This window comes from Paramormyrops kingsleyae, chromosome 14 (assembly GCF_048594095.1).
Source record: "Paramormyrops kingsleyae isolate MSU_618 chromosome 14, PKINGS_0.4, whole genome shotgun sequence".
Lineage (NCBI taxonomy): Eukaryota > Metazoa > Chordata > Actinopteri > Osteoglossiformes > Mormyridae > Paramormyrops > Paramormyrops kingsleyae.
In genome coordinates, this window is record NC_132810.1 from 11,915,500 (window position 1) to 12,135,208 (window position 219,709).

Genomic DNA, 219,709 nt, shown 5'->3' on the forward strand with positions numbered 1-219,709 from the left:
GTTCCAGTTATAACTGGCTGTGGAGATGGACGAAAAATTCGCTTTGCGTACCCCTTCTCTTTAATCAAAATCCCTGTTTAATGCAAGATTTTTTATTAAATATGCGTACAATGTCACCCCAGAACTATTGAAATATTTTTTTAACGCAAATGTTGTTTTCCACCTAAACAACTTAACCAACAGATTCTGCAGCTCCTTAACTTGTTTGCCTAAATTATATAAATTTCAGAAGCCAGAAAGTAATCTAGATTAGGCCATCCTCTGAGAGATCCACTAGCGTTAGTACGGCATAGACTAGGACCAGTTGCCGTTTAACTTCTCAGTAGCGTTAGCGGTCATCACATTCGCGCCGTCCAATAGCGAACAAGCCTGAGCCAGACATCATTTCAGCTTTGGAGAATTATACCGACATACTACATGCTCGTATGTAACATCCTGCTCGGCGATCAACGTGTACATATTTATTCTCCCAGTGTTTTAGATCTTTTAGAGGCAACTGATTTTGCAGAGTAGGGCATTTTTCAATGGAGGCTTCCTTGGAAGAAAACGCTCATGTTATGATGATGGACTCTCCAACAGCTGAGCAACCTGCACGGGAAGCGTCACAGAGGTACGGATTACACATTTAATTCCCCCTTTTTAATGACAGCGATCTGATCACACTCGATGTTTTAGCGTGGTCAAGCATGCATGCACCGTCGCCTTATGCGTTAAGTCATGCTCCCCCCCCCCCTCTTAATTTCATTTATCGAATCGTATAACATTCTCCCCGGATAGTGGACACAGATACCAACCCAGTTCGAATAGTTACCTATTAGAATATTATTACTTCATAATCAATTTGACTATTTTGTCACGGCGCTGTAATAACGTTATTATCATTATTTTTTGCTAGTCCCCTCCCTTGATCAGTGACAGATATAGAACAGACCGCAAGCAGTAGCGAACGGACATGTAGATAATAATCGTTTCATAAAATGTGGTTCGCGACCCTTGATATTGTTTATTTTGGTCAGTTGCATTTAAATCCATTTTTGTGCCTAGGATGATAACGTTTATAATGCACTATAATAGCAGCAACAAATTACAAGTTCTGTAATAATAAAAACAGTTTTTAAATATATAAATCCAAGATGGACGTGTTAAATTTAAAGTAACTAAACTGTAATTACTATCTCCTTAATGACAACAGATAATAGTCATTTACACAAGGACAACGGGAGATTCACTGTCATGCTCCATACATAATACAGTGAGACGACACGTCAAGTATTTTTTTTTTTACCTTTTTCACCTTTAAATAAAATCCTTATGGGTCATCTGGGGATACATATAAGCTTGAGTGTCTCATGGAAAAGAAGAAATCACACAAAGAGTAATATACAATAGAACAGTGTTTTAAGTGCCCTGCTCTGCATCCGTTCATATTGTGCCTGCAGGGTGCCATTTCGGTAGGGATGCACGACCTCCTGAGCGACAAAAAAACGAAGTCACTCTTTGCAGGTCTTATATCACACGAAACAATTACCGGGCCACGTTTCCCCAGTAAATAAATTCTGTCGGAGTCAGCAAAATGGTACAATTCCGTTCAGCAGCAGAAAGCAGCGAAAGAAAAAAAATGCATCTAAAGAATCCAGAGGTGGAAACGGAACTGACAGGTGCCCCCGGCGTTTCGCTTGCTGCTCAGGGAAACTGAGATGCAGCAGTCCATATGATAACATGTTTTTGCTGAATGTACTTTGGACACATTACAGAGATATTTGGGCAGTTATGCAATGAGATTTCATGCTCTTTTTATGCATCTATCTATCTACAGTATCTATCTATCTATATATCTATCTATCTATCTATCTATCTATCTATCTATCTGTCAAATAATAATAATAATAACAATAATAATAATAATAAATATGAAAATGGTTGTATCAGTGGTAAAACATCCCGAAGAAAAATATTAGCCTCATCTAACCCCTTAATTTCTTAACCAGATTAGCTCTGTTGCACGTATTAGTTCTGGCAATCAAATTACACTTGACAGATCTTTCATTTAGCTCTGGGAGAATCATATTGTGAATAGACTAGATTCAGGGTTGAGGCAAAATGAAATTTCACTACAGTTAATGAATTACAAACAGAAAATATACCCAGAGCAGTAATCTCTATGTTATTTGTAAATACGCCATGCTAAACACCATCCACTGTGGTTCTTACGGGATATGGTTCTTACGGCCAGTTATGGATATGACACCCTATTCTCAGACTGCTCAAGTTCACTGCTCAGAAGGCAAAGGTAAAGAGCACATTTTCAACACCGAGTGCCCCAGCCAGATTTGCACCTTCTAATTGGTCACCCTGACTGGCTGAGAGGTGTGTGGTTTAGTTGCTATTTCTCAGCAGTACACTGCACAGGGAGCCTGCCCCCACCACACGCTGACAGGAAACTGCCAAGCAGAGGCAGCACCCCCCCCCCCCTTTGCATGGGGTCTCAGGTAGCCGTCTTGGGCCTGTCATTTCATGTCTGCTCTTTATCTCGAATTTCGAATTTGTAGAACGGCTCTAGGAAAGCCACCTCCTGTTTCCCTCTCACACACACACACACACACACACACACACACACACACACAGGTTGGTAATTATATCTTTGTGGGGACTCTCCATTCATTTCTATGGGGAAAACTCTAATCCTAACGTGACGACCTTAACCCCTACCCAGCCCCATCCTTGACCATAAATAACCAAACAAAATACGAGCCATTTTTTGTGTTTTTGATTGCAGTCACAGATCTTTGTGGGGGCCTGAAAAATGGTCCCCACAATGTTATATAAACCTAATCCAGACACACACACACCAACTGCAAACAAAATGAAAGATTAAAGTACACCGTATGCGTGAGAAAGCACAGCTGTGGCTGGGAGTCAGCCCTGTGTGGGGTTGCAGGCAAAAGCACTGGACGTCGATGGCCAATTGTTTTTTAAATTCAGTGCATGTGATAAGACCCACACAGTACAGTGCCTTTTGGCTGCATTGTTAGTTGTGGTCTCTTCCTCTGTGTTACTGTGGATGGTGACACTCCTCAGCTCCTCCCCAGTGGGTGAGCCCCAGCCTTTCAGCATAGCTTCCTGGGATTGGCCGTATTACAAATGGCTGCCTCAGTTGTGAGTGTGTCACCAGCCCCGTCTGGGACTAATCTACTGCTATTACTGAACCATTGTAGAGTATGACACCCCAGCCTACTTGGTCCTGAATCAGGGTGCAGTCCCAAACAAAGGCTCTTTCTATATTTGTTTTTTTAATGAATGTACTTTGGGCATGTAGCTAAATCTCACATGGGAGACATCTAGAAATGCCTAAAACTGCTATACAAAATGGCCTTCGTGGTTACGAAGCAAGCCTGCCCCTGAGTGCTCAGCCACTCTCTCCAGGTCGGCCACCAGTGGAGGAGAACACCCTGAATGTCTATCAAGCAATACTCCATCTCACTTATGATGCTTTTCCACTGTAACCAAGAACCGAGCCGTACCTGAACCGTGCCATGCACTGACGGAAATTTCACTGCAATTCATGAATTACAAACAGGGAAAATATCCCAAGCAATATTCTCTGCGTTCCATTGTAAATTATTCAAGCTGTACCCAAACCGTACCCTGGCTGACATGGGTCTGCAAAACTGTGACTAAACCAAGCTGGTGGCATCAACCACCATCTGATTGGATGTAAGGCACAAAGATACCAGTGACCTGCGTCAATATGTAGGGATAATCTGAAGGACAAAAGGGCATATTCTATGCATTATTCATTATTAGTAGATTTGCAAATTGCGTTTTATTGATGCATTCTGGATAACTCAGAACCTGAAAATGTCCAACCTCCTGCTTAAAAAATTCCTGTCTGAACGGCTGAATGGAATGGATTCGTAATGCAATCTATCTATCTGTAAAATATAATACTAATAATACTACTACTGATAATAATAATTCTCACAGACTTGAGTACATAGTAAATCAGGAAGTACACCGTGTGACCAGTAAATAAGTGTCTCTTCAGTTTTACGTCGCTCTCCAAACCCAGCGACGCCTTTACCGAGCCGACCCGTCTGCAGTAGAAAACCGGCGAAAGCTGTAACCGAGCTGTAACAATGCGCTTTAATTAGTCTCTCTTCCTAGTTCTGATCAGGTATGGCCTGGTTGGATGGATGCAGGGCTGGATTAAGAGTATTGAGTATCCCTGGGCAACAGCACACATCGCATGACGGCACATCAGAAAGAAACAGAGCTCATTGGCTCATGAAATTCAGAAATGCATCTAACAGGGAAAACATTACATGGATGGACGCAAGATCCCTTCCTTCTTAAAAGTTTGACGAGCCCTTTGATTGGCCAGGACATTTTTCATTGGACAGTGAGATCTGAGAGGCTTTCCTGCTATATTCTGGGGGGTTGTGGGGGTGCCTGAGCATGCAGATACAGTACATAGTGCGGGAACCCGCCCCCCCCCCCCCCAAACTGCCAGCTGTGTGCCCCTGTGGCACTGATGGCAGTGTGTGCCATGGTGGTACAGAGCGCCTCCTAGGGGCAGTGAGTAGTTACACAGCCCCTAGTGCGCTTTCAGACAGGACTCATTACAAATGTACACACATGTGATACAGGCTGCTAAATAAAAGCAGAGTGTTTTTGGTGACCTCAGGAATTCAAATGGAGCGACTGCGTGAAATGTGCAATTATGAATCTGACAAACAAGGGAATTCTGCTAACAATAGCATGACACAACTGTTGTAACAGATCACGATTAATAAAAAGAGTTTAATGTCTGGAGCAGTCTTTAATGATAATTATAAAAGGATTTGACTTTAAATAATTTGACCTTATGTTTCGATTTCTGTTTATATGAATCTTTTATTAAGCTTTTAGAAAAGGTGATACCGCAATAATTCCCAATGGCCACTTTATCATTCCGGAAGTATTTATTTCAGCTCAGAATCCACTGTCGCACGACGTCTCCCCTTCGTCACGTTGAGGAGGCACGCCGAAACCTCACAAACCGCTAATTACGAGACCTGCACTCAGCATCACTGTTAATCATCACAGTCAGTTAATGGCACCACTTGTGGCACGTCCACAAAAATGACCTGTGTTTACTAGCATGGTGAAAAATTGCTTGTTTCAACATACAAAACATAGTGGATGGAGAATGAACTATGCGGCCACAAACGGACACATGCAGAGAGGATCCTACAGCTAGGACAGTAGAAACCCCTAAAGCTGGCATATGCTGCACCTAAGCACTTGTTCCAGTTCACCTAAAAGTTCATGGATCAAAACAACAGGTGGTGGACCTTCGTCAGACTTCATTTACCCTGAACAAACACCCACTGCTTACCGTCCTCCTCACCAGAGCAATTTTGCTGATTGAGGTCTTTCTTCCTTTACAAAGTAAACAACATGAATGATACGAGCTATTCAGCCTGCCCCACTTATGGATTTTTTTAAGGAAAATTTTGTCCTTCTTCACTATTTTTAATGATAAGCCCTGATGGTACTGATTATGTTCGGGAGCTTCTGTGGCTCAGATCCTATGTCTTTGTCCCTGGTCACTCCGACATTCATTATTTCATGTCCATTATTGACTTTTATTGCCGATCATCACACCCAGGGTTACTGCGTCTGTACTACATCGTTCACATCTTCTAGGCCTGTCATCTTTATTCTAACAGACATAAATGGACTAAAATGCTCTGGGGCCTCTAATCTGTGTCCTTGTCCAAAATCCCACTATCCTCCTGACTGGGTAGTTTCCCTTAATCATCACTAATGCAGTAAAATGTTTTGTATCCAAAACATTTGCGTGACACATTTGCGAGATCTAGATTTGGACCAGAGTAATATGGTCCAATGTCCATAAACCTCTGAGGTACTGAGCGATCTGCTGTTGTGGTAATTAGAATGAAAGAGAAATTAATGTAGAAGAAAATGTAAAGTATTTTCTTGTCTTAAAGCTTTAAGACACACACGTATGTATTCATATCTTTGCAGGGACTCTCCATTCATTTCTTTGGGAAGAACCCTAATCCCAGTCACGACACCCTTAACCTCTACCCAGCCCTAACCTTAACCATAAGTAACCAACCCAAATACAAGACTTTTGGTATTTTTTACTTTTTTGATAGTTCTATTAAGTGATTTAAAACAAATTTAAATAAAACAATGATATACAGTTGTACCTCAGAACTCGAAATTAATCCGTTCAGAACACCGGACCGAATCCTAAAAAGTTCAAGTTCTGATCGAATTTCCCCCATAAGAAATAATGGAAAACCAATTAATTGGTTCCCGGTGTTCTGTCATAAAATACTACCTATCGAGACGTGCTATCGAGCCTTTCTGCGCATGTGCAGTTCCACCGTCTTGGGATTAGGGTTAGGTTTTAGGGGTTAGGGTTAGGGTTAAGGTAAGGGTGTTAGGGGTTTTGGGAGGTTAGGGTTAGGGCTATCGATTAGCACTACGGTAGCATTTTTCGACAAGGCAGCATATATCGACAGAACACCGGCATTGTATTTTCCATCTGTGTTTTGCCTGCCTTACCTGTAATTAAACCCCGTATTCCCCGATACCCTGACGTCTGCGCCTTTGTCTCCGTTCTGTCCCCACTGGGCACAACAATATTATAATTAAATGTATTATTGGTTTATTATTAATATTAAAATAATAAGAAATCTTTATTTTTAAATGTATTTTATTATATAATAATAATTACTGTTGCTGTCTATCATTGTCTAAATGTATTTGTGCTGTCTAAATATATGTATTCAGCTAGTGTAAACATGCACGATGCTATGACAGCGAATATGAGGCTGAGACTGAAGCGTTACCCTTTGTTTCCGCTGAGAGAAGTGCTGCGTGACTCATTTGTGCAAGTTATCTTAGGTCGGTGTTCACGGTTTGACTTCTGAGATTCAGATCGAGTTCTAGGTTTTGTTTTTTTTTTTCTTCAAATTGGTTGGTTCGACTTTTAAGAAATTTGAGTTCTGATGAGTTCGAGAACTGAGGTACCACTGTACACGTGCTCATACAATATATATCTTGCCTTTCAAATACAGGTAATATTATTTGATTAATTGCCATTTAATCTTAAAACTGGTAGTTGCTTCAAAAAATATCAATATAGACAGTGCAAATATGGACTTTTTTTTTAAAAAAAAGTAGGTTATTTGGTTGATCTAGCATAATGTAAAGTACATTTTTTCATAACTGCTGAATTATGATGGGAAACAAAATGCAATTCAGTGAATGAAGATTAATGGCCAAGAAAACACTGATCGATCAGATCTCATGTAGAGCAGAGTGTTTGTTTTTCACAGGCTGTGCAGCAGCGTCAAGAGTTCTGTTTTATTAACTGAGGCTGCATTGGAGTTTTAGGGGATTAACAAAAAATAATAACAAAGAATGCGTTTAATTGGATTTAGAAAACAAAGCTGCTTCTTTCTGCATTTCCAATCTTATCAGTATTCATTTGAAAATCTTCAAAAACAAACCTTTTCAACTATTTTCTCTTGAAAAGCGGTTGGTAATGGTAAGACCGGAAGGGAGGTTTGTTTAGTTGCTTGAATGCTTTAAGGTTCCAAGCTGAAAGACCCTTGTAATGACGGCCAAATTCAGATTCTCAGCCAGTGTGAAGAATCAAGCTTTTGATTAACAGGCAGAATACACAGCATGAAGCCTTGAGTAGGATGTAATGTTTTCCTTAAGGGACTCTGGATTCGCTTTGCATTGCATACAGTGGGATGAACCATTTCTGTGTGTTTTTTTTTTTATATGTCTGGTATATCCAGTAACTCAGATGCGAATACAAAACCAGCCTCAGTGAATCAATTAACGCAGGTGAACAGAAGAGGAAACAGGTCCAGCTGCTTTGGGACGGGGCACCTGGGCATCGAAAGGCAGCTTTTATCTTCAGGCTGCCAAACACGCCTGTTAATGGAGGACAAAACCAAGGAGGTGGCTGTGCGGCTTGTAGGTGGGCTCGGCTCTGCTGGGCTGCCAAGGCTCCTCTCAGGCCTCCCCCATGACGTCTGTTCTCCCAAAGAAGCAAATTGCCATGGATAATATTTAATTATGGGGATAAGGGGGGGGGGGCTGCAAGGCCAGTGGAGATGCAGGGTTTTGTGGGAGGTAGATTGAGGGAGCCTTGAGGAGAGCGAGCAGCCTCAGTGTCCAGCTGGAGCTGAGATTCCGTCAGAACCGAGCGTGACTGACAGCTCCGGCCGCATCAGGCCGCCACCCCATCCCACCTGGGGCCTCATGTGACGCCCACGGCCCAGAAAGAGCCCGGCCCAGCAGCTGGAAAGGAGCCAAGTTCTGTGAGCCCTCAGTGTACGATGTGAGGAGAGTTAAGCGCCGGACCGTTCCCATGAGCCTCGGCGCCGGCTCACGTTCCCATCGCCCGTCTGCTGTTGTTATGCTGCCCAGAAATGTAAGCGGCTGGTAGTAAAAGACATGAGGGATTAGTCATCGGCAAAGTTTGGGCGCCAGCCATGGAGCGGGGAACGCTGGGCTGCAGAGAATCGGTGTGAATGTAGCCGCGTCTGAGAGGCACTGCTAAACCTTTTTTGTTTTTTTTCTCGGAGCGGCCAGCGTGCCGTGTCTGACTCTGCTCCCTGCGTGTCGAATTCGCGGCCTCCCTTCCAAGTTCCCCAACAGCACACAGGTGTGTGGCTGAATTGTGGGTAAACTGGTGACACTGCGGGTTGCTTGTGTTTGGGTGGCATGGTGCCTCAGTATGTGTGGAGCGGGGGGGGGTATGTATATATTACATTGTAGGGACCAAATGTCCCCACAATGACATAAAAACCTGTTATTCTGACATTGTGGGGACTATTTATTAAGTCCTACTCAATTTTATAACAATCTATGAATGCAACTGAAAAACTAAAAGCTTCTGTTTTGTTTGGCTTTGTTTTTAAACTTAGGGCTGGGTTAGGGTTATGGTTGTCATGGGTGGGAATAGAGTTTTCCCATAGAAATGAATAGATTCCCCACAAACATGTGAATGCAAACATGTGTTTCTGTGTGCGTATGTGTGTGTGTGCCACTTTGCATGTTCTCCCCAGCATCCCTGTGGCCTTCCTCTAGGTGCTCCAGCTTCCTGTGATTCGATTACCCAAAATCGCCCCTTGGATTGGCATCCTGCACTGGGCGTCCCGTACCCTGTGCCGCTCTGGGTGGGCTGCAGGTTCACTGTGATCCGGTGCTGGGTCAGTAGAAGATGGATGGAGGAGTGCCTCTGTGTGTTTAACCTAAGCACTTACTCGAACTCATATCAGGACGTGAACCACGTGGTACCCACACTGCACACATGCCCTCGCAGCTCCCATCCGGACGCTTCAGCAGTGGCCCTCGCACACTGCCACAGTCAAATCAAATCTCAGAAATCGATATCTCTTCCCCTCCAGTGCTAAAGAGCATTTCTATGGGTGTGAGGAGCCCTGTTGATGGGTAACACTGTGCTCCTGGTCTCGCGTTGCAGTGTGAAGAATCCTGCCTCCGCCTCCATCATCTGGCCGTCTGGGTTCAGCCTGTCGGATTGGGATTTACAGGAGCACTGCAGCGCCGCTGTCTCAAACAAAGGCCCCTAATGGAGTTTTTAGCTTCCCAGCCTGCCGAGCAAAAACACATGAAATACAGGAGAGATACTCGAGAGATACGGCTACATCTTTTGGGTAAACAGTATTCATTTCTCCTGCTGTCTTCTGTTGGTTTAATGAAGGCTTTCGCTTGACTGTAGATGAGTACCATAGATTCTCTTTGCAGTATTTTTTCATGGAAAAAGAATAAAACAAGCAGTACTTTGCAGTTTATCGACAATCTGCTGTTCCTCTGTTTCTCATGTGACTGTGTCATCAGCAGAGGAGGACATTTCTGGTGCAGAAAGTACAAATCCAGACCAGGATTTTGTTTAAACCAACCAGTGTCACAGTCACACAGTACTCAACTGGTTGGTTGAAATAAAATCTTAGTCTGGATTGTTACTCACTGGTCCTGAAATGTCCAGCTCTGGTCGTCGTTGGAATGGTACATAATCAATAAGAACAACAGGCCCAGTGTGACTCTAATCAGTCACAGAGAGATGGATGCTCCCAAATAAGGTGTGACAAGCATTTCAAGGCACTCGGGTTAGTTTATGGAGCTCATACTTGATTGAAGCTGCTTAGAATGGGAGTATGTAGAATTCTGGCTAACGGAGACAGATGTCTTCATTTTGTTTTGGTTTTTTGTTGTTAATAGCAGTGGGTGTTTGTGCCAGCAGACATGATTTAGCTGAAAACTCGGAGAGAAGTGCTCGTGGTGCAGTTCAGGGAGCAGAGAAACAGCTGTCAGGCCGTCTGTCTGCCTCCGCGTGCCACGGCGGCGTTACGAGGCTGCTCTCTCTCACCCGCTGGAACTGCCGGTAACCACGCCCAGCGGCCCCTCAAAACACCCCCCGGAGAAGGCTGAAATAAAGGGGGGGGGGGGGGGCAAATTTGACAGGCCGTGGGGAACTGGATGTGAGTCCATGGTTCAACCACGTAAATCCCTACACCCCATGCTAAAGGCGGCAGTCCCCATCTTTCTGGTAACTGGGAGAAATACAGGAAGTGACTGTCTCAGCCTGGCCTGGGGGGGGGGGGGGGGTTTGACTGGACCCTCAAACTGAACCCCACCTTTCTACCCATGTGCTCTGGTGCCTGTCAGGTTCCATCCACAATACCAAAAAGCCAGGAATGAACTCCAACCGTACGTATCTTTAAAGCACGCTCTGCTGCAGCGATGCATTTCCTGTTTGGTTAGAGCCCGCTGAGAATGTGACACTTGTGTACGGTGTCCCTGAGTGAGGAGAGAGACGCTGCCAAGTGAGGTCACCATCTCTGCTGCCACAGAGAACCTTCACCATGCCCCAGGGCTGTAGAGGGAGGCATAGCGAACACGGCACTCGGTCACCATCTTGAACCTGCCTGTCACGGCGGAGCCACATTTTGGGCGGCAGTGAATGTGAGTGGGCATGAGGGAGCTGACGGGCATCTTCTTTTTAGGCCAGTATCTCGTTTTTGGCCTCCAAGGTATCAAATGATATTCACAGGGAAGTCTGGAAGGCAGCAATCCCTCTGGGATGCAGATGGACGTCCAGCCCTGGGATGTCTGTTGCCTGAGATGATCACTTGTGTTACGGTCCAGTGGCACCAGAACTTTAGATCTCATTTGGTACCTTGTACATTTGCGTTTTACAGTTTTGAAGAATTATATCTCTGTTAAAAGGCACCCACTTTCAAATGCACGGCGGCAAATAACTGGGGCTATGATTAATTAGCTCTTCTTTCAGGAATGCAAATAATGCATCGGTGCTGGTCTTCAAAGGCATTCTCTTCCATTGTTTACCTGCCCTGTCGCCTAGGAGATGGGGAGGCCATTGTGAGCCCACTCAGCCCCATCTAAAAGCAATCCTGTAGCCTCCAGGGTTGGAAACAACTGAATAAATTCTTTTATTGACCTGCCAGCTACTATCGCTACGACAGCAGGCAGATATGATTGATGGACCATTATGGAAATTCTAATTAATTGTCACAGATGTTTTAAACAGCTGCTGTATACATTTTAGGCAACATATACTATGTAATTACAACCACATTTTATTCTCATATAGGTTTCAGGATTTTCTGAGTGGCTGGACAGAATTGCACCGTTTTATACTGAAGTAAAAAAAGATTATAAGATTCAGCCATTAGGTAATGCTGGTGTCCTAAATGCGAGGAACTACTGCCAAAACTTGACAAAATGCTGATACAGTGATAAAGAAAACATTTCAATTACACTAATTTTCCATATTTTGACTCTGCCATATTTTTTCATGCAAGAAAAGGCAGCCTTTTATAACATTATAACCAATACCCAGAAACTGCCCCCTGAAAGCATATTACAATGTTTACACACTGCAAGTCACCTGGAACTGGAAGGTAGAAGTGGAGCCTGAGGACATATATGAGGCAATCCTGCTGAGATACCCCCACCCATATATACCTCCCCTTTTACAATAGCGATTACATTTTCTGCTGTAGAACATCCAGTCATGAGCAGTGAATGAAATGACTTTTGTCCACAGCTTAGCCAGTGCTGTTACCTGAAGCTGCTTACAGTTTTATCCCTCTGTTCAGCTGGTCGTTCTTTGTTACAAGTCCCTTGGAACTACAGCAGTGCCCCTCGTAGGTCCTAAACAAACAGCGTTTAATTAAAAGTCCATTGCTTTGGCCTCCGTAACTCCTGGCATGCATTCATGCTAGAATTTAAGCTGCAATTTGGAATTCTTAGCTCCAATCATATGCTTAGATTTGTTTTCAATGTGTCTTCTTGACCTAATGCTAATTACGAATTCTGTCTGATTTAGCAGATAACTAAATTTCATGGCATCCATGATGTCTGTGTGACACAGTAACCTTGAGCTCTCGCAGTTTGGGAATTTAAATGCGATCCCCATTCTTTGTGCAGAGTTTCGATGTTCTTCTTGTGCCACTTTGCTGTGGGTACCCCAGCTTCTTTCTGCAGACCATACAGGTAGACTGGCTTCCCATCCAGACTGTCCCCTGTCTCATACCCCATGTTTCTGGGACAGGCTCCATGTTCACTGTGACTCTGTACTGTGCAAACGGTCATGGAAGACAGATGACCCCTTCTGACAATAATAACATTCTCTAGCTGTTTATTATTAGCAGTACTGCTTAATTACTGAATATATCCCATTAAAAGTAATGAAGGTTTATTTATATGTGATGGGTTATTAACAATAAACCAAGGCAGTTAGACAACATATTCAGTATTAGCTTTTCATCTGAAGTGTTACCTAAATGTCAAACCTGGAACCAGATTTTTCTTAAATGCCACTTAAATATGCTTCTCCTGTTCCATTGCTGTCATCTGACCTGTATTGCGCACTTGTAATTTGTTTCAGTAAGCAGGTTTCGTAATCAACGGGCGAAATGTTATCCTAGCATGAGCAAATGTGCTTCCGGATTTTTATTTTTTTATTTTTTTTTGAAGTAATTTATGGCTTTTTTAACTTGTTACATTCCAATGTGCATCCTGAGAAACATGAGCTTTCGGGATGAGAGGCAAAGATGCACCATCTGTAAATCCCCGCAATGGGTATGGAGTTAATCCCACGAACCACAGACTGGGCTATTGCTTTAGCCCTAAGACCCACGTTATTCCTTGGTCAGAAGGTCCCGACCCAAACTTACAGTAAAAGTTATTGACTGGGGCGGGGGGGGGGGAGTTCAGGTCCAGAAAGTCCAAGTCCAGACCAATGTTTTGTTTCAACTGATCAGTTGAGTATAAAGAGTATGCAACTGGTTGGTTGAACTTTCCACCTCTGTTGATAACCCACTGAAAACTGACCCAGCGGTTGAGAAACACTGATGGATGGAACACCTTGTGTAGGATGCCAATGACCGGACTGGGGAAACAAACTGAAACGCCGGCGAAATACAGAGGACTAATGACAACAACCAGAAACAGCTGATCACATGGGGATTCCACACGGGGTTAACGAGGGGGCGTGGTACATGGAAGGAGTCGACGATTGGGGCAGGACACATTGTTTTGATACATTTATTTTCTTACTGTACAAATTACTGTTTTGATAAATGTGTTTAGTACAGTATATGCTCTTCTTGTTTTATCCGGTTCATTTTGTGTTTAAAAAACATATTTAGGTGTAATTTTTTGGGGCCGGGAACCAATTCATTGGTTTTCCATTATTTCTTATGGGGAAAATTCGATCACAACTCGATCCGGAGTTCTGAGGTACCGCTCTACATGTTAAAATGTTCGGTATGTGTCTGTTTTTGTGTGCAGTTACAGTGAAATACCAGAGGTGTCACTGTGCCCTCCGGACAGCCCAGCTATGGAACCCAGAGTGACACTCTTACAGACAGAGGGGCTCCGTTCCAGTAGCTGCAGCCTGGTGAGGATGTCCTCCTCGTCCCAGCTGTACCACCAGGTGTCCCCGGACTGCTCCCACCTCTCTCCCCATCCAAAGCGGTGCCGCTGTTGCGGGCACCGGCAGAAAGACCCAGGCAGCCCCTGTCCCAGCCTGCATTCCATGACAGGCAGCCCCCACCCTGACTGCTCCTCAGACACCACCAGGACTGCCCGTGGCTGCAGCCCCTCCCACGTGCCCTCCTGCCACGACACCGTGCACTGCCATTGGCTGCAGGGATCACATGAAGGCGGCGCTCACCACCCGCTGCAACACCATGTAGTAACAGTCAGGTGCAAAATGTATCCTGCGCATGACCTACATCTATTGTACACAATTAACACTGGAAAGTAAGCAAAGATTAACGTAACAAACTAATCGTGTTCATGCCTGTTGTTTCATTTTAGCCACGAAGGGATATGCAGGATTCCAAGAAGGTCAGTGTTTCACACAACAAACATGTCAATCATCTTCTTCATGAGGCACTATCACATATGTTCTGTGTTTAGACTCAAAAAGAGTCATATGAGCTTTAGCTGAACTGAACCCATTTAAAATTCTGAGCTGCATAGTTCATCCTCCGAAGAACACATGCCCAGTCGTTATTCCGGAAAGCTCTCCGGTTGCCAGCGAGCAGGCTGAAATGAATTTAAGTCGCAGAAAACGCTGCTTTTTCCAAAACACGTGTCTGCTTGGGGAAGAAAGGGGGGAAAAAGACCTGACACTCATCTCGCAGCCGCAATGTGGAAGCCATTAAGCTGTCAGTTCTGTAATTGCATCTCTCTAATAAAATCATGCACGCCCCCCCCCCCCATTGCTTGGCAGCTACTCCCAGCTTATAGTGGAGTTCCCCGTGGCGGTCCTCATCAGCTGCACCATCGCTCTTCTGGGATGCTCCTTAGCCGGGATCCTGATTGGTCCACTGCCAGACTTCTCTGACCCCTTATTGGTGGGTTGCCGTGCTTTCCTTTCTCCTGCTGCTAACCCAGCCAATGGGAGCACTCGTTTACAAGCAGCCCTTTCTCAACTCTCTCTTGCCAATTCATCAGTGTAAGTGGAACAGTCCACCCTCCCCCCACATCCCCATGTGAATAAAGTTCAAATCTAAAATAATTTTAGGTCCCTTTTTCCGCCTAGACATCAAGTTGGGAATTGGATGATGCAAGCGGGTCATTGTGCTCCTGCAAGAGTCCTGCCAGTGGCTCAGCGGCCGTCTCTGAATTATGATTGGGCTTTTCACCTGGTCCCCCACCTCAGAAGCTCCATTTGCACAAATAACTGTCATCCACTGCATAAAAATGATTTAACTCCAGGACACTTTGATAATATTCAGGATTTTATCAGAACCATTTACTTACGAATGGAGACGCTGTCTAAATGTTGGATATTTACAGTAGAAAGAACCTGGGGTGTGCTGTGTTTAAGGGATCAAGCCCAATGTTAACATTTCCCTCTTTATGCAAACATAATAATAAAACACTTCCTATTTGGTCGTGTTCTCCCCTTGACAACTGTCAGTCCCGTGACAACACTGACTGGTTACCATAACAATTGGGTACTCATTCCACAGGGGTTAGAACCACGCGGGACGGACATCGGGAACCGGCTTGCCGCCTGGGCCAAGCTGCAGGAGAACACGGGCCCGGGGAAGCCACTATCTCTCTTACCACAGAATCTCGCCGGAAAGTCGGCTGGCGGGTATGAACGGCCCCTGGGGCCCGGAAGTAGGGCGCCTCGCAGACCTCATGACATCATGGATCTGTTAATTATGTCTCACTCTGCTTTCTCAGTCAATGAGTCCAATCATTCATCTGTTGCTGAAGCAGACCGTGTTCAACACAGATTTCAAATAATAATTCAGGGCTGGTCTCTTGGTCAATTTCATTATACAATAGTAATGTGGGAGAGTAGTCATGGAAGAACTGGTAGATTTGGCTTTAAAATAAACATGACTGAAAATTGACTGTATGTCTGGGAGCCACCATAACTATTTAAGGTTCAGACTAGTAACGTTACATTGATGAACAATCCAATTGTTTTCAACAGCTCTTTGGTATGAGCGAAGGGAACCCAGTTGTCTCGGAGAACCATTTTTTTTAATCATTGTGCCCAAATTTCATGTGAACAGTGAGAACCAGCCAGTAACAACTGGTAGGTTCCTACAAGGCAGAATGAGCAGGATTTCTGCCAATAAAAAGTTCTAATATTAAGTTTTGCATGTATTGCATTCAAGTCAAGGTGACTTTGCTCACATCACACATTTCTTACAGATGAAAAATTGTAAGTAGTAAATTCACTGACAAAGCAGAGGGATATGTGGAAGAATACATGTAGAATATTTACAAGGCAGATTGCTGACATTAGGGGCCTGTATCACCAAGTTGGAACTCTTGCTTAGCCAGATAACTGGTTGGATTTAAGGCAGTCTGGGCTAAATGTACATGAACGAAGATAAAGTGCATTTAAACTGGGGTACCTTAAATCCTACAAGTCATCCAGCTAAGCAAGAAACTCTGCTTTGTGATAAAGGCTCTAGGTCTGGCAATATGAGTAATGTAGTGGTGAAATTAAATTATATTGGTGGGAAGTCTGAATCTGATCCAAGTCTTACTCTATTATTATTCTAGCGATTATTTTGCAGATAAACCTAGTAATCAGTTACTCGCACCCCTAAAAAAACAAAGAAAACAGAACAATGAGCCATTCTTTTGAATGGCTCGTGGAAAGGAAGCGAGCCATAAGATCTGAGTCACTATTCCGATCTCTTGCTCAGACCACCATGGGATGTCGCTTTTCTATACTTCTGTTCCAGAAGCACACCTGCAATTTGAGCTTTGCTCCAGCACAGTGTTTCTCAATCCGGTCCTCGGAGACCCACAGTCAGTCCACGTTTTCGCTCCTTCCCAGCATCCTAACAAAAATGTGGACTGTCTGGCAGGGAGCTGGGAAGGAGCAAAAACATGGACTGACTGTGGGTCCCTGAGGACTGCATTGGGAAACACTGCTCTAAAATAAACTAAGCAACCTAACTACAACAGACAGAAAGTTGTGTTTGAAGGTAGTGCAGCTGGAGGCTGTGTGTCGTATCTGCAGTGTGACACTGTAGTCCTGTTTCCATGTTCCCCGCTCCATGAAGCTTTGGTCACGGTAGTGGGCAGGACACCAGCCGGGGCGTGGGGCGGCACCAGCGACGGTCTCGCAGAATGCTGGACTGGGCATTCGCTCAGGAATCCTTCTTCTGCGACTCCCCAGGTGGGAATCCCTGCTTCTTGGGCTCATTGGTGGGACATTCCCATAATGGATTTAGCTTTCCATTTGCCTATTAGGCCTACACTGTTTTTCAGTCTTGTGACTGGATAAATCATGCATTCCTCTTTGAACAAGTTCTGAAGTCTCAGTAAAACCTGCTGACAACCATACGTTGTGTTTTTTTCTGCCCCCCGATGCGGAAAACGTCACTCTCTCCCCCACGTGTCTGGCTCGTCGCAGGAGAGCGTTACGCCCAGCTGGTTTTTCGCTCCGGAAACTCAGCCAGCCTCTGGAGCCTGAAGGCCATCCGCTCCATGTGCGAGATGGAGCAGGCTAGGGTGAGTGACTCACTGCTCCATCTGCTGCCCATCACCCAGTCCCAGAGGCATTGCTCCCGCTCATTCACCTCTCTATGAGCCACACCACACTTAAATGGAGATCCCCGGATATCTCCTCCTCACCGGTATTACGTTCCGTGGGGGAATCCTCACTCCTGGATCGCATCGACACTCTCCACAGTGAACAATTTCCTCAGATTCCTTGCGGCACCTCTATTTATTTTTTGTTTTAAGAAACTGTAATGATTTATTTATGGAGCTGGAAGACAGTCGCTACTGGCAGGGAGATATTTGTCAGACATTCCGAGGTGTAACAATACATTTTGTACCTTCTAGACCTTTCACATGTTTTATCTGCTTTGTCGCTGGCAAGGAAATATAGGGATATTTCCGGCACCGTCTGGCAGACTCTAAATTAAAAAGGAATCTGCATAATGAGATGGAGATGGCAATGTCAGAAGCCCCCCTTAGCAGATAAAACCATATGCAGACGGCCTTGTTAATATCAATGTCGAATATCTTCATATGTTCCCGCACCATAGACAGGAAGGTTTTCTGTTCAACTCATTCTTCCCGGAGGGGTGCTTTTATTCCGCTTTTCCTGCTATCCAGAATCCTGACATAGCCCAGACTCCCTGCATGTCTCCGGCAGCTGAGGAAATGCAATGAGAGCGCAAAAGAAAACGCTGGGGATGCAAACGTTCTCCACATTTGTTCCCCTCAAAAGCTGTTTTGTGTATGTTGAGTATGTTTTATTTTGAGTATGTTAATCTAAGTGAGTATTATTTGTGTCTTTTGTATCTAGCTTGGCCGTGGTTCCACTGGAATACTTGATTGGTTGTTGGTCCTGTTGAGGTACTTCAGTGTTTTAGGAATTAACTAGACTTGTAGTCAAGACCGCCTAAACCAAGACCCAAGACACTACCAAGACCAGAGGGTATCGAGACCAAGACAAGACCAAGACTAAGACCAAGACAGACCGAGTCAAGACCAAGACAAAGTCGAGACAAGACCGAGACCGAAAAAAAAGACTCCCTTAACTTTTGTGTGCTGTTGAGGACTGACATGACGGGTACTGACTGGTCCCAAAGTCATCTGACGAAACAGCTAACACCTCCAACAACTGTCTAAAGAATGAGAAATATGTAACTGGTTTCAATTATACTTAATTTGTAGAAGAAATTGTAACATCAAATTGAAGATACACAATTATAAAATTTGAAATTGCATCATGTCCCATTGTAGCAGTACTAGCCAAATGACACTGTATGATATCAACTTCCCTGAAATGGATTAGGCCTGTTAAGTCAACACAACGTGATATGCAGATGTTATTTAAACGTTAATGGTCACATTTATTTAGTCAACACCATTTTAAGTAAAATACTGTAATCAAACAATATAAAGACAAGTGCACACGTCACATGAATCAAATGCAAACTACAAATACTATATACCAATACAAACTGCACATCAAATTGTGCATTAATAAAAATAAGGACAAGTGCTTAAAAGATTCTGACATCTTGATGTCTGCAGTGGCATGTGATTACAACACACTGCCAATGATATCAAGCCTGTTGTTCAGTCGGGCAAGAACAATAGAACACAGACATTATGGACAAATAACAGATTGATAAACTAATACATTTAGATGAAATACTTAAAAACAGAGCATCACTGTTAATAGGCGTATTTTCAGAGAGGAGGGAGAGAGAGAAAATAGTTCACATTTTAAAATAGTGGTTGATTGCACTTCAGGAAAACTAAAGATTGCAACAACTTATAGCCTGCGATGCTGGATCTAACGTTTAACTAGCGCTACACTTATTTTGCGCATATAACACGTATTTTGATTGGATGAGTGCCAATGTCTGAATCGCAACAAAATGCATGTATATCATTGATTGGTTGCATTTGAAGGGCACGAAAGACGAAATAATAATAATGTTGCATTATCGAACGTTACATTGTGTGTCATGGATACTTTTCGCTCCAAATCTCCCGACCACTATGTCGATCGGAGACAGCAAGGCCAAGAGATTCGAGACTAAGACCAAAGACCGTCGAGACTGTGACAAGACCAAGACCACGTACAAGTGGTCTCAAGACCGGTCTCAAGACATCCAACTCTAGGATTAACAAATGGGTTTGAGTAAGTGGAAGGGAAGACGCTTTGATCTTTAAGTAAAAACAGCATTGTTACATGGAATTAGTTGCTGCGGAGATGGTGTTATCAACTTACCTGGCTTTAGGGATTACACTAGGTTGGAAATGTAGGTGGTCTTCCAAGGAAGCATCTTCCTTTCCACTTACTCAAATCCATTTGGTAATCCCTAAAACACTGAAGAACCTCAACAGGACCAACAACCAATCAGGTATTCCAGTGGAACCACAGCCAAGCTTGATACAAAAGACACAAAAAAATATTCACTTAGACTAACACACTCAAGATAAAACATACTCAACATACACAAAACAGCTTTTGAGGCTCCATAAACAACAAGGCAATGCAAAGAGGAAAGGCAAGAGAAAGTAGATGTCTGGATTGCTGAAGAACCTCTTTTGTAGAATTGATCTAAAGCCTGCCTTTTTTCTACGTTGATCTCCTACGTACACTTACAGCTAATTAATCACATGTATGAATTCAATTGCATTTTTAAATTTGTACATCACCACCCATAAGAAAATTTAATCAAGAGTACACAGGCAAATTTTATTACTAATAAATGCCTGTTCCATCAATCTGACCAGGGTAACTGGTTGGAAGTTGGAATGTATTGCTACAGTATATTGTCTTTTATAAAGTATATGTTGTGATTTTGGTTCATAACAGATTATTTTTAGGACAGTAGTTCTAACAGTGGGTATACTGTTGCTTCATAACTCAAAGGTTGGGGGACTGAATGCCAGTCCTGTTCTCTGTGGCGACAGTAGGCTTTCATGTTTGTGCAGGTCTCTGTATCTGTAATAGTGTATGGTTGTGTGTCCCACAAACTGCCTGACATCCCATATACTGTGTCCACAAGCTTCTACCCTGTGCTTCCTAAGATTAACTACAAGCTCACTGCTAATCTGTACCGAATGAGTGGTTATCAAAGATAGATGGATGGATGCTCTGCTTGCCAAACGATGATTCATTCTTGCTCTGCATTTCAGATCCGGTCCCATGCTCATTTCCAAGATCTCTGTGAACAAGACAGACCGGACACAGGCGGAGCCTCAACTAATCGTATGTGTTGCCCAAGCTGGTCTTTGGGCAATTACCTGGCCGTGCTGAACAACGCTACCTCCTGCCTCAGCCTGACTGCTCTCCAGGTATCCAAAAGCCTGACTCTACTTCGACAGTGTGCCCCCTACTACCACGACAGGAGCCTGGCACCATCCTGCACCGAGAGGAGCAAGATGGGTCACTGTGCATCAGTGCCATCTCAGTGCAAGCACTCCAGCGCAGTCTACCAGATCTTGCATTACCTGGTTGACAAGGACTTCCTTGGACCTCAGACCACAGGTTATCAAGTCCCCTCACTGAAATACAGCCTTCTGTTTCTGCCTGTAGAGAAAGGAGATCCAATGCTGAAGATATACTTGGACAATTTGGAGGGCCGTGATCTTACATACAGCAACACCACAATCACAGGCATGGATCTGGGCATCAAAGAACAGCTTTTCAAATACTATTTGGCTCGCGACTCAGTCTATCCCGTGCTGGCTGTAGTGATGCTTTTATTGACGATGGCTCTCTATCTGCGGTCATTCTTCCTCTCGGCGATGTCCTTGGCGGCGATCATGGTGTCGCTCTTTACTTCCTATTTTTTCTATAAAGTCGCTTTCCGGCTCACGTTCTTCCCTTTTCTTAACATTGCTGCGGTTCTGGTCTTGCTGGGGAGTTATTCCAATCAGGCATTTACGTTCATAGACCTCTGGCGTCTCCAGCTATCCCAGAAGCCTCCTGCGTCGCTAGAAAAAAGGGTCACACGGGTTCTTCAAGAGGGGGGATACTTGATATTGGCATCGGGGCTGACGGCCAGTGCCACATTCTACTCAGGATACATGAGCAGCATCACTACCATCAGGTGTTTTGCAGTCTATCTTGGCACTGCCTCTCTAATCAGCACTCTTTTCTCTCTGGTATGGTTGCCCTGTTCCCTTATCCTGCGTGAGCGTTACTCTGCAACAGTTGCGCTGCCCGGGAAGCCCTGCTGTTCTTTGGGCCCCAGAGGATTCTGGGACACAAGCTCGAGGAAGCGATGCTTATTCACAATGGTTCGGAAACTAAGGGGACTGAAACGGGGACTGTCTGACACCTCGGATTTGCTCTTCTTAAAAATCCTGCCGTGTGGCGTGGTTAAATTTCGATATATCTGGGTTTGTTGGTTTGCTGTATTAGCAGCGGGTGGAACTTACATAACATTTGTGGACCCAGGAATGAAACTCCCTTTTTCAGACAGTAAGGTGGCTCAGCTCTTTCGTTCCAGCCATCCTTTTGAAAGGTACGATTTGGAATACCGTCACCAATTCATGTTTGAGCGGCTAAAGAGTGGGGAGGACAAACCTATGACAATCACTCTCGTTTGGGGCATCCATCCAGTAGACAATGGAGATCACCTGAACCCCAGAAGCAATGGTACCTTAACAACGGACCCAGGCTTTAACATGAGCAGCCCAGAAGCTCAAGTGTGGCTGCGAGGCCTGTGTGGAAGAATCGGAAACCAGAGTTTCTATTTGCCTTCCTCATCCCCTGAGGGGGAATTCAAATGGGACAATATCTGTTTTGTTGAACAGCTACTACACTGGGTGTCTATTAGACGCTGTTCTGAGAATGAGGATGCTTTTAACTTCTGCTGCAACAATATCCCATTCCCTTACCTCCCCACTGTTTTTGAGCAGTGTCTGGCCATGATGGCTGCTGAGAGACACGCAGAAGGGTACTTGCCTGACACAGCGGGACCTCGTTTTGACCCAGATGGCCGTCCAGTAGCTTTAGTTATAGAGTTTAAGACGACCCAACTCTACAGTTTCAATTTCAGTCAAACTGCACATTTTTACAAGGAGATTGAGACATGGTTCACTAAAGAAATATCTAGTGCGCCAACTGGACTTCGGAATGGTTGGTTTGTAAGCCAACTGTCTCTCTACGATCTCCAGCAATGTTTAAGCTCGGAAACACTGGTAGTGACAAGCTTCTCAGTAGCCCTTACCTTCGCCATGCTTCTCTTGACCACCTGGAATATTCCGCTGAGTATTTATGGAACCGCCACCGTTGGAGGAAGTGTTTTTGTCACGGCTGGCCTCCTGGTCCTACTAGAGTGGCAACTAAGTGGCTTGGAGGCCCTTCTTATATCAGCTGCTGCTGGGCTTTCTGTTGATTTTGCTGCTAACTATTGCATTTCCTATAGCTTGGCACCACACTCGGATCGGCTTGGAAGGGTAGCGCACTCCTTAAAGAGAATGGGCTGTCCGGTTGCCACAGGAGCCGGTGCCTACTTCTGCATGGGTGTCATAATGCTGCCTGCAACGGCACTGCTGTTTCGCAAGCTGGGCATCTTCCTACTCTTAGTGAAGTGTGTGGCTTGTGGATTTGCCACTTTCTTCTTCCAGTCACTCTGTTGCTTTTTCGGACCACAAAAGAACTGTGGGCAAATATTTTTGCCATGTACAGGAACGAATATGCAGTACAAGGAAAAGGGTACTGAAAACATGCTGTCTCCTGGCTCTGCCTTAGAGCCGGCCTCCTCAAATGCAGCAGCTAATGGGTCTTTTGGCTGTGGGGGGCATTCCAGAATGCAAAGGGAATTCGAAAAAGGAAGTGACGGTGGACATCTCTGTCCGGGGCAGCATCGACAGCGACAGAGACACAGAAGCGAAGGGAGGAAGCCAGAACAGTATGAGCTTCAGCCTCTGGCCTGTCAGATGAGCGACAGCTTTGAGAACAGCACATGCACCAGCAAACTGTCCAACAGACCCTCTGTCCTCTCGGATGACATTCAGTTCCGTAGCCTGAGCCCAAGGGGAGATATAGAAGCGCTGAGCATTGAGGGAGACAGCGAGGACTTATCTTGTCAGCACTTTGAAGTCTGTAACCCACCTCCTGCCCTACAGACCTCCTCTCCATACAAGGAGAACACCCTCCGACCAGTGGTAGCATCACCAACTAATTTGACCCAGGAACGACTCTTATGCAGGCAGTGCCGGAGTCAGTCTGGCAGCCGTAAACACTGGAATGTCTCAACATCCTCCTCCTCAAGCATGGAGGATATCGTCAGCAGTCAGCCTCCAGACCACCAACAATCAATACCCACAGAGAGGACCACCCGAAGTCCTTTCAAGGACCACCCCCATCGACGGCTCCTCTCATCCCAGAGTTCTTTTGATGGACTGGAGGACTCCAACGAGACTTGCCTGAGTGATATTGAACCAGGGCCCTCAGTCCCACAGACTTTAGAAGAAACTGTAAGAGAGCTGAAACCAGGTCACTTAAATGGCAAGAGGGACACTTTGCGTCTGTCGCTGAAGGAGACTGTTTACGAGACTTCTTCCTTGGGGAGAGGTAGAACAAGCCAGGGAGACTTACCAGTCATCTTACCCAATAGCAAACCAGATTTACCAGATGTATGGATAAAAAGGGAAGGGAGAAGTGGGGAAGGTAGTTGCTGAAGTCTTGCCACGATGTGTTAATGCACACTAATTGCCAGTCAAATCACTCAAAATAATTCATTGTAATAGATCCTGATCCAAAATGAGGACCCATTAGTCAATCTAAAATTTTAGCCTACTACTTTTATGGGAAGGATTAACTTTTGTTGGTCATTCAATTGAAATTTTCCAGCACGACACTTGTTCAGCGTCAAGTGATCTATTTCGTGTGAAAGTGTATCGGTTCAAGCTTGGTGACAATCTGCCAGACTATTGTATGAATGACTTCTTGATGTCAAATACATTGTTGTCTCCAGTGTATTATTGCCTAAAACATCTCAAGACCAGGGAAGAACAGGAAAGCCAAACATTGGATGTGAAGAGGACTTGCTTTTCCTTTTTTTTTTATAAAGGTTGAACATGACAGCCGTTAATTATCAAAGTACTGGAAGGCAGTAGCCTGCATTTTTGATGGAAGACGTGGTTCAGTATCCACAATAAACATACCAAGAATTAGAGGAAGATCAAGAAACTTAAGTGCATTATTTATTACCAGGGGGCAAATCTTGATCCTAAATGGCAAGTTTATATAATGTCTTCACTTAAGTTCTTTGTACATAACAAAACTGCTATCAAGTGCTTGAAGCCTTTTAGAGATCCAAGGTACCAAGCCCCCATGTCTGAACTAGTTTGACTGCAGTGTTTTCAAGTCTGTAAATCAAAATGGTAAATCCACCAGTGACAAAATTTGTATGAGGATCAGATCAGAATCAGACAGAAGACTTGCCACCTGCTGAAACTAGTGCAATATAAAATCATGGCTACATTGGAAGGGTTCAATAAAAATGCACCTGTGTAAGCAGCTGTTTATCACGTGCAGGAAACACAGCAGTAATGTCGCACAACTACGGCCATAGAAAATTTGACAGGCATTTATACCGTAGTGAATTTGTTGTATAGCTACGTTCATTTTGTTAATGTACTATAATTATATGTAAATATGTGTGTATGTGTATGTGTGTGCAAATGTCAATTTGTATGCATGTGCCAAACCATTTTAGGTCACAACATTTTAAATACTTCAAGAATGAAAACAAATTGAATTTTCTCAAGCATTTAAGTACTGCAGCTGGCACGGTTTGGACATGTTCTGTAGCTTGTAAGCCTTCTAGAAGGTCCAACTTCATTTGGATAACAACTGGGTAGAAAAAGTCTGATTATTCTGTCCTGCGTCGTTGTACAGTACCATGTACTAGTCTATTCTGTATGATATACAGATTCATTTACTCGAGGAGATAGATGCAGTTTTATAACACAAAACATCCTCTGAAAGGTCAGTGTAACTAATGATTAACTACTGCCTGCATATGGATGTTTCAAAACCTAATGAATATCCAGCAAGTTCCAGCATCAGTCCCTCGCCGCCGTGCACGAACAGATGCCACAAAAGCCTTGTCTTAACCCTATTTTCAATGGGGTTTCCATGCACTGTATATTTAGTCTCTGACATGCTAAATAACACTTCCGAGTTCTGCTTATATCAGAGAAGCACATGAAAACGAGGAGACCAATGGATCTGCATGGATTCACTTAACATCCAACCGCTTCGTTTTTGCACTTGCATAATGGTGCAGCAATCCATGGACCCCGATGACAATACTATTTTTACTCCACCGAGAGAATCACCAAACATATTATTATCCCATCGCTCTACATTTCGGAGCACGATGCAGGCTGCTCATCCAGCTGCAGTGAGCTGCTCCGAATTTCCATGAAAACGGACGCCCATTTGGTTCAGGCTCATGGCACACTTACCGCTGTGTTAACGCCCTTTTAGCAGCACTGCAGGCTTCCTGACACTAATGACTGGTTGTTTCTGTTCAGTTGAAGCTACAACAGACCACGCTCGGCTTCAGGGTCAGAGAGAGAATCATTGCCCCAGAAATCCAGAACAATTACACTCAGTAGCCACTTTATTAGGTACACCTATTTAGTACCAAGTAGGAGTCACTTTATTAGGTACACCTATTTAGTAATAAATAGGAGCCACTTTATTAGGTACACCTATTTAGTACGAATAGGAGCCACTTTATTAGGTACACCTATTTAGTACCGAATAGGAGCCACTTTATTAGGTACACCTATTTAGTACCGAATAGGAGCCACTTTATTAGGTACACCTATTTAGTACCGAATAGGGGCCACTTTTTCTTCCTAAACCACTTCAGTGGTGGCTGTACTCAGTGAAGCCACACTGAACACCACTGTACTCTCTTTGTTTTGCATGTTACCTTTAATGAGCTCCCTCATTCACATGGTGTTTAAGCCTGCATTGCTTGTAGACACTGTAGTGTGTGAAAATCCCAGGAGGATGCTGGAATCACCACACCCGACACCAATAATTACACTACATTCAGAAACACTTAGGGCACTCATTTCAGCCACTGTAACCTCCTGACCCAGTCAGCATGCTGCACGTATTCAGCTGAAGCAACATGATTGGCTGTTTGGAGGAGCAGTCTGTTAGCATCAGCAAGCAGGTGTACCTAATCAACTAGCCACTGGGTGTATTAAACAGAGGCCTTTAATTGTAATTAGAACTTGAATTCACTGATACCTTTGGAGTGTTTCCACTGTTATGAGTTAACACTTATTTTTAGCACCTATATAAAAAGAGAAAAAGACACATACTAGGTGCCTAAGCATTTTATGTATGATGTTTTTTAAGAGGGAGTTTTTCAACTGAGTTTGTTTTTGATATGGTAATGCTTTGACTGAACTGTCAAAATAAATTGCATTTGTTTTCCTGCAGCTTGATTTAAGGGTAATTTTTTTGTTAAATATTGGAATTTTGCTTATTAGTCACCAATAGCAATTTAACAACTTGTTGCCTAAAATAAAATACTAATCAGAATCCAACTTATTTATTCAAAACAGAAAGGCAGGGAAAATATACAGTCTAAAAAGAAAGAAAAGGGATTAGACTGCAGTGTCTTCCATATTCAAGCCCATATTGCTATTAATATATTTCTGGGTAATTCCAGAGATTTGGTTCTTAAACATAAAACCTCTACAGAGCCATTCTCACACCACGGCACATGCCAGGGGCAGTGTGGGTCCTGCTCAGTCCTGCTCCCAGTCTTCTCTGGCCCAGTCTGGCAGGCGTGTGGAGAATTCGAAATCGGGACCTTTATATCGTAGCGCGTGGAGATACATTATCAGATCCTCCTCAGTGGGATCTGCCCGCACAATCTTACACTCACTACACAAAGGATCTTTCACAGTCGACACAGACCCAACAGGGCTAGAGTCCCGGTCGGGTTCTGCAGGTCCAAGGGTGGCAGGCTCTTTGGCTGGAGCTGCTGTTTCATTTCCAGCAATGCATGCTGTGAGGAGTGTGCCCGTGGGCACTGCCGTTGTACTGCTGTCACCGTTCGACTCGCATGCAGGCAGGCCTATGTTTACTGACCCATCTTCAGCTTTCTTCTGATCATGGGAATCAAAATCAGGGGAGTTTGAGTCAGAACATCCCTTGCTTGTCTCTTTCACATTGCAGTTATTTAAAGCATCACTTTTCCCACAAGGGTCATTGTCAGGTGGCAAAGTAGCAGAAGATCCGTCCCTTATACCGCAGTCAGGGTCAAGCAATTGCTCAACACTCTTACCAGTGGGCAGCACTTCGTCCGGAAGGTCCAGGAGATGCAGGCTCTCCTTGGAGCGATGCTCGTCCACCAGGGCTCGGAGCAGCTCCTCATCAGTCTTGCCCACCAGCCCCCCCTTAGCCCGGTGGGGTCCCCAGGCATCAGAGCCGTAGATGGGGTCATTCACGATGGGGTAACCCAAGAACTGCAGGTGGACGCGGATCTGGTGTGTGCGGCCCGTGAGAGGCTGGCAGCGCACCACGCTGGACCGGCCGTTCCAGCTGAGTCTCTGGAACACTGTCCGACACGGCTTCCCCTTGGGGTCAACCCGGCACACGCCCACCTTGAAGGAGACCACCAGGATGGGCTCCTCACACACCAGCTCGCCCTCTGGGAACTCGCCAGTCACACGGCACACATACTCCTTCTCCATCTGTAGGATGTATAAAGGTGCAGATTTTAAACACCTCAGTTACAGGTGAACAATGCTACGAGTGAAGATCTTCACAGGACTGCGAGCTCCGGCAAATGGCGTCTCTTAAATAAATCTGATTTTCTTAAAGGCCCAAGGTTACTGCCACAGTTAAACCAACACTGCTGAACTATTGACTGCTGTGCAACTGAAAGCATCCTCACAAACTGCTTTGCAATCTGGTCAAGTAGCTCAGACAACACCTAAATATAATGCACCAGCAAAGAAAAATTATTCGATTTGCAAATCAGGTCAAATGCCACTGCCAGAGAGTCCTAGGAAGGTCACAGGACCTGCAGAACCAATAACGTTCAGGTCTACATAACAGTACACCACCTACTACCTGAGATCCATAGTGAAGGTGTGTAGAGTTTAGAAGGGTCTCGCCATGGTCAAGCAGCCTGTTTCAGGGAGTTACAGTTCCCGGCCAAGAGCAAAAATATACAGTTAAGAACATAAGAAATTTACAAATGACAGGAGGCCATTCAGCCCATGAAGCTCGTTTGGGGATAACTCAACTAATAGCTCAGAGCTGTTAACATGAGATCTAGCTCTGATTTATAGGAACCCAGGGTTTTAGTTTGTGCTAGACTAAAAGGAATACTATTCCATACTCTACGCGCCATGTGAAGAAGTGCTTTCTCAAATTCATTTTATAGTGTTCTCCCGCTAATTTCCACTTACGGCCACGAGTTTTAGTACTTAAACTAATACTGATGTAGCCATTTGGCTGAACAGCATCCAGACCTGTTAGAATCTTTATATACTTGGATCATGTCCCCCCTTAGTCTCCTTTGCTTGAGGCTAAACAGATTCAGCTCAGCTAACCTCTCCTCATAAGATATTCCTCTAAGACCAGGAATCAAGATCCCGTTGTAGCCTCTGTGTTGTTAGATCAGTATCTGCTACACCACCCACCTTGGAGTCATCTGCAAATTTAACCAGTTTACTGTATGTATTGGTGTCAATATCATCAATGTAAATTAGGAACAATAGTGGTCCTAAAATTGAACCCTGCGGTACCCCACTATGAACACAGGCTCACTGTGACATTGTGCCTCATAACTATTCGCTGCTTCCTGTCAGTTAACCAGTTTCCAATCCAAGCTGCTAAAGTTCCTAGAATCCCTGCAGCTTTGAGCTTAAGCAAGAGCCGTTTCTGGGGGACAACATCAAAGGCCTTCTGGAAATCTAAGTAGATCATAGGCCTTTTTGTGATCCATTTCTCTTGTAGCTTCCTCAAAGAACTCAAGTAAATTAGTTAAACAGGATCTACCTCTCCTAAATCCATGTTGGCTATCCCTCAGAATGTTATTTGAATCCAGGTAATCTACCATTTTCAATTGGATTATAGCTTCCATTACTTTTCCAGTTATGCAAGGTAAACTGATTGGCCTATAGTTTGCAGGATTACTTCTATCCCCTTTTCTGAATATGGGCGTTATATTAGCATGCGTCCAATCAGAAGGTACCACACCAGCAGATAAGGATTTCTGGAATAGTACATATTAGATAAACTATGGTATCTAAATTACCCACAGTGTGTGATTATGTTACTGAGTGTGTGTCCTGCTTTGTGTTTCATGGGACATGCTCATTGCAACCCTTTACTGGATAAGCAGAAGTTGGGTTCTTAATATTTGATAGCTTATTTTTGCTCTTATCAGTCACAGCCCAGGTGAATATGACAGTATGTCTGGCTCTGTTTTGTGGTGACTGCTGATTATCACTTGCGCGGAATTGTCCTATAGTAGCTATCCTGGTGATCAGCGTGAGGCCAGCCTTACCTGTCTGTCACGCACGAGCTGGTCTAACTTCTTTGACACCTCCAGAGTGCGTGCAAAGAGCAGCACCCCTGAGGTGAGGCGGTCGAGTCTGTGGACTGTGTGGAGGCCACACACTCCAAACTCCTTGCCCAGGATGAAGATGACTGTGTTGTGACGAAAGCGACCACAGGGATGGACTGGCAGTGAGGACGGCTTGTCCACAACCAGCACCTCGCCATTGTCCTCCAGGATTTTCAAAGGCTGGCAGCTCACAGGAGGTTCGTGCCGGTGGACTGTGTTCCTCAGGAAGTCATTGTTCTAGAGGAGAGAAGACCCCACATTTGATCACAGGAAACACACACCTCTAGGTAATCAAACAAACTGTAAACACACTTCATGGAAAGCATACACTTTGATATTCAGGCCTCATATTTCATTAATACCTGAAAGACTAAGTGGGAGTGTAGGATCTAATATCATACCTTTAAAGTGATATTAAGGTCGTCCACGGGTGTCTCGTTAAGACGAATGCGTCCTTGAAGGGCAGCCTGCTTGTAGTAATCCAGTGACTCCGCCCGGAACTCGCTGCTGAAAACCTCCATGAGGGTTTTCCCGATCCAGCGGCCCTTGCAGTAAGTTTTAAAATCGAAGTAATACGGGTGCACTTTGCGGAGGCCACCTTCGAAGTAGTAAGTGGTCTCCCGAAAATGCTCTTCGCTGAAGCTAACGCCGGGGTTTAATTTCTGAGGTGGAGGTACGTATCTTTCCCCCGGACGAAGGTTTTTACCTCCCCCTCCTCTTCTCCTCTTTCCACGGCAGTTTTTCCCCGGCTCATCAGTCTCATCGCTTTTACGTTTCTCACCGCTCTCCTTTACACTCAGACTGCTTCCAGTATGTTCTGATTCAGCGTTACTTTCAGTTAACGCCTTTGGTATTTCATTAGAGTCCATCTCCCTTAATCGAAACCCTGAGTGTCTGCCTGTATATAGCTGTCCGATATGCCGACCGGATCCCAGAATATTACAGCAAGTCGTTAAACCACGTTTGGGATTTATCTTCCACCGGCCAAGTGATTCAATTGCCTTAATGCATCTGACTTGGCTGTTGTCAGCACCGATGGCTTCCGTAATCAGTTTACTTCTGTTATTCCTCACTCCATCGTACAATAAACGGCCGGCAGCTTTCTTAGCATAATTTACAGAGAACACACTGGCTGCTTCCACCAGTGAAAACCACATGAAGTTTTTCCACGCCAGTTAACACAGGGTCCTTTCTCGTTTAATGTCGCGGCATAGTTGCGTCATCAGCCTCTTCTTCTGTAGAAATATCAAGGTACTAAAGTGTTTTGTGGCTCGTTGCTGCCACCTGCAGCATTGACAATGAATAGTAAATACTAGTATGAACAATCGTTCTAACTGGTAAATACTGTATGTACATTTTTTCATGTAGTTAGAAACACAGTTATAACAGCTGTAAATAAGCACGAATATACGTAAATCTGCCCCGCCCCCTAGCACAATCCAATCGATTTTAAATCCTACCCTGAAAATTTCTACGGCTCCAATGTTCTGTGTAACCATGCTTCTAAACATCCTTCAGTCAGAAGGAAACTTTCAAGACTGTACTTTGAGCATCTGGAGGACTTCTTGTCCTAAGTGTCTTTCCACTTGAACCCCCAACCATGAAGGGGAGATCTTCAAAAGTTTATTTTCCCTTTGTACAATTCTCATATGCTTCCCAGCAGAATCGAAATCGATTCTCACAGCCATGTTTTGGTCATTTGTGACACCCTTATTCACACAGGAAGTATACATAACTACCAGATCTCAAGCATCACATTATACATCCCATGTGGTACCCATGACTGCTAATTACCCATAATGCCATTTTCTTACCCCAGTTATGGTTTAAGTATATTTGGAGTAGCTGCCCTCAACCTTACCAGCATCTATGAGGTAAGATTCACTCTGCAGCAATGAAAACATCCATCTTCCAACTACTTATGTAGCACGTGATCATGAGGAGTTTGGAGTCTCCAAATCTTCTAGTCACACAAATTTTCACTCCACACACAGGATTCAAATCCCAAACCTTGGAAATACGAGCCCAGATACTAGCCATGCACTAATATCCATCTTCTATCTGCTGACCGCTTGGTCATGAGATGGGGATCAAGAGCCAATCCCAGGAAGCACAGGGCACAAAATTCCCAGCAGGCCCTACAGGAGTTGGACATTGAAACTAAAACACTGTGCAATATAGTGTTTGAGGTTTCACACTTATATGTGTGCAGCCTGGTGGCCAATTTTCACTGATTGCACATTCCATCAGTAAGAGCAGAGTGTGAAGGTTGAATTAGCAGAGCAATAGCACACCTGTACATAAAATATTGCACACCACACAACATAATTGGAGACAGATTACAGTTAAAAAGAGGACAGCAAGTCTTTGTAGTGTATTTAGAGCCATGGTATCCAGGGTAATGTCGGCATACCAACACAAAGGACGGACCACATCCAACAGGAGTAATTTTGGACGCAAGAGGAAACTGTCTGAAAGGGATGTATGGGCATTAACCTGGATTATACACAAGTAACATAAACTAACAGCTGCCCAACTCAGTGTAGAATTAAATGTACACCTCAACTCTCCTGGTTACACCAAAACTGTTAGTTGGGAGCTCAATAAGGTCCATATTCATGGTCGAGCTGCTGGACATAAACTTTTGTCACTTGTGCTAATGCCAAACGTCAGTTTCACTCGTGCCAGCAGCGCAAATCTTGGGCTGTGGTCATTGTAAAACATGTGTTGTTCTCTGATGAGTCCACCTTCACTGTCTTTCCCATGTCCGGGAGAGTTACGGTGGGGAGAAGCTCCAAAGAGGCCAACCACCCTGACTGTTGTGTACCCAGTGTGCAGCACTGAGGTAGATCAGTGATGGTTTGGGCTGCAATATAATGGCATTCTCTAGGCCCAATACTTGTTCTAGATGGGCATGTCACTGCAGGGTTGTCAACTTTGGTCAACGGGCTTGCGTGAGATTTCCAATGCGAGACTAGTCTGCACATTCATTTACATGTAACAGTTTTATTACCTTGTAAATAGTCTGTAGGGTTTATAAACTACCCCAAGAGATATAGCTAATTTTGGATTTATAATGAAATAATGTAGATTTGCTATAAGATGTCTTGCACAAGCGTGACTGTCATGGCAGATGCGTGAGAGTTGGCAACCCTGTCACTGCCAAGGACTACCGAACCATTCTGGAAGACTGTGTTCACTCAATGGTTCAAACATTGTATCCTGAAGGTGGTGCCATATATAAGGATGGTATTGCACCAATACACACAGCAAGACTGGTAACTGGTTTGAAGAACATGAAAGTAAAGTTGAACATCTCCCATGGCCTGCACAGTCACCAGATCTGAATAGATCTGAGCCACTTTGGGGAGTTTTGGAGGAGCAAGTCAGGAAACGATTCCCTCCACTAGTATCGCATCATGCAGTGACCTGGCCACTTTTTTATTATTAAATTAAAATAAACACCTATTCTAAAACTAGGTGTTTCAGTTTCACTGTCCCGTCCTGTTTGTCTTCAGTATATTTCTCTGCCTTGACTAGGGACTAGTGAACTTAGTGGTTTCCGGTATTTGCAAAGTATCATGGGTAACAGTAATTAATAAAATTAAGTCACAGTTACATAAAATGTGACTATGGCACCAGTTCTAGTTAACCAAACAAAATAGAGGTTTTGGGCATTTGAAGAAATGAAGCACAAAAAATAAGATTAGCAAATATTTAATTTTATTATTCACATTATTAATAACATCACAGTTTAATTTACAAATCATTTCAGGGTATGCAGCATCAATGTTCTGGCAAATTTAGTTCTTTTCTGTGAGTTACCAGTACTTTTTGATTATAGACATTGGTCTGTTATGTTCAGCATGTTAAGATAATTTTGTTTTTGAGTATCAAACATTTTTAACTTGCAATGATAGTCCTACTTCAATGTCAAGTTCTCTGGATAAGATCTAGTGATATTCAGATTTATTTTTTAGAAAAACTGGGGCATTCAAGCTTCTCAAAATATTCTGTAGATAATTCCATTTCAACATTAAATGGAAGTTTCATACTATTTACACCATACTGGACATCATACAATGGGTAAAAAAATCCATGACAGTGGATATTGTCAATTTACGATTTTACTGTGATACTGTGAACTGTTCGCTGGATTATATACAAAATACATTTCTACATGAGGTCCAAAAGCTATGCCTTCATTCTCTCTCTGCAAAAATACAAACATTTTTCATTCTGTGTATAATGTAAAATGTGTCATACCAAAACCTCAATGATGCCAAAGGGCTGATTAATTGCAGCCTGTTAAAATACGGATGATAAAGCTTTGTAGGCAGGCAGGCGCTCTCACATGTGTTGCTAGGCAGCAGGTCAAGACAGTGGTGAAGCACACCCCCCCCCCCCCTTGGATTATGTGGGACTCAAGAACTGCAGCAAGGGCGCCACCTCCTGCAGGGGCAATGACACTGCAGTCAGAGCTCACCTCTGGGTGGGGGGTGCCGGGGTGGAGGAAACAAACATAGCATTGATCAGCAATGAAACTTCCAGACTAGAAGCTGGAAACATTAAATCAAACATATTTGCTTAAAAGTGATTTCAAATGATTAGAAACTAAATTGAAGACAATGCAAGGTTTTATGGACCTGTGTCCCTAGAGACGTCCCTTCCAGGGATGACCCTGTCTTATGTTTGCTGGGAGAAGACTGGGGAAACTCTGCAATCTTTTCCACGTTTAAAGCATCTGAGATGGAAATAAGCCTTAAATGTGAAAATCCTTGTGCACAATCATAAATGAATGACCACAGGGAGCATTATTCTTCAGTGCATTAAGTTAATTTCCAAGGTGAAAATCCGGTGTCTCTGGGGGATTACCTGGGCCACTGGTGGTTCTTGTCAGTGAGGGGAACGTAGATCACACCCATGAGAGCTTTCCTGGAGAACGTACCATTGCTCTGGCGGTCATACTGCTCTAGAACCTGACTCCCTCCCTCCGGGCCGACAGGCAGCACCAGCCTGCCGCCAGGCTTCAGCTGGTCCAAGAGCTGCGGGAGGGACACAGCCAGGGGTGAAGAAACGCTCCATCCTGACTGTGGGGACCGTGAGCAGCCTGCGGCTTGGTGAATGGGGCTGGAAACACTCAACTTTAAGATGGCCGCATGCAGTCTGCTTACATAAGGACGTTTATTTTCATTTCATCTGTCAAAGTCACACAAATGTATCCACTACAGACAAGGAAGCCAGATTTTGGTTGGTAGTTTATTTTAGTTCTCATCAATTTGTTACTTAATCAATCTACTCATATCTCCTGGGGGGTCAGATTTGACCCTGCTCTTTCTGAAAGGATGTCTAATCGTAAAGCCATGCGACATATTTTGCTGTGGACTTGTAATAATCCCCAGGTTTACACCCAGCCCATCTCATACGGCTCTGGGGACAGCAGGTGCGGCAGCTCCGACGTGGATGGCATCATATGGGCCGTCATCTGGGAACCCGAGCCTCCCATCACCCACTGAGAAGAGACAGACGTAGAGGAACATACAGTTTACACACAGTCCTCACTCGACGCTAACAGAGCACTACCTGAACTGCTGTGGAAACAAACTTGCGTAAATGCAATGTTCCCCATAATGCTTATCAAGCACAGAGTGACGGTGAACCTGCAGCCACTCCCTGGAAATTATGGGGTACGAGTAGAGGTGGAAAGGTCAGGTCCAGAAAGTACAAATCCAGACCAAGAAAAACAGCAATACAATAGAAATAATATTCAAAAAAATTTGGAAACCCCAACAGCGTGCCGATCAAGCAGGGCGTTGCTGCCCGCTGGTGTCCTTTCCCTCCCCTCCCTCTGCGGAGACGTTTGTTGCCAGCAGGGCTGTGGGTGGAACTGAGTGAATGCTGCCCTCTGCAGAGTCTATTATGCCACACAGTGAGGCCCGTGGCCCATACAGCAAAAAGAATTGGGTGGCTGACAGTACATATACAGGAAGAGTTGGTCTGTACTAGTTTTTACCCTTCCAGAGCTGACGTGTGTGTGTGTGTGTGTGTGTGTGAAGGAGATTCAGGAAGGGATTAACTGGAAATCTCAAATTGGTAGAAATGTGGGGGAAATGCATTTCTTATGAAGAGCGAACACAAAAAATGCTGGAAAGAAAAAATCCAAATTGAGGTGTGAGAGTGTTCACTGACCGAGAAACGACAGAAAAACAAAAATCTGGCACATCAGCTAGATGCCTCGGCTAAGTGACTCACTGATCAGTTTGACACGTCCTGAATCGAGCAGCTCAGGGTCATCGGCACGGAGGTTCTGCAGAGAAGCCTGCACCAGTTCCGGTATGTGGTCAATACCCACCACCTTTCCCGTGGGTCCGACCTGCGAGCGTAGGTAAGGGTTCAGGAAGGAGTCAAAGGTGACAATTAAAGCAAAAGCACTTTGTATTATCCAAATGCAATTCTGAATGTGCTCCATTTTCTTTATACAGCATAAATTATGTTTTTATTTTATATTTAACATAAGTTTGATGTAGCTGTAGTAAAAGTTATTCAAGTACTCACTCATCCTATTACATACAGCAGTGTTTCCCAGTCCGGTCTTCGGGGAGCCAGTTTGTCCAGGTTTTTGTTCTCTCCAAGCTTCCTGCAACAGTCCACATTTTTGCTCCCTCCCAGAGGAGCAAAAAACGTAGACTGTCTGTGGGTCCGCAAGATCCGGACTGGGAAACACTGATATAGGGTCTGTGAACATTTTAACCGACCTACCATCCTGGCAAAGCAGGCAGTGAGATAGCCGCTCCCTGATCCCACATCCAAGGCCGAGGACCCCTCAGTTAGCTTGTCACTCAGTACTTCCATGGCGTGGGCATGCTAAACACAAACAGGCAGGCAAACCTTTGACATCTACCCAGTCTTTTAGAACCAATGGCAATTTAGCAGGCATATTAATTCCAATGTAAGTTTATTAGCAGGTATATCCTCCTGAGACCCGACCTATTCATTTATGTCCATTGTAGAGGACGTTGTATTTTTGCATTTATTTTTTCACTGATGTTGGGAAACGTATTTATTCTTGTTGTGCACTAAAGAAATTAAAATAAGAATAAATTAGAAAAAATCTAAATTGTAAGATGTCTTATTTCCTCCAAAGACAAATAACCTACAATTGAAGGACACTTTTTTCCCTGGGTCTCAGGAGGATAGGACTGATCATCTGGCTACCTTAACGGCCATACTGTTCTCTGCCTGTGTTACCAGAACTAAAAAGCTCTGGCCATGAAACCCAATCATAAAGACAAAGTCACTTAGCTGTATTTATAGTAATAATGATACGCTAAGCTAAGCTAAGCTAAGCATTTATGAGAACAGCCAGACTTCAGAACTGAGCTGCCTGCAAAACCCTAGGAAACATTCCCTATCAATACATCTGCAAAACTGCGTGTGAATATCTACAGTATACATTTTTAAAGTTTCCAGTATAGATATGGACACGGTGCACAGCTCCCTAACCTAATCCAGTAAAAAATATTGTATATATTAGTTTATTTTTAAGCAAATTTTATTAAATCAAACTTTGTATCAGTCTCACCATATGAGGGGCACTGATAGTAGCCTGGTAGCCTGCAATAAACAAATAATAAACCTGCATTACTAATAAAAACCTAAGCAGGGTATCACTGGGCTATGTGTCTACCTTAAAATCGAAAAGCAGGTCATGGGGGGATTTACCTATGGACTGTGGGGAATCCTCGTAGGAGTGCTCTTTGGTGTAGAACCCTCGGTCAGTGGCCAACATGGCCTCAAAAACTCGGTCTGATTTGATAACCCCGTTATCTTTAAATAAACAACATTTGAAAATGTTAACTAGACATGTCACTGGGAAAAAGATGGAAAAACTTCGTTATTTTTATTGGCCTTTTGACAGTAATGAACCTCAAACTCATTATTTAACAGAATTAATTTGTGTATAATTAGATAGGTTAAGATAGACAGGTGGCACAGTGATTAGCACTGATGCCTCACACCCCTGTGACCAGTGTTGGAGTCCCTACCATGGCTCCGTGTGTGTGCAGTTTGCATGTTCTCCCCGTGCCGTCATGGGGTTTCCTCTGGGAACTCCGGTTTCTCCCCATAAGTCCAAAACAATGCTGAGGTTAACTGGAGTTACCAAACTGCCTGTAGGTGTGCATGTGTGAGTGTGCCCTGTGACGGGTTGGCACCCCATCCTGGGTTGTTTTCTGCCTTGCTCCCATACCCTCTGGGATAGGACCACACACAACCATGAATAGCACATGCTGTTACAGAAAATGAAGATAGATAGATAGATAGATAGATAGATAGATAGATCATTTTAAAGCACATCAGGTTTATGACTGACCTCTCAGGCGGCTGACCAGTTCTGGATGTGTTCTTCCACTGGACATCCACGCCATGGTCCTCGATAGCAGCACACCCATGGGGAACGCCACCGCAGCCAATCCGGACAGAGCTCTCATCTCATCTCCTGAACCCTAGATACCCTGTCAACAAAGTGCAGTCATTTTAACATTAACCAATTTCAAAGACCGTTTTGAGTTGCAAGAGGAAGCCCCTTTATTTATAACACAGTTCAAGTGTGTAATCGGATTAATAAGAACGAAAAGGACAATGCAATGTCAGAGAAATGCTGACGATGTGATATTCGACACATCAATCGTACATATTTGGGTTATTATGCTGGGTTATCATGACGCACTAGATGTCGAAGCATTAACATGTTTGCATTATATCCTTTATATTGTTATGCAGACCTCCATGTCATGCGCCGAGAATGCTATCAGCAGTTTAAAATAAAAATGCCATTCCTACGTAGAAGAAAAAGCAAGAGTAGGAGGGAATATTTTAAGATTAAGCACAGAAATAAAAGATAACGCAATATTCACTGAAACACTATGATTAAGAACTGCAATTTTTGCTTCAAACAATAGTTTAAATGATCGTGAGTACTCGTAAGAGATAAAAAAAAATGACAACTTAAATGTTTACAGTGCAAGCGCCACATTAACTGCAGTCACCACAACTTACCTACAGGTAATCTTCGTCACACGCAATTTACAATATTTAACCTCGCTTTACGGCAGTGCACTCACGTGACACGCGTTGAACTAAAGACAGATTATTGTCCAATAACATTTCGAACGAGTTGGCATTTACTCCAATAGGATCGCGAGTATCTTTGAATGACAATTTGGTCATCGAATCACGTTTTGCCAGGATATGCCAGCGCTTACCTATAGGTTCGAGAAATTATCTGTCATCCTCTTCGTCCAGCTTCAGTGTAAATAAACGAAAAATAACAGTTAAATCGTGTGTCACATATTGTTTTATCAAAGTACATAGAATTTTTGGGGCCCGGTTTAGCGTAAGGTAAGACAAGTTCAGATATTTCTCAATATGCAATATATTGTGCCTTTAAGTATATCTCTTTACCTAGAAATAGTGTTCAGGTCTGTATTGCCATTGCGAGGTAACGATGATTGGAGTCGCTCCATACATTTTCAAACCAGGATATGTATTAAGATGTTGCTAAAAGATTACTACAACTTATATTACAAACTTAAGATACTGGTCTCCGTACGGTTTCCTCTAACATGCGACACTAACCCATTTGCTTTGTAGTAGAACATCACATACTAGTTCGCCTTATGAAAAATGACTTGCTATTACGTCGGCTACGTCCTCCAGTTAAGTAATTTAGACAATAGACCTGATTTAGGCAAGACAAATCTAACTCTGTATGCTAAAGCACTGTAAACCCCTTTACTTAAGCCGTTATAATAAAAATAACAGGATGTGTATTAATGCTTGTGTAGTGGTTCAGGTAAGCCAAGTATTTTAAGTAATTTTTTCACATTGCCATGTTTGCAGTGAAAGTCACGTGAATTCCAGATGTAAGTTTTCTATCATATAAAATGTATATTAAATAATAATACCCCTGTAGTTTCATGGATTCCAAATTTCTAATATTATCCCTCTTCTCCTTCTGACTGTCCTGAAGGTATGGTCGATGATTTGGAGAGCCGTGAAGCTCGTTCTAGCAATGAGCTATGGTCAGAAATCTGCCCAGGGCTGGCCAGCCAGCAGCCCCAAGGGCAAGAGGCTGAAGAATTCACGGATTCCTTTCAGCCACCATTAGAAGACACAGGGCTGGGAAGTGGGCAGTACAATGTCCCTCTAAATCCCCCCCTCAACCCCTGGGCGCCGATGGCCGACTCAGACGTGTACATTGCCAGTTTAGGTACCATTCAGTCTGGATGCTTCACACTCTGCTTTACTTTTGACATGTCACCTCAGACGTCAGATTTATATATCCATTCCCAAGTTCCTTTTCTCCCTCCCAGAAAACCGGTTAAGGAGAATCAAGGGCCAGTCTCAGGAAGTGACATCACGGGAGATGCTTCGCACCCTATCACAGGCGAAAAAGGAATGCTGGGATAGATTTCTTCATGATTCACCAGCATCTGATCCCTTTCAGGATGGGAGTGATTTTGATCAGAGGTAAAGTCACACAGTGTCATGCCATATATTTTTACAGAGGGGATATAGTTTCTCATAGTACCAATGGTGTCTAGTGGTTAAAACCTGTTTACGGTATTACTTGTCCTATAATTATGATGTTCAGCTGTGACTTTGAGGGCTTGTATATTCTCCTGAGCTACTGACCAGTACGGGTAACTATGCATTAATTACATTACTTTTCAGAAATGTTGCAGTTCACTATACTTTGAATTAAAATAAATAGTTTGTAATAAATTTTTACTCTGGTTGTTCAGGATCTCAAGATTTAAATATCAAAGAATTGGATCAAGATTTTTAATACAAAAAAAGATTCACATAGAATTAGTACAATATAATACATTTCACGATTGTATTGAAAAACTAAAGTCACTAAACACTGAGTACAGCAGTAATTTGCATTGTTACAGTATCTGTTGCATATCAGGAATATTTGTCTTAATGCATATAGGTTAGAGGTAGGTATTGGCCTAACAAAGAGCTGGGGGTGCACATTTGTTTGGGGCTGTATCAGGAGTGAGAGGAGGTTAACGTGGCATGGGTGCAGTGCCCCTCATTGTCCTCTGCCCCCCCCCCCCCCCCCCAGTGCTCTGGAACACCTTAAGCGCTGGCTGCAGCCGGAGAAGGTGGCTGTCAGCGCCGAGGAGCTGGAGTACCTCCTTGTGCCCAAGAGGGGGCAGCAGACGATGTCAGAGGGGTCGCAGCCCGGTGCGGACCCTGCAGCACAGGACGGGGAGGAGGAGAGTCAGACACCAGAGAAATAGAGCTTATGGACCCAACATACGACCACCAAAAAGCATCAGCTTAGCAGAGCTCCCAGTGATGTCACAGCCCTCTTCGGGAGCTTTCTGTTTGGTTTTGCAGGTCATGAAAGTTACAGTTTAACATTTTGTACATTCATTTTCTAGTTGCTATAAATCGAATATATCAGTTAGAGGACTGATAATCTCCATATATCCAAGCCGCTTTAATGTAACCTAACCCCAACAACACAATACAAATTTAGCTAAAGGACTTTGTTTCAAGGTGTTCTTTCAGAAATCTTGTAGCCATGGCAACACTTTCCTGTAACTCTGATTGGATGTTACGCCTATTGAGCTTAATTTACTATATCTTTAGTTACAATGTAGGGGTAGCAAGTGACCTACTAAAAATACTGGGGGAAATCCCAGCTTTACAACTGTGGTCTTGTTTTTCAGTTTCTAACCGATCAGATCTGGTGTGAGTGATGGACAGTCTATAAAACAAGCAAAATCGATTCATTTATAGCAATAAAATGATTTTCGACAGTATTTGTACTTGAAGACAGTGCTATTTATAATTATGAAGTGGAATGAGTTCCATGCTAATTCAGCGTGGAATGTCATACATGTAAGAAAATCCCACTTGAGAAAATTTGGGTAACACTGTGGTTTCTTCCTAGATTTTGTTTAAATGCGTGTTTATCAACCCAGTCCTCGGGACCCTGAGAAAGTCCATGTTTTTGCTCCCTACCAGCTCAAAGATGTGGACTGACTGGCAGGGAGCTGGGAGGCAGTAAAAATGGTGGGCATTCTGGGGGTCGCCAAGAACTGGGATAAGAAACACTGGTTTAAACTCATCGTTCTGAGAGACATGGTGGTCGAGTGAGTAGCATTATTGCCTCGTTTACCTGTGGGCGGGGGCTTGCGTTCCGCCCCGTTCTGTGTCTGGAGCTTACATCGTCTCTGAGTCGTGTGGATTTCCTCAGGGTATTCCGTTTTTTCCTCTGTGGTCCAAAACGAAGTGGGTAGATGAAATGTCTGAATTGCTCATTGTCTGTGTGTATATCCCGTGATCGACTGGCATGCCATTCAAGCCTCTGTGCTGTCCCAGCTGCAACCCTGTATTAGATAACCAGTTAGAAGAATGCTTTGCCAGTAATAGTATTGAATGAGCTTTAGATTTTGTTTTCAATAAACTCCATTCCATTGTTATGCATACGTTATGGTATCAGGTGCCACAGTGGCTCTGAATGTCACTGTTGTCTCGCACCTTCAGGGTTGGGGGTTTGAATCCCGCCTGTGCCATGTGAGTGGATGCTCTGAGTACTCTGGTTATTCGCTCAGTCCACACACATGCATTTAGGCTAATTGGTAACATAGCGTCCCCTGTGGTGTGTAAGTGTATCTGCGTTGTAGTGGGCGGGCATCCCGTCTGGGGTGTACCCCTCCCCTGTGCTGCCTGAGATGGGCCCGCAGGCTCTCCTGTGACTGTCCAAGATAAGAATTGGAAGAGAGATATATGGATTATGACACAGCTGTTTTAAAGTAACACTGTAAATACAGCCGTGAGGGTTGCGTTGAGTTGATGTTAAGTTTTGAAAAGATATAAAGACATTTTGGCTTGTTATATTTCCACTGTATCTTATTATACACTATTTTTGTATCAGATATGACCAAGGGGGTGTGATTCTGTTTATAAATGTCTGACATATATGGACTAATTTTCCTTAAACATGTCAAAACTAATTTCAACCTTTTTTTTAAAAAGCATGTCTATTTTTAATAGTTATACAAGCTTCAATAACCATTTTTAATTTCAAATTGAATCTTGTCTAGCCCTCATACATATGAAATCTAGCTAGCTTCTTGGTCACATATTTTGTCTGTTCTCTGTTAAAAGCTGGTTGTTTATCTCTAAAACACTGAATGCATTTTTTTTCAGCAACTGCTATTAGGATGAAATACCACCAGATGGCACTACAATTATCACCTAAATTGATTTGACTCCGCACTGTAAAATCCTTAAGTAATTCAATGGATTATAGATTTTTGGCTAGGAGTTTTACTGTTATTCATTTACTGGTGTATTCTATTTATAAAGTTCTACTCATGATAATACCAGAATAAAGACACATAGATAAGTGGACTGTCTAAATTACTCATTTGTTCGTGTGTGCGTCCTGCATGTAATGGACTGGCATTATATTCGCCGTATTGCGGTGCTTTGTGCCCTGTGCTTCCTCATATAAGCTTCTTGGCACAGTTCTGTATCGGATAAATAGTTAGGAGATGCTTTGCCGGTAATGGTGTCAGATTAGTCGGGTTTGGCGTTTCAAATCCCATTTCTGCTCTGTGTGCAAAGTTTCCCCGTTTCCCCGTGTTGTGTGTGATTTCTCTGGGTGCTGCGGTTTCCCTTCACCCCAAATGCGTGCAATTGCGTTAAACACCATCCCGAAATTACACATAGTGTGTGCGTACTTTGTCATAGACTCATCCAGTGGGTTCCCATGCCCTGCGACCCTGTTCAAGATAAGCAGCATTAAATTTAACTAGTTACGTTTTGTCTTTGCCCCAAGACATAAACAGTGATTTTAAACCTATGTCACATATATGTTTATTCTTGGGGACTCAATGGCAGGATGGATGAGTATGTAATCAACCGGGCTGGCGACACAGGCGACCGCATAGGGCGCCACCTTATGAGGGGGAGCCGACTTGCCAGCCAGTTTCTCTTTGACTCGGTCGGGGGCAGCAGTGGTAATGCTCGCCTAGGGCGCAACATGGGCTAGGACCGGTGTTCTGGTAATCAATAACGGTAAATAATTGACGTGCGCAATTATTGTTAAAGGAGTGCAAGCTTTGGTCACATAATAGAGATCCCTTACTGAATTTGCTAGACATGCCACAGAAATAAACTCCTCATGGTAACACTTGTAAGGTAGTCTAATTATTCATATAGGAAATAATAAAAAGAAAACGAATATACATGTGGAAGAAGAATATGTCGTTGCTGTTTATACGTTACAGTTAAATTAACCAAGTAATATTTTAATGTACGCGTTTATTAAAATAATTTTTAAAAAATAAGCCGCTAACTGCCTAGATCAGCAAGGAAAGCAGTTGCTGGTTTGGTCACACACGATAATCTTCGAGATATCTGAAATAAGATTTTTGAATTCATTGATTTATTTGTAGTTAATAGATTAATATTGCGTTTTGTCAGACGCTTTTTCCTCGAAGCATGCATTGATGTTTTCGCCTGTCTGGAGTTTAGTCACGTTCCCTTACCGCGCAATGACCCGGCATGTATACCTGTTTGAGTGTATGATTATATACAGTATAAAAATTCAGCAATCCGTAATTATAACTTGAATTTATACATAAAATGGATTTAATTAAAAAGTATAAAGTATTATATTAATTGATCATTCATTAGCCTGACCAAGTGAAACGTGATTTTCAATATGATAACGGCAGTTTTCAGTTTGCTGCCAGGTAAACTTCAATTCAGAGGCAAAACGAGAAGCCTTATAGCACTTCCAGTGCCTCCAAGCCTCTCACACTTCCTCCTCCCTTTTAACACCAAAAGGCTCTAGTCGGTTTTGGTTATTTTTTCTCAATGTCCCACTAAATAATATGGTTACAAGCCTTGGTGAAAACAAAACGTCTTTATCTGTTTTGAGTCCTTTTAAAAGACATCCGCTGTAATGGACCCATTTATCCAGCCTGTTGATATGAGAAGGGTTTGATTTTTTTTTCTTCAATTCCAACTCCGATCAGATCCAGGAGTCCAGAAGACGGCTCCTCCGGAACGGGGCATCGATGCAGGTCAATTTCTCCCTGCAAGAGCTCAAGGCGAATTGATTGCTCCTTTTCCATGATTTTACGCGAAGGTATTTACTTGCTGGACGCTTGATTTCACAGCTCAGTACATGAATGGACTTCGGGATTTATCCAGAATGCAAGAACTTTAAGGGCGATTTCTTTTCATAGATCCACATTTCCCGTTTTTCCCAAAATGATGCTTTTCGAAGTCAGATTTTGAGCGCTTGAAGTCAGCCGCCGATATCGTTAAGGTAGATTATGTCTTTCAACTTTATGATTTCGTAATGCATACATGGGTTTTTTTTTTTTTGTCAAAATGTAAAATGTTTTTGTTATAGACTTCTTTAAATCTTGACAAATAAATATATGTTTCAAGGAAAGTGTTTATGGGTTTTGAAAGGGCTTACATTTAGGATGGTACGTGCAGTCATTTTGTCAGCATCCATCTGATGCCAAAGTGTTTTTATATACTTGAAAATATAGTAGCCTATTTGAAAAGTATGAAGAAATGTACGCTTTCTATGTCTTCGGATCCTCAAGTTTGTAAACTGACAAAACAACTAAATTATCAAACAATTCCTCATCAGCTTAGTGATTTCATTATAGTTTTTAATATTAAAAACTATAGTGTGTTTGCTTGAAATGACCAGTAAATAAGAACAAAGACAAAATCCTGTACGTGAACTGCGTTAATAACGTTAAATAATTGCAACTGAGTATCGGAAATGCATTGATTCGGTTCACGATGCGCACGTTCTCTATATGTCCTTAGGGCGAAACATAAGGAACAAGTGAAAATAAAGATTATAGCAGCGATTTATTCATGTTGTGATGAAAGATGAAGTGTGTAATTCATGTGACACTTATCGCGCTAGATTCAATACTCTGTGATAATAAGATTTTTCAAAATGGGATTCAGATAATCACTTAGGATCTAGGGTTTATTGAAATACAGGGTAAAACTGAGAGGTTGTTTGCATACAGAGGTACAGGTTATATGCAGATTTTGATGGCCTTTTGTGACTGAAAAGGTGCCCTGCCATGTAATTTCTTTAGTTCACCATACTAAGATACATAGGCTAAATATTAAGGCCATACTGATCTTCAGGATTAAGGCATTGTGACATTTGACTGTCCCCAATGTCTCATGTCACATCCATTATTTGCAAGAAGACTTAATCATTTTTTGTCTCGATGGAGAGGACACTGAAGGCTCTCCCAAACCAACTGATTCCTCTCTTAACAATAAACAGAGTCAATCCCAAGACCCCAGATCTCGCTTTGCAGGAGGGACTGTCGTGTGCTTCTCCTGGATTAGCTGTAATCATTGTCTACGGCTCGAAGAATCCCAAAAACCGTCTGCTGCAATCTGCATTCCATTCTATTGATTTATGTACAGCTGGAGGTCTTTGACAACCTGGGTACAGGTTGGGTAGGTAGATGAGCGCTGAAGCAGCAAATCAGTTCTGCTCAGTAACTTTTGTGGCTAAAGAAATAATTGTATGTTTAATACACCAGGAACATTTTTCAATGCCGTCTTTATAAAACATTTAGGGTCTGCCGCCCTGAACACTCCAAGGAATCTCTGGATTAATGTATGTTATGCATGATTCGGTGCCATTTGTGTATATTTCAGTGCATTAAACAGTTATCTTGAGAGATCGCTAGACATGTGGGAATTAATTCTCATTCAAAATATTCACAATGTTCTCTCATTCAGAAATAGTGAATAATTCAGTTTCTCATAGGTTGGCACGATGCATAGTGCTGCTGCCAGCTCAGTGGTGGGGGGTGGGGGGAGAAAGTATCACACACCTCTTCTGATCCAAACGTCATCGAGTGACGCAACAGGCCTGGGGGACAGTGCTGTCCCCCCCTCTCCCAATCCACCTTTAGCTGCCCATCTGACAAAGACGTCACCGTATATTGATGGGAATGATAAGACCCAGGCCTCGGATTTTAGGATAAGTTTCTCACGTATTCCAGTTCTTACTTGACCTTTAAAAGCATGGCTTTCATTAATGCGGTCTAGGTATATCTGGGCTGTTCTTTTAGTGCTGCAAGGGCTGGCCATTTTGAGGATAATGGGGATAAAATACATACATGTTGACCCTCTGATCAATTTCGTCAGCAAAATCCGTGATGCTTAAATGTACGTTTTCAGCCGCCACAATCATCCCTTGATTACTACTTTTCTCTAAGACATGACCCCTGCCTTTCACGTTCCCCAGCCACAGTCCACCCCCAACCAAGCCCCCTACTGTTGCCCCCTAGAAGGAGAACAGTTCATCTGCAGCTTCCCAACTGCATGCATTTCACATTGGGCTGATTGCTGCTTCTGCGACCATCCCTCTTACAAAGCGAGCCACAATAGACAATAATAAGGTGTTCACCGTATCAACAGAATGAGATCTGCGATATCCGTTAAGTCTGAAGAGTTCCCCTTATCATTAAAGCCAGTGAGTGCTGGAGACAAGGATAGAAAATCAGGAAAAGTGCCCATCTACTAGCCATTAGAACCAAAACCAGGGGACATCACTTCTGTGGACTGTCGAGGCTTTCAAGCTGATAATATTCAGTTATCTTTCCTGCTGAAGACAGCACTCAAACTGGTGAGAACGAAAGTGGAAATGACACCAAAAACGAAACGAAATGCATTTGTTACGACTGTGACAAGTGCTTCTTCTCTGCCCTAATCCATGTGTTTATTTTTACTAAAAAGTGAGGTCTTCGTATTTTGGATCATTTCCGTTGTGTGTGCTTCTCAGTGTGTCGTTGGTTCGGAAAGCTAGCCAAATGGTTTCTTTCACCAAATCATGTGACTTTCGAACAGTTGTTAGTCCTAGAATGCCCCATTCTACAATATTCATTCATTTCGGATTCATTACTCATATTCATTTCGGATTCTTACTCATATTCATTTCGGATTCTTACTCACATGTATAAACTATTTATATTTATTTACCCCATGTGTATTACTGAGTACTGAGTACTCTGATAGCGCTTTGTTGTTGGGCGTTTTGAACATAGGAATTGTGATGTGAATATTTATTTCTTATCACATGAGATGTGTTGGCTAGCTGTGCGGCTTTTTTAGTATATAATGCTTTTTTGAGCTTCAGCGCTACTCAGACATTTCATGAGCCTGAAGCCCTGAATTAATCGGAACGAGCCTCGAATGATTTATTTATCCTGGATGTTTTAACGACTATAATCTCAGTTTGAGAATTTCGTACACGACAACAATCCAGGGCTGTTTCAAAACATTCATAATTTTATTATGTTACAGTCATCACAATCAACATGATGACCCTCGAATAGATTGGGTCTCTGGGCTGAGCCCCTGATGTCTTAGAACCCTAGTGACACCCCTGGTGCTGCTTTTAGCAAAGTGAAATCTAATATGGTTTGAATCATGTTTGAAAAATAGAATATTGTTAAAGCGCTATTTTGACACCCAAGCCAGAATGTCAGCCTGTCACAGGGCTCAGTTTCATAAATGATATGGGAAATTTAGATCCATCAGTTCACCTAAAACCCGCATCTGTGGCTTGCCTAAGGAAACACACAGATATGAAAATGTACTAAATCCACAGATATACTAAAAATATACTAATTTCAGGGGTTGTAAACGACCCCACAACCCTGAAAAAGTGAGCAGGATGGCTCTACCCATTGAGTTGTCATAGCATCAGTTATTTGAGAGTCATATTTATTCACAACAATCATATTAGTTCAGATCCAGAGAGAATGATCTTGACTGGGAAAATAGCCTTTTTACATAAACAAACCCATTTCACAAAATTCTGCAGACCTAAAACTACCCTGCTTTGCTTCCTGTGTTTTGGTTTCTCCAAATTGCTGGTGTGTGTCTGTGTGATGGAATGGCACCTCTTCCGGTGTGCTCTGAGATAGACTGGCACCTCTTCCGGTGTGCTCTGCGATAGACTGGCACCTCTTCCGGTGTGCTCTGCGATAGACTGGCACCTCTTCCGGTGTGCTCTGTGCTTTCTGGGACATGGAACATGTGGGACATTCATTGCTCATGGGAAATGAGAGGATTCTCCCATCCCATACTTCCCACAAGCCTTTAATGTTAACAAGAAGTCCAGTGTTCTCCCAGTGCTCAATGGAAATTTTGTTGCTCTTTACTATTATATCATCAACAAAACCTTTTTTCTTTTATGTTATTACTTACAAAAGCAAAGCATGAATATATGGTTTAGAGGAAGTAGGGAGTGTGGAGTTCACGATGTCAGTATCACTCCAGAGGGCAGTAAAGATATGTGTGATCACACCTGACTGTGCTTGAGTGGATATGCGGAGATGAACTCGCAACACTCTGCACAAAACTCCTTAGCCGAGGGCTACCCTGATGAGTCTGACTGTCTGACATAGCTTTATCTCTTTTCTCTCCTCTTCCTCTTGCCCAAGTAAAGTGTTTGTAAGTGTCAGCCAGCTTTGCAAAGGATGAGAGGGTCTGCAAGAAAAGAAAAATATCACTGAGCATTTCTTCCCCTGATTTCAGATGATACTCAGTTCCATGTGTTGTGCTGGCATAACATGATGTAGCTGCCAAATGCTAGCCAATGCCAAAAGTGACATTTTCCAGGAAAATTGAGCTATTGAATGTTATCAACTGCTGTTTTGAATTTTTTTTGAGCCCATCGCAAACAATTTTGAACATTCTGAAGTCCTACCTGAGAAAGATTGGTCGCCCTAGGATATATATGATTACTTTTGCAAATCGAGGGGAACTGAATTTCACATATTGTGGTTTTATGTGAATTCCCCCCTGAGGAAATCACAAGAACCGACTCAAAATCAAACCTTCACTCTTCCTTCCATATGGTAATGCACATGCTGCATTTATATTCCTTTTTCTGCATGAAAATAAAATGTAGCTTTTTCCCTGGAAGATGCAGGGCCTAATGTTATGTTTCATGATTGATGCAGTCACTATACACCTTATTGACAAAAATTGTTTACAAGCACCTGCCTTTGAATGCAAAATAAAAACTGCATATTTAGGCATAAACAGGTACATTCACAAATTTTATTCGTGTCATAGAAAATCAAAGACTGAACATTAACAGAACTTTATAGTTTTTAAACTTGGGAATCTTTGAAAGAAAGGAGAAAAAACTTAAAATGACAGTACTTTCTTTTCACTTTGTAATAATATTAACCAAATTGAGAGATATTTAGAGGAATAATAGCCAAATGCCTGTATTTAAGGTCTCACTTTAAAAGTAACATAAAAGTTTCCTTTGGTGATTTTCGATTTCTCTCTGTCATTAGGCATGGTGATTGCTGAAAAGTTACCCCCAGGAGGAGGGAGGTTGTGAAAGTAGGGGATTCAATTATTAGAGGTGTAGATAGTTATGTGTGCACCCATAATAGAGGCCCCTGTGCGGTGTCTTGCCTGCCTGGTGCCCAGGTAGGGGACCTCCGAATCGTGTGGATAGGCTTTTGGCCCCAGCTGGGGTGGATCCAGTGGTCGTGGTGCATGTTGGCACCAATGACAAAGGCAAGGGTAGAAGGGCTGTTCTGCAGGATAAATTTATAGAAGTCGCCAATAAGCTTAGAAGTAGAACATCCACGGTGGTATTCTCTGGAATATGTCTCGTGCCACGTTCAAGCCAGGCTAAGTTAGCTGAGATAAGGAGATTAAACGCGTAGCTAAAAGGGTGGTGTAGGAAAGAGGGGTTTAGGTTTATGGGGCACTGAAAGACCTTCTGGAACAGGTGGGACCTGTTCAAGCCGGACGGGTTACATCTGAACCAGAGGGGAACTGGTGTATTGGGGAGGCGTATGTGTAGATTAGTTGAGGAATGTTTAAATTAGGGACTGGGGGGGCAGGGAGGTTAGTTAAGAATATAGGTGGGGAGAGACGGAAAACCCCAATTAATATTAAAAGTGGGCACTATAAAAGGCCTACCATTTGCGGTCTGTATTTAAATGCTAAGAGTATTAGAAACAAAATTCATGACTTAGAGGCTTTAATTTCATCAGACACGACATTATAGGAATAACAGAAACATGGATGAGTGACAATGAGGGAGAAGAATATAATATGGATGGTTATACGCTGTTCCATAGAGACCGGATAGGCAAGAAGGGAGGTGGTGTTGCAGTATACGTAAAAGAAAACTTGCAGGCAAGGGAGCTCACTGATAAAAATAAAAGTACAGAAGCTGTATGGATAAAACTAGATGCTAAAAACACAAATGGCCTAATTGTTGGTGTTTGCTATTGAGCACCTAATGTAGCTGCAGAGGAAAGCAGAATGTTTTATGACAATATCAGGATTATGATTATGGCTCTTCTGTAAATGAACTTGAGATGGAGGAATTAGTACAGGATTGTTTTTTTACTCAGTTTGTTAATACCCCTACCAGGGGAGAAGCCCTTCTTGATCTTGTTTTCTCTAATAACCAGGATAGGATTGGAAAATTAGAGGTTTTAGAACCACTGGACGGTAGTGATCACAACATGGCTAAATTTGAAGTTAATTTTAAAGTCAGGAGGAAAAGGGCTCTGTTCTACAAACGGAAATTAACTAATGATTTCAAAATAAAGCAGGAGTATTTAAGTCTACAGGTTGAGTTACAAAACAACATTAGACTCTTCAAGAGGAATGTAGGAAGAAAGATTGCATTGGAAGCTAAGGATGACAATAAAAGTTTCTTCCAATATTTTAACTCCAAAAGAGCTCTAAAAGCTGAAATCACTAATTTGCAGGATTTTAAGGGCCTTATAATTGAAAATGAAATTGATATAGTAAATGAGTTTAATGATTATTTTACACGGGTGTTCACAGTAGAGAACACGAGTAACTTACCACCATTTAGTAAGATTTCAGCGTTCAGTATAGATATTTTATGGGTTCATAAGAAGAAAGACCTCGGTGTGTATGTTGATGCTTCCATGTCCCACTCTCACCAAAAGCAATAATAAAGGCCAATAGGATGTTGGGTTACATCTCTAGGTGTGTGGAGTTTAAGTCAAGGAAGGTGATGCTACGATTATATAATTCCTTGGTAAGACCCTGTTACGTTGGCAAGCTGGCGAGCAGAGAAGCAGGCGAGCGGAGCCGTAAATACGGACAAACGGGGTATTTTGGCAGGGAGACAGAGGCACACGGCAAGGAACATAACACCACAATGACAGATCTGGGGGATACTGACTTAGACGCGGACTAAATACACAAGACAGGCTGATCTGAACAAGCAACAGGTGATTACAATCCGGAAGTAACACGAGGTAATGAGGGGGGCGTGGCACACACGTGGATCGGACGAGCCGGGTGTGACAGACCCCACCTAGAATATTGTGTTTGGTCACCATACCTTAAGAAGGACATTGCTGCCTTGGAAAGGGTACAACATAGGGTTACGAGAATGATTCCTGGTCTTAGAGGTTGTCTTATGAGGAGAGGTTAGCTGAGCTGAATCTGTTTAGCCTCGAGCAAAGGAGACTAAGGGGAGACATGATCCAGGTATATAAGATTCTAACAGGTTGGGATGCTGTTCAGCTAAATAGCTATTTCAATGTTAGTTTAAATACTAAAACTCATGGCCATAAGTAGAAATTAGGGGGAGAATATTTTAAAATTTATTTGAGGAAGCACTTCTTTACACAGCGTGTAGTTGGAGTATGGAATAGTCTTCCTGCTAGTGTAGCGCAAGCTAAAACCCTGGGTTCCTTTAAATCAGAGCTAGATCTCATGTTAACAGCTCTGAGCTATTAGTTGAGTTATCCCCAAACGAGCTTCATGGGCTGAATGGCCTTCTCTCGTTTGTAAATTTCTTATGTTCTTATCTTATCCTGTGATGCTTTTTGTGTTGTTCTACCTAGCAGGCCATTCATTTTTATTTAGCATTTTGAGCTGGCAAATAGATTCCTCCCACAGCTCACAGGCATTTAGCACGGCGAATCAGTGACTAATAAATTGCTCTTAGCGTGTGTCAGTGTCCAGCCACGAGCTGCTGTACTGTTCACAATATGCTACTCCTTCTCTCCCGAGGACCGATACTCATTCTGAAATCTACATCAATATGCTTCTACTATAAAAGCACCATGCATTTTAAGTGTTTGGAAAAGTTTTATTCTACTGCTCAACATACATTTATGAGTAGAGATGAAACTCATTTGTCACATTGAGACCCAATCTCACACGAGTCCCTACACACTCGCCTCAGCACTCGGCTTCGTTTGCACGTTCCCGAGACCCGTTGCCATATTGAAGTGTGTCTCAAAGCAGCAGGGACTAAGGGGGAGTGGTCCATTATGCCCCCATGAAGCAAGTCAACAGTGATGACGGCTCACGCAGCTGCACTACCACTTCAATATCCCAAAACTGCTTTGCACACGGGAAATAAAACAGCATGAAAAAATTGAGGATGATGTATTGCCATATAAATGTCAAAACACAATTACACATAAAAATGTAAGTTAGTATTAAGTTAATACTACTGAATGTTTAAACGCACATACGTTATGAATGCTACATTTCTGGCAATTATAGGCATTAATAACGATATTCACTATAATGTACCTGAAAATTACATTATATATAGTGTTACGGAGGGTTCGCTATTTTCTGTGGTTTCAGTCATCCGTGGTAGGTCTTGGACCTGTCACCTGCAGATACCGGGCGAGTACTGTGTGTGTGAGACACTACACACTTTGGTGACATATGTTGATGTAAGACTCAAAGTATGCAAGTGTATGTGAAGAGTCCAAGTGCAAGGGAATTTCTTGAAAGCAATGGGACACACCTGAAAACTGAAGAGGTAAATAAAGGACACACTACTATCAACTATCATTTGTGTTAGTTGCGTTTGGGGTTGTCCTTCACTTTAGCCTGGACTATGTAATCAGACATTATACAACTTTGCGCAGTTTAATTGAAACTTCTTTGGAGGCATGCTGGAACCCTATTTAGCCGGCAGACTTCCTTGTGTTCGATGTAAACCTGAGTCGTCACTCATACGGTGTATTGTAGTCTATATACTTCGCCAAAAATCCCTTCCATGCATTATTTGCCAAAGTGTGGATAGAGTGTACATTAAGCACGCTGCACACTTGGCTATTTGAGGGACAGGACACCCTTGGATACTTGCGCTAAGCTCATGAATGCCCCTGCCAAATGGTACTGTGTGAGTGTGTACTTGGTGGGGCAAATGAGACAAAGCTTGGACAAAAGACAGATGCAATACTCTATTTTATTTTATTTTATTTTATTTTAGATTCAAAGAAAGCTATCATGTCTTCTTGCAAATACATATTAATGCATTACATTTCATTAAAGAAATTCCTAAGCTGAAATGATGATTAAAAATCACTCCTTGTTACTCCTCCGAGTGCAAGAATAATCCTGCGAACTAAATGAATGATGACTCAGTGCTTCACAGGACCACAATGCATCCTTGCAGGCAGACCTCAGCCCATACTTGCATTGTCCATGATTAGCTTAATATGTTATTTATGGATCCCACAGAGATAGACAGCTCCAAGAGAGAGCAGGGATCTGTTCAGAGGATAAGTGCCTATTCGCAACAATTATCCAGCATTCTTGAGGCAAACAAAAGATATGAGTGACTCATTTTGGGGAAATAGTTGTACTATTTTTTATTATTATTAGGATACTATTATTTTATGATGCTAGCATACTAATTAAAGTATCATATAAACGATGCCATACAACTACACTCATTTTATATGTGAAGACCCAACTGCTCTTCAAAATCAGTAATAATATACTGTATATTTTTTATTTTAAGAATAATGTATTAAATGCAGGGTGCACCGCAGACAATGCATCACTCTGTAACAGGGCACTCACACGCATGGACACTGACCTGGGTGGTTCTTGCACAAGGACGAGGGATGGTGCAGGCAGAAAGGTGGACAACCCACTGGTGACTCACAGGACAAGGGTTTATTAACAGAACTGAAAATGCAGGAAAACACTACAAAACAAAATCAGACCACGAGGGGTCAAAAGTAAAAAGGGATAAAAAAAGACTAATTACAAATGGGTCTGGGCAACAAGGGGCAGGTGGGCAAGTAGAATACAAATAACACAACATTCAACATCACTGGCATTCAGACATTCAATGACCCTCTGGAGATCTGAACTAAGACAGGAACTGAAATACCGAAAGTGAAATGGGGTAACAACACAAGTAGTGAGACATAAAACAATCAACCATTCAGGGATTGTGCAGGACAACAAGGGATCAGGAAACACACAAGGATCAGCAGGCAACAAGTGAAACTAATAATTAACTCAAGAAACTCAGAAACTAACAGGGAAACTAAGAACTGACAAAGAAACAAGAAAACAGAAACTAAACACTGGGAAAATAACAGAGGCAGGTAAAACAGAACCAAGGCAGAGCAAAAATCCCCAAACTGAAAAACAATCCACAGAATCACAAGAACCAGAAAACTGATAAATGGGAAAAGGGAACAAAATACAAAAACAGAGGCAAGATTCAAACACACAACAGAGGGGATTACAGGTAGCTGCATGCTCAGCTCATTGAGCTATGCAGCCACTCAAGGAGTAAGGGAAACACGCTAAATACTTTAACAGGGAGGACAGGATGGACAGTGACACCTGCTGGTCAAACGGGGGAAAGACGCGAAAGACTGGGACAAACAGGTGCTGACAATGACGTAGGGTACTTTATGTATCAGTATATAAAATTAATTTGTGCTATAAATATATTGTTTGCACTAAGGTTTAACAAGCACTAGGATGCCGTAGCTGTGGAGTGCTAATGAGTAATGAACTAATGTAAGTAGTTTCTCACCTTAGACACATTTATTCACATTAGCATATGGCTAATCAAACATTTAAGCCTGTGTTGATAGAAAATCATTATAGACAGAGAATCAGGCTGGAAAGGTTAATAGTCTTATTAGCAGGACATGGGGGCAGTCAGACTGACGGATGCGTTGTTTTGGTCAAAGCTTTGACATGACCTTAGTAAAGCTTTAGCGATGTACAGTACACCACACGAGTGACTGACTCATTGGTTCAGCACTTTGGTCGTTCATTTTGGAGGTGGAGGAAGGAGAATGTATAACCATTGATTCTGTACTTCAGGTGCCGTGTGGAGTCACCACTTTGGCAGCAAAGTGGACAATCTGTGGGTCATAAGATTCCTCTTTGTCCCCCTTTGCTGTTATAATTCTTTGGTTTTTTTTTACTTTTTTTTTTTTTATTAAACTATAAAACTTGGAGAGAATGAACCAGTCACGTGTCACCAAGGTTACCACCCGCGATCGTTAGTAATCAGATTTCTTCATGCCATCCTTCTTGCAAGACTCGCATTTTAATAACTGGCTCTTGGTATTCTTCTCATTTTACAACACGATGGCAGTTCCAGTTGCGGTGTTTAGAGCCCAGGGATTCTTGTTTGACCTTCTGTTAGTGTAGCGCCGCTTACTGGCAGAGATGGGGAGGTGCAATGACTCTGCAGGGTAATTAGTTAACTTAGGACGTGTGAAATTAGCAGTGACCTTCTTGTTAGGTGTAGGTGTCATGGAGGTACACACTCAAAATAGGGCGACCTGGATGCCATCACACATAATAATTGAGTTCGGCGGACACTTTTCAACAGTCACGTCTGAAGTTGTCAACCAGATTTCAGAGTCGAGTGGAGACAGAAAGAGGGGGACAGGACAGATTCTCAGACTGCGACTCCGCTTTCATTACGGCGGGGGGGAAAAAAAACAAAATCGATAAATACATTTTAAAAATCAATCCCCTGAAAACATTTGCTGAACACACACTGCTCACCTCCAAATGTTTCACTGCTATTTTTAACATCGCACTGTAGAAACCGATGGACCCGTCTGGACACAGAGGAGGCTTTTATGTCCCCTGAAAGAAATCTATGGCACCGTTCAGCATGATAAAGACAGGAAGAATGAACTCGATGAACAACTGAACAACAAAACATTAGCCTCCCACGAAAGCATGAGGACAACTGAAATGTTTAGAAAGCAAACGAAGGCTTTGGATCGGCATTTGGCTTGACTGTTTTGAACTCATTCAAATATGGACAATTTTCATACATTCATTTAGAAATAAATGGGACATTCAGTTGTAAATTTGTAAAAATAAAATAGGGCCAGAGGAGATACTTGGCAATATTACATCAGTATTATAATAATACAATACAATATTGTTTGATTTATATTCCTGTTTGATCCTGGTGTTATACAGTATATGTGAACCTTAAAACTTTTGATTCACTCCAGTGCTCCATGACTAAAGCTGACATTTAGTCGAGCCAAGTTATCGTCTGTATCTGCTGTAATACTGGCATGGCCTATGGCCTCGGTGACTTTATTAGTGTCTCTGATTCGGTTTATGGATATTGTAATGGAGTTGAAAGCAATGGCCTTTTCGGATGCTGAAATTTCTTTGCAACAAATTTGTGTTTCTTAAGTGTGAGCTTGCACACCTGAATTAATGGAATATCTCTGATTTTGTGTTTTTTTTTCCACTATAAACATGCATAAGGAATGGTTTAATGGCTGCAGGTTTATATATAATCATTTAGTTTAAGATCCTGGATATCTATAAAACGTTTGTGCATCCACAGCGGTTGATTTAGTGATTCTTTAATGATTTTAGCACTGACAAAACCCTTTATACTCGGTAGAGTTCACTTCCTCTCCTGATACTGATAATTAGATGTGTAGATTGTGAGATCTTCATAATAACTGTCTTTTTCTTATTGTTTTATAGGAGTTACTGCTTCACATCTGGGCCTGCAGGAATGCCTTCTGTTATGATGGATAAGAGGTTCTTTCCAAATGGATCCTGGGAAAACATCTCCACCGCGCCCTCGATCTCCTCCTCTTCATCTTTCACAGGCCTGGACCTTCTCTTTGACCTGAAGCCGCTCTTCATCCCTCTTTATGCCATGCTGGTGATCGTGGCCTGCTGCGGCAATCTTCTGCTGCTCCTCCTCATCGTTTTTAACAAGAAGCTCCACAGCACCACCAACTTCCTGATCGGCAACTTGGCGCTTGCCGACCTGGTCATGTGTCTCTTCTGCGTGCCCCTGACGGCCTCCTACGCCTTCGACCTCAGGGGCTGGGTCTTTGGCCGCCTCATGTGTCACTTCGTCACCCTCATGCAGGCCGCCACCGTCTTCGTGGCCGTGCTTTCGCTCACCGCCATTGCTGTGGACCGCTACGTCGTGGTGGCGTACCCCATCCGGCGCCGACTGGGCCGCCGCTTCTGCTGGAGCCTAGTGGTTGGCATTTGGGTCTGCGCCCTGGCCCTCTCCGTCCCAACCGCCCTACACACGGGCTATCTCGACCTGAGCGAGGCGGGTCACCACATGGCCATCTGTGAGGAATTCTGGCAGGGCCAGGAGCGGGGCCGGCTGATCTACTCCTGTGCTGTCCTGCTGCTCTCCTACTTCGTGCCCCTAGCGGCCGTGTCCGTCTCCTACTGTGCCATCTCCCACCACCTGCGGCGCCGGAGCATGCCCGGAGCAGTGGCGGCCTCCAGCCGTGCGAAGTGGGGCCGCAAAAAACGCAAAACGTTCCAGCTGCTGCTGGTGTCGGTGCTCTGCTTCGCCTTTTCCTGGCTCCCCCTGCAGGTGGTGAACCTCATCCGTGACTTGGATGCCGACTTCTCCATTCTTGGGAAGAACCACATCAATGTGATCCAGGTCTCCTGCCACCTGCTGGCTATGAGCTCAGCCTGCTACAACCCTTTCATCTATGCCTCCCTCCATGACAAGTTTCGGTCCTACCTGGGACGCCATGTCTTCCCTCCGCGCAGACTAAGGCAGGGTCGGAGCAGCTTCACTCCCTCCCACCGCATCCCCCGTCTCCACACTTCTTCCACGCTGGCTGATTTTCCCATGGTGGTGGAAAAACTACCATTGGAGGCCCGTTCTTCTTTCAACTGAGGCATCATTCTGTGATAAAGTTTTAGAAAAACAAGGTTTTTGGGGGTGTGGCCTAAGGATTGTAGCTTCAGGGGTGTGTCTTTAAGGGGTGCGGCTTCAGATGGTCAGTGACATGTTTTGTGGGGGTGTATCCTTAAGGGGTGTGGCTTCAGATGGTCAGTCACATGTTTTGGGGGGGTGTATCCTTAAGGGGTGTGGCTTCAGATGGTCAGTGACATGTTTTGGGGGGGGTGTATCCTTAAGGGGTGTGGCTTCAGATGGTCAGTGACATGTTTTGGGGGGGTGTATCCTTAAGGGGTGTGGCTTCAGATGGTCAGTGAGATGTTTTGGGGGGGTGTATCCTTAAGGGGTGCGGCTTCAGATGGTCAGTGACATGTTTTGGGGGGGTGTATCCTTAAGGGGTGTGGCTTCAGATGGTCAGTGATATGTTTTGGGGGGGTGTATCCTTAAGGGGTGTGGCTTCAGATGGTCAGTGACATGTTTTGGGGGGGTGTATCCTTAAGGGGTGTGGCTTCAGATGGTCAGTGACATGTTTTGGGGGGGTGTATCCTTAAGGGGTGTGGCTTCAGGGGTTTGGATTAAGATCTAAAATCAGTGCAGACATAGTTGGCCTGTAAAGTCCACCCAGTGTTACTATGCAGGGAGAAGAAGTGGGAGGTGGATCATCACCGCTTAGATGGGGTAACTAAGCTTATCTGCTATTTCACCTGTCAGTGTTGCTCTGTAGAGGCTACAATTATCTTTAAATAAAAAAGGTCTGAAGAGGGTGGAAATCAGCCTTCTGAAATTACAGTGTTGCAAGACGTTAAGTGACAAAAATATTCAAAAAAACCTGACAAACTGTCATCTTTCCCCCAATAGGTTTAACAGAAGTTACTGAGCCGTGAAACACAGGGAGGGGATCTTCAAAGAAATGTAGCATGTTGCTGCTTTTCTATATACAACGTGATGCGGCTAAAGTTAGCAACAGCTAAACCGCATAAGCCTCTGCCTTCAAGCAGATGATGAATGGTGCCTTATTAGCAATGAATGGAAGTACATGTTAAAGGTATATGTCAAAAGCGAGGAAGAAAGTCAGAAGCAGATGCAGTGGGTAATAGGTAGGATCCATCTGAGGAGGTCTAATATGTCCGACACATTCATACAGAATGTATTACATTAATGCATCCATGAAGAGAAGTCAAGGGGCTGTGTTCCAGATACTTTGGGGTGATGTGTCACAGGCACGTGGAGAGGGGGGAGGGGGTGGAGAGGGGTGTCTGAAAGTGCCCCCCATTTGAGGTTGTAAGTGTTCCTTTTTGGTAACTGACGATCACACAAAATTAACTGAGTCAGCAAAACATACCGAATTACCAACAGGGACCCCCCAGCCCCCTGGTCAACAAAATGTACCCTTTCACAACTAACCCCCCTCTATCCCAACACTTGCTCCTCAAAAAGTCTCTGCATATCACTGATGTGGGTCTGGGGGGATTCAGGATTTGTTCAGTTGCGTGTGTTTGCTTATTCATTCTTCCGTATGTACTTCTACATGGGGCGAGAAAGGATTCAGTACAAAAATGCAACATATTGATGCTGCGTATTGTCTATGATAGCTGAAGTATTTGTGTATAACTAATTGATGCTCCCAGCTATATGTTTATGCTACGTCATGGTAATCATGGAAATTTATTTGAAGTACTACATTTTTTATGATCTCAGTCTTATGCCTATTATTCATCAATGACTGTAAATGTATAATTTATCAAACAAGGTTAATATTATTACATTTTATTTATTTGGCAGATGCTTTGGTACAGAGTAACATACAAGTGAGGATCACTTAAGGTTAGTTAAGGGTATCACTCTGAGCAAACCATGGGATTTGAACTGGTGACCTTCTGATCGTGAGTCCTAACCCACAGAGCCAAACACTATCCCACAGAACATTACCGTAACATTGGCTTGGACTAATGCTTTTAATGACATTTTAAATGTCCCAGGCAGAGGTGAGTGGGAGAGATTTCAGACAGAGAACATTGGCATGACACAATGTTCTCAGCAGAAATGAGCGGCTGACTTTTACCAGTGTCTCCTCTGAAGACTTTTCTGATCATTGTCTTATCTGGGATGTTTTTCTTTAGCTTAATCACTCTGGTCAAGTTATATGGGACTGGTATTTTGATGTCTTTCTTGTGTAAATAGTGAATCTGCATTATTGGATGGATGCATGGTGTCCTCTGTATTTCCTACTCACCCCAAATGATACCAATTTGATCAAATAAAAAATTAAACTGTAACTAGCTTAATATTAACCCCTCACTATTACTGGTTTATGAAAGGAACCTACTACCTTATTACTTTGCTTGTCCAGATCTTATTAACCCTAATGTTATGATTTTCTACAGATATTTATACAAACCAGGCTGTAGTGGGAAATGAACTGGAAACCAGTTCAATCTTTAAGTACGGTGCTGACTACTCCAGTTGGTAACTATTATTGATGACAGCCACTGTTTAATTAAAATGTATGTAACATTTTCCTATATTTTAACGGTTGACATACTTCGGGGCTACCCAGAGAGTAAAACCATTAGCATGTGTTGTTTGACTTCTGGATTTAGAATCATCATTATAGAAAGTGACTTGTAATATTCCAAATTACTCAGCCAGATTGAGGGTCCTACTGAGATAAGTAGTCCAATAAAACAGTAATCATGCATGGGAGTTGCTCCCACATCGCTCTGTACCGGAAGCACTTTTCAGGTGCTGCCTTGTAGAGGGTGGGTGGTTCCATTCTCCCATAGGGGTGGTTTCCTTCCAAGACGGTTCCCATGGACACGCTCCCTGCCTCTCCTGATTCGCTGGGGCCACGTGCAGCTTTGTAAGGAGAGGTAGGATGGAACTCCTTCAGCCAGCCTAGGTACCTTTGGTGGATGGATGACATTAAATGGAATTTCAGGAACCAAATCAGCGCAAAGCACCACATAGAGGGCAACCGGCCTGGGAACTGGCCCTTTGTGAGCACCCCCCGCAGCATGCACATAATGGAGGATTCCTCACTGAACTGTCAACAGGATGCAGTCACACTTCTCTCAGACAGTGATTTAGAGAAGGCAACAACAGGAGAACAGACGCCACAGGACGCTACACAGGACATCATGTTCTCTGTTATGCAGGCTACATCACGCCATGATAAGCCTTTTCTGTTTCCTCACAACCGCAGCCAAGAGCAATTCTCCCGATGCAGATCAGCTCTGCCCTTAAAGTATCCAGGGCACTGGGTGGAAAGGGACAAATGAAATTCACGGTTTCCTTCAGTAGGGTCTCATTATTTGCTCTTGCCTGCATCCTTGGAACAAGACAGAAGCACAAGCCTTGGCTCTGGGTTGATGTTGTTAGCATCACGTCGTGTTACCATGTGTGCATCTCCCTGGATGCAGAGCTGGACCAGAATTAAAAATCAGCCCTGGATTTTGTGGTGCCAGCTAACAAACCCGTCAGCCCAGCCATCTAAAAATGCCCGGTATACCAGGCAGCCCTTCCTGGATCTCAGGCTTGTCAGACATTTCATGCTTGTATTTAACCTGAAGCTGACTCCTCCTTTATGACGTTTTAAATCTTAACCCATACAGTTTTTCAAGATTGCACACCCCCACCCCCCTGATAATTTAATGCACAACGTTAAGGAAAACGGCTGTAATTTACTCACAGCCAGCCTAGTTTACCTCTGCTTTTAATCTGAGTGCTATTCACTTTAATGTAACTTTATGGCTCAGTCCAGGTCTGGCAGAGACACTTGCATGGCTGGCCGCTGTCAGGGATCCTTCCAGAAAGAGTCGTACAGGGATCCAGCTGAGAAACCGGCACTTCATGAAAACTGACAGTCCGCCATGAGCCCTGGCCCCCACCAGGCCTTCTATTCTCTCCTGCCTAATAGGGACAGCAGATCTGGGGGGGGAGGGGGGGGGGAGTACTAACCCAGGGCTGCAGACATCCTGATACGGGGTGAGGCAGACTTTTCATTTTACCCGTGCAGCTGGGGGTGATTTACATTCCCGGCCGGAGACGATGGTCAAACTGTGGTGATTTAGTCTATGGGCTGGAGTCTAACTCTGCTGGGGATCATTAGTATATAGTCTTATGTAAAATAAGTACTTTGTCTGAATTATTCTCATCCTCACTTGGAAGAGAGGGAATAGAATATCGAATTAATGAGCCCTACACTTCGGAGAATTACAGCGCATCATTAAAGAAAAACGATCAGTCTTACTGTTCGCGCGGCTTAATCCTCAAGTGGACGGTAATTTGTCGCATTTCGTCCCCTGAAATTTCCACTGATGGTGGTTATTAGCATAACGTAAGTGCAGGAACTGCTCAGCCGTGGATGAAGGGGCAAACGTCGCCCCCCGCTGCTCATGTCCAGGCAGAAGCACCACTGCAGGCTTATGGAAAGGGGGGGTCATTTATTTGGGGGGCAAGACAACATTTGAGAAGGGGCTAAAGCCCCCCTAAAACAGCCCCGGTGCCAGCTGGCTGTAACACGTACATTCCTGTATATAGTCTGCTGTCTAGGCTTACACTGCGAGCCACACTCGCTGTGAAAATGCTTTCCTTTTATTAAAAAACACTGTGCATGATCTAATTATTTTGAAGCTATGGCCTAAATATTTAAATGTCAGTATTTTAAGTATGTCAACACGATTTTAAATAAGCTTGTCTGTGAATGCTGGAGTGTATCTCCTGTGACATGGGACAGGATCACCTCCCATTTACTTATCAGTTATGTCAGTGTTCTCTCTAATTTCCTTTGTATTGGATTCAGAGTTATTGTCATCAGTCCCAAAGAATTTATTTGTTATTTGTTGTGCATTCTTAAATCGAAGGACATGTAGGTGTTACATGTCATGTGGTAAACCTTGTAAATTTGAAATAAATTCTCCTATTTCTGAATTTGAGATTGAATCATTTGGTTGTAAGAAATTCAATGAGAAAAACAAATAAGCGTTTTGGATTCAAAAACATTTTAAAATATGGTACTGAAATGTTCTTGCCATTTTCATAATTTAACATGCCCTGTTGCCCTTTAAGGTCGCCAAAGTCACGCCTGCAGTTTTACTCACTTTTGGCCGGAGACATTTCCCAGCTACTGTGTGACCTCAGCCCCTCGTTTCGGTCTACGGGTCACAAGCCATTTAGGAAGTGTTTTCTTCTTTAGGAGGTTTTTATGAGCAGGGTAAATGAAAGTATCTGTCATTCATTTCTGATTAGTATGTCTGTCTGGAGTTTAAATCCAACTCTGCTGCATGTGTGTGTGTGTGTGTGTGTGGGGGGGGGGGTCCAGGTATACCTTACCTTGTGGGGACCAATGATGAATACCTATTTTTGTCCTTATGGGGACCAGTTTCCTTGTATTTTGGGTCAGACAGCCTCTAGCACCCCTGTAAGTTAAGGGCCCACTGGTGACCTCACTCTGCTGGCTACTAGATTTAAACTGGCAGCCTCCTGACCAATGAGCACAGAACCAGCAGTGTCACTGTGTTCCCGGAGCTGAGAATCAAACCATGGCAGTGAGCACATTAATTCCTGACCACCAGGGATATTTTTGCAAAACATTCATAACAAACATTTTACAGGCTATGCATTTCTTTGATAATAAAGTTGCATGACCCCTACCTCAAGAGAACAGCCAGTGAGACGGCAATAATGAAACGTAGAGGCTTCTGCCTCACCAGCCAGATACGGACAATAAACGCTCATCAGGGCGATTTTGCCCGCTCTAGGAGATTGGTCCCAAAGCAGGCAGACCAAATCCGACATGCAATTAACAGGAAGCGCCGTGCCCAGAGCCATTTATTTTACTTTTAAAAACAGCTGTGAAACAGAATTCAAGAAAAAGAATTTATGAGTTCCGACCCATAATGATTTTAGCACCACAAATGTTCCTACAGGGATTATAATTAAGAAAAGGCTGGGCAACACTATCTATCCAGGCTATGACCCTATTCGTCATTTGTCTATTGGGACAGTATGAAGTCCTTCAGAGCATGACTGTCTGAACTTTGGTTGCTAATGGGATCGCGCTTTCATAGCTTTATTACCATTTTCATCTCCATGTGGACCTTCTTATGTAGCCGTAATTGAAATTAAATCTTTGCACATTTGCTGTTTCAGAATCGCTTCTCCTGTCACATATATTGTTTTGTACATCCCTCATGTTGCTTACTCTCCGCTGAAGCAGCCTGAAAGCTTTAAAGCGCTGCACCGTGTTGACAGAAAAATACACTTAAAAGGCACTCAGAGTCACACGTAACATAATCAGCTCATCCGCCACTTAGATTGTACTCCCCGAAAAATGTGACGTGTTGTTTGTGAAACATCTCCAGGAAAAGGACAGCTGAAGAATGAAAATATGAGACATCACAGTACGGGGTGAATCTTTAGGCAACAAGCGGGTGGAGGAAATGGATGGATGGATGGATGGATGCAATAATGAATGTTCCTCACCATTCCTGTTTTGGTTGATTGTTTACTCTTGATTTAATCATAAAGTGCATTGACTTTCTAAAATGACCTTGAAGAATGTACCCAGTGCCTTAATGGTCCAATCAGTTTGGCATATTGTTTCAATTAAAAATTATTCAATTATTTAAAATAAAAATAAGCAGAAATCTAAAGATGCAAAATTCCTTTTATATTCACAGGTTAAGAAGCTGGGGAAAATAGCAAAAACATTAGTTAGCAGCAGTATGGGCAGCACCAGCTCCCACCTCAGCAGCCCATCTTATATCTGAAGGAGAACGCTGGCTGTATCTGGCACGACTGCAAAGCCTCCCACAAATTAGGCTCATTACAAAATCTTTTATTTAAAAACAGCCATAGGTCATTCAGAGATCTCCATGTGATATCCATATTATTCACAACACCCTCAAATATGGCTTGTTGTCTGGCAAATGAAGGTCCTTGTGCCCTGACTGCTATACAAAGAAATCCTGATTAGTTCCTGTGGACAATGAGCCGTGGATGCAATATATAACATTCCCATGGCCTTCGGAAGCTGCATTTGTATTCAAAATTCAGGTTCAGAGGCAAATAGTTCAGGTCCAGAAAGTACAAATCCAGGCTAAGATTTTGTTTCAACCAATCAGTTGAGTGCTCAGCTGGTTGGTTGAAACAATATCCAATTTGGTGGTCTCCAATTCGGTGGGCTGTGGGAAGCTCCTCTTCTGCCAGCCAGACAGGATGGATCTTGCGGGGGGAATGTGTCTGTAAGGAGGCGACTGTCCCCTCAGGGTGGACATGGTCCAGGTGAATGTGTCTGTCACGAGGCGGCTGTCCCCTCAGGGTGGACATCCTTCAGGTTGCTTTTCACGGGGACAGAGAAAGCACACACACATTGCTTACCTTTTACTCTCTCCCCAACCTTTAAGGTTTTACGTTCCACTAGAGAAGGCCATCCTGGTCCCTGGCTGGAGCTATTAGCCACCAGCTGTGTCCTGTTAACCTTCCTCACAGGACGTGTTGGGGCAGGGCGCCCTGCATGGTGCGGAATGAGGCCTGTGGGTGTTAGGCAGGTTCCTGGTGAGCCATCCGGTCATGGCATAAATCTGACACACTTCATGTCAAGGTGAAGCTATCAGCATATAGGATTTTAGACACTCTTCACACCATGATAAAAGTGCCTATGAATCTGGAATGAAATGCAGAGTTAACCCTAGTGACGGCAGATACACTCTGGGGCTCTAAGACCTGTTGTCCATGGTGCTGTGAAGGAGCGTTCGATACCACAAAATAATTTCTGTTGATGGTGGCGTAACTGCTTATTTAATGTACGGAACCACCATTGTGCACTTTTATTGACAATGACAATTACAGAATTACAGAAATTTTGTGTTATTTAGTTGCCATTTATCGGTCATGAAAATATGACAGAAAACTGCCCGTGAATCAGACAATCAGACGGGGAAGATTCTCATCACGGAACTGTAATGTCTGAACCATAGATAAATTTCCAGCAGAAATATTTCTCTGACTGCCCTCTCTGCCTTTTCCAGGTCCCTATAATAATAGGGTGCCTTGCATTTTCTAGTGAGACATGTCCACACATAGTTGTTTAGCTTATGTCAATCCAGTGACTGGTAAACAATATTTAAAGAAAATGCAAAAACTAGTTCTGTCTTCAAAGACTGGGTTTCTTTGTCTCTCAGTGGCAGTTGAAATTACTACTGGGACCAGAAGACATTTTCATGTGGGTTTAATCGCTTTACTTATTGTTAATTACAAGTCTTTTACAGGTCTGCTAGTCAGTTTAGCCTCTTCATCTACTCTTTAATTGGACAAGAAAAAGGCATAAATCCCTTAGCGTGGCTAAATTTTATTTGTCACACACACACCTGGGTTTGCAGCAAAATGCATATTGCTGAGCTCCAGACTGTGAGCAGGGGACAAATGTATAAGGGAGAGGTATACAGGGGACATAAAGGGACAGAACATTAGGCAGTAAACAAAAAACATAATGTAGCGCCGGTGGGGTTTACATGGGTCGGACGGAGAAACCCGTCTGCTGGGGCACCGGCTACGCTCTTGCCTGAAAGCTCACCCCAAACCCACTGGCCATCAAGGGCTCAACCACTCGTCAGCCGCGAAGAGCCGCAGCACGACCCCAGCTGCAGGCATGACGAGCAGAGGCAGCAGGCAGAGGCTGCTCTGCGTGAGTGTGAGTAGGCGTGAGTGTGAGAAGGCGTGCGTGTGAGTAGGCGTGCCACTGCTGGCTGGCCCAGCACCGTGAGTCGGATGAGTGGTGGGAGCAGGACCATCAGACGTGCCTGGTTGAGGAAGCGGGGGCGGCATTACGTGACCATGAGATGGCACTGCTTGGCCCGGGGGTGACGTGCCGCACCATGGAGACCCGGCTAGCTTCGGACCACAGCACGCTAGAACAACACGCTCACTTCCTGCGGGGGCTCAAGCGGCCGTGCAGGGCCACCCAACCCTGCGGGCAGGAGACCCTGCAGCAGAACCAGGCTGCCACACAACACAACTGGACCCACCAAGCAGAAGGGAAAGAAGAGCTGGGGCCAGGAGGATGCCGCATGGCTGGCAGTCTCTAGCTGCTCCAAGAGCTGGCTGTCCCCAGAGAAGGGGGCTTGGCTGTGGGAGTTGCTGGGTGTTGTGTTCCCTGGCCAGGAGGACCCTAAGGCACGCAAGAGGAAGGGTCGGCAGCGGGGGGTGGGGGTTCTGTCACACCAGTGCCCACCAGCAGTTAGCCATGCTACCCTGTGTTTCCCTATTACCTTTAGTTCGGTGCTCGTTGGGCACCTGTTATAGGGCTATAATAAAAGAGCCTGTTCTTCCCAGCAAGCAAGCCTACTCCTCATTTGCGGCAATGACTCGGTCTGCTCGACGCTACAATAACAACAATTCTAAATATCCATAGTGCAGTTGTCTATAAAGTGGCAGATAGTGCAAGAGTCAAAGGATAAATATTTACATACACTGATCAACAATAATGTTAAAACCACTGACAGGTGAAGTGAAAAACATTCAGTGTTTCCCCTTCCATTATATTAGGGGGGCGCCCCGCCCTCCCAATGGCACCTCCTGCCCCCCCCTTAAAGGTCAACTTAATTTTATTTAATTTTATTTTCTATATCCTACTGAGACCCCACCCATTCATTTATGTCCATTGTAGTGGACATTTTGTGTTTGCATCTATCTTTTCACTGATGTAAGGAAACATATTTATTCCTGTTGTACACTAAAGAGGACATGCTGTGAAATTAAAAATAAAAATAAATTTGAAAAAATCTAAATTGTAAGATGTCTTATTTCCTCCAAAGACAAATAATCTAAAATTGAAGGACACTTTTCTCCTTGGGTCTCAGGATGATATAGCACCAGATCACAACAGAAGTCATTTAAGGTCACCTTTCCTATAGAACAGGTCTATACATTGTCCTTTTATTAAACAAAGTAAATAGCCTTTATGTTATTTATCTAATTTACCCAGTCACTTGTCATTTTTCTCTCTACACGGTCGCACGTTTACAATTCTCCTCTGCTCTCTGTATCGCGCATGGTGGAGATCTGCCCCGATGTGCGTACACAGACACGTGTGCACACACAGGTGAGCACACTCCCACCAGCGGACAGAGAGCGCATCGGAAAATATGTCGCGTCAACCACATGAAAAGCAGACAAAAATATCTGTGTTTTTTAAACGCTCCCAAGTTGATAAATACGTTTCGCAATGGGATTTTCTGCTTTAAACTATCACTATCACTATCACTAAGCTATCAGCTATCACTTTTAAAGCCTTACAGATAATGTATTTGCAGGTCAAAACAAACATCCGCAATAGGCTGCAAGGAGACCATCTTGCAGCCTGCATGCGGATCTCAGTAAATGGGCCAGACATTTCTGACTCCCCATGTCAAGAAGCTCTAGAAATGTTTTTCCAGAAGCCAAGAAAGATACACTGCAGCGACAAAAGCTGCACACTTTGTGGATAATTGTTATAAAAAGAAATGTTCTGATGTTTAGTTCAGCTGGCTGCTGTCATTAAAAGAAACACATGAACACCATGAATCCTGTTGGTGTCCGTCTGCCCCCCCCCCCCCCCCCAAAGCTGTAAACACTGACATTGTCTCATTACAATAGCGCCTGTCAAGGGTGCCATCATATATCAGGTAAGTGAACAGACAGTTCTAGAATGTCTGTTGGAAGCAGGGAAAATGAACGTATTGATCTGAGTGACTTTAACAAGGGCCAAAGTGTGACGGCTAGACGACTCCAATACAACAGGACTTGTGGGGTGTTCCTGGTGTACGGTGGTTAGTACCTAATTAAAGTGGTCCAAGGAAGGCCAAATGGAGACCCGTTGATGGGAGAGTGAAGGGTAGCCCATCCGATCTAATCCCACAGGAGAGCTACTGTAACACAAACTGCTGAAAAAGTTACTGCTGGCTATGATAGAAAGATGTCAGAACACACAGTGCATCGCAGCTTGCTTCAACATAGCTGGCTCTAATACTGAGATGCTAGTGAAGGGCTTGATAATCTGTATCAGGAGTGTTGGGTGGCAGCTAAGCTCTGCAGGGTGCTACATCTCCAGGAGCAGGGCTGGGCAGCTCTGTCCTAAACACTGTCCTCATTACGGTCCCATATTGCCTGTAGAAAATAGCTTTTCCTCAGCCTTCCTGTGCTGGTCTTCAGGCAGCGGGAGTGTTTCCCTGACCTCAGCACAGAGAAGAGGCCCTTATGGGATGGCTGTGGTCCTTAATGATCTTTGTAGCCCTGTCCTGTATCGTCTGCTGTAAATGTCTTGGAGGATGGGAAGCCCATGTCCAATTGTACACAACTCTCTGCTCAGCCTCACGCTTCCGCAGAGTTCAGCTCCCGAACCTGGCGGTGATACTCCCTGTCGGGCTGCGTTCTGTGGGGGCTGTTTAGAAATCTAGTGTTGGGAGGGGCAGCCAGAAATCCAGAAGTTGGTACAGGCATGGTGAGACTTCCTCACTAAAGAGTCAGGCTTCGTTCCATTTCCCCCATTGAAGTGCAAGTGCGCTGAGACACTACACACTTTGGTGACCATCGACCCCAATCTTAAAACAAAATAAATAGACAACCTTGTAGGAGCAGGTAGGAGGGCGTCTGGACGTAGGCGCACCATGGATGCACAAGTAATTCTGGAGGGTCGTTTTAATTACTTCAGCTGTTTCAACCATTTGGTCTCAGCATGTTTACTTTAGGCACCAGGATAATGTTTTTAAAATAATGCGAAAATGATTGATGAATCAAGAACCATGGGGCGGACATAAACCCTGACAGATTTGTTTAGCACTCACTGTGTGATTTACTTGGATCAATTAAATCACAGCTAGAGTAAAGTTGGCACGATTAATAATAAATGACAAATGTATGTTTCATCACTGATTACATTTTAACTGAAGTCATTAACAAGGAAGCCACCAGAAAACACAGGATGTGTTAATGCTATGTAAACAGGAATGTTATTTCCCTAATAATTGCTGGTAACTACAAATCACAAGGACAAACTGGAAAATAATTTGAAAGCTGTGCTTCCAGTTCTGGGTAATTGCCACTTACGGTCTATGCTGGTTTTTAGTACAAGCAAGCTCTTAATTAATTAGGCTTGATTGAAGTATTATGGTTTTGTAATTAAAATATGCCGTCATGGAACTTAGAAAGAGTTCTAGGGTAGGATGACCCAACACAGTGACCCAAAGGATCGCCAGGATCCTGCAGAACCCAGAGGCCTTCCATTATGGTGGGGAAACTGGCAATGCTAAGCGTTCATTTCCACCATCACGTTTATGATATGGTTTATGTTGTTGGTTCTTTAATGTGACCTCAGCTGTGCCTCTCAAGGTAAACAATAATGAAGACATGCTTTGCATCATACTACAGGATTTGACTGTATTGGCTATTCATGTTGTGAATTTCAATTCTCATATTATTTTTTTGTTTGGGGGTGGGGGGGGGGGCATTGGTTACTTCCAGCAATGGGGGTTCAAATCTAACCTTTCACCCTGTGTGTGAAGAGCTGTCTTGTCTTCCTGGAATTTGTATAGGTTTCCTCCTGCATTCCAAAACTATCAAATGAAGTTGACTGGCATTTCTTAATTGTTTACTGTCTGACTGTGTGTCCTCTGTGATGCACCAAGCCGCTGCTTCCTTTGATAGACCCATTGTGATCGTGTCAGAGATTGGTTTTAGTGGACTACATTTCCCATAACTCCTGCTTTATTTTCAAGATGGCTTCTCTAAGGCTCAAAAAGGAGGACACTCATGAAAAGCTGTGGGGGTGATAGGGTGACCACCTAATCCATGTCAGGAAGGACACTATGAGCTATTTCAGGTTTTACAGACTACTTTAAAACTACTTTGAAAGGCTTCCATGCTTGGCTAAATTGTTTGGTTCATCTTGTACTTTTACTGATTTGTTTCGTTGGTTGAAACATTCATCCAGCTGTTTCAGATTAGTGACACATATATGATCATAGGAGACTGACCAATAAGCACACAGCAAGACCTCAGTGCTGAAGTGAAATCCAGGTCTTTTTAATTGAGACGGTAGCCGACAAACCCTGTCGTGGCTCATAATGTCCCTCCTGACATGGATTAGATGGTCAGCCTAAGCGGTGACCATGAAGATGCGAAGGGTATATCTATCTCATTATCTCGAGAGAATGGCATAAAAAATGCGGCTATTCCGTAGCATATGTACGCATGAGTTTCACGTTTCTTGTGCACTGGGGGGGAAGGAGAGAGTAGCATTAGTTGTTGACTGGGAGGCAGGTAGGGGGAAGGAAAAAGGAGGACAAGGGGGCTAAATGGAAGATAAGGGTCTAAAAGGAAGAGACCCAACAGAGTTCGTACAGGGGGCTGGAAATCCGGACTGTCTGTACGGAATCCAGATGAGTCGTCACCCTAATCATAGCACCTGTAGATCAATTATCTACCTTACCTTCAGCTGCTTGTGAGATTTTATGTCTGGTTTACTGCTTGCATGCATGTGTTCTTGTTGTGTTTGAGGGCTGGTGTTCGGTCCTGTTTCTCTGTCTAGTTTTTGCCACTAAGATTATGATTGGGGTTTCTATGCTGTGTGTTACCTCTTCTCGGTTTGCCAGCCTCCTGACCTCCATTCTGCCTGCCCCACCTGTACCTTTGCCATTCTGCCTAAGAAAATGACCCATGTTCACAGTTAAGCTGAGATTTTTGCTCTTCACCTCGGTGTTTAGTCCAACCCTGTTTCTGTTGTTGCTGATGCTGATTCTGTTTAGCAAAACCACTAAACTCCAACTTGCAAGTAGCTCGTTATGTCCGCCCATAAGCAAATATGGAAGATTAATGGCTTTTTCAGGTTCTGGGGACTTATTATTGATATAAAAGGATTGGAATTCCATAGCCCTCTGCACTATTCTTCAGGAAATATGTTCATTCAGAGAGTAACACTGTGGCCTCACACAATGAGGCTTCGGGATTGTGGGTTTGATTCCCACCCCTGACTCTGTATGTGGCGTTTGCATGTTTTCTGTGCGTTCAAGCAGGTTTAGGGTTAGGTTTAGGGTTAGGTTTAGGGTTAGGTTTAGGGTTAGGTCTGAGCGCTCTGCCTTTCTCCCACATAGCAAAAACATGCAGTTATGTGAATCAGTGTCTCTGAATTGGCCATATTGCATGCGAGTCAGTGCTCTGTGATGGACTGGAGTCCCACACACGGCGTCCCCTGCCTCATTTCCCATGCCTGCTGAGATAAGCTCCAAGGTTCATGCTAAATGATACGGAAGATGGATGGATGGATAGAAGATGCTTTAGAAAATACCAGTAAGATGCATCCTTACTATCCTGCAGCATTCCTCAACTACTTTAGATTATACTCTATGAAATGCAAGGAGAATTCGACACAGAAAGATGCTTTAAAATTTCTGCATACTTTCACAAATACAAGAAGACCTTAAAACACGGATGGAAACTCTCAGTGCCATAGACACAAACAAACTGAAAACTTTGCAAAAAGGAAATCTGTGTAATGAATGTTACTAAGCCACTACAAATAAACTGAAAGTACACACACAATTCCTAAGTCCTTTCGCTTACATAAAATTAGTTCATCTCTAAAAGTCTAGCTGAACATCATTATGTAGAAATCTCTGTCAAAATAAAGCTCTACTTTCCATCTACATATGCATGTTTATGGCCTCTTTCTTGAATTGAGATGAAACTAATCAAAAGTGATTGTATACCTCTCTGGCGCATGAAATGGTGCAGCGCTGTTGGTGGGAGGGCAGCTCCATTGCCTCCTATCTGGGGGATTGGGGTTGAGTTTGTGGAATTTGCATGCTCAACAGCTGTTGTATATTTCATCCTGATGTCCAGAAACATGCAGTTCAGCACACTGGCATCTCGAAATAGCAACAAGCTAGCTTTGCATCAATGGTGTTCCCCTGTGCATTCTGGGATAGGCTAAAGGTCCCAGATGGATGGGTGGCACATAATCCAGTGTTTCAATCCCAGTCTGTTGATATGACTTCTGAAAGTCATGTGGTCATCCTTTGAAGTACCAAGAAACTTTCACCAAGACAAACAGTTTCGGGTGGCCCAGTGGCCTTCAGAGTAACACAGTCAAACCAGAATGATTCACACTGCATGAAGCATCAGTACATAGATAAGAACAGATATAAGGGAGAATGACAGCAGATAAACAGAAAAAAACATATAATAAATGCATTGTTATATGCAGGCTCATATTCCTTCCATACATTTCTGAATACTGAATTTTTAACGTCCTTCCAGACAGTAAACAGTGTTGACAGAAACAGCAGTGGAAACCAGATTTTGATTGCAAAGTGATAAAGGATCCTGACACTGCAGCTGTGTGGAAAAATCCATGCTGGTTATTCTGATGGCTTTCTCGTGCTCCACAGGATGGGTGTGCGCATGTGTGTGTGTCCTAAGAGCAAGCATTATTTTTATTTTTTAGTTGAATGCTCACCTCGAGTGCGCGCTTCATGACATACAAGACAGTCTGCCATTTTGGCGTATTAATAGAAAAGGAAACTTGTAGAAAAATGTATTTAATTAATGGATAAAGTTGTACCATAAAGCCCCTAATGATGCAATAGAAGCTAATATGGGCAAAATAAATGCCCTTCTTTTTGATGAAAAGGTATTAGCTGGAATCCTGATCAGGATAAATTGTTGGGAGATGATGGATGAGAGATGGGTGTATTGATGAAGCCTGATTACCCTCCTCCCCACTGATGAGAAAGATCAAGTGTTGCTGGATTGAGGTTCACAGGAGGACCCTCCCCCCAAGTCCATTTCATGCAGAAATCTTACTGGCTCTGCTATTGCGTCACCATGCCCTCTTTTGGTAAAGGCTTCCGAGAAGAAGCCTGAATGTTTATTGGGAAAAAACATCATATCTGCTTACTGCAATGGCCCTGGCTAATTAAACTGATTATATCTCATGCACATAGAATATTATCCCTCCTATGGAGACTGCATCATAGATGCATATTTAGTTGCTGGCGGGAAAGAGAGCCTGCTGCTTGAGAATGACAGATTCATCAGGATTTATCTCAGTATCTACCATAAGCTTTATAGTCCAATTATTCTAATAAATCATAAAGTATTTCCTGGAATCCAAGGTATGATTTTATGGACATCACAGGTACAGGTAAAATAGCAAATATGGCTAGTTGCTAATTTAGCATGTGTGCTGAGATATGTGTAAATATAAATAATAGCTATTAACTACAGTAGGTATTATAATAGCACTGGCACGGTTCCACAAGACAGCATCTCTAAACTGCATTAACAATCGCTTTATGCCCCTTAGCAATACTATTTTAATTGTATGGTTGGGAAAGGGCTAGCAGAAATTGTAGGGAAAGGGTTAGCAGACAAAGCTGCATTAAAACACATTTCATGCATGAGTGGTCCTAAATAACATCATAACAAAGCACACTATTTAAAAATAAAGCTTTAATAATAACACACTTGTAATTATGAAGTAGTTCATAAAGTTTCTGGACATTTTCCTAATGTTGTTTCATATTGTTAAATGATGTAATAGAAGTCCAAAAAGCCTCACAATTAAGATAAAATGGCAACACTTTACTTACAGCTGTTATCTATAATACACTATAGATGCCTTCATAATGCATTATAAAAGGTGCTATAAGAATTACGGATGGTTTGTACTCCATTATAAAGGTATCTATAGTGCATTATAGATGAGAGCTTCATAAGGCAGTCGCAATGCATAATAAACATGGCTATAATGTGTTTTGACTTTTGATACATTTTTATAGCCGTATTTATAATGCTTTATGAATGCATTATAATTAATTATGAATGTGTTCATGGATTCTTATAGATGTGGCATTCATAGAAAGTGATCCTGTTAAAACTGCATCTCTCTTGTAAGCCAGTTGATTCATGCATTGGTTTTCTGGGTGAGGTTAGGGTTTCGTCATCCTTAAAAGGATCTGCAACGAAACTTTACAGGTATAATAAAAAGCTCCCCATAAAGTTAATGCCCAGAACAATTTCAATTGATATATGAGCCAATGTTCCATGATGAAACATGATGGAACATAACGGATCCTATCAGATCATGGAATATGCCGTCACAGATCGCCGATAGCGACGCCAAAGGCTGTCGGCTGCTTTCCCTCTTCTGTCTCTCCGATTGATGCGCTTTCCTGGCTCTTTTTAGATCCGTCTGTGAACATGCCCTTTGATCCTCACTGATCTGAGCCCACCCATAATTCAGCTAAAGGTTCACAGTTACATTAAATGAAAATTAAAGGTGCCGGTTAGCAGCGATAAGGCCACGGCCTTGTATGTCGACAGTTGCTGGAACAGGGAAACCTGTTGTACCCTTGAGTCAGGAAGTTAACCTCATATACACCATTAAAGCCTTCAACTCTATAAATGTGTGACATCTGTTAGCTGTTTACAATACGATGACTGAATTCTATTGCATATTTCCGTCCAACAAAGTAAGGTATAAGAAACATGTTCTGCATACTACAAGGTATTAAATATATTTAAGATGAGGTATAACCTAGGAACCTTTTTTATGGTGCAAATAATTTTCTGAAACCTTTGAACTCAGCATTAACATAAAAGTCATTTATGTCATAAGAGAAAAAACACCCATAAGATTTTTTTTAAGAGCTTTCATTGGGTTGTGTCTTTGACTCCCTTTTTTGTTGGTAATTCATTTTGACTTTTATTTCAGCAACAGCTTGTCTTAAATCCCCATATCAGCCAAAGGCAGCGAGGGGACCACATCCACATTCTTGACACAGCACTGTATCACATGCACACGCAATGGTGCAGAAATATGGCTCCCTCTAGGTCTTGGTTTTGCAATGCCCATGGCCCTTCATGGGACGTTACCTTCATGAGCATCGCATGTACAACCTGGAGGCTGGCCACTGCTGCTCATATTGATTTGGTGCCATTTGTTGATTTTCAAACAGTCTGGAGCACCGGAACATAAATGGTTTCTTTTCAATGACGTGAGGTGCATCAAGGACTTGGGTGTTGTCGGTCGCTAATGAAGTTAAGAGCATCACGCTCCCTGATGATGTGCAACTTCTGGCTCGAGGAGCACAGATCAGCTGTCCTGATAGGATGAAAGCCTGTGGCAGATAGTCAGTCATCCCTGGGTAACATTTGTCACAGCAGAAGTAAAGGGTGAACTTGGCTCTAACAGTTGTGGCTTTGAGCAACGTAATTGCCTAAAATTACCCAGCTGTGTAAATGAAAAAAAAATTGTGCTGCATCTCACTTTACCCCAAAATGATGGAGTATTTAATCTGCACTTTAATGTAAGTGCATGTTTTACCATGGAGTACATCCTAACCCTTTCTGAGGCTTCTAAACCAGACCTTGTAAAAGTTCACTCACTATCCATACATTTATGCTGTCTATAGTCTTTCTAGGCCTGATGGAAGAATGACTGACTGTTGTTGTTAATTAAAGTCTGAGTCATTTATTAGCATAGAAAATTGATTTTTAAGCCAAAGCACCACTCAGAGTCATCTGTAATTGCTTAATGCATAGTCATGCAATTAGGAATAACACTCGTCAGGCATCCTAAATACTGCAGGGGTCCTTCAACCCTGTTTCAAAGCAAACTTGTTTATTGCACATTATCCACTAAATTAACTAGCGATTACTGGAGAATAAAAAGACAGGTGTGTGAATGTATTTTAACAGCTGCTGCTAATTTTGCAGGAAATGTTACCGAACTTTGTAAGAAGTCATCATATAACTGCGAACACAACGACTTTACCCATTTAGCATTGAATCAGATCAAAAATGGAACCAACAAAAGATACTGGTTACACCCTCACTTAAAGGCCAAAGAGGATAGAACCAGTAGAAGTTGGACCTCCCTTTACCTTCAGAACAGCCTTACGTTTTCATGGCATTGAATCAACAAGGTGCTTGAAACCATGTTGAAAACATTGGTCCATGTTCACATGATAGAATGATGCAGTTGCTGCAGACTTGTCGCCTGCGACATGATGCAAATGATGCATCCCAGAGGTGCTCTTTTGGATTGAGATCTGGTGACTGTGAAGGGCATATGCGTACAGTGAACTCATTGTCATGTTTCAGTCTGATGATATGAGCTTTGTGACATGGTGCATTATCTTGCTGGAAGTAGCCATTACAAGCTGGATACACTGTGTTTATAATGGGATGGAAATGGTCAAAAACAAAACTCAGGTCGACTGTGGCATTTAAATAATGCTCAATTAGTAATAAGGGGCCCAAAGCGTGCCAAGAAAATATCCCCCACACCATTACATCACCACCAGCAGCCTGAATTGTTGATACAAGGCTGGATGGATGCATGCTTATATGTTGTTTATGTCAAATTCTGACCTTACCATCGCGGGAGACCAGAGCTGGTCCCCAGGCCTACGAGTGCAAGGCGGGGAACAGCCTAAGATGGGGCACCAACCTCTCACAGGGTACACTCACACACCATTTACTCACACATGCACACCTATGAACAATTCGGTAACTCCAATTTAACCTCTGCATGCTTTTGGACTGCAGGGGGAAACCGGAGTAACTGTAGGAAACCCCACGACGACAAGGGGAGAACATGCAAAGTCAACACACATGGAACCATGGCAGAGATTTGAACCCTGGTCCCAGAGGTGTGAGGCACCAGTACTAACTATTAAATATGTCCTGTAAACTATATATATTGTTATACTTCAGAAAAAAATGTATGAAAAATATTTAAACATCATTTTATAACTTTTATTTTTAAACATCACTTTGTTTGTGCTCAATTGGAAGTACATAAACTAAACCAGAGTACTTAATGCAGATTTTTTTGTCTTGGTATGAAAATGCTGTTAAAATAACCAATGAAGCACTGAATTAAATAGACGCATTGACTGTTGTGAGTGAAACTTCAAACGCGAACATTCCAGCTGTATACTTAAAACGCACCTGCTCCCATTTATACGATGTCAAGTGTAAACAGCCACGCGGCTCAGACAGGGAGTCAAAGAGAAATAGGAAAAAGCCACAGTAATGACATCATGCTAACTACCTCCCCTATAACCCCACAGCTGGGTCAGCTCTCTACCAGAACTAACGCTTTGTTGTCACTTGGGAGGTCAACTTTGAGTGACCTGATTAATAAATTCACAGGCTCAGATTCTGCTGAAATATAAAAACAACACCGTACAGTTTTTTAGGCTGAAGAGAAATACTTTCAGTTTGTCCATCATGATTCAAAGAGAATTCATAGAACAGAGGATAGCGTTTAACTCAGTGTCAATATAAAATTAAACTCTATATTTACAGTTAGCATCTATTACTGGGCTACAGGATGTTCACCATCGATTGTTATCTTGATGAAATGGATGTAATCCCAATGTTATTTTTGTTAGAATTTTCTTGCATGGCTGTTAAATTATTTTTATTTTATCTGGAAGTCAAGCTAGAAAGCAAAACAAGCAGAAAGTCATTAGAACATCCTTTTATGTGCAAGCAATTTGTTCACCTTGGTACACAATGAACACTCATTATTTCCACATCAGTATGAAACAAGCTTGAATGGTTTGTCATTTTGTTTTTGCTTTTTTAATGTTGTGTTTTGATAATTATGATTAGTGCACTACAATGGGCTGCCCCCCCCCCGTCCTGGGTTGTGCCTGTAGCTTCCGGGATAAGCTCCAGACCCCCAGCGACCCAGAAGGATAAGCGGTTTGGAAAATGGATGGATGGACGGATGGATGATTAGTGCATGTATGGCTTTTTAAAATGCTTTAACCTGCATGGACCATGCACTTTGAGCTTCTGGCAGGAATTTTCTTTCAGTGTCAATTTCAGTTGCATTATCTTTCCGTTGCTGATCAAAAACCAGGGCAGACAAAACTTTTCCACATTTATGCTGATAAATATGACTGAGCAGAACAAAAATCAAAGCATCACCATAACGATTAGCACAAAAACCAAAGAGGTAAGAGACCGCACTTAACTTTCATGTGCAGCAATTGTCTTCTTAGTTTCACTGATAAAGAAAAAAATGCTCTTCAATATTACATACAGTACCTCCCGGCACTGCAGTTTAATTCATTATTTCAGTATGATTCCCTTCCCAATATGACTATCCATTTTCATAATTAGCATAGATGCACCAATGTATCAGAAGCAAATAAGCATTAGCATGCATGTCTAATAGATTTCAAAGTGATTCACACTATGAAAAGGAATTGAGAAAATTGGGGTTGGGGAGGTTAGGGATTAGGAGAAAAGGAAAAAAAAATCAAGATCTGTAAAAACACGGTATGCCGCTCTATTGGTCGTAGGTTCTAATGTTGTGGCCTAGTGGAGTAATCACCTGGGTCAGAGAGTGGACTTGCTCTCTGACCCCTGGCTGTCTGCTGCTTTGGACAAAGGCTTCTGCCAAATAACAATGTAAAAGCAGAGAAATCTGGGCTTTTAAGGTTCTCACACTAATCTTCTACAAAAAGTAGAAAGGTTTGTGTGAGCAAATTTAGGAGCTGTGAGGTGTACTTGTCATCACTGGTCTGCTAGGTCAGTTTTTGGTGGTGCAGAGAGAATCAGGGAGTGGTAGCATGAAATTGAAGCATTTCAATAGGCTTACAAGTCTTATGCACCTAATATGACAACTAACGTAATGCAATTAATGCATATGCAAATTAGGTAATTATGTAGATGGGGACTGAGAAAGCCACAGTACAAAAACGTCCTCAGTCCAGACTGTAATAATGAAACAGCATCTATCACACCGTCCAACAAAAATACCTGTATAGCTACTACAATCAGAACTGTTTAAGGAATTCCCCCATTTGTGAGAGTATTCCAGGAGTTACATGTTAATCATTTATGTTGCAGAAGTAAAAATCAATCATTTCAGTGCTTCCCAAGAAGAATTTTTAAACTTGCCCTGAACTAGACATAAAATCAATAGAATTACATTTTCTCATTTCAGTTACAAACCTCATTGAAAAATCTGGGACCCTGTTTACAATACAAAGGAAGATACAGATTTTTCACTACAGTGAACTGTAAAAAATTACCTTAGTTCTGCAATATTTTTGCACTGAATGAATTTTTTGGGCAAGGAATTTGTGAATATTAAAGGGCAGATCTAAGTTTTTTTAAAAAGTAAAAAATAAAGGGTTGATAAGAACCCTTTATTTTCCTCTATTCTTCACTTTTTTCAGATGTAATATTCAAGGAAGGAGATGGTCAGTGGATTCAAAGGCAATACTTCATAGATCTTTAGTAGGTAATTATCTCTCCACTTTGATTTAGATAACAATGCATAATTTACAGCTATCCTTCAGAGTGTATTCTTGTTGCAGTTGGGATAATTGAGTGAAGAGCTGACAGCTATACATATAATGCTTTCTGTATTTTTTTCTTATGTGTGTAACCTGGATGTAAAATACCATTTATATCGTTCATATTCTGATGTAGTGAACAATTTTGGTGGATTATTTTTCTGCCTCTACATCTGCTGGGAACACAGTGAATACGCCGGACGGTACGGCACACACACAGTGGGTAGTTATGCAATAGCTAAAGACACGCGAGGATCGGACAGGATTTACGCATGACACTGGAAGGGCACACACGACAATCGGGAACACAAATATTTACAATAACACAGACAATATCCACCAGGTAAGATCTTGGTGCGACTTTGCGGAGACAGGTGCCAACCTTCCATAGACCTGAATTTGCACCAGGCAGGAGTCTCATTCGGACAGTTTCCCCAACCTCCAGCTCTGGCAAGTCCCGGGCAGACCGGTCATAGAAGCACTTGGCCAGTTGCTTCCTGTGGCGTAGCTTTTCAGTGACTCCTACTACCACAGCTGGTTCAAGGAGTTTAGCCGTCACTGGAATAGAAGTCTTCAGTCGACGGGACATGAGGCGTTGTGCCGGGCTGCTATCCATGTTTTGCGTTGCAGTGTTCCTCCAGTGCAGTGTGGCTTTCCAGGGGTCACTACCATCACGTGCAGCTTTGCACAGCAAAGCCTTTGCAATCTTGACGGCCGACTCTGCCTTGCCGCTTGCCTTAGGGTGTCGAGGTGAGGAGGCTACATGCTCAAACTCCCAAGCAGAGGCGAAACGTGTGAACTGAGCGGTGAACTGTGGACCGTTGTCCGTGATGACCCTTTCTGGCTGGCCGTGTCCCGCAAACTGTGCTTTACAACGCCTGATGACCGTCTCTGTGGTTAGGTCGGGGAGGAGCTCAATTTCCCAGAAGTCTGAGTAATGGTCTACTAAAAGGAGATAGTCCTTTTGCCTATGGCTGAACAGGTCCATGCTCAGAATTTGCCATGGCCTGGTGGGCAGGTCATGTGAGAGCATGGTCTCCTTTTGCTGCTTGTGAGCAAATTCATTGCAGGTTGAGCAGGTACTCACAATGTCTTTTATCTCTGCCTGCATGCCGGGCCAGTAAAGTGTCTCCCGGGCAAGCCTGTAGCATGCATTCCCTCCTATGTGATTCGAATGTATGCGTGTGAGCATCTCAGGGCGTAATGATTTCAGGACGATGACTTTCTGCCCCCGGAATAGAATGCCATTCTGCACACTAATTTCATCCCTGTATGGCCAATATTCTCTGACAGTGACGGGAGCGTCTTCCTTCACATCTGGCCAGCCCACAAGAACCGTGGATTTCAGTGATTGCAGACATTCGTACCGGTCAATGTGCCGCTGTATTTGTATATGGAGATCAGATGCTTATGATCCATCCCCGCCGTGATCAGGTCGCAGCCATATAAATAGTGGTGAAACCTCTGTCGTGCGAAGACGATGCTGAGGCACTCCTTTTAAATCTGTGCGTAGTTCTGTTCTGCAGGTGTAAGAGCTCTGGAAGCAAACGCGATTGGCTGGCCCTCCTGCATAAGGCAGCATCCCAGACCACACTGACTGGCGTCACTCTGGACTGTGATTGGCTTAGACGCATCATAGTATCTCAGGACAGGCATTTTTTTTCACCAGTGACTTCAGCTCGTGAACAGCCGCCTCATGTTTGGGTAGCCAGTGCCAGGGGGCGTCCTTGTCCAGCAGGCGTCGCAACGGCTCACAGACACTTGACAGATGCGGCATGAACTTAGCTAAGTAGTTGGCAAAGCCGAAGAGACGCTGTACGCCTTTAGTATCTGTCGGATTGGGCATGTCAGTGATGGCCCTCACCTTCTCTGGATCAGGCTTCAGTCCTGTAGCAGAGAGGATATGGCCATGAAACTGGACTTCACTGACCTTAAACTGCAGCTTCTGTAGGCCCAGCCGCAGCTTGACCTCACGGCAGCGCTCCATCAGGGCCAAGGGCTTGACGTCATGGTCACTCTCAGCCGCCTTGTCTGCGTCTCCACAGCCCACGGCTAGGATGTCATCTGCAATGGGCTCGATGCCGTTCAGCCCCGCGAGGAGCTCATGCTGCTTCCGCTGATATACCTCAGGTGCCACAGACACACCAAATGGTAGCTTGAGCCACCCTTTCCTCCCCCAGGGGGTCCAAAATGTAGTCATAAGGCTGCTCTCATAGTCCAATTTGCACTGTACAGTAGAAACGCATCACGGGCATCCACTAAGGTGAAGACCCTAGCATTCGGCAATTTGTACAGGATGTCCTCCAGAGTGGACATACTGTAGTGAGAGCGTCTCAGGGCCTTGTTTAAAAATTTAGGATCGATGCATATCCTCAGCTTCCCCGGCTTTTTAACTATCACCATGTTGCTGATCCAATCCGTGGGGTCTGTGACCGGGGCTATGTGACCATCAGCCTCATACTTATCCAACTGAGCCTTGACTGCTGCCTTCATGGCAATGGGAAGATTGCGCGGTTACACTGAACCGGAGGAATGGTGGGATCCAGGTCAAAATGGACCTCTCCAGGGACGCATTCCGCCGGCGAGGTGAACACATCGCTGTATTTACTGAGCAGCTGTTCTTGGATTGGGGCCCAGGCTGCGCATGTGCCACAATGTGAACATCCTCAGGAATCATGAACTGTATAAGGCCAAGGCGTTCACAGGTGGAGCCTGACAGAGGAGGATGCTGGCTAGTTTGCACTATTTCAAAAGAGAGTTTGTATCTTTGGCCTCTTACAGTGCATTCGGTTTCAAAAGTGCCCATGGAGCTCAGCATTTCCCCTGAGTACAGCTTCAGTCTTATATCACTAGGGGCGAGCGGTGCATTGGGAACCAACCTGTGCTTGTCTTGAAGGCCCATTACATTGCATGTGGCTCCGGAATCCAATTGACGTTTCTCTGGCTTGTTGTGAAATTGCAGTGTTACAAACCATTTTTTACCTTTTGTTTGTACTGCACCGATTGATTCGTGCATGTAAATGTCCTCATCGCTGTTCTGCTCTGAGTGTTCCGTGGAATTGTCCAGACAGTTTACTTTCCCCTCGATTGGTCTTCGTTTGCTTTTTCGACACACTTTTGCAAAATGGTTATGTGTGCCACATGATTTGCATTGTTTGCCAAATGCTGGCCAGTGGTCCCTGCCCCTTGTATGGGAGATGCCGCAGTACTTGCATGAAAGAGCCGATTCTACAGTTCTGGGTTATTGCTCCGCCTCAATTGGGTTTGCCTAGATTGTTGCCTGGTGACGGCGTGCATAGCCTCTGCGTGCGGAGGACCGGCAACCTCCATTGCTCTCATGCGCATGTCCGTCAGTTCCGCTGCGCGGCACATCTCAATGGCGGCGGCTAGCGTCAGCTCCTTTTCCCTTAGTAATCTGCGTCTGATGCCCTCATTGGCAATGCCCAGTACTATTTTGTCCCGAATCAACTCGTCCCTTAGCTGACCGTACTCACAGGTTGCAGCTCTTTCCCTCAGCCTGGTCACAAAATTGTCTATGGATTCCCCGTCCTCCTGTCTACAGCTCCCAAAGACGTATCTCTCGTATATACAGGGACGGATTACGGACCGGGCCAGCGGGGCCGCTGCCCAAGGGCCCTTGGGGTGCAGGGGGCCCATGGGGCTCCTAGCCCAAAACAATTTGCAACGCTTATCAACAATGTATTTTCGTTTGTCTATTTTAGAGGGCCTACATTCTTTGATCCTCTGCCTACAAGGGCCCCTGACCCTATAGGGCAGGGGTCTCCAACTCCGGTCCTGGAGAGCTACTATCCAGTAGGTTTTCTATCCTACCTGGCTTCTGATGAGCCACACTAGTTCTCAGATAAATACCAGGAGCAGGTGTGGCTCATCAGAAGCCAGGTAGGATAGAAAACCTACTGGATAGTAGCTCTCCAGGACCGGAGTTGGAGACCCCTGCTATAGGGCCTCTGATGGAAACATGGAGGGAGGGCGTTTGGCTGCCAAGGGCCCTTGAATTGTGGTGTTGGTGGTGGTGGGGGGGGTCCCTCGCGAACGTTTTGCCCAGGGGCCCACACAACCCATAATCCGTCCCTGCGTATATAGTGTTCTTCGCTGGTTTGAAATACCTCTGCAGCGCATCCAGTATGACGGCGGGATCCCCTTGATCCTGTTCGGAGAGGTTCAGGTTGTGTCGGTAAATGTGCCGACAATCACTTCCCATCACACTCCGTAAAGTAGCAGCCTGAATGTTCTTGTCCTTATCAGCTATGCCAGTGACTGGGATGTAGTCCTCATATTCGGCACGGAATATACCCCAATTAGCGCACCAATCGCCCGTGAAGCTCATAGGCGAAGGGGGTGGAATATTAGCCGCCATGGCGACGATAGCTATCGTTGGGTGAGTCTGTCTCGTCCTCAGCGGGAGAATGGATCAACTTCGGCCCACGACACAAACTCAGCCGATGCTCAGCAAGCACAGAGAATTCAAAGAAAAAGCGTACACCACCTTCTGACACCATGTTCGTGTGTGACGACGCATGAATGATGACAGACACGAGTATCAGCTTCAAGCATGTAATTAACATCAGGGGCGTGCAGGGCTGAGCCCTACTCGCGGGTCGTGCGCAATCAAAGCAAAACTAACTGATTGCCGATAACATCACTCTAACTAGACCCGTAACATAATCCTATTTGAAAATCTATCAATGAAAGTCACCTATTTTACATATCTTGATTTTTGAAAATCAGGTAATGGGACTTGGCAAACCTGGCCAGTACCTTGTGATAGTCTTATTTTTGCATGAGTACCTTTTAACTGTAGTCTGAATTTGTGGCATAATTAATCTGTTACTGACAAGAGAGTCAAATTCTATCTGGGTGGCTTGAAAAAAAAGAGCATGATAACTGCCTCGAACCCTGGATATCTGTAGATGTGACCTCAGCTACTGCGCTGCTTCTGCCTTTTGTGCCATAAGTCTTCCCAGCAGGTTATCAAGTTGAGGGGGGGGGGGGCACAGGATGGCAGTCCATTGCAGGGCAAACACTCACCGCACACACACACAGAGTGATTCTCCATATCATTCAACCTCATAGCACATTTCCACACATAATTGCATTGTTACATAAGAACGGTACTCGTGAATGTGACAGGTTTAGCTAATATGCATAAACTGGCCCAGCTCCTGACTTCTCAAGTGGTCCTGACTCACGTTCACACCAATCCCAACGTAAAAGCGCAAACAAGTCATGAAAACGTCATTAAGCACAAGCCACGTGGAAGAATCTCCATGAGGCCATTAATCAGCTAACACTGCTATAAATCAGAGCCATTCGGTGCGGCATTGGATCCTACAAAACAGCTCATTAACTGGACAGCCTCTGTCAAGGGACATAATCAGGACACATGCAAACAAAACAGATCTGGCTTGTTAATTCAAAACAGATTGGGGAAGGGTGGGGGGCGAAGTCATTGTCAGTGGCAATTCAAGGAGCATAGAGTGTCACAATACTATCCCGGCTAGGACACGACAGGGTACATGAATAGATATTATATACAAACTACAGTTAACCTTGGACTCCCAGAGACATTCACTTGTTTTCTATTTATCTTCTGGATTTTTGTTTAATCTGCAAAGTTGGGCTTTATTTACACAACAACATTCAAAATTCTATAAAATGATCTGCCTCTCTGGAAACTTTGGATTTCTCATTGGGCACCACTGCAACATCATGTGTGTGGTGCAGAGGGTCAGATCCGACCTCCAGCCCTGTGTGAGTCTGCTTGTTCTCCCCATAGCTGTGTGGGTTTCCATCTGCAGTCCGAAAACAAGCAGGTAGGTGAGTTGGTGCACAAACACACACCCATAGAATGACGCATTACGGGCAAATTAGAGATGCCAATTAGCTGTCCACCAAGTCACTGTGTCACCCCTTAGTGAACTCAATATTTGGGAATTTTACTGAAATACAAAATTGTGTGCGATTCTATCATCCTCCAACCAATTATCCTGGTCAGGGTCACGGGGGAGGGGACAACAGCCAACAGCAGCACAGGGCAGGAAGCAGGAGACACCAGCCCATTGCAGGACACAAACATGCACACATGCAATCAAGCTCTCCCATGTTTCAAAATGACTTTGTTTGTGTTCTTGTGCCTGTTGAGAAAAAAGGTCCCAAATTCACTGTATGCTTTCCAGAGGCAGAAAGTTCAGGTCCAGAAAGTAGAAATCCAGACCAAGGTTTTGGTCTGGATTTTGGTTGAAACAAAAGTCTAGTCTGGATTTCTACTTTCTGGGCCTGAATTTTCCACCTCTGATGCTTTCTATAATTTCTATGCATTTATAATTGTTCTCCTTATTGTATGCATAATCAAATCATTCATCCATCTTCTAACCATTTATGATAGACAGGCTTTGGGGGGGGGGGGGGGAGATGTCCATTACGCATTTAAACATCTTTTTGTGTGCAGGGGGAACAGCTGTCGGTGACACATTCTACATAGGCAGCCCAAATCAAATTTCGCAGGACGGGGTTTAAAAACGCCAGTTGTGTTTCCCGAAAGCATCGTTAAGCAAAGGTCATGCATGACGCAAAGCATTCTTAATTAAGCAGGGACTGAGAAAGCATTGGTTGACAATGTTTGCTTAATTACTAATTGAAGACTCAGCAAGGCCACAAACTAAGATATAAAACTCAAGGCCACTTTCTGCTTAATTATTCTTTATACACATCAAACAAATCTCAATTTAAAGCTCACATAAATTATAAAAAAACTGCTGTATTGAAAGAAGGCTTTGAATTTTTTTTCTTTTTGTCACGGGCAATATGTAAGTTATTATACCATTTTAGAGGAATGCCATCAAAATGGTCACTGGGAGTTCATGTCAGCTTGACAGCAGCTAATGATAATATTAATAACCTAATCACTAATTGCACATCCCAATGGAGAAGTGCTGTGCTTAAAGGTTGAATAGAGCAGTGGCTGTATGGCCTTGCTTCTGAATCAAAATCAGCTGCTTCAGAATCCTCCTTAGGCAGAAAGAGAAGCAGTAAGCATTGGAAAGGCTCAGTCTTGTTGTTGATCACAAGGCTCGGCGCTCGGGTCAGTTTGGAGGCAAGTTTCTGGATTTGTGGAACTGGGTTTAATCCAAACATTCCAGCTCTCCTGGAAGTTGCAGGAGTGTCCCACAAATTGGCAGCAGCTCCCTGACACCCGCAAATGACATGCGATGTCCTGCAAATCTGTCGTTCTGCTATTCAGCAGTGGTAAAATTAGCAGGCAAGAAGTTTTAGCGCTGCAACCATGCCCCAAATTTCACCACTACTTTCTAGCCCCAATAAGTAAATTTGACTTTCCCTCAGTCCTCAGCAGTCCAATCCCTGTACCTTATGCAGAATACCAGACTGTCCCTGATGATTTTCTTGGAGTGAATTGACTTCTTTGCTGCCCTTCTTGACACCAGCCCATCCTCTAAAAGCCTTCACCTCATGCAGATGCACTCACACCTGCCTCCTGCCATTCCTGACCAACCTCTGCACTAGTGGTGCCTGATCCTGCAGCTGAAACAACTTCAGGAGACGGTCCTGGCACTTGCTGGACTTTCTATGGTGCCATGAAGCCTTCTTCACAACAATTGAACCTCCCTCTTTGAAGTTCTTGATGATCTGGTAAATAGTTGATTTAGGTGCAATCTTACTAGCAGCAATATCCTTGCCTGTGAAGCCCTTTTTGTGCAAAGCAATGATGACTGCATGTGTTTCCTTGCAGGTAACCATGGTTAACAGAGGAAGAACAATGATTTCAAGCACCACCCTCCTTTTAAAGCATCCAGTCTGCTATTCTAACTCAGTCAGCATGACAGAGTGATCTCCAGCCTAGTCCTCATCAACACTGTCACCTGTGTTAACGAGAGAACCACTGAAATGATGTCAGCAGGTCCAGTTGTGTCAGGGCTGAAATGCAGTGGAAATGGGTTTTTTGGGATTAAGTTCATTTTCATGGCAAAGGGGGACTTCGCAATTAATTGCAATTCATTTGATCATAACATTCTGGAGTACAGTATATGCAAATTGCCATCATAAAGACTGAGGCAGCAGACTTTGTGAAAATTAATATTTCTGTCATTTTCAAAACTTTTGGCCACGGCTGTACATGTTCTAGATAGGCATGTCACTGCCAAGGACTACCAAACCATTCTGGAAGACTGTATTCACCCAATGGTTCAAACATTGTACCCTGAAGGTTTTGCAATGTATATGGGTGATATTGCACTAATACACACAGCAAGACTGGTGACAGAGTGGTTTGATGAACATGAAAGTCACCAGATCTGAATATTACTAAGCCACTTTTGGGTGTTTTGAAATAGCGAGCAATGGAAATGTTTTCCTAAACCAACATCACATAGTGACCGAGCCTCTGGTCTGGCTCACATTCCCTCTGGCCACTGTGCGGGACTTGTATCTGTCATTCCCAAGATGAATTGATGCTGCTTTGGCTGCAAAATGACACTTTACACCTTCCATTTTCTATAACTGCTTATGCTATTCAGGGTCATGGGAGTCTAGAGCCTATGGAGCACAAGGTAGGGAAGAACCCAGGATGGGGCACCAACCCATCACAGGGCACCAACCCATCACAGGGCACACACACACCATTCACACCTACTGTACAGGCAGTTTTGTAACTCCAATTAACCTCAGCATGGTTTTGGACTGTAGGGGGAAAACCAGAGCACCCAGAGGAAACCCCACGATGACACAGGGACAACATGCAAACGCCAGACAGATGGAGCCATGGCAGCAACGTGAACCCAGATCCCAGAGGTGTGAGACGACAGTACTAACCACTGCACCACCGTGCTGCCCACTTGGCCCAACACAATACTAATAAATTATTGTGGCCTAAAACCAGGTGTTTCAGTTTCAGTTTGTCCAACCCCTGTAAATTTACTGCAACACAGACTACGTGCAAAGATAGTACAGATAGTGCAAAGAAGTAAACATAGTGCTTTTTTTTTTTTTAAATGTAAACGGTACAAAAATAGAATTTTGAAAAAAAAGACCACAATGGAATTTTAATGAAATAAATATTAAGAGGAAAAAAACAAATATAAAAATAAAAAGCAATCAGTTAGTGGAGGTGCAACTACAGAAAACAGGTAGCGCTGGACTTTACTGCAAGATGAGTTGCTGTGGTGTTATTGTTGAGGATGAGGGTTCGTGTATCAGGAGGGGGGGCCTTGTATTGATCTCATGAAAAACTCATAGAAATTTGAAGATAGCAGCATCCATTCATCACCACCTAATGCGTCAGGATCTTCAAGTGAGGTTAATATAAGATTACAGCACCACTGGCCACTGAGTCAGTATGAAATATTATTTCCCATGTAACTCACTGATATCTAACATAATAAAAGATCCTTTTATGCACTGAAGTTATCAGCGTCAGGAAAATATATTACACAACAAAGACATGTTTCTGAGTTAAGAATGAGATCTGAAAAAAAAACTGTTTGGGTTGTTCTGGGTCGTTTGGGTCGATCTCAAATGTAGGTTGGGTCAAAGTCCATCTCTAAAAAGCTGATGCTTCATTCTTCTTTACAGTAATTTAAAGAATCTGTTTCTGGGGTGGGCCATACTCCTGATTGGGTGGGTCAGACCAGGCCTGAGTTTGAGATTCTGGACCAGCTAATGATAAAATAATTATGCTCATTAAATTTAAAGGCTTTTTTAAAACTTTAATTATGAATAAAGACTTACTGGAATTCCAACTACTATGCTGATTTTGGGCCATGATTGGAATTGGAAATTAAGACAAAATGCATTTAAAAATACATTATAAAACATTTAGGCAATCACTGATTCATTAATGACACAAAAACTTCTAACGAAAGCACTTTAACCAAGCAAATGCAGCCAACAGAGATCCACAGTGCAGAGATTTAATTGCATGCACTCCATAAATCTTATATTAAAGCTGGTCAGCCTTTGTAAAACAACATTCTGTGTTGGAGGTATAAGAAGGTAAAGAACAGTTGAAACTATAGTGGAAATTCGTAACACAAATTGAAATTTGCTAATTTTCAGCTCCGCAGTGGTATTTCCCAAGCTTCCTTACTTCATGGCATTCATTGCTATCATCAAAAATTACTTTGTGAGACTAATGAAAAGCAATGTGAAGGTAATATAAGGGTTTTGCTTTATTGAGTTCAAAAATCAATATGATTTCTACTGAGACCTGGGACCTCCTGGAGTCCTTAGGAAGCATTTCTAAAGTGCTTTGACATGACAGCCTGCTGGGAAGCCACTGTGCACCAGTAGGGGGCGATCAACGCCATGCAGGCTAGCAGTAACTGCGGTTTCCGCTTCATTGTCAGCCTCTAGAGAAGCCGTCGGGACACGACTGCCAAACGATGATCTCCCCGAGATGGGGTAGTCTTTTTCAGGGGCCATTTTGAGAACAAGCCAGGGAGAAGGAACTGGGAAGCCAGTGCGCATGCATGCTTCTGCAGGTGGGTACTGGAAAATGACCGCCCTGCAGGGAACGCTGCCTCCTACCTGCGAAGGAGGGAATTCTGGGGGAAGTCCTCCCTGAAAGGGGCTGTCACCGTGTAACAAATCTCCTTTCGTATGGTGTCACCTTGTCCCATCAAACCACTCCCCTAGAGGGTCATTAACTGAGTCTGCAAAGCATGCAACCCTATATATTTCACGTCTACAAACCAATATTAATATCTTTAATAACATTTTGAGATTGCTAATGGTGAAATGCTAATGGTCAAGAAAACTAAATCCCTTCAATACTCCAATTACCGATAGTAAAATATCTGAAGCTCATAAGGACAGAAATCAAGAGATGGAGTTATTAATAGGAATTGAGAAAATATCTGTACTTGGTCTTTAATCCATGCCACTCCTGTGTGTTTGAAGCTGCAGTGTGTGATCGCTTTGATCTGGCCAGCTTGCCTTGTTCTTGTTTAACAAGAAAAGCCACCCTGTGGCGTCTGAGTCAGTTTCACGACTTCACAGCTGTGGGATTTAAATGTTGAGCAGGCTTTCTCCATTTTTTCCATGTGTGACCAGCTATATTTCGTGTCACTGGTGGTGTCATGGTCGACAGCTATTCTCCTCTGAGGTGTACCTGCATCGAAGCACCTTGTGCTCCTGTGGGTCGACGTCAACATTTGCCGAAAGGTCATTAAAAACCAAAATGGATAAACATCTGTTATGCTGGGCTTAACACGAGCCATTGTCTGTTCCCTTAATTTGATGATTGTTTTATGGAACATAGTAATTGTCTAGTTTTTCTGAGCTAATGAGTTGGATCTTTCATTTTTAAAACTCACTCACTAAGGCTCTTGGCTGGTTGCAAATGAGGTTGTTGAGGTGGATACTACCAGAGTAAAAAACTAATGGTTACGCAGAAGCTTGATACAAATGAGTGCAGCTGAGGCGACAAGGGATGATTGATGGCATTTGGGTTGTAATTGGCTTCGATTCGTTGCTAAATATGTAATTTTGATAATGCACACCTGCTTGTAGGTGTGGGGTTTGTTTTGCCTGTGTGGGTTGAAAAGAGGCTGCCAGTGAGCCTGAAAATATTGGGTAAAACTGAAAGCTGTGCTCAAGGTGGTGCAGAGGTTCAATGAGTATCGCGCCTGCCTGAGCCCTCAATGGCTGTGGGTTTGCTGCCCCATCCTGGCTCTCCGTGTGTGTGGAGTTTGCAAATTCCTGCTGTGTTTGTGAGGTTTTCATGCCAAAAACATGCCGTTAGATAGTGCTTCGTTTGTAAACTCTGAAGTGTCGGAGCTCATAGAGAGCGCAGAGACCTACTGCGGTCAGCATTGTATGAGGAGCTGCAGCACGCTGACGTTGAAGGACGTCACACACAAATCAGGTGTTTAACAATGACAATGTGCTATTAATTACTTAAACATGTAACAGTGCAATATTTTGCTACATCAAACTGAAAGACAAACTTACCCTATAAGATGAATGTAATGGTACAGAACGTAACCTCATCTGTTTTAGTGGCCAAAAAGTGGATGAAACAGATTAATTTAGGTGGATGTGTGTCAAAAGCTCATACAACACACAAAATCTTTAGTTCAATTTGTAGTTATTCCAAAGTTTAATTCAAATTAATTGTAAGTTTAATTGTATCAGGTTTGAGGTACAGAAGCTCAGACTGCTCTCAGCCAGGCGTCCCAGAGCTGGGCTCTGGCACAAATTAAGTAGTGAATGTATGTCTCTAAATGGCACACAGTGAGTGTTGGTTTTTGTGAATGTGTGTCTTGTGATGGACTGGCCACCTGTCCTGGGTCTCCTTTGCTTCTTGTCTTCCTGAGACAGGTTTCAAGTGCAACACTGTTTTAGCCGTAATTTCCAGTATGATCAGAAATAATTCTGCTGAGGCCATGATGTATAAGGAAAAGAATATTCAGATTGAACACTCAGTCCGCACTCAGTGGTACTGATTTAGTGGCTCATTTTAACTAAAAATGAAAGAAAGCTTGGGTAGAAATGAATATCTTTTGTACCTTTTTACATTATTTAAGATTTAAGTTATCATTAGTTAAATCTTAAAATTGTATAATTCACCAGCTGTCACAATCAAAGTACCTGCAATTATTATCATAAAAGGAAACTGAACACACACAAAGTTTGAAAAATGCGTACTGTGATAAACAGAGTAATGCTGTACTGGATTCATGGTTATGGAAGATCAGTGAAGGCATACTGAGATATGATTACACCATATGTCTTTTCTAACAAAATAAAGAATCAAATAATGCACAATGCAAAACATAGAGTTTCTCTTTATCAGTGAAATGTAACAGATGAAAGAGGGAGAGAACATGTCACTGCAGGCTAAGAGCCGGAGCTGGCAGGAAGCCGCGCAGTGGACAGGACCTGAGCTCAATTGGTCAATTATATCTCCATGACGATTGATCTCCAGCCTGGGCCAACCAGGGACATAAGTAATGAAACTCAACTGAACGTGATTATGTTTCTAGCTTGTTAGAGTTTAAAGGGTCAGATTTGGAGATGGTGTTGAGTATGAGGTATGTGCTTGGTAGCTTGTAGAGCAGGTATGAAGGTTGGAAAGAGGAAGTGTAGGTATTATTAATAAAGCATCGTTTTGGCAATCACTAGCTGCCCCCCTTTTGCATGCAATAGATTAGCAAATCTAAGTTAGAGGGACAGTTTTTCAGATAAATCATTTCTAGCCAATGTGTTAGCTGAAAAAATGCCTCTAGCATTATATTTTTTTAAAATGATTTAATCTACAGTATTTAGCAGACACTTCTCTGCAATATTGTACTTCTCTGTACACTATTGCTCCTCTCTTCTTACCTTAATGTCATGGAAGATGTACAAACATAACTTCTGACAATGAGCACAAATGACTGGACTAAAATCTTTAGAAATTTCAGATATGTCGGCAAGACAGTTCATGTGAACAGTATGGAATTATTCATATAAAGATTTTGCATTTTCCCTTTGACGAACTAAGCTCTTGAGAAAAGCAGTTCCCCAGGGATGTGTAAGTTTTGTACATGTATAGATACATTTTCTCCTTAGATGAAAGTCTGTTACTTTGGAAATCAACCAATGATTCTTGGCATCTCTGCTGTTGAGTCATGCACCCTATTAGTTAAAGGCCAAGTCTGAATTTGCTCTTGCTTGAGTCTGAGTTGCTGAGGTATAATTGTCCCCCTTCCCACTGCGATCGGCAGCCCAGCCACTGGATTCCCCCAGGGCTCTGTTATAAGGTCATAATTGATGGAAGCCCTCAGCAGCTGGTCAGCAACTATGATTATCACCTGTGACATGTCTTCTGCCATGGCTGGCTGCTGTCACAGTAAAAGGTGATGGATTACGGAAGAGTTAGACCTGCACCAACAGTTCTTAAAAAGCTATTGTACCAGTAAATCTGAGCCTATATGTTATGCAGTTTAAGTGTAATGGCTTTCGTTCTCAATGTATTTGACGCATAGATAAACTGAGCAAAACAGACACTACGAGCACGCACTGCGCCTTTGAAACGCAGATAAGAGCGCTCGATTCACCGTTTCTTGCGCGCTTCTTAGTTTTCTGCTTGTTTCTGAGATCCCTGTGCGCTTCGCAATTTTCTGCTCGTTCCTAGACTTTCTGATAAATAACCTAATTATTTTGTGCAAACACTTTATTCATCGATGTAAGTATTTAAAGGTTAAACCCCACTTCAGCGGATGGAAGAATGACCTGAAGATAATTGCGAAATCTCTTGTTTACATGATGGACAAAAACGCCCAGAAACTCTTAGATAATTTGAACTCTTTTTTGTTGTTAGAATAAGACCCTACCCTTCTTCCTTTTTGTTTTGTTTAGTTCTCCTGCTACATTGTATTTCTTTGTTCTTTTTGTTTTTCTTTTTTTCCATTTGCTGTATCAACACTAACAATATGTGTTCAGTCATTGAAATGTGCCGCTAAAATTTGTATTTGAATTGTAAACTGTACACATTAATAAAAATAAATAAATTTTCTGCTCGTTTTGTAATTAAAACAAGAAATTACGTCAGAGATTCAAGGCGTGGTAGCTGATTTCCGAGACTGTCAATTGAAAGCGCACAAAAGGGTATGGCTGCAGAATGATTTTTTTCAGTGTTAAGGCGACTTCTAGCCAGTTAGCATACGTTATCTTACCGCAAAGTAAACACATTTCTAGTTTTACAGAGCCTTTCATGGAGTTATCTTGTAAGTCTCTTAGTTTCTAGCATATAGTTTTTAGTTGTTCGTGTGGTCTTGAGGAGAACGTTTCTCGGTCTCCTTATGGTAAGGAAAGACAAGTTTTTATTATCATACACAGGGGTTATTTAATGTGCTTTATAAAAACAAGATTTTAAAAAGTTAAACCAAGACAAAAAAGCAAAATGGCCCAACACTCCAAAAGTACAGAACCGCAGATGTGCCCTCTTTTTGTTTCTGTTTTTCGCAAATGCAACTGTGTGATAATTTAGTGTAATTTCATAGAAACCTGCTTGTTAGGCATCAATGTGACTAATCATTTTGCTTTTTATTTTGTTCATTAAGACAGAACAGTTCGAGCAACACTTTTATTTAAAAACTCTGCATGAAGTATGTGTATTTTTTAATGATGTATTATGTATCAATTTTAATTACTCAGTAAATCTACAAATATTTCAGTGTACTCTGAGTAATGCCATGTGATTTCAGTGACAGGCCCCAATCTACCACAGTTATGTGCATGGATCAGCAATTGTTGAGGATGGATGGATGGATATTACTAAAAATTACTTTATATCAATTGGTATCGAAAAGTAAGGTGATCAAACAATTATTGAAGCACCACCATCCATCTGCCCATCTTCCATATGAAATACTGTAAAGGACCATGGCTTTCTGGGGAGCATCCCAGGCAGCACAGGGAACAAGGCTGGGGATTCTATGGATGGGATGTTGTATTAGGTATGATTTTTTTTTTTTGCTCACATCAGAGAAACAATATACAAGTTAGGAAAAAAAAAGATTCACCAAACTTGTGCCATGGCATGTTTTTGAAAATTTTCATGGTTGAATAAAACGCATTATCTGGAAGGAGAAACCCCTTAAAAAGAATATGCTTAGACACTTTACAACATAGCTTTGATTGCCTTGAAAAAGACCTACACTTTTGCCTAATGCAAATTGTTCTTTGAAGTAGTCCATCTCCAAATGATTATGGTCCAATAAATGCATTAAGAAGTATCTGAGCAGATCATCCTGAATTTGGATGTGGCAGACCAAATTCAATATAATTTTACAAAGCATTGCAAATTATGCAAAAAGCATCTTCATAATTGTAGTGTTATTGTTCTATTTGCATATTTTTAATAATTCCATATTTTACCTGAGACATACTCGGGGAATAAAACTATGGTGATGCAAATTGTTGATGGCTGCGACCAGCTGCCTGCTTCCAACTGGGGGCATTTACATCAGCAGCGTGGCCAAAATACAGGCTGCCTGCCCCCCCAGGCATCCAGGAGCCAGTACCTATTTCCTGGAGACCTGCCTGAGAAGTTCTCAATGCCCGCACCTGTTCGAATGTTGACATTGTTCTTTTCCTCAAAATTCATTACTGAAGACCTTGAAGCTTGGCTCCCTCCCATGCTGAACTTTAGACACACCCTTCACCATCTCGCTGTTTTCCCATTGGTCAGCCTTTGTAAGCCCCACCTCTTAGCTGTCCCCCTGGCTGAGGTTGGCTGCTTCTATCCCCACGTCCCTTAATGATGCGCCCTAAGCCTGTCACCCTAATTAACACAGCTGAATTCAGCACTTACTTGCCTCATTTCATGAATTCTTTGGAACATTTGACTTAAAAAAGACGTTCGGCAAGTTACGTGCCATTCAGTAGCCAGATTTCTGCTGGCACAAAATGAACGTTCTCTGGTGAAGCTTCCTGTACATTACATTCCTGTTGACTTTTCATTATGCCTTGTTGGTGTAGTGTGGTTACTCTAGCTGTTGCTGTGGTAAACCCATGTGATATATTTCTGAAATGTTACTGTAGTGCAGACAGCATTAAAAGAAATGGTATTTTGACATCTTGTTTACAGATAACTATGGGTACATTTTAAAGGATGTGCATTCCTCAAATGTAATTAACATTTAACCTAAATATGAGATTTTCTTTTTGCAAGCTGAATGTAAAATTGTAAAAGGTGAGCCCTCACCCTCTGTGCCCCCCCTCCCCTCGCCCCCCCCCCCTTCCCCCATTTACAGCCGCAGCTCCCCACAACCAATGAAATTTTGTGAGAGAATTCAAAAAGCAGGTGGACGTCTGACCAGTAATGGTGGCTCAGACATCTGAACACTGCGTCTGCCCTGCATCTGGGGTCGTAGGCTGACCTGCTCCAGCTCTTTTAAGTATTTCCTGATACGCTTCTGTATACTGTGTGACATACTCTTTCTGTAGTGTGGCAGATGGCAAGGGATTTGTGCAGAGATAGCAAAATAATATACTTACATAAAAATCTAATCATTATTATATTATTATTAACTGGGTTCAAATGATGGAGGCAGAGATGTCATATTGGGAGGTAAGCTCAGGTAATTTATTTGAAATTTTATTAGAAGGGAGAAGGTGTTCTAGGGGTGTACCCCCTCCCTCTCACACAGATTAATTTCTGTCAGGTCACACAATAACTCACACACTCATACACACCCCATAATAGTCACCTGTTTACACTTGATTCAGTCCATTGCTAACCAGCTCCATGTCTTTCAATAAATGTTTCGATAAACAACCCATCTACATATTAATGGAAGCTAATTAAGGGCATTTAAGACAGAATTTCCTTGATGCAAGCAGCTGGAATGATGACCCCCCCACACACACACAGGCACACCCTCATCCTCAGTGTGACACTGTGCTGCCTGGGACAGGATCGACCCTCAGTGTGACCCTGTGCTGCCTGGGACAGGATTGACTCTTAGTGTGACCCTGTGCTGCCTGGGACAGGATCTAGCCTCAGTGTGACCCTGTGTTGTCTGGGACAGGATCTGGGCTCACTGTGACTCTGTGCTGCCTGTGACAGATCTAGCCTCACTGAGCCTGCGCTGGATATGCAGCTGGATGATCGATGGAATGCTGAGGGGACGGATACAGTGATTCGCAGAACAGCAGCAGGGGGGGCAGTTCTATCGGGGCTATTCAGAAAGCCTACTGTGACAGCTCATGCCCACCAGGAAACGTCTCCTGATGGAGAAAAAGAAAAGAGGAATGGGTAGGAGATTGGAACTATCCAGTAGGCACTGGAGTGGGAAGCCGGACAGAACCACAGCTCCTGTCTGAGAGGCAGGTCTCTCTGAAGGCCTCTTGCCAAGCTCCGTGTGACGTTGCCGCAGGCCACTGCCTTCCGCCTTGATTGTAAGCGGCAGGACGAAGTCTCCACAGGCTTTTCTGCAGGGCTAGCTTTTGCACCGCAGCACCCAATCAGACAAAAGCTTTTATTTTATCAGCCTGCTGTGAAGTCTTTCTGGCACAAACAAATTAAATAACAGAATCGTGCAACACAAGCCGACATAAAGCAGGCTTTTGCAACTGGGATGTCAAATGAGCCATCGTAGAGGTAGAACAGAAAATCGGGGTCAGCCCAGGCTGAGCAGGTCATTTTAATTGCTATGTCACTTAAGAGATGAAGTGCATTGTGAGGATATCATTCTGAGTGTCCATTCTTCATAATCACTAATCCAGGATGGGTTTGAATGGAACCTAAAGCCTATTCCAGAAAGTAGGGCAGGGGCTGCTTGGATGAATACCAGTTCATTGTAGTGGATTCACTCTCACGCACACGATCACACGATACTGGCAATCCAGAGCCCTCAGCCTCAGCTAAGCACATGTTTTGAGATTGCAGAAGAAAACCAGAGTGTCTGCAGAAAAACTGCACCTACAGGAAGGGCGCACAACCTCCCCCCCCACACACACACACTGAGCTGGGGGCAGGAATGTAGCCTACAGCCCCTGTGGTATGGAGGTACAGTACCAACCGGTTTCTCTAAATTGGCGGTAGTGCATGTGAGTTTTACGATATGCAGGCTCACATTCGCTGGATGAGTGATCATGGATGCATTGAAGGACACGTTTTCCTTACATTTTTTGCATCTGATATCTTTCCATGGCCCTTTTTCTTTGACATATTTCTAAATGTATTCAGAATTTTTTTTTCAATTGTATTACATATATAAGAGATTTTTTTTTTCCCATTAAAGACCTAGAAAAACATCGATTACATGGCCTATTTGATTTTTGGCTTGCGTCCCATGGCTGATAAATTCACCAGGAGAAATCAATATAGAGGAACTGTGAACGGATGGCTCAAAAGAAAACAAGATTATCTCTGTATCGATATCCAGATTATTCTAGCGATACACGCCGTTTAATCGTCATAGTGCAGAGATGGCCGTCAGTATCCCAATAAAGATAATAAAGATCGTATAAGTGGATTAGTGCATCTCCCAGTATTATCAGATGCATCTTTGGCTGTTTATAGCTACCCTCAGAGGTCAGTGGCTCGTTCACTTTCCTAGATTCTAGAACTTCTTTTCACACTAATGTTTGTCTAATAGTGGTGGCATCAGGGCTGGGCCTGCCTATGCTATAGATGACATAGGCGATCCCCTAAGGCACCATATGAATAGGGGGCGCAAGAGAGCAACCGAAAAAATCAGAATACCTCATGTATCATTGGTATCATTCTGTAACATTACAGTTATTTTCAATAGTTTTAATATTTTCCTGCTTTTCTTGTGAAACGGAAAATAGCTTTGACAAACCTTGTTTTCTGATGCTCTGTGGTGAGGGTGGCTCAGCAGAAGTACCAAAAGTATGGTTCCTGGTGCCCTGTGCTCTGCAGGGTGGTAGCTCTCCACAAGCAGAGCTGGTGCTCTAAACGATTCACAGAGTGTGACTGTGTCCTGTCCAGGGTTCGAGTTATGCCAGCCTTATGCGCTGCGCTGCCTGCGATGGGATCCCGGGTGGAAGATGAATGCATATTTGTTTAATTTGGCATTAATTAGTTAGCAAAATTACTGGCATGCTAGAAAATTATGAAAACGCTTCTATTTTCTATTACTCTTTTTTGTGAAATTGATAAAAGCACGGTGGCCATCCTTAGTTTCGTTTCCATTTTTTTTTAAGATATGCTTAAAAATGTTAGGGTGCTGATAAATATGATCACTACTCCCATTCATGTGAAGGATTAATGCATTTACAGGACCCCTCTCGAAAATATAATTTCCAGTTACAGTAAAAGCACAGTATTGCTGCATTTGAAGCTTTATTGGTTCTATGCCACTGGCGGCCTCATCCCGATAAGGGGTTTAGGAAACGGCCGGATGGTTTTATGCTCTCGCAGTAAAGGCATTTATGGGCTCTATAAAACACTCGCGCTGTGATACGGCAGTTAGAGTTCACACATAATACAAGCGAAATAAAGCTCAGCCATCGGCTGGGGAAAAAAGTCTGCAGGTGAGACCAATTAAGCACTTAAAGAGTGGGCATGTGACACCTGCCTGTTTGTGGTTTCACAATAATTATCCTCGCAAAGCTGACCTGTTTTCGCATATTTCCGCACCCCGCCCGGGGGAGCCCTCCTCTTCCAGATGTAGGGCCAGGGTTTAATTTGCACTGGACCCCACAGTGACGGGATCCCGTGCCGCTCGCACAATAAATAAATGATAAACAGATATGATGGGAACCAAATGCAGCGCGGTGGGCGTGTGTTCTGATTGGCCGAGCTACCAGTGATGCAAATGAAGGAATGGCTGGTTCACTGTGATGCGTGCACTCGAGGTCGGCATCACTTCACGCGCATTTGTCCGTGGCGCTCTCTCATGCTCCGACGCTGGTGGCAATAGCACACTTCAGAGAGGGAGCACTCATGGATAGCAGGGGTGTTACTCGTGAACCCTGACATTTTGTCAACCGAAAGGAACAAACGGCTCGATTTAGCCGCAGAACCGCGACAGCCGGGAAGCACGTACGCAGAAGGACGTAGGTGGCTGGCCTCTTTCAGGCTACCAGGAAAAACGCAGCCTGCACCTCCACGTTTCTGCCATTCCTCACACGGCACGTGGCAGTCAGGAGGGGGTAAAGTGTGAGTGGGGGGAGGAGCATAAATTGCAGAAACACTGAGGTGTGTCGGCCGTGGCGAGAGAGACCTGGCTCTGCTCGCCCGCTGGTGACCTCACTTTTCTCTAAGATGCAGACTCTTTGGACAGGTAGTACTTTAGCAGCTGCTCTGTGGCCCCCTCCCCAATAGCAGGCACCTCCACTCTAATTCACCCCCATTTAAGCCAAAAGGGCCACACAGACGTAATGTTCAACGCGGAATAATGGACCAGCGGGGGGCCAACGCCAAATCGGTTATTCGGGAACAGAAGGGGGAGGCGGGAGGGGGAGGGGATGCAGCCCATCTCGGAATCACTACGAAGTGGTCCCCCGTCATTTTTGGCTAATTAGTAATTACACAAAGCAATGCTACATTTTGCACCCACTGCTTAAGTGATAATGACTAAAGTGGCCATGAACCCTCATGTCAGGAAAGAACATGGCAAAAACCTGGCAAACCATAATAGGGGCCGCTGGCGTAATTTAACATGGTGTTCGTAGTTATGTGCTGGTTATGCCTAAGGCTGACTTTACAAACGGAGGTTTAAAAGGAATTAGGAGGAAGGTAAACAGATATGACATCATACATAATTATAATTATAGACTGTACTGTATATAGTTATCTTCCATTTCTCTGTTGGTTTCTTCGCCTGTATAATTTGCTTTTACAGCTGATGCATTTTTTTTTTAATCTAAAATCAGTTTATAATTCGGCCTTTAATCCAGGTGTGTATGATTTCCCCAAGACCAAGAGGTTAAGCTTTTTGCTAGAAGCTAAAACTGGGGCTAAAACTAGTGAAAGCCTTGACTCTAGTTCACTTCTTTAGGCCGATACGGGGAAACCCCAGAGCGACACCTCAGCCCTATACGCTGCTTCCAAGCGAAAGGGCATCCACACAGAACAGGGACGCCGATGGCCCAGGGGGTGGCTGTCAGCATGGGGGGGGGGGAGCAGGAAAAATGGCTAATTGCTTCCAGTGTGGCCCATTGATGCTTTGTTCTGAATGTGTTGGGGTGGGGAAGGGTGCCTGTGTGTATTAATTACACTTAAACAGAGAGCCGCCTGCACCAGCATGCTCTGTGTTTAATGAGTCATTTCGCTACATTAATGATCGTTGTCCTTTGTAATTTTTACCTTTATGCCCCTAATTATCTGCTCTCGTTATTACAAGTTGTTGTCATCATTCAATCATCATTAGAAAGTGGCTATCCGCTTAAGGGCGTGCTGCTCTACAGCCCTGTTCACCTGTACCTCACTGATCCAGCATTGTAGGTTCCTCCCACAGTCCAAAGGCAGAGCTGACTCTGAGTAGCCTCTAGTGTGAGGTTGTAGACGTGAGTGTGCGGCCTGGCATCCGGAGCATTCTCCATCTCATTCCCTGGGCTTCCTGGGATGGGCTCCAGGATCAATGTGACCCTGCATAGGATAAGCAGTCATGGAAAACAGATGGTGAGGTGATTAAGAACCTGTCCTGGAGAACCCTGGAGACAAGGCAGGGTGCAGCTCTCACAGGGTGCGTCAGGATCTACACCCAGCCAGTAACACAGGCATACACCAGATCAGTTCCCCAACCCAATCCTCAGGGGCCCACAGACGGTCCACATTTTTGCTCCTTCCAGCTCCTAGTAACAAAAATGTGGACTGTCTGCAGGTACTCAATGACCAGATAGGGAAACACTACAGTAGATAATTCAACTGAGGTCTCATGACCATGGGGAGAACATCTCCACATTGGAAGGGCATGTGACCAAGGAGAACATGTGTCCATTACAACTCTTTAGTTTTCTTTCTAAGAAGGTCCGTATTAAATTAGAGCAATGCTACATTTTAGATCATAATCCACAGTGGATTTGCACATAAAACACCAGGTAGCTAAATACCACTTAATCGGAGTAATGAAGAGGACACAGCTCCGTGTCAGGGGGTCTTCCTGGAAGCAGAATATAAAACTTCCTGCAGGCTATAATAGCCTCTGCACCAGGATTTATGAATGAGCACATCATGGAAAACGCTTTTTTTTTCTTAATAATCAGGAAGGTAATTTCTACCAAGAAAATGAGACGCAAATGTAATTAGCACGCAAACTGTTCGTGTGGACACGTTAAATATGGAAGATTCCCCGGTAAACACGTTTGTCTCGTGGATCTTCTCTGACTAAGCACTTAGCTCAATTAGGGCCTGACTGGGTGATGCAGTGGCTGTGACTGGATGTGTCATAAATTGATTTTGGCAGCCGCCACCTGAAGCTAATGAGTTCATTTGATGCCTGGGAGGGTGAGCTTACATTAAGAGACAGTGATGAGGAGGTAAAGGAAAGTGTTGGATATGTTTTTTTCCCTTGCTTATAAGTAATATGCTGTTTTTTAAAATATGTCTTTTAACTCGAGGCTGAACTAAAGTGATGTTTATGGAAAAGCTATTTACCCACGTAGTTGTTGGCCTAAAGCAATGAGACGCAGTGTTGCATTCTGGGACAAATGTACTCGAAATCGCAAGCTTCAGAATCTGGGAATTAAAAAAGGCCAGCACATAAGATGTCTGTAAGTGCCAAGATGTGCCATTTTGTGGTTGAAAACTTAGCCCGGCAACTGTAAGTAACTATGGCAACAATCCCTGGCCATTTTTTTTTCTGCCCATTCTAATGGTCTTACATCTGTGGAAACCTTTTCACCAGGAAAGCTTTTTTGGAGTCCTCGGACAGCTGGTGGGCGAGTATGGGAGAAGCCTGCCAGCCTCCTACTTTAATCTTCTGCCTTTGTTTTGGCTCTTACTAACCCTGTTCCAGCTCGCGTCAGGCTTGGCCCCCTCGCAGCTGAATTTCAAATGCCACCTTCGCACATGGAGCTCTTGGGCTCCCGCTGTCCGTGGGGACTGGCCCAAACCGACCGGGCTCCATTTCTGCTCCCACCAGCTGTTTCAAGCAATTAATATGACACTGCATGGTCATTCTGAACAAAGTATGTGGCCATCTGCAGGACTCACACCTGGCTATTCATGCTAGCTAGCTAGTGCTGTGCAGAAAGTCCTCACCCATTATCGGCGATAAAGTGAAGAGTTATGTCACAGCTGATAGCCTAAACCACAAACGTTGTGCATCTATCCATCCACTTTCAATAACCGCTCACGCACTGAGGAGCGAGGACACTATCCTAGGCATATAGACCAACAATTGCTTTGGTGCCTTGGGCTCCACATCTTCTTTCCGGACAATTTAGGATGCAGGTAGTACATTTAGTACAGCTGCTTGATTTATGACAAAAAATCATAACAATAATTTTGGTAGATTCTGAGATCGCGATTACTTATCCCGATTACTCAATACTATTTAAGAGTGGATTTCCTTGACTTCTAAATATAGAGATTCAATTAAAAAGGGCCTGGACAGGGGTGCGCTGGATTTGTAACGCAAGACAAAACGGGAGCATCACTGAACAACGAAATGTGGCACGATAATTGTTTTATCTCCATTATTTTGTTCTGTTAATTGTTGCAAGCCAAAATCATAATTGAAATTAAAATGTGATTAATTGCCCAGCTTTAACATTTAGGCAGATGTAGAGTTCAGTCTGACTTAGAGTTCAGTCATCCATCACTTTAGGCACCTGAACAGCCCATGGTGTCAAACTGATATTCTAATAACAAGGCAGGAGAGTGATGCAGCCTGCAGTGTTTGTTCCCAGAAGAGCAATTTACACGCATTTAGAATGAAGGAAACACAATTAGAGGCTATCTATAAAGACACACGGAGCAAACGTGCACAGTTCACAGCAGCTGGACTGGCTCCTGTTCACGTCGCTGCTAATGATGAGGGGTGGGGGGGGGGGGGGGGGGGGGCTCTGTGTGACTGTGTGTGTCAGTAAGGTGCGTTGCGACAGCTTGGTGTAAATTGTTGTCATGGGACTTGCAGCATCCTCAGCCATGGGGTAGATGCTGAAAACATCCTCAAGCAAGATGGTGAGAGGTGGAGATCGGAGTGGCGAGGTCGGCCTATCTTCAGGGGCCACAGAGAGGCAGCATGACCACATTATTGCATTAGGAGAATACACCTCCTCTTATATTAAATCGGCCACACGGGGCACCTCACGCCCGTGGCCTAAATCATTGATCACCCCCAGTGATAATCATGAAGATACCGACCTCAGTTGCCCCCTCTACCCACGTCTTTCACCTTGTGTTTCAGAGATAAATGACCATGGTAACTGAATTTGGACTGCAACTGCCCAAGGCATCGACGCGCAGTAAGGTGCCATAAACCCATTAACACTAACTTAATAGCTTGTGTTTTTATTACTTATTGCAGTTTAATTGCCCTGTTGGTGCCGCCAATCCTCACAAAGCAAATGGCGTTTCCAGTTGAAATGGCTGAACTCTGGATTATAATAAAATTTCACTCAAATTTATTGCCTCCTGCCTGTTGAGTAGGAATGATTTCCAGGACATCAGCTCATGTTGTGAATAGTTTAGTATTAACTAGTCAAACAAAACTGAATAAGCAGGCAGTTTACAGGGATAAATGGAGTTAAAAATAAAAGTGATAAAATGGTAAAAAAAAAAAAAAATACTGCAAATCTTTGCCCAGCCAGTTATAATCATTCATTACAACCACACAATATTTATAAATCAATCAGTCATCTATTCATCCATCCACCCATGGACTTCTTTGCCATCTATGGCAGTGGAGTGGTTATATCATGTCAGTACTAATTCAACAACAGCTACAGCTTATGTTTTTCTGCTCTGTTATTAATACTGGAATATAATTGCGCATATTTCTCATATTTCACTGCAAATTAGGCCAGATGAACCCAGCAATGTGGAGATTTAAAATGTTGTATCATGGTCACCATCATCACCAAATGGCTGGAGACAATGTGAATAAGACACCCTATCTGTCTCCCAGAGGAGCTGAGTGATTATTGATCCCCATCCTGCCCTTTCCCAGCGGACTCTCCTCCTCCTCCCAGTTGCCATACCCTCATGCGACTCTCTGCAGTTCCTGGCACCAATGTACACTTCCCTACACAACACTTGTCTATTATCTCTATCTCACATTTATAATTATTTGCTTGTTGATTTTTCAACTTGACAAAGTTATGTACACCAGTGCAGAATTTATGCATTTCTCTATGTGTGAGACGAACACCAGGAAATTCCATGGTGAATAGAAGTGATGCTGTTTCCAATTATGGTTTTCATGATCATCAATGCATCCATCTCCCCAGCACTTACCTAGCACTGGGCTGTGGTGAACCTGGAGCCTATTCCAGGCAGGTGTGGGGGGGTTGGGGGGGTGCCTGAATACTTGCTGCCACCTTTTGATCAAACAATTGGAAGTGCCCCCCCTTTTGAGGTTCTAAGTGCCCCACACAAAAATTATCAGATCCCTCCCCCTACCATAAGAGTAATTTACACTAATCCTACCCCACCCCCCTCAAGCACCTGCCCCTTGAAAAGTCTGTGTATGGCACTGATCCCCACCATACAAAAAAAAAGTTATCTAAGGAATGAGTTAGCATGAGCCTGAAGGTCCACGGCCCACCTATCTCTGTGAACTTTGACATCCTGAAGATCTGTGAAGCTTAATGCAATAAATTGTTCCAATTAAGTGAATGTTTGAGGATCCAATGCAGAAATACTGTCTTTTTGTGAAGGTGCCCAGTAATTGGAAAAAAGCCTTTCTGGAGCTGGAAAAAGAAAATTGCCATATTTTTAAAGCCAGATTAAGTCAAGTTGCTAACTGACCGTGGTATTTAGATTTTTCCAGCTTTTACTGTTTTTTTTTTCTCATTGGAATGTCATCCTCTTGCTGTTTCTTGCTATAATTAAAAACGTGATTTTTTTTTCACTAGGATGGATTGGATCACCTCACGTGATGTCAGGTTATGGGAAACACCTACGCCCACAGCGCTGGGAAAATGGAGCTGAGCAGCTGCCCAATGTGCAGCCATCGAATCAGCTGCAATTCCAAGAAATCTCTGGATGGATGGATGGATGAACGAGGGACAGATGAATAATGGGGTCAGTGAAAAGGTAAAAGGCACAACAAAAGATCTTTTAAAAAATTGTGTTCGTTTGGCCGAGGCTGCTGCATTCATGCCCCAGCTTGGGATTCTGCACACCCTTACTGAGATACAAAAAGCAGGTTGTGTAGGTTCACAACTGAGTTGTCACATACACACACTCACACTGTTTCTATCAAACACATCAGCCCACTCGAGATCCAAATGTGTAACTGTGACATTTAAAACTCACAGGCTGATCTTCCTGCTCCATAACCGCATAAATATTCATAGTTTCCGCTTATTCTAAAGACGGCAACAATACAGAATGGGACTATTTTCCCAGAACACATTGCGTCACAAAGATACAAGTCTGGCACTGAATGAAATGATGGGTACAATGTTCTCCACACATCCAAACAAACCGTAATAAGCATTTCTGAATAATCGGTGCCTAAAGTCCTAGTTGGCTTCATTCTGAGAAATACTAGCCTGTCAATCAATAGTTTGAACACCAGAGGAAAAAGGGGTGTAGAGGTTGCGTCAAACTCTTGTTGTCCAGACAGGGTCGTAAAAATTGTGTCATATTCTATTATCACCTATTATTTTAAGTTTCTTTTTTTTTTTAATGATAAGACATATTAAATATCATTTCATTATATATACAGTGGTACCTCGGTTCTCGAACTCACTAGAACTCGAATTTCTTGAAAGTCGAACAAACCAGTTTGACCTAGAACTCGATCTAAATATCAGAAGTCGAACCGTGAATGCTGACCTAATATAAATTGTATGCGCCAGGAAAAGAGTTATACTACAATGCAATTCTTACTTGAATGCCTTCTTCAGACTGGACGATTAACCAAATAAAGCAGCGCAACATTACAGTAACTAACAATAAATAAACCACTAACTTACGTGTACTATTACAGCATTTATGTCATTTATTTAAACTTTATTTTGCCAGGTAAATTAACTGAAAACCAGTTCTCACTGCTTTACCTGATATTCGGGAGAAATAGCAGATTACGCATTGGAATTGCCTGGGATACAAACGTCATGCATGTAACTAAACTCTTCAGCCAATAAGGGCAAAGGTGTGTCGTCACGGACGCGGTTCCAGTTTGTGCAGCCGGGTGAGAGGTCGCAGTGCATCTAACCGTAATGCATTGCGTCAGGATCAGAATGCGTTGCTTTAAGCCAGCGCCGTTATCAAGTCGAACGCACCCAATGACCGGACTGGGGACATAAACTGAAACGCGGACTTAATACAGAGGACTAATGACAACAACCAGAAACAGCTGATCACATGGCGATCCCACACGAGGTTAATGAGGGGGCGTGGCACACGGAAGAAGCGGATGATCGGGGCAGCACAGAGGTAATGTTTTGCCCGTCTGCCTTTTGCCGGCCATACCTGTAATTAAACCCCGTATTCCCCGATTCCCTGACGTCTGCACCTTTGTCTCCGTTCCGTCCCCGCTCGGCACGACAGTATTATTATAATTAAATGTATTAATGGTTTATTATTAATATTAAAATAATGAATAAGAAATCTACATTTTCACCACAATCAGAAAAATATACCAGGGGGACCCCCCAGTCAGTGACAAAACATACCAGGGGGACCCCCTGTTATAGCGCGATTCCGGGTGATCCGGCAAGCAGGCAATATAGAGTCGTGAACACGGGTATACGGGATTTATTCAGGGTAATAAGGCAGACAGGGGAGCTCACAGCAAACAACGTACGAGCAGGTCATGACACCCCCCAGTTATCGACAAAATACACCAAATCGACAAAATATACCCTGGCAAATTCCCTGGCTACTGTTTGTTGCCAGTCTGCCCCTGATAGGATTGTAACACTGAAGAAACTAAATCACAATTACAAACATAGTTACAATGGTGAGCTGAGTGCCATTTAATGGTCAGCTACAAAAAAAGGTGACAACCATATTTTGATATTTGCATTTTCAAAGAAACATGAGGCAAGTAAAGGAGTTCCTAAGATGGTCTTAAAAATCACGACGACATATGACCATCCACCCATCCATTCATCCATCCATGGCTTATCTGGGGTCGGGCTTCAGGGGCAGCAGTCTAACCTGGGATGCACAGACCTCCCTCTTTCTGGTCACCTCCTCCGGACAAATACCAAGGCATTCCCAGGCCAGCCTACAGATATAATTCCTCCAGCGTATCATGGGTCTGCCCTGGGGTCTCATCCCAGTTGGACATGCCCAAAACACCTCCCCAGTGAGCCGTCCAGGAGGTATAGATGCCTGAGTCACCTCAACTGCTTCCTTTCGATGTGGTGGGGCAGCTGCTCTACTTTGAGCCCCTCCCGAATGTCTGAGCTCCTCACCCCATCCCTAAAGCTGAGCCCAAACACCCTGCGGAGGAAACACTAACCGCTCAAGTGCATGCTGCAGGCCACAGCCCGATGAAGCCAACAGGACAAAAACCAAAGATGTGATGCTGAGGCCCTCGAACCTCACCACTCCACTCCTCGGTTGTGCCTAGAAATTCTGTCCATAAAAGTTATGAACAGAATTGGTGACAATGGGCAGCCCTGTCAGCATCCAACACCCACCGAGAAAGAGTCTGACTTACTGCTGGCAATGTGAACCAGGCTCTTGCTCTGTTTATACAGGGACAGAGACCCGATGGCCCGCAACAATGGACCCTGTACCCCGTACTCCTGAACCACCCTCCCACAGGACCCCCCAAGCGACACGATCATTTGCCTTTCCAGGTCCACAAAACACATGTAGACTGTTGGGGCAAACTCCCATGAACCCTCCAGTATCCTTGTGAAGGTGACGAGCTGGTTCATTGTTCTATAACCAGGACGGAATCTGAGGTTTGTGCAGGAGATGGACCCTCCTCTCCAGTACCCCGGCATAGTGCTTCCCAGGGAGGCTGAGGAGTGTGATCTCCCTGAAGTTGGAACACATCCTCCAGTCCCGTTTCTGAAAAATTCTGACCACCACCCCAGTCTGCCAATCCTAAGCTACTGTCCCCAACCTCCACGCATGTCCGCCAAGACAGTCTAACCAATCATCCGATAATCGAGCTGCAGCCTAGGGTGCTCTGGTGCCAGGTGCACTTCTGAACACCCTTATGCTTGAACATGGTGTTCATTATGGACAAACCGTGGTTAGCACAGAAATCCAATGACAGAGTACTGCTTGGGTTCAGATTGGGCAGGCTGTTCCTCTCAAATATAACCTTACAGTTAAAGAGTAGCAATGGAGTGTCCAGAGGGGGCGCCATCCAGCACCCAATCAAAGGTTTCCAAGAAGGCCGATACTCTGAACTGTGTACGCTCAGACAACAGTCAGAGCCAGTCGCCCAATTCGAAGTCGAAAGGAGGCGACCATCTCATACACCAGGGTAAACGCCAACGTACTGGCACTAAACTGGGGGACTATAAGTGTCCCCACACCTGCACAGTGGCTCTCACAAAGGGCAACTCCAGAGTGGAATGGCCTCCAGCCCCTCCCCAGGAGTTTGGTTCCGGCCCGAGCCCTGAGCTGAGGTGAGCCTGACTACATTTGGTCAGTATCTCTCTAACTACTGCACCAACTCAGGCTCCTTTCCCCCCAGAGTTTCCACATGCCTAAAGCCAGTTTTGGTAGCTGAAGATTGGTCCGCATTGCCACTGCCTTTGACTGCCACCCAAGATAAATTGCACCCAACCACTGCGACCCCAGCTGCAGGTAGTGGGCCCACAGGAGGGTGGACCAATGTTCTCCTTTCAGGCTATGCCTGGCTGAGCCCCATGGGTAGAGACCCGGCCACCAGGCGGTCGCCCTCAAGCTCCTCCCCTAGGCCCTGGCTCCAGGGCAGGGTTCCTTTCCAATCTGGGGGGGTCACAACATCCTTGATCTTTTTCTTCATGGAGGTTTTCTGAATCACACTTTTTTCTGGTTGCTCACCTAGGACCAAAAGGGTGTCAGACTGCGGGTAATGGTGGACCTGACTAACCAGGGCCCTAACTGGAGGGGGGAGGTGGTGGACCTACAGTAACTAGGCATGGCCCTACCTGGAGGGGAGGGGGGCTCCAAAAGCCTTAATAATACAGTGGTACCTCAGTTCTTGAACTCATTAGAACTCGAATTTTTTAAAAGTTGAACCAGCTAGTTGGAAAAAATAATACCGAACTGGGGAAACAAACTGAAACGCAGACTAAATACAGAGGACTAATGACAACAGCCAGAAACAGCTGATCACACTGGGATTCCACATGGGGTTAACGAGGGGGCGTGGCACACGGAAGGAGCGGACGATCGGGGCAGGACACATTGTTTTTTTTTTTAACTTTACACATTGTTTGGATACATTTATTTTCTTACTTTGCACATTACCGTTTTGATAAATTTATGTGCTTAGATGTGTTTAGTACAGTATATGCTCTTCTTGTTTTATTCGGTTCATTTTGTGTTTAAATGCTAAAAAAACATATTTAGGCGTAATTTTTTGGGGCTGGGAACCAATTAATTGGTTTTCCATTATTTCTTATGGGGAAAATTCGATCACAACTCAAACTTTTTAGGATTCGATCCGGGGTTCTGAATGGATTAATTTCGAGTTCTGAGGTAGCACTGTAATTAGATCCTGGTTTCTAAGTTTAATACTTTCTGTTATCATGTAAGTTATCGTTCCTGATATAAGAATTACTTGTCTACCTGCTTCCTGCCCCCACACCCCTCTTCCCTCCTTGTCCTCCTCCCCCACCTCTAAAGCAGAAGTAGTTTGATCCTCCAATGTGCAAATCCATCATGTAAACAACATATGCACTATGTAGTCACTGCCTTTCACCAATTCTGAATATAAAATGAAACCAAAACTAAAATCTGGATTTCAGAAGCGCGAGGAGAGCAGAGGGCGAGAGAGATAAAGCTTAAGAGGCAGGCAACTGCTGACGAGTTTCTTTCTGAAAATAGGGTGAACCTTAATTGCCAAACAGTAAATACGTTGCAGTAATGTAAGCTAGCTTGAGGGGTTGTAGGGGGGAAGGGAGAGACCCAATATTTGGTGCTACACCCCTGAGGACTAATATGCCTTGGGAGACCCCACCAGAGGCAACTGCCCCCAACAGCATAGTCGGGATCACTGAGGTATGCAGACCCCTCCACAATGATAAGGTAGCGATTCATGGAGGGGGGGGAAAAACTATTAAACACCAGCAAACAGCATGGAGGTACCTGTCCAAATCTCAGAGAGGGACAGATGGACACTAAAAAGCATAGGTGCCAAACATCTGGAAGGTCAGCTGAATCAGCACCTATGTAAGTGAGCTTCACCAAGCTGCAATGTAGGGCAGTTAAGCACTAGTTAAGCACACTTAAGGAAAAGTGTACAAAAAGCTTAACCTGGTGTAGAAAACAGGACCCCTTATGTATTTAACATATAAAATATACAGCCACGGGAAAACATAAGAGACCACAACACAATGTTTTGTTTCACTCATTTCTCAATTTGTGGGTGTGCATCTGTGAATTTTTTATTTTTTTTTGGATGGATCCACAGGATGTGTGTGGGCATCGGCAGTCATCTCAGCGCAGCCTCTACTTCCTCAGTCTGGTCACATAATGGCCATGGAATATTAAGGCAATTTCGCAGCACCAGGTGCAGCCTATGGTACAGTACACTGTTCCCACATGATGTTCCCATATTCCAGCATAATATTGCCTCGCTACACACTGCTAAACAATTCAAGAATAATTTGAACTCCAGGGTGAGGTCAAACACCATCCGGGGTCTCCCCAGTCACCAGATGTAATCATTATTGAATGTTTCTTCTTCAAAGAACTGGAGACTTTCGTCCTGAAGAATTGTCCAACATGCCAGTACTTGCAGTTCAGGACATGAACAGCGGCATTCCAAGGTGGACTTAAATTGTTCTGAAGGCAAACAATGGCTCTACTCTTTATTAGGTCTTTTATATTTATTCATTGCAAGATGTTTCCATCATTTTGTCCAGTCCCTCTACTTAACATGTATGATAAAAATAGGCATTCATCCATGGGGATATGCTGTGGGATGTGCAAGTATTTGTTTTGTCCAAATAAGATGAAATTCAAGAGGTTATATAAAGGGGTGGGATAGTCTTGGCTGCTGCAGTTCCCTGACTAAGGTACTTATCTTTATTTTGTTCATTTTTATTCTCATGCATGTTTGCCAGTGTGAGAAACAGCTTATGTCAATGGACAAACTACTAGTGGATATTTTGATTGGATGACAAGCCCCTTCATTCACCCATGGCCAGCCTGTAATAATACAGACAAGCTTCTGTTTGTCTCTCAGTCAGACAGACCAAACCACACGCCCAGCCCTTGTGACCCCATCAGCTGACTGGATAGCCCTCCTATTTTCTCTTTGCTGAAGCCAAAAAGCCTGTCTCGTGTTTGCTCCTCTCCTCTGATTCGTAAAACCAAAACCCAAATAAAGTCCCCATTCTGTCTAGCTGTGTTGCGTGGGTTATTACAATATGACTATCTGATTAAAAAATAAATGCTATGGAAATCCAGGTCTATGGACTTCGAAAACACTTCATAGGTAGCAGATCTATGACAGCTATTTATGGAAACAAAATGCAAAAACTATAATTGATTTATTTTTTTATTAAAATGATAGGCATGAAGGTGTCAAAAGCAAAATACCTGGGGTTGTGATTACAGCAGAAAGAATCCCACAAAACAAAATGAACCATTCTTTATGCTTATATGTAATTTGTACATTTTAAAAATATTTTCCAAAGAGGATAAAAATGTTTTTTTCTTTTCAAATGCGTAAATGTTCTTTTTTTCAAGATTTACGGTGAAGTTGTGAGATTTCAGTGACTTGACATTGCCCCCTATTGGCTGAAGCTGAATGCTTCGCTCATAAACGCTAATGCATTAGTAATCCTGGTCCGGTGGGCTTATTCAGTAATGTGCCGCGGTTCTCTTCCAATTTTAACTGTTAAATTTGGCATTAGAAAATTCATTGGAGATATTAATTGAATATTAATCACTGTATAAGCATAAACTATCTTCAGCCATGGCACAAATAGCAAATCATTTAATACATTTCTGACATATAATTACATAATTACACTATTGCCTCACATCTTGAGGGTTATGGTTTTGAAGGCTACCCCCGCAGTGTGTGTGTGTGTGTGTGTGTGTGTGTGTGCGCCCTGCCTAAGCTGCATGGACTTTTTGCAGCTACTGCAGTGTCCTCGCACAGTGCAAAAATATGCGATGCAACGTGACATCTCTAAGTTGCCCATAGGGTATGATTGTGTGTTTGATAGAGCAGAGTCCTGCCCAGCGTGTGCCCTGCCTTGTGCTCTCTGAGAGGTCCCAGGCTGAGCCTGCATTGCTGTACTATATAAGCAAGCACAGAAAACGCATGGAAGGATAATGACACAGCGGCTGTGGCATATGCAGGGGCGGGGGGGGGGGGGGGAGGGGGCTCAAACAGACAACTCTAAAGCTATTGTTTCGCTGTAAAATCAAATGCCACAAAAATAATGTATCTTCAGTTTTATCTGCTATATAACATAACATAAATTATAAGCTTCATAACATAAAATTTTACTTCTGAGAGCACTAGTTGGTCAAATGAAGTAATCTCTGATGACTTCCACATTTATAACCTTCTCTTATAAATGTCTTTTGATTACGGTGAGCTTCACCCCTCCCACTAAAGTGGGCCTCCTGAAGCATAGTGCCAATCCAGTCAGGAAGTAGAATCACCATGACACCTTGTGGCCACAGAGCTGTATTACACTCGAAGACCTCCAGCGTGATCTGTCACAACATCTGGGACTAAATACTTAATTTGGCTCACCAGAACTGCAAATTATCATAAAAGGATAGTTACTCTAGAGCACAATCTCGTCCTCAGGGACCCACAGATGGTCCATGTTTTTGCTCCCTTACCAGGAGCTGGAAGGAAGCAAAAATGTGGACTGGCTGTGGGTCCCCAAGGACTGCTCTAGAGCAAGGGGTGGGGAACCTGCTTCATGGAGGGCCGGTATGAGAGGCCATCCCAAACACCTCCACCCACACCGGCCCTGCATGGAACAGATTCCCCACCCCTGCTCTAGAGGGTCCTGATTATTTTATTGCTTCCGGGTATGTTATTCTTTACAAGGCGCAACATAGATGCTGATAAAGAAAACTAAAACTGATTTTGAGCTGAAGTATAGTTCATAACTGCACGACCGGGTCTCCTGACCAGTATAAGAATCTGTGAGATGTGATGGATAGATGTCGGGGTCTCGAATGTAAACATCTGGGTGGCTGGCAGGGCAGGTAGAATGGAGGCCAGGGATCCGTAGGCGACTTCTCATGCATGTCCTCTAACTTGGAGGAAAACCGAATACCGAGAGGAAAAGACACCTGAATGCATGGAAAACAAACTCATACCTTGATTCCAGCATCATGCTCAAGCCCCAAAGGGAGGCAACGGTGCCACCATGAGCCACAAACGGAAATTTGCTTGGGCAACTCAAAAGAGCTGAACAAGAAGACTTAGCGAAGCAGTGTAGCATACAAGCAAAATAAAAAAAGTAATTCTACTGAGATTATGTGTAAAAGGAGGTGATATCTGAGCGAGCGTCTCTCAGAAGGCCTCCAGAAATAGGCTAGACTCCCGGTAAGTAAACATGATGTAGACATATGCTAGGATGAATTCCTCCTCTGATCATTGTCTGCAACTTCAAAGATTGTCCGTCTGACTGCTGACTGAACCCAGACAGGCCAGCAGAGGATGACACCTCCATTTCCAGCCAGTAATCCACCCCTCAACCTCTCGCTTTCTTTCCGATGGCTCTTCACTGAATATACTTGTCTCATGACTATAAAGCCCATGTTATAAAGCAGTGTCCCAATCTGGTCCTCAGGGACCCACACAGAGTCCATGTTTTTGCTCCCTCCCAGTAGGGAGCAAAATTGTGAACCGTCAGGGGATCCCCGAAGACCAGGTTAGGAAACAAACATTGTCAGAGCATAAACTGGCACAGGAGGAAATATGTCCCAGAAATATTTACATATGCAGTGAAATACACCCCCGCAGTGCTGAGTAAATTTTGACATTTTGTTTATTGGAAGCAAGAGGCCAGTGGTAAATGCAAGTGTGTCATCGCTGAGAGCTTTCAAACGCAGTCATGCTGGGAGACTGTTGATACGGATTCGTACCTGACCGACGTCTTGAAGCTTAGCGTCAGTTTAAGAGTCGACGTGTGATTTACCATGGCAACAATCAACCTGAGTTTCCTATGCTTTTGCAGAAGTGTTCGTTGAGAACGAATGTCTGGCAGATCTTTCCAAATATAAGTCTGTCCAATATCCATGTAACTGTGTAGCGATATCGGTTTACTCCCTCCTGGGCACAGACTTACCTGCATATATCTTATGGCTGCTTCTCACGAGTCTCCGTAAATCATTCCAAAACACCCACATGACAGAAGCTGAGCACCTACTGTAACTTAACCTCGGCACAAGATTTGAAAACACAAGACTCCACAAAATTTAATTCAAACTCATATATTATTTATTCCATTTAAAGATTTTTTATAATACACAGGTCTGTTTTAAATAATACAAATGTGCTGTGCTATAACTGTCTATTGTTTCCAAGAATGCCCTGTACTTCCATGCTCAGGAGTTGAGATTATATATATATACACACACACATTTCATTTCAGACAAACTTGGAATTAAAAGTGTGTCCTGTACACATTTAGGGTCAATTTAATTTCTACCATTTCTTCCATTTTTTGGTATTTCATTTCAGACCAGTTTAAGCTCACAATTGGTATCAAGCTGTTCAGATCTCATTAAGGGGGAAAATGTAGGTACATTAAAAAAACAAACCTTCACAACTGCTGACTCATAGGACTATTCGTGATTATATGAGCATGACCCACGGCACATGGAACGCGTCGCACGGCACATGGGAATCAGGCCTGACGGGCTCAGGAGTTGTGGTTTACATGTATGAGGGGGAAAGGCGTTTCGGACCTGCGGTTCTGTAACGAGAAGTGCCAAGTGTATGGGCAGAGAGAAAGACACGGAAAAACGCGGGAGGCAGGAGAATGTTGCACACGTCTGCGTTATATTTAAAAACGCACATAATCACATGTCAGTTAAACCTAGTCAGGCTTTTAGGTAATTAAAAAAAAATGTAATGGTGCAATTGCTTCCATGACGACCACACTTGTTTTCACTGCATTACCTGCAAATTTGCTTGTGCAAAAATAAGCTGGGTAACAACCTCTTTAAAAAGTGAGAAAATGCATAATCTAAGCAAATAAAAAAAATCAGCAGACAGGAATATCTGTCAGAAAAGCACAGGGATCCGTTTTGTTGAATCAAATTCAAATGATAATAGGTTTCAGGGCTAATAGAGTGTAACTGTCTTGTATGGAAATTAGAGTTTTGTACATATACTACAAAGAGTGTACGACCACAACTTTTTATTTATGCTGTTTTAGTGCCAAATTTTCCAGCGAACACTGCTGTCTTGTCGTTTGTCCCAGAACAGACATGCTCGGTAATTAGCCTGGATTGTTCTGCCAGTATCTGTGGGAGAGATACGTCTCTGTCCTATTAATAAGGGTCCTAACATGGGGGGGGGGGGGGAAGGGGCGATTCATTTCTAAATTTTTATTTAAGAATTTACATCACAAAAACAGGAAATGGAGTTTCCTCTCAAGACATCCGGATGCAGCTGATAGGACGACAGCAGCGGTCTCAGCGTGTTTTTATTACAATTTTGTCTGTAATAAAACGAATCCCGGTCTTTGCATCGTCACGGCGACCCTGTGACTCTGTCTGAATTGTGCCGGATGCTGCTGGACACGATACGCAGCCCCCCCACACGCCAACGGGCATGAGAACAGAGGATCCCTTGGCGTGTATGAGGATTGCCTATCAATTCTACCGAGCGGCTATTTATTGGTCTGGAAGCTGTGTGCCTTCTGCCAGCTGTGCAGTGCTTAAACACACCGGTGATCCGCAAGTGTGTCACAAAGCACAATACATGTGGATGGATCTTAAACTGCACCCACCTCCAATGCCGCTGAGAGGCTTGTCAAACACTGTAAAATGGTGCTGCGGAATTATGTTCCATAGGTCCAAATAATGATGATTTTTAAAAATTGAAAGTTCATGGGTACTTCAATTTGACATTGTGACAGAAAGTGGGTCAGCACTATTACATGAGTTAAATTTTAACGACAAGCTTGGTATCATGACCAAAACAAATAAATCTACCTTAAAACATGGATACATTTTATACACCCAAACACTTCTGCAACGAAAATATGAAATGCTTAGCTCCGTGCCTCCAAAGCCCTCGGAACCACAGGATTGGGGGGGGAGATTAATTGGAGGTATCAAAACTCTCATTCGGAGCATCACAAAAGATTTGGGGAAACCCTGAAATTAGCAAGATCAGTGCTTAAAAAAATAATTTTAAAAAATCAGCCCATTTGTGCTATTATCCCCTTAATAAACATGGCTTTAGGCACAGCTGTTTCTCTCGTAGGCTGAAACACGACACCGATGGGACTATTTCCCAGAGGAAAGGGGAGGGACAGAGAGAGGGAGGGAGAAAGAGAGAGAGAGAGAGAGAGAGAGAAACTGCAGCTGCAGTTAAGGAATGACTGTCTTAGATTCGTTTTGGAGGATAAAAAAAATGGAAAATGCACTAAAAAGCAGAAGCTCACAAAAGACAAATGATGTTGGGATGGGGAGGGAGGGGGGCAAAAAACAACATGTTATTTAGAAGACCTGCCATATAAAGTGCAGCAGGTCTCACAGAAACGGAGCGATCCACGTGCTCGGAGAGGGTAGAGCTAGAGAGCTCTGGCCGTGTGAGGCACTGCGATGCGTGCCGACGTCACTGTGCGCGTGTGTGTGCCCACCAGCGCCTCCCCCGTGACCCTAACCCACTTGGCATCCTTCTGTTCTATAAGTACACAAACATAAATACATAGTATTTTATTCCATATTATATTAGTAGAGGATGAAGCCTAGAACACAATCAATAAAACTTCTAAGAAAACAAATTAATTAGTGCAAACTAACAATGGAAAGGAAGGGTAGTGGTGGTAGACAGTGGTGAGTGTGTGTGCGTGCACGCGTGTCCCTCTGTGTGTGTGTGGGTCTCTGTGTGTGCATGCGTGTGTGAGCGTGTGTGTGTGTACGCGTGAGTGTGCGAGCGTGAGTGTGCACAAGCGCATGTTGTACGGGGGTTAGATCTGGCATTCTACTTAGTGACATCCTTTGGTTTGATCTGAAGGCAGAGCTGGGGGTAGGAAGGAGGAAGAATTCAGCCTAACTCTACCTGCGAGGCCTAAGGCAAATCATGGGTACTGATGGGGCAGGCGTTCACGCCTCCCACTCATTGGTCAATTAACAAGGGGGTGGGGTTTCTTAGGGGGTGGGCCAAATTTCTCTTGTGGAGGCTGGGGGGCAGCCCAGTGGGCCCTGCTATTCCTGGCCCTCCCATTCTAAACGTTTCTGGTCACTTCCTTTGACTTTGCTCCTAACTACCACAAAGCAGACACTGAATCAACAATGACCAAAACTTGGATTAAATAGCAAACGTCTACTCAAAACTGAGGATCCAGGAGTTGTCCTTTCTCTTAAAAGGAAAAGAAACAAACTCAGACTTTTAAAATCCTTAATGACTTATTAAACATAAATAACATTTCCAGTCAAAAATGATTCAACTTAGAAATGGGGGGAAAAGGCTTGTACTGTTCAGCCTCCAATAGCCAAGGTGCATTTCACAAACTGGGGGGGGGGGGGGGGGACTCTCCACTTTGATCCAAAGTCACCATATTGCACCTTGAAATCCTGATCCTAGAACAGCTATTCTTGCCAGCACACAAGACACACACTAACAATGTAAGTATGCAGATTCATTAATGGGTACCTTCATCCTGGGAAACAAACAAAACGCCAGCAGACATCAGCCATTGTGTGTGTGTGAGTGTGTGTGTGTGTTTCCCACGCCCCCCCCCCCCCATCGATATGGTCATTTCTCCTGCCTAAACTTCAGTGATACGTTGTTCATTGAAAAGCTCTGCCCAGGCCACCCCCCTTCATAAAAACTGCATCATGGGGCCAATCATCAATCTCCCAGCCACAGAGAAAATTCAAGTGTGGACGAGTCTAATAGCAGAAAAGTGCCCACGGGACATGGGGGTAGACATGCTCCCATGCCGCCCCCCCCCCCTAAAAAAAGAAAAAAAAAAAAACACTCATTAAAAATGGCTGAGCCCACTCCCTACACACGCTCCCCCACACACACAACCTCCACCCGTTTTGGCACCTGCCTGCTGGCTCATTTTGTCAAAGGAAAAAAATAACAAAATCTGATTGGTTCATGTCCGCCTTGGCCCCTCCCACGGTGTGCAATTCCTTTTGCTTCCTGTGGGTGGCGGCGTCCGCTACTGCAGGTTCTTCAGGATGCGGCCGTAGCGAAAGTCGTAGACGTGGCGGCAGAGGAACACCAGGTCGGGGTCGATGTCGGCGGGCACGCGGCGGTGGGCAGGGATGGCGTACTCGGGCGAGGGCGGCACCATGGGGGCACTCTCGGGGAGACCCTCCCCACGGCGCTTCACCAAGGCACAAAATCTGAAAGGGGGGGGGGTCGAGGAAACCATTCATGCGACAGGTAGATAGACGCACGCCGGCGGTGTTTCTATCAAACGGGCAGATGACCGAATAGCACCGAACCCATAGATAGATCGCCATGGAAACCGATAGGTTAAGCTTACCCCCCCCCCCCCCCCCCCCCGCTTACCTACAGTACTGCGCTAACGTCAGAACGTAGCACTTGTCTTCAATGCAGGCCACGCTGTTTTCATCCTGATGCCGGGAGGCAAAAATCTCATTCTGGAAAGAAAAAAATGGAGTGGTGGTGGGGTGGGGGTGTGTGGGGAGGGGGGGCAATGTGGCTCGTCACCAACGCTTTAGCAAGGTAGGAAGAGCACGGCGAGTGCAGCTCCCTGCGAAGGCCATCGCGGTATATGGGATGTCAGACGCCAGTTTGCTAAGGATGGGGGTCTACTCTCAGGACATCCTTATGTTCTCATCTACAGCCGTGACACCTCTCTGTGCCCGAATTGGGGGGGGGGGGGGGGTCGGGGGCTGCAGAGAGGACGAGGCTGCAGCCGGAAGAGCGATTCATGCTGGCTCAATGCTCCATTTTTTCCTGGGGCATGTAAAGGAAGTCCGTGTTTATCTTTCCAGCCTCGGAAACTCACCTCACAGTGCATGCTGGGATTCCGCCCGCCCTGCGTGTGTTCAGGCCGGTAATACCAGAACAGACTCATCATCATTTCTCCTGGAGACACAAACACATGGTCACACCCGTCATGAAGCAACAGCCCTGCAATCATTTGGCTTCTCATTTTCTCACTTTAATTGGGAGGAGCGTGCACTGACCCACCCGAGAACAGTCATGAGCTCCCACAATCCACACGCATGCCTGAAGCGGCCAATCAAGGCTTCACAGTCACCTGGTGCGTAAAGTCAGGTGTGTGTGTGTGTGGTAGACCCTCAGCAAACACAGGAAACAACCCAGGGACCTCATGTTTGTGTGGCACAGATAAAAATGAGCCACGTGGCTCCCCACACAAAGGCAGCCTCCTCCCGCGCTGCCATCCCTCTCTGGCCCTTTTCTGTCTCCAAGAGTGAGAAATCTCCGTCCTCAAAAGCAATCGGGGACACGTGAATTACGAGCGCTCCCTGCCTTACACACACACAGTAGGACTAACAGCGGCAAATGGGACTTTCTTATCCAGAAAAGAATTTCAAAGATAAAAATAGATTCTCGTATAACCTTTCTTTCCCGCTTCACATCTGCCCTATTACCTGAACTCGGGTGAATGATTCCTGTGCCGAAGACTCAGCATCTTATTAACGTTACACTTCAGTCCATTCAAAACCTGCCCCGACGATACTTATAAAAAGCAAATCGCAAATCAAGCACACTCTCTGCCTCCCTGAGCTGTGTAAGAGTAACCTCAAGCCTGCACTCCAGCCGGGCTGATTGCAATCAGAGCTGCATGGGATGCAAACCTCTTACAAAATACTCCTATGAAATTACACATTTTCCCCACAATATTTTAAAAAATCGCCACTGTATTACTATAGGCACATTAATATATCAAAACTTAAATCTACATTCATTCTTTGTGGAAATGGCTTTAATATGTATTTAGTTGCTTATCTGACATTATCATCCAAATCTTTACCCATTTATGTAGCTGTATATTTTTGTGGTACATTTCAGGTTAAGTACCGCACTTAAAGGTACAACAGCAGAGATATCCTGGGATTCAAACCCAGATGGGTTTCCCAATCTGGTCCTCAGTGACCTACAGACCTCCCTCCCACCTCCTAGTCTGGCAGGGAGCCGGGAGGGAGCAAAAACATGGACCAACTGTGGATCCCCAAGGACCGGCTTGGGAAACTCTGATCTAGCATTACAGCCACGCAGCATTTGGATAGGAGTCCTTGAAGCTACGTCGGTCTGGTTTCTCTATCGCTCACCAGTCTCGGGGTGCTCCCAGAGGGCGGAGATCTTGGCAACGTAGGGCAGGGATTTCTTCCTGGGCCCGGAGCGCAGCAGCACGGTGTCTCGGACCCGGATCACCTCTCCGTCCCGCTGGACACCCTCGTAACAGCGTCGGAGGGCTGTCAGGTGCTCCCCCTGCAGGGGGGGAAAAAGCCACCCTCCACGTCAAAAACTGCAGTCGCCTAATCAATAAACGGAGCACCTGTGAAATGGGTGCAACGCGTTTATGACACGGAGTTCTTCTTAGGGTGTTTATTATAGAGTTTAAAGTCACTTTTCTTAAGCACCGCTGGCCAACCATGCAGCTGATATGGGCCAAAAACACTGGCCTGCTCCTCTGAGCAGCTGTTTATTACGACCGTAGCCAGACAGGCTCGGCCGCACATCCAGCCGCGGGTTTGGCCACTATGCCGAACGAAAGGCCAGGGCCTGCGGGCGGGGTGACCGCTCAAAAAGCCTGAATGCCCCCCCCGGTCTCCCGATAAATCAGTGAAATAACGGAGACTGCCTGCCAAAGCGACAGCCGGCTCCCCGGCCTCTCGTGCCGCAGACGAGTCGGACGAGGCAAACGTGGCACAGGAATGCCAGCGAGGCGTCACGGCCGCTGCTACTCACCACGATGAAGACCTCCTTTTCAGTGGGCGTCCCCACCGGCAGCCAGCCGTTTGTGGCCCGGCGTCTGGTCACCCTCTGCTGCTTGCCGGCGCTGCCGGCGCGGCTCGGGGCCAGCTGGCTGTCGGCGACGTGGGGGCAGCTGGCAGAGCTGCGGACGCCGGACCGGGAGCCGCTGGGGGCCTTGGCGCTCTGAGGACATTCCCGAGCCACCCGGAGCTGCACCTGCGGCTGGCTGGGGTCCGACAGCAGAGTCTGCAGGTGCGGAACCGACTGGGCGGCCGGAGGCACGCTGGGAACGGGGCAGCCGGAGAGGGGCGGGGCCGGCGACACGGGGATGGTGGGGCTGTGCTCCCCCAGGGAAGAGCAGTCCTCTGTAAGAGAGCGTGGGAGTCAAACACGAGGAACGGCATTGCCAACCAGGCACAGCTATTACGGAAAAAGAATCAGTCTCCCCAGGAAAGCCCACCATCGGCGAGCTTTAAGGGGAACAAGATAAGCAGCTCTGGGCCAGGCACCTAGCGGGAAGCGACAGAAGTCTGAAGCATCTCGGAAGAATATCATTTACCGGGATAATAGAAGGAACCCTATCGGAAGCTCTGAGATGTGAAGCCAGCCTGCGAATTCCCACGGTGATTCATAAATGCGGCGTGTTAATGAATAAACGGAGAACCTGCGCACTGGCAAGGAAAACCCACGTCTCTACAAAATCGACAGGCTGGCTGTCAGGACTCGGCGCCCTCGGTTATAGCTGGGCCGTGTCAGAGAGAATGTCTCTGGATGGACATTAGCCACGTCGGCACAGTGGGCAGGGGGGCATTTTTTCGTATTATTTTGAGCTGCCATGACAGAGGTCCAGTACTTCACAGTATGGCTTTGGATTAGAGGGCTTAGGGCCAAGGACCAGGTGAGGAGCAAAAACTGAGCAACTACACACATAGACACAGGCATGTTACACACACAGACACACACACACACACACACAGCCCAAGCCAGTGGAGGGGACTGTGTTTACAGTGGCAGGCTGCTCGGAGCGAAGTGCTGGACGGCTGCCAAAGACCTGCGGAAGGTGGAGCTTCTCGCTACAACAGCCCTTTGAACCCCCCCACAGGGACACATTAATCGAGCGGAAGGGGGTTCATAATAACCGGACCAGCCTGAGAGTGGATTCTGGCCCCACTGAGCCGGCCCGCTGCCACGGGCAAGAAGAGAAAAATGAGCAGAGCTCACACTCTCCTCTCCTCTCCCCTCCCCTGGTCAGGTTACACACACTTCCACCACTGTCTTAATGTCCTCCAGCCAGCAGAGGGCAGTAGCAGATGAAGAACGAGAAGGAAGTGGCTTTGGTAAGAGAATGCTCATCACAGCTGTTAATGTCCAGAAAAAAATACTGGTGTGCTGGACACACAAAAGGTGAGTGCGGTCCAAGTAGGACAAGCAGAAAAATCACCAGCTCAGTTCAGACATTCATGTACTCTTCTTCCCTGGACTTCCTCTTGCGACTTCTGATTACCACAACCTAAGACGGATCAGACTCAAGAGTTGTTTTCAAGTTGAATTGCAGTGGATATTATCAGGAAACTCAGCGCTGAGAAATCTATCGCCTATCACGGACCCCGGACCGAGAAGTCAGCCTATCAGGTAACCCCAGTTTGAGGAGTCAACCACAAGCCAGAAGCCAGTCGAACGCAGCAACCTCTACATAACCTCTGGGACAGCAGACTGAAAAGTCCCATTCGATGTGTCAGTGTGCAGACTCTGGAGGTGAGGAGAGCTGGAGGTCTGGGCAAACAGAGTTTAGTCTGCCATAAGCTGTGGCTGGACACTTCCTGCATCAACCCCATGAGGCCAGGCTCACCATGACTCGGTGACTGGGCTTTCAGGAGGGAACTGTAACATTCCTGTCTGACGCCAACGGCATGTGGAACATCAGCCTCGGGGAGTGCAGGGCATGGTTACATCGTCACACTGGAAGTCTCACAGTCTCTCAAAATCAGCAGCTACAGACTTCAGCCCCAGAGGACCCAGATGCCTTTATTCGCATACAAAATATAGTCAATCCATCTCCGTGGTTCTATGAGGAGGTCCCACGGCACAGCCTGAAAGACCCTGGTGCCAGACGGGAATCTCCGCCAAGGGGGGGGGGGGGGGAGGGGGCACAATGGCCGAGCGGTTCAAGTGAAGGATGAAGGACTGCTGTGCTGAGGGTTCAAGTGAACTAAATCAATACAAGAAAAAAACCCAGCTGGGTAAACGGATCAAAATGAAAAATGTAGGATGAAAGACTGGAAAACAAGGTAGCGAAGCCACATGAGACACATCCATTACCCCCCCTCCAGTTTCCTAGCTGACGGTTTTATCCAAAGCAACTTTTAACCATTTATATAGCGGAATACTTTACTGGAGAGATCCAGGATGAGCACCCAGCTCATGGATGCTATGCTAGTACATAGGTCCTTTACCTAATCACTATATTAGCCAGCAGTCTTTGTTTTGTATATTAGGGCAGTCAAACGTTTTGAATCACGATTAGCCACATATACAAGTATGTTACAATAGTATCCAAAAAGAATTTACAGGCTATAAAATCTAACTAAAACGTATTCATTAAAAACAGAAGTCTCAAAATGAAAGACAAGAATAATTCATGCCTATATCACTGTTGCACAAATCAAAAAGCAGCTTAGACTGTTTCACTTTGTACACCAACATTTTTCCCCTCAGTTTATGACACAGCTCACAAACCAAAAGTGAATGTTTAGGAACCAAACAATCGATCTAAATCTAAAACGTATTTGGCTCTAACAGCAGAAACCTGGCAACCAATGAATGTGCACTTAATAATTGGAAAGATCCACATTTTAAAGTATTAGCCTTCAATAAAACAATAAAAATTGAATTCATAATAGTTTTTTAACCAAGACCCTTGCGTTCTTTCAATTATTCGAACAATTGTCCAAAAGTTAAATGTAATATTTCATCACTGCAATCCAATTTCCAAAAGCTGTAACCAATCAGAACTTTTCTTCCCCCTCCATCAACTTCCCATGAGATGCTGACCAAGCACTTTGATTGTAGCTGTGAATTCTGGGATTGTGCAACACACCACTGAAGCGCCGCCGTTGTTCACATCCAGTACAGCATACTACAGGGCTCAATAAAAGAATCTTTGCTCTTACAATTCACAGTGTGAAATGACTGCATGTCGTAACACAAGCGTTAACGCAAGAAATAATGCATTATGCCTTTAAAATTAACGCACTGATGCATTGATGGCACAAATGGCAGATAATCTTGATGGTGATTATGGGAGTAGTGGGAGGCCACTGAGCCGTACTCCATATGGGGCTATGCAGCCACAGGCCAGTCAGAGTGCCCATGCTGACCCTAGTCTACCATCAGTAGCACCTAGACTGTGCATGCGAACATCAGGACTGGACCTTGGAGCAATGGAAAAGGTCACCAGGTTCTATGAATCCTGTTTTTTATTGCATCATGTGGACGGCCAGGTAAGTGTCAAGCATCTGTGGGATGTTTGGACCAAGAAGTCCGATCCACGACTACATACGCAGTAAAGCTCCTTGTACTGTGTGTTGTAGCACGTTTCTCCCATGATAAGCATCAAAATTATCAGCCCTCCATCCCACAGTATCCCTTCTGTTCATTCGTACCAGACGGCATTCACATCCCACACTGACGAGTCCTATCTACCCAACCCCCTGTGTGCAGTTTGTGGTTTTTCCCTCCTTCCACCACTCTCAGTGGGTGCTCACCATAGCTGACCATGAGCACCTCACCAACCATGCCCTTTCAGAGATGTGCTGACTGGTCAGTATTCTGACCGTAATGACTTGGCCCTTGGCAAAGTCACGCAGATCTATATACCTGCCCATCTCTTCTGCATTCTACATGTCGACTCAAGCACTGAATGTTAGCTCTGTGTGCATATGATATATATATATATACACATATACATACATTTTTAAATCCCGGTTTAATCGTGATTCTGCTAGCAGAAGGCTACGTTGAGCAGCAGGTTGCATCGAGGTTCACAATTTCGAAGACAGCAGTACACAAGAATAAGGTGAAGCAGGAGACACTAGGAACGACCAAAAACCAACCAGGCAGAGGGCAGAAGAAACTTTCTAATGCCAGAGATGACTGTTAACGTATCTGAGAATTTCTCATGAATCGGAGGATGACATCAAGTGACCTTCAAAAGGAATGGGAAACATTAAGTGCAGGTGTGAAGTGCACTGCTAGGACAATTCATATCAGGCTCCTAGAAGCAGGACCAGAGTCCTGCCCGGGTCCGTACACCCGTGATTATTTAAATCCGCACCCGCCCGGGCCCGTTAACATTCCGCCCGCTACCCGCCCGTACCCGTGATAAATTACACACAATTATGTTTTCTATGCACCTCTCAACGTGACAAGCGCTAGGCCTACATGAATTTTGAATTGAAATGAAAAAGTCCGTTTAACACAAAATCAAATCAGATAGATCTAAGCTATCCATACTGTGACGAGCGTGAAAGAGAGAACACAACGACGCGCTTCAGCAAGGATTCAGATGTGTATGTGAATGTTTGTGGAGGCGGTTATCTAACGGTGCGTTCGTTTTTCTCTCGGAACTCGGAAATCCCGAGTTGAGTGACATCACGTCCGACAATCTCCCGTTCAAGCTACCACATCTTGGAACAAACATGGCTGTCTCCATGAACATGGTGCTGTGTGTTGTTGCTTTATATTTTAGCAGATTTGGAGTGAAATTATTTTTTCCAAGAGACAAACAAACAAGAAACACGAACTAGAGAAACCACATTAAAAGCTTTATAAAATATTTTAGCACATTCATAGCAATATTCTTTTTTCGAGAGGCAAACAAACTACAAACAAACCAAAGACACTAACAAGTCTGGTAAAAATCTGATATTGCATGATAGGATACTGTTCACGGTCATGATATGGTATTCTCTAAATCGAACACGTGCAGTTACATTTATAACTATTAATACATTTAACAAAATAAAATTTTTTAAAGATTTATAAAATAGAATTACTGTTGAGTGTGTAAGCCGCCATGTTGAAATTACGTCACAGGGGCAACTCGGACAACAAAATCTTGTCCGACATCAACGTCATAAAAGAGGCATGTTTCCGATGGGAAGTGACGTTTTTAACCAAGTGACTCTGAGCAGGACTTAAGTCCCATAAAGCAAGGAAGAAGCCCTTCATTAATGAGAAACAGAGAACATGCCTCTGGTAGGGTCTCCCAAGGCATATTAGTGCTCAGCGGCGTAGTACCAAATTCTGGGTCTCTCCCTTCCCCCCTGCAACCCCTCAAGTTAGCTTACATTACTGCAACATATGTACTGTATGGCACTTAAGGTTCACCTGTTTTCAGAAAGAAACTCGTCAGCAGTCAAGGAGGGAAGAGGGGTGTGGGGGCAGGAAGCAGGTAGACAAGCAGATCTTATTACAGGAACGATAACTTACATGGTAACAGAAAGTATTAAACTTAGAAACCAGAATCTATTTCTAAGGCTTTATTTCCAGGCCTCCAGGTATGGCCCTGGTTAGTCAGGTCCACCATTACCGACCATTACTGACACCCTTTTGGTCCTAGGTGAGCAACCAGAAAAAAGTGCGATTCAGAAAACCGCCATGAAGAAAAAGTCCCATAAAGCAAGGAAGAAGCCTTTCATTAATGAGAAACAGAGAACCAGGCTGGGGTTTGCAAAAAAATATATATTATTCACAGACACAGACCCTTAAATTCAGAAATGAGTGAAACAAAAAATTGTGTTGTGGTCTCAATGTTTTCTGCGGCTGTATACACACACACACACACACACACACACACATAGACACAAAATGATAATAATCACACTTTATTGATCCCTTGTGGTGAAATCACATGCCCCATCTTGCTCTCCATGACACACAGGCGCATATTTTGGTGAGAGCAAGTTTGGCAGCGACCCTCATGGACCTGAGGGTGAAGGACCTTGCTAAAGGGCCCGCAGACATGATTATTCTGTTGAAGCTGGGCTCAAACCAGGCACCTTCCAATCACAGGCAGAGGGGTTTAACCCACCGAGCCACACATTGGCCCCTTAACAAAAAATTATTTTAAATAAAAGAACATCAGGGGAGCACGGGAACGCAGCCTCCCATTACCAGACGTTATGCAGTCGAGATTCCCACATTTGGGGAATTCGCAGAGGTCAGCATAGCTGCAGTGCAAAGGCTGAGCCCCCCTTTGTGATCTTGGTATCACCCTCGCCAGGTAACCAATCACAGCCACAAACGTCTGGCCCTGTAATCACTTGTAACAGCTTATCTGTATGACCCAACTGATACAATCCCATTACGCACATTACACTTTTGTCATTTTTAACCACGTCACTGTATTTTACTTTCTAGTAAAGTAAGGACGACCAAGCATGGCGTCAAAAACAAAAATGACAGACATGGGCATCAGCTGCGGCCTGGAGGAACACTGTGTGTACTTGAGAAATGTAAACGATGATAACAAAGGGCCATCCCATAATGCACAGGGAGGAGCCATCCTCCATTCTGTCCTTTGATTTGTCTTTTGCTTCCTAAAAGACATTCTTGTGATGTAGAGTTGGGCAATATGACCTCAAATAAATATCATGATTAATTGAACATTTTACTTCAATTAGGATTAATGAACAATTTTTTTGTTTTTTGCCCTCATATTTCATTGACAAGGATTTAAGATTCAAGCTGGGATATTTTGCTAATGAAAGACTGTATATGTTTATGGTTTTAAAATAATAAAAGGAAACACACAGATTAACCATTTATGGTTATTTATCGAATATTTCGAACAACTGAAATCAAAACAGAAATCGAATGTCTTATGAAAAAGGTTACATTTTAGTTCTAATGTAAAAAGCAAGTTCCCTAAAATAAAATAATAATAAAATAAAAAAAAAAAAAGTTCCCTAAAAAGCAGAAAATAAAGAGCATGCATTTCTTGCAAACAAAATAAACCATTTACTGTATAGTGATCACGTCTGTTTGCATGAAATTGATCACTATAATATTTTTTCTTTGCGTCTCAGGCAGATTACCATCTAATTTGTATTTGTATATTTAGTACAGGACTATAAGGTAATAAAACGGACAGCATGGCAATTTACTGAATTTTACTAACTTTCAAAATACAGTATAGCAGTTTCAAACGCTTTTCAAATTACAGCACTGCATATCAAATGAATGAACTGAGTATAATTCAAATATGTGATAATACAGTACAGTACTGTATACAAAATATAGCTCATTGTAGTTTTGCTACTGCATCTCGTTGGCTCGTTTTTGGCAGTTTATTGTAAACTTTGATAAGTCTATATTCGTAATTGAGGGGAAATTCTTTTTCCAGTCAAGTTTTCTGTACACGCAGCGTTAGCCTCAGGTAGCTAGCCAGAAACAGACGGGTTACTGCAAAGTAAGCAAGTATGAAAAAGAATTACTGTACCATAATTTTAATTTTTCCATGTTTTTATGTATAAAAAGACCCAAATTTACACTGAAAACATACTACTTGATTACTATAAATGAATTATTTAAACAGTATTTGTACAGGAATGATTCTGTCCAAAGCTTTTTGATCCATACAAGTCAGGGGTCTTATCCGGAAAGGGTCGCTGTGTGTGCGGGTTTTCGCTGCAACTCCCCAATTAGATTACTCATTAGAGGACTGATTGGCTGAAGAGTCCTCACACCTGGGTTTGAACAGCTGACCTACAAGTTATCCCAAAAACCTGCATACACACCGGCCCTTTGCGGATAAGACCCCTGATATAAGTGATCACCTTAAGCGATCTCCACTATATTTTAAATATTGCTAGTGCTGAAACCGATTGGTGGTGTGACCATTGGTAGCTGAAACCTTTTTTCCGCAGTGTGTACATTTAACCTCTTTTTGTTAAGTGTTGTCTTCACTAAAGCCACAACATGTCCAAATGACAGACACGGCATTTTTCTTTGATACAATCTGCTGGAGTTGCTTGGGTGGCTCCATGTTTGAGCTCTCCTCCATGTTGCTTCCATGTTGCAGACTGAACGGGGTGGAGTCACGTGACAACACATGCTGCAGTGTGTTTTTAAGAGGACACTACATGAAGACACTGGCGAAAGTATTGATAGATTTTTTTTTTTTTTAAAGCATTAACAGAATTAATTTTCGATTAATTGCCCATCCCAATTGTGACAGCATCTGAGTAGGAGAGTTCATTTCTGAATTTACCATTTACATCTCAACAAGGCTGTCAATCTAAATACCATGAAACAATCGCTGCAAAAACATACTAAGTGAACGCAATTTTCCCCTGAGAAAATGTTTTGGAATTTATTGAGTTAACACATAAAACGGAGGAGTGACTGTTACATTTCTGGTAGCTATAATTACCATAAAAAGTAGCGAAAAGATAATGACAACATTTTCTTATAATACACAAAGAAAACAGCTGCCTTGCATTTTCTGGAACAAAAGCTAGTACCAGAGAATGGACCACAGAAACATAACACTGTTCAGAGACAGCTGAATTTATATGAAGGCATGCACAGGGTCCACTTCTGCAAAAGATGTTGCTTACAACAGCATTATAATTATATTGTAAAATTTATAACTTGCTCTGTTACCTTCTAGCAAACTAACCCATGACTGGGCACAAAATATGGCTGCACGATATCACACTGAAATTATGTGACACAGATCCAGTAATAAGTAAGGCTTTAAATGCCCGGCGTAAAAATTTGCCTGGATGCTGAATTTTTTTTTTCAAAAAAAGTTAGTAATCTGTATAAATTCAGTGCATCCTTAAATTTAATAAATTTAAAACATTTTCAAAAGATGTGCGTGCTGATGTGTCCCTTTCTTCACTGCCACTTCAGGGCTTATTGCTTCCATGGTATACAAAAGCAGAATTATGTGGTGTGCTCTGCTATCCAAATTTAACAAACACAAGAATACGTCCAATTTATACAGATTACTAACTTTTAGCCATCACAATATACCTCTCATTAATATTTTAGGTGTATTATTAATCTACATAAAAAATTATGGAACTAAGTAAACGTCCGTATGGTACCGAAAAGCCGGCTTCTGGACAAATGTATACACTTGTCATCTAAAGCCCTGGAGATTGTTGCACATGTGTCATAGAATCGGGATTGTACCGTGATAGTAGCGCAGCCCTGACACAAAGTGTTTTTTTTTTAGTGTAACAAGCATTTTTTATTTTTTTTTGTGTTCAGCAGATCAGTTTCATGACCTTCCACAGCGCGTATCGTACTGTAGCAAAAACAGTCAAAAACTTCCATCAGAAAATATGTTATTTTTCCATCAAACTGTCCCATTCATAACTAAACAAGCAACACACAGCTATGTAGATATGAATAAATTGTCAACCTGTGTTTTCATCGCCTCTGGATATCTGGATCCACAATAACAAGGAAAAAAAAGTATGTATGCATTCAGCATAGATTAGCGATGTGGATCTCCATCACTGATCTTGATGTGTTGGTAACAATCTGATACATTAAAAATACATATAAAAGTAGAGTTGTCATGATTATTTGATTAAACGCAATTACTTGATTATTAAAAAGCACTGCTCCAAATGTTCCTAAATGATTACTCAGCAATATGGCAGAAAGATTCAAATGAGCGAAAACATCATTTGTAAGGAAGCACTTCACATTAAAAGTAAATTAAATGCAGTCGTCTGTCACTATTGCAACATAGAACGTAAATAAATATCACCACAGCATGACTGCAATGCAAATACACCTTAAATGAAGACATTCAGGGTCAAAAGGACTCACCCAATAATGTGAGGTTAGCCACAGGTGTGTGATTGAGCCTCTCGGAGTAGCCTAGCCTGTGTTTGTCACCACTTTCACTTATTCTCAATTATTTTGCTTATGATTCCAGTATGTCAAAATAATCACTGCTAAAATAAAGGTTACAGCCCTGTCACTTAGCCGCATCATCTTGCATAATACGATACATAACCATATAATATTTTTAAATGTATTGTGTGTTTCTGAATAGGACTGAACAATACTGGGAAAAGTTCACACTGCAATATTTAAAGTTTTTTTAATATTCAATAGTTGAAAATCAACTATATAGCCAAATAGAACTTATTTACCAGCAAAGTCTGTTAATCAAGTTGGTGGTATTGCCGTTAGCTGTGGTAACAGACAAAGTAGGGCTGCATCTCCATGTGATCTAATTTCAAAATTTTAAACGGTTCACCTGCATTGTATTACATCAGCTGGACCAAAGCAAGAACTCATACCTTTTCCCCAGAGTCTCTCAAGCATCCCATAATTCTGCATTCTCTTTAAAAGGGTGCTTTTCCACAGCACCAGGTGTCTAACTTTTGGTACTTCAAGAAAGTACCAAAAAGTATGGTACTTAAAGGTGTTGGTTTTCCACTAGTGTAAATACTGGTACTGGCACTGAATGACATCACAGCAGGAGGCTGGGTATTTTGTGCTGAATTTGAAAAATGGGTGCAGTATGTTATAGGGCTGGACGATGTGCGATATTAATACCAGCATCGCATGTTGTGCACACGCAGTTCTGACATCGCTAGTCAGTTAGATTTAGATCAGGCTTTTTCTTAACATCAGTTCAGTATGGACATTATAGCGCAGGGAGTTGAGGTTTCGCTAAAACATTTTTACAGTCATAGGAAAAAAAAAAACCAAAACTTAACTTACCAGCTTTTGCAATTCTATTGATTATTCAGTTTAGCTGGTAGGCCTATATGTTTAAAAAATCTATTTAAAATTTACCATCACTGCTTTTGCATAAGCGCCGCATGCGTTCATCATAATCATTTTCATCCTTGCCATTTACATCCTTCCTAGATAGGTTTGTGACAAATTGATGTTGAACTCCTTTTTCCTTTTATAAATACCCCAATATTTATTACAACACAATGACATTGCAATACTTTAAAATCTTTCCAATACCATGCTGTCATAGTATATTATACAAAATACTTTATTTTTTTGTATGCTTTCCTGATCTCTGCTTCTTCCGACCAGATCACAGTTAAAGCTTGGTCACGTTATTTATCCCGAAATCCATTATCATGTTTATCGTCGTTTTCCAAGTTCGCAACTGCTTTCACGATGGCGGTTGTATCACGTTTCAGAAGCAGGTTATTTGCATAAGCAATTGACAAAGAAAGCATTTCAAATGCCACCCCAAAATAATAAAGTACCAATAAATTACCCCACTGGCACTTATGTTACTGGAACTTTTGGTTTGGCTGTTTTGGTTACCCTAACTGAGTAGCCAATTGAGCATTTTGTTTCTGTTAGAAACTGATATGCCGTCCTGGATCAAATCATGTTTTTGGCACAATCATGCTTTGTTGTGTTTACTTATGCAGTTTGAGTGCAACAAACATTTGAATTTGAGGAAAAAAAAAAATTGTTAGAATTGAGATCATGATTCTCTAAGAAAAAAAATCGTGATTCACATTTTTTTTCTCCAAAATCTTGCGGCCCTAACACAAAGCAGTGCCGGCAAATCACTTGCTTTTGCTCAATATTGTCTCGGTGTAATACAAAATATTTCAATACAGGCGAAGACGAATGTCTTTTCTGGACCAGTTTGCTCGTCTCCCGTTCGCTAATTTTTCTTTGATTTTTCACAAAGGCGCCACACGGTCCAGGAGTGAGTCCAACAGCAAGGATGAGAATGATTATGATCGTCTCAGAGAGCGCATGGAAAAAACGGCAAACTGTAGACGGATCTTCTTTAAACACATAATAGATAATGATGAAAAGAATCCATCAGTAAAATTACTAACCTTTCTAAATTTTGTTTCCTATTAGCAAAAATGTTTTAGCGCAACTTATTAATGATTTGAAGCGATAGTCAGCTGGGTTCACGGTCATTTCGATGTGGCAAATCCATGTGCATGAAATGCCACGTCAATTTTGACAACGCACTTTGTGCAAGCTTAGTATTGAGGGCGGCAGTGTCATAGTGACTAGAGCTGTTGTCACACACCGCCACTGAGTGCGGAGGTTGCATCTTCACCGCGTGTGGGTATGGCTTTTTGGCAGATTCTCTAGTTTCCTTCCATTGTCCAGAATCATGTAACTTAAATGAACTTGAGTCCCTACACTGACCGTATGTGTGGCTGAGTGGGCAACCCGCAATATCTCTTTCCTAGCACCAATAGCCATAACATAACAACTACATTATATTATATTAAATATAAACAATTACTTGATGAATCATCAGATTAAAATCCGTAAATTACTCGATTAGTGATATAATTGAGAGTTATAGCAGAAATACAAAGCAACTACTAATGTAGTAGATATTCACCCTTGTTGCAATGGAGTACGAGTCATCACAATACAATGCAATGCCTCGTCGGACACACCTGTAACACGCAACGAGAGATTTGCGAAGAGCTGGAGATGAGAGACTGTGCCTGAGAACAGTTTGGGGGGGCGGGGGTCTAAATATAAAATTATTGGTCAGCAGTTATTTGTCACATTTCTAAATAATAACGGCACAGGGCTTCTACTACAAATTTTATCATTATATATAATAAATCAGACTTTACCGATGCAAAGATCCTGAGTTCATCCCAAATTTTATTTAGTGCACACTTTTTAAAATCAGGGCGAGCGCATTGTGAACTTTTATGCTTGTGCACCGATGTGATTTGGTGAATCTTACCATCCCTATAGACACAACCAACACAGTACTATATAATTATGAATAGAGAAAATAAAATTCCTCTCTCTCTCTCTCTCACACTCACACACACACGGATTAGGTATCTATATCTTTATGGGGACCATTCACTCACACGCACAGTTTTAACACTTGCCAAACACCCAAAACTATACATCACTACATTTGCGAGGATTTGGCATGTGGCAAACTCAAGTTTTGCTTTTTGGAACTTCTCTGGATTTTCTTCCTTGAAAATTTTTATATCTGTGGTTGGTTGAATCCATGGATACGAAACCTGCAAATACACTGGTTTGCTTGTATATCATGGCTGTAAGGATTTAGGCAGCAAAATCAAACTGATAAATGGCACAAAAAATAATCTGGTTTCCCATATGCTGATTTTTAAAAGATTGGCCTATTATATAAATTTTATACCAAGTCTATGAACAAAATAAAATAGAAATGGTTTTTATAGTCTGTTTTACAGTATTTGGGTTGTTTAAAAATGGAATCTTCATAAATTCCCCCACCCCTGCATTAAATATCTTAGTTAAAAACAGCCACAAGAGCCATGCAAAGCATTTCTAGATATATCAAGCAAAATAGTCACTTATAAAATAGGCCACTTGACAGATTCTGTTCAATGTTTTTAAATGAGCCAATATTATGACAAAAAAAAATGTAGCTTAAAGATTGCACCGTTTAACTACTTCTTACACTTACTATGTAAGTATCTTTGTGAAAGAATACAAAGGCTGGGTTTCTCAATAGTGCTATTAACAGAGACACCAATTATGTCAGTGGTCTTCTGGAAACAGACCAATTAGATTTTCATTAATAGCAGGGCAGCAGTTGGGTACAGAAGGCTGTTCCGTAAATTGAAAAAACGTTACATGCGAATGCTCAACTTCCATACCAGCTAGACAGTCGCACAGAAGTTAAAAACATAGCCAGCCAAGTCTGCAATTAACAGGCATAAGTTACAGTTTTGTTTGGTATATAAATTCATACGCAGCTGCACACCACATATACTCAACGTACATACAATACATCGCTCATTAGCTAAGGGCAACCAGAGAAAATGTGAACTGCAGCTTTCGGAGACTTAATTCCCAGCCCCCCCCATTTCAGATAAGTACAATCTGTCACCTAGACTTGGCAGCTTACTGCCACCCGCACTGCTGCCAGAAAGGCCAAAAGCGGGCAGCATGCGGTCCCCTACTTCACATCCTGCTAAGCTTGTGTGCGTGTGTGGGGGAGGGGGGGGGGCTTGCAAGTGTTGGCTTGGAAGAATGATTCGCCACTCACAACTGGCAACCAGTATCTCACACACGAGTCCCACAGACCACCGACGCCGAGTGAAGGCAGCGCGAGCCAAACCTGGGGCAGGCGCCGTCCCCGGCCCCTCACACCCCCGCCACCACCTTTGCGGATGGAAGCCAATTTGTTGCACCGCTGGTGGTTTCCAGCCGGCGTCGGCAGACGACACGACCCCGATTCACACCACAGCCCGGGCGGCAGAATCCAGCCCCGGCGCCTCCCCATCTGCTCTCCTTTGTAGCGGTTCGCCGTAGATCTCGACGTTACAAACGGTCATCCTAAGAGACGGCTTCTCACTCGGTCCTCTCTACCAAGCGTGTCGGAGTGTGCAGGCTGCTAGGAGAACAGCCCAGAACGCTCGTGCCACCCGAAGCCTTTGCTGCAGTTCGAGGATAGAAGAGCTACACACAGCAAGCAGCGACATCTAACACTTTTCCCAACCTTTTTCCTGCAATTGCACACGTTCCATAAGGCAGCGTATTTGTGCCGTGAGATACCAGTTGAAAAACGCTGGTCTAATTAACGTCAAAAAGTTAAAATGTTTAGCACCCAGCACCATGAGTCTAAGTGACATCACAAGCAGAGCTGATGCACTATGCATCTGTGGTGAAATGTCCTCAGATCATTGGTCCTTCACCTCGATCCTCGACTCACGGAATGGTGATCTACCAACTTGATGCCTCATTTAAGGCTAACATTTCAATAATGTCCCAGATCCATTTTTTGGTCCAAAAAGAAGAGGATTTTAGCAGAATTGTCACTGCCAACCAGTGAAGCTGCGATGCCACATTGCTGAAGACACCATCTCCCAGGACAACAGTTGACTGTATGTCACATTATGGGCCAAGCTACCATACCATAAACATTTAATAGTCTTCCTATAATGTTCAAAGTAATCAAATCTTAAAAATATACACTAATAATCATGCTGCTGCAAAGTCAAAGGAGACACTTTCAATTAACAAGGATCACTTCATACATGAAAGCTAACAAAGCACAATGGTCGTAGAAGAGCTCATTTGCTTGAATTGTTAACAAGGCATTGTTGTGGGGGGGGGGGGGGGGGGGTTATTTCAGTATTAAAACCATGCCAGTCAAAAATAAATAAATAAATTAGCTTCATGCGGGACCACAATGTCCAAAAATGACTCGTGAGGAAAAACTGATCAACGGAAGGAAATCACAGTTTCACACAATCGGAATTCACTGCCTGGTCAGCTACACCTAGCAGTTCTACAGGCAGAAAACAACAAGATAAGCAAAGAGTACAATAGAGTAAGAGCTGGTCAGTCAGTCATTAAAAAGGAAGAAAAAAATGTACACGGCAATCTAGTTGATCAAAGGTACCTAAGCATTACTTCCTTACTCCTAGTTATAAACTTACAAACTCAAACACCTTGTTTTAAGAGTATTTTTTTGCATGTCAGGGCAAGGTTTCATTCTACCGGAGGATCCCATTGCATTTGAAGCACATGGAGCTAATAAAGAAGATTTAGTGGTTGCAAATCATCAGCCATAATTTACTGAAGCCAAATCCTCTCATGGGGAGTTCAGCCCGTTTTACTACTTCGAGCACGAGACAGTGAAAGCATTTCACCATGCAAAGATCATTTTCCCCCAGCCCAGGTAGTCGCAGCCATAATATGTAGCTTAGAGTCACTTCACTTCCTCTTGCGAAGAATATCTTTACTGCCTTCTCCCTCTATGTAAATTCTGACATTGTTAGTTGAGTAGATTAAAGGACCAGTCCAGCGCAAATGCAGCAAAGAATTCCACAATCTTTCAGAACCCACTCGGTATTTTAACGTTCCCAAAATGCAAGTCGAAATCCTGTGGGTGTGCCCAAGTAAAGCAGCAACTACACACAATTGCCTCTTGCCATGTATAAAATGTTTTCCGAGTTGCAAGGGGGTGGAAAATTGCCAGAAGCTTTCCATTTCATGGGAAGTTAAGCTGGAGAATTTTGGAAATATTGCAAGTTGGAAACTTTCCATGGGAATTAACAGGAATATATGGGAATTAATGGGAAAATTCCCAGAATTTTGCAACCCTATTTTCAACCCTGTCTATTAGTGTAATTGGTAAATGATTTGTCCTTCAAAAGTCATTTTCTAAATAACTATAGTCATTCCTACATTTGACATGAACTGATGCTTCTAAACAAAACACACAGAAAGGCGGAACTGCCATTTGTCAACTTTCCTTAGTTGATAATCAGCCCCAAGATGGAATCACCCCCACTGCAGGCTAAATCCAGCTGCCTAGCTGACATGTCGACCCAAAGAGACTTACAGCTTCACCCATTTATCTGACATTATACCGGAAAGGCTCAGATTAAATGGCCTTGCAGTAGGACCCCCCCCCCGGGACATGAGTGCACGCCCCATGAGAGTCCCCCAGGTCTTTAACCAACATTGTATCAGCTGCCCATCCGACACTCATTAAACACCCATTAAATCAAACGGGTAACTGGTATCTCATATTCATGGGACGTCTCTGCACTGGAATCATTCGCTTGAAAGTGCTTTTCATATGCCGGTTATTAGCAATTGCGCTACACTGCAGCCATCTGTCTAAAGCTATTTCTTTATTCACTCTGTCCCATTGACAAACAGGCAGATTTTAAAAGGTAACCGGCCGAATAAAGCGTAACAATTTACCCAATTGTCCATGAGCCATTTAATTAGCAGTGAGATTTTCATTTATTTCATTTTTTTTACATTAACGGGCAGACAAAATGTCCGATCATATGGTGACAGAAGCATCTAAACACAACAGCCATACAATCAAACGGGGAACAACTGGAAGTTACAGGGAAAACAGGACGTGCAGCAGCAGAGCCACAGAAGAGGAGGGAGGTACTTCACCAGGCAGATCATAAACCCTGTAGGCTTTAGAGGTGCCAAACGCGCCGACGACTGGCAAACACCTGTGCGTCACAAATACATCTGACCATGTCTATGCACCATCCACTACGGCTTGAGTAAGTCAATTTAAAAAAAGTTTTAGATATTTTGGCAGTCAGTGGTGATAAACGTGGCTGTAAGGGGAGGCCGACTCAAACATAAGATAACTCTGTCCATCTGTCACCAGCAGCCACTGCCCTGACACATCCTGAGGGAATTCCATTACACACCGACAAACGAGACCTTACGCCTTGTTTTCCAAGTAAATGTGTTGGCCTCTGTTGTCATCTAGGGGCATTCCAGATCTGGTTTATTTTTGTTAGATTTATGATTATATCTATGTACCTCCCATACGGTACACACTTATTCGTGGGAGATTCCTACCGTAATGAAAATACAGGATGACGTGATGGAGTTCCCCTTCCAGGGATTTAACATATTAAAAAAAGTCAAAAACCCACTTAGCCACAAAATCACATGGAACAAACATGAGCATCCTCTCATCCATCTTACCTGTTTTAATTTTGTGGGCGCACCCTGAGCAACTAGAGCTGTAGGAGCACCTCCTACTGGCAAGAGGCTGAACTGCCCTGTAGGCGTAGCCGCCGACCCCGCAGGCCTCACCGAAGCAGGGCGATGCGACGGAGCCGCAGAAGGCTGGGTGGGGGATTCCTGAGGGGTGGGGGCTGGGCACCCCGCTGGGGCACAGCTTGAGGGGTGGCATTGTTGGGGCGGGGTATGGGATGGGGCTAGTGCTAATGGGGGTCAGTGAGGCCCCCTGATGAGGGATGTGGACGTAGAAGCAGGAGAGGCAGGGGTAGGAATGGCCGTCGGCCGTGTACGCCGTGTGCGCCAGGGGGTGGTGCCGGGGGCGGAACTCCTGCTTGACGGAAGAGGCGGAGCGCTCCTCAGGTTCGCCGTAGGCCTGCGGGCCCAGGAACAGAGCCAGTCTGTGGTAGTCCATGATCTTCTCTTGGGTGCAACAGTAGTAGGGGATCACCTCCGTCTCCGTCTGCTCCTCTTTGACGGCCTTCATGGGGTAGCCGAGCACCGTCCGGCACTGGTAGCCCGGTTTGGGGAAGCCGCCAGCCACTGTGGTCCCCGCCCACTCCGCCTCAGGCTGTAGGACCTCACGGCTGCACAGCGCACATCCTCCCCCTGGCAGCGCCGGCTGCGGGTGCACATGCGGCCGGGGCCGCTGCTTGCGCGATTTAGGGTGGAGCGGCTTGCCCCGGGTGCCCCTGCATGCCTCCCTGCAGTCAGCCTTTAGCCTCCGCTTGCCGCCCGCAGAGGTGCTGGTCAGCTTCAGCAGGGCAGCGGCGTTGAGCCCCGCCAGACGCCTGGGGGCCGGCTCGTCCAGGCTGAGCCCCGCCAGACCGTCACCGTCCACTCTGGCCTTCTTGGCCGGCTTGGGGCTTCCACTACGCTCAGCTTTCTGGGGGCCCCTGTGGCCGTCCTGGCCCTTGCGGGGGGCCCCCTCATCCCTCGCCGGCTCGGAGGGGGCCCCGCTTTCCCCGCTGTGCCGCTGGCCCTGCTGCTGCTGCTGCTGCTTTTTGGCGTTGCGGGCAGCCTGCTGTGGATCCTCCAGGAGCAGACTGTTGACCGCCTCTGCATTCAGCGAGGCCACCCTGCGCTTTCGGGGCTCGGGAGGCGGGGGGCTGTGGTCCGATTCCTCCGCCTTGGCTTTGGACTCCGGTGCCGGGGCTCGTCCCGAGCTTTTGCCACAGCCCTGATGCCCCATCCTCCGCTGGCCGGGCCGGCACCCCCGCTCCTCCACGCTGCCTGGCGGAGTCATGTGACCCACCTCCTGCTCCTCGTCGCTCTGCACCGTACCTCCAGATTCCAGGCGGGTGAGCAGCACGTGGCAGTTCCGGGTGCCCACCTCGGGCATACCCATCCTGCCCCTGAGCGGGTACAGTTTCCTGTCTTTGTCTACACTCTGATCCTTGACGTCCTTAGCCCCGCCTCTCTTGGCCACACCCTGCTTGGTCCTGCTGCCTCGCACAGGGCACTCTGGCCAGGCTCCGCCCATTGTCTCACCATGCGGCCCACCCCCCACCTGGTCCCGGGCTTCGCTCTGGTACTGGCTCAGGGAATCTTTTTGCCTCGCGTGGGTCATCACATAATTCCACACAGAGCCTGCAGAGAGAAACAGAACAGCGATTAAACTCGGGTGCGCGGGCGTTTCAACGAGTTAGTCTTAGACTAGGCCTTATGCATTCATTTTAAGCAGAGATCTCTTAAATTATGATTTTTACATAAATGTTACCCCATAGTAAGAGACATCCTTGAATTATTCCTACATAATACAAATCTCCACACACACACACACACATCCAGTCTCCTGACTGGATCTTTCTCCGATCACTCTGAGATGGACATACAGACAGACACGCATGCATTTCCTCTGGGGGGCACCGCCAGCCGGGGAGGTCGCCGATCACGCATGTGGCACTAAGCCCATCAGACACACTCACATGTCATACCCTCGACCATCTGAGACACAGCGTAATCTGTCACGGCAGAGTGGGGAGATCGACACTGCCACGAATGGACATCATATCACAAGAATCTGACACCTCTCTTAGCATCACAATACAGCAACCAAACGCAACGCCCAAACACAGCAACCGAATGCAGTTCCCGCTATCGAAGAATTCATCCAACCGTTATCCATGACCGCTTATCCAAGCAGCATCATGGCGAGTCTGGAGCCCATCCCAGGTAGCACAGGGGACGCCCTGGATGGGAAGGCAGCCCATCACAGAGCGCAGAGTCACATGATACTGCCAAGTCACATGATACTGCCAAGTCACATGATACTGCCAAGTCACATGATACTGCCAATGTAGAAACATCTGCTTGGCTGGCAGTATGCTTTTGAGGCAGAGGACCCAGAACACGGGAGAACATGCAGATTCCACACGCAGACTGCGAGAACAGAGCCCTCAAACCTGGAAGTGTGGGGCTAACCGACGTGCTACCACACCACCAGCCATCACAATGGCATAAAAACACAAAGCCCTTTGATGAGTGTTGAAAGGCACATCTAAACGTGCAGGGTGCTTCATCTAACCGCTCTAACCACCACGTGACATTTAGCTTAACATTCATCTCGAACCCGAAAAGCGGCGCGATGATTTAGACGGCCAGTTCCAACGTGCCGTCATCCTCTCCGTCGCACCCCGGCAGCCGATCCAGGCGCCGTGTCTCCTAGCAACCCCTCTAACGCGTGTCTTCCACGCAAGTGGGTAGCGAGCAGCCGCACCTTCACCGAGCAGCCGCGCCGATGTGGAGAACACTCACAAATAGTGATTCTGGAAAATAGGCAAGTGACGTCCACATCCTTGTGGGTGGGGATCTGTTAGCGGTCCCATTCCAAAAAAAAATAAATATACAAAAAAAGTCGACATATCACCAACTGTGACACCGTGTACATCAACAACGGATAGGAGATGAGCAGCGTGAGCCATCCTGCAGATCCTGTCACCATGTTCTGGAACATTACCACCTCAAAGCCACGCGGATGTCTGGTAGACACAACACACCAGACAGTACTGGGAAACTCTCTGGCATAAAGCATTAAAAACTGCTGACTCTCTAAATATACCATTAAACTGGGTGTTTTTTAATGCACCATCATACTGAAGAGTGGGTAAAATTATCATAGAGGCAAGGCGGTAAGGGATTACGGCATTTAATGATGACGGACAGGCAAGAATACCGCAGACCCTAATTTACCCTGAACTTACTCTTCTATTTAAAGAAATATATGCAGGTATCAAATTCAAATCAAACTTTAAAATCGACTTCAAGGGTCTCACACCCAACAACCTGTGGTTTCAGGCACAGGAGCCCGTCATGGTCTGAAGAGCAAACGCAGCACCTGACGGCTCAGAGCCACTGCGCGAGATCGAGTGCCCTGTGGTCAGAAAACCACAATTAGCAAACATGCCACCTTAACACTCCAGCCGTGAGTTTGCTGATTGGACTGCGAGACAAACGAGCCTGTGATTTGTACTCAGTAAATTCACATCTAATCAGAATCCATCCATTTTCTGTACCCGCTTGTCTATCCCGGAAGCTACGGGCGCAAGGCAGGGAACAACACACTTACACGCCATTCATTCTCACATGCATACCTACAGGCAATTCGGTAAGACCAATTAACCTCAGCAAGGTTCTTGGACAGAGGGGGGGCGGGGGACTGGAGTACCTGGAGGAAACCCCACGATGACACACGGAGAACATGCAATCTCCACACAGATAGAGCCATGGCAGAGAGTCGAACCCTGGTCCCAGAGGTGCTAACCACTGCACCACCATGCCGCCCTCTAATCAGTATCAAATCAGCGAAATACTTTCAGTGTCCTTTTCTGGTGGACCCACAGCAAGTAAAGCCTGTTGGTTCTGGACAGTAGAACCCCAGCTAGCCCTTAAAGTCCAAAGGGAGTTTGAAGCCCACCTGGCACCACGGGAAACCTCACCGCTGATCCCAGTAAAATGCCAGGTCACATCCTCTGCGCCTCCTCAAAATGTGGTCAGTTTGATCAGCAGGGCCAGGAGAACCAGCCTCCGCAAAGGCAGTACGGAAATCCCTCTTGGGTGTGGTGCTGTTGACCCTTCACCCCAGCCCCCCATCGTGGGTTAGAACAACAGAACCCCCTCCCCTCCCCCCCACAGCTCATGCTGCTGTGTGAATACCAAGTGCTGGAGGATACCCCATTTGTCCAAAAAAAAAAAAAGGGGAGCTACTGCGCAGCCCATGGTCGCAAACGACAGCACACAAAGCCCGACTGTCTGGCTGCGCCGACGGAGAGCCCAGTGCCAGGAGGAGCTGTCTGACAAAGAGGCCGATTTTCCATGGGGTGCAGTGCTTGCATTCGTTTTACGGTGCAGAGGCCCGCGATGTGAGGGCCTACAGGAAGCCCGTGAAATTAACGGGGGGGGGGTTGTTTAAGAAACCAAGTTGTCAGATTGGACTGAATGCCCTTTTTTGGGGTAGAGAAAGAGGGCATAATGGCTGCCCCAGTCGCCACGGGCAACTTCACGAGACTCCATGACGACTCCACCCAGAGTCATTTCGCTACTGGAAGTAAAAAGTGTGCGACTTTCATACGATCTTAAGCTACTATTTAGCTTCTGGTCCCGTCTTCCCAACCCGTAAGGCTCCCGTTCGCATGCCACGGGAAAGATGGATCTCCAGCGAAGGTGACGGCATGCAGCGGAATAAGCGCCGCTGTGCTCGTTAGTGTGGGATAACGAGGGCTGGCGGGGAAGGCCCGGGAGACGGAGCTGGCTGCAGACGGCCGAACGACAGCGGGCAGATGCGTATCGTTAAACCGGGCCAGCAACACCGAACAGTCTGTACTCACCAGGAAGACTGACTACACCCAAGTGCAGAATTTTGTTAAAGGGAAGACTGAAATCAATACAGCGGGCTAATCTAAAACAAAAACAACAAAAAGAGACTCACTCGGCATGTCATTTAGTTTGCAAACAATCTGTATTAATGTCCTAGACAGATATCAAACAGACATCACAAGTGGAACTGGTACCTCAGTAAAAAGACAGATTTTTGCAACATTAACATTCACCAAAGCCGAAAGCTACAACAGAACTCGGAACCGTTTCCCGGAGTTCAAATATTAATTTTATTCTGCTCGGCCGATACGTTTACCCAGACCTACTTATGATTGTACCAACTTCTCTGATATTCAGCCCATGCCAGGCGTCCCTGCTAAAGCAGAACCTGAGACTCAGCCACAGCGACACCAGAGGCTCACTATACGTCTCATTAAACCATTTTAATTTTTAAAAATTACATTTGTTAGCATTCAACAAAATCGCTTTGAAAAATCACTAACTTTCGTTACACCCCAGCACTAAATAAAGAGAGCTGAAGGCTTGGGAAGCCAGCGGAATGGGAGGCGTCCAGCGCCTGACCGCCAGGAATCAGCACAAAATGACGAGGGCTGTCTAGGTTAACTACAGATAATCTCCACTTCTCTACGGTAAAGCTCAAGGGGAAATTACCTGCTATGCAATATATTTTGCCTGTTACAGACATCTCGCCCAGTATCCCTCGGATTATATTACATAAAGATACTGCATCAAATATATATAAAAAAAAGACAAGTATTAGCTGTTGCTGTTTACTTACAGTATCTGGTGTTGCTGCTCTCTCTCTCTATCATATATGCTCATGTGAGCTGTAATCATTAATGAATACTACAACATGGGTGACAATAATTAAGTACTAATAATTAGTTGGTCAGTTTCATTTAAAGGGGTCAGTAAGTTATTTTTGATTAATTTATTATTATAGCAAGTATCTATTTGGTAACATGAAATACTAATCAGTGATGTAAAAAGAAACGTGTGGTATTTTGCACACTCATGTCAGTCTTTACAGTATCTGCTCAACTATTTCTACATGCTATTTGCCCCCCACCCCCCGAAAAAAAAAAAACACCGTCACAGTGCTCTATCACGCACTGTCATGGACCTGTATGGAACACAAGGCTCCCAGTGCATTTCCATGACGGCCAGGCAATTCACTCCCTTCAAGAGTGCAGGCCAACCAACTAATTTTTTTCTAGAAAAACCTGTACATCACATATTTCCTCCCATCTGTTTCTATGAGATAAAGCCAAATGAAATTATGCAGATTTGTTCTAATTACGAGCTCAGCAAGTGACTGCGGCCCACCCACCCCCACACGTGCGGATTCTTCAATCTAGCGTCACTCCTCGGCCGCGGTGGAAAGCACCGCAAACACCTGACGTCGATTCGGCACGGGAGGTGAAGTCGGGGCCACGCTGCTGTGGGGAAACGCCGCTACTGACCGTCTGTGGAGGCTCGCTAGAGAGTCCCGCCTTCGGGAACGTGTGAATAAAGCACGACTCAGACCTGCGAGTAAACATACCCTGTCCTCAGGGCCCCTGGGAAAGGTACGGGCACATCGGGGAGGGAGGAGGCCTCGTGGAATCAGAATCACCGCAGATGAGAATCCAGGGGCTTTCATTCAGCACAAAGGTGACTTGCTTTTCTTTTTTTAAACCTACGAGTTATCCATCCATCCATGCATCCATCTCCTGACTGCTTATCCTGGGCAGATTCACAAGTATCTGGAGCCTGTCCCAGGCAGCATAGCGTTCAGGGGCAAACCCTGGTCAGAATGCCAGTCCATCATAGGCACACTCACACCCACAGAATCATGCTCTGACCGCAATCTAACAAGGCCAACTAGCCTAAACTCTTGAAACCAGAGCATCTGGAGAAAATCCACATAACACGGGGAGAACATAGAATCCTATACACTCACACAGCCCTAACCCTATCCCTGAAGGTGTGAGGGAACAATGAATCCCAAAGAGTCACTATGACACTCCACCTGCAGTGACTGGTTCACTAATTTGCTTCATACTGGGTTTCAGTGGATAAATGTAATCATATATGTGGAAGAAGCAGTGTGTCACTGGGCACAATGCTGAGCTTTAAGTTAAAAAGATAATAGAACAGAATAATAACAATGATCATGATAAATATGGTCTGCTAGCAGAACTGACTCACACAAAACTTCCATGAAAACTTTCACATTAACAAAACAAAAGGAAAAAAAAAAAACTTCAGGAAAATGTCTCTTATCCTGAACATCTCACATTTCCAGAGAAGTTTACAGCAGAGCCTGATAAGCATCTGGACAAGTATGGCTGTTCCGTCTAACCACCAGGACTTGGCCACTCGAACAATTCAAACTCCCAGAAGAATCGCGTTTTCAGCGGAGGTATCAGTTTGTTGCCAAGTGGACAGTTGCAGGAACAGTGCTTATGTCATCAGTACCACATTGCATTGGGGGGGGGGGGGACCAGTTGCCTGATTCCCATTTTACAAGGGCAGCAAACAGCTGCACAGATAATTCAGCACTGAGGAAATAAAATCTACTCTATACTGTGGTGTCTGCTTAAATTAAATTGAGCAACTCCCATTGAATCAGAGTATTGCTTATTAAATATACTGTGGTTTCTGGACTGGATTGGAGTGGAATTTGTAATACGAGCTTAGCATTTGTGGAAGGTACCAGTGCCTATACCAATACTCAACAAATACAGGCACCAAGAGGCACACAGTGTCACCGTAGTTACGGATCATTCTGTTTGCTCATTCCATACATTGCGATTTAGAAGTGAAATTTCCATGTCTAAGCATAGAAACTTCCACCCAACAGCCATGGAAGCACCTAGTGGTGCCTCATGCTGGTGCCACCAGCTGTGTCGAAACCTCCACTACAGAACAGAATATCTCTCCCTCACTTGCTCTCCCTCGCCCTCTCTCTCCAGTGGTGACAAACTTCAAAATGACTGAAGCGAAACACACTGCTCGGTAACATGTCTCAACTGTGCTTTCAGAGCCCCGGACAGATCCTGAATGGTACGCTTCTTAAAGAGGTGCTTGAGAAAAAAAAAATCTATCATGACTGAAGAGGGAAAGAGGAAAATGGAGTTTAAATACCTTAACAAACCCAATTCATGGTTTCTGAAGGGAAAATTCTCACCGCGCCACCATGTAAATAAATCATTTACAATACGCACCAGCTGAAAGCAGCGCGGAAATAAAAACCAGGAGATTCTGGTTTTATATGACACTAACTAGCAGAGAACATCTACATAAAATGATTAAGTATCTTCTACCAACAGCAGAATCACCTCCACAATTAAATCACACCCACCCACGCACCCATCAATAGAAAAGCAGACGTGACTGTAACCTTAACTGCTTGTAATGTTTTTACCTTTTATTTTCTATTCAAACCTACTAGCTGAACTGCCCTGCTATTCACTAGAAAAGTTATATGAAATGTTTCAATCATACCCATTCTTCACTTAATCTGAAATGTGAACTTGTTTCTGTGTGGATTTTTATCTATCAACCATTGTCACTACGTCCTTGATCAAATATAAACAAACAAGTCTTAAATAGTGTTGAAAAATATATTTCAAAAGTTAAGACACATTTGCTTTTGAAAGTTCCTTCTGAATGTAAATTCTTGATTTTCATTCACATAGGGATTATGCAACAAAAGTAACCAGCCAAACAATATTTGGCTTGGAAAATTGTGGAATTTTGTCAGATGCCCCATTGTTTTTTAGAAACGTTGGCTTAATGAAGCAGAAAAACAAGATTCAAAAAGGAAAGGCACATTTGTAATTAATGAAGGTTAAGGACATGCCAAATGTAGTGTTTTCTATATGGAAATACCAAAGCAAGCTGTTTCACCGCAACAAGACAAAATTCTGCTATTTGACATATCAATTAACTGAACACACTTTAAATTTGTGGCAACTATGAAAAAGTACAACAAAAAAAATCAGTGGAATCTTACTTACGAACTTAAGCAATAATCTTAAAAATCGGACTTAAACCCTCCCAAAACGAAATCTCTAAATAAGAGTAACAAAAATAACACTGCAAAACAAACTTCCGCTTCAAACCGCTGAATCATTAACGTCTCATTTATTCCATCAATAAAAATAATAATAATCACCAATATGGACATGGGTTACTGACATCCACAGGTATAGAACTATGCCTCCTACAACAGCGACCCTTTTTAAGTCGAAAAACAAAAACAAGGGAAAATACAAGGGACTAACGTTAAGAGAAAATACTTCCCAACTTTACATTGTTCACTCTTTGAAGCCGAAAAAAGTAAAGAACAATCATACAAGTTTAATTTTAATTGGCGGATAATATTTATTGATCGATTCGGATGTAGATTAAACGCCTTTACCCACCCGATTACATAAAAATAAACCAGTCCGACAATAAGTTAAGAAAATCAGTGCAATAATGCAACATCATAATTAATAACATGACACACCTAAAACAGCGTGCCGCACATTTTCCCGTAAAAAACGAAGATGTTTTTAGCTACAGAAACAAGCAGATTAGACAATTTCTACGCCTTCAGATAAACCATTGGAACGAATAACTAATCGCCTCTGAGCCGCAATACGCATTTGCTTAGTGTCGTCCTTTTACTCAGTAGGTGGGAGGCTCGAGTCCCAACGATGAGGGGGGTTGGGAGACGGTCCTGTGTACATGTACAGACTGCTATAGGGCTGCTCGTCCCCGAAACATCACTAAATTCACCCCAAAGCACACGGATACCCATACGTAAGGAAATAAAAAACAATAAATCACGATCATGAACGTGCGTTTACAATACACCACTAACAGTTATAGAAATCAGTTGCATTCGTATTGTCAGTGCAATTATCCCCATATCGTTTCCTTTTACTGCCCATTCAAGTAGCAGGATTCCAGTTCTGGGAAGAGAGGTAGTTACCCATCATTTCGATGTTGCTGAGCAACATTCCCTGAGTCTAAAGTCGGCCACAAGCTGATGCAAGCGCAGCTCTTATACCGAGATAAAATATTTAAAGTAACTCGATCCACGTCGTTGAGGTGGATATGCATTACCGCGAATTAATGCTACGCATCATCCAGCGCCTTTTACTTTCTGACAATGACACTGAAAAGTCAAAAAAGCATCGATCTAACCCGATCGCGATCATCAACTACCTCCCCCCACGTCAAGGGAATAATAATTAAAAAAATCAACCTGCGGAAGTTCGCATCGGGGAATAAAACCTGCTGACGGGATACTGTTCATCGTGACAGATTTACCGTGACATTAACTAGCGTCGAAAAAAAAATCTCACAACTGACAAGAAGACATGTTAAAACGGTGACCTACTTCCGAAGTAGCATGCTGAAGATAATATTCATGCGCTGTATTGGCGAGGTTGCAGCCTTTATATTTTATCATGAGCGACTAAAATCATGCAACACGGGACACGATGGCTGGCCACGCATTCGAGACGTCAAAGACGAGATAGGTCTGTGCATCTGCTTTAATCACGTTGCTGTCTCCGTTAAATCTCACAAGCGACTTGCCCGTTTCATATCCACTGGCTAGCTAAGCTAAGACGTTAGCTACCTTCCGAAAAAATATTTTGCATTCCCCTTGAACATCGGAATTTCCTGTGCTACATAACGAGTGCTGCCCGGATCCATGATTTCAAATAGGCGATTTTCAAAACGTGCAACTTACTCCGTCCATCAAGGAGGAAAAACTTGGCGAGGCGGCTGAATTGATACGTTTTATGTCAATATTAAGCCGAAAGTTGCGTGCAGCCGAGAAACACAGCAGGCAGCTCGAGACCTTCTTCCTGATTCGGCTCCAATCGGAACTGCTCCGCTTTTAATAAAACTTAATGTCAGCCAATTGCGACGCAGACGCGCCCTATCTGACACCCCCATCGTCCAATCAAAACAAACGCTCATACTTCTTTTGCTTCTTTTTAATACAAGTTATTTCAGAATTCACCCTCCTCCCAAAGCTATCCCGTGTTCTATCCACCGTCTCTTAAAGACGACGCATGATGAAGACCTGCTCGCCCATGTCTTAACTGCCTCTCATCTCAATTTAAATAAAAACTCAATAGAGACAGGTTATAAAAAGTGAGTATTTGGTTTGATACACAAATATCATTAAGTGCATGGAATGCCAATAACTCACGAATACATTCTCCTGTTTATATAAAACAATAGAACACAGCCAAAGTGCACCGCGATCATGCAGTTCAGAAATCCAATAATCAATGGATTAAACATTAGCGGAACACAAATCATGAGATTATGGACGTTTATCTTTAGACTGTACTCTGCTAGCCCCGTATTTTCTAAACTATGCATCCACACCCCTAAATTTGTTTCATTTGCATATGTAACATAAATACTGAATGCGACATATATACGAATATATATATATCACTCATTCCATCCTACATACACTACAGACAACTGAACTGCTACCATTTTTGTTATTGTACGTTATTTTGAAAAGAATGGCCAAAACTCCAAAGATATATTTGAATGTACGTGTTTAGAAAGATTGCTATATTCATATTAATATTTCATCAAATGTAAACACTGTCGGAATAACAATTACATTTCCCCCAAAACTAGCATGCTGGTGACGATCAGAATATGACTGAAAAGTGAACAGGCTATGCAAAAAGTCCAGGTATTACATTGTGGTAGAATTCACATATAGGCCTGGACGACCATTAAATTTTTATAGAAAAAAAAGAACAATACGCAGGACAGAGTTCGACAATTGTAGGGAAAAATAATGGGAAAACATTTCAATTTGTCGGGTTTTACAGTTCATTTAAAATAGTTCGACTCTTGTAATAATATAAAAAACTTAGATTCAAAATTAGAAGTAAAACAGTAGCCGACCATATAACTTCAATGAAGTGACAGTTTATCATTATATCATATAAAGCGGGGTGTTAAAATCGGCCTAAGCAATCTATAAAGTACACATACGATTTCCACAACGCCCGCAAGAAAATTTATATTTTGCGCTGCAATCGGGGGAAAACGTAATTTAAAAGATGTTCTTTCATATACACATAGGTAGCATTAGCACCTGAAAAAGGTAACTCGGACTACATTGGTTTATTGGGAAAGGGTCAAACTAGGTTTAATTCATTCTTAAATAACATCTTGAATTTAATAGTATTCAACAGAAAACCGTGGAAAAATCTCATTCGTATCTGAACGCAACAATGTGCTTCTGATGGGAGGCATCGGGACCGGTGCGCTACACACTGCAGCCCATATTTAATACATCACTTGCAATGCAATCGTAACACCTTTGCTATGACAAATTTGTAAAACCCGAAAATAAGACTTGATAATATATTAAAATGACAAGCGGTGTTAACCTTTTTGAACTGCCGTATATATTCTCAGGATATGTTAATTTGATAGTTTATTGGATATTGCGGTGGAGAAGAAGTAGGCCTATATTAGACGCTATTCTGGGCTCACCTACATAGTGAATGTAAATCCTTCCAGAGGGACTTAAATGTGCAGACAAAAGGAGATCCTTCGATAAGCAGTGCCTAGGTCATATCAAAGAATGTACGATTAAAACTAGCTTCTGAAGGTCGGTTTTGACATATTTACAAACCATAAAGTAAAAGCTCACACGGCAAAGTCTTAAGTATAAATGAAATCCACTGGGAAATACGTGCGGGATACTGTACAGCTTTGCTGTCTTCTTTTAGTTTTGCCGTTTATTTCCAGTCTTTGGATTATATTGGTTTAGAGATTAATGCGTTGATTTAGCACTTGCACTCGGCTTGACATTTTAAGATCATAATGGTAGTTGATAAAATTATCAGCAAATGCTCACTATAATAACGCTTACATAATTTAAGTCATTTTATTGTCTGGCTTGCCTTAACATCTTACTATTGTTGTAACAAACTTAAGCCGGAATTTTTTCGAAAAAAGAAACGAAATCGACAAAAGCCAAGTCTGACTTCAAATGATTGCAAAATTGGGAGTGAAACTCAAAAGTTCAAAAAGTATACTTTGTTCTAATGTTTACATCAGAAATATTTAAATTCGCCAAATAGATTACAGTAACTTTGTGAATATTTTTCAGATTAATCACTGGGACATAATGCAATGACTCAGCGTGTATTTTAGACTAATAACTAAAAACAGCTTCGGCACCCTGATTGGTGTATAACTGAAGTTTCCCTGTGACTGTGTGTTATTTTGTATTATTAATTGTTAAATTTCAGTGGCCGTGGCTGACCGCGGTGTAAACTTTCTGATAATTATGATATAAATTGTGAATTTACACCGATGTTCCCCTGCAGACACACTTTACAATACGTTAAAAATTAAGGTCAAGCCGTCTGAAAACTGCAGAGGAACATGACTCACTGCCATTTCCCAGAAAATAATGACACTCTTTCCAAACTGACTGGGGAAATGGAACAGCTATAGGTTATGTTTCTGTTCAGAGATGTGTGGTTTCATCCAGTAACATCATCCAGAAGTAATGACCATTTCCTCGAACTCTCCAGAACAATGCCACTCAGCCACAAATTAAGAACTCGTGATGTATCAGAAGGCTGGTGACATTTTACCGTGAGCTGGCGGTCCTCGGGCTAGGAGGGTCGTTGTGATTTTCCAATAAATCATTTATAAATAGTGAAAAAGTGCACCTGGAAGCCACATGGACGTATCAGCGTACTCTATATTAAATGCTTTGTAGAGGAATTAAGTTTTTTTTTCTTTTTTTCGCTACACTCACTTCACCATTAAACCCGAGTCGGGGATAAATCCATGCAGAAGTACGCTTATGATTAAAAAAAAACAAAAAACTGGCAGAACAAGTGGTTTCCAACAAAGTCTCCAAAGAGAAGCCAGGTTCCACAAATTTTACAGTTCAAACCTACGGAAGTATTAATTAAAATAATTTACAGGACAGATGCAGACTCCCACAAAAAATAAATCCTAAATAAATCTAATTGTTACATATTCAAGGAAAGAATGCGTACTGAATTTTCTTGAGAAGAAAAAAAAAACTTTGCCTCGGATAAGGAAAAAGACTGATACACATTTTAAAACTACCTGAAAATGCATAAATTAAATCATCCATCCTGTCTGTGACTGGACGGTGTGACAATAAGGCCCGCTTGATGACACTGAGCTGTGATCTTGGCTGGAAGGGCATTTGGTATGGGGGCAGGGGCAGGGCATTCCCGCTATCTTCAGATGTTGTTCTTTTGACTTTTGAACTGGACCTCCAGCACAACTTCAGCAGTTTGATGCCAAATGAGATGCTGTGTGGAGGAGAATCAGCTCATGGTGCTCCCTCAGTAGAGTAGATTGCTCTGAATTCTTGAGGGGGGAGATTCTGCCCTTTGTGAAGGAGTTTAAGCACCTCAGGATCTTACTCTTGAGTGATGGTACGAGGGAATGTGAGATTAACAAGTGAACGGGAACAGGTCTGTAGTGCTGAAGTGTGAACCTAGTTGTTAGGCGAGACTCACGGATCATCGGTCAATCTATGTCCTAATCTTCACCTATGGCCCTGAACTGTGGGTAATAATGGAAAAAGGGGGCTGAAATGAGGCTTGTCTGCAGGGTCAGCTGGTCTCGCGCCCTACAGCAGGAGGGCTGACGGGATGCTCAGAGATAGACAGGAGTCAGCTGGCTCGGGCATCTCACAAGCGTGCCGCCTGGTCAGCTCCCAAGAGAGCTGCTTCAAGCAAGTCCCAGGACAGACCTGAGTGTTAATATCTCCCAGCAGACTTGGGAACATCTGCAGATCCCCCCAGAACAAGTGTGACTGTGAGGCCTCAGGGAGAATGGCCTCACCTGACCTGCTCGGCATGGTGCCACTGTGACCCTCACCACAAAAAGTGCCATGATGATGTCACCCATCAATTCATTCATCCACCCTCCAACCAGTTATCTAGCAGAGGGCCACAGGGCCATGTTAAGGGGCCAAGGTAAATCACACATTTAATATTTAAACATAGCTTATTTTGAAAAATGGTATTTTACATGTGTTACATGCATTTTCTGCATTAAAAATACTTTAAACACATATTACACTCATTTGTTCAACACACAACAATGTTCCATCTAAATTTAGTTGTTCTATGCATCTCAAGTTAACTTGAGACTTGGAGTTTATAAGATGCCGTGTTGGGTTTCATTTGACAGCTTCACCTTCACGTGGCCCTGGTTATCATCTCTTCACGCAATATGTGCTGTCTTCAGAAAATATCACCTTTCACCTTCTATACTCTGGGAAAAACACTTTTTCACCCCTTCATCAAACTGTCTGCCACACCTGACACCATCCAGGCTGTATTTATTTATTCATTTAATTATTTCTTTTTGGGAATCACTGTTCATTTAATCAGATGAGACACTCAAAATCAATACAGCTCTTCTGCTAAGCATAGATGGCCCTGACGGGGAAGTGCATGTTTCTAGGTGCCAAAACGCAACTGACAGCTGTCCATCCAGGCAGAAATATACCAATAAGCCTGACAGAGGCCTGCTGGATGTTGATGGATGTCAAATAGGGACACACACTAGTGCTTATCACATTCACCTCACATATACAAAAGGTCCTCGGGTCCAAATCAAGTGGAGACACACTGCTGTTGGGGTGGTGTGGCTCCATGGGTTAAGCTGTGATCAAAATGTCTCTGGTTTGAATCCCATGGTCAGCAGAGTAAGCAAGGCCCCTAACCCCAAATGCTCCAGGAACTGACCCTGGTTTCCCAACTGTACGTCGCTTTGGATAAAGGCACCTGCTAAATAAAAATGCAATGGGTGACAGTTCTTGAAGGGGCGTCATGCTGGTGCAGTGGTTAGCACTGTGCCCTCACACCTCTGGGACCAGGGTTCAAGTCTCTGCCCTGGCTCCGTGTGTGTGGAGCTTGCATGTTCTCCCCGTGTTGGGAGATTCTCCAAGTACTTCAGTTTTCCCCGAGAAATCCCAAAAAGATGCTGAGGTTAATTGGAGTTACCAAATTGCCCATAGGTGTGTGTGGGCCCTGTGATGGGTTGGTGGCCCATCCTGGGTTGTTCCCTACCTTGCACACATAGGCTCTGGACCCCTGCCACCTTGAATAGGATAACTGGTTAAAGAAGACGGATAAGTTCTAGAGTGCATTGTTATGATATACAGCAGGTAAAGAAAACAGATAAGTATGGAATAAGATGGGCCTTATTTAGTAAAATTCATGAAAACAAAATTTTTCCATCCAACATATTAAAGCATTTAGGGTTTATGTACAAGGGAGCTTGACTGGTGATTCAAGCATGACAACTGAGTTTTAAAATATCCACCAATAACTCACTTCACCTAATACTAACCAAGAATAATGCTTGTGCATGTAGCTCAACTTGACATTACAGTACATTGAGTTTAAATCCCAACCCGACCTCATGGCAGAGGATTTACAACTTATACAGTCAAAAGTAGTACACCATTCACACTTACTACACCAAGGGCTGCAATCAGAAGGCTTTGCCTAACTGTTGTAAGTGATAAGCTACAATATATTTGTATCATGTACAGTTTATATGAAACCCAATTACGTGAAATGTGAACAATGGATCTTTATTTGGCATGTGAATTGTGACATCAGGTGGCCTTTGTGACAATGGAGTTCCACTGAGGAACGTCACACCTTGATTCACATGAGCGCCAGCATCTGCTGAACAGCTATGATCAAGAGCACAATCTTGTTTGTTGATAATTTCTCAGCACTGAGGGAATCGCTTCACGCTGCGTGAAAATCTTCACTGCACTTTATCTGTTCATTAAATTGCCAGGCAGGCGATCTTGCAGCAGAAGCTAGCCCAGCCTATATATTGTTTGGTGTCATATGTACTCAAAGCTACTTCTAAAGAAATGGACATCTTCAAATTTGATTAATAATCAGATCTAGAAATTCCCCGTGTTTTGCTACCATATACCAGCCACACGACAGGCGATCTTCATCTGAGAAGCCCAATTAAATTGAAGTCACCTTCTCCATATCTTACAACTGTCTCCATGAACTTCATAATGAAGTATTTATAATCCTGCTTCTGGATTTAACGTCACTGATGCCGTTGGGATGACAGAGACTGAAAAAGGCAAAGATGTGTCCTCAGGTATCCTTCTAAAGTTACACACAGATCACTACATGTCAGACTGCATTGTAGGCCACACACACACAGCATATGGTATAGAAATCTGTCTATGGACTTCATGTTCTTTATATGCGTAACTATGAAGAATGGCTAAATATTAGGAGATTATTACTACTACTATTAAGATAATTATTACTTATAAAAATGTTTGAATAAAGGATAATAGATTAAATTTGATTTTAAATGTTATGAGTTGCAATTCAAAACAATTCAGACACAGATTTTATATACAGCTCTTGAAAATATTAATAGACCACTATATTTTTGTAAAAATCTGCATTTTTAAATCCTGGTTTAATCTGTTTCTGCTGGCATTAGCCTACACTGCGAGGCTCAAGGTTTCTAAGATAGCAGTACACAAGAACAAGGTGAAGCAGGAGACACTGGCAATGACCAAAAACCAACCAGGTGGAGGACAGAAGCAACATTCTAATGCCAGAGATGACTGTCAATTTATCCAGCAGTGCTTCATAAATCATAGGATGACCTCAAGTGATCTTCAAAAAGAATGGGAAACATTAAGTATAGGTGTGAAGTGCACTGCTAGGACAATTTCATTAATGAGCCCTTCATTAATGAGAAGCAGGGAAGAGTTAGGCTGGAGTACAATGTAAATTCTACACAGGCGCATACCCACTGATTGTGAAATGAGTAAAACTGTGGTCTCTTATTTTTTTCCAGAGCTGGTCCACACACACACATGCATACTTATACACACATACACGCAGAACTATTCTGGAATCCTCAGAGCACTGTGTCAACATTAGGTGGAAGATGAAGCAATTTTCCAAGCAGAAACACAATACAGACACTGAAAGAATATCAAGCAGGAAAATACCAAGAGGCTGGAATGATGTCCAGTGTCCTGGGTGTACTTCATCATATGTATCAATAGTTGGGGCATAAGAATAATTTACTGAAGTGTGTTACATTTCACAATTCAAAAACACAAGTAAAAAGATGAAAAGATTAAAGAATGAGAGAAAAAATACATAAATCTAGACATTATGACTGGATATGTAAAAAAAAATTAAGGGGAGAAACGTAATTTAGATGTCAGAAAATTAGTATGAAACAAGTCTCTGGGCGGAGGAAGACCTCAAGAGCAAACATTAACAGGAAGATGAAACAGGAGACAACGATGAATTATGAACTCTCCAAATGAATTATGGAATGCTCCGGAACACGCAGATTTGTCGAGTGTTCCGTGTCTGCCGCAGCTCTGGCGCCTCCTCTCACGCGGAGAGCGGAGCTGCTCCCCCGGGCAGTACCTTTCCCCATAATTCTCCGAGTTCAGGCAGCACCCCCACGCAGCGTGGCTTCAGGGGAAGAGAGCGAACGCAGCAGGATGTGCCCTTATAGGTAGGTGTGTAATGAGCTCTTCCTGCTAGAGGCACTGACCCATTCCAGTAAGTCCAGGCGACACGGGAGTTTCCTGCTTTCCTGAGAAATGGGAGCAGGCTGTCTGAGATCTGCTGTCTGCAATGGAGTGACTGCATCCGAGGGGGAAGCTGAAGCGAGGCTGCATTACATGGTTGTTACTCAGCTTTATATATATCATTTTTGTTTTAAGATGGATGTCCTTCTAGCCGGAAAATTACTTTGCAGAACTCCAACCTCCAACAGTTAGAAAACTGGAGGGCATTTGGTTTAATGGGCAACACTGAGCTGGAACGGAAGACATCTGACCAAAGTGCAGGTCGGTTTCTCAGTCTGAAATAAACCCACACTGCATTCCATTACATTAACTTTACGGCACAGCTGGACTAAAGGCTGCATACAGGGGGTCGGGGCCCCTCGAAATATGGATCCCTTGCCTGGTCCAAGTTCCACAAAATGATTTTTACACAAAGTCACTGTACAGTCCTTTAAGGGAGTGGGGGGGGGGAACGAAAATAGACATGTGGTGAGTTAAAGCAGAGCCAGGCCACATAAAAACATTTTCATTCATAAATAAGGCATTTCTCTGCATCCCTGACAAGGACGCACATTTAGAAAGATGGATGGCTGGGTGCATGGATGGATGGGTGGATGGAGACACTTCACAATACCAGGCAATCGGAAAAAGCCAACCCCTCAAGTTCAACATTCTAAAGGAATCGATTTTGTATTACATCCCTATGAGAGCTACCAGGGAGTTATTCATTTATGTCTTTTGGCTTTTGTTCAGTTTAATATGTATTTTTATATCCTATTCTTAAATAGTCTTCCATTATTATGATGCAGTTAATTGTAGAGTGCAACTGATCGATAGGTATACAGACAGTGATTATCAGTGTTAGGCCGTTTTCGAATGCTTGGCCTGCTGGGGTCTATGGGATCGATAAACGCTGACACCACTCGCCTAGGTTTTTAAATCATCCTCTTACCACGACCCTCACCTGGGCACACGGTAAAAATACAGAGGGGCAAATGAATGGATCAGACGAGTGACAGCACTAGAGCGAACAAAATCTCACATAAGTAATAGAACCAATATATTTCAACCTTATCCTTAAATGGTCTCTGGATAGTCTGAATAACACTTGTGTCTAAAGTTTCTTCACAGTGAACAGGACATTTATGTTTTTCCATTCTGAGAAAGAGCCTAGAATGAGCTATTGCACTGAAAGAGGGCAGAGTGATTGTCCAAGCACACAGAGTTATTAAAGCACAAAGACAATGTATGTCTTATCCCATCTTAGCTGGATTCTTAACTAGTGTTTTTTTATCCAAAAGGATCTTATTACTATATGACTTACTTAGAAATTTGTATCACCCAGGCAGTAGAATGGTCTGCCGACATGCAGTCCACTGAAGAGAGGCACACATCTCATCACCAAGCTCCTGCCCCAACAACGACGCCCCGTCCTATATGAATCACTCATCCTTCTCTCCATCCTAGAGCGCACAGACTGGCCATCGCTCCCCCTACTCCAAAGACCCGGGGCCTCGCGACCTCTTTCCTATTCCCCGACTGCCTGGCGAATAATCTGCCCCCTCCTCCAAGTAGTGATGAACGTCAATGCGAACCGACGTACAGGTCAGAAGCTCTACCCATTCAGGCAGACTCGGACCTAACAGGAAACCTTAAGAAGTAAGGCGATGGGCACTGTGCACGTTATTAGAATTAGCTACCATGATCCAGATGGATGATGCTTGAAAAAGAATGACTCAGCTGAAGGAGGAGGGATTAACACACTTAAACACTGTGCATTTTATCCCTTCTCTCCAAAGTCAGCGCACCCCGGCAGAGCCTGAGGTCAGACATCAAACACGTGGCTGCACTTTAACATGCCCTGTGTTAATCCCCAGCTGTGTCTCCCACTCTGCTCACTGCACACGATCCCTCCTACGAGGCTCCGCCCCCACTCGACACGCCCATCATCCACCTCACCCCCCTCAAATACACGAAACTCCCTGGGAGGGAAGAGGGTTAGGAGGGTTAGCCACCACATTCCTGCATGTTTCAGACTACCCTGGAGTTTAAGCTCGCAGAGCTGGATGTTGCGCCGCTTACAGTCATGCGAAATGAAGGAAGCTGTCTCATTGCTTTGCTCCAGCGAATGTACTGCAGTGACAGTTCATCCATCACATACTGGCTCTTCCTCAGACTTCCCTTCTTTTCCACCTACAGATTATAACAGCGGCGTGGCACAAGCTTTACAGTCGATTCTGTAGAGTTTATAGACCTACAGGCTTAACAGTCAGTTGCTCAACAAAGCCAGAACAGATTACAAACCGAAAAAAATGTATTTCATATGTAGAGAATACACACTAAAAGATGGAATACCTACATAGGGAATGTTCCACAGTTTACACAAATTTAATTATCCCTAATTGAATAAGCATGATGAGTGCAGCGTGTTGAAGGTGGCTTGTTCCCACGGCTTTCAGAACATTGTCTACCATCTACGCACCGCCTGCGGTTTGCTGGATGAGCGAAACACTCGGAGCAGAGGCGACAGCGCATGCTAGCAGGAAAAAAAAATGGGTAGAAAAGGTCCCTCGCAGTTGGCGGCGCCTCCGAATGCAGCCAGTCGCTCGCCTCACCGCAGAAATGCACACCACCCTGTGTTTCCACACTGTTATCAGCACGGAACTGGGTCTGCAGCTGACAGTTTACCACCTCAGATCTAATGTGAGATAACAGGGAGGTGCACCTGCACACCTCCAGAGACACTAGAGGCACGCACTCACCTCGCAGAAAGGGCTAATGGTTAGTCGGTCACCTGCCCCCATCAGAGAAATGCCATCTGAAGTCATTGCTACCTCAGTTCCTCAGTTTCTTCAGTGAGAGTCTGGAAGATTTGTTTGTTTTTTGTTTTCACCAGCCTTCGGTTAATTTTGCTGGTGGCCATTTTGAGTGGAGAGACAAACAGGATTTCCCATGTGGTGCCACATAATCGCTTACAGAACACCCATGTTCTATTCTTTTTAATGTTTTGCTCTAGTTGATGGCCATTAATCCAGAACAAGTCTTTTGCATAAATAAATAGCGTTCATCACCTTGAGGAACATTTGTCAGAATCGTGACTAGAGTTAATGTTCACTGCCCCCCTTAACATTCGCAAATCTTCAAGCAGCTGACTCTGCTTTCAGCTGCCTTTTCTCCCCCTCTCTCCGAAAACACGAGCGAGTTTTACAGTTACGGCTTTGGCAACAGTCCAGGTCAAGTCCAGAGCGCCGGGGGCCGCTTGCAGCATGTAACACGCTTCACACCGGCCAACCGCACGTCAGGGTGATACCCGCGAGTGAGTAGTAAAGGAGCAAAAGACAGGCTGGCAGGGCGATTACTTCAATGGACCTTCACAGCCATGCCGCTCAGAAAGCTTTGTGTACATTTCATGGGAGTATATGGCCTTCCTCCAGGGAGTGTTTGGTTTTCCAGACACAGAGGTATAAAAATACTTTCCCCCCACTTTTAAGTTTTCTTTATATACCATCCCAAAGACTTACCATCTGTCAGCTAGAAGGTACGGGAGCAGGCGAAACACGTTACAGGTGACAGGCATGCACAGGTTCCTAATTCCTGACCGTAAATGAGCAGAACTCTACAGGAACACACCGTCCTTCAGACACTCTTCTCTGTGCATCAGAACATCCCAGTCACAGTGTTGCGCGATGATGAAACGGCAGGCTCTTTAAAGGTTGTGTCACGAGAATCCTCCCCTCCAACACCTTCCACCTCCTCACTCCCCCTCCTCTCTGCCATGTTGCTCAACACCAGCTGGCCCAATCTGTGAAAGTGACAGACCCTCTGCCGGCCACCAGTTCTGTTCTTAAGGGATCGACTTTTATACACACAGTGATTTGGGTTTATTTGTCGCTACTGTATACGTCACAAAACGAATTCACCCATGAATCACACATGCACGTAGCAGGTCTGGATTAGCCACACACCATCTCATCAACTCTGCCCATACGAATGTAGAAGTATTCTTATGCCTAAACAAAAATGCTTAGGTTTCACCTTATAAATCTGTAACTTGTCACTCAGCTTTGATGTTACATATGATGACTATAGAATATTCCAACAGCAACTGAATTTGCATTTCAAGATCTGGAATTCACATGGTAATTTGTATACAAATTTAATCATACAATTTCAAATTCATACTTTATATCTGACCTTAAAAAGATTAAAATGTACATACAAATATTTGCAGGTGTTCATAATGGGAATGCAACTTCATTTGACACACATACAGTATTCCATCCAACCATTATCTGAAACCAGTTATCCTATCCAGGGTCATGGGGGGGTCTGGAGCCCATCCCAGAGACTACGGGCACAAGGCAGGGAACAACTTAGGATGGAGCCCAACCCATTGCAGGGCACACTCACACACCATTCACTCACATCTCATTCACTCACACATGCACACCTATGGGAAATTTGGCAGCTCCAATTAGCCTCAGCATGTTTTTTGACTGTGGGGGGAATCTGGGGTACCCAGAGGAAACCCCATGATGACAAGGGGAGCACGTGCAAGCCTCACACACATAGAACCCCAGCGGAGACTTGAACCCTAGTCCCAGAGGTGTGAGGCGACAGTACTAACCACTGCACCACCATGCCACCCCTACAGAATTTCATAAATAAACAAACAAATATACAAATTAATAAAGCAATTCAAAGAAAAACCTGAACAAAACAAAGCTGTTTTCACATTTCACTTTTCAAAGTATATATGCAGGGTGGCACAATGGCTCACACCTCCCGGTCCCTGGTCTGTCCTCCCCATGTTGTCTGGCTTCCCCCTGGCAGCCCAAAGACATGCAGCGGTGGCTAATTGGCATCTATAAATGGCCCACAACGTATGCGCTCTGTGATGTGGCTTCCCTGTGATCCTGCTTTGGATAAGCAGCTGGAAAATAGATGGATGCTTGCATGCCAGAGCTGCTACTTTCTGAACAACCTTAAACTAGTGTGAGAAATCTCTATACAGAGGCTGGATATTGGTCTGTACCTCAGGAAGCAGATCATCTCGCAATAGTAAAGTCCGAATATGCCCGTTTCCTTTACGTGCACATTAACTCTGCTAATTTATTTACTTTAATACAACTGTTTTTTTCCCCACTTAATATTTATTTCATTCACATTCCATAATTTTTTTTTGTTCAGGATTCTGTTAGGGTACCTTTTTATTTGTTTGCACTACGTATACATGCTTGCACTACCTGTACTGTCTTTGCACGTTGAATGTGTTGCACTAATTGTATGTTCACCTCTGCTCTACATGCGTGCTGATGTATGCAGATAAATTTCCCTCTGGGATCAATGAAGTTCACTCTAATTCTAACTCTCTATACATCGGTAATCAGAAATCTCTGAATGACTGAGGGACTTGAGAACTGATAGCATAACATTACCTTCATGTAAACCTTCTATCCTCACCCCATAATTTGGAAGGAACAGTCACCGAAAGCTCACCACTATCCGAATTGCCTTATGTCTGATGTCCTACCCTCTTATCACAAGCAAGGATGATGAAACAACTTTTGGGGGCAAAAAGCAAAAAAGCCAAGTGGAATAGCTTTATAAGACACACAAGAAAAACAGGGGAAATATGACAGGCAGCAAAAGTAGAGAGTCCATGTTTAGAAAGTACAAATCCAGACCAAGATTTTTGTTTCAACCAGCCAGATTAGAATTCTGTGAATGTGACTCTTTATACTCAAATGTTTGGTTGAAACAAAATCTTGGTCTGGATTTGTACTTTCCACACCTGATAGGATGAGATTGCAATATGTAATAATCTGCCAATGGGTGTTTAACCCCATTGGAAGCAGGCTGTCACATTTAAGAAGTTGAGTGCTCATCCATCAGACAATGGTTCACATGTATACAGTGTGATCTAACATTTAGCAAGACAAAGCCTGTAATGACGCTAGATCAGGGGTGTCAAACTCCGGTCCTGGGGGGCTGGAGCCCTGGGTAGCTTATCGTGCATTCCATTTGCCCTCGGAACTTGGATTCCGAGTCGGATTCCGAGTTTCGAAGCCGGAAGTGATGACATGCGCGCTCCCGTTTCTCGGAGATCCGAGAAATATCTCGGATAACGCAGAGGATCCCGAGTTCAGAATCAAAGATGGCTGCGCCCTTTATCAACAGAAGGGAAAGTTGTAGCTTTATCCTGTTTAAGCACTACTTCTCACTGCACACACTATACCGTCCAACTCATCTGTGGACATTTTGCTACGGAGTTTTATACGTGAAGCACCACGCGTAATGTGTTATCAAGTGATATTGCTAACAATGGCTACCAATTAACTTGGATTTCATGATTAGTCGGATTATTTGTTCGGATTTAAGGTAGTTCGGGCTAATTGTAAGTGAACGAAGATAAAGGCCATTTAAACTGAGGTACCTTAAATCCGACAAGTTGTCCGGCTAAGCAAAAAATCTTGCTTTTTCCATACGAGTCCATGGTATTGCTACTTCTGTGGCAAATGGAACATATCTGACTCGGTTTTCCCAAGTTTTTAACGGATGTGACGTAATATCGGAATCCGAAAATCGGATCCCGAGGCAAATGGAATGCAGCATTAGTTCTTGCCCTGTTCCACCACAAATGATTCAGCTCAAGAGCTGTGTGGTAATTAGCACAAGGAGGTGTAAGGAGTTGAATCAGGTGTGTTAAATAAGGGGAAACCCAAAAATCCGTAGGGCTTTGGCCCTTCAGGACTGGAGTTTGACACCCTTGCGCTAGATACAATTTGTTCATGCGCATCTAAAACAAAGGGCTTGAATTTCTTTATTTGAATGTATGGGCATTTAAAGACCTAAATAAACAGAACAAAGGCTGAAAGTTAAATTTCATGCACTAAAGTTCACATTTTACAAAGGCTGACATTTAATTGAGTTGAAAAAGACCAAACACTAAATCTGACATCCTTTAAATTACTTCTCACATTAATCTCACACTATAGCCAATACACTTTTCTGAAAAGCAAAGTTGGTTGGTTAGGTTCCTATAGAAACATTTCCTTTGATTAGTCATTTAATAATATAATGCAGCGATGTCAAATTCCAGTCCTGTTAGGCCGGAGCCCTGTGTAGATTAGTTCTTTCCTGGTTCCACCACAAATGATTCAGCTCAAAAGCTGTGTAGTAATTAGCACAAGGAGTTGAATCAGGTGTTTTAAATGAGGGGAAACAAAAATGTGCAGGGCTCCGGCCCTCCAGGACTGGGGTTTGACACACCTTATATAATGTCTTTAACGATCTTTTTAACTACGAACAATTTTCATTATTAAATATTTTCAACACCCCCCTCACCAATAAATAATATATTATTATTATTATAGTAGTAGGTCACAATAGGAGAGGACAGAAACCATAATGGGGCAAGCAGGTAAGTTCAGCCACTTCATCATTCTAATAGTTTTTGTTTTGTTATTGCTTTTGTTCTTTATAAACAGGTAGAGAACCAGCAGTCCACATTAATGTACTGACATGTCAGCAAAGGAGAGACAAGGCACACCCTCCTGCATCCGCTAGGTGGTTTTGTAATGATCCGCTGGACCGACCCCCCCACACACGCACGCACACACACCCCTTGTCCTCACACACAATACCTCCTTCTCTGGCCCAGCAGGCCAAGCGCCGCTTAAAGGATTCTGAATGAGCCTAATTATATACAATCTTCCACGTACGCGGTCATTGGGATGCAGTTTCTGTCTCCCAGCGCTGCGCGGGCGCCGCCGCCAATAGACAGCTGCTTATTTGCAAACCCTGCACTCTGGGATGGGGGGGGGCGCAAACAATGGGCCTCTCTGACCCGACCTCTCCCCCCATTTGCATGGTCACCGCGAGAAAACAAACAGCGGCGGCCCGATAGGTGCGGCCCGCCTCGGCGCCGTCCCTCGGTCCCTTTCTGCCCTCGCCGGCCCCCTCTCCTCCTCCCACGACCCTGCAGAACCACAGCGGCCTGCCCACGCCACAAAAAGCAGCTCAAAAATGTGAGTCGCGGTGCGAATGCTTCCCACATGGCCTCAAAAAAAATAATAAAATAAAATCTTATTCGCCGACAAAACATTCAGCTAATCAATCGGCGGTATTATTTTGTGGTTCCTGGACGCCTGCCGAGTCGCCCCCAGAAGGGCTCTCGACGGCGCAGAACCAATTCACATCTAAAAGCCGTTACTCTGAAAAATCCAGTTTCCGAATATATTACCGGTACTGCAATTATTCTAGAGTTAATCTTTCCGATGAGGCGAAAGTAGCGTGAACCTATTAGAGCCACCTCTGAACTAAACGTTCACAGCTTCAGTTTAAGAAGCGACGCCACCTCGGAACTCCCAGCGATATTAAGACGGGCTTTCAGTGCGGCATAGCCGCGGACCCCACGAAGCCATAGGAACCCGCCCCCTCTTCTCCCCAACCTCCGCCAACCTCTTTCGTGTCCGCAAAACCCACTTACGTTTTATCGGGTTCATCTGAATCCCTCCCTGGCGGGAGGAAACCTGGCGGCTGCCGTGTGAGAAGGAGCGGCTCGGCCACCCCCGGCGCACACGGCGGCGGGAGAGAGCCGCCACTGCAGCGACCGCGTGACGGAAACGACAGCGCCAGGAAAAACCCGCCACGAGCGCTTCTAATAGCCAAATGCATCGTTTTAATCCATTCCAAACAAATAATATATTAAGGAACGAGAAATACGGTGATTTGTCATTCATTTTATCAGTAAGCAGCTCAAAAAAAGATTCGTTTTACTCCGCATTCAAGGGCATTAATGAAATGCAATACATTTTTCCTGTATTCACCATTTTATTCAGACTACCAGTTTATCAGTTTGATGTCGTACTCTAATTAATGGCACGGAAAGTCCCGCACTTTTTTTTGACAGCTTATTAACTCGGCGAGTCGTTAGGAAACGCCTTCAGAATAAGGACCTGGGGAATAGAACCCGTCAAACTGTTCATATAAAACTTACACCTTAAAAAAAAAAAGAAATGATATATATTAACTACCGTGTAGATTCAATGTGTTATAACCTGCATAAAATAAACCTGTTACTTACTCCAGAAAATCCTTCACTTCTGGAATACATTACTGTGTCACAGGGAATCCATCATATTTAAGCATAAGCTTATAGCTAGGATATAGTATTTCTTACCAATACCCTTTACATATGATGGCTTCAATCTGTTCAGAAATATTTATAATAGGCTAACACCACTTCATAAATATCAACAGAAATCCCAGAGTAAACTCTAGGAAAAGGGGAGATGCAGTCACGAGGAGTGCTCTTCACAAACAGAGCTTGGATAAGCTCAGGGCAAAACAGGAACAAACACAGACTCGCAGGGAGAAATGAATGTGATCATTCAGGCTCAGTGATGCTGTTGCTCCGTCTCCTCCATTGGTATCAGACTATTTAACCTGATGACCCTCTATGAATTTATCATCAGCCAAACTCCCGTCCCTTTAAATCCACCCCCCAAAATGCGGTAGAGGGTAGTGATAGCGTTGGCGGAAAATCCCAAGCGAGACCCGCAGGTCGGCCCTGCAGCCTCCTGCTCACAGCCAGGAGAGCCTGCAGGCAGCCCCTAAGCGGCTGATGGATGTAAAAAATAAAGGACAAACAGGATGCAGGGTCTTTAGATAATTACACGCTGACCTTTGGACACGGCAGCAAAGCTCATCCAGCGCCGTCAGGCCCAGCGTGCCCGGTACGCGAGAGCCCCCTCCGCTCAGCACAGCCTGAAGCCTTCGCCTGCAGCTATCAAAATAATGACATAACATCACAGCTGGCAGTTTCCACATACCCCCCCCCTCAGCCTGTTAAACACCCCCTCAAAGCAACAAAAGCCAGCTGATCATCACCAGCCTGCCTCAAGCGAATCACACAAGTTGAAAGCATATCTTTCAAAACACGCATCACATCTCTTTAAACACATATAACAATGAAATGTTAGATACCTCAGTAAGACAAAAAAATACACGCAAAAAAACGTAACACTGTCACGATATCTGCTGACCATTATGGTTTCAAGATGATTTTTTTGGTTACTGTACAGCCCACACACCAAAGAACTACATGCACTGCAGACTATTTGGCAAGATGTGACTGCATTCAGGCCCATCTTCCAACCTGGTCAGATTTTCGGGGTTCATGGAATCTATTCCATGCATCACAGGGTATAAGACAAGAGTACAACCTGCAACCCTGCACGGATGCCGGTCCATGGGTAATTCAGAGAATTCATTTACCCTAAGACTGATTTACATTTCTGTGCCAAGCCTGCGCAGAGCTTATGCTGTGGTCTAGGTCGCCGTGAGCACGTATACTTGAGCACTGGTGTGTCTGTTGCTCTGAAATTACACCGGCAAAACGCTAGGTGGGAGAGCACGGGTGGTTTAAGTTTCGCTGAAACATTTTTACTCTGTCATAGGAAACAAAACTTATCAAGCTTTGCAATTTTAATTATTGTTCTTTTTCAAGATTATCCAGTATACCTTTAAAAATCAATATGAAGTTTTCTGCTGCTGCTTTTGCATGAGCTCTGCATGTGCTCTCCAAGTCAATCATCCTTGCTGTAACTCAGACGGATGTGAGAAATTTATTCTAAACTCCTTTTTTGCTTTATAAATATCGGAATATTTATCACAAAAAAATCACATCGCGATACCTGAAATTTTCCGAATTGCATGCACCCCTAGTGTGAATGGCTGCAACCGTGTTTTTTTTTTTTTTTTTTAACAGGGTGAATGGCTGCAACCATGGCAAAAACAGCAGGCTAGCAATGAGCTAAACAACTTGTTCGACACTAAAATCCCCCCAACTGGAAACAAAGAGCAACTAAACAGTTGCGTAGGAGGAAGAGTGATGCTACCAAGTGCACCAGAAGCTGCACACTTAGAAATACAAATCAGCCTTCAGGGTAACTGATGTCTGACCCCGTGATGGACTGGTATTCCATGCTGGGTGCAGGTTGCACTGTTGTCTTGTGCCTGAAACAGATTCCATGAACCCTGGAAGCCTGACCAGGACAAGAAGCTGGAAGATGGATGGAGGACTGCAGATTAAATTAAGAAATCCAAGACTTCTTCCACTTGCCACTCATAACTGAAGAAATAAACGCACTTAACATGATTCAGGTATGCCATGGTTTGGCAGATGGGGATCACAGCTGTAGAAATATGCATTAAAGACTTTTCTTCATAATTAACATCTATAATTACTTACAGTAAAGATATACCGTTTAAACATCTATCCACTTTCACAGCTAGCAAAATACCATGACTGTGAATAGATTCAAAATAGTATTAATACGTTATTTTACGACTTATTAATATTAAAGCTAGGTAGAATGGGTGCACAAGTAACCCTGTTCATAGTGCAGCAATATTTATGAATGGCCACCAGTCCTCACAAGCAAAGGCCAAAAAAGATTCAATTCCTAATTTAGACTCCACAGATTAATGCCGGGTTTAAATAAAGCTTAATACCCACTTGCTACAGCCCTTTTCAGCAAGAATCACGTTGATTTAAAGACTCCCTTCCACTACATCAAGTTCATCTCGACTTCGTTTCCTTGCCAAGGCAGCTGCTAGATTCCAGCCAGCATCTATCAATGACTGCATTATATTATATATTTTATGAATATATACACTGACCCCAAAAACAATATTATCAGGCCGTTATATACTGTGATGATAAGACTGGTTTTTAACCTTACATAAATAATTATGACAATAACAATAATAACAAATTGACTACACACTTTGCCAAAAAAAGAATCTTTGAAAACAAAGGACTTTCTACTAGAGAGTACAGCAGAGCCAAAGTGAACACGACCTTGCCAGGAATTCATGTATTCTACGGTGCTGAAAGCCTTACACAGGAATACCTTTGGCCATTGGCAACTTTTCGGTGAAACTTGATCGCCTAAGATCGGCCTAATGAATGACATAGTGAAGATCATTGAAAAGAGCCTCACAGCCATGTTTATATCCAATTACGCTGTATTACCCATTGTTAAAAGGCATATGAGAGTTACAATGGCATTACATACAGTACTGATTATCAGAGTCAGGAGCGTAGACGGGCTTTGGCGAGCTGCGCTCACAGCCTGACCGCTCTACGATCTCACAGCTGGTACCTGCTTACCCGGAGAGGCCACATCTCGACTCACGCTCCTGGGATTCCCCTCCGGGGAGCCGTTTGCTAGTGAGCAGCGCCGGTGGAGCAGAGACTCTCGCTAAGCTACGCACAAAGGCTACACAGACACGCCATTTGGGCGTTATGGATGGCGGCGATGATCGGATCATTCTACATTACCGCTCCGACGATAAATGAGGCTCAACGCATCGTTGCCATATGGCCGTCTGTCCACACGGGGCTGTTATTTTATTTCAATTGAGCAATGAACCAAATTGTCTCAACAGGAGAATGTAACACAGACTAACCTCTGACTAGCTAGAGCACCAAAATCTTAAAGTCACATACAACAAACAATTTAAAGGGGTTTTCATTTTTTCTTTGGAAGCTCTGACAGGTGAGAAATTTCTAATTGCCTCTGCGACATTTAGTATAAGATTTACCACATTTAGCACACAAGCAGTACAAATAGACTTCTCTGCTGTCAAGTCATAACCCAAAGGTTCTCGAGCTTACTGAGGAGGTTCTGCCCTGATGTCATGGCTCGGTTACACCTCCTGAGTGTGTGGTTTAATGGTATTTTTCTGGAGAAGTTCAGAACATAGTTTGTGCATCTGTCAGACGCTTAGCTGCACACAAGCAAGCAAAACAACATATGCCTGGTAGCAAAAGTCCTGTACATCCTCCATGTTCACATGGTGGCTTATTTCCATGAAAACAAAGGAAAAGCCATTCTTCATTCCCGTGAAGAATAAGAAACTAGGAAAAGAGACATCGAAACGAAGAGAGCTAATCAGAAAAGGGTCACAAACTAAGTACAAACCAATCAGAGCTCACTGATGTAGCAAAATGTTTACATTTACGATTGTCCACACTAATGCATTAACAGAAAGATTAGTTATCAGAGAGTAGTGAAATTTTTATCTGTTTCTGGGGGGAAAAAAAAGATCCAAGATCCAAGAACGAAAACGGATTTGTGCAGACGAGCCCTTAGCAGGGAGCACTATTGATATACTCCTCCGGGGATGTGGGTCCAATTCGCACCTCTGGCTCCCTCTGCCCTGTGATCATGCCAGCTTCTCCCTGCAGCCCAAAGGTAAACTGGTGTCTTTAAACTGCCTTTTGTGACTGGGCATCCTATGCCGGTCCAGGGCGTCCAGTCTCATGTCCTCATGGGATTAACTCCAATATGGGCTCACTGCCACCATTTGAATAATCAGATGTGAGACAGAGAGAGAGAAAGAGAGCAAGAAAGAGACAGACAGACAGAAAAAGAGACAGATAGAAAAAATCAAAGAAGGAAAGAAAGGTTGCATGTAATTCCTCTGCTTCCATAATTCCATTATTACTGTCAGTTCCTTAACAAATCATTCAAACAAAAGTGTGAATTAATTGCAAATCCAGACAGGTTCTTCAGAGAGTGGCATCGGCACTCTAAAGTTAATGTATTGCCCTTCATCTAGATAAGGTAAATAGGCCCTCATGCTTGTTATGCATTGTCTGCCTTGTATACCATTTTGGACAAAAGTGCCTGGTAAATAGATAGATGTTCATATAGAAAGGCCAATAAATTGACAAGAATCATGACCGTAAATACAAGTGACCCTGGGTACACAGTGCCACCGACTATAACGAAATTCTGAGCAGGAAACGAGGAACATGTAATATTGAGCCAAACTGACAGTGTGATAATTAGCATATAACGAAGCTGCAGCAGAGGTTACATTCCTACGCCTATTGTTCAGGGGCAGGAGTGAGAGCCCCTTTATGGGTGCTCTCATCTTTTATGGTATCATATCCCAGCCTAACTAAACATTCATGTAATGATGGCTGGAGCTGTAGGTCTCATAGCTACAGCGTGACACAGATATTGACCCTTCAGCTTACAGAACGCAGCAGGAATTACAGTATCTTTTAATAATGCATGACTTATGCACAAAATTAGCTATCCAGTATCTATGCAACCAACAACTAAAGGCCTGGCACAATAACAGAAAGCATCTTGTAAAACATCAGCTAATAACAAGTCACCTTTCTCTTAAAGGCCTTATTTGAGAATTTGCACAAATAACTGCTTATCTTTGATCAATTTGACCATGGCCACACTAACACGAGCTGTTCCACAGCAGATGCCACAGTACACTGGATAATTGAGATCCAAGTACCAGATTAGTTACTGCGTGCTGTGATAATTTGCAAATCCAAAACCTCTATAATGTGCATCTAACACTAATTATCAATGAGCATGACTACAACTCTCTTTGACATTATTTCTTTACACAAGGTCTCCCGTGGCCACACAGCGCTGCGTTGGCTCTATGCAGAAAGTGGGGACTCTCACTCTGTAAGCGACTCAATAAATGTTCATTAGCTGGTGAGTTAAGCCTTGACAAACCCCACACTACACACCACGAGGACTCTGTGGCCTTGTCACAAAGGTTATGGGGTCAAATCCCATAGTCAGCAGAGCCATCATATCATTTGGGCCCTTTAGCAAGGCCCTTAGGCCCAGCTTCTCCAGGGACACCGGCCAACCCTGATCTCTGATCCTGCTTGGAAATTGCTTCGGATAAAAGCGTCTACTAAATAAATGTAATATTCCCACGATTTCACAGGGACTTCAAGTGGTGTTCATTCATAAAGTGAATTGAATTTATTAATAGCATTGTATGATGAAATGTAAACAGACACTAGATGTAAATTCAGCTTGCTTTTGATGCACCACCAGGCATTTTTAAAGGACACTAACGTTATAAATGAAAGGTGCTTAAAATGACCTTCCCTTTACATATTTATCTACCTAGATAATGTATTTAATAACAAAATATACGACTCCTGAGGCCTATATGCACATAAATGTCGTCAGGGACTTTGCACCTCTAGGCCAGACAAATTTATGCAAGTGTTCCAGGGTGGAGGAGGGCAGTGAGAAAGCTGACCTCTGCCTGTCATTGCTGAGAGGGGGAAAGAGAAACGAAAAAAAAAGAAAGAGTCACCAGCCTCCAGCAAACATCACAGAACAACTGTACCAGTGAACGTCAGAGTCGCTGCCAGTTTAACACGCAGCAGACAGAATCCTGACAGACGGTCCCTTGCGGCTGCCAGGGAAGGAGAGGGAGGGAATGGGCAGGCGAGGCTGGAGTCCTCGAGCGCTGCGGCAGCAGCTCCGCCGCGTCTCTTAAGCGGACGCGTGATGCTACTCAGCTGCCTCCTTCATACAAAGCCGCTTAAAACTCCCATCCGCCCGTACAGCTGCGGATTCTCAGGGGAGTGAGACAGGTCAAGCAGCCTTCCTCAAAGGTATAATAGCCAGGTCAGTCTTGGGGTATGACCTAAGTATCCGAGTCCATGTCTTTATAATCAGCCAAATGGCTAACAGTCAGGTGACACTCACATCCGGAGAATACCGTAGTAATCAAGAGAATTTTAAAATCCACAAATGAATTTAAAAAACGTAGAAGGTCACAGATTAATTTCCTCCAGAATAATGAGTTTTATGACAAAAAAGCAGTTCTATGGTACATTTCCTTCAAATTTCTACATTCCTCTCTGCAGAGAGAGACGTGGTATGTGACTTGAACCCCCAGTGATTATCATGGCCTTTAAGTTAAACTGATAAGCTTGTTACTTAAGACTATTTGCACAAATGCAATGTCAAGCACCTCTTGAAAGTGATGAAATATTACACGCTCACGGTAGTGGGATTAGATGCTGATTTTCTGGTTCCAATTTATTAAGGATAATAGGGCAGCGCAGTGGTACATCGGGCAGCACTGTGGTCTCGTAGCCCGGGGGTTGTTGGTTCGATTCTTCCCTTGGCGTGTGCAGTTTGCATGTCAGCGCTCTGAATATCTCCCAGATTGCCTCCTGAGTCCAAAGACGTGTGGTTTATGCGAACTGGAGCTTTGTGTATGTGTGTGTGTGTGTGTGTGTGTGTGTGTGTGTGTGTGTGTGTGTGTGTGTGTGTGTGTGTGTGTGTGTGTGTTTCCTGGGACAGACTCACTAGATCCCTGCAGTGGATAAGTGACTCTGAAAACTGCATGGTATAAACCAGACTAGCAGTTCTCAACCCATGACCCAAAATGACCCAAAAGGTGGGAAAGGGTTGTGAGGCAGAGTTGGAAATATACGCATTTTAAAACCAGCAAGCTCCTATGCAGATCCGCCATCAGATTTCCCAGCCCCAACACTAGAATTAACCTACATAAACGGGTCTTGGATCTGCGACTGCTTAGCGCAAAACTAGTGAACACTCAACCAATCCAAGAACCAAACCACAGATGCTTGATTTAAAATTCATTCAATTGATTGAATAGAGTGCACTGTGTGCTTGATCATACTGTTAATTTAAACTACTCTTGATATAGGGCCGAGCTCTTCATATCTGGACCTCGATTCCAAATCCAGGCCTTGTTTTCAGTTCTCCCAGGTAGTTAGTTTAATGATTACTGACTCTAATTGGTCACAGAGGCTTCACACCGGGCTCACAGGTATAGGACGGCTGGAAAACCAGCAGTGCTCGGACCTGGAGGACCGTGATTTGAAAATCCCTGATATAGGGTCACGACTGAGCTGACATGGTAAAAATTGGGTCGCGCTGCAAAGAAGGTTGAGAATCACTGAACAAGATGACTTCAATCGTGTATGCAAGGGGAGCTATTTACCTAAAAGAAATGGAGGATAAAGGAGTTTACACTTCTGCACTGAAGTTACAATCCAAAGAGCCACCCCCTCTCCATGTTACCCTTTGAGTAAGTACATCATTAGAAGATTTACTTAAGACTAATTATAAATTCTGTGATCCGGCCTCATTTAGATTCCTATCAGCTGATGCCAAGTGAGACAATGCTACTAATTACATTGGTTTCACCAAATATTATGACAATACACATGAAAATAACCTAAAACAAAAAAAAAAATCAAATCAAATCAAAAGCGTAACATGACTTAGGTTGAGCAGAAATTGATGTCTTTTTGAATTAAACAGTGAACATATTTCTTTAGAATTAATTAAAATCCTGACCGATTTCCTTCCAAAGGAGCTGTGTTTAGGGCGATGTGAAGAAGACCGAGACGAAGAAAAATGACACCTTAGTCATAGCGAATGGAGTTAATTTGGCAAATCATCAGCTCCTTATGGGAAAATCTCATCTGCGAGCATTGGGAGCCCCTTAGGCAATGTCACACAGCTCTGAGTAATCAAGACTGTTCTTCACCTTTCTGTAACACCCAGAACTCATGGAAGGAAGATTCAGGTTGGAACCAGGAGACGGTGGCAGGGATCAGGCTGGAGGCATCGACAGGCCGGGGATGGGGAATTCACTCGGGTGATCACGGGGAAATGAAATCCCAGAGTTCACGGACCTCACTCTCCAGAGACTTCCAGCTGAACCGACGCCCAAAAAGCGAAGCAGCAAGTTCTCAGCACACGGCGTGGAGTGACGTGGTTTCCCCCCCAGCGCAGCGCGATCCACAGAGGGTGTCGGCTTCGGGCGGGGCCACCCCTTTACCCGCGGGGGGACCGAGCCGCCATCTGGTTTCTAAGGAATCGCGGACACGCGTGTGGGTTTTGTTGATGCAGCGGAGGGTGTGACAGCGAGTGTCACCTCTGAAAAGAAATGCCCCCAGGAATCATGCGAGTGCCGTTACATAACAAGCAGCCCTGCCTGATAACAAGGACGGACATACTGTAAGCAAATACTTGACACAACATGCCTACAGCACTATAGCTTTAAAAAGTGACCTAATATGCTCCAGTAATGAGCAACTCCATTCAGCAGCATGTGTAGATGCTTCATTTATACAGTACTAAAATAATTAGAAAGCTATTGGTCAATTAGCACTAAAAAGTGACCTGAAACTTATTTACTACCAATGAATAATCATGACTTTCAACACTTAATATCATTACAGCATTGGGTCCACAGGTGCAAGAGCAAGTGAAGGCAGCCTTTTTTTTTTTTTTGCAAAGAAGCAGTTTCTGATCACAGTTTAAGGTCTGTGACCTGACAAGCCTGGCAGGCACAATGAGACACTAGGAAGGGTGAGAAAGCAGAGGCCAGGATCTGCGGGAACCTCAGCTATCTGGAAGGATAGGCTAAATGGCGAAGCACAAGTCTGTCCTGGAAAAGCGACTGGAAGCCACCTGGGTAATATATAATGCGGAGGCTTTATAGACCATACCAAATAAGCCGCAGATAAATCTGACAAAATAAACCAAGTGAGGCCTCATATTTCATAATGAATCCCCTATAAAATGATGTTACGGACACCCATAAAGTAAAGGCGTCCCAAGAAATAAGGGAAGCCAGTTAACAGGAAGTGATGCTTTACGAGGGGGTGCTCAGTGCGAGGTGAGGGGAGACGGTCCCTTTACCGATTCAACGTGGCCTACATCCGTGGCAGCGCTCCCGTGGAGACGGCAAGGTCAAAAAAGCTCCAGTCAGCCTCCAAATTTATCGTTAGAGCTACAGAACACCCAGCGGCTGACAGGTTGCCCCGTGCGGGGGTGGGGGGGTGGGCTCGGCGAGACAGCAGCTTAATTACAATGAAAAAGGCATTGGGGGCATCCCACAAGCTGCACCCCCCTCCTACCATTCCCCTTGTTAGCACGTCTCTCACCCCCCCCACCCCGAGCTGGCCCGGCCTGCGGTCGCTGGCACCATCAGGCAAACCGGAGCTCTACTTGGGACCTGCCTGTGTTTGACGTTACGGGGAGGGGGGTGGGGTTAGTGTCACCAATTAGAGTGGCCCTTACCTGGGCTCTCTGCCTCCATCAAAGCAGTGGAGGCTGTTGTGTAATATGAGCTCAAAGCTCACGCAGCCCTCACACAGGACCTGCTCATGTGGGCGGGGGGGCTTGGGGGGGGGCTTTTGAAAGGTCCCTCTATGGTCCCTTATGCCACCAACACTGGTGGCTCAGACATGCAGGGGAACATGGGGATTAGGGTCAGAAGTGTGTGTGTGTGTGTGTGTGTGTGTGTGTGTGTGTATACACACACACACAAAAGACAAAAGAAGAAGTTAATTAAAAAGAGCACTTTTGGATCTTAACCATCAATCTTCCACAACCGCTTTCCTGCACAGAGTGCAATGAGCCTGGAGCCAAGCTTAACCAGCACAGGGTGCAAAACAGGAGACACAACCACAGGACACACACATACACACAAAACCAGTAAAATTACCAGTGGATGTCAGCCAACCCTACATAAATGCACCTGATAGAAAGGCCCCTTGTTGTGGGTAAATATGGCATAAATCAGTTTGGGATAAAAATCACACGCCCCCCTAATATATTCCCGGAGAGCGGCTCATTCGCGCGACCCAAACATCGTCACGGTGCCACACTGTAACGACCCCCTGCCTGATTTCGCCGAGCCCAGCCCCTCCCCTGCCAGTCATCTCCAGTTTGCGTAGCTGGCAGGAATGGGGGGGGGGGGGGGGGTGATGCATTATTCATCTGTGCCTCCACGGGCCTGTCTCACCGTGTCAAGGGTGCCATAAATCTCAAAGAGGGGGAAACAAAAACAAAAGATTTGGGAAAAGTTGCCACTTGGCAGCTAATTTAGCGCGAACAGAGCCTTTCATGCTCAGACGAGAGGCATGCGGAGGGGAAACCAGCGCAGCCACGCAGCTCAACCAGAACGTTTTTATCATATTAATCCCAGTGACACAGCGAGTGACTGAAGCACAGCAGCGGTGACCTCCTTGTGTCACCCGCCTGCCAACACCCCCGCCCCCATCACGCATGGGAAAGCCCACGTCTCAGAGTCAAGGAGACCACGAGCACCCCCCCCCCTTAATTAGCCAGTGTGATTTTCTGACATTTGATTAGCGTTCGTTGTTGGGAAACACTTTGAGATACAAGTGGCAGCGTCAATGAGAAGCGGGGGGGTGGGGGGTGGGGCATCATTAATTCAGCCCCGCTCGCCGCTACAGCAATCTGAAGGTGACTGCAGGTGAAGGGGGAGCACCTTGGGAATGAGAGCCACTTACCACTGAGGGATATACCCACAATTCCCTTCTCCCCTGGGTGGGGGGGCATTTAGCAAGAAGCAATGGGGGGGGGGGCATAGGAGATCTCAGAGCAACACCTGGTGTGTTACCTAATCGGGCAGCCCCGTGTACTCAATCACAGATGTAACACAATCACCCCATTTTCACTCAAGTGAGACCCAATGACAACCATTTACAGCCCCCCCCCCCCCCGGGGCCCCACCCCACCATCTGAAAGTCATAACCCACGTACAGATGGTGACAATCTGTATGGGAAAGGAGGTAGACAGCAGATGAATTACCCAAATTAATCCTATTTAGTGACTTTTGGGGTCTTGGAAGATATTTTATTGAGCACGTGCGTCAGATCTGACATCTTAAACATAACTTGACATAGTCACAAGGCCTATGACATCACAATAATTGTGCTCATGTTTCCCCAAAATTAACCCCGACACTCTGACAATGGCCAAGATGTAGAATCCATTACTGCTGAAGTTGCATACCACTGGGAAGCTTTGCCGACTGTCAGCAATACATTGGAATTTGAATCTACAATTCCTTTATTTACGTTTTCTTTATTTAACAGATGCTTTTATCTAAAGTAACACACAACTGAAAGGAGCATCAGAGAGAACTGGGTGATAAGGGCTCAACTGTGAAATACCTGGGATTTGAACCAGTGACCTTCTGATTATAGGCTCAGCTTCCAAACTGAGCCCCCCACGGTACAGCACTGTCGTGGTATTGGGATGCTGTCCAGGAGGCCCCTTGCTTTGTACCTTCTGCTTATTGGGACTGACTACAGGCTCAGCGGAGTCCTCTACAAGGGGGAGAGTTATGGATGATTGATGGGGCTTTGATGAACAACAGCAGAGTCACTGCAAAACCTGTGTAAGATATACAGCTGCTCTCTGTCCTTTGATCTGGGGGCGGGGATGTGATAAATATTTATCAGTAAATGCGTTCGGGGATTTTAAAGCCGGTATTTCATCAAGGGGAAAGACAGCATCTACACCTTATCCTTATGGTCAGAAGAAGTGGGATCTGCAGAATTTTTTGTAAAGCGCATCATGGTTTGAAACATTAACGTTTTTGGAATTGCAGTAAACGGGTGCAAATCTTTTATAACACCGACTGAACCGACAACATCCAGATATATATATATATATATATATATATATATATATATATATATATATATATATATATATAGTTAACTAGTTAACTAGTGGATATATATATATATAGAGGCAAATCCACTAGTTAACTAGTACAAAACAACCAAAACTAGCAAATCTGAGTTTTAATGGTTATCAAACTACATTCACCCACTTATTTGGGACATGGTTTTCACATTTGTGCTCCATATAATTACTAAAATTAGTGTCTTAACTGAAATGTTGGCATTATTTAACCAGCTAAACACTACTGAGCTGTCAGCTGATTTCTGCCTAATTCACAGCATGAAAAGGTACTTCAGTGAGATTTTTGAAGGTGTAATTGTACTGTGTATTGTTCTGTGTAACACAGAAACAATATCCCTTCATTTCTGCCTCTTAAAAAGAACGTCAAATGTAACTGTGAATTCACTACTTCACAGTTTAATTACTTCATAGACTCCGAAGTTTAAAATGTAATCTATGCTACTTAAGTTTAATAATCAGCACTACCGTATTAGGTTCCAAAAAGATCAGAGGTGATGCATTTCCCCCCCTTGTTATTCCCCAAAAAGAGGGAACTTGATTTGACCTAGAGGGCTTATGGCTTTGAGCGGTTAGTACATGAAACATGGAGCACGATGATTAATTAGTGCAACATGTGTAGATTGTTAAGAGGCCAAAAGGAGTCAAAAACCAGCACACACAGGAGCAGAAGCAGATACTACTTAAATCATATCTTTAGCATTATCCAGATGGGCTGAGTGTATCATTACTTAAACAATAATTACACTTTACATGCATCCATAACTGTTTATGAAACCCTGGAGTCTATCCCAGCCAACACAGAGTATGAGACAGGGGACAACGTGCATGGGATGCAAGTCCATCAAAAGGCACAACAGGCATACTGTAGTTATAACCATGAGACACTAATTGACTTAAACTCAGCCGGATACAAGGATAATGGAGATGAGGGTAGGATTCATACCCACATCCCTAGATATGTGAGGCTCAAATGATAAACAACACAGACACATCACAGCAAAGCACAACCAACAACAAATAACCAACATACAGGAAGACCACATCATTGGTGCTTAATCAGACATCAGAAACTTAAAGGGACTCTTTTATTCTCAAAGCACAAAAGAGACTTTCATCATAATATTCAGACACATTTCAATACACTGACACTGACAAATGCAGACCTCACAGAATTGATAGATACCATGAGATTTAACCTCCTCAACCACCAGGACACCTAGGGATAAACTAGAAACCTTATTTATTCACATGTTAGTTCCCAGCTAATCAGTTTCCTTAACAAACCCTTTAGAGATTCTGCAATGAAACTTATTCTCTCTTCTCCACTCATCACTGTCAAAACCAAGGCAGATACGCACCGGGAAACCCAATCTCAAAACGGTCCCTCTGTTCACAAACACTTTTAATATAAACCAAATATGAAACAACAAAACACTCATATTGACTTAAGTTATTAATCAGTTTTTTCTGTTACACCATGATATTGATAAGGCATGCAGATGATAAGGCACACAGCAAATAAAAACCCTTTATTATATGCCTTTTGTGCATGAAAAAAAAAAATCGAAGATGAAACTTAGATTTCGTTTCCATTATGACACGTTGAGTCTTCGACAAGGATGATACCGTTTTAACCACTGAAGCCCCCAAACAGTATTTATGTACTTAACCGTGTGGCAAGGATATAACTGGAGCATCAAGACAAAACTATTTTCAGACTGATTAAAATGTGTAAATGATAAAATTTCAGGAAAAAAAGCAACTTATTGAATACGTTCGCGGTCACTAAGCACCATACCTACAGGCCTAATATTCACATTTTTTGCTTTGTTAATAACCAGAAATTTAGAACGGCTGGTGCAAACTTGGGATATTTAAAATAAAAATGTTCAGTAATGTGTTTACCCAATCTGTCCACAAGCCCGTGGCCACCGCCGAAAAAGGACACTGCATTCGTTTAAATGCCTTTATAAATCCACTCCTTCTTCTGTCAACGTTTTCCAATTTTCCTTCGCACAAAAAACTTCAAAATATCTGAAAGTTGAAAGACCCAACCGACTGCACAAAAACAGGTTCCGTGATTCATACATTAAATTTCCACGGAATGACACCTACGTTTAATAACATGCAACTACATTTCCCCGGGTTTAATTTTAGACACACGCGAACACGGATGTATGTTCTATAAACACGCCGCATCACTAACATCAGATATATAAAAATACATTAGTTCATTTTTAAACACTAATCAGCAATTCTGGACCTCAAGAAATCCGCCGATCGCTGCCATTCGGACCTGCCTGTCGGTGGTGTGATCACGCACACATTTCTGCACCCCACTTCCCTTCGCACGTCAACGGCTAGGCAATATAATGTAGTCCAACACAAAAACACACCAAAGGTTATTTATGGTTAAAATCTACCATCTACCCACCACACAGTGTTTCAATGACCGAGTCCTAGCAACGTATTAACATTTCTCATATTTCTTATTCCCACCCCGAATGTGACATTATAACACGACCACCAAATAAACTTGAAATATTTCCGACAAAAGATCTATGTATACGTATGAGTAATCGACCTAGCATTTTCCAGAACACTGGAACACAGTAAATTACACGACCCAAAAAAGACAACATCTACCTCCCAGAAGCCATCTACTTAGACAGCTCTCACACACAAACCACTCCTTCGCACATCTTGTCAAATTAGTTGCTCCGATCACAAGTACGTCGCTCCGAGTAGCGTGGAAAACATCGCAGAGACATGGATCACCAAAAACAATGCAAAGACATCAAAACGCATTTAAAAAGTTCAAACACAGTAACTAGCACCACAAACGGGTGGACTCACCCTGATCGGAGCTCAGCGATAGCAACGATCACTTCCCGTTCAGTGATCTATGGTTCACAGTAGCCAAGGCCAGTTTATGAAACCAGTCAAGTCCGCTCCTGTTGTTCTCCTCTGCCGAATCGTGCGATATTGTCGGCGATCGCACCGCTCTGTCTCTCCTTTACGCCAAGTGAAAATATTCCCAAAATTAGGAGAAAAAATTAGGAATGCGTGATCCTCGCAGAGGTGTAATTCACTAATTATCTAAAAGTGAATTTAATCCATAGGCAAGCCAGTTGCTGGGTACTCACCGCGCCGAGCGACAGGATAGTTAGTTACATTGCAGCAGGTACCGAATGCATTAGATATTTTCTATCACATATATAGTAGCATGTGCGTAACTGCTATATCAGCCCTCTGAAAAAAAAACTGCTGATCTATTCCAGATCGCCACGTCCCTTACAGATCCTAACGCCCTGGGATCTATAGGGGAAGATCGAAATGTATATATATGCCGCGTAGTTAGGAGTGAACCACACTAAAGTACAAGCACTTTCTTTTCACGCTGCTTTTTTACATAACAGCATCATCCTCTCTGTGTTGTCGCATCACATGCTAGGAAAACATGGAGTTTCTTAAAGGGCCACTAACCTTCCCGATACACGCGTTACCTTGTCAGTGTAGACAAAAATATGGGATGAATTTCTGAAACGTATACCTGAGCGTAAGTTTTAATTACTCTGCTCACACTAAATGTTCACACTAAATTATTCGTCGATTGTAAACGCGGACAAAATGCATCTTTTCGCACGGGTGGATCATAATTACACGTATGGCAGAAGACCCACTTCAAGGAAAGGGGAACCAATGTTTGCCTGACGAAAAATGACGATATGAATAGTCGGGGGTGGTCGCCGCGATCTTTTTCTCCTTTAAAGACTTCTGGAAAGTTCGCATTGGCTTTTAATGGCTCATCTGACAATGACAACACTGCGTATATTTAGGTGGGCGGATGCGTGCCAATATGTTTTGGTGGCACCGGGAACCTATGCCCTGCCACATGGGCGTGGCACTAACAATTTCAGCAGAGCCATTGCAATTGGCAAACATCTAGCTGTCTTTTGAGTCATCAAGCACTGGATTGTATTTAACTATTGCCCACATTGTTCAAACTCACTGTGAACTCTATATGAAATTAAAAGAACCAGTAAATCAAGCATCTCGTGGATTCTCGAGGTAATATACATGTTACACAATTAAGTTGTCTAGAAACGAGTCATCTATATTTGTTCAGTTCTGTAAAGGAATAATGCTGTATCCTTCAACAAGAACAACGACAATAATAATAATAATAATAATAATTAAATTAATAACAATCATGCTACTAATAATAATAACAATAGAAATATTTTGACCTTGCGGGTCGTCACCTCAAGAGAGTATACCTGAGTTATCCAGTTTACGTTACGAAGTCTTATCTATGAGACCCAATAATAAGGCTTATAAAACGCAGCCTGATACGGTTCTGTTATTAAATGTCAAATGTGGGTGCAACAAACGGGAAAAAATTGTGAAAAATCTGGTTTAATGTGCTTGCCGCCAGTGAGAACAAACCGAATCAATTTATTTGAAAGGGGTGGTTGAATCCATCTCCATATTAATGTGTCCACAGATACTGCTATCAGTTACATCTCCGGTCTTTAGCACTGATAGCGCGCACTCGCATAGTTCAAATATTTTTTGCAGGGACTTTAGAAGTGCAGGGTTGTCGGTTTTAATTCCATGTGTATGTGGAGTTTGCATGTTCCCCACATTTAGCGTGAGTTCCTTCCCCTAGGATAAAGACGTACCGTTAAATACATTGCTCATAGTGTGTGGGTGTACATTCCCAGCAGTGTATTGGCACCCAGTCCTGGGTCTGCCCCTGCCTTGTGCCCTGTGCTGCTATGGATAGACTCCAGATTACCTAAATAAGCAACTGGAAGGTGGATGAAAAATGGAGGTTCGATTCAATTACCATATTGATATAGAGACTTGCTCTATTAGATTTTGATTCCATTTCCTTCAGCTTGACCACACTTTGGGTTTACCAAGCCATTTGATTATTTGCCCTTTATAGAATAGCTGGGGCACTGCTATAGCTCAAATAGAATTGAGATCATTTACAGGCTGTCCTTCAGCATTAAGTGCAGACTACTGCACCTGTTATAGGCTAAACGAAAACCTTGGACAGTACGTGCAATATCTGGTTCTTCAATTAAATAATTCTATACATAGACTTAATCAGATTACAGAGGGAAAGTGCATTATTATGAGGTTAAACAAATGAATATAATTTGAGCTCTATGGGCTGCTATAGTTGATTACCTCTACTGGGTAATTGGACTAACAACTCTGAGGATGTTTTGTAAAATGTTATATTAGGTGTGAGGCAAGCACTGGGTGAGAGTGCATTTGCACCAATTACCAAAGCAGGCTTCTGTCAGATTTATGGCAGAAATGTCATAATGTCAGAATGCGGTTGAATTTACAAATCATAAACATTACAAAGTGTGAGCATTTGGCTCCAGGCTCCGTATGCCGTTTTGATGCATGCCTATTTCCCTAATTCGCATCACCTACCCAGCTATATTAAACAGCCACAACTTCATGCATTGTTTTCTTATTATAAAAATGATGCCTTTACATTATATGCAGCACATACGCACTGTAGCAAGCATGAAACCAATGTTACACTAGTTAGCTCACTAACGAAAAGGGGGGTTTTCATTGCTCTGTTATCACAGTACAAAGAAGCTTCAGAACAGGGACCTCCACCCCTTTAAGCTGTAAATAGCAGGCTATCCCTAGCCGCTAACAGCAAGCCTCACTTGACAGTCTGTAATTAGTTCCTGTAAGCCCTGTCTTCACATGTCAGAAGGCACTTCTTTATGACTTCCTTTCATAGTTACACAGTATTAACAGAACATATAAATAATAATCTTTCTTCTGAAAAAAGAACGTATTTATAAGAACATGTTAGAGTAGAATGGTTTTATAGCACTTTGTGTGCAGGGTGTCCCCTGCCTTGTGCCCTATGCTGCCTGGGATTAGCTCCAGGTTTGCATTGGCTCTGCACCAGATAAGCAGTCAGAAGATGCTTGAATGAATGTGGTTTTACAGAAGCCAAACAGAACAGTGTTGCCTCAGGCCTCCAGAATTGTGGGTTTAGCTATAGGCCCCCTGGTCAGACTTTCTGTGTTTTTGCTTTTTCTCACACCCGCGATCACATGGGTTTTCTTCAGTTCCCTTAAGTGACTGCGAACCCCCTCTTAGAGTCAGTGCGTCCAAACGCTCCAAGCTGGTCCCATCCGGTGTGCATTCCAGGATCACAGCGGCGCCTCACGGAAAAGTGAATTTTGGAAAGGGAGCGCAACACATGCCACGGTTTAACAGCAGAGAGGCGGCTGAAGAGCTGATTCAGCAACACAGTGCTACCTTGCAGGTGTGCAGGGGGGGGGGGACACTGTAGATGTGCAACAGCGTGGGCGGGAAGATGATCACGGGGATGCCTGTTGAAAGAGCAAGGTCGTTCGGAGATTTATTGAGTGCTTGCGTAGGAAATAAACTCAATGGCAAGTTAGAAAAAGAGTGAGTAATACTGAGAAAGCCATTAAAATGAGTGGTGGGTCTTTTCATTCGAGCACTCAGAGAATCAAAAAGGCAGCACTGCGTGAGTAGGGGAGGAACAAATTGTGCCAGAGAGATCTCAAAACCTGAGTCAGGGTTAAAAGGTAGGCACATATTTATTTATTTATATTTTTTTGGCACTTGAGCCTCCTTCCGTAGAGCTGAGCATTCTTAAACAGCGCTGTGGTGTTTCATCAGAGCGAAACAGAGAGACACTGAATCCTGATAGCGGAGAGACAGGAAGGCTGCCATGCTCAGGCGTTCTGTGTCTGCAATGCAGCTTGCCAAGAAAAGCACAAAAGAGCAGTTACTGCATTTTAAAAGAGGGACGTCGGTGTAAGAGATGTGGAGGAAAGGACAGAGAACAAAGGATAGACAGCTGGGCTATAATTAAAATGAAAAAATGCCCAGGAGTTCATTTAGCCAAACGTACACATGGATCCACCAGGTAGTACTGTAGTACATTTGCAGCTTCTGGGGGCTCCTGTCCAGGTTCAGGCTGCATCTTTGCCCCGCAGAGTGACCCCCAACCCCAGAAATGGATTTGCTGGGTCACTTCCTGCGACACACAGCTTCGCGTTAATTAACGTTGGTCTCGCCCACCAGCTCACTGTCCACCTCCCCCCAGTACTCGGTCGATGTAACGGACTGAATGCGTCAGACGCCAATACCAGGCTGAGTCAGTCTAACGTCAGTCAGCCATTACCTGTGTCATAGAAATTCACCGTTACGTGACCAGTGCAGAACAACCATGCTGAGTAAGATGAACAGTGTGAATATGTTGAAATTACCATTAAGCAAATGCAAAGAGAACACAGAGACAATATTTCTTGTAATTAGACATCCATTCCCTCCCCATTACTAATTATGCTTTCATTTTACCGTTACCGTTCTCATAAATTACCAGTAAAATTCCCACAGACATTTAATTAGTATAAACTATTAAAAAAACATTGCCCTGTGCCAATGCAGATTAATTATTAATATTCCATTATTAAGTATGGGGAAATTTCCCACGGAGCCATATACAAACATATTTATCAGTGCAGATTAGTGAAAGGCCAGGGGCTCTTACAGCATGTACTATTGATGCAAGTGAAGAGTTCTGGATATTCTGCATAGTGAGACATAGCTCTCATGTACTAGACTGTACTGTCCTATCTTTTATTAGTTGGTACATTATACTGCGCATTCATTAGCCTGTTTATTCCCATCTAGGAATCATTTTAGTTCTGTTCTTCCACTCCCTCAGATGTCTGTCATAATGAATAACAAGGCTAGATTACCCACCACAATGGCATATTTAGGAAAATATCAGGACCCTACTGTTCCAAAGTCTTGACACTTTCACACTTATATATAGTATGTGTGACACACATATATAATACATATATATCCACTATATATAGTGACGACTGTGACTCATTTTTTAAAAACCTTACTTTATGTGAAGCAGAAAAAAAGCCAAAATTTTAAACGATAATTCTTTCTAAATAAAATTCTATAGCTTAGTATTGGGAAGTAATACAGAATTTCTGGTTAAAGGCAGAAAGTAATACAGAAGTAACAGCTTGCAGACAGGCAGAAACAGAAGTGGAGCGTTTATCTTTAACGACGTTCTGATACCCCATAATATCAGTGCTCTCAGTGATTGGTGGGGGGGGGGGGGGGGGGTCAGCTGAAATTGCAGGGCAGCCAAGTGGTAATTAAAGGTCTGTGCTTTGACATGCAGGGCCTTGCTGAGCCGTACAGCAGCCCAGCTCTGGCAACACGAGAGCCCCGCCCACTGAGGGACGTCATCTGACTGACAGGGGGGTCGTCAGGGAGGTGTTGGTACTCTCCGAGAAATGAGGTATGCAGCTGTGCGCTAATTAAGCGTGTACCTTCCCCCCACCCAGAGTCATTTGCTGCAAGAGAATAAGCATATGTGTACAGAAACACAGACGCTGAGTGGGCACTATTTAATATATTGTGTGTGTGGAGGACTGGCAAGGGAATCCACCACCCAGTGCTTCCTGGGATGAACTACATACTACCCACAATCCTTTGCTGCATAAGCAGTATGAAAATGGTTAAACTGAAGGATGGACAAAGGTTTCACCGAATTCAGCATCTATAACATTACACTGTCGTTTGCCTTAAAAGCGATAACCTTTTAACCCGCTTTCAACAACAATCACAGCTTAACGGCAGAAGGATGAGGGCCATGCTTTTTCCAAAATGAATCTCAATTATTTAGAACACCTGTTGGCCGTGTGATGAATAATTCAAATTATTCTGTCCATGTTTTCCCAGCATGCTTGGAGTTTCTGAAAACATCAAGACGACTCTGAAAACCACAACAAGCAGTGTACATTTCAGGTTTTATTAGGACTCAACTATTTATTATTATTATTGTTGTTGTCCCTGTACACACACAAGGGGGAAAAAAAAGAGCTACAGCACCCAACTACTGATTAAAAAATTATGCTACAGAAGCTGCACATCAAATCAGGACATGGTTTTTAATCCTATAATGACACGTCATTTTAGTGCTTGTGAGGTACAAATATCCATTAATTGCTCTGGAAGCTTTGCTGGTTCATTTACGACTAGATTTTACAGTCACACAAAAGAAATATTTCTTCGAGGACATCCCATCATTGATGGAGATGGCCACACTTCCTCATTACAGGGAAAAACCCGTGAACCAAATCACCGAGCATATAAAGTGATGTGTCCTTGTTTATATTGAGGTCAGATGGGTTTCACAAAGAGAGCAACTATATTTAAATACCAAACAACGGCATGTAAAATTTAAGCGTTCTCAGGTTTCTCGTCAAATAATATCATTGGCGGGGGGGGGAGTGGTGGTTTATAGAAGTCGAAAGTCTCTACGCAGGGAATCTGTGTGGATTATGGGAAATGATTTCCCAGAAAAGAAACCATGTGGAGATGTCAGAAGGCAGGCTGTTTACACATTATCTTTGCAGGACCTGTTTAGGAGGAAGTCATCTTGTAATGTGAGCAAACTCCCGTCCGCGGTGGACGATGGCGAGGGGTGAAAACGGGGGTGCAGCATACCACCCAACTTTCACGGGAACTGCCCGAGGAAGCCGTTCCCACTCCTGAACAGCTGCCCCCCTTCTCATCGCGGGAGACGAAGGGGCTCCCTCCCTTCCTCCAGAGCCATACCGACATCATAGGAAGCCCACAGCTGTCCAAGACTCAGCTGAAGAACCCCTCGGGGAAAAAGTGTAGCTATCTGTGTGGCCTCAGAGTTTTATTTGACCCCGCCCCCTCCCCCTCCCCCAAAACCCAAGGTGGTTTATTTGTACATGGCGTTGAAGGCTCGGCCAATGACCATTCGGCGGATCTCGCTGGTGCCGGCCCCGATCTCGTATAGCTTGGCGTCACGCAGGAAGCGCCCCAAGGGGTAGTCGTTAATGTAGCCGTTGCCCCCTGTTGGCAAAAAAAGAAGCATAAATAAATATATCATTATCATTACAATAATCATTGTATTTGGCTTGGGCCAGATGCTCCTGTTCTTACAGTTCCTCGTCTCCTCCACTCACGCCAGAAATACCACAGAACATCCACTCTGATCCGTAATCTGATCAAAAGGCCCTAATGTAATTCTGCAGGCCATATGTGCTATGTTGGATTATTGCATTACGTTTATGGTTTACAAGAAATGTTTCGGCGGTTTTCCGGGGTTTTCTTTACGCACGTTAGCTATTAGTGGAGGGCACGCCGCCGTAACCACCGCTGAGGTTACCACGTGCTATATTTTGCTTTCAAAGGCAACTTCCTTCACCATCATGCAGCAGGTTGGTTAAGAAAGTTGGCTGAAGGTTATGGTGCAGCACAGCCAAGCAGGTGGCTGGGCAGGAGGAGCTGCATTTGCTAACGATTACTGCTTCGCCATGACATACGCTGACAAAACCCTCGCAGGCTGGAACCACTTGGTATGATTAGGGGCCTTAATAATTAAGTCCAGGCTCTCCAGTCTTTAGTCCAGGCTCTCCAAACAAGGTCCAGGGCTGAACTTCTTCGTAAGAATGGACTTCACTGGAGGTCAGTTCTGCTTTATGGTGGGACTACAGGTTAAAGGGGTTAGGGTTTATTCATTCTTGTAAAGTTCAAGAGAGAAAATTATGAGTGGAAAAGATCCCATTTAAAAATTACTGAGTGTAACTGACATGAGAGAGTCCACAGTCCACACTGCGAGGCGGTAACAACTGTCCACAGTCCACACTGCGAGGCGGTAACAACTGTCCACAGTCCACACTGCGAGGCGGTAACAAATGTCCACAGTCCACACTGCGAGGCGGTAAAAAATGTCCACAGTCCACACTGCGAGGCGGTAACAAATGTCCACAGTCCACACTGCGAGGCGGTAACAAATGTCCACAGTCCACACTGCGTGGCGGTAACAAATGTCCACAGTGCCTATTGGATATGTACAGACAGACGGGAATGAAGCAGTAACAAATGCAGAGTTCACACTGTCCAGGCAGAGTCCGCATTGCCATTTAGACAGGTGTACACACGAGAACAGAGCAGTAACAAACTCAGTGTCCACTCTACCTTCTGCACAGGTGTAAACACACAGAAATGGAGTGGTAACAAATGCAGAGTCCCCACTCCAGGGGGTCTGCACTGCCTTGTGAACAGGTGTAAACACATGGGAATGGAGCGGTAACAAATGCAAAGTTTGAACTGCTTTGCAAACAGATGTAAACACACTGGAATGGGGCAGGAACAAACACAGAGTCCGCACTGCCTTCCGGACATGTGTAAACACGGGAACGGGATAGTAACAAATGCAGAGTCCAAACTGCAGGGCAGTAACAAATGCAGACACTGCACTGCCTTCTAGACAGGTATAAAAACACGGGAACGAAGGTATAACAAACGCAAAGTCTGCACTATGGGCTGGTAACAAACGCAGAGTCTGCAGTGTTGGGCAGTAAAAAATGCAGAGTCTGCACTGCCTTCCGGACAGGTGTAAACACACGGGAACAGAGCAGTAACAAATGCAGAGTCTGCACTGCCTTCCGGACAGGTGTAAACACATGGGAACGGACCGGTAACAACCACACAGTTTGCACCACCTTGGGACAGGTGTAAACACAGAGAAACAGAGTGGTAACAAACGCCGAGTTCACACTGCCTTTCAGACAGGTGCAAAAACATGAGAATGCAACTATAACAAATGCAAAGTCTCCACTATGGGAAGGTAGCAAACGCAGAGTGTGCACTGCCTTACAAACAGGTGTAAATACACAAATGGAGTGGTAACAAATGCAGAATCCATACTGCCTTCCAGATAGATGCAAACACGGGAACAAAGCTGTAACAAACAGAGTCCACACTGTCTTCTGGACAGGTGTAAACACATGGGAACAGAGCGGTAACAAATGCAAAGTTTGCAGCACACAGGAATGGAGCTATAAGAAAAGCAGAGATTGCAGTACAGGGTGGTAACAACACTGCCTTCTGGACAGACACTGGTGTCTGCACTGCCCTCTGGACAGACACTGGTGTCTGCACTGCCCTCTGGACAGACACTGGTGTCTGCACTGCCCTCTGGACAGACACTGGTGTCTGCACTGCCCTCTGGACAGACACTGGTGTCTGCACTGCCCTCTGGACAGACACTGGTGTCTGCACTGCCCTCTGGACAGACACTGGTGTCTGCACTGCCCTCTGGACAGACACTGGTGTCTGCACTGCCCTCTGGACAGACACTGGTGTCTGCACTGCCCTCTGGACAGACACTGGTGTCTGCACTGCCCTCTGGACAGACACTGGTGTCTGCACTGCCTTCTGGACAGACACTGGTGTCTGCACTGCCTTCTGGACAGGTGTAAGCAGATGGAAACCGGACACTAAGAAACGCAGAGTCCGCACAACCGGCTGCACAGGTATAAACAAACAGGAATGGAGTGCTAACAAACGCAGGTGTCTGAATGACATCAGCAGCAATTCCCAAACCCGCCGTGACCGAGCTTTGTGCAGAATGGCCGCCGGGGTCCCTACCCAGGCACTGGATCCCATCCAGCGCGAGCTGCGTGGCATTCTCAGCGCAGAAGAGGATGACTCCAGCACAGTCCTGCAACAGCACACCGGATCAGAACTCGATCGGCCCAGAACAGCTTACTGCAGCAAGTCTGACATTTTAATTTCCAAAAACACACATCCATCCCGGTCTTCAAATTCGAGAATTTTCTTTAACTAAAGGAGCTTTAAATACAATTTTCTGAGTTTTCTACTATTAGTAAGTTACTTAACCATATATTTTTTTAAATAATGTTCTTAACCTTACTTTTCATTAATCAATATTGACTTAAACATAGTACTCCCCGCATTCCTTGCGCTGTTATATATATTCCTGCAGGTTAGTATTCTTACCCATAATCCTCCTTTGGGCCCCATTTGTAACAATTATCAGCACATAAAGGGTGAGAATGAAGTTATATAATGTGCCCACCTCCCTGGGTTTGGGGGGGGGCTCACCTTGGCACTGAAGTGTCCCTTGTCACAGGCACGAGCCACGTTGTAGACGTATTGTCGGGATGAGCTCAGCCGCGTATACATGTCTGCCATCTTGCCCTGCAGTAGCTGGGGAGAGTTGGGCGGGGGGGGACATTTTCAGAGTTCAGTGCATGCCTGATAGCAGGCGCCCCATAAAGACATGCGGGGGGCCACTCCCTCCTCGCCGCCTCCGTCGTACCCTGCCCGCAGTTCCGAGGGCGGTGCCCGGGTTGCCATTACTGCATTAGCCCGTGGAGGGCAGCTTTCGCCGCTCGACCTCCCTACCAGCTCCGCCCATAATTGCTTCTGCTTCTCTGGGCTATAAGCAGGCAGAGTAATTGCAAACCTCTTGTATTTATGAGTGACTCACATCTACAGCCCATTTGCAGCTGCTCTCCCTCTCTCTCACTCCCCACCCCCCACCCCCCCCCCCCAGCCCTCTCTGTTCCGCTTCCTTCAAAGCCCAGCTCCTTGCCATTTGTGATGGAAAGGCTTTTAAAATCAAAGCGATTGATTTTCACATTTTCGTATCCCTCATCATACACATACATGCACACGCATGTTCTAGCCCCACCTGGAAGTGTCCTATCTTCTGTCCGAAAGCCTCTCTGACATGGACGTATGGGATGGCCTGGTCCATTACGGCCTGCATGATGCTGGAAAGCACAAGAGATCAGAGGTCACAAAAGCTATGATCGCATCGGTGTATTACAGTAAACAACTGACTTTTGGAATTCTGCAATATTAATTTGGAACTACCTAAAAGAATATGATGCAGCTAGGAGCACACTGTATTACTATATTACTTCACTACATCGCTACACTGAACAAAGAGAACAAAAAAAAATTGCATTTTACCCCAAAGGTCCACCGGACAGCACCAGCCTTTCCAGGTCCAGCCCGCTCATCAAGACATACACACCCTTGTTGAGCAACCCCAGGACATTCTCCTCTTGGTTGGGAGGGATAGACACACGTGAAAATTGACAGAGCTTTTAGAACAGAGCGAAGATGCCGCAGAGTCAACAAGAAGCAGCAAAAAATCTCCAGGAGATCACAGCAGCTGTGCAGGGGCCAACAGAACAACAAGGAGCACCAAAACAAAACGCCTTCATCCTCTGCTATGAGAAAACAACTGCTGTAAGCAGGACTGGGAGCGTCTATAGTTTAGTTTAACCCATGGGAAGGGATCCGTGACGCAAGATCAACATCAACCTTTGGGGAGTGTTTAAAAAAAAAAACATGGGGAAGAAAGAGAAGTGGCGCGGGGGAGAGGAAGGGTCCCCAGCGGACAGATCTGAGAGAGCTAAGCTCATTGTTTAGACACATAGATGGTTCAAAGCCTGCATGCTCCCCATATTGTGGGCAACACCATGGGTTTACACCCAACTGATCTGCAAGTCCCCGACGACAACAAGGAGAACCGTTTTGTTTTGCATTTAAATATCATATAGACAGTCTTGTTAGCGCAATAATGGCTGGGAGCCTTGGATAATGTGACCAGAGAGGTGATCAAGCCATGGAGGGCAGGGGGGGTCTCGATATTGATGCTGGGGACCCACTCCCCTTCCTGAGTGGGCGTCATGAGCTGGTGCTGCTCCGTGACAGTGAGCAGCTCCGCTAAAAATTAAAAATGTATGGCATGAGGTATGTCCCAGCTGTTGCCATGGAGATGTGATCGCCACACTCTGACTGCATTTTCAGTGCAAGAAAGCAAAAAACAGGCTTAAATACATACAAAGTTATACACATTTATATAATTTTGTATGCATTTAAATGGAATCATAATTTTCTAGCACTGGAAAAAAATACTTAAGCTGGAAATTGCACAAGAGTTGTTGGGGTTGGAGAACAGAAAGCCAGACTGCATTTACTAAACTCATACAGAAACACTGGAGCTGGTACTGAAACAGGCTGACCCAGACACACATCACAGATTAACACGGCACTAGCTGGGAGGATTTTCAGCCCCACAGGCAGAGTAGAGAGGATTGCTGTGAGAGTTTAAATTTCAGGAGGCAGGAGTTCAGATCTCAAACCAACTTTCCAACATGCTAGGGGGGGGGGCACCATTTGGACGGGCAGCACTTGTAAGGAGTAGCTCCAAGGAACATTATAGATATGCCAGATAATTTGTTGGATTTAAAGTAGTCTGGGGTAAATGTATGCGATCATCTAGCCCAGACTACCTTAAATCCAACAAGTTATCCGACTAAGCAAGAAATCCGGTTTTGTGAAACAGGCCCCAGACTTCATATTTATGTAGCTTATTAATGTTTATTCTCCACCCCATGAGATGGGAGCCTCTCGGGCTGAACCGCAGCCATCCGGCCTCTCGGACTTCCCACCTGGCACCTTGCAGTCCTCAAAGACCAGCTCGCAAGTGTTGGAGCCTCGCATGCCCAGCTTGTCCAGCTTCTGGGCGGTACTGAATCCTGGTATACCCTGGGGAGGCGGGGTGGGGGAGGGGGGACAAGTCACAGCTGGCAGGGGGAGGCGTTAAGAGGCACCGGTACTGAGGTGACGGGAGCTGGAGCGCATGGCGGGGGCTCGGTCACGCTGAACTCACGCTGAACTCTGCAAACAGTCACTGCAATTTCTACGTCTTTTTATTCAACCCTATACTGTGACATAATATTAAACGACAGGCTCTCTTTACACCTCCCCCTCTGAGACCTAAGATGAGTCATATGAATCCTTAACAGGCAGTTTAAAGAGCAGCCTGCATTAGGGCAAAATGCTCAAAAATATATCAAGCAGCCAACTTTCATGTGAGCAGTGTGGACAGGAAAACACACTAAACTGATTTATTACTCACGCCCATACAAGAGGAATGATCTCAAAAAATAATTAGCTGTGCAAATAATGTGTAAATAATTATATTTACAATTTACTTTTATGAAGCCAAAGACAGAAGGGAATGCAAGCAACAGAGTTACCTTCCTAAATGACTTAAAAAAGGACGGGTTTGTATGGAGTTTCTGTTTACAGTTACACAGAACTACGTATTCCATATTGTGAACGCGATTAAATTAGCGACTAATCTAATAAATTAAACTAAATAGATAAGCTGCTTGGCCAAGAGGGAGCAGGATGTCAGTAAGTTATTTAATTAGTTACAGTCAATTAAGTAAGTCAATGAAGATATTGAAGAGCTATAAAACACCAAGCATAACTACGAACCCGCTTGATTATATATACAGACCTTCTCCACAATGAAGGCGGTGATTCCCCGCGATTCCTGCTTCTGCTCTGTCTTGGCGTACACGATGAACACATCAGCGTCCGGACCATTGGTGATCCAGAACTTGTGACCATTGAGGACATAGATGTTACCTAGGAAACGAAAAAAAGAAAGAAACGCAATGCATCATACTTTTGTATTTAAAGAGACTACAATAACCCTCAGAGCAGAAGAAATTAACCTCTGTCTTGTGAGTCTAAACATGTGGGACCAACCCCCCCCCCGAGTTTAGCATCAGTGGAACAGCCATGCATGGTCCCAGGTCCAGTTCCGGAATGCGCCACTCTGTCAGTAGGGGCTTACCCTCCTTCTTGGCCTTCAACTTCATGGACACCACGTCTGAGCCGGAATTGGACTCGCTCATGGCCAAGGCACCCACATGCTCCCCTGTCAACAGCTTCGGGGGGAGGCAGGGGGTGTCAATGAAGTAGGTATTTAAAGCACATCAATAAAAACTACCCATGTAAGCGCATTATGCATCATCAGTGAGCCAGACCCTTGATTAAGGAGATCTTAAATCGTCCCCTTAATGTGCGGCTAATTATTCGACCTTCCTTAAGGGCGTCTGTGAGCGAGGGGGTCGCTCATTTGGCCCTGCGCCCCCCCGCACCTTGGGCAAGTACTTCTCCTTCTGGGCCTGGTTGCCGTTGCGCACCAGCTGGTTGACGCAGAGGTTGGAGTGCGCGCCGTAGCTGAGGGCCACTGCGCCAGACACCCGCGACAGCTCCTCCATCACGATCACATGGTCCAGGTAGCCCAATCCCGAGCCTCCCAGCTCCACTGCCGGAGAGACAAAGCAAAGGGTCAAGTCTGCACGTGGGAACACTGTTGGCCAACGCTAACTCCCTTGATTTCTCCATTTACCCCCCACCCCCCGCCCCGCCCCCACCGACGGAGCACTAGCAGGATAAAATGACATGGGAATGCTGCTACCTTCCTCGACCGGAACTCAAGCCTGGTGTGGGAGCGTAGCTAATTTGACGAACAAACAATAAGAAAGATGATGCAAGAGACGAGTCCAGTGTAATCACATGAAATACAATTAAGAGCTCGTCTTTTTGCGGGTCAAAATAAATTAGATGGAAGGAGAGAAAAAGCAAGCATGCTCATATGAAAAGCAAAATGAGATAAGGCCTCAATGACACTGCCCGCATGAAAAGGACACTGCCTTTGGTTTCTATAAATATCACAGGACGTCACTCTACAGTAAATGAATAAGCAGGCCTTGCTTGCCACAAAGACAGTATGAGGAATCTCCACTTCAGTAATGATTCCATAGTGTTGTTTCTCCATGTGTGATGCAAACAAAACAGGGTCTATATGCTTACGCGACACCAAAACAGCGGCAGGCAGGCGGAGCAGGGGGGCAGAGATGGGCCGCAGGGGTGGGGGGTTCCCTTCTGGCGAAGCTGCCGCTTCTCACAGTTCAAAGGAACCGCCGTCTTTCCATTGTGTTTCCTTCATACCGCCATTTCCCGCGGTCCCAAAAAGATTTAAGCTATTTTTATTTGCCAGTTGTCCTCTCACCTTGTGAACCGTGATAAGACGACACGCAAATGCAGTCGCCGTTAATTACGGAGGTGGTGACTTCAGCCTTACCCATTCCCAGGGCTAAATTTAACATCTGGGTCTCTTTTTCCATTTTAACCACGCATGGAAGCCAATGAAATTTATAGGACGATTGAAAAGGTTAGGTACAAGTTCTCTTTGCGCACAAAGAAAATCATGATTAGGGAGCCGGCTGTTAAAATGTCATATTAAACTAAGATCTTCTACATCTGAGGACAGTACAGTGTTTCTGTGAGCAGCACTGCAGTCTCACGCTTCCAGGACTGCGGGTTTGAGTCCCTCCCCAGCCCTGTGTGTGCCCTTCACATGCTACCCCTTTGTCTGACCATCCCTGCCTCTGGGGATCCAGTTTCCTCTTGCAGCCCAAAAACATGCAGTTACTTGAATTTGTGTGTCTAACACGCCTGCAATGTGTGTGACTGTGACCCGTGATCGCGTGTCCGGGGGCCCAGTGCGTTCTGGGATAGGCTCCAGAATCGTAAAGACGCACCGCTGGATAAACGAGAATGGACTATTTCCTACATCTCATTACACATGTACATTTTTTATATTATACAGCATTATAATAAACACAGAGCCGACACTGCTGAGTGTTACACTTGAAGCAAACTATGGTTATACAAGCTATTTAAAAGTGGTCAACAGAAGCCCTATGGAAATACTAACTACATGTATATATTTTTTAATTTTATTAATGCGCCCAACACTCCTCCCTATACAATACTGGAGTCCTAATTAGGAAAGAGCAGGATAAATCGCCCATCGAACTCAAAACACAAGTAGAAGTAAACAAAATTGATAGGTTTTGCCTTTATTGAGCCTTTAAGGAGGTGTTCCACAATTACTAGCCCAGGAGGTCATTTAAGGCAGTTTTGCACAGTGGCTGTCTCACTGGTCAGGAGTCGCCTCCGCGGGTCTGAACTGACCCCAGCCGCGAGCACAGCTGGGCTCTGCGCACTTGGTGTAGCTGCCCTTTGACGTCAGAGCAGGTGTTCCCACTCGCCCCAGCAACAGCATCCTAATCGGTAGGAAGGAGGGGCGTAAGGATGCATCGATGCATCGTGATGAATCGATTGTTAAGGTGGCGATTCAGCTGCATTGATCTGTAATGTCAGAATTAATTTTTGGGGGCAAAATCTTCCTTCTCTGCTCTTGCGTTCACACGCTGTAAATAGATGCACAAAGTAGCAGTGCCGGCATGTGAATTTCCGAAATGTAGGATGACGGAACTGTTCATTAATGTAAAGGAAGAATTATGATGCCTTTGGGAAGCTCACCCCTGTTTTGTAGAGAAGAACGCTCTCTATAATAGTTAATATAATCTATGTGTGATGATGCTTTGGGGAAATGACTTTTTTGTGCTACAAAAGTGAGGTTTTTCTCCCTAGCTACAGTAGTAATGGTCAAGGGAGCTAACCAGCTATCTACATAAAAAATAATTTATATAAATTAAATATCATTTATAAATATAATTAAATATAAAATATAATTAAATAAAAATAAAATAGAATTAAATATAATTTATAAATAAAAAATAATTTATAAAAATAAATAGCCTTTTGAGATGCACGAAATATTGGTTAACATATCGATATCAGCCAATATTCATCAAAAATGAAGATATTGGCATCGGTCTAATGTGTCAGTCTTGGTCGATATTGTCAGCCAATATTTAAACTCTTAATATTAACTATTCAAAATTAGCATGCACCAGAGTTGAAGACAACTACTAAAATAAGGGACAAAATTGCGTTGGACGACCAGCCATTTTCCATGGTGGAGGACGAGGGATTTTGTCGGTTCATTCACCACTTAGTGGAGGTGTCAAAGAACCAGCTAGCAACATATTTATAAGTCATTACTGAATCTGGCCCAGAGATCAATCTTTCGTTTTCCACAAAATAAAAAACAATGTAACATCGTTCCACTGATCTGTGCCAGCAAGTTTTGCAAGTTTCACCACCGGCAATCACCACCCCCCCCACCCCCATCAGATAGGCCACACCCCTTGTTTCTATTTTTCTGTACAGTTCAGTAGTTGACAGTTTACACAGGAGTATCCTCCCTGTTTACACAATAAATTAATATTCCGAGATTCTACTCTCTTTGGATTCCATTAATAGCGTGTAATTCTCATAGTAACACGCAATTTTTTCAGTGAAGTTAAAGGTTTGAATTTAGGTTATCAGAATTATGGAATAATCAATCAATCTAGTCTAATAGAAACAGAAACCAAAGATTTCTGGTGTATCAAATGGCTCCCTCAATAATCATGATCAATTTAAATCGTCTTGCACCAATGATTTACATCCTCAAACTGTCACTGGTCTAATCCTGTGTCTTACTGTACCAGCAGGCTCAGTGGTAAATATTCTGTCTGAATCTTCACAACACATTTTGCTAACCGAAGTACAACAAACTTGCAGTAAATTTTAAAGCACAAAGCACACAATACAAATATTAGGCACTTTCCCACAGAATTCAGGTACCTAGCTCCTGGTTTCAAGTTCCTGAGCCGTCTCAACCAGGAACTTTAGCAGTTCCTGGCCACTTTTGTGTGTCGCTTTCCCATCGCATACCAGGAACTATAACCTTTATGCTAAATAAGAATGGGAGATGCAAAAAAGTTCGCAGGATAACTTCACAAGTAATTTCATACGAATCAGCACCTCCACTAAAAAACAATGGAGGATGAGCAAGTAATTTTGTTAGTTAGAGAGATCGATCATGTGGTCTGAGAGACAGGATATAGCCTTTTATTTTTATATATAAATATATAATTTATATGAGCCATGATGTTTGTATAATTCATTATTAAATTTGGCAAGTAGATTGATCTTTTGTTTTCTACAGAAAAATCCATGTAACATTATTGTGCTGTTAAGTTTCACTGCCAGTACCAGCAATATTAGACAAAAGTATTGGTTACAAATCAAATTTTCAGATGCAGAAATATAGAGACACAACAAAAAAGTTATTCATTAATGCATTCAATGTAACTGAGATACAAAAATAATTCCATCTGCTCAAATTTTATTCCAGTACTACTAATTCTATTACCTGCACTTCTGAGTAACTTCCAAGTTAGTGCCAGTGCTTGTGGTCAACCAATCGGCAAGCTTATCACTGTAAGGCCCACCCCAGTGGTTTGTGGTTGAACAAAAATACCTAGTCCAGAATAGGGACTAAAAAAGGTTCTGGAACTACTTCTGAGGAACTACAAACAGACAGAGTTCCTGTGGTGGGAATACGACAGTAGTTTCTTGTTCCAGAAAAAAAGTTCCTGCAACAGGAAAGTGCCTAAAATGAACTCTTAAAATAATCAAATCAGATATATTAAACATATTGTATATACAATTATTTTAATTAGAATATTTAAAAACTCAAGCATATTTAAAAGGTACTCTACTGTCAAAGAACTATAAAATAAGAGGGCCAATCTATAATGCTGAACTTTCACTGTAGTGCTCAATGTTCATTAGCATTTACCTTGTTATACAAGGACAACAAATTGCCAAATAATATGGGCCTTGTGATTTTCAATGGACCACTGACTACAGCAGTCTGGCGGGCTGCAGAAGGACACTTTTCAGTTTGACCAGGGGATACATGCTCCTGTCCAAATACGGCAGGCGTTGAAAACAGAGTTTCCTTTATTGTGTCCTGTGGAAGCAAATTCCTTCTCCTGTCGCGCAGCCCAATGAACTTGCTTAGGACAACAAATCACTGTACAGAGGGGCATTTGCTAAAATCCCAAATAACCTAAGAAAAAAAAAGGCGTATTTTTCAGTTCAGCTATTCGGTGTGTCCGCTAAGACAACATATGAGCAGCAGGAAATAACGTGGAGATCGATAACATACCCAAAACATTACCAGCTTGTTTAAATCAGAAGCGCCTTTTATGTTCAACTTATTAGGTGTAAGAAAATTTGCTGGCTATTCACCTCAAAAAAAAAAAAAAAAACGAAGTAACTGACCCAAGTAACTGAGCCAGAGATCAGAATAGCAATGTGGCTCTTTAATATTTCATAGCTGTTTTACTATATACCTTCTACATTACGATGAGGGAAGGGCTTAATTTTAGAGTTCAGTTCAAGATGACATCCCTCCCATATAAATTTTCTTAATGGACATGGTGAAAGTTCACTGCAACAATAATATTTGAAGTTTTTTTTTTCTTTTAAACTGTAGCTCCTCTGAGGTCTCATGCGATGATGATGTTTAACTGGATACCGCTTCCACTCCAATTAGTAAAAACCTCACAGAATATGTACAGTACTATGCAAAAGTCTTAGGCAGTCAAAAGTAAAGTTTAAAGCTATTTATCTCTGTAAAAAGTACACTTTTGCTCAGAGCAGAAACCACAGTTTAGCACCAGAACTTGTGAAAATTAAAAGTACGGGTGGTTCTCAACAAAAACTACTAAGAATCGATTCTGTTCTTAAAAAAGTTACTGATATCTTGTTGGATGGCTTCGGTTCCCAAACCTCTCTTCAGGGGCACCTCAGCCATTCCATGTATTTATAAAATTTCACCAACAGCTCACTTACTGTAATAAATTAAGTTAAATTAGTCAATGAGATATTGTTCAGCTATATGAGGTGTGTTATCGTAAGTCAAAAAATACATGGGTGTATTGGATGGATTCTGCAAATGCTGGGGTGACTTTAGGAGAGGTTTTGAAATGGCTAAGCTGACAATTTGACAGGCATAATCGCATAGTTTCAGACCAGCATGAAGATCATTTAAGCTGTGTATGACTTTTGCACGGTACTGTACATTTTATCTGGAACCTTCAAAGATCTATTTCTGCTTTGATTCACATATTCATGGGTGCGTACAAGGTGAACCAGAAAATTCACAAGTAAAGTTTATGAAGTTATACATGCGAACCGCAAAAGCTAAAATGAACCAAAATGCATTTAACAGCAGCAACAGAAGCCTTTGAAGCATCACAAGCTGCCATCTTCTTTGTTGCTCTGCTGATTTTGGTTAATATCCATTACATATTATAAGCTTCTATCATAAAAAAAGCATTCTGGCAAACTACCTTCAGCATCCACATCATCCAATCAGGGCGCAGGAGCACACAGTCGCGCCACTATTAAGGGAAGCTGCCGTTGCCAATCTACAGCCCTTTGTGGTAAATCTGGCCACACCTCAGTTGTCACTGTCCACGTATAAACATAAACTGAAGTTCACATGACCTACAACTCCAGTGTCAGCTTGGTAAATTATAGGGTTCCAGGCTGACCATCCATCTAGGGTTCCCGGGGGGGGGGGGATTAGCTAGAGCATATCTAGGGTAATACTCAGGATTCAGAGCTGTCTTCAGGCAAAATACAAGATCAGACCGACGCAAGATCAGGAGGGGCCGTTTAAGGCACAGAGAGGCAATACAGGGACAGCATCTCATTCACACAAAACGTGGAGGGGGAGGGCAGGCCCAAAGCCAGGGGGGGCGTCAACACGGAGGCCTCCCTAATCCTTTTACATTTTATGCTTGCTTGATGCTTCCTGGCTGACCCGCACTGGAGTGGCACTTAAATTCAGACTGGGAATTCCAGCTGAACCCAATACATCCCCCTCAGTCCAATGCAATCATGTCCCTTTTCATGGCAAGTTTCTGGAGTGCTGAACTGGTCTGAATTACTCACCAGTATATCGACTGGTAGAGTAAAGGTAGTATGTATAACACATTATACCCAGTTGGGAATATTACAATAATGCATCTATTTTTCATAAACTCTTAGCCAACAAAGGGCTGCGATCACTCAATTTTATAATGACTGTTTAACTTAATCTTCTCCTATCCGAGAAAGTGCTGAGCACAAGGTGGGAGATGCTCCGTATGGAATGTCATCCCATCAAAGGGCACACACTCTCGCACACAAATCACAATCTGAGAAACTTAGAGACACCAATCTCCTGAAACCGCATGTCTTTGGACTGAGAGGAATCCTCAGTGTTTAAAGGAATGACATGAAGAGAGCTACCCACTAAATCACTGTGCCACCCGCATCAGACCAACTGTCCAAAAAAACCTGTCCAAAACTAGCTGGAAAAAAACAGGAAAATTCCACTGGAATTTCACTAGGGGTCTCCGAGGATGCTCAGTGGTTTCCGTGGACTCTTAGCAAACACCCCTCTTAGCTGCCTGATGAGTCTGTAAGTACGACCTGAACTCCCCTCCGGGGTTAGGTCAACTAAGCAGCGCAAGTGGACAAGCATCAGCAATGACCATAAAAATAACTCAATAAATCGCAGAATCGGACACCCTTATTTTTCCACTGTTGCCAGGCAGAATTACAGAACCATGAAAAAAAAAACCCGTGCAGAATGAAACAGCCTTCAGGAAATTTGCCATCACAAGCAGCCCTGGTGTCAATAAGGGTGACATTATCTGGGATGACGATGCTGACAGAACTCAGCAAAGGGACAGCAGTGACGGAGGCAGAGATGCATACAAATGACCAAAACAGGGCAATTGCTCCAAAATCATGCAGATTACAGAAATAAACAAATTTGATTGTTTTTTGCCCTACAGCTGGTATATATTTATTCAAATGTGATGTCACACCTCTCATAAAAATGGTGCATGTTAAAATCTAGGATATATTAGATGGTACAGTACTTGAGTCGACATGCTGTATGCAGAAGAAATGGCAGGGATTATGATCCGAATGACACTGCCAAGGGCCAAATCATTATGCTCAGACGACTGTGTCAGATCATCTCCGAAACGGTGAGACTTATGGGGAGCTCATGGTCAGCTTTGGTTAGTACCCACTGAAAGTGGTCCGAGGAGAGAAAAACCACAAACCACCAACAAGGTGTTGGGGTGGCCAAGACTCATTGACGCAAGATGTGATTGAAGGCTATGGCGTGTGGTACAAACTAAGAGCAGCGGTGTGTGGCTCAGTGGGCTATCCCTGCCTTCGAGTCATGTCGGAAAAATCGTAAATACGAGATGAGAGCACATGAACATCACTAAAAAGTCGTATATACCAGTGGGAAATTCAGGATTTTCTTTAAGCCCCGAGATCCTGAGTTGGGGGCGTGTCATTACAATAGTCATGGCGGACGAAATGGATAGCTCCATTGTGTGACACAAATTATTTTGAAAGAAGTAAATTTTACATAATGTGTCATTGCAAAATTGTTTCGAATTGTTTTGAATGTTGAGGATATTGTTATTAAACGTGTGTATCGTTAAAAAAAAATTATACGTTTTTGTCTCAATATTTGATACGTAGCTGGTCAGCTACCTGCTGTTTGAGCAAGGGATTACGTAAAGTCAATTAATGCTACAAATTGGAGGAACGAAAGATACAGTAAAACAAAAAGCAGCTTTCTTCTCACCTCCATTTGGCTCCGACTTGAACCACTTGAACAGTGCCATGTCGTAATTGTGATTTTCCTACTCCCTAGTCGGATCTTCCGAGTTGGACTTGAAGGCAGCATAAGCCTCTGTGTCTGTGACTGGAAGATTGCCGATGTGAGACCTGGCCTTGATAGAATAACCACATCCGCGGACCCCTGAGTAAGGCCCCTAACCCCCAGGCGAGCACCCGAGTAAGGCCCCTAACCCCCAGGCGGGCCTCCGAGTAAGGCCCCTAACCCCCAGGCGAGCCCCCGAGTAAGGCCCCTAACCCCCAGGCGAGCCCCCGAGTAAGGCCCCTAACCCCCAGGCGGGCCTCCGAGTAAGGCCCCTAACCCCCAGGTGGGCCCCCGAGTAAGTCCCCTAACCCCCAGGTGGGCCCTCGAGTAAGTCCCCTAACCCCCAGGTGGGCCCTCGAGTAAGTCCCCTAACCCCCAGGTGGGCCCTCGAGTAAGGCCCCTAACCCTCAGCTCCAGGGACAATGCACACTGCCTGACCCTGTGCTGTGACCCCCAAGTTGTTCTCACCTGTATGTGTGTTTGTGTATCACTAGTCTAGTGATTCAGAGGGGCTACTGTTGCAGATATGGCAGTTAATTGTGGTGAAAGTCATATGTCACAACGCACAGTGCACCAAACACCCCCTGCAATCCTCATTAGCCGGTCTACTTTCTGTCCTGGACGTTAAACTGTGCAGTGCGGCTGCTGGAGCCTTTTCCCACACCGCACCCAAACTCTGGAACTCTTCTCCCCTCATATTCGCGCACTCTATAAAACTATTTAAAACCGCCGTTAAAACTCATCCTCTTAGGCTTGCATATACACCTCCAGTCCATCTACTTGAAAGCTCACGATTTATGGTTTTGTCATGCCCAATTTTATTGGTGTTACTGTGTTGTTGTTTTTTATTCTTTGTGAGAAGACCTCAAGTGAGAAAGGTACCTTTATATATAATGTATTATTATTATTATTATTACAAACCAGATGGCAAGCATCAACATGCGGCCATGTTAAGCTGAAAAGCTATGATACAGGGGAGGAACATGAAAACGCCTCGAGCCCAATGCAACACGAGCACAAGTATTTTGCTTACATGTTATAGCCCATGGAGCCAATTGTTTGACCAGGGTGCAGTCTAGACACCGTTTGCTTATGTTTACGCCGAGAGCTTAAAAAAAAAAAAAAACGTGAACTCCCACCACTGCAATAGCTTGCCTTGTTTCCCTGTTACTTCCTTGAGCTAGTCTTATGTGTCCTTGGAATTCATTCATTCCTGAGTCCATAACAGACAGGGCAGCAACTCAAAAAAGAAGATAAAGTGTATTCAGTATTATTAGGGAAACAAGTGAGAAGTCAAATTTAAGAAGCATTGGCTGGTACCATACCTGGAGCTGTGACACCCAGGATTCCCAAATCACCCATCTTCTTCCAAAACTCCTGCACAACAAACAGATAAACCACAGCTCAACAAATTCACTGCAGTCCAGTTAATATTCACACAGCCCTTTCTCAGTGAAATCGGACAGTCACGGATAAAGGGATAAATGCTATGGGAAAATACATGTTTTTGGCGGTCCAGTTAACAAATCGGTCATGACAAATGTCACAGAAAGAGGACTTCCTGGCTCCCTGTGTGCACTACCACTTAATCACCCTGGTGCCAGGTGGGTGTCCTCCTCTGGACTCCCCAGGCAACTAATCACATGCACCAGTAGGCTGCCCCTTGATTTTTGCTCTCACAAACATTTTAGCAGTCAATCACCAAAGACCTAATGGAGCTTGTTTCAAACCACATGTTTAACAGTCATTCAATTGTAGCAGACGCCTAAGTATATAATTAAATTAGCATGCATGAGAACGCTGACGGCACACTAATGACCGCTGATGCTTTTCATGTGTTGGACTCATCTACTGGACGGGTGGTTCTCAAACTGTCCCAACCCCTCAATTCATTTCACATATGCTATGTTCCACCGGTAGCACATCTGATTCAGTTAATAATGGGTTTGATGAGCAGTTAATCACTGCAATCAGGTACTCTGGTGGCAAAACTTAAATACAGTCAAACCTCAGATTACGAGTAACTTGGTTTGCGAGTGTTTTGCAAGACGAGCAAAATTTTAAAATAAATTTTAACTTGATAAACGACCGAGGTCTTGCAATACGAGTATTATGTATTCGCTTTGTCTGCCGAGCGTCACGTGATCACAACTGAGCCGATGGTTCTTCTCTCTCTCTCTGAGGGATTGTGGGTAATTGTCTCCCATGCTCAGTCTCAGTCGGCGTTCCTCATTCATTTGTAGAATTTAGTAGAAAAGCGCCACCCGAATAAGGGCGTAGCAGTGTGAGCGAAGAATCTATTTAACGACAATGCAATGTCCACATTTACAAGAAATCGAAAAGGAGGCAAAAGCGGCTGTCTTTGGATAGGTCCCTTGTTAAAGTCGCACAAAAAGACCAAGATTCCAGTGAACAAACAGATAGCAGTGATTCTGTTAGTTATAGTGAAAGTCGTCCTACAAAATAACCCTCCTCTTCTCCTCTCTCGTTTCCCTCACACCATCCATGATTCTTTTCAACGGTAAAATGCAAGTTAATTTGTTTTATGTATTTTTACTTTATATTTTGTATTAATCATTTGGTTGTGGAACGAATCATCCGAGTTTCCATTATTTCTAATGGGAAAATTCACTTTTATATATAAGTGCTTTGGATTATAAGCACGTTTCCAGAATGAATTATGCTCGCAATCCGAGGTTTTACTGTATATGGAATGACTGGGAAGCCCTTTGGTAGTTTTGCAACCCACTGTATTAGACAATGTAGCAGTAAATTAAATAGGGACATAAACAATTAAATGCCATCTTACAGCTTCTGCCAATCTTGCAAGCAAGTGCCCTACAGTCATACATGGCCGAAAAAATAAAACGTCAAGAAAGAATCTACAGAGCCGTTAGTGTTATGTCACTGATGGTTGATTTTTTTTAAAACCTTTGGTTAATGTCAGCCCATGCACAAGGCAGAAAAGCTTCAATCTATGACACAAAAATCATTCTTCATTCAATGATCATACACTATATTGCCAAAATTATTGAGACACCTGACTTACACACACATGGACTTTAATGACATCCCATTCTTAATACATAGGCTTTAATATGCAGTTGGCCCACCCTTTGCAGCCATAAAAGCTTCAACGCTTCTAGGAAGGCTGTCCATAAGTTTTAGGAGTGTTTATGGGAATTTCTGACCATTCTTCTAGGAGAGCATTTGTGAGGTCAGGCACTTATGTTGGACGAGAAGGCCTGGCTCACAGTCTCCGGTCTAATTCATCCTAACAGTGTTCTATCAGGTTGAAGTCAGGGCTCTGTGCAGGCCAGTCAAGTTCCTCCACATCAGACTCGCTCATCCATGTCCTTATGAACCTTGCTTTGTGCACTGGTGCACAGTCATGTTGGAACAGGAAGGGGCCGTCCCCAAACTGTTCCCACAAAGTTAAAAATGAAATTGTCCAAAATGGCTTTGAATGCTGCAGCATTAAGAGTTCCTTTCACTGGAACTAAGGGGCCAAGTCCAATCCCTGATAAACAACCCCAGACCACAATCCCCCTCCACCAAACTTTACATTCCAGTGGCAGTGTGCTTTACACAACTGCATCTGACACTTTGCATTGCACTTGGTGATGTAAGGCTTGGATGCAGCTGCTTGGCCATGGAAACCCATTCCACGAAGTTCTGTACCCGCTGCTCTTGGGCTAATCTGAAGGCTACATGAAGTTTGGAGGTCTGTGCCTATTGACTCTGCAGACAGTTGGCGACTTCTGCAAACAGCGTGCCTCAGCATTCGTTGTCCCCGCTCTGTGATTTTACGTGGCCTACCACTTTGTGGCTGAGTAGCTATTGTTCCCAATTGCTTCCACTTTGTTATCATACCACTAACAGTTGACCGTAGAATTTTTAGTAGTGAGGAAATTTCATGAATGGACTTATTGCACAGGCGGCATCCTATCATGGTACCACGCTTCAATTCACTGAGCTCCTGAGAGTGACCCATTCTTTCACAAATGTTTGTAGAACAGTCTGCATGCCTAGGGGCTTGATTTTATACACCTGTGGCTATGGAAGTGATTGGAACACCTGAATTCAATGATTTGGAGGGGTGTCCCAATACTTTTGGCAATATAGTGTACGGATCATGCTTGCCCAAGACAATCAAATCAAATCAGCACAATAAATGTATAGTTTGTAATTCAAAAGCAGTAACAGACCTGATCTAATCATTCAAAGCATGTCTGTCTTCCACTACACGTGTTCGTGCAGATTAACAGCAATCTATTTACCCATTTAACTAGCCCACCGTGACATGCTTAGTCACGTGACCTTTCCGATTCTCAAACTAGGGACACCTTCAGGAAAAGTGCTGAAATGCAGCTTGATGTTTTGATTACAACATAGCCCAGGGGAAAAAAAAACAGTCAAGTGAAAAAAACAGTAGACACCATCATAGTAAAAAGTGACATCCAATTATCTTACCCGCATTCCTTTAAATTCATTGCTCTTATCAATTTCATCTGCGTGGGGGGCCAATTCTTCCAGGAAAAACCGTCGCACCGTCTGTCTGAGCTAAAGGAAAAAAAGGCAGGAATCTGCATTTCTTTTTCCTCGTTCGTCTCATCTTCTCAATTTCAAATACAAACAACGGTGACCATTGGTGTAATATGTCTGTTCTGTCCATATTTAAACTTACATGCTATAGATTCTGTTTATTACTATGCAGTATTACTGACTTCAACTGTGATAGTCAATACTGAGGCTACCACTTCGAGTGCCTGTTGACCTAGGTGACATGTATGCAAATTCAGTCATATAAAGGAAGAATACACACCATATAAGACAGTAATTCTACGGTAATTACCATCTTACATGATAAATGTGCATTTTATAGCTTAATCTTAATTTCTTAGAATTTTCCAGATAGCACATCAGTACAATGTACAACACAGGAAGTGAAGGGAAAGATGTGCATGTTTATGTAATCGTGTAACTCATCTTTCTAAATAACACCATTTCAGAATCCGATGTTTAAAAATAATACAACCTGCACATCTATTTTTCTTTTGCTTACCACTCTCCTTTATGCATAGAACCTTCTATTTTTAAATTTGCATATTGTATACAGAGATTCAAATTTAACTTCAAAGTATAACAATAGAACTTCCCCTGGGACTTGGACCCATGCAGGTCAATCAGTATGCTAACCTTCTTTAATCTATATGCCACCCGCTATCCCTAAATATATAATCTATTATTTTAAGTGCCGCCTTAGCTGACAATTGATTGACTACGTGCATGCAAACACGTTTTCATTCACCCAGTGACAAAGCTACAGTTTTCATCTACATATGATTAAACAACACCAATTTCTGAGTGGCACTACAGTCCTTAAACATTTTTTTTATAATAATATAGAAAAAACCTTTCCGATTAGAAAAAAAATCAATTTTATGTTTTGTGACTCAAATTTCAATATATACTTTACTAGTAATAATAAATGTACTATTAACACCAATCTAAATCATAATTAAAAACCTTATAGTTATGTTCAAGTTAAGGAGTCGGGGATATTGCATTCAGCTAAACACCAATACAGGAAAGCTTCCGGTGCCCAATCTAAAAATGGACATACGGGTAACCTTTCAACTTTGTGGCGCTATTATAACTTTTATATAAATGTCGGTAATAAAATTATCAGCTAATTAAAACGTTCACAGTAACCGTGGTTTTAATACATTTATGCGAATCTTTTTAAAGCCGCGGCAAAAACAAGTTAAGCTTAAGTGTTTATTTTATTTTGATGTGGAGTAGTGTCGCTGTTCGCAAGGTCAGCGCTAAGTGATCTGCAAATATTCACAAAAAGTAAAGATCGTTTACTTTTTAGTCGTACATAGGGCATCAGCTTTGAGCCGGAAGTTGATAGGGATTAAATGGTACCACTTTGCTTGACGGGGCACAAATACTTATAGTAATATATTAGTAATATAAAATACTATAGTAATAACGTTACTACTGAAATACATGAACAAATACAGTCGGTACTTGAGATAAAAGATGTGTCACTATTCATTAGTGATAAACAAACATGAGATCAGTATTTCACTTGTTTTTTTCATTACTTGTTCCTTCAGTAGTTAAAGGTTTACACGATCAAAAGACAGAAACAAATAGTAACTACTTGGGATAAAATATGGGTCAGGATTCATTAATGATGAACTAACATGAAATCAGTATTAACTTATGTTATACATGACTTGTGTTTACAGAATTAAACAAATATTGCAACTCCTTGAGATAATTAACATGCGTCATGATTTATTAATTATGAATTAACAAGAGATTGGTATAACTAAGACTTAGTTTGTGGTTAATTAATACAGAAGTAATAGCATAATACTATATTATTTATGCCCGGTCAAGCAGTGTTACCGATTAAATTAAACCGCGCTGCAGAAACAATATTAATCGTTTTTCTGTGCTTGTGCGTATTTTCTAAGAATTGCAGGCGGTGGCGCAACGACTCAAAACATAAAATCAATATTTCACGTGCAACTTTCATTATTAATCTTTAGTTATCATTTGATTTTCAAACAGGCGCAAAAGAGACTTGCTTGGTTTTACATAAAAATATGCTAATGGTAGTATTATGGATGAGGTGTATACAGTGAATTAAAGTATAAATCGTGCATTAGTACTACACTGTGGACGGTCTGGCGCTTTTTTTTCGGTCTGCGTCGCAGATCCTTTAGCTACCTGTATTTGCTCGTCGGTCAGCCCATTGACAACATCGTCCACGGGCACCGCACTGGCACAACCGCGCCTCGGCAGCGCGCTCAACCTGATCCCGAACTGCAAGACTCTCCGCGCCGCCAGCATCATACCGGACACTCCACGAGTACAAAATCAGCACCGACACGTAAATGATCGCAGCAGAAGGTCACGGTGAAGGAAAACAGCGGCGCTCGTATCACGCATGGAACAAATCGGGCGCCATTCTGAGAAGGGAAATAAAGAGCCATTTAAAGGCGCCGCGCTCAGTTTCACTTTCTGCTCAAAAACACTCGATCTCCACCTCCGCCTGGGATGAACACAGTTTTATTCAACTCAGTCACTCTATTGTTAAGAATAACCCGTCGACCTACTGTACCACACGCAATTTATAAGTAAATTGGCACGTATATCTGGTTTTTCATGGTTGAATTTATTTTTGTATCTATTCTGCCTTTACCAATCATACATAAATTATACCTATTCTTCGTAAATGTACAGCTGCAAATATTTATGACAAGGTTTTTTAAAGCATCTTTACACCCATAAACCAAAACATTATGTTGATTATCTAGTAAAATAGGTGTTTGTCAGGGTCTGGAATATATTAGATGGTAAATAAGGTAACATTTAGCACTCGTCGACATGTTGAATGCATAAGAAATTGATAAGGATGAAGATCTGAATGACTTTGACAAGGGCCAAATCATTATGGACAGACTACTGGATCAGAGCATCTCATTCTGAGGAGGGAAAAACCATGAACCTCTGACAGGGTGGTGGCCGGTCAGCACTCGTCAATGTAGGATGTGAACACTGGCTATCCCCTCTGGTACAAACCAACAGAAGGACTACTGTGATGGCACATTTGATGACAGTCATGGGAGTGATCTGTCACGGCACACAGGGCACTGAGCCGTACTGCATATGGGGCTATGCAGCCGCAGGCCAGTCAGAGTGCCCATGTTGACCCCAGTCTACCATCAGTAGTACCTAGACTGGATCATGGTGCAAAAGAAGAAGGTCGCCTGGTCTGCTGAATGCTGTTTTCTCTTGCATCATGTGCACAGCCAGGTACGTGTCAAGCATCTGTGGGATGTATTGATCCTACAAGTCAAAACTTTTTGCATACACTGAGATTTTCTACATTTGCATGTTTCTCAACATTTATTACAAATATACTTAATATTCTTTGCTATTAAATAAATTTACAGTATGTTCACCATTTGAGTAGCTCTATTAGCAAGAAAATGTCATAACTTTGATTAATCAGAGTTACCTCCTGTAGCAGTTACAGTATAACGGCAAAGAAAATTCATTCTTTCTACAAGGGATATTAAATACTGCTCTGTTTCATAGGACTAATCAGTTAACTAGTGCATTTAAAGTTACAGCATTTAAGGACAGCCTAGAATTTGACTATGCCATCACCACAGTACCCATTTACAGGATGTCAGATATGAGCCGTTTCATACTCTTTCCATGTTATAAAGGAAACTTGTTTTGTTTGACTTACATTTCCATTTATAGTTGGTCACTCAACTTTCTAATGCTTAACAAGAATTAAAAATCTGTAGTTTACGAAATAAATGGAAAAGTGGTAAAATCCTGTGGTGTTTAAATACTTTTGACTGGTAGTGTATGTAGGCCAACACTCTTTTGGCAGTTTGTGGTTGACATAGCTGACTGTGAGCTCCCCACAAGCCGTGCTGTTTCGGGGATGCTCTGACCCAGTCATCTGGCCATAAAGTTTTAGCCTGGTCATAGTCACTGAAATATACAGTACAACCCCATTTCCAAAAAAGTTGTGACACTGTGTATAATATAAATAAAAACAGAATGCAATTATTTGCAAATTATATAAACCCATATTCAGTTGAAAATAGAACAAAGACAACATATCAAATGTTGAAACTGACAAATTTTATTATTTTATGACAAATATATGCTCAATTTGAATTTGATGCCAGCAACATTTTTCAAAAAAGTTGGGACTGGGGCAAAAAGTTGTGTAATGGTAAAACAAACCACCTGGTTGAATATCTCATAACTAACTAAGTTAATTGGCAACGGGTCAGTAAGATGATTGGTTATAAAAAAGAGCCTCATAGAGAGGCAGAGTCTCTGTGCAGTGCAGATGGAGAACGGTTCAGTACTCTGGGAAAGACTACATGGGCAAAGTGTGCAACAATTTAAGAATAATGTTCCCCAACATAATACTGCAAATAATTTGGGAATTTCATCATGTACAGTACATGAAGCCATTAAAAGATTCAGAGAATCCAGAGAAGTCTCTGTACGCAAGGGTCAAGGCCGAAAACCAATACTGAATACCTGTAATCTTTGGGTCCTTAAAAACAGACACGATTCTATAGTATAAATCACTGCATGTGCTTATAAGCACTTTCGAAAACCATTGTCTGATGAACAGTTCATCGCTGCATCTACAAATGCAGGATGAAACTCTACCATGCAAAGAAGAAACCATATATAAGCATGATCCAGAAACTCCGCCGACTTCTCTGGGTCTGAGCTCATTTAAGATGGACTGAGGCAAAATGGAAAACTGTTCTGTGGTCTGACAAATCAAATTCTCTTTGGACATCATGGACGCCACATCCTGCAAGCCAAAGAGGAGAGGGGCTATCCAGCTTGTCATCCGTGGACATTTTAAAAGCCAGCATCCATGGTGGTATGGGGGTGCGTTAGTGCCCATAGCTTGTGTAGTTTACACATCTGGGAAGGCACCATTAAAGCTGTATAGTAGAAGAGTCGGGGGGCTCGACTGACCTGACTGCAGCCCAGGCTTGTCACCCACTGAAAACATTTGGCACATCATGAAAAGAAAAATATGACAACGGAGACCCCGAACCGTCGAGCAGTTGAAATGCTCTATCAGGCAATATTGAGACATTCCACTTTCAAAACTCCAGCAACTGGTCTTCTCAGTTCCTAAACATTTACAGAGTGTTGCTAAAAGAAGAGATGATGCAACACAGTGGTAAACATGCCCCTCTCCCTTTTGAAACATATTGCTGGCATCATATTCAAATAGAATGTATATTTGTCAAAAAACAATACATTTCTCAGATTCAACATTGAATATGTTGTCTTTGATCTATTTTCAATTAAATATGAGTTTATATGATTTGCAAATCATTGCATTGTTATTTACATTTTACACAGCATCCCAACTTTTTTGGAAACGGAACTGCGTATACCTGTGATCAACATGTCAACTATGAGTACTGAATGTTAGCTTACTGTTTAATATATCCCAAACCTTGACTCATTTTTACTTCAGAGTCAACATTATTCACTTCATGTAGCGGAGGTCATAATTGTTTGGCTCACTGGTGTATATTCGTTAGTTTTTCCTAAAAGAAGTATTATGACTTGTCACCATCATGCCACTATACAGTATGTAGATAATTCTTCTTGTAAACATAGGATGAATACATTGTTTGGTATAATATTGAGTCATATTTCTAAGTATTTTCGTGGCAGGCAGTAGAAGGCACCGTTCACGCTTGCCTCACTCCCAGAAAAAAACAGCGAATTGTGACTTTCTGCAGTCGGGTCTTGGCTGCTGACTGTCTTCTTAAAAGAAACAAAGGAAGAAAAAATAGGAAAAAATGAATTTCTTATTAACTTTCTAGGACACGTATTTTCTCTGTTGAGCAGCACACACTCTGTTGGCAGGGATCACACACACTGTTGCCTCACACTTTGATTCCAGTCCCAGCACAGCGTGTGAAGGCTTCACCTTCTCCATGTGTTTGCGTGGGTTCCCTCCTATAGTATAGAGCGGTGCCTCTCTGTTGGCTCTTAATTTCCATATTTCACTGTGTAAATGTGGACTTGTCCTGCAACAGACCTGCACCCAGTATAGGATGTGCCATCGGAAGGACCACCAGTTCATCCTTATTACCTCATTGGATAAGTAATACACAATAACGTAACCTAGTTTTTTTAGTTTTTAACATTTATTTAATGCAAGTGACGTAAATTGGTTGATTTTTATAACAAGTTGATATTTTATTTAGCATGCATTTAGAATGCTACAAAATCACCTGTGTTAAGCCCCTCTAATGCAATGCAAAGAGTTAGCCATTATACACTGAAAGCTATGTGGATGTTTATGACCCATTACTGGTTGCTATGTAATATTGACATAGAAACACTCCTGTCACAGGGCCAGGGAGTCTGAATGTTATGAAAATATAAAATCATTGTTCAGAGAAAATTTCGCCTTCATGTGAATATAGTGTTAAAAGCAGTCTCACTGGGAAATCAGGTATTCATGGAGTAGCTTTCGTTATGGGTTCTAAAGCTTAAACGCTTTTCCTAGAAAAGAAAACAATGTTGAAATTGGCTGAAGTGGATTTAGAGATGTCAAATGCATATAAGGCAGAACTGGGGGCTGCAGGATTGCAGTTATATTGCTCTCTGTCTTCCCTGTTCATTGCAATTCATATATACAATCTGTCCTGAGGGTCTATGGGCCCGTGAGTTGATCATGGGACACTATCAGCATAGATAGTGTGACTCTTATGGTGCTTTTCCACTGCCACCAGGAAAAGAGCTGGACCACAAAGAGCTTTACATTGTAAATTACCCGAACCATACCCTGAAGAGATGGTTTTTCACCATAAATTGTCCAAGCCATAGCAGAGCTGACATGGTAAGCAGGGCTGAAAGCGTGACTAGACAGAGCTGGTTGTGTTACCACCATCTGATTGGTCGAAATGCACATAGATACCAGTGCTCTGTGTGGATATGCATGGATTATCTGAAGGAAAAAATGGTATATTCTATATATTATACATTAGTAGTAGTGTCGCATATCGCAATGTACTGATGCATTCCCCATAACTTGGTACTTAAAAATTTCCAACCTCCTATTTAAAAAGTACTATAGTACAGCTGAATGGAATGGAATCGTAATGCAAATTTCCGCACGCAAATGCTAATTCTGCTAGCGTTGGATGTTAACATAGAACAGCGATTCTCACAAATGTGCTAGCGGACGTTAGCACATAGTAAATCATGAAGTACACCATGTGAACAGTGAATAAGCGTCTCTTCGTTTTTATGCCACAGTCGCTCTCCAAACCCGGTGTTCTGTCGAGTTCAGCTACTTTGTCGAGTTAGGCTACCATAGTGCTAATCGATAGCCCTAACCCTAACCCCCAAAAAACCCCTAAATCCCTTACCCTAACCCTAACCCCCAAACGGTGGAACTGCACATGCGCAAAAAGGCTCGATAGGTAGCTCAACTTGTCAGAATACCGGCAACGCCTTTACTGAGCCGACCATTCTGCAGTGGAAAACCGAAGTGAGCTGGAACTGTGCATTAACTAATGTCTCTTTGTGGTACGAGTCAGGTATGACCTGGTTCCTGTATGCCAGTGGAAAAGTGCAATGAGTTCTTACTGTATGTGGGGTGGTATGTAGCTTAGTTAATTGGGACTCCCTGTGTCCAGAAGTTTCCAGACTGAAATCCCATAGCCTTACAAGCTTCGGGCTCATGGAAAAGGTCCTTAACTCCAACCCGTCCAGTGACGCTGACTAACACTGCTCTCTGATCCTCATTTGTGTGTCACTTTGGGCAAAAGCATCTGCTGTGTAAATAAATGTAAATATTCACAGCCCCCTTGTTAATGGAGAGTAGGTCTACAGTATTGCTGTGAGATTTTCCAATAAAATGCCCTTATGTCTTTAGAACTAAAAACTAAAAGCAAAAATTTCACTTCCTCAATAGCAGCTTCCTGATTTTAAACGTGACTGTGGCTTGCCA

General features: G+C 43.6%; 7 protein-coding genes, 1 long non-coding RNA gene and 1 pseudogene across 15 annotated transcripts; 3 read left to right on the plus strand and 6 right to left on the minus strand.

Moving 5' to 3' along the window:
* The first annotated feature begins 294 nt into the window (after positions 1–294).
* On the plus strand, positions 295–27,033 carry disp2 (dispatched RND transporter family member 2). 2 transcript variants are annotated; one of them, XM_072699316.1, is made up of 8 exons: positions 295–610; positions 13,876–14,292; positions 14,407–14,436; positions 14,825–14,948; positions 15,570–15,697; positions 17,136–17,251; positions 17,489–17,586; positions 20,746–27,033. In XM_072699316.1, exons 1-8 carry the CDS (start codon positions 525–527, stop codon positions 24,241–24,243), a joined length of 4,497 nt encoding a protein of 1,498 aa, XP_072555417.1. In that variant the 5' UTR covers positions 295–524; the 3' UTR covers positions 24,244–27,033. The 2 variants fall into 2 exon arrangements, with proteins under 2 accessions (XP_072555417.1, XP_072555418.1); XM_072699317.1 differs by lacking the exon at positions 295–610 and adding an exon at positions 9,587–9,713.
* Positions 27,034–27,130: 97 nt separating this feature from the next.
* rpusd2 (RNA pseudouridine synthase domain containing 2) lies at positions 27,131–31,404 on the minus strand. Its single transcript, XM_023828501.1, has 3 exons — positions 30,584–31,404; positions 30,123–30,419; positions 27,131–28,296 (listed from the first exon to the last, which is right to left on the minus strand). Exons 1-3 carry the CDS (start codon positions 31,337–31,339, stop codon positions 27,346–27,348), a joined length of 2,004 nt encoding a protein of 667 aa, XP_023684269.1. The 5' UTR covers positions 31,340–31,404; the 3' UTR covers positions 27,131–27,345.
* A 2,479-nt stretch (positions 31,405–33,883) lies between these two features.
* On the minus strand, positions 33,884–39,325 carry pcmtl (l-isoaspartyl protein carboxyl methyltransferase, like). Of its 4 annotated transcripts, none has more exons than XM_023828390.2 (9): positions 39,240–39,325; positions 38,554–38,695; positions 37,905–38,009; positions 37,765–37,796; positions 36,942–37,046; positions 36,435–36,555; positions 35,609–35,694; positions 35,058–35,227; positions 33,884–34,634 (listed from the first exon to the last, which is right to left on the minus strand). In XM_023828390.2, exons 2-9 carry the CDS (start codon positions 38,669–38,671, stop codon positions 34,607–34,609), a joined length of 765 nt encoding a protein of 254 aa, XP_023684158.1. In that variant the 5' UTR covers positions 38,672–38,695; positions 39,240–39,325; the 3' UTR covers positions 33,884–34,606. The 4 variants fall into 4 exon arrangements, with proteins under 4 accessions (XP_023684158.1, XP_023684159.1, XP_023684157.1 ...); XM_023828391.2 differs by having other exon boundaries at positions 33,884–34,670; XM_023828389.2 differs by lacking the exon at positions 33,884–34,634 and adding an exon at positions 34,677–34,926.
* A 108-nt stretch (positions 39,326–39,433) lies between these two features.
* ccdc32 (coiled-coil domain containing 32) lies at positions 39,434–43,616 on the plus strand. The gene is made up of 4 exons (XM_023828393.2): positions 39,434–39,581; positions 40,213–40,452; positions 40,556–40,712; positions 41,317–43,616. The coding sequence occupies exons 2-4, from the start codon at positions 40,215–40,217 to the stop codon at positions 41,492–41,494; spliced, it is 573 nt and encodes a 190-aa protein (XP_023684161.1). The 5' UTR covers positions 39,434–39,581; positions 40,213–40,214; the 3' UTR covers positions 41,495–43,616.
* Positions 43,617–45,004: 1,388 nt separating this feature from the next.
* Positions 45,005–59,418, plus strand: prlh2r (prolactin releasing hormone 2 receptor). The gene is made up of 2 exons (XM_023828388.2): positions 45,005–45,549; positions 58,074–59,418. The coding sequence occupies exon 2, from the start codon at positions 58,105–58,107 to the stop codon at positions 59,251–59,253; it is 1,149 nt and encodes a 382-aa protein (XP_023684156.1). The 5' UTR covers positions 45,005–45,549; positions 58,074–58,104; the 3' UTR covers positions 59,254–59,418.
* LOC111852452 (uncharacterized) lies at positions 59,206–103,690 on the minus strand. Of its 2 annotated transcripts, XR_011982589.1 has the most exons (4): positions 103,537–103,690; positions 66,637–66,789; positions 61,983–62,159; positions 59,206–59,262 (listed from the first exon to the last, which is right to left on the minus strand). It is a non-coding gene; the product is annotated as an uncharacterized lncRNA (long non-coding RNA). The 2 variants fall into 2 exon arrangements; XR_002840229.2 differs by lacking the exon at positions 59,206–59,262 and having other exon boundaries at positions 60,969–62,159.
* Positions 103,691–117,812: 14,122 nt separating this feature from the next.
* bahd1 (bromo adjacent homology domain containing 1) lies at positions 117,813–185,588 on the minus strand. 3 transcript variants are annotated; one of them, XM_023828244.2, is made up of 8 exons: positions 185,018–185,588; positions 184,728–184,885; positions 141,989–143,614; positions 124,496–124,866; positions 123,856–124,015; positions 122,565–122,644; positions 122,102–122,193; positions 117,813–121,932 (listed from the first exon to the last, which is right to left on the minus strand). In XM_023828244.2, exons 3-8 carry the CDS (start codon positions 143,592–143,594, stop codon positions 121,746–121,748), a joined length of 2,496 nt encoding a protein of 831 aa, XP_023684012.2. In that variant the 5' UTR covers positions 143,595–143,614; positions 184,728–184,885; positions 185,018–185,588; the 3' UTR covers positions 117,813–121,745. The 3 variants fall into 3 exon arrangements, with proteins under 3 accessions (XP_023684012.2, XP_023684013.2, XP_023684014.2); XM_023828245.2 differs by lacking the exons at positions 184,728–184,885; positions 185,018–185,588 and adding an exon at positions 152,595–153,263; XM_023828246.2 differs by lacking the exons at positions 184,728–184,885; positions 185,018–185,588 and adding an exon at positions 152,238–152,588.
* Positions 130,644–130,792, minus strand: LOC111852524 (U1 spliceosomal RNA; annotated as a pseudogene).
* A 5,131-nt stretch (positions 185,589–190,719) lies between the features above and the next one.
* Positions 190,720–214,146, minus strand: ivd (isovaleryl-CoA dehydrogenase). The gene is made up of 12 exons (XM_023828247.2): positions 213,895–214,146; positions 211,621–211,710; positions 208,473–208,524; positions 198,749–198,918; positions 198,442–198,535; positions 198,100–198,230; positions 197,243–197,339; positions 195,753–195,846; positions 195,469–195,550; positions 194,877–194,981; positions 194,400–194,472; positions 190,720–191,816 (listed from the first exon to the last, which is right to left on the minus strand). Exons 1-12 carry the CDS (start codon positions 214,018–214,020, stop codon positions 191,683–191,685), a joined length of 1,248 nt encoding a protein of 415 aa, XP_023684015.1. The 5' UTR covers positions 214,021–214,146; the 3' UTR covers positions 190,720–191,682.
* Between the last annotated feature and the right edge of the window lie 5,563 nt (positions 214,147–219,709).

What these genes read in the sequence shown, in the direction of transcription:
- disp2 (XM_072699316.1), top strand. Translation starts at nt 525, where the DNA reads ATGGAGGCTTCCTTGGAAGAAAACGCTCATGTTATGATGATGGACTCT. An exon ending in ACTTCTCTGACCCCTTATTG is followed by an intron (nt 14,949 to 15,569) that starts GTGGGTTGCCGT and finishes CTCATTCCACAG; the next exon opens with GGGTTAGAACCACGCGGGAC. An exon ending in CTTCTTCTGCGACTCCCCAG is followed by an intron (nt 17,252 to 17,488) that starts GTGGGAATCCCT and finishes GGCTCGTCGCAG; the next exon opens with GAGAGCGTTACGCCCAGCTG.
- rpusd2 (XM_023828501.1), bottom strand. Translation starts at nt 31,339, where the DNA reads ATGTGGTTTTCACTGGTGGAAGCAGCCAGTGTGTTCTCTGTAAATTAT. An exon ending in ACCTTAATATCACTTTAAAG is followed by an intron (nt 30,420 to 30,583) that starts GTATGATATTAG and finishes TCTCTCCTCTAG; the next exon opens with AACAATGACTTCCTGAGGAA. An exon ending in AGCTCGTGCGTGACAGACAG is followed by an intron (nt 28,297 to 30,122) that starts GTAAGGCTGGCC and finishes TACATCCTACAG; the next exon opens with ATGGAGAAGGAGTATGTGTG.
- pcmtl (XM_023828389.2), bottom strand. Translation starts at nt 38,671, where the DNA reads ATGAGAGCTCTGTCCGGATTGGCTGCGGTGGCGTTCCCCATGGGTGTG. An exon ending in CTGCCTGCTTTGCCAGGATG is followed by an intron (nt 36,556 to 36,941) that starts GTAGGTCGGTTA and finishes CTACGCTCGCAG; the next exon opens with GTCGGACCCACGGGAAAGGT. An exon ending in AGGACGTGTCAAACTGATCA is followed by an intron (nt 35,695 to 36,434) that starts GTGAGTCACTTA and finishes GTCTCTTCTCAG; the next exon opens with TGGGTGATGGGAGGCTCGGG.
- ccdc32 (XM_023828393.2), top strand. Translation starts at nt 40,215, where the DNA reads ATGGTCGATGATTTGGAGAGCCGTGAAGCTCGTTCTAGCAATGAGCTA. An exon ending in CGTGTACATTGCCAGTTTAG is followed by an intron (nt 40,453 to 40,555) that starts GTACCATTCAGT and finishes TCTCCCTCCCAG; the next exon opens with AAAACCGGTTAAGGAGAATC. An exon ending in GGGAGTGATTTTGATCAGAG is followed by an intron (nt 40,713 to 41,316) that starts GTAAAGTCACAC and finishes CCCCCCCCCCAG; the next exon opens with TGCTCTGGAACACCTTAAGC.
- prlh2r (XM_023828388.2), top strand. Translation starts at nt 58,105, where the DNA reads ATGCCTTCTGTTATGATGGATAAGAGGTTCTTTCCAAATGGATCCTGG.
- bahd1 (XM_023828244.2), bottom strand. Translation starts at nt 143,594, where the DNA reads ATGACCCACGCGAGGCAAAAAGATTCCCTGAGCCAGTACCAGAGCGAA. An exon ending in AAAAGGAGGTCTTCATCGTG is followed by an intron (nt 124,016 to 124,495) that starts GTGAGTAGCAGC and finishes CCCCCCCTGCAG; the next exon opens with GGGGAGCACCTGACAGCCCT. An exon ending in ACGTTAGCGCAGTACTGTAG is followed by an intron (nt 121,933 to 122,101) that starts GTAAGCGGGGGG and finishes CCCCCCTTTCAG; the next exon opens with ATTTTGTGCCTTGGTGAAGC.
- ivd (XM_023828247.2), bottom strand. Translation starts at nt 214,020, where the DNA reads ATGATGCTGGCGGCGCGGAGAGTCTTGCAGTTCGGGATCAGGTTGAGC. An exon ending in GTTGAAGGCCAAGAAGGAGG is followed by an intron (nt 198,231 to 198,441) that starts GTAAGCCCCTAC and finishes TTCGTTTCCTAG; the next exon opens with GTAACATCTATGTCCTCAAT. An exon ending in AGAAGATAGGACACTTCCAG is followed by an intron (nt 194,982 to 195,468) that starts GTGGGGCTAGAA and finishes AACTCTCCCCAG; the next exon opens with CTACTGCAGGGCAAGATGGC.